Below are 255,811 nucleotides of genomic sequence, written 5' to 3'. Positions count from 1 at the left end.
CCAGGCTGGATGCTTAGGTAGGACTTAGGTGACCATCATCAACAGCTTCTGCATATACATTTAGCTTCTCCTTCCCTAACTTCCTGTGTGGGTGTGTGAGAAAAATCCCCTGCCTCATCCATTGCTGGAATTTCTGGGAATCAGGCAGACTGTGGCTGCAGTGTTGCAGTTTGGGCTTTGGGATGGTGATGATGCCAGAAATAGTATTTTGCAAGCAGCAGCACGCAGCGCTCTGGCGGGCAGTCAGATTCCACTGGGCTATCATTATCCCATGAAACATTCCTGTGTCTGCAGTGGGCCACGGGGGCTGAGGGCCAGCAGTGGCCTTGGGGCTGGCCACCACCCCGGCTCCACCCCAGCTCCACCCGAGGTCCATCCCAGCTCCATCCCAGCTCCATCCCAGCTCCATCCTGCTCCACCCCAGCTCCACCCCAGCTCCACCCCAGCTCCACCACAGCTCCACCACAGCTCCACCCCAGGTCCATCCCAGCTCCATCCCAGCTCCATCCCAGCTCCACCCAGCTCCATCCCGGCTCCATCCCAGGTCCATCCCAGCTCCATCCCAGCTCCATCCCAGCTCCACCCCAGCTCCATCCCAGGTCCATCCCATCTCCATCCCAGCTCCATCCCAGCTCCATCCCAGAACAACCCCAGCTCCACCCCAACTCCATACCAGGTCCATCCCAGCTCCACCCCATCTCCACCCCAGCTCCACCACAGCTCCATCCTGGCTCCATCCCAACTCCACCCCAGCTCCACCTCATCTCCACCCCAGCTCCATCCTGGCTCCATCCCAGCTCCACCCCAGCTCCATCCCAGCTCCATCCCGGCTCCACCCCAGCTCCATCCCATCTCCATCCCAGCTCCATCCCAGCTCCATCCCAGCTCCATCCTAGCTCCACCCCAGCTCCATCCCAGCTCCATCCTGCAGAGGGAGATGAGTCAGGCCCTCAGCTCTGCCGCTCTGGTAGCTGGAGAATGGTCCAGATCCTCCCATGATTCCCAAGGAGCAATCAGGGACTGTGCTCTGGGGAGCTCTGGTGCAGGTGATGAAGTCTAAGAGGTCTGGATGAGCTTCTGGCTCTGCTGGACAGCCCCCAATCCACAGGTGGCTCCTGAAGTCCTGCTCAATCCCACATCCTTAGGGATCATGGGGAACATTCTGTTGGAGAAGATGGGGAGGCTGGAGAGTGGCTTAGCTTTCCCTCCCAAAGCCTGCCAAGTCAGGCTTACTGTGGCTTTGCCCAGACGCCCTGAGCAAGTGCTCTCCAGGGCTCAGTCTTGTTTCATTTTTTTGTTCAAGACTGAAAGCAGATACACAAACAAAAATGCGAGGCAGATGCTATCAAGTTAGCGGGAAGTTGTTTGGACATCTCCTCCCTGTGCTTCTCAGGGCACTGGAAAGTGTCCTCAGCTGGCCAGGACCCCCTGTCATCCAGAATGACACCCTGGGGCTAAGAGCTGTGCTGGGATTATGCTCTGTGTGGGACATGCATTGCCTCCCTCCCCCAAACGGATGGAAATACTTCTGTTGTCCAAAATTAGTTTCCAAATGTGGTGGAATTTTCTTTCAGTAGGAATTCTTGAAAATCTGGTCCTTATTGTGAAGTGGAATGGCAACTTTTTCCAAACCCCCTTCCCTGGAATTTCTCACCCAAAGAGAAGAGCAGATTTCAAGCATTTTGTCCCAGGGCAGCTCTCAGGATATCCCTGAGAGGCTGAGGCAGGGGCTCGCTGGGTGCTCTGAGGCTGATTGGATTTTCACTCTAGCAGTGTTTTGAGTGTTATAGTTACAAAAAATATTACTGTGCTGCTGTGAAAGATGCTTCTCATTTCCTCCTGTGAGACTGGGCTGCTTGGAAGCCTGCACAAGTCCCTCACGACACCCCCTCTTTGCAAAGGGCTGCAGAGCTTTGGGTCATGCACCCCAAACCCACGGCAATACAATGAGAGCACAGCAATGCAGAGTGTCACTAATCTTGTTTAAGAATGACATATCTTATTTTCCATGTCTTTTTGTACCATCTGGACCTCTGGGGAAATATCTGGAGCAGCCTGGCAAATTCCCAATTGCACATCTGAAAAGAGTTATTTTCAAAAGGCCACAAAACCAACTGTTTGTGAGGGCTGATTTCGGAGTCTGACCTCACTCTGAGCAGTGGCTCCTCAGCGGTTTGGTTACCAGGGTCAGGCTTTTTTTTAAATTTATGACAAAACTCAAGCTCAAGACAGAAAACACAACTGCCTTTCAACATTAAGATGGACTCTTTGGCCCTGAACAACAAGGCAGATAATTTTATTTGAAGCTTTGATTACAGAATCTCTTTGTGTGAAATCCTTCCAGAGAAGCATTATCTCATTGCACTAAACAACCAGCCTCAGTGGACACCAAGGGAGCATCTATGACCAGGCCTATTTTGGGACTCTGATCCCAATGGCTCTCTTGCTCAAAAGTAGGTCAGATTTTAGTCCTTTTCCAGCAGGAAAATTAAGAGCAAGTTCAGATGCAAGATTTCCAGGAAACCAGAAGAAATTGCTGCTTCTATTTCTAGAAGCCCTGCCAGGGACAAGCTCCTTTGTACTCACGTTAACTCCTCTCCTAACTTTACCGTATGATTGATGACTCAAGTTATGAGGCTTCATTTCCCATTTCTACCTGAGATTTCCTGTTTGGGCCCTTCCCAGATGCAATGAGAAAGGTTACCACAAAGATATTTATGGACCTAGAACTAGAGCTGCTAAATTTGTAATTGGCCAGCCCCAGGGCGGAACATGCTTTTAGCTGAATCAGTAGCTGTAAGAACACAGCACATACCGTGAAAAACTGGCCTCACTTGCACCACCACTCACCTACCAAGGCTCCTTGGGGGTGATGATGTGCAAGAAAATTATATTAGACTTAGTGAGGGCTGACTCTGAGTCAGCAGCACTGGATGCTGTGGTCTCTTCATCTTCCCTGGTCCCTGACATGTCCACAGTGCTGTGCTGGCACTCTCCTGTCTTTCAAATGCTTCTCCTGGAAGAGTTACTTAAGTGTTTGGTTTTTGTTGTTTCTTGGGATTGCTGATTTTTCCTTGGAAATGTCCATTTGGAATCAGAAGCACAGCTCCTGTGCACAGCACAGTGTGTATATCAGCCAGTGGTTTATACAAGATCAGTGCTTAAGATGCTGCAGGTGAATCTCAGCTCATCACCAAGGCTGAAGAGCTTATGCTAGAGATGTGTCCCATGCAGGAGCTCTGTCCCAGTAGCCTGGGATCCCTCCCACATGTCCCAGCCATGCTCCTGTTGGAATGCCAAAGGAACTGATGCCATGAGCCCAAAGGATGTGTGCACATCTGGGATTTGGAGCATTACCCCTTGATCCACCGAGCAATATATCAAGTCACCTTTGCTAATCAATTCCACTTGCAGCTAGAGCCAAACTTAACCCAGGAAAGGAACAAAAACATTTGTTCACTCCATGGCAACACACAGAAAGGATGATGGTGGGGATAGGCCGATTTCCAGAAAGGAGGGATGCACGCTTTCCAAACAAATGAGGCAGGAGTGGCTCCTCTCTGCCAGGGCAGGAGGCCTGATCCAGGAGGTGTGAGTACCAACATGCCTTGGCTCTCTGCCTGCAGCACCCCTGTCCTCATCTCTGGTGTCTGAGCTGTCAAATCCTTCCACATTCCTGACCTAATCCACCCTCAGCAGTACTTGCTGCTCCTGCCAGGGGCATGTCTGCTCCTTTTCTCAGGAGCTCACCGTGGCAGAGTGGGATGCAGTGGGGTGCCTGGGTGCCTGTCCCGTGACTGAGGGGCCCCAGGCTCCTCTGCCCCTGTCACTGCTGCAGCAGGGCAGTGTTATGGTCTGCAGCCAGGCTCAGGTGTGAACACTGCTGGCATGTACAAATAGCCACTGCTGAAAGAGCTCAGTGAGCAGAAAGGGTCCCTTGCTGCCAGGAAAGCACATTGGAGCTCATTTACCACTGCCCTGCCACTAATGATCATCAGTGAGCAGCTTTGGTGGTCAGCTTATCAGCACAATGCTGATTAAATAACTCCAGCTGAGACAGCCTGAGTCTACCACAGAATCAGTTAGGTTGGAAAAGACCTCTGAGATCATTGAGTCCAACCTATGACCAAGCACCACTTTGTCACCCAGCCCTGAACACCAAGTGCCACATCCAGTCTCCTTAAACACCTCCAGGGATGGGGACTCCACCACCCACCTGAGCAGTCCATTGCAATCTAATCATATTTTCTGTGAAAAATTCCTTCTAATGTCCAACCTAAACCTACCATGGTGCCTCTTCAGGCTGTGTCCTCTCATCCTGTCGCTGGTTGCCTGGGAGCAGAGCCCAACCCTTACCTGGCTACCAGTGTGGTGGTGTGTGCTCCTGTGAAAGAGCACAGGGCCACTGGAGTGAAATCCTGCTGGGAAAGGGCACGAGGTCCCAGCTTGCTCAGTTACAGCACCTGAGTTGGAGAGATGGTGGCACTGTGGAAGAAATATCCACCAGCACAGCAATGCTTCCCCATGGGCTGTGGCCTGCTCTTGGGAAGGCTGTCCCTTGCCTGAGGCAAGCTGTGTTCCTGGAGGTGTCATGGACACGAAGAAGTTTGTGGTTCCTCCCTGGGAGCTCCCAGTGAGTGTGGCTGCAGGGATTGCAGACACTACAGGGGTGTTTTCCAGCAAAAGGCCATGTAGGAGGCTGAGGAGGGAAACCATACTGCTGGCAGTCACAGATGGTGAAAAACCACAGAACCAAAAGCCAGCCTTGAGAAAACATCCTGATCACCTCCTGCTGCAACCAGGAGTCACCACTGAGCCATTCACAGCAGACATTCTTTTTTCTGTGAGCTTGCACAGACCCAGGGGTTCCTTCTCCTTGGCAAACCCATGGTGTGCCCAGCAGGGACACCCCAAAGCACTCCTGAGAGCTCAGCTCCCAGATAAAAAGCATCTGGATGTTCCTTATCCTGGTCTTTCCTGCACTTCTCCAGAACATGATGGAGCTGAGAGGCTACGAGGAAGGATCTGTGCCTGCCAGTATGAAGGTGGCATTGTGGTGAGCAAGGTTTGTCCATTTTTCCTGATATCCCTGCTATAAATGAACCTATGAGCTGAAGCATAGCTTTGTCCCTGTTCCCTCAATGTCTTCCTGTAGGTTTTTAGACAAGACATTGAGTCTCTTGATCCTAGGGAGGATAATCACTTCCATGGCTGTTGGCAAGGGTAGGAGCTGGCTGCCCTCCGTGCTCAGTAGCTTGAGGCTGAGCATTTGCTCCATTCCCTTGGTGAGAGGAGGAATTATTTACTAGGGAAAAGATCCTCATTAGAGCTGGAACATATCCCAGGGACCAGTGACCTCAAGAAAAAGCAAATTTGCTGGTGAAACCAAGAGCAGAGGTGAAAAGGCCAGTCTGGTGCTGGGGTCTCTGCCCAAGCCAAGCCTGGTGAGCAGTGGCTGATGCTGTGCCATGCTCAGGGAGCACCAGGGGCACAGGGTGCCCACAGCAGAGTGCCTGGTGTTGGGGCTTGTGCCCCTGCTCCAGCCCCCCCTGCTCTGCAAACAGGAAGCTGGCAAGCAGCTGCTGAATAAGTCATTTTGGGGAGTTTGTACCAAACTGGCTTTCAACTCCTGAATGTGTAGGAAGGAAAAAGCCGTGAATGCGCCTTTGTGACCATGTCTGGCAGCAGTCATGCTCTGCAAAAGGGACAAGAATGTGGCCATTTAGAGGGGATTCAGCTGCCCTTTAAGAAATGAAATGATCCCTTCCCTTTCCTGCAAGGCTTTATTCGGGGGAGAATAGGACTGAGACAGTGAGCAGCTTCTTTCTCTTTCTGGCACTGAGGGCTGTGATCCAAACTGTTGATATTGGAGCACAGGAGAGACCCCACTCCAGGGAACTGCAGAGCCCAGGGATGACCCACAGCTCCCTCCTGCTGCAGCCTGGCTGGGAAGAAATTGGACTAGGGCAGTAAAACTCCAGATCTGCCCTTCTCTGTCCAATCACGCCCTGAGGTGATTCCAGTCGGACTTCAGCAAAATATCTGTCTGCCTCCTCCACAGGGCTCAGAGGGCTTTTGGAAACAAGCAGTTTGGAAGGTTTTGCCCTTTTCTGAAACAATTCCCCACCCAGTTTTTGAGAAGTTTCTGTATATTACATGAAAAAATGGACCGTGTCCAAGCATTTGCGGGATTTGGTTTGTTTTTATTTTTGGAAAGGCTTAGATATTTCATACAGATCTTTCCTTTGTGAACAACTTGAAATCCAGGGGCTCTGTCGTAATTTGGAATGAAGACACACTCTGTTTTATCAAACCCTTCAGGATGCTGGCTGCCTGCCTTCTGCCTAGCTGAAGCTTTGAGCACATTCACTGGTGCCATTGTCACATCCAGTGACAGAGGGAGTGGGTCTCTGGGACAGCCAGTCTGCTTTAGCCGAGGCTCCAAGGGAAAAGCTTGGTCACACATACACCCAAAAGTTTTCCAAAGGGTGACTTAGACTTCTGAATCACGGGATTTGGGACTTCATAAGTCCTGACGCAGTAGGAAGCTCCAGATGATTTCAAAATGCTTCACGTGCCAGGAAAAAGGAAAATCAAGCAAGACAGATATTAGTAGGTTGGCTAGTGCTGAACCATGTCGCTCCACTGGGATCATTTGATCCATGTGTGGACTTTTTGTAAGAAATGTTTGTAATAAAATGTAATACATGCAGTAGGCTTGGGTAGGAGTCAAGATTAACAGTTGCTTTCTTCTGGGCTTTCATTCCTTTCTTGCCTTCCCCTTGTTCGGCATCTTATGACAATCATAAACAGTGTATTTGTTAAAAACTCTGCTGGCAGCTTCCTCTTTCTGCCATGTCCTGCAGAAGGTCTGGAAAGGCAGAGACAGATCCACCAGCACTTCCTCAGCTAAGGTCAGCTCCAGCTTCCTCAGTTCCTGCTCTGAAAGTTCTGCTGGAAAACAGGGAGCCTTTACAGCTCAGCGTGTGTGACAGATGTTTGTAGGCTCACTGCTGATGGGGTTAAAGTACAAATAATCTTTCTGTTCCTGTTTGCATAGCACCAGTGTTTCAGTGCACACCACAGCATCCCACCTCAGATCCTCTGTACAGGGGAGAGGCACTGGAGAGCCCAGGAAGGGCCCCTGGGAGCACTGGGGAGGAGAGCTGAGGGGTGGCTTTGCTCTCCTGCAGGATGAGCTAGAGAGGGCTGAAAGCCAGGGGCCCTGCAAGGGCAGGAGGCCACAGGAGTGACAGGGGAACATTGGGATGGGACCTGTCCCTGTGAGAGTGGCCCAGCTCTGGGACAGGACCCAGGACCCAAAGAGATGGTCAGGAACTCTGTCCTTGGAGGCCTTTGAAATCCAACAGCAAGGCCACACTCCAGATGTGCCAGAGACAGAGCTCATAACATCTCTGGAAGCTGAGAACCCCCTCCTCTTCCATGGCTTCTGTTTCAACCTGAAAAATTGGGAATAGTGCAGAAGGGACCAACCAGCAAAGCAGTGACAGACTGGGAAAGAGGAGCCATTTCCTGGCAGCACAGGGGGATTGGCAAAGTCTAGATCAGAACCCATAAAATTAGATTGTTTGGAATTGTTTTTACACTAAATATTGTTGTTCCTTAAGTCTAACTAACTACAGGGTGACATGATTAAATTAATTTGGGCTGGAGATAGGATCTCTGTTACCAACTCTCAGAGAGAGTTGATTTTACTTTGAAATTTCAGCTTCTTACTTTGTTACTTGCCTATGCCAAAACTATTCTTACAGATTTGTGTAAAGATTTGCTGGATTTACACAAAGCCCTGTTATTTTAGCTGAGCAAGTTCTTTACAAGCTTGTTGTCAGTAACTGAATTATTTTTTCTCCAATTACTGAGTTCATATTTTTACATCAAGATAGCATATCTCTGCACTTTCTTCAAAAAGTAGCTTACTGCTGACAGACAAACCAAAATTCCTCAGCTCCTTTATGAACTCCTTCAGTTCATTTTTGAATAACTGAACTGGGATTTTTTTTTTTTTTCAATTCAATTCCCTTTTAATTAATACAGGAATTTAGGAGATGGTGAGCTTCACTGTGCCTGATTCCAAGCCTGAGTCCTTTCTGCAGTGTTCTGTCTGAACTGGATCACTCTTATTGCCAGTTTTGAATGTTCTCCTTGTCCACTGCAGCAGGTTAGAAGCCACCTTGGTCAACCTGGAGGATGCCCTTATGGCTGCAGGCTACCAAACCTTGCTGCTCCACCTCACAATGTGCTTTTGGGGATTCTTTGGCACCTGCAGGCTGATGTGTTCCTCTCATGCTCCTCTTCTTCATCACCAGGAGTGACTCTTAGTACCAGTATCAAATGTGACACCAGTAGCTGATACCCAGCCCCGGGGGTAGGACACAAAGAGCCCAAATGGCACCATCACATCCAGCTCACATTCCTTGGGGCTCAGTTTTTCCTTCTGGCACCCCTCCCCTGTTAGTAGAACCTGACATTTAAATGAAAGTCCCTGCTCAAAACCCAGGAGGCCCAGAATTACAGATCAGCAAGTAAAAGGTAATTTGTGCAATTTGGATTCAGGCTCTCCCAGGCCTGCATTCCAACAGTGAAGTTTGATCACACCCTTGGCCACTGCTCTCTGTATTTGACTGCTTTAGAAGAGTCCTTGTGTGCCTCTTGGAAATAAATCTGCTCAGTTTTGAAATTCTGAAGCAATATTATTTCATCTCTTGCCAAGAGTAGATTGGAAAATGATAAGAGTCTTTCAGGCTACATAAGAGATATTTTGGGAGTTTTATCTTACTTCTTCCATGACATTTTTATTCCTTCCATATGAAACACACACATATATGTATGTTAGAAGCACCTTTTTGTGTTGAAGTCAACTGGGGAGAAAGAAGCTATTTTGCTAAGTGATATTTCCTAAATATTTTGGAAATCATAGCTTGCTTACACATGCTCTTTTTTTATTTTTCTTTTCCTTTTTTTTTTTCTTTTTTGGCCAATTCACTCAATGAGTTCACCAAGATGAAAATTGCCATTTTGATCTGAGTGGATTTTCTGGGTAAAATACAATTGAAAATAAATCTTTCTTTATGGGCTAGCCATGAAATCCTAGTTGTATCTCATTTCCACTCCTCCACCTCCTCCTGGCACTGCAAGCACACACATTCCCTGTGGCTACAGCCAGGAATGATTAATTGCAATTCATCTGGGCAGAAAATGAAGGGCCTGAGTTTTGATATGATTTCTTGTGCTCTGCTGGGCAGCAGCTCCTGTGGCTGTGAGTGGTCTGGGGTACCACCATCTTCCCAGATCAACATTTTTGCTCCTCTCCCTGCTTGTCTCCTGCTCCCCAGCCCCAGGTGGGCTCGTTGATGATGTCTGTGAAGGGAATTATCTGTCCTGATTTGGGCTGAATAAACTACAGGCAAGGATGATGGGGCTTGGCTTTATTTTTGAACCTCTTCCATGGGCTAAAACCCCCAGTCCCTGCAGGCCTAGTGCCAGCTCAGCCCCTGGCACATCCTGAGCAGGTGCATGGAACTGCCAGGCCAAAGTCACCTCTGTGTCCCTCCTTGCCACGGGTGTGATCCCACACAATAATGTCTGCACTGTCTGCTGCTGCCTGAGGGTGATAGAGGCTTCAGAAGACCTTCCCCCCAGTTTGAGGTTTCTGAACTTCATGTAAATTGAGTGGGTTATAGGAAATGGAAGTTGCGACATAGCTGCTTGTTAATAGAAGTTGTTTGGTTCTTTGGGCTTTTTTTGTGGGGGGGAAGTGAAAGGTTTGCACTCCAAAAAATGTCAATATTTTTTTTTGCAGGTCAGCAGCACCATTCCCAGTTTGACATCTACTCTGGGGGCATCTGCACTCCAAGCCTTTTGCACCAACACTCCCACGGTGTGTGAGGAAGGGCTCTGCTGAGGCTGGGTGCTCAGAGCACCCTCACTGCTCTCCCTGGGGCAGAAAGCTGGGCCAGCTGCACAGCAGGAGCTGCAGGTTAGTGAGGAACAGGGGGAGATATGGAGATATTTCTGTAGCAGCTCTGGAGAACAGATCCTGCTGTACCATCCCCACTTTTCCTGTCCACAGGGTCCCACACACACATGTGCAGCTGGGAGTGAAAAGCTGATCAGCTGCTGGTGCCCAGGAGCCTGATTTGCTCCCCAGCAAGGGGCTGCAGGTCCGGCCATCCACCCTGGGAAGGCATTTCCCAAAGGGAATCCCCGTCCTTTCCCTCCTGGCAGTTCCCTCTCTGGCTCCTGGCCAGGCCACCTGCGTTTGAAACTCCGTGGGACTTCGCTTGGGTTTCTGTGTTATTAATCCTCCCCAGAAGAAATCCCAGGCCTTTCTGGACCTCTTCCCTGTTTGCTAGGACAGCTGCCAGGGCTGTGCTGCTGCTTCATGTCAGCACAGGAGGCACTGCAAAGCCCATGTATTTCCAGAGGGCAAGGGGAGCTCTGTTTTTACTGGTCAAGGCTGCAATCTGATGCTCTCTGCTCTGCTTGCCAGGTACTGGGATGCCTTCTTGGCCCAAACACTGAACAAAGCAGGTTGGAATCAAATCATCTGTCTAGGGAACCAGTGATCCTGATAGAAACAGACCTCTGTGCTCCAGGTGTGTCCTAGCTGTCCTCACAAAACTGTCAGGCAAGGCACACAGGCTGTTACACCATTTCCCTGCTTGGATTATGATCCATATTCAGTGGAGCCACAATTTAACACGTGCTGACACAGGATCAGTGCTCCAAGGAGCATTGCATACAAATGTGCATGCAGGAGGGGATGCAGCAGGAGATGAGGTGTTGAACAATTCTGTCCAGCACCTGAGGGCCATTGTGCAGCACTCCTGGCTGGTGCAGACCCAGCAGCGCCTGGCTGGAAGCAGGCAGGTGTGAGGCTCATCAGGCCTTGAAGCAGTTTTAGCAAGCTGCAGCAGTGAAAGTGCTGCATTCACATGCTGATGGATATCTATTTCATTGGGTCTTTAACCACCTCTTGTGGCAAGATCACAGTTTCTCATGGGTTTCAAGTAGGGAGGAAATTCCAGTTTCCAGCAGAGAAGAATGAAACAAATTCATGTAATCACATGTTCACCTTAAACATAACAAGCACCAGGAAAGAGCTCTCCTTCAGCTGGTCCACATTTCAAATAGAAGTATTCCCTGAAGAGGGAGAAAACAAACAAGGGTTTTGGGCTAGATGAGCTGCTCCAGGCCAGGAACGGTGGGTGCTCAACACTGAACTGCTGCCATTCACCATCTCATGCTTGAGCAGTCAGAACCTGGCCTTAAGTCACCTTATCCCATCTATTTTAGGCTAGTGCACTGAAGGAAAACCTCTCTGGCTGGTGATGGCAGCAAGGTAGGTGTATTTTATCCAGCTCTGCAGATTCCTGCAGCTTGGGTAAAAGAGATTGGGAGCTGGGTAGAGAAGCACTGGGGAACAGGAATTTGTGGGATGGGGTTAGCAGCACTGTCTGCAAGAGTTTTCTACAGGAGCAAGGAGTCACGTTTCAGTGACAGAGCTTTGCTTCTTTTGCAAAATGCACATACTATTGGCAGGAGGCAAAGAACGAGCAGGGGTGGGTCAGATTCCTACTCCAGCTCGAGAGTGTTCCTCCTGGGAGATGCTGAAGGGCCCCGTGAGTGCATTACTGGATGCTTCTTTTCCTTGTTTATGTGGTAGAAAACATCTGAAAATAATTTGTGCCTGTTAAGCTTTGCGGACAGTCAGGGTTCTGCGTGCTATTTGCTCTCCACCTCAGCCAGGACTAGCTGGGGCTGCTCTGTGTTTGCTCATTAGCTAATGAGACATGATATGGTTAGCAGGGCTCTCTGGGGGCTGCCTTCGCCGTGTGGCTGCCGTGGGCACGCGCAGGGCTGGGTGCGGCACCGATGAGCTCAGCTCGGCTGGAGCACGCAGGTCGTGGGCAAGATGCAATAAGATGGGAAAGGAATATCATCCCCCCAGTTATTACTAACATTGAAAGCATCTGGGGCTGTGGGTTGGGGACCTGCTCAAGAGGGATGTGCACCCTGCAGGCCTCGCTGGAGCTCCAGCAAAACTCTGTGTGAGCAATACATGGTGACTGATGCTCCTTGGAGGATGGATGGAGAAATCTTCTGCAGCAGTCCCAGGACAAAAGAGAGGATGGCTGAGCAATCAAGGTGGGAGGATGCCCTCCAGAAGGGGAAAATATTTAAACTGGGAGGAAAGAAACAGCTTAGAGGAGGGATGATACGCTAACCACATGGCTGGAAGAGGAGGTGTGAAGACTTGGTGGGAAACACGGCACTGAGCATAGGGAAATGGGCGAGAAGAAGGTAAAGTACAGTGAAACAGCCAGAAACAGTGAAGGGACCGGGAGCATCGCAGCGCAGTGCGCGGGAAGCTTAGCGGGGAAGGCTCCCGTGGGGGGCACAGGGGCCGGTGCTTGGCAGCTCAGCGGTGCCCAGCCAAAGGGACTCCCGGCACGGGAATCGCCGCAGCTCCCGCGGCCACGGCAGCGATCCCAGCACCCGCAGGGCCGACGCTAACGGGAGCCGGCGCTCAACCCCGCCACCCCAGCGCAGCGGCGGGGCTAAAGGGCGCTGCCCACCGCCGAGGCAGCGGGGAAGGCGGGGGCTGCGGGGGCCGCGGGCGGGCCGGTGGCTTCCGCCCGGCGCGGCGCATTCCTACCCCGTGAGTCAGGGCGGCGCGGCGGGATGCGGCGTCCCGCGGCCCCGGGCGCTGGCAGCTCCCCGCCGGGACTCTCAGCGCCCAGCGCCGCTCGGCTCCCGGCTCCTATTTGCATGCCGAGGCTGTGAATGGCGTGCCCGCCCGGCCGGCCCCTGGCACGTGGGAGGAGTCTCCGCGCCCTCCGCGGGCCGAGCTCGGCGGCGCCGGTCCCTTAAGCCGCACCGGGGGGCGGCTCGAGCCGAGCGGCCGCTGCGCTTCGCCCTCGCCTGCACGGTGAGTGCGGGGCCGGGGGGACGAGGGGGGGTTGGCCGGGAGGGGCGTCCCGGGAGGGGCATCCCGCGGGGGCCGTTCCTGCCCCGCCGAGGTACCGGGACCGCGCTGCTCCGTCGGGCGGGGAGCGGCCCGCGGCGGCCCGCGGGGTGAGAGCGTGGCCGGGGGCAGGTGCTGCCCCCGACCCTCGTGCGTGGACGTCGGGAGCTTGGCGATCTCAGTGCTTTCGGCCGGAGGTGGAGGTGCGCCTTCACGGCTTGTTTCGGCTGATCCGAGTCCACCCCATCCCCACGCTTTCCCAGCCGTCCCTCCCCTGATGCTGGCACCCAGTCGCGCTTTGGCAGCGACTTTGGGAGATGATCTGGTGGAAAATATATGGCTTTTTACATGTTAAGGTTAGTTTTCCTGCCGGATTTAGTCTCTGAACTGAGTTCTCACACTGTGCACTGCTGGCACGAAAGCAAGGGGATCACGGCAGCCTGACGCGAGCAAGACCAAAGCTTTTGCAGGGTGCAACTCAGTGCCAAGTCCTTTTGGAGCAGCCCCATCCTGCCACACGCATCCCTGCAGTGCAAAGTGCCCCATGGGTACATTTTGCCCTTTGTTTTTCTCCAGTGTAACTCAGGAGAGTTGAGTGGCAGCACAGATGAGTTCTGTCCGCTGCTCATCCTGGTGCCCGACTCGGTTCTGTGGCTGCTGCTTCTCTTGCAGGTTGGCTTCGTGGCGGGGTGCACGGTGCCGGTCAGAGATGTCTCCGAGCCGGGTCTTGGAGCAAGCAGGAAGTTGTTTCCTTTCTTCCTGTTTTTGTCCCCATGCCTGCTAATTTCCTCTGGGAAGAAAAGTGCATTCTGCAGTAAAGGGAAAAAATAGTCACACGTAACGGGAAGGGAGAAGGCAGCAAAGTTTCTGAATGAAGCCCGGCACAAGGAAGGAGCACAGGGTGTTAACTGCAGTAACGCTGATAGGGCAGCAAGGACAAATAGCTGCCTGTGGGCTGTGACCACGGGGAGAAAAATGGCCCACTTGGGACAAGCTGGGGAGCAGACCCTTGGAAGAATTGCATTTCCACTCCAGTGTATGAAGGATGTTGCTCTCCAGCTGTTCCATCTCAGTGGTGCAGGTTTGCAGGAGGAGCTGATGACTCGTGCTAGATTGGTTGATATAGTTGGAAGAAAGAGGTGAACTTTAGATACTTCCTTTAAGCTTTGATTGTTAAATGGACTTTATGAAAGGGCTTGTCTGCCTTTTTTTTTAACCCTCAGTTGCTCTAATAGCAGCTATCATCTCTCCCTCCTACTGCATCCCTCATGTCCTTAAATCCTCATGGCTGCTTCTGCTGCTTAGCCCAGGTCTCCCCTGTGTGTGCAGGCTCTTGGGAGCCTGTGCCATTTCTAAGCTGGGATACTGCCAGCTTTCCAGGAGGTGCTGTGCATTTGAAACAGGTCCCCAGCTTTTTTCCTGGCCTCTGTGCTCATTTGCCCTGAGCCCCCAGGAAGGCAGCGGCTCTGGCATGTGGACGTGTGTCCGTGCTGTTCCTGCTTCTGTGTGTTCCCATGAAAGGAGGTTGATGCTGTGCAGCGTAAAAGCAACTCCCACAAAACTAGTTCTGCTCTGGGACTTCCCATGACAGGCCCTTTTTTTTTTTTTTTTTTTAAGCAATCCACTTGCAAGAGATCTGCCTACAAACTGGCTTTTCAGGTTCTGGGGAAAGCCATGGGTTGGCCCTGGTCTCTGGAATGTCTTGCTCTGTGCTGGGTAGGCTTCAGCCAGGGGGATGAGCTTTGAATGTGGAGAGTGCTGCTGGCCTGCAGAGCACAGCTGAAACCTCCTTTCCAACAAGCTTGTCCTCTCTGTATCTTGGTACTGAGACCGTGTGGCCCCGATGTGTCACCTCAGGCAGGAATTATGTCCCTCAGAGAGGGCCAGCACCTCGTCACTGGACTTGGCAGACAGCTCGTTTCACTTTCGTGGCAGGGACTGCGGCGGCGGCGGCGAGGTCGCCAGGCAGGAATAGGAATTCCTTTTGGGGTCATCAGTCCTGTTCCTCTGGAATCCAGCCCCGGAAAGTAGCCAGCAAGTCCCAACATGTTCCCTTGAGAGAGGCAGGGTCTGCTGAGTGTGGCATGATAGGACAGTTTATTCTGGGCACAGAGCCCTCATGCTCAGATATAATTAGTAAAAGTTTGATTCTCTTCAGTGTGTTGGATCTCTCTGCAGTGCAAACACAGCCTGGTTAGTGCTGAAGGCCTGAGGTGGGCAACATGGCCAGGATTACCAGCTTGTTTTCCTCTTCCATTCTATGTGTCCAGCAAGAAGTTGAGCAGAGTGTGTGTTGTGTGAGCCCCGTGTTGCTGGGGATGTGCCTGCCAAGCAGGACTGGCTATGAGCTGAAGATCCTGCCATTTCTTTATCTGTCACTCTACAGCTTTTATCCAGCAGACTGGTCTTTTGATAAGATTCTTCCCTTGTGGTTGCTGCCTTTCTTCCATAGCTATCTCTGGAGGCCTTGGCATCCCGTGGAGACCGTACATCTTTCTCAGAGTTTCCAGCATTAACTGTGGCCTGACATGACACCTCTGTTAATTGCTGTTCCTGCAGCCACCCGCCTGTCGCCTGTATATGACACGTTTCAGTAGAAACACTTAAAACTCAAGGATGGATTCCTTCCTTAACATTTTCCCTGAGCTCAGATGTGGATTAGTTTCCTTTCTTTTCAGTTGAAGAGGCGCTGAACTCCAAGTTTAACATTTATCATCATCTAGTTGGAAGGAAAGGAAACATGAACTGTGCAGATCTCACACAGTTGCTGTGAGGTTGACTCCCAGCTGCTGGGTATGTACATGTTGGAGTTTTAAGGAACCCACAGAATGCATGTGTTGCCTGCCTGCTCAGGGAGCTGTGTTACATCCTTTTTGCTGTGTGAAAACATCTCAATGTGTGCTATGTGTGCTGCAGCCTGAATTTAATGGGATTTGTGTCTGGGTTGTGGGTAAAACATCCCAGTGCTGCTGGGAGGTAGGATGGAGATGGTTTCTTTCTACAGAGCAGGGGAAGCCCTGGTGTCCAGGGTTGTGCAGGTAGTTCTCTCCCCGGTGGTAGGCTTTATTTTTAGCCTTGTGGTTGGTTCTTTTGTTTTGTTTTATTTTTGTTTGTTTATTTTTTGTCTCGTTCAGAGCTAGCAGACCTGAATGGGCACCAGGTTGCTTACTCTGCTAGTGCTCAATAACTCCCCTCTGAGAGAATAACATGTAAAAGGGACGGTATTAACCCTGCAGCTCTTAGTCCCAAGAGATTAGGCAGGCAACAGGCAGATTTAACCTTGGAAGGAAATGGATCTGTTTGGCAGCATTTCCCATGGTCATGCTGGCAGCTCTGTTTCCATGTCCTCGAAGAACCCCAAGCTACTTTGGTGTGTGATGTGTGCTCAGACCATCCAGGCCTGCTTGCATGGAGTTGTGGAGACCCTCCCTGTGGTGCAGCCTGAGCTGGGCAGGGCTTGCCTGCCAACCTCTCTGTTTTCCCAGGCAGAATGTTTGTGCCACTGGGAGTGAGGTTTCCACAGGGAGAAGTGGAAATGCGTCTGTGCTGAGATTGCCCATTGTCATTTCCTTGGTAGTTCAACTTCAGGGATTTCCGACTGTTTGCTCCTTTTTTTGGTCCTACCCATCTTGCTGCTGTCCAGGACCAGTTGAAGCTTCAGCTCACACCTCTCATCCTTGTTTCAGTCCCATGCTGCTGTAGGAAGGAGGAGGTGTTTTTTTGTTGGGTTTTTTTTTTTTTTTTTAATGTGTGTTGGGATGATGCAACAAAGAGCAAATCAGCAGCTGAGTTTTTGACCAAATCATCCAAACTATGGTCAAATCCTTTTGAGTAACAGTGTCTGTTTCCCACTGGGGAAAGACAGAGAGCTTATTCTTCACATTTATCTTAGTGGTCCAGTCTTCTAAAGCTGTAAGAGTGCACGTTTCATTGCTTGTGTGCTCTACTTGCTGCACAGACAGCAAATGTCACATTGACATAGGGCTTGTTTTTGCTGTAATTTCCTTTGGATGCACTCTTCAACTATCTAGGTAAACAATTTATTTCAAATATAACTACAGCTCCTTTTTGCCTACCAAAGAAATGTTGGAAGTGCGGTGATGCAGACCTGAGCAGTGGATGTGTTCTTAAATTCTGGGGCCTTCAGCAACAAACAGACCTTGCCTTAGTAATCAGAGCATCTCTAAAGCACAGTGTTTATTAAAGGAAATGTAATTTCTTCTCAGTGAAGTCTGAGGTATCATTGCACAATACTTCCCTGGCACAGTAGAGCCTTCCCAGGGGGAGAAGAGATAGCAAGCCATGCCTGATCTTGCCTTTTCTGGAAAGCTTACCTTTGCCACCTCCTCCCCTTCCTGTTTCCACTCTGCTCAGAGCCAGCCCCTTGCTCTGCTGGTCAGCAGCAATCCCTGCTTTGAAGGTTTGCTTTCCTTTCAAAAGGAACAATCCCTATGAGGTCATCCTGAAACTGCACAGGATGCTGCACTTACAGTCCTTCAGGTCTGGCACTTACTTGGCTTTGGCTCAGTGAAAGTTAGAGCTGCTTGGATTTTAAAATCTGGAGGGCTCAGATAAATGCAGCTTCTGTATTTGGGGAGTTACTGCCCTGTAGCAGTCAGCACACCGGAGATTTGTTACTCTGTTGCTTAAATTCAAAGCCTTAAAGCGAACTGTAGAAAACTGTGAGTTGTTTTGCCAAAAAATGTGAGTGTACCTTCCTTTTCCCTGCTGTTCTGGACTATAATTTCAGGAGAACAGTGGGCAAGGATGTGCCATTCACTCAGACTGAAGAAGTATGGTTCACTTAGAATTGTAATACTTTTTTTCTGCTAAACCAAGCTAGAATTCTGATTACTTCTATTTGCATTATGAATGAGTTGTTGCACTGGGCACACGATGAATGTGCAGAGGTGTGCACACACCTGCAGAGCAAGACAAGCTCTTCCTGCAGCTATTTCCAGTTGCACACAGCAGGAGATGGTGTGTGCCTGGCCATCAAGCACGAGCCAGGGGAGAAATCAGAGCACCAGAGTGGCTCTCCTGTGTCCTTGGCTACACCAGCTAATGGTGAAGGACAGCAGCCAAACCAGCTCTGCTCTGAATTCCTGGCTGTTTAATTGGTCCTTTGAAGGATCTCCCCCAGGAGATCCTTGGCTGCTGTGGGCATTTTTTATTCTCTCACTTGTGCCCAGGTGAGCAGAACTGTGGTGGTGCTGGAGAAAGCAGGTGTGTAATGGGGAGTGAGGATGCTCTGAGTTTCAAAGGAACACTCCAAGAAAGCTGTTCTGAGTGGCTCTGTGGCTTCCATCCTTCCTGAATATAAAGCCTGTCTTCTGGTGGCTCCAGTGTTTGTTATTGTTATTTCCTCTAAGATTTTTTTAGGTTGCTATTCAGAGTGGTTTTATGTAACTTTCCATAGGAAATGTTGTCATTTGTGGCAGTTTTGATCTCTTTTGCCATTGAAACATTTTTATTTAGCACAACAAACAGTGATTCTTAGCTGCTTTTAGTATCCAGAGTCTTTGCTGTAGAGGATGAGTAGCTTTTGGTCTAATATAATTTTTGGTTTGGCTTATTGTGATCTTTTTAGGAGAGTTGCTTTTCCATCAATTGTTTATTGATATTGTATTTTCTAAATGAACAATGTTGTAATCACTAAGACACATTACCAAGAAAATGGCTTTTGGGCTGGGTGCACAGACAGCTGTTCCAAAATCAGCCAGAGCCAGTGTTTACTTCTGTCCTGAGTGTCTTCCCATCTTGCCTTGTGTCCTGAACCTTTACAGTACTTGTGATGAATATGAGAGCTGGTAGAAAAAACCCTTCAAAATGCAGAATTTCAATGAAAATAAAACCTTTGTTGGGTTTGTCTTTTGTTCCCTAATGTGGGGTCATGGCTGCACTGACAAAAGCCTTTTTGTGACTCTCACCTTGCTGTATAATTGAGGCAGTGACTGTGCCCATGGTACTTGTGGGTCAGCCAGAACTTAACTTAAGCAAGCATCTGCTTCACTAGTAATGGGAATAAATCTGGAACAGAGTCCTCTGAAGTCCCATAGAATCATTTAAATGAGTTAAATGTGCACTGCAATAGTGTCTGTGATCACTTTTTCCTGAAGAAGGTGCAGCCCCATGCAGAGCACTGAGACAAGTGTTCTTAGAGGCTGCTGGGGGCCCCACGGGCTCTGCTGGCTCAGCCCAGGCAGCACTGAGCCAGCAGGCAGCTGTGGTTCCCTTCAGCCAGGGTCCAGGAACAAGGCTGCCACAGATGATCCTTCCTCTGGTAGCTGGTAATGGATCTCTGGGTGGAAACAGCTCCTGTGGAGGGGCAGGCAGTGCTCTGCTGGCTTCCCTGAGGAATGGCAATGCTGCTCAGAGCTTGGTGTGCCATCACTGGAGCTGTTGGCAGGTGGCTCATCATGCTGTGCCCTGATGGAGCTTGTAAGTGCCAGGCTGTGACCAGACTTTTAGGATGTGGCTGCTGGAAATGTGGCTGTTGGATGTGGTGGCAAAGCCACAGGGTGTGTCACAGAGAAACATAAACAGGAGGAAGAGCCAAAGTGCTCCAGAAGGTTTTCCACTGCTCCCCCCTCGTTGTTGGTTGGTTTATGTGCAGGCTTTGCCCTTGCTGGTATCTCAGTGGTTGTGGATGGCTCTGGGCTGGGATTGCTCTGGAAGGTGGGGTTGGAGATCACTCATTGCCCGTGCCCTGCGTGGGCCCTGGCTGTGCTTGGCTGGTGCTGCAGACCTGCCCCTGTCACCTGGGCCACACGTGCTGAGGAGATGGAGAAGGCCCCTCTGCCAGCCTGCTCTGCTTGGCTCCCTCACCTGCTTCCTTGTGGGTGCTCCAGGCGTGGGTGAGCAGGGGAAGCTCCTCCCTTGGGAGACCCTCTCTGGAAGCTGCCCGGGTGTGAGGCTGGGCTGTCAGCCCTGGAGCAATCTGTGGATGGTTTGGGTGTTTTCCCACCTAATGACCCCACCAAAAGGTTCACTCTGCCTCTGGTGGTACAGTAGTGTTTTATTCCTGTTGCACTCAAACACCTGCACTGAGGGTGCTTCTCAGAAGATTAGAGATGCTGAACCCACCACCTCCCTGGGATAATTGTTGTTGGCTTCCCACAGTGCTACAAATCTGAGTTTTGGCCACGTTTTCAACAATCACTTCAAACTATTGTGCCTTGAGAAGCAGTGCAATCATCTGGCTCCAGCTGCTCTGTTTGTTTCTGTGTCTTCTCCTTTCCTTCTGCTGGCACAAGTGTTTGTGGAGCCCTGTGGGAAGGAGCTGGGGCTGGAATGAGCCATTTTCTCTGCTGAGCTCATGTGGGTCAGTTCCCAGTGTGGATCACCCAACAGCTGTGGGGATGCTGGTGCCAGCAGGAAGAGGAGGGCAGCACACAGGGCTGGGTCACTGCTCCTTCTGTTGGCTTGCATCTCTTTCAAGTGTTTAAGACATCTTTTTAACTGGAATTTTGAGCATTGGTTTCCAAATTCTTGTTTCTATTTTGCACTTTGTCTGCTGTAACAAAAGGACCTTGGAGATGAGCCTGTTGCTTGTGAGTGTTTGCATGTTGCAGTTGGGGGTCATCTTTTAACCTATATTTGAAGTTCAGCTACAGATCTGGGGACTAACAGAAATCAGAAGAGCTTTCTGAGCTGCCTGTTTTTCCTCTCTCTGCTATATGAGGGCAGCACATCTTCAGATCCCAGGTGAATCTGCTTTGAAAGCTTTTAATGCTGGTGTTCAAGTAGGAACTAAATTTTGTCTGATTTCTATCATAACTTTCATGTTTTTCTGAAAATCAAGAAAATCATTTGCTCAAAGGGATATCAGATCTCCTTTCTTGATCATGGGATTGGCTCACGTACATTCAGACTTCACTGGTGGATATTTTCATTACCTGTACTTAAAACCCTCTATCTCTGTATGCAGCTGAACCTTTTCCAAGTTCAGTGGGTCCCATCTGAAGCTTCTGAAGCTTTGCACTCCTGCTGTGCCTCTTTGTACACCATCCCTCTACAAGGCTTTGCCTGAAATACCAACCCAGTGTAGCTTCCCCTTTCCTGTCTAGGGGTCTGCCTGGCCTCTTCCAAACCAGGCAGTTTCAGCTGGTATTTCTCAGCTCATTCAATTCGGTGCTTCATGGTGAGATCCCCAGTGGGGATGATGGAGTAGGACAATTTCACACAGGCAGGGGGGGACAGCTCAGGGCAGTGTTTGATGGCTCACCTGGGCTGCTGTCATGCTGAGCCATCACTGAAGAGGTTGGTCCTACCCTTCCTCTCTGGCTTGCACAGGGCTTATCTGGAATTGTCTGAGACTCTTCAGGCTGCCAGATCAACAGGAAATAATTTACTAGGGTTAGTTTGTGCTGGTAAAACACCTTGTGGAGTAAGGCAAGCACCTAGCTGGCAGATGGGTTTGCTCATGAGCAGAAGCCAGAGAGAGCCCTGAGGAACTGCTGCCTGTGTGATTTGGTGCAGGCTCTTGGAAGAGGCATCAGCCTGCAGCAGCACTCAGGCACAGCTCGTGCATGGCAGAGAGCAGTGAGAGGGACAGTGGGGTGTGTGTGGGAATGGCAGTGCTGCCAGCTCCCTGCAGGGCAGGGCCCACAGGGCACTGTGTCTGCACAGCTCTGCCAGGCTTGTGCTCAGACCCAGCTGCTGCTGCTGTGGCAGCCTCACAGCATTGCCCAGCTCAGCAGCCAGTGCTGGGAAGCAGGAGAGGGCCCTGGGCAGTGCTGATGCCTTTGTTTCATTTCTCAGGTATTTTCTTAGGGTGGGCAGTGGTGGCTCAGCCAAAGCTTGGGTGTTGCTGTGCCCTTAGCAGCTGTCCCCAAGAGTGGCCTGTCTCACCTTCCCTGTCCCTGCCTGCCCTCAGCCCCTCCACCTGGCCTGTTTCAAAGGGCTGGCTCATGCCTGGTGTTTGGGATATTGTTTGGAGCTCCTTGGGTCTGATCCATGCTAGATGGTTTTATTGGCAGCCTGAAACCCCACTGCTCCTCTTCTCCTTGGACTTCCTGCCTTTTCCCTGCTGTGCCAGCAGCAATCCTCCTGGAGAGAGAGGCTCAGCCAGGAGCTGGCTCCCCTGGCTCCTCCTGTCTGGAGAACACTGGGAGGATCCTGGTTTCTTTGCTGGATTCCTGTGCCTCAGCCAGACCCCTTCAGGTACATGGGGCTTGCCTGGGACTTTGTGTAGCAGGCACTGTAAATAAGATTGTTGCAGTGATGAGGTTTGAAAAATGGAGAAAAACAGCTGGAGTCTGAGCATGGTGCTCAGATTGCAGTGGAATAACCGCTGGGTGTGTTACTCCTGGGGGTGTCTGGAGGAACATGCACACACTGTGCTGGAGAGGAGCAGTGCTGTTGGAAAAAGCAGATGCTGTTTGTTTGTGTGGTAGTGTTGAATTAAGTTGGGGTTTTGTTTTGGTTTGGTTTTTGTTTGGAGTGTTTCTTGGGGGGGAAAAAAGCCAGCTTTATTTTAAATGGGAATGCTGATAAAGATGGAGATTTTGGAAGAAAAGAAATCAACATGGGAATAGCTTCAGTTGTCTGTTTAAATGGAAGGATGGTCTTTCTTTGTAATGACTGTGCAAGCTTCTAATTGTATTTAGGGTGTCTGTCAGTTTTAGGAACAATGCTCAGGCTTCTGGAGAAAGCTTTTCCTTTGCTCTTTGGGTCAGTAGATTTCACTAAGCAGCTTTCCTTGATCATGTGCCAACTTTGGTATTTAATGTGCTCTCCCTTTCTTAGCCTGACCCACAGCACAGTGGATTTGCCTTTCATTCTGGTTCTGTGACCTTGCTTTGGCACAGACCGTTTGAAGATGAATTTCCCAGACTATCTGCCACTGATAGGTTTTTTCTTTTGTTTGTTTATTTTAATTGAAATGGACATTATTAATAATTTTTATGTTGCTACCAGCTGATCAGTTAGAAGAAGCTGGATTTGCAAATACCTCTCATTCAGCCTTATATTTGCATATTCCTGAGTTTTGTGATGCTGGTGGAACAAAGTCCAAACTAAGCAGGTGCAAGAGGTCTGAAACAGCCCCTGTATGAGGACTGAGCTTCTGCATGTGGGTGTGGGAAGAGGGGATGGGAAGAAGAGCATGGGAGAGATCTATTTAGTCAGGACTTCCATGGAGAAAGAGGATAGGGAAAAGCTGATCATTCTTCTAATCTAAGAACTACAGAGCAGCAAGTGAAGCCAGGAAATGGCAGGTTTGCAGATGAGCTGGAGCAGGCTTGTCACATAGCATGTGTTTCAGCTCTGGAGCTTTGTCATGTGCAGTTATGAGTACTAGAAGTTTGCTTGGATTAAAAAATGATCTGGATAAATTCTGGAATAATAACCATTGGATGGATGTAGAGATGGATACAGAACTGTTACATGCAAAGATATTTCTGGCACAAGAAGCCTGTGAGCTATTCACAGCACATGCCATGGCTCTGTCCTGGGAGAAAGGACTGTTGAGTGATCCTGTACTCCTACCCTGTGCCAGGCATCCTCAGCTGGAAATGATGAACTGGCTTTAGAGGGACCTGAGCTGACCCTGCATGGGTCTGTGTGTTCCCTGTGCTCTGTGTGTTCCCATCCTGCTGCTGTTGGTGGCCTCTTGACAGTTCTGAGAAATTGGGATTGATGGTATGGGACCATTCAAACAAAATATGCATCAATGCAGTCAACTTTGAAACAAAACCCACTGGCCTGATGAAATACATGGACACTGGACCCTGAAACATTGACCCTTAAAGTAACCAAGGGGTCAGTGTGAAACTCAGCAAGTGCTTTCAGTGCAGTGCTGAGGCAGAAATTAGCAGCACTTTGGGTGAGGGCCAGGTGTGATAATGGGTTTTATCTGCCATGCAAGGGCTGTTGGACCATGGCCCTGTACATGTGTGCTCACAGCTATGCACTGATGCTCATCTGGTCTATATATCCTCATATTCAGCTGGATCCACATTCAGGCTCCCTGTTAACCCCTGGAAACCTGTCTCTCATGACCATACCCCAGGCCTTTTTGTGCTTGGGGCAGAGGCAGCTGCCTGACCTGTGCTGTGGCTGATTATTCATACATAATTCACAGTGCTTGCCCTGGCAGGGCCTGATGCAGTCTTGGGTGTTTGTAAGGTTTATTTTTGGCCACTCCAAATGCACGCAGGGAGCTGGGAATGCTGAACAGCTCTGCTTTCACTGCACTCTTTTACTGGGAAATGAACCTGATAGTGAGTAAAGAAGGTTGAACTGGTGGGGGGATTTGATCCTACATACTCTGTTTGCAGCCACTCTGGAAACTCACCTGAGGTTTAAATACTGAATGCATTTAGACCATTATTATATATGCATTTTTATGCTTTGCTATTTAAAGAACTATTTAACTGCTGAAGCGGGGAGAAAGCAGAGCAATCCATTTCTCTTTCAGAATGAATTTCATCTTGAGATATTCACCTTGTCTAAAATACAAAGTTGAATCAACTTTGGGGGTAATTATAAGGCCACAGGCTTTACCCCTGTGTGTGTTTGTCCCCTTTGGCAGGTGTGTACACCCTGGAGATCCCATGTGCAAGTCTGCAAGGGTGGCAGGGAAGCCAGTGAAGATACATGAACATCACTGTCTGTGGTCTGTGTCAATTTAGGAGGGGAAACTCAAACCAGATTTAATCAGAAGTCTTTCACAGGGTTTCATGTTATTGCAGCAACTTTCAGGCCATACAGGCGTGATTCATCCTCTGCCTTCCTGGCTTGGCCCCACTGATTGATAGAGCTGCAAATCCTACACGTTTGTATTCTTTACACCCAGAGCTCCTGCTCACAAAGGCAGCTCTGTAGGTAGACAGGAAGGATGTTGAGTGATGTTGGCTCAGTGGTGAGATGCTGGAAAAAGCAGAGTTGCTGCTTTGGACGCTCTGAATTTGCCCTTGAAGGCTCAGGAAGGAGGCTCTTGAGTTGTGTGAAATAGATTGTGTTTGGTTGTGCCAGCGTGGTGGCTCTGTCTCTCTTGGCTGGTCTCTGATTAGGACACCTTGAGGACATGTGGTGTTTGTGATCCTTAGAGGTAAATGCTGAAGCTCTTTGCTGGAGTATTTCAGGTATGAGAAATCTGCTTTGCTTTCTGACCTCACCATGAAGACAAATTTGCAAGACCTGTCAGTGAATTGTGTCTCATAGCAGATCTACTCATACCAAGCACAGGCAGGAGTTCCCCTAATACTCTCACTGTTCTTATCTTACAGGAAGTTAGAACAGTTGTATTTAGCCACCCTGCAGCTCGGCAGGGAGGGAAGGAAGGATTTGTGTCCCTCTCATGCACAGCGCTGCATCTGTGCAACAGGACTGTGGTGCATGTATGAAGGGCATGTCTGTACAGGCTAGATCATGAATTCCCAGACTTTTGGGGGCCTGTGGTATTTGCTGAAACCCAACCTTCATCCACCTACAGCTGAGTCCTCCCTTTCTGTCGTTCTGGCTCAGCTGAGCACAGCACTCCTGGCAGCTGGCCCAGCCTGGCGACTGAACCAGCAGCTGGCCTTCAGCTCCTTTTAGATGAGATTCTCTTCTAACCCAATCCAAATCATCCCCCACTCCCATCTGTTGACCTGTTTCCCCCCTGCCTGCCCCCCTGCCTTGTATCTTTTGCAATGGTGTGTGCAGTTCCCTTTCCAGAGCAGCTGCAGCAGCAGTGGGAAGATGGTGGCAATGCCCTGCAAGGCAGTGCACGTTTCAGACAGCCAGTGCCTAATTTAGGTTGGGAGGGACCCGTGCAGGTTGACTGGCTCAGCCACTGCAAGGCTGGGATAATTCAGGCAGCTCAGGGCCTTGTTTTGTTGCATGCCAAATGTCTCTGAGGGTGGAGATCCCTCTGCTCCTGGCCCAGGACTTGGCCTCTCTCAAGGAAGAATCCTTATGTGTTAAACTCACTCTGCATTTAATATAAATGGGCTGTGTTAACACTGTAAGAGCACTAAGTTTTAATTCCAACAGAGTTTTTTTCCTGCTCCCTGTCAAAGCATGTGTGCCTGCTGATTTAACTGGTTGCTTATTCCATCTGTCCACTGTGGTGAAGAGGCTGGGGCACTTGATTATTTTTGTCCCCTGTGGCTAAGGGCCATAGGCCAGGCTAGGGCCATGCAAGGAGAGAGCCTGGAGGGAATGGAATCTGTTGTCCCATTCAGCACACATGCTTCACTTGAAGTTGTGTGTGTGATAGGAAAGGAAGAAATACAAACTTGTAGTGTAATTTAGGCTGGAAAGTACCTGTGGAGGCATCTGAGCTGATCTGCCTCCAGTGAAATCTGTTTTCTCTGAGCATGCACAGTGAAATGGGTGCTCTGCCAGCCTGAAGGACTCCTGTGGTCCCAAACAGGAGGGCAAAACTGCAGCAGAGTGGGCAAGATGACAGCGAGTCACTCTGCTCACTGCGGCGTTTGGATTACACAGCGGTTTTTATTTAAATACCATATCATTATTATTTATGTATGAAAACCACTCTTAGTTCAGGATTAGTGCCAGTTCTCTAATGTTCATGCTATACTGGTATTGCTCTGTGCACTGTATTATGTTTCTAGAAAATCACTACATTTAAAAGAGATTAGAAACAGCAATGAGAAATGGCCACTTGTTAATTGCTAAGTGGTGGGTGAGTTGGAAAGCGTGGTGCTTGGCTTTGGGTGGGCAAAAAAGGGTGTTGGTGAGTCACAAGCTGGTTTTAGAGGGAGGTCAGTGGCTTTTGATACTGCAGTTACTTAGCTGGTTGGTCTGGATCCAGATCTCATTAAGATTTAATTCATGGCTTGTTCTTAAGGAATCTGGATCTCACAGTAGTCTCAGCAACAATCTTAATGGGAGGCAACTCAAACTTGTGGCTGCAGTGTCTGTATCTGGCTTGAGGTTCTGTGTCCTTTAGTGTCAGGTGCTGAATGAGCAGTGTGGGCACAAGCTGTGAGCCCTGAGCCCTCACGAGGCACTTGGGGAATTCATCCCCTGTAATAAGGGGAGGGGTTAGATGCAAGTGCCAACCCCCCTAAAACAAAGCACAACCCTAAAAATAAAACAAATTCTAGAATAAATTCCTACTCGGCCTCTCTCTGAGATCTATGGCCTGAAAAAGCATTGTTACAAAATTTAACTATAGGAATGCCTAGCTCTACCCTTTGTCCCCCCCTCCATTCCCCCCCCCAGCATGTTTTCTTCATGCTTTCAGGGATGTTTAACTATGCATCACACTCTCTGCCCCATCAGACAGTCCATGAAATGTAGGATAGTTCACATCATACACTATGCCTCTCCATCAAAAACCCAAACATTATCTCCCAAACAGATGATATTTGGTCGGTACCCCCACCAGATTCATTCTTGTTTCAGGTACCATATAGCCCAAGTGTGCCTACCTATGGCCAAGCCACAAGCATTACCCACAGACCCAGAAACTTATCTGCTGTGCACAACACAGATTTAATTCATGGCTTGTTCTTAAGGAATCTGGATCTCACAGTAGTCTCAGCAACAATCTTAATGGGAGGCAACTCAAACTTGTGGCTGCAGTGTCTGTATCTGGCTCGAGGTTGTGTGTCCTTTAGTGTCAGGTGCTGAATGAGCAGTGTGGGCACAAGCTGTGAGCCCTGAGCCCTCACGAGGCACTTGGGGAATTCATCCCAGTGGGGCTTGGGGCCCATCAGTCACAGCTGGGAGGAGAACCCTCTGCTCACCCTGCCAGCATGGGCTGTGAGGGATGAGCCAGATTCTCTCCTGACTCCGGTGTCTCTCCTCTCCTAGGCCTGAGGACAAGCGTGGGACGATGTCGGAGGCGCGGCACGACAGCACGAGCAGTTTACAGCGCAAGAAGCCACCATGGCTGAAACTGGACATCCCGGTGCCAGTGCCCCTGCCCGTGCCAGAGGAGCCCCCCCAGCCCGTGCAGGTACTGGAGGGAGGGTTATGGAGCTGGGGAGGGATGTGCTGGGAGCATCTCTGTGCCTGGGATCCCCATCAGGGAAAGGCAGCGTGTGATGGCAGGTGCTGAGGCCACATGAGAAGGGGCAGAGCCTTTGAGTAAATTTATGAGCAGTAATTAACTCCCCTTGAAGGGGATGTGGGAGGGATGAGGGTGGGTGGCTGATGTACTCACATCAGGGGATGTGAGTGTTTGGATGTGGGCATTGTGAGAAGTGTCTTGGCTGGGATATGAAGAGTGAGGTATACAAACAAGCATTTCTTAAGGGAACTGGAGGAGTGAAGGTCTCCCAGACAAGCATGAGGGCCTGGAAGTGCTGGAGCTTGTGCTGAAATGAGCAGGGTATGAATCTGACTTATGAATAGCCAAGATAATGACAGACTTTCATCAGTAACAGCAAAGAACAGTTATTGGCAACACAAAGCTGTTAGCAGCAGGAGGAGCATAAGAGGACCATGTGGGATGGGAAATACATAACATTGAGAAGGGCTGAAGTCGAGATGAGGTGATAGGTTAATAGGAGCAGTGCAAAGCATGAGTAAAACACCCTCATTTGTGCTGGGGATAGGGAGAATATCACAAATACCTGCTACAAGGTATTAAAAACTGCTGTAGGTGTGACACCTGGGTCTGAATGCTGGCTGCTTGTGTGGCCTTGCTGCAGGAGCAGAGACTTTGTGCGCCAAAGGCAGAGCCAGAGGGTTCTTGCTGCCCAGCTTCATGGGTGTGTACAGGGCCTGGGTTCAGTCAGTTATATGAAAAAAAGTTTAGTCATTAGAGAAATGGAGGGTTATACAGCTTCCCTGGAGGGGGCTGAGGACAAGCTTGTCTTAAGAGAGAACTTCTCTTGCACTTGCAACAGCGAGAACTGTCCTCTTCATCATTCTGTGATCCAGGGACTCAAATGCACGTCACTTATGTGACAGCTCCTGGCAGATAAATCTTGGTTCTGGTCTTCCCTTGGAAGGAAAGAGTTTGGAGGTCAGTCTGTAGGCATTAGAAGAGGAGTTCAGGGTTTTACCAGTGCAGGTTGAAACTTCTGAATCAATTATTTAAGGCTCAGATGGATCTTGCCTTATCTGGAGTCTCTAAATCCAGCTGGGCACCTGGAGGGACACTCTGTGCTTACGATGGAAGCTGGTGGAGGTGATGTTCTCTGCACAGCCCAGACTGTCAGGATAAGAGTGCATTTTGTGCACCTCTGACTTACAACCTGAGTATCTGTGTACTGCTTTTACATAAAAGATATCAGAACTGTTAATGTAAGTGGAAATCATTAGCTTTCTGGGCTAGAGAGGCTGAAATACTCTTGAGGCAGAGACAGTGTCTGACCAGAGGATCGATCAGAGCTTCCCTTGCCAGAGGGGCAGTCTGCTCAGCCTGCCCTGTGCAGATGGGACATGGTGTCTCTGCTGAGCTGATAAAAATGAAATCCAGAGCAGCCCTGGGGAGGCAGATGTGTGAGCTGAGAACAGCGTGGAGAGTTGTGTCACATTTGGTAGGTGACATTTAGCCATGACACGTGAGTGTGCCCAGGCAGTTAGGCTATGAACAAAGCCTTTCCCAGCTTGCTTAGGCTGCACCAGGCAGCAACTGCAGAGCCACCCACAGCTCTCACAGGCTTTTAGTGCAGCTCCAGAGCCACTCAAGAAGCAAATCCCACTGACTGCTCTTCTCCTGACCTTGTGGAGTAGCCTATTCTCTTGACCTTGTGGAGCGGCCTAGGAGAGTGTGATTTGGGCAGACAGCAGCCAGGAGGATGTGCTGCAGGAGCTCAGGCAGTCCATGTTGAATTTTTGACATGCCCACCCCAAACCCTGACTGTGATTCCCTCCCTTGCCTCGCAGCCGACGCGGCGCCAGGCGTTCCTGCGGAGCGTGAGCATGCCGGCCGACAACAGCCGCGTGCCGTCCCTGCCGCATGACCCCGCCAGGAGAGCGGGGCTGCAGCGCCAGACCTCCATCACCCAGACCATCAAGAGGTGAGGCACGGAGCTCCTGGAGCCTGCTGCAGTCTGTTCTGCCATCCTGCAGCTGTGCATTTGTGATTCTCTGCTCATCCCGTTGCCTGTCACAGGGTTAGGTTGGGTCCCTCATTACCTCGGGAGGTGGTGGGAGGGTGGGTGCAGGTTGGTCCCCAGTGCAGAAGCCCAGTGATGCTGTACAGCCTGTCTGTAGTGCATGAGGAGGCAAGTCCTGGGAGGAAGATGCTGGTGACCAGGATAATGAATGGTGTTTGCCACTTACAGACAGATTTTGGCTGCCCCCATGCCCTGGACCTGTTTCTCCGTAACAGAATGTGTCAGGCCCTGATGTTTAGCTGTGTTTACTGAATGAGGAGGCAAGTCCTGAGAGGAAGATGCTGGTGACCAGGATAATGAATGGTGTTTGCCACTTACAGACAGATTTTGGCTGCCCCCATGCCCTGGGGGGGCTGTTTCTCAGTAACAGGATGTGTCAGGCCCTGATGTTTAGCTGTGACTGTAGGTGGGGTGTGCTGGGTGTGCTTTGGTGCAGTGTCTGAGAGCACATGGTTGCTGGGGGAGGCAGAACCCCTTGGAGCTGTGCAGGGCTCTCAGCAGCTTGGCTCCTAGCACTGGCTCATTGGCAGGTCCTTGAGATGGCTCTGAGGGTGGTGGAGAGCAGGGAGAGGCTGCTCTGGTCCCGTGTCCCAGTCCTGCAAAGGGTTGTCATTATTACTCTTGACACATGGCCACACAGAGCTGGATGCTCTTTCCCTCACCATGGCAAAGGCTTATCCCAGTTTGCCCAGAGGGAGTGGCTCTCCCAGCTTCTCTCCTGAGATGGCTCATTTCTGTCTCTGGCAGTGTGTCAGGCCTGCCTGGATCCCAGGAGCATCCCTGGAGCTCCAGGGGTCAGGGGTACTTTCAGCCAGCCAGGCTTCGCCCCCTCACAAAGGAGCAGCTTTCCAGCTCTGGGAGATCTCCCACACACTGTTTTCCTTTGCCTCAGACCTTCCCCAGCTGCCTTGGTGCTGAAGCTCTCCTGCATCAGCCCACTCTGATCCTGCTTCTTGTGAGGTTGGGAGGGCTGAGCCTGTGAAGTGGTGTCTGCTCTTTTCAGGGCTGTGGGCAGCCTCTGGGGCTGCTGAGGCTGTCCTTGCACACCTACACTGCCTCCTCCCTTGCCTCCCTGCTCCTGACGTGTTCCTTGCCAGGACAGCTAGGCAAGAGCACATCAAGGGTGAGGGGGTATCCTGGGAGGGTGCTGTGGAGGCCCTGACAAGAAGCATTGGGTGGAAGGGCCTGGGTAACCTGTCCCAGAAGTCCTCACAACATGCAGTTTGTATGTAGGGGAGTGAGGAAATGTGAACTGCTTTGGTGCTACTGTGACAAATTTACTTTGGGAAGGATTTAACAAGGAGCAGAACTGCAGGAGATGCACACATTACACAACACTAGCAATAAAAGCATGAAATGAGTGGATCAGAAACAAGGCCAGGGAAATGGAAAGTATCAAGGCCTAAATCCCTGTTTTCCATTTAGCAGAGCTAGGAATACAGTGCAGAAAGCAGACCATACATCCCTAAATTGTGTTTTGGGATTTGTTTTGTGAGTCCAGGAAGGCTGACTGCCAAGTTTTCTGTTTAACACAGCCCTCAGCATGCACAGAATGTGAAACTGCAGCAGGACTCCATACCATCTTCCCTGGAGGACACAGATCAACTGTGAACATAAAGTCAAGCCTGTGTAGTCCAGAACAAGGCATGGGAGTGATTCATATGAAAGCATCTAACACCATTTCCAGTCTTCCAGGGTGTCTGAGGTGTCCATGCAAAGCAGCAGATGTGCCACAGATAAACTTGTGCACTAGGCAAGATCCTGTCAGGGCACCAGTCACCTGTCTCTAAGCAGATCATATCACAGCCTGCTGACACCTCCATGGTTTGACACTGGTGTCCAAAGCCAGCTGTGGAATTTGTAGCTGTGTCTGGGCTGAAGAAGGCAGGTCTTACAGGAGGAGCTGAGGGGGTGGCAGTACCCCTGGTACCTTCCAGAGCAGTGTGAGACACGTCACAGGTGCACCAAGAGGATTCAGCAGCCTCCTGGGTTCAAAGATGCTGCTGCTGGGTTGGCTTGAGCTTGGTTGTTTCTCTTAGGTCGTGCTCTCAGCTCAGGCCACTGTCACATTCCGTGGGGCACCACTGCTGCCCATGGGGCTATGGAAGGAGATGCAGTGGCTGCTCCTCTCCAGAGCCCTGGAGGTTCCTTCCCCTCAGCTCTCTTTTCTTTGCAGCAGACAGGTTCGGTTTCAGAGGAGTCAGACCCTGCCCGCCCGTGGGCACCGGGGGGGCAGGAGCTCCCTGAGAAAGCGGCAGTCCCTGCCCCGATCGTTCTTCAGGTACTGAGTGTGAAACCCACCCTGCATGTGTGTGCCAGGGCTGTTGTGAACTGCACAGAGTCTGGCTGCTGCTGAGATCACATTGCCTTCCCAGGACTGTCCAAGAGGCCTACAGACAGGCAGAGTGAGAAAGTTCATGTGTGCCTCTAACAGAAAACAATTGTCACTCCTACTAAATGTGTAGGCAGCTGTCAATAAGTAGCATGGACTAACAAGCTGTCCACCCGCCAGCCTCACTCCCTCCTGCCTTTCCTAACAAGCTGTCAACCTCCTGGTGTTCACCATAGCTGGAATATCTCCCCAGGGCAGCCTTAGCCCAGCCTGCCTTTGCTGGCAGCAGTGCAGCATATGTTGGCCCCAAAGCCTTCTTGGGGCAGGAGGGGAAGGAGAGGAAGCAGCACCAAACAGATGCTGTTGTGTTGGTCCAGAGGAGCTCAGAGCTGATTAATGGAATACAGCATCCACTCTTTCCCTGTTGACATCATGGCTTTTTCTAATGCAAATGTGACTGTCTTCTTTTTGAGGTGGAGGTCTTTGTTTACTTAGCACCAAGGAGATGAGCCACTCCAGGAGTCCAGGGCACAACGGGCCCATTGACCATCACCCCAAATCTGGAGCTTAGGAAACTTTTAGACCAGACAGACAGTGTGACTTGGACCTACTGCCCTGTATTCCTGTCTTACCATCCTGCCCTTGGCCAGCTGCCACTCTGGCACTGTCACCACCTTTGGGGCTGCTTGTGTTTGGCCTTAGGCTTTCAAGGCTGCTTGGCTCATCGTGACAGAAGAGTGACAGCTGACTCTGATGTTGGCTGTTACAGTGCCCTGGGGACTCCATAGGATGTGATGGAGTTCCCCAGCTGAACAGAGGCATTCTGCATCTTCCCAGGGTGCTCCAGATGCCCTAAACTCTTTAGTGGACTCTTTTGGCTATGATCAGGGAGGAGTGGGACAGCTCTTCACCCTGGCCCTGGCGCAGCAGTGGTCTCTGGCAGTTCTGGAGTGTTCCTCACAGTGCCAACAGCTGTGGTGGTGCTTGTCCTTCCAGACCAGTGGGAGCACAGTTTTGGAGATCTCTGAGGCTTGTATGGGCCCAAATGACCCTCAGCTCCTCTCCCTTTGAGGCCCTGTGTACAGGCTTGTCACCCAAGGTCACCTTGCTGTTGAAATCCTGGTAACAGCAGTCTGTGGGGAGCCCTCTGAGTGCTCAGGCTGTTCTGTGAGGTGTGTGTTGTGCCAGAGCAACTGGCAGCTTGACCTCTGTGCTATGGGCTTGGTGGGTCTGTCACGGCAGGGGCTGGCCCTGGGCCTTTGCTCTGGATGGAGAGGAAGATTGCTCCAAGGAGATGTGGGTCTGTGGAGCAGAGAGGTGCCCCAAGATTATCTCATAGCCCCATCTCCAAAGGCTGGCACGTTGATTTGCTGGTGGCATTTGGGTTTTAGCCAGCAAGGCTGTGGATTTCAAACACACCTTTTGACATGGTGGCAGAGCACCTTCACCTGTTGGTTGATGGGGTTTTTGCTTGGAAGGGTTCAAAACCACTGGATTAATTTCCTGTCTCCATTGCACTGTCTCAGTTCCCATGTGTGGCCTAATTCTAGATTTATCCCAGTCTTTACTCCAGTGTGTATTTAAATGCTCACTTTGTGATCTGTGAGGTCTTGCTTCTCAGCAGCTGGAGATCCTGCCCCTGAGCAGGAGGGCTGAGGCCAAGGGTTTGGATTTGGCTTGGACTTTCAGGTTGCAACACCTAGGCCAGTCAGCTGTAGGCTGAGAGCTGCTTGTGATCCCCTGAGGATGGATCAGCCATGGTGGGAACTGCTTGGCAGGGCTGCCATGACCCCTGTATGTTTAGGGTACCAGCTGTCCTGCAGGATTTGAAATAGGCTTTTAGTCTGACTTATCCTGATCCCTCCCTGCCTTCCTGGGATTTTGCTTCTGATCCACTGCTCTTCTGTGGCAGCAGGCACTTGGCAGCCAACCTGCCTCGTGGCTGCAGCCTTGTGCTCCTGCTTCTGCAACCAGCAGCTTGGAAATGTGTGTGTCTGCCTTTGCAGAGACCAGAGCTGCAGCAAGTTTTGCTCTTAATGCTGCCCTTGAGGAGGTTAGAAACCCTGCAGCGTGAGATGGAGATGTTAGGGAGTTTCTGGGAGTGTGGAGGGGAGGCTGGGAGAGAAAAGAGATTTCTGGTGGCTTTTGGGACAAGTTACAGAGCTACGAAACAGGACAGTCTCACAATGGGGACCTAAAGCTGGCCTGAAGATGGTAAGTGTTTGCAATAGATGGTTTTTAAAGTAAAAAAAAAACCACCTTTCACCAAGTTATTTTCTGAATTTCTGTACCATTTCTTTTCCTTTATTTTTAGAAAAACTCGGAACAAACTGTCCTTTGCCCACAGTGAATGTCTCCTGTCATTTTTCTTCTGTCTTAAGAGACAGAATGCTGTGGATGGTCAAACATTTCTGGCCAGCATCTGTCAGGTTGCTAAAACCAGCTGAGGACAAGCTGCGAGATGCTCCTGGGCAAGAGTTCTGTCTTTGAATTGGGGTGGGCTGGAAGTGACCACCAGGGCTTTGTCTTTTCACCTGCATAGTCCCAAGCAAACATCCTTCTTCTTAGCACTTGTCTGCTGGCATCTTTCAGAGGCACAGCAGACTGGTTTGGGGTGAGCAAAGACAGTGATGCCACTCAGAAATGGCAGAGGAAGAGCCTCCGCCACTGCAGCCTGCGCTACGGGAAGCTCAAGCCTCAGGTCATCCGGGAGATGGACTTGCCCAGCCAGGACAACATTTCTCTGACAAGCACAGAGACCCCTCCTCCTCTCTACGTGGGACCCTGCCAGCTGGGCATGCAGAAGGTGAGTAACCTGGGACAGAGGGACAGAGGGACAGAGGCAGGGCCATGGCTGAGCTCCCTGCTCAGTGTGTTCAGCGCCTTGGCAGCTGTGACCTGTCTGCGGGCTGAGCCCTGCCTTGACACGTCTGGGCTCTGTGCTCAGACACTTCTCACAGCCCAGGTACAGTTTGGCAGCTCTCACCCCAGCAGCCTCTCTCTGGTCTCGTTGGCTGAGATCCCTCAGCTGTTGTGGTGGCTCAGAGCTGTGTTTGTCATGCCGTGACTGTGGTGAGCAGGGGTGTGCAGCATGAGCAGCAGCTCTCTGCTGCCATTTTGAAGGACAGAATTGTGTTGTACCCAGAGTAACCACTATGTTGGACCCAAATGTACAGTAGCAGGGCTGGAATCACTGGGGACATTTGCCCTGCCCCAAGCAGAATGCAGGCTGTAGCACAGCTACTGTCCCCATAAAAGCCTCGTTATATTTTAGGACCTTGAAAAGTGTCTCTTGCATCAGTGGTCCTAAAGCTCTGCTTATGGGTCCTCAGAAGGGGTTTTGGGTGTCTGCAAAGGGCACCTGGGTTTGGTGCTGCCTCCTGCTCATTACCTCTAAGTGTGACCCAAGGGGGCAGGGCCCAGATGGGCACATGCAGTGACCAGAACTAACCACAATATCCAGCTCTTCCCACTGCTCCCCTCAGCAACAGCAATTGGTGTGGTTGATGGCTGTGCTTTACAGAGTGAGTGGGAAAACAATTCCTTCCAAAGCAGGTCAGTCTGTGAGCTGCAGCCTGGTGGCAGCACTAAAACAGAGGAGAATGTAGTGCATTTTTCAATCACATTTTGCCTTGTTGTCTTCTTTTCTGTTAAATGTCTTGCACCTAATCTTTGGTCACAGGAGACTTAGAAATATTGTTGAGCTGTATGTGGGCTACATTAAATCAGAACGTGGTGTCAGTAGGTGTGAGCCCATTAAGCTTCCTGTTGAGTGTGCAACTGTGGATTAAAAAAGCTCGTAAAACCTTGGGATAAAGCACAGAGGTCTTATGGAAACCACAGCTGTGATGATGTAAGGACAGAGGCAAGGTTTGTAGCTGAAGGCAATATTTTCATTACGTTGATTTGTATGTTTGGAATAAGTGAGAGCACTGGCCTGAGGAGTCCCAAAGAAGAGCTTGCAGCTCCTGGAAGCTTGCCTGCTTTATCCAGCTGTTAAATTTAATTAATGGAAGCAGATGTAAATATACAGTATAGTTTCAACAGGGTAACAGGAAACTGCTTAAGTCCTGGGCTGTCCAGTATCAGGAAGGAAACTAACTAAAGAAAGAACATTTCTGTTTTCAGGGATTTCTCAGACTCCTAGTTAGGCAGCACATTCTCTGACTGCTGAGCTCATTGGCATGGGAGACAATGAAACCAAGAGCTTAGTGTGACTGTGTTCACAGGGGTCCGAGGATGAGGGAAGGGACAAGGATCTGACTCCATGTTTCAGAAGGCTTGATTTATTATTTTATGATATATATTACATTAAAACTATACTAAAAGAATAGAAGAAAGGATTTCATCAGAAGGCTGGCTAAGAATGGAAAAAGAAAGAATGATAACAAAGGCTTGTGGCTCGGACTCTCTGTCTGAGCCAGCTGACTGTGACTGGCCATTAATTAGAAACAACCAACATGGGCCAATCCCAGATGCACCTGTTGCATTCCACAGCAGCAGATAACCATTGTTTACGTTTTGTTCCTGAGGCCTCTCAGCTTCTCAGGAGGAAAAATCCTAAGGAAAGGATTTTTCATAAAAGATGTCTGTGACAGCTTAGGAAGGGCTGGAGGAGGTTTGGAGTCTTATGTGAGGTACTGGAACAGACTGGTTGACAATAGTCAATACTAACAAAAGAAAAAAATACCCCAATAGGTTATTCCTTATCTCCCTATTGTAGAATTGCTTGATGGTCCCTGCAGGCTGGTTCTTGGTCAGTCCCTGGAGCCGTGGTCTCAAGGGGAGAGAGGAGGCTTGGCAGGAGAGGCTTTGGGGGTGGCTGGGCTGACGGGCTGCTCCTCTTGGCAGATCATCGACCCCCTGGCGCGGGGCCGGGCGTTCCGGATGGCCGAGGACACGGACGGCTGCAGCATCCCCCACACCCCCATCACACCTGGGGCCACCTCCCTGTGCTCCTTCACCAGCTCCCGCTCGGGCTTCAACCGCCTCCCGCGGCGCCGCAAGCGCGAGTCCGTGGCCAAGATGAGCTTCCGGGCGGCCGCCGCGCTGGTGAAGGTACTGCCTGCTGCAGGGGTCTCTGCCCTGGATGTGGGGCAAGGAGCTGCTCAGCAGAGGGGTGGGGATAGCTCTGCTGGAGGCGGGGACATGGAGTCACCTCCTGGTGCGTTTCAGCCATGTGTACAGGAGGCAGGATTGGCAAGAAAGCGGGGATGGTGGTTCGGTTTTGGTATGGGTCTTGGTTTGTCTTATTGGCCTGGGGGCTTTGATTCCCACAGCCAGCAGCCTCAGAGCATTCTAACAGCTCCAGTTCAGCCTGTCTGGACCTTTGGGTGGTCCATGTGCACCTGGAAAGCAGCCAGGGAAGAGCAGAAATACCTGAGGCTCTTGCTGTACAAGTGTCCTGGTTTGAAAGGAAGTGAGTTTTATGGGATGCTGTGGTCAAACCAATAGGTGCTCAGATTTGAATATTGGCACCTGGTGTGGCCACTGAGGTCATGGATACACCTCTGAGAACACAGAGGGTTAAAAGCAAAGAACTCCCAGGGTGAAGCTCTCTTGGTTCCAGTGGGTGAAAGAGATCTCTGCATCCTGCCCTGTGCCTGCTGTCCTGGGCTCAGTGATGCTTTTTGCTGTGTCCAGTAGCAGCCATCACTGTGGTTTGGCCAGGCACATTGTCCAATATGCGCTAGAGAAGCACATGGCAAGCCTGGGGGTGGGTGCTGTGGGTTGAGAAGTGAGGTGACAGCTGTGTGTCTCACCAGAAAGGTGTCACACATCACATCTGCTGTGCTCCAACCAAGCTCAGCACGTGGGCTGCTTGTGCACTGGCTGGGGCGGGTTTGTGAGGTTCTGGCAGTGCCCCATGTCCCTGTGCCTGGCTGCAGGGCCGCTCTGTGAAGGACAGCACCCTGAGGAGGGCCCAGCGGCGCAGCTTCACCCCTGCCAGCTTCCTGGAGGAGGACACGGTGGATTTCCCAGATGAGCTGGACACGTCCTTCTTCGCTCGGGTGAGGGGCACGTGTGGCGTGGTGCTGCCCAGAGGCAGAGCAGGACTCTGGTTCTGGCAGGACTGTGTGTTGCAGAGAGCAGCAGTGCTCTCTCAAGTGGGATGTTGCCTTATTCTGATGGGACTGCTGTCTGTCTGCCCAGGAAGGAGTCCTTCACGAGGAGCTCTCCACTTACCCGGATGAAGTGTTCGAGTCGCCGTCAGAAGCTGCAATCAAAGATGCGGAGGTGAAACCTCCAGATCAGACAGATCTCACAGGAGGTGCTTTGGACAAAAATGAGCTTGAAAGAAGCCACTTACTACTGTGAGTATCTTCATGGTAGCTGCCAAAGCCTAGCATGGGGTAGCCAACCCCTTTGGAGTGGGGCCTCCTGCGTGGAGGAAGCCAAGATCTGAGTGCTGTGGGTGCTTGGTGCAGAGCTCAGAGCAGTGCAGTGATGGGTTTTCTTTAAATCCAGCTGAAGACCTCCTGCCCCAGCTACCCATGATGTGAAAGGTGACTCTGAGGCCACTTCTGCAGTCACTCCAGCAACTTCCAGCTTCATACTAATGTGTTTCAGAGATTGTATCATGCCTTGAGGAAGCAAAAGACACTTTAAATCAACTGTGAGGACGCTGAGGGCCCAGCCTTTGGCTATGGAGAGCATGGCAAAGTGAGAAAGCTGTTGCCATTGCCGCAGTCACCAGTAACTGTTCTCATGCTCCAAGGAGCGGTGAAGCATTGCAGAGTGTCAAGCTGGGCTGCATTCCTCACTTGAAATGAGAGAAAGGTGTGGCACTGATGCTGAGAGCCCTACAAATATGTGGGTGGTGCTGTACTGTGTGCCTGGATTTTTTCCACCTGAGTAACTGGTACTGAGTAATTGCTCTGTGTTGCTTCCGAGTCAGCTCACCCCAGCAGAGAGCTCTCCTGGGTGTGAACATGGAGCAGACAGGGAGGTCCTTGTTGTGGTTCTGCTGCTCTCAGCCTGTCTTGCTGTGTTGGCACTTTCCCTTCAAGTGTTTCCAAGAACTTCACTGTGTTTAACATAAGGGGAAGCACAAATGGTGGGAGTTTGTTGTCACTCCTCTGAGATGGTTTCAGTCTTCTAGGTTCCCTTTGAATCTCCTTAAATAGTTTTATTTCTTAAGGAAAATACATTTTTTTCACCCTTCAGAGAGCTGTTATGAGAGTCACAGTTGGGTGTCCTTTCACGTGGTGAGGTGTTTGTTTGGGCACAGGGAGATTTCCAGCACTGGAAACACTGGGAAGCAGCATGTTCACCACACAGAAACCACTTGACCTCTTGGGCAAGAGCAGGCTGCAGTGGAACCTGCACCTTCTGCTGGAGAAGGACTTCCCAAGGGGAAGTTGGGATATTCAAATGCATCTTCTGCAAGGTGCAATATGAAAAGAGTTGAAGTTTCCAGCAGTATTTTGGCTACAGAGGTTCAGATTCTCCCTTATTCTGTTGCTTGCCTGTACTTCAGAGCTGTCATGATCTCTCCAGATACTCCAGTCATGTTTCAGAAGAAAGGTTGTTGGCTGTTTTCTCTCAGCACTTCTGACAGGCACTGTCTTTGTGCAGAGTGGGACATTTGGGCAGCCAGAGGAGGTACACTGGAGTAGAGCAGGTGTCAGGAGCATGCCTCCTGCAGGGCCAGGCAATGAGGAGGCTGAAATGGGAGGGAGTTGAGTTTTTTTGGTCAGGTCTGACTGCTGCAGATGTGACCTTTACACTCCTGTCTAAGAGCAAGGAAATACAAATTTATCTGGATGTGATAGAGCCTTAAAAAGTAGGTATTATTCACCAGTAACCTGTGCAATGTTAATCAGATCTATTTTGAAAGAAAAGCCTTCTTTTAGTTCAGGATGCTCAGGATTTTTATTGTGTTGTTGAAGGCTGCTTTTTTTTTATTCTGAAAAATGCATACATTGGTACAAATAAGGGAGGAATGGAAGAGAGATTGGGAGAGGTAGCTGGTACAGCTTGCAGCCTGTGACAGTGCTGCTTTCTTGCTCTGGGAAGCTGCTTGGATTCACTTTTGTCCAATTTGCCAGTCCAGTGACATTGAAATGAGACATTGAAGTGACATTTAAAGGTGGGTATTTCCAGTGCTGGGCTAAACTCCACTTCTATTTCATAGCAGAGGGCAGAGTAAGAGGAGTGCAGTAGGGGAGGAAGTAGACATAACTGAGGCTGCAGAGGTGCCTGTTGGGCTGCAGCCTTAAAGCCTCAGGAGCTCCTTAGTGGTGGGGCTCAGTTTGGCACATCAGCCTCGTGCCACTCTGTGTGTTTGCTGTGCTTTCTGCCACTTCTGTGCTTTCCTGGCTCTGTGTAACTTTGAAACACAGCTCCCACTTCAGGGCACCTTGTCTGCCATCAGCTGCTGCCCAGCCCAGAGGGAATGGCACAGACAGAGGCTCTGCTGCCACCAAAGGCAACACAAAGGCTGGTCCCTACTGCTGTGCTTTCTGCCACTTCTGTGTCTCCTTTCCTGGCTCTGTGCAACCCTTTGAAACACAGCTCCCACTTCAGGGCACCTTGTCTGCTACCAGCTGCTGCCCAGCCTGGAGGGGATGGCACAGACAGAGGCTCTGCTGCCACCAAAGGCAACACAAAGGCTGGTCCCTACTGCTGTGCTTTCTGCCACTTCTGTGCTTTCCTAGCTCTGTGTAACCTTTTCAAACACAGCTTCAGGGCACCTTGCCTGCCATCAGCTGCTGCCCAGCCTGGAGGGGATGGCACAGACAGAGGCTCTGCTGCCACCAATGACCATGCAAAGGCTGGTCCTTACTGCTGTGCTTTCTGCCACTTTCTGTGCTCTCCTTTCCTAGCTCTGTGTAACCTTTTCAAACACAGCTTCAGGGCACCTTGTCTGCCATCAGCGGGTGGCACAGACAGAGGCTCTGCTGCCACCAGAGGCCACGCCAAGGCTGGTCCCTACTCGTGTCCTGCTTTTGATTTCAGCCCCCTGGAGCGCGGCTGGAGGAAGCAGAAGGACGGGGCCCTGGCGCAGCCCAAGGTGCGCCTGCGGCAGGAGGTGGTGAGCGTGAGCCCGCAGCGGCGCGGGCAGCGCATCGCCGTGCCCGTCAGGAAGCTCTTTGCCAAGGAGAAGAGGCCCTACGGGCTGGGCATGGTGGGCAAGCTGACCAACAGGACGTACCGCAAGCGCATCGACAGCTACGTCAAACGGCAGATCGAGGACATGGATGACCACAGGTGAGAGCTGCGCTCATGGGGGTTCCCCGTTTTGGGGGTACCTGTGGGAGTGTTCCTCCCTCAGGGTCACCAAATGTGGTGGTGTTGGCAGGGAAGAGATGAGAATCTTGACTCCATGTTTCAGAAGGCTGATTTACTATTTTATGATATATATTAGATATATATCTCTATCTAGATATATAAAAGAAAATGATATATGAAGATATAGAAAAGAATATTTATGTATTTAGATATATAAAAGAAAATGATATGTTAAAATTATACTAAAAGAATAGAAGAAAGGATTTCATCAGAAGGCTAGCAAGGAAAGAAATGGAATGATAATAAAATCTTGTGACTGGGCAGAGAGTCCGGGACAGCTGGATTGTGATTGGCCATTAATTAAAAACAATCACATGAAACCAATCAAAGATGCACCTGTTGCATTCCACAGCAGCAGATCATTATTGTTTACATTTTGTTTCTGAGGCCTCTCAGCTTCTCAGGAGAAAAGATCCTAGCAAAAGGATTTTCCATAAAATATGTCTGTGACAGGTACCAGTCGTGGGTTTTTCTAGGTCTGGATTGAAAGCACTTGAGGCAGTAATTCGTGTTCAGACTCAGGTGTTTGTTATTTCTTATCAGTGAAACAGTCTCACTACTGTGAGTTGGGCAGCTTTCCATTAGAAGGCACAAAATGGCCAACAATCTCTTGTTCCAAGGTCTTTTAAGACTAAACTATCCAATTAAGAACTGACACCTGGATTATTTTCCCTTTTAACCCAATAACTGATCCCACAGAGCTGCAATGGCGACTTTTCTGCCCAATTACAAAATGCCACCCAAACCCATAAAGAAGAAGAAAGAAAAAGCATGAAGAAAAAAACCCAGGATGACACCCTGTGCTCTCCATCTTGCTTCCATCCACAACATACTAAAAATCCCAAAATTTCTCACCAAGTGATACACCTACGCAACTCTCTATAATCTATTGCATACTTTTGTGGATTCTAGTCAATCTTGAAGTCTAAGAAACTTTCTCCATGAATAAAAGTCAAAGTCAGTGCTCCCCTGGGGGTCAAGACACCCCAGAGCAAACAAAGAAATATTCCCAGTGCCCTGAGTTTCCACACCCATGAACTGCTGAGCGAGGGATTGCTGCTGGCCCTTGGGGACTCGGGGTGCTGCTGAGCCCCCCATCTTTGTCCCTTGGAGTGCAGAGCCAGCTGCAGCTGACAGCAGCATGTTTGTGTCCTCAGCCAGCAGTTTGGGACCTCACCCAGCTCCCCACGGTGTGTCTGTATCTCTGCTGCCTGGAGGGACTGCAGGTCTCTGTGCCACCACCAGTGTCCTGTGGTGAACAGCAGGGCTCAGCTGTCCCTGCCTCTCGTCATTCCAGATTATTCCAGAAACACAGCACAGTTCAGCATTGGGCTTTGATGTTCCCATGGATGTTTTCTTAGGAAGGGGTTGGTATCCAGGGTAGTAGGGGAGTCAGAGTAAACAGCTTCTGTCTTCAGCAAGACCTTAGGTCATTGCCTCTTGTCCTGAGCACTCCTAGGTGATCCTGGCTGTGTACCCCAGATTTTGGTGAGGTTTCTGGGGGAAAACAGCAGCTTTTCCCCTCTTTTCTGTTAGCAGATGTAATATGCCTGTGTTTCTGCCTCTGATCCTTTCCCCTTCCCTCCATGCAGGCCTTTCTTCACTTACTGGGTCACCTTTGTGCACTCCCTCATCACCATCCTCGCTGTGTGCATCTACGGCATCGCCCCTGTGGGGTTCTCCCAACATGAAACTGTTGATTCAGTAAGTGAATCCCCCTGACATGCCTGGAGTGAGTGAGTTTTAGCCCTCAGCTGTTGTGTCCCAGCTTGCTCCTTGCCTTCCTGGCTGGGTGCCTGCTGTCCAGCCTGGGGGCTGCCTGGAGGGTCTCTGGGAGCCCCCACACCCCCTTCTGTCCCTCCTGCAGCCACAGTGCTCCTGATGTCAGATCTTATCTGGCACAAAGCACTTCCAAACAGCTTGTTCCCCTCCTGGTGGAGACCAGAAGGATGATCAAGGCAGGGAAATACTTCAAACCTAAGCTAAGTTTTTGCTACAGTTGCAAGATTTTGCTTCTGCCCAGAGCAAAACTGACTTGTCTGACTTTGGGAGCTGATCTTGAAGCTGTTTGTAGCCTTCCCACACATTGTTAAAGCTTTCTGGGGTACAGATATCCCTACAGCCATGTCCTTGCTCCATGCAGGAGATGCCTGGGGAACTTCTCAGCTGCATATCTGACAGCTTTCAGAGCACCTGGGCCTGCACTGCCTGTGGGTGCTGCTTGTGCTGCTCAGCTCTGTGGGGCTTTGTGCAGGCTCAGGCCACTCCAAGAGCTCCAGGCCCCGGGATTTCTTGAAAGTTGAAGTAGCCAGAGATGGACATTTGAAATGAAACCTTAATATGAAGGTGCCCACACCTTGATGGGGGTTTATATGTGATCCTGCAAAAAAACAGATGGAGGGAGTTGTGGGCTCTGTCTTTGGCTGTGGGGATTCCTGTTCATCCTGGGGGCTGGAGCTCACAGGGCTCTTGCTTTCTCTCCTTGTAGGTCTTGAGAAACAGAGGGGTTTATGAAAATGTCAAATATGTTCAGCAGGAAAACTTCTGGATCGGCCCCAGCTCAGTGAGTGCTGTTGGTGGGACTGTTAGTGGTGGGTGGGGACTGTGCTGCAGCTGTGCCACCCCATGGACCAGAGCCCTCTGCTGCATGGAGCTCAGGGATCTGCTGGCACTGTCAGGGAGCAGCAGTGCTCCCAGCCCCAACTACCCTGCAGAATGGGGTGCCTGGAGGTTGGGATGGACCTTGGCTTTCCTGCTTTGCACCCTGTTCCTACAAAGGCAAGCATGGATTTAGAAAAAATGCAGGAGTTGTGTGGTGTGTGACAGCTTTCCTGGGATGCCATTCCCCTGGGAAACACAAAAATGAAGAGGAAACATCACAAAGTTTTCTTTCCCAGCCATAGTGCTGGCCTTTCTGGGGCTATGGGCAGAGAAATCCCTGAGCTTTTGTTCTGGACCTGTCTCCAAAGCAAATATGGAGAATGTGCATGGTGTGTGTTGGGCTTCATCATGCAGGACTTGTCCCTGGCCCTTGGGTCTGGATAGGGCTACCCCTAGCAGCTCCCCCAGCCTGCTCTGCCCAGGCAGTGATTGCCTTGGCTGAGCTGAGTGTTTCCATCTCTGCCAGGAGGCCCTGATCCACCTGGGGGCCAAGTTCTCTCCGTGCATGAGGCAGGACCAGCAGGTGCACAGCTTCATCAGCGCCAAGCGCGAGAAGGAGAAGCACTCGGCGTGCTGCGTGCGCAACGACAAGTCAGGCTGCGTGCAGACCTCGGAGGAGGAGTGCTCAGTGAGTGCCATGGCCTGCTCCTGCCAGCCCTGCAGCCTCAGGGCCACTTCTGCTGATGCTTCTTCCCCTGGGCTTCATGGTGACACCTCTCCTCTCTCCTGCAGTCCACGCTGGCCGTGTGGGTGAAGTGGCCCCATCACCCCAGCACGCCGATGCTGGCAGGGAACAAGAGGCAGTTTGGCTCTGTTTGTCATCAGGACCCCAGGTAGGTCCTGCCTGGCCCTGCTGCCATCCTCAGGGGGACAGGGCTGCTCTACAGTCAGTCCCAGGCCAGTGGATTGCTGGATGAGGCAGCAGCAGCTCTGGAGGGGTTGGGGTAGTGATGTCCCTGCACTGCAGGGGAGGCTGATGCAGGGTGTGATCATATTTCTGCTCTCCCCTGCTCTCTGGTGTGGGCTGCTCACCTGAACAGAAACTTGTTGTGAGCTGTGGGTGCCTTCCTCAACCCCCTCTCTGTCTCACCTGCTTCCTGCACAGCTCCTTGCTTGGGGGGCAGCAGTCCTGAGCCTAGCACACCTCTGTCCAGGAGCCCAGCCAGCTGCTGGCTGCCCTGGCACAGTCACTGTTGGCTCATGTAGAGCTGAAACCAGCTCAATTCCTGCCCTTGGGGTGTGTCCACCTGGAAGGGATCCAGTTTGTTGCTGGGCAGCTGTGTGCTCTCTGCCTTTGTGATCTCTGCTGGAAGGAGGCTGAGGCTTTGACCAGCATGGCCTTGGCTGATCTGGTCTGGTGTGTCAGTGTCACCACCCAGGGACACGGGGAGCTGTGGAATGGGCACAGGCAGAGTGTGGAAATCCTAGCTGGTGCTGGGGAAAGGTATTTCTCAGGCTGATGTGTGCTTTGTTGCTGCAGGGTGTGTGAGCAGCCAGCCTCGATGGAGCCCCACGAGTGGCCAGATGACATCACCAAGTGGCCGGTGAGCATGGCCAGAGGGACAGTGTGCCATGGGCAGCTGCCATGTGGCATTTGCATCCCACTGTGCACAGCCTCAGCTGTGCTGCTGGGAGGGCAGGGCCTCTGGTGCAGCTTCTGCTGCTTGTCACAAACACCAGCTCAGGGCAGCCGTGCTCTGCCCAGCCACGGCTCAAAGCCCTCCAACAACAGAAGTTGTCCTGTGCCAGCTAAAGCCCTGGATCCTGTCAGGGTGACAGAGAGATGGAAACCAGCTCAGCCTCGGGCTGGAGAGGAGGTGTCAGCTGATGCTCAGGCAGATGGAGTATCAGGCACCATCCTGCTGTCAGAGGGAGCTGTGTCTGGGATCTGGCTTCTTCCCAAGGGGCTGGTTTGATTTTACCCAGCCAGCAAGCAAAGCTGTGGCTGTCTGACTGCAACCTGTTGTTGTTTTCCAGATCTGCACAAAAAACAGTGCTGGGAATTACACCAACCACCTCCACATGGACTGTGTGATTACAGGCCGGCCCTGCTGCATTGGGACCAAGGGAAGGTAGTGAGTTTTACCTGTATGGAGGGGCTGGGTGTTGGGGTGAGACACGGGGCCTTTTCAGCTTGTAGACACAGCCATTGTCCTCCTTGTCCTTTCCACACACAGCCCAGAGCCCTGCTGGGAAGGGGAGTTGGACAGAGCCATGACAGGACTCCCAGGTGGAGCAGGAGTCTGGGATGAGCAGGAGTTAACAGCCAGCCTGAGGCTGGCACAGCAGGGTATCTCACTCAGCTGCTCCTGCAGTATGGAGGGATTTGGATACCAGTTTGGAGGGATTTGGGTACCAGTTTGGAGGGATTGAACCATTCTGCTGGGGAGTCCTGCACTTTTCCTTAGGAATGGCCAGCTTGTTCCTGACAGGCTCCATTGTCCCCAGCCTGCAGTCCATGGGCTCTCAAAGGAGATGCCAGGAAATGGCCCACTCTGAGTTTGCAAAAGAGGAAGATGCTGTTTTTCTCATGTTATCCCTGAGCTTGATTACTAACCCAGTGCTTGGGCTTGGCTTTCCCTGCTAGGGAGAAAAATGTGTGTTGCCCCAAGGAGTTTCTCTGTCCCTGAAGGTCATGACCAGGACACTCTTGACATAGCCCCCCTTCCCCTCTGCCAGCTGCAGAGGCACAGCACTCCCCCAGTCTGAGACACAGCTTCCCCAGGCTCTGGTGGCTCTTCCTGGCTCTAAACAGCAGCTTTAGGATCTGCCTTGGAGCCATGGCATGCAGGTCTGTGGAGCTTTCCTGGAGGAGAGAAGCAGGAAGGATGTGTGGAGAGGCACTGGGATCAAATGGGAATGTGTTTGTGCCTTTGCTGTGGCACTGCAGCATGTCAGGGGCAGCTGAAGGCATCAGTTCTCATGGATGGGATGGGAAAAGGAGAGAGGGTGGCCTGGGAGGGCACTGGAATGATCCATTGTGCTTTCCATGTGTGACTTGTGCCTCCTGCAGGTGTGAAATTACCTCTAGGGAGTATTGTGAATTCATGAGGGGCTATTTCCATGAGGAGGCAACGCTCTGCTCTCAGGTAAGGGTGCACCTGGGGGCTTCTGTGGCTGCCCTCCTCCCTCCAGGTGCCCTCAGCAGCTTGGCAGGATCTGGGGTGGCAGTGCTGCAGATTAGGTGGGAGTCCTGTGCCCTGTCCCACCCTGAGCCTGGAGGAAGCTGCTGCTCCTGGCTGGAGTGGCAGAGGTGGCTGCATCTGTCCCCATTTGGGGGCCAGTTTGGGACTTGGGCTGGCAGCTGTGAAAGGCCAGCATGGGACCACTGTGACAGCAGTGGGAGAAGGACCCACAGTCTGCTGTGTGGGCAAGCAGATGCCTCAGCTCTGGGTGCTGGGGTGAAAAATGAGGGCTTAAAGCTGCCACAGGGAAGGGATGAGGTTGTGTAAATTCGTGTTGAGACAAGGCCTGGGACTTGGCTCAAAGAGAAGTGGGAGGGGAGCCCCTCTTGCAGAGCTATCTGCAGTGTGTCCTGGGCTTGGAGAAGGACCCCTCTCCACACCCATTTCTGCCCTAGGTGCACTGCATGGATGATGTCTGTGGGCTCCTTCCTTTCCTCAATCCAGAAGTCCCTGACCAGTTCTACCGCCTCTGGCTCTCGCTTTTCCTCCACGCTGGGTAAGCAGAGGTGTAAAACTTCCACCATGGGGGTGGGGGCACCCTCAGCCTGGGGATTGCTGTGAGGGTTGTGGCTGTCCCTCGTGGGGACACAGGGATCTGAGCTGTGCTCTCTGCCAAGGTTTGCCATCCTGTGTTTGTTGGGAGGGATTAGCAGCATGGCTAAGGCCAGAGCAGGAACTCTGAGCAAGGCTGGGGACAGAACACCAGCACAGCACAGGGGGGACTTCAGTGGCTGCTGCTTCAGCTCCTGTACTCTGCACTTGGCAGGATCCTGCACTGCCTGGTTTCAGTCTGTTTCCAAATGACGATCCTGCGGGACCTAGAGAAGCTGGCAGGGTGGCACCGCATCTCCATCATCTACCTGCTCAGTGGCATCACTGGGAACCTTGCCAGTGCAATATTTCTACCCTACAGAGCAGAGGTGGGTCTCCTGCAGCCCCCCCAGGGTCCTGGTAACTTGCCCTGAGCACAACCCTTCTCTACATGCCTGTGCCCCTGTGGCTGAGGCAGAGCCACCAGAGCTGGGCTCAGCACTGCAGCCTTGGCACTTGCAGCTCGAGGATGGCACCACACCATCATTTACTGCTGAGCAGCACCATCCCCTGAGGCACCAGGGGCTTTCCATGTCACTGCCTGGGCTGGCTGCAGGAAAAAGGCATAACATAACAGATGGGGGATTGTCCAGCCATGGGGTGAGAGAGGCCCCAGGCAGGCTCAGAATCAAGTGTGGTGTCACACACCCTCCACCTGAGAGTGGCAAAGAGCAGAGCTCCCCGTGCCCACAGGAGACTGCAGGGCTGGAGCTGCAGGAGCCTTCCAGCTCCTTCCATAAGGAAAACCTTCATGGTGGGTGGGGGGAGCCAGGAGACTGCCTTCAAAGGCTTCTCCCCTCTGGAAACTTGAACCAGATCTGCCCTCTGTAGTCTGTTCTGGCCTCACACCTTAATCCTAAATCTAACCAGGCCCCTTTACTCCTGGCATCTGGATGAAGTTGCAAGTCTCTTTGTCAAGAACCACTGAACAGGATTTGAGTAAGAAGTAACTAATTCCTGGAGCTGGCTGCAGAGGCCAGGCAGGTGGCATGAGCCTGACATTATCTGTAATGCTCTTCTTCTGCAGGTTGGCCCTGCAGGATCCCAGTTTGGAATTCTGGCCTGTCTCTTTGTGGAGCTCTTCCAGAGTTGGCAAATCCTGGCACGCCCATGGAGGGCTTTCTTCAAGCTGCTGGCTGTGGTGCTCTTTCTTTTTGCCTTTGGCCTCCTGCCTTGGATTGATAATTTCGCTCACATTTCAGGATTTATCAGTGGTTTCTTCCTCTCCTTTGCCTTCCTGCCCTACATTAGCTTTGGGAAGTTTGATTTATATAGGAAACGATGCCAAATTATAGTTTTCCAGCTCATCTTCATTGCACTCTTCTCAGGACTGGTGATTCTGTTCTATTTCTACCCCATCAAGTGCGAGTGGTGCGAGTTCCTCACTTGTATACCCTTCACAGACAAATTCTGCGAGAAATACGACCTGGATGCACAGCTCCACTGACAGCAAAGACTGGCTTCTCGAGCAGGCCCTGGAGATGGACTGTCTTTGCATTTGCTGTGCCAGTTCCATGGGGACAAAGCCTCTAATCCAATGACACTTCTAACCCTGCCCGTGGTTAATTTAAACTGTCTCCTTAGCACTTGGCAGGCATGGTTTGCCTTATCTCAGAAGACTCTGAAAAACAGAACGTTTGTGCCTTGTTCAATTGTATTGAACCTTTTCTGCTGCCATTATTTTTATTACACTAGTTTCAATACTACATTTTTAACCAGAGTTGTTTACTACTGCTAAGGTGGTGATTAAACGGTGAGGTAGCGTTTTAGCTACTGTGAATTGTTCTGAGTAGTCTGTGCCTACCTTTGTTACTCAATCTCACTGCTGCTGTTTCATGTACCCTGTGGAGCACCCAGACCAGCCACATACACATCTGCAGCTGGAAATAAGGGCCTGAAAAAGCCTTAGAAAACTAGAGGGTCTCTTTAATCCCTGGAATCCACATATAGCTCAGAGGCAAACACCACAAACAGCAACTGTAAAAAACGTGAGAATGTCCAGTCAATGGAGTTTGTTCCTCTTGGAAGTGTGACAGCCTTTTCCTCCAGGATGATGCTGAATCCACAGTCTGGTCTTGGTAGGGCTGGATTCTCTGCTCTCTCTGTTTAAGGAAGAAATATTTGTCAGTGACAATAATGACTGCATGCTGGGCTTTTCTCACCATGCTGCTATGATGGTCCAGGAGGGACCAGCCAGTGCCAGAGGTGACTGCTGGTCCCAGGCACCCAGGAGCAGGTGGCTGTTGTTAGGGCACACATTTTATTACACTGGATCTTGAAAATATGGCAGTGTTGAAAGAAGAATAAAATGTAACTGTGGTCCAAAAGAATGGTTTTTAACCCAGCTACCTGGAGCAGCAAAACAACACAAGGCTGTGGACAAGCTGCTCTTACCTCTGTTCTTCAGCCACTGTGACCGTTTCTAAAAGCACAATTTAAAACTTACTAAGCCAGAAAGTCTTGGCCACATCTTGTGTTTGTGTGCACAACTTTCTCAAAATAGCAGTGTTAATACCAGAATTATGTCTGCATGAATTAGAAACCCAGCCATGCTCCTGACAATGATTTCCAGACATTTAAAAAGCTTAAAAGAAAGCAAGGTCCTGGAAGCAATCACAGCAGCAAAGGAACACTGTGCTTAATGAGTCTCAAGACAATGTAGAAGCAGATTGAGAGTCTAAACATAGAGTCAGCTATTCCTGCTGCTGCTCCTAGTGTGTGTTACCTGAAGTAGCTGAATTATCATTCCCTGCCCCAGAGGAGCATAAACAACACTACCAGGATCTGGAAACAGGCACCAGCCCCGTGCAGACATTGAGAGATATTCTGCCAGCCAGCAGACAGCAGCAGCATCAGCTCTGAGCCTCAACACCATGGCCTGGGAAGATGAGGAGCAGGGAGCTCTCAGTGGACATTCAGGACTTACCCCACAGGTTACTTGCGAAGCTTCTTTATGAAGCTGACCTCGTCCCGGTTCCTGATGCCATACCTGAACACAGAGTTAGCCTGTTAAATGCCAGCTTCCCAGGAAAAACCACCTGGGAAACCCCACAGCTTCATCTTTCCCAGGGACAGAGGGACTCCTTCCATCCCATGCTCTGCTCTACTAGAGGACACATTAAAATTCTCACTTGTGTATCTGGGATGTGCTGCCAGCACTGAAGGAGCTGCTCATCTACCTTTAACAATCCCTTAAATGCAACATCTGTCACCCAGGCTCACTCTTCCAAGGACGGCTTTGATTTGGGCTGTCTTGCTGAATTTTTAGTACTTAGACCACTTTTTCTCGCTGGTCTGCAATAGGCTGGCAGACCCAGCACTGCAGGGAAGTGCTTCATCCCACCTCACCTCAAGAATGGGCAAGGAAACATGGGAGTCACCTCTCAGTGTTGTTACCAGACAGTCTGAGAGGTGGCTGAGCAGCCCCAAAGATCAACACACGTCCTTGGGTTTCCTCTTGGCTTGGCATTCTTCATAAAATCACACAATGTTATGGGGTTGGAATGGACCTTACAGATCATCCAGTCCCAACACCCCTGCCATGGACAGGACACCTCTCACTAGGCCAAGTTCCTCAAAGCCTTATCTAACCTGGCTTTGGCCACTGCCAGGGCTGGGGCATCCACAACCTCCCTGGGCAACTTGTCCAGTTCCTGTTCCCTGCTCTTTCCTATCCTACATCAGTATTGGTGTGGAACTGAGTAACTGTAACCATTCTGCAGGAGTTTGGCTGGGATGGACCAGGGTTCTGTGGGGTGCTCTGAACTGGCTGAACCCAGTACAGGATGGTGCTGGCTGAGGATGAGGAACCTCCCAAGGCCAGCCCGTCCTGCAGAGAGCCTCTGAGTCTGCCTGTCCCACTTCTGTGGGCAGTGCTGTCCCTCCTCCCAGCCGATGTCCAGCACAGGACCCCGATCCAGGGCACAACCTCGCAGCTCAGCCCTGCCCCTGGGGATGCTGCGTGGGCTCCTCTCAGCCCCCCAGCGCTGACTCGGTTACTCACTCCCTCAGCTTCTTCCTGTCATCCGCCAGCTTCTCTCCATTGAAGGTGAGGTGGTACGTCCTCCATATGTACTTCCTGCGGGAAAAACACTCAGGGGCAGCCGCGGGAGCGGGGCCGGGCTGGGATGCGCTCCCTTGCCGCCCGCCCGGCCCCGCTCACCAGCTGAGGTGCTGGACACCGCCCTGCCGGGCCTGTCTCAGCTGGATGTGCCGCCGCAGCGCCTTCTTCAGCTCCAGCACCGAGGCGTTCTGCACCACCACCACGGCTGCGGGCGGGGGAGAGCCGGGTCAGGCCCGCCGCGCCCCGGCCCCCGCCCGGCCCGGCCCGCCCGGCCCCGCACGCACGCACGGTCTCGCCGTCCGCCTTGCACACCCGCACCGTCATGGCCTGCCCGTACTCCAGGGCCACCTGCGAGCCGATCTCCTCCGCCGTCACCTGCGGGCGAGCGACACGGCCGTGAGCGCAGCCCCGCCAGCCCGGCCCGGCCCGGCCCCGCGCCCCGGGCCCACCTGCGGAGGGAGGTCGCAGAGCAGCGGGTCCTGCACCAGCCGCGCCAGCGCCGCCTGGAACAGCTCCAGCACCTCGGCGTGCGCCAGCTCCTCCGCCGGCTCCTCCGCCGGCTCCTCCGCCGCCATCGCCGGAAGGGGCGGGCGGCGCGGCGGAACCGGCGATGCTGCTCTTCTGTCCGGCCTGCGGGAACGTGCTGGTGGCCGAGGAGGGGCCGCGCTGCCACCGCTTCGCCTGCACCACCTGTCCCTACGTGCGCAACGTCACGCGGAAGGTACCGGGGCGCGGGGGCCGTGGGGCCGGCCCGGGGCGGGGGGCCCGGGGCCGTGTGCCCGGGGCCCGGGGCGGGGGGCCCGGGGCCGTGTGTCCGGGGCCCGGGGCCGTGTGCCCGGGGCCCGCTGAGCCGCCCCCGCTGCCGGGCCCGCAGGTGACGAGCAGGAAGTACCCGCGGCTGAAGGAGGTGGACGATGTGCTGGGCGGCGCCGCGGCCTGGGAGAACGTGGACTCCACGGCAGGTAGGGCCGGGCCGCGGGGCCGCGCGGGGCTCGCCGGGCCCTGCCGGCCCCTCACGGCGCTTTCCCGCAGAGCCGTGCCCCAAGTGCGAGCACCCCCGCGCCTACTTCATGCAGATCCAGACGCGCTCGGCCGACGAGCCCATGACCACCTTCTACAAGTGCTGCAACCCGCAGTGCGGGCACCGCTGGCGGGACTGAGGGGAGCGGGGATCGCAATTTTTGCTGCTCTTGCAATAAACGCGGCACTACGGGCAAGCAGGCGGCTCTGCGTGGTTGCTTTGGGCCTGGCAGGGAGGGGAAGCAGGCTCAGGCTCCAGCAGGGTGCTGTGCCCCCGGGGGCCCGTCATGCACACGGGGCAGGGGTGATAAGGTCGTGCCCTGCACACCGAAACACCCGTGCTGAAAATACAGACAGGCCTGAAGGTAACCGAGCTGAAGCACGGTGAGGAAACCCCAGCCCTGAGCACAGCACAGAAGGCAAAGCAGAGGTGAAGTGTTACCACTGTGGCCTTACACAGAACCAAAAATTAAAAAAGGGGCTTTGCTGTGACCTGTGAAAACCCCGTCAGTTAAAGCAGGAACTACAAACTACACACTGCAACTAGTTACTGATAAAAGGAGAATGTGCTTCCGGTAGGATCACAGGTAGTTTTCACATCAAGCTTTATTCTTAGTTTACATACATTCAGAAGTAAAAATAATAAATAATAAAAACATGATGGAGCGCAAATTGTAACATTTAATCTCCATGAACACTCCCTCCCACAGGCTAAGCCAATTTCCTATGACCCCTTCTATCCAGGGATAATCTGCACCCATTTATTCCAATTCATGTCGCAGGGGAACACTCGCCCCAGCCTGAGAGTACAGTCTATTGTAGGCTCGTAGTAGATGGTTGGGCTTTCACTCAGTTTTGGATTCTGGAGTTGTTCATCCACAACTGGCTGAGAAAAAAGTGACACTGGGGATGGCTTTTTCATGTAGAATCGTCTGATGCAACCAAGAGTTTCCAGACCCTGCAAAAAAAATTCACATACTTTAATATGCTATGAATGCTGCTCTAGCTACAGTCTTCTCAGAAATGTTGGACAATTTATACCAGAAGTGGCTTCACTTGAGCCCCTGAAGAGCCCATGGTTACAACACAGAGGTAAAAAGAATAAACACCTTAATAAAAGCATGCAAGCTGTGGCTATAGCTGGATCTATCTAGTTAGTTTCAAGCACAGTGATTGATACATGGTTACTGACACAGAAGGTGCTCAGCAACAGATGTCAACATTTAGGACCAGTTACAAAAAATCTAAGGCTGCTCTAGATGTCAGTCCCAGACTTCTGTGCCAGTCCTTGTTAATGGTTAATAGGTGTATGACAAGGTCTGTCTGTGGTTTCCAAATTCTTAGTGAATTTAACGGTGCAGAAGTTAGATTGAAGTTCCCCATTCTGTAAAATGTAGAGGTAATTAATTGCTTTATTTTGTGGGTTTGAATTCACATTGCCCAGGAATCCATTCTGGAACATCCAGAACAGGATATGCACGGCTGGCAACGCTCCCAGCTGGCACTGTCACCTCAGGGCACAAGCCCTGGAAAATGGATTTCCAATTAGCAGGGAAGTCATGCTTTTGGGAAGGCCTGCAGGATTACTGCTCTGCTTCAGATTCTGAATATTTATAGGAAAAAAATAGAAATCAAAGCTCCATTTTCAAAGTGGTGGCAACTGAACGTCAAGATGTGGAAACAAAATTATGAAAAACTCAAAATTTTCTTGCCATCTTTTGACAATTAAGGTTTTGTAGGCAGGTCAGAAGGTCTGATTTACACATTGTCTAGCACAGACACATGTCAGTTTGATTCTCATGGCAGATTACCTATCTAGAAGATATATAAGAAAAAAAATTAAGAATACTTGGATTATCTGTGGTATATGTATTATCTGTATCCCCCAGACTGGGGACTGGAACCAGAGGATCTTGAGGGGGCTGAGCAGCTCCAAAGATCAACACCTGTCCTTGGGTTTCCTCTTTGCTGGGGATTCTTCATAAAGTCATAGAGTGTTACAGGGTTGGAATGGACCTTACAGACCTTGGGTTCCTCTTTGCTGGGGATTCTTCATAGGGTCATGGAATGTTACGGGGTTGGAATGGACCTTACAGACCTTGGGTTCCTCTTTGCTGGGGATTCTTCATAGGATCATAGAATGTTACGGGGTTGGAATGGACCTTATAGACTTTCCAGTCCCAACACCCCTTTCAACCCAAACTCTTCCATGATCCTGTGATTACCACTGCATCCAACAGTCAGTTTCATGCACTCTTGAGCAACTCCCTGGACTCCACCTCGCTGTGGATCCATTTCAGAAGCAGGCTGGGAGTGTCACGGGTAGCCCAGGCTTCCGTCCCTCCCTGCGAGCAGCAGCTCGCTCTGGCTGTGGCTCCCTGACCCCCCGGGAGCACTGGGGTGCTCTCCCCATGCCCTGGGCCGGCAGTGCTGCTGCTGGCTGTACCTGCAGGATCTCCAGCACGGCCACGGGCTGCAGCACGCCGCTGTAGTGCTGCAGCAGCCCCGCCTGCGGCACGCCCGGCTTGCTCATCACGTGGTAGAGCACGGCCTCCATCATCCCCTTGCACACCGGCTGGTTCAGCTTCCCATCCACGATCCTCCAGGGCCTCCCGATGAAGGACACGCTCTCACAGGCCCTGCCACAGACAGGGAAAACAGCTCTCAGGAGTTCTTTGGGATGGGTTTCTCATCGTTGTAATTTCTGCCTAACAGAGGTTCTCACTGCATCAGTTTTAACACAAGTGTAAATCCTGTGGCTGCTCTGAGCAAGGGCTGGTGATGCTCTACCAAATCTGTGTTTTTCACCCCTTTTAGCACCATTACAAACCCAGCAGCTGCTGTGGGTCTCAATGAGCAGGAAAGCTTTGTTTGGTATAAGCTCCAATATCCTCCAAAAGTTATGAAAGACCCACACCATGCAGCAACAGTGCTCTGACGGGAAGCAAATCCCTAATTCTTAGCACTGGTGGTGTCCAAAAGACAGTCCCTGCATGGAAATTCACACATTCAATTTCCAGACAGTCCCTGCATGGAAATTCACATATACTGCTCATACTGCAGTACCTGGGCACCTGGAAGCTGGCACTGGGCTTATTTGTGCAGTAAAGTCAGTTTTGGTCCTCTGATATTTGGAGCTCATTGGATTTTGGGTAAAAATATCTATCAGAGACATTTTTTCAGTATGCACAGGAGCACAAGGAACATTAACAGGAACAATGGAGTGGGGTTTCTCCATCACTGCTCATCAGAGCATAAAACTGAGGTTTCCAAACCACTGCTCCCAGTACTCTTTTGGCAGTGTTTGGTATTCTGCAGACATCTCTGTTACTCACCGGTCCCTGGCTGCCTGGGAGACATCTGTCATGGAGCTTCCTGGAAAGAAAAGGACACATATTTTCTAATTAACTCAAATTCCTTATCTAATGGAAGGAGAGTTAAAGGTGGCCAAGCTGTGAGGTGCAAGAGCTTGCTAGGAAACCACAGCAGCAAACTACTCCACGTGCTGCTCTCAGTTTTGGGGAGCTCTGAGCTGCCCTTCTGCCCTGCCTGCAGCACACTCTTCCCACACCTCCTACAACCACATCTCTTTACTCAACCCCACCTTCTGTGGTTCCTTTCCCCACTCCCAGCAGGTTTTATTCCTGGAAGTCTGAGGCTATGGCTGAACCATGGTGATTGTATGGGCTGAGGGAACTGAGGTGCACAAAGAGCTGTGCAGGGTCTCAGCCTGGAGCTCTCCAGGGGTCTGGGTAACCTAAAGCTCCTGGAAATCAGGGGGATGTAGGGCAGAGCTCCAAGGAGCTGGAGATGTGAATGCAAACTCAGGATTCCAGCAGGGCTCACTTTCAAAGCAAAGCCTGTCTCTGCACCTCCCATTACATTATGTCATGGGTTTTAATTAGACAATTACTTAATGAGGTATTCTACCACACCCAGAAGGTAACAGCTTTGGCTTAAGCACATGTAAACATTCACTGGCCAGTGAGGACTCTGTGTTTGATAACTGAACTCCTGTTTTTTCCCTCCTCTGCTTCAAACAAGTCAAGGATGTTAAATCCAGGGAAGTTAAATTAAACTACTGAAGTAGTTTAATTTAAGAACTGCTGAGGTCTCTGCTGTTTAGACAGCCCTGAGTGCATTTCCTGCAGGAAGGCTCCAGTTAAACAATCCCAAGCTGTGGGATGTTAGGGATCACCCTCTGGACCTGGGTTCTGGCAGGGCTTGGCAAGGTACCACAGGAGCAGTGAGCTTGTGGTTCAGTCTGAGATTAGGGCTCATAAAAACCAAACCAAAATGAAATCCCTCACAAACTACTAAATGTAAAGCTTGGCAAGAACTACCAGCTATTAGAAAACTGGCAGTAAAAAGGACAGGAAAATGAAGTCCAATTGGGTTACAAATGAGGCTGTTCAATCTCACTGGCATGTGCTGCTTCCTGGTGAATGGTTTAATGAGTTTAGGACTTTCAGCCGTGGACATTCCAGCTAAATGCACACCAGCAGTGCTGTGTTTTCTAGGCTTACAGATGCCTGACCTTTGAACTGAAGCCAGAGATGAGAAACTTTGGATCCAAATTATTCTGGAAAAATTTAAGACATGGAAACAAGTTTCTAAGGAAAGCATACTTCTGGACTAGTCATTCCAGCAAAAGGCATAGGAAGGATTATGGGATGTATTTGAAAACTCTGAGACCTTCCAGATGAATTAGTGTTATGCCAATTTATCTGTGAGAGAAGACAAATGCTCTGGTACAGCTGCATAAAGAATCTAGGATTTGCTTCTAAAGTGGAGCTACTGGTTTGGGATCAAGTGCTGATGAGCTGGTTTGTATTTCAGGGATGCAGAGGGCTCTCCATACCTTTAGAGACTCCTGGGTTCTCCTGGATGCAGGAAAGATCATCATCCTGCTCACTGGCTGATTGTTCAGGGATAGGGATCTGCTTGCTGTGCTCAGTGCTGAGCTCATCGTTCTCTACTTCGGGTTCTTTGTCCTCAGAATGAGATTTGTCTTGTTCCTTGTAAGTGTCCACATCCCCAGCCTCTGGAGCAGGCTCTGGGAGTTCAGCTGGGGGCTCCAGGGAGCCTCCTCCTGGAGCTTCTTCACCCCCAGTAACATTTTCCTTCCTTGGGGCAGGCTCAGAAACAGCTGCATCCAAGTTCCCGCCATCTGCAGGTGCCAGAGCAGGCAGTGCACCCTGGCAGAGGTGACTGTCACCCTGAAGGACATCAGTCTTACATCTCTTCCTCGGGGGCTCATCATCACTGGCACACTGTGTGTCTTTCCCCAGCTGCTGCTCCTCTCCCAGGCACTGCTGTCCCTTCCCTGGCTCCGAGGGCAGCTGTGGCACATCTGGGAGAGCAGGCTCTGCCCCTGGCTGCTCAGCATCCTCTGCTTTGTTCTGCAGGCACACGGAGCGCAGCAGCCAGGGCTTGGCAAACACTACTGCCACCAGCCTGACAGTGTGGCCTCCTACCTCTAAAACCTGCTGCATTTCAATGAGGTCCTGTAAAAACCAAACAAAAAACCCCACAACAAATTATCTCAGGAGTTTTCACTGAAAAATGTCACTTTAACCCAGTGTCATGCAATTGCCATGATTTAACTGGCAGCAAGGGAGGAGCAAAGTTTAGTAGAATATTCAATTTTGCCTCCAGCTGCACTGAAGTTGAAAAGATGTTTTATCCCTAAAGCTTCCTGAAATTACAGCATGAGATGTTTTTCTTCAGCTTAAAGTTAAAAATATAACTGGGAACAAGTACTTTGCTTCCAAAGGTTGATGTTAGCACCTCTAGGTTTCTGAAAGAGTTATTCCTATCTTTGATTAAGAGCTGCTTTGATTTTTGGCCTTCCTAACTTTGAGGCAAGATTGCTGTCAGGTGTGGTGTGTTTCTCCTGCCTAACACAAATAACTCTGTTCAATTTATAGCTGCTTCCAACAGCCTGGAAGCTCATCCTGTTCAAGGGGAATACTAAGCATGCAAACATTAATGTATGGAAAGCAGCTGGCTGTAAACCCACCTGGATGTACTGCTCCAAGCTCCTGCTGCGTTCAGCTTCCACCTGTTCATAGCTGCAGAAACGTTTGCTCAGCTCAGCTTTGCAAATCCCAAAGTGGGAAGTGGCCTCTATGGCCTTCCTGATCTCCAGAGCAGCCTCCACATCCCCGGGGCTGTACCCGTAACGCTCCGTACACTCGTGGAGAAACTTATCCACATCGTAGTTCTCTTCCTGGATTTTTATCAGCCTGGTGAAAATTTCAGGGAGGCAGGAGATGCCCACAGCCATGTGATCCAGCAGGGAAGGAACTGCAAAGCAAATAAACCACGGGAGTTTAAGCTGTGAAGCAGCAGTTACTGTGCAGCATGCTACAGGAAGACAAACAGATTAGAGGTGCTCTAAACCAATTAAAAACAGAGCTCAGCTTTCCCTCTTCATTGCTGCAGTTCCCTTTTTCATTCTGCCTTGCATACCTGTCTGAAAAGACCTGTAAAGAGGAGCAAACTGGTTTACAAGGGCTCACCCAGCAAAAAGAATTATGTCTGGAAGGCAGTGAGCACCTAGTGGTGTTCTCTCTAACACTGGGTCAGCTCAGCTCTGAGTTAATGAGGGAATTCTCTCCTTTCTTCTTGAAGAAGGTCAAGTAAAAATTCTAGGGCAAGGAGATGCTGTAGAGGACACTTTTAATCAAAAATCCACAGCAGAAGGCTGTTGGCCAGATCTGGACTGAACTACCACTTGACAATGCTTCAGACAATTAGTTCAACAAAACATCTCTGTGTTCAGTGACAGGGCCAGCACTGCCCCAGAGTGACCCCCCTGTACAGGCTATCCACAGCTGAAGCCATGGAACCCCCATCCCAGTCCTGGCTGATGAGGGGGCAGCTCTGGCACTGCTCTTCCTGCTCCCTTCCCTTTTACCTCCAGGCTGCTCCACATTTGCCTCTGGAACTTTCGGAGCCAGGAAAAATGGGCTCAGCTGTAATGAGCAGTCAGCTCAGCACAGCTGGAGGGCACGAGAGGCAGCAGAGACAGGAGAAAGAATTTCTGTTTTACCTGTCACAACAGCCATGGAAATGGGCAGGGGCAGCACTAGATGACTTCAGCTGCAGAGCTCAAGGCTCTGGATACATTTGCATTACAGCTGAAAACAAAATGCTCTTCCAGAAGGGGCAGTGATGATAAACTGCAGACAGTCAAGCTCTAAATATTATAAAAATGTTTAAATAACTGGTGTAAGAGGCCAGACACTGGACACCACTACTTCAGGCACTTGCATGAGACAAGTTAAATGAGAATTTCCATTCAAGGAGCTCTGAAAGATTTTCTTTTTACAGAAGAGAAAGACTGGCTGTTACATCATATGGTATTAAAGTTGTTGAAGGGACTGAAAAACCTCCTGGAGAGGGTTAACAGAGCAGAGGAAAGATTGCACTAACACTTTAACACAACATCAAATAGAGGCAAGGCCTTGTTACCAACAAAAGCCTAAGTCAGCCATCTGTTTTAAGTCAGGAGAGAAAGCCTTACAGACTTGATGTGTAATGCAAACAGAATGTTCCTGCCAGGGGCTTTGTTTAAATCAATTCCTCAGCAGGTGAGCTCACCATCTCTCCTGCTCCAAGCCACTTGTGTGCACTTTAGGCCAAGCAGAACTAACCTGGAGAGCTGAGCCTTCCTGGGATGGGGGTGCATCTGAGCCTGACCTTCACCTGACAGGAGTTGACCACGATGCTGTCGCTGGGGCTCAGGTTGCGCGTGCTGACGATGCCAGGGCAGTAGTAGCCTCTCATCAGTAAATAATTGGTGTGCGAGGCCTGGCGAGGCTTCACCTCGATCCTGCGTTTGCCCCCAGAGCTCTCATCCAAGTCATCATCCTCATCATCCTCGTCCTCCAGGCCTTCTTTTCCCAAGCTGCAGCAAACACAGAGGTTGGATTTGTTTGTTGGGTTTTTCCCCAGAGAAGGAAGTGATTGGTGATGCTGAGCAGAGCGAGGACACGGCGCTCTGTGCCCACACCAGGCTGATGCAGAGCACTGAGAACAAGAACTACACAAAGGAAATACACTAAAGGTCCCTAGGAAAGGAAACTCTCTCTTTTTTTCATAATGTGTTGAAATGAACCCAAAATATCTCAGCTTTCAGTGCTGAAGCTCTTTGATTCAGCAGATGCTTCATCTTGAGGGAACATCTGTTAGACAGTGAGAGCACAAAGGGTGCTGCAGGATGGGGCAGACTGTTTATTTTTCAGGGTGAAAAGGAGGAGAGAGTTACAGATTTCAGTTACCTTAAAAAATAGTAATTAAAAAACCACCCCAAACCAAGCTGCAGACATCCTCCAAGTAAAGAAAAAATAGGAGTAGCAGCCAGGGTGGATTTCCCAGAGAAAAACTTAGTCAAACCAATACTTTTTATTCTAGGACATGACAAGAACCACTATGGATAAAAGTGAAGGCTCTGAACAACCTGATTTAACTCTGAAGTTGCCTCTGTTTCAAACAGATTATGCCAGGAACAATGAAAGGTTCCTTCCAACCTTTTCTAACATGAATTAGACTTTAAGTACCTTCTTTTAAAATATATTTAAAATTGAAAGGGAACACATCACTTAGAAAAAAACAGTGAGTGCACTACTCAAGATGCCCCTAACTCAGCAATGGGACCAGGCCAGGGCTCAGTGCATCTTTGTTAATGACCTGGCTGATAAAACAGCTCATTCAGCTTGCACAGGATCACCCAGCTAAGGACACTAGAAGTATATGAGAAGCTGGGATTTGCATTCAGAACATCTCCAGCACACTGGAGAGCCAGCCTGGAAAAGAGCAGGGAGCAATTCCCTATGACAAACACATGTTATTTGTATTACAGTGCTCTGCATGTGCATCTGTCCCTCCACTGAGAGGGAACAATTCAACAGATGAAGGAAAAGAAGCTTCTTAGGTGAGTCACAGTGCATGGATCACTGCACAGGGGGGGTTTGGCTGCTTTTTGTTGGCAAGGCCATGGCCCTCAGAATCTTGGGATGCATTAGCAGGTGTTTCACCTGTATGACAGGAGGGAATTGGCACAGAGCTGCCAGCAGGAGCATGGCTTTTGTTTCTTGACATCATAATTCAGTGCAGAAGAAAATAATGAGAAAGACAGAGAACTGGTCAACATGAATCAAGTGAAGGAACTGAAGCTGCTCATTTTAAAGAACAGCATGTTATGGGAGAGGGACCACAATAACAATCCTCAAGTAGGTATTAAGCTGCCCTAAAGAGAAGGAGAACAAAGTATTTTCCATGTGTACTCACAATAGGAAGCAGTAGGTCGAATTACTACGAGATTTGAGTTGCACTTTTAAGAAAGGAAATAATGGCTTTTAGGAAAAGGGCTCACAGGCTCCCACTGCCTGGGGACAGTTTCAGTTCATGCTATTACTGCAGGCCTGCAGGAAAATGAGATCCAAGAGGAGACAGTGCAGAGAAGCACTGCTGTGGTGAGAGGTTCCACTGATAAAGCTGAAACCTCGTTACCAGCCCTCTCATCTGTCACATGCCAAGGCACAATGCTGATGAAATGCTCCTGTAGCACCCAGTGCTCTCTTTTCCATGTCAGCTCTGATGGCACTGAAGTGTCAAGCAATTGAAATGTCACATGTGAAGGCAAATGCAGCCCAGGGCTATAATGACAGGCACTGACTTAAGTGCCATTAAGTCTTCAGAGCACCTCCTCAGAAATAAAAATCAAAACAATAGCACAGTAAAAATGCCATAGTGCAGTTCAGGAAATGCTAATTCCTGTCCAGTTTCATCCAAGTTATTCCCAAACTGTATTCTCTAATAGAAATAACATCACTTACCTTTTGATCACTTCATTTTCCACCATGGAGCTGTCCACCACAATGATCTGCTCTGGGATTCTCACATTCACAGCCACCAGTCCCAGGGAGAACAGGGAGAGCATGGCCACACACTGGCCACCAGGGCCATCCATGGGAAATGCCACCATGCCTTCTGATGATGCATTTTCTTCATCTTTAAATGAAAAATTGTGTGGCTGGTCTGATTTTTCAGCATCCTTGAGCTTCTCCAGGAACTGGAAGGACTCTGTACAAATGGTACTGGGGAAGCGCCACGTAAAAACTCTGCACAAAACCACAAAGAAGCACAAATCCCTCAAAATCTGCTCTGAGTTTTACAATTATGGTGGCACAAAGGAACCAAACAGTTGAAGTTTCATTCTAGAACTGGTGACCAAGCACACTCCACACCTGCTCTTACAGTCCTTTTATTATTTCCAGCACATTAGGTGTTTATGCACTGTGTAAAGGTCAGGTAGCATACAGCAAATAAAGAGCAAAGCTATCATCTTCTGCTTCACAGGAATGCTGAAGAAATCTTCCCACACGTCTACAACTGTGCTGCTGCATCCCCCCCCTCTCCATGTGTCTCTGAGGTCCTGCCCAGCACCCTTGGCTCTATTCCTTCACTGCCCTCCCCATGTAAGGACTGACTGATGTGATGTCAGCTTCATCTTCACCTTCCTCTGCACCCTCAGCTGAAGGTTCCTTGCTCTGGACACTTCTCCTGTGCTGTCACCTGTAAGATCTTAAATGAGAGATGTGGGAGTCCAGGCAGCTCTCCAAAATGCAGTTTATTGTATCCAAAATGCAGTTTATTGTATCCAAGATGTTACAGCAGTCCAGGGTCGTGGGTGACAGAGCTGTGCCCACAGCTGTCAGCCCCAGCTGCAGGCAGGCCTGGAGACCCTTTGGTTTAGGTTACAATGCATTATTTACTTTTCTTTTGGTTACACTGCATTATAGACTTTTCTTTGCTGAGCATCTTCATACAGTAGAACCAATCTATACCTTACTTTTATCTCTAGCCTATCATAACTACTGTAATTACCATACTCATGTTACTATTCTCCAATCACTAAAAGTTAGTACATTACAGTTTAAGCTAGAAGTTGTTTTTCAGTTTTCTTGCAGTGGAAAATTCTACTTGCAGCATTTGCTGCCTTGTTTGCCTGTGCTCTCTTTCTACTTGGTAAAAACATCTCTTGTTTGAGGTGGGTTTATCCTTTGCTCTAAGCCATAAAAACCCCTTCTAACTAACACACCCTTTACCTCCTTGGTTATCCAGTAAAACTGGCTCAGCAATTCTTTTCTTCCATATCAAAACTTGCTTTCATTTCTACTCCTGTCATGGACATATTTTATGAAAAATCCTTTTGACAGGATTTTTTCTCCTGAGAAGCTGAGAAGCCTCAGAGGAAAAGAAAAACAATAATTATCTGCTGCTGTGGAATGCAACAGGTGCATCTTTGATTGGTCCATGTGAGTTGTTTCTACCTGATGACCAATCTCAGGTCCAGCTGTGCTGGGACTCTGGCCAGTCACAAGATTTTTTTATCATTCCATTCTTTTCCTAGCCAGCCTTCTGATGAAATCCCTTCTTCTATTCTTTTAGTATAGTTTTAGTTTATCATTTTCTTATAATATATATCAGAAAATAATAAATCAGCCTTCTGAAACATGGAGTCAAGATTCTCATCTCTTCCCTTGTCCTGGGACCCTGTGAACACCACCACAATACTTCTTCAGATTCTACATTCAAAGATCTTTCTGCTGAGCATACATATCTGTGAAACTTATCAAACTTTCATTCTTCCCAACAGTCACCTCCATGCCATGCTTGGCTAGATCTTTTCCTTTGCTCCAAGCCCAGCAGTGTAGGGGGATAGAATATAAGAAAATAAAGATAGTGTAGAAAGTAATCTTAACCCTAAGGAGTTGCAGCTGGGTCAATTATCAAAGATTAGGGGCAGGCTTGACTTTAACAGGCCCCAGCTGTAAGCAATGAGACGAAGATGCTATAAAAGAGTGGGGTGGCTGGTGAGAAGGGAACTGGAGTCAGTGGCTGCTTTGTGAGAGGAAAGAGTCAGTGCTGTGAGGAGCTGCCCACGAGAAACACCAGGAAGGTCTGGAACTATTGTGATAAGGAGACAGCAGCATGGAGCCCCTGCAGGAGGATGACACCCACCTGTAGTAGCTCTGGGACAGCTGGTAGGACATGGGCACGAAGGGCAGCGCGCGGCTCTTCTTGGGCCCCAGCGTGTGGTTGACCCTGCGGCGGTTGACCAGGCTCCTCCTCTGGCACTCCAGGAAAGCCTTCACCAGGATGTCATCCCTGTACTCCTGGTACAGCCTGAATGTCTGCAACACACCAGGGACAGCTCTGTGCCCCCTGCTCCAGCCACGCACACCCAGGGGCTGGCAGGACATGAGCCAGGATGAAAATCATCCATCAAAATTCACTTTACTGCTCCGTTCCTGCTATGGCCTTCCAGGCCTGCCGTGGTACATGCCAGTTAAATTAACCAAATACTACAGAACATGTGATACTCAAAATGGGATTGGGCTCCCACTGGAATAATAGATGTGCAAAATGCTCCTCTGCCACACCTTTTGGTAAATTCTTCCCCTCATTTCAGCAGGACACTTGGTTCTGAGAGCTTGGCTCTTTCCACTCTTGCTTATGAGCTGTTAAACTCCCTTTGAATCTTAACCTTACTTAAACACTTGACTGATTGATAATCTCTTCCTGTAGTTCCCAATACTGAAGGAGAGGTCCCCAACACCAGTGCCAGCTGGGTATTAGGATTGCTTTTGTGATATTTCCTCCAGAACACTCCAGATGCTCACACTAAAGCATGGTACAGATTGACCCACTGGAAGTGATGTGGACCTTATTTCATGTGGTTTTAGGGGATTGCTTCAATCTCACATCTTGCAATCTCATCCTCAGAGAGAAAACAACAAACTGAAAATCTTCCTACAATATGTAATTTCCTAAAAGCAGAATACTCCCCACAGAATGGATACAAATTCAAGTTTCTGGGTTTCTTTTTTCCTATTTGAAAAAGGAATGTGCAAAGGGAGGGAGGAGAAGCTGTAGGGCTGTATGACCACATGTGGATGTGGCACTTGGGGCCATGGTTTAGTGGCCTTGGCAGTGCTGGGCTGATGGCTGGGCTTGATGATCTTACAGCTCTTTTCCAACCTAAACAATTCCATGATTCCATGAGCAGCTACCAGACACTGTACCTGAAATGACTGGCAAGATTCCATCTGGTGATCTGAGAGTGCCAGTGTACTCTGAATCAGATTCTGCAGCACCAGAAAATGAATATCATAAATACTGAAAGGAAAAAAAAAAGAGAAAAATATTTATTCCTGGTGATTTTTGAAGATGAGGTACCCATTAAACCAGCACAAAAATCTACAATCTCATCACCTGCTTCTGAAATAAAAGCACAGAGGCACAAGATCTACAGCTGAGGATCATTCATGTAAAGGAATCTGTTACATTTTCCCTCACCTTCCACCCCCAATTTTTTGATTAGTCCAGATAATGTGACACAAAGTTCTCCCTGATAACATCTCCTCCTGTTGAGATACAACACCCACATAGAAAATGTACAGTCCCAGTGATAAAATCATTTTGAGGTCATCTCTGTTATCATTTTATCTGCCAAATCTACGTCAGAGATCTCTACAGTCTTGCCAAAGCATTTTTTTTGTTAATGAATGTATACACTGTAACAAACAGATGGAAACACTGAATTAGGACACTCTTTATATGACTTCCACAGAAGGGAGGAGCTGATCCTAATGAGGAAAATGGTGCTACTGCTACTCACCTGCTCAGATTATCCTCTTTTGTGCCTTGATTTGTGTCTTCTCCAATTGCCAGCACTCGAAATCTAGTGAAGGGAAGGGAAAGAGAACACTGGAACCAGATTTTGCCATGAAGCCCAGAGGCTGATGAGCACAACTGCTACTGAGGCAAGTGCTGGGCCAGCCCAGGGGACTGTGTGCTCCAGCAGCCCTCAGCACAAGGTCAGACAGGGAAAGAACTGTCCAGATCCATCTCCACTCAAATATCTGTAGACAAGGAGATAAAAAAATGGACAGGACACAGTTCTAGCACTGAAAGGATTTGTCATTTTATTGAGGTTTTGGACTTCCAGTTATGGCCAGCAGCACTTTAGCTGTAATGCACAGCTCTTCCCCAAAATAAGAAAAATTCCTAAGTGCTAAATTTGTTATCATAAAATGGTCTGACACACAATTTTTCCACACTGCTTTTCAAGTGTTCATCATCATGAAAAAGCTTAATGACCTGGAGCTGGAGAATGCTGCACAAGGCTGAGTGCTCTTCCTTATCAATACTTTTAGCAGCACTGAAATGATTCAGCTGAGCAACCAGCTACAAATTGTGATAGAAAATGGGGCCAGTTAATCTGAAAAATGCTAGATTGCTACTGCAATGAAAGTTACACTTGAATAGCAACATCTCTAACACTAAGGTTGAGGACTTGACAATTGAGGAAAATCTGCTGTAGTGAATTTCTGGTTTAAAAGTCTTATTATTATAAGAATGGTTTGAAATCAGCAAAATTGTGCAAATGACTGAAAATTACTTATATGTATTTAGGAAGTGTGGATATGAAAGAAACACTGCTGATTGTATTTAGCAAAACTTCTTTTCTTGCTAAGGGTACAGGGTGTAAATCATGCCCAGAGAGGAGGAGACCTGCTCTGAATTGCTGTCCCCCTGCCTCACCCCATGTGCAGAGCCAAAAGCACCAGGATTTAAATACCTGGCAAAGAGTTCCTCCAGAGTGTCAGGAATCTCCAGTTTGGGGTTCCCCAGGGTTGAACTGAATTTCTCTTTCAGTCTCTCCACAAACTCTTTAAACTCATTTGCACAAACCTTTGGAAAGAGGAGAGAGAAATGTCATCAACATCAATTTCTTAGAGTGGAAAAACTCCTCTACTTTTAAAGTGTGCATGAAAATTCGTGTAGCAATAGCTGAATTCTGAAGTCAGAAGCAGTCCAACAGCCAAGGCAAGGCAGGGAAAAGCTGCTGCAGTTTGTGTTTGCTGATTCAGTGAACAGTTGCAGGTTCCATCTGTAATCAGCTCACAGCTACAGCCAAGCACCATGAACATATGTTCTAAGACAATTGCCTGAATTAACAGCAAGATCTCTTGCTAGAGCTACGTTTAAGCTTCTGCTCAAGCCCTGCAGGCTTTTCCATGTTCTCCATGAAGTGTTTGCACAATTATAGCTTGGAGAACACCTGTTACATGAGAGGAATCATCTCTGGAAACAAGTTTCTATTTGCTTCCAAAGACAGACTTTGGGGATGGGGACACATATTTATTTTAGTGATGTCTCATTAATGAACAACTGCTCTTCCTTTAAGCAACATGAGTCTAACAACAGAACTGATGGGCTTTTCTGACAATGGTATGAACTGTCATTCCTAAATAAAAATGATCTTGCTATGACACTGTCCCAGTTCTGAGAAAATTCTGAAAATCAAACTGGAATTGCTTGCACTGGAAGTGTAAACAACTTTTCAATTTGGAATTATGGTTAATTTAAATGGAAAAAAAGAAATAAAATCTTTTAGCTGCTCAAATCAAGTCTGATAAAATTTCCTTGAGTTCTTGCACTCATTCACAGAAACTAAGGTGACAGTTCAACACACAACCAGAATAAAAATTAGAAATTACAGAACAAAAATGTTTACTAGCTCAGGTAACAATGTGGCTGAAAGGATAAAAAAAGGAATCAGGAGATGGAGATGTTTAGTCATGGATGTTTATAAACAAGCACATTGAAAACCACAATGATTGTTGCACAAGGGGTGTTTATGTGCCTTTGGAAAGCTGCCCTGTCTCCACTTTATCCCAAACCAGCAATGATGCTGCATTTTTACAATGATGCTATTTTAAAAATAGCTAAAGGTTCAAGGGAGAGAAAAGACATGAAATCAGTGCAAGTATTCAGTAATCCAAACAGCATAAAGTACTCTATGAACTTTTGGAATACTTCTCTCCTACCTGTGGATCTTCATAATTATTTTCTCTATTCATGAAATCATCAATGAGGGCTTTATCTTGGTAAACCTCAGCAAGGCAAACTCTGCAAGAGATACAATAGAAGGTGTTGCTCAGAGCTGAAATTTTCCCAGTTCCAAACAGACCTGACAGCAGCAAGGTGCAAACAAGATGAAATTTTTAAGCGACATGAAACAAAAGAAATATGTGGGAGGATCATATCCCTCCAGGAGAATTTAGCCTTTATCTAGAACACAGAAAACTTCTTACTTGTAATTGAGGTAGGTCTGTGGGTTTCTGACAATGTAGCGGGCTCTGCGTCCCACGGAATGGGAGGTTTTGTCCAGGGACTCCTCGAAGCTGGAGTGCATCAGGTCCCTCACCACCTGCCAGGGCACAAAGGGCCCTTTCACCTGCAGGAGGAACAGGGTGTCAGCAGTCAAACCTTGCTGTGTGCACTCATGGTGAGAGCAGGATGAAGCCATGGCTGGTGAAATGTGTGTGCAACAGCCAGCAGTTCTGTGCTTGTCAGACAATGCCCTTTTCTGACCCAGAGATGGGGCAACTGAGAGGTGTTTTAAAGACTTTCATTCCATTTTCAGTCTCATGGGAAGGGTGAGACAATACAGATGTTATAACTCATGCCATCACAATCAGAAGCCAACCATTTCCTAATCACAGTACATTAATTACAATACATTATAAATTACAATACATTATAAATTACAATACATTATAAGTGTTTCTTGGCCTATCAGCTTTAGCTACACCACAGTGCAAATGCCTTAAAGCCAATAATCTAAACCAACCCCTTGTGGGTCCTACCACAATGCATCTTTCATAGTTCTATTTCTCCAAAGTATCTAGTCTTATTTGAAGGCCATCCTTTGAAACTTTTTTCTAGTTCCATTTCTCTCTCAACAGTATCTGTCCTATTCCATGGCATTTCTAAGTCAGCATTTCTTATCTCAAAGTTTGCATACAGATGCACACTGTGTGGGCCTTTTGTCAGGTCCTGACATCTCTCTACAAACCCATTTCCCACATTTCCCCCTCTCTCTTGGATAGAAAAAACTTCCTTGATGGCAGGAACTGTCACTAACACGGTGATGATAATAATAATCAATGAATATAAACCTATTTTGTAAAGATCTTTTAGTTAAGGTGCAAGATTCCATCCTTCAAACAAGTCACCTATCCATGATCCATCATTTGTTTTAATTTGATTTGTCAAATCTCTGCATTTTTGAAGCTGTTTGTGGATGGATACTGAATGGTTAGACAAGGTCACACAACACAGCCTTCCAGCAGTGCTCCCACCTTGGCATTGAGCACGTGGCTGGCAATCCTGCAGAGCATGAGCAGGCTGTCCTCCTGCACGGTCCAGGTCACGCGCAGCCGCGTCATCCTCAGCAGCGCGCTCTGGTCGGCCTTGTCGTGGTAGCGCAGCCGTTTGCTTTTGTCTGCAGAATCCTCTTCTGGCAAATCCAGGGAAACAAAAACAGACATTTATCTCAGCACCTCATATTCTGATTAACTCAAACTTCTAGCTCAGGCTCAGCACCAGTTCAAGTTTGTAAGAATGAGAGGCAAGCAGGGAAGGAAGTTGCAGTCTAGAAGTGAAATGCGGCAATAGCTCTTCCAGGCATGAGAGAACAAACACTTTAATTGGCAAACTGACAACCTAGAGCATCATTCCAAGAACAATCTTTAAGCCAGCTATCAAGAGCTGATAATGGATTGTAGGGAGCTGCTCTGGCACAGACTCTGTGAGGATTCCTCCAGCCTGGGCAGCCGTGGCTCACACACAGCTCATGGGCACAAAGTGCTGCTGCTTCTCCCCATTGACTAAGGCAGCCCACAGACATGGTCACAAAGCTGCCCTGTCCCACACCCTCCTTGCCAAAGCAGCTTCCTGCAGGCCTAGGCATAGTAAAGAATGCTGCTTTTTCCTGTTTCTTACCTTTCTTTTTCTTCTTTGTCTTCTTTCCAACATCTTTCCTAAGCCTCTTCCTCTTTTGGCTTTTTCCACCTCTTACTCGTTTTGTTCGATCCTGGGTTGGTTCTTTAGTTATTTCAATGCATTCCTCTTTCTGGAAAAGTGACTCTGCTCCTACCTTTGCTTCTCCCAAAATATTAATTTTGTTACCTAAAATGACACATATTTACAGCAGTGGAGCTTTATAGCAATGACATTCTACAATGTTAAGGTATAGAGACCAAATGACAAATTTCAGTAAATTAAAAGGCAGATGCTCTCTCAGAACTGCTCTTTGTTAGTCCTATCATTTCATGCCCCTTCTCAGCAGCTCACAGAATAAATTCCTACATTAATGAGGAATCATCAAGTAATTAAGCCTAGTTTACAGTGCACAAACACAAGGGAACCAAGCTGAGGTTTTACATTCAACCTGAAGCATTTTCTCCTCCTTAGCTCAAACATTAGGCAGGATAACAGTGCTACAAAACAATGGTCCCTCTGGACTTTCTGCAAACTGCACATCAGAAATTACAAAGGATAGAAATGATTGTTTTGTAAGAATTTATTTACACATCTATTTTACAGCCCCAGAAGTACTCTAGATCATTCTAAGGAGACAGGACCAGCCCATGATATCAATACTAGATAAAAAATTATTGTTCCATATAGCCAGTAATAGGGAATGAAATCATTTATCTGTTTTACTGCCCCAGGAGCATCCCAGATTACTGGAAGGAGACAAGAACAACCCACACCCTTCATGCTGGGTTTGACAAAGGCAGGAGGAGCTGTGGCACAGTCTCAGGCCTTACCTCCAGTACTGAGTGGCAGGGAGTGTTTGGTGAGGAAGGCTGGGAGTCTTGCTGTCAGCCCATTTTCAGGAACTGTATTTTCCTAAGACAACACAACTTTAAAAAAGGTGACATACAAAAGGGGTGCACTGGTTTTAACAACAATCTACTTTTATAATCTCAGTAGTGTCAGCAATAAATTTTCAGTTTAAAGCAAAAGATCCTTGGCTATAAGATAGAACTCATTTGTATTATTACTACCACACATTAAAATGGCTCCAGAACTTTTCTTAAATCACCCTGGAATGACCACTAGACTGTGAAGGTTAGAAACGTCCTCAGGTTAAAAGCAGTAATTACTGGAAAAGAAATACTTGATTATTTCATTGCTGCAGAGGCTGAGCAGAGTTTGCTGTAAAACAGTGCTAGCATTTGATATTCCAAAGGAACTTCTGAAAAGCACAAAACCAAAATGCAAACACAAACACTGAGTAAATGCCTCCTATAGCACATTCTGCCCATCCTAAATCTGAGCCTGAAGCAACTGCAATGTGTTGGGAGTTTTGCCATTCTCTGCTAAACCCATTTCTCTTGTTGGGGGCAGAAGGTGGTCACGAGATGTGGAGAGGAAAGCAGAGAGGAAAGAGCTGTTGGAGGTTGTGTTACTGCTCAGCAATGAGGTGACTGAACAGCAGACAGAATTAAGAGTGAAATGATCCTGCCTGAGGGAAATAAATTAGCACCTTAATTTTACATCCATTGATAGGCCTTGATTTGTGCACTGCTTAGGGGAGAGTAATTACAGGCAGCTCTGTGAAAGTCCCTGCTCAGTGCCTGGCAATGGTGAAAAAGCAAAGGAAATGTTTGGAATTCTAGGGAAGTAAAGCAACACTAAGCAGCTGCAAAAATCTGTGCTTGGCCACAACCTTAAAGCACTCTCAGATTGTATTTCCACCTTAAAAAGGACAAGTGGAACTATCACAGATTAAAATAAAGGTAGCAAGAATGATTAAAGACAGGACAGTTCCGTGCTGGGAATGGCAGATGTGAGTCTTAAAAAAAGGAGATGAATATGAGAGACATGAGAGATGTTTACAAAAATCCAGTGAAACAGTAAGAAAAATGAAGAATGTATTTTTCACAGCTTCCCTCAGCTCTTCAATTACTGGGGAGCTTAAGGCATCAAAAGGAAGTGGTGGCACATAGCAGGAATTTGAAACACTTTGCTACAGGAGGCTGGGGATAGTAAAGACTTACATATGCTCAAAAACCAGACATATTAATACTAAAAGAAAAAAGCTATTACTGCTTTGAAACATCAGTCCCAGATTTAGAATGGCCTTGAGCCAAAATTGCAGACAGCTGGGAGAGCATTCTGAGGAAATATCCCTTGCTCTTACAAACTTCCATCAGAGACAGGACATTAGCCAGAATTCTGATTTGCATGTGTTGGGCTCCCTATTTTTTAAAAATATTTTTCCTCGTGTATTTCCTTGTTTTGGATGTTCTGCTTTTTGTCTGACAACTCCTATGCTCCAGAAAGGCAAGAGGAACCACTGAGTAGTGTGAACTGCTCACTCATGGAAGTATTTCTCCTTTGGTTGAATGTATTAACAAATTCAAAATTCAGTTTTCAAATAAAATTTATGTCCAATTCTTTCATTCCCTTCAGCACCAAGATTTGACAACATTTGGCACTCATTTCGTTCCAGTGCTGTAAATCCTTACTGAGAGCATGCAAACAGAATTTGGTGTCACTACCTCAACCTTAAGAACATTAAAATTTGGAGAAGTGACTACAGTTTATAAATTTTAAAATACCCACCTTCCTGGTCTTGTTGATGATGTAGCTTGTCCAGATCCAGTTGCGTTTCAGATGCCCATAAAAGCTGGAATCCAGACCTGCAGCTCCCAGCCCATCTCCAGGGATGGATCCATCATCAACCACCTCTCTGCTGCCTCTACCAGCAAGAGGAACAAAACCCACAGGAATTATTTTGTGCAGATTCCTTCTCAGAGCTCTTACTGGTGTGTGTGCAATGTGCAGAACTCTCCCCTTGCCCTCCCAGTTTAGGGGGTAATATTACACCATTAATTACATCCCAAAACTGTTTCTTTCTCAAAGATGTCACAGTCACCCCCAGCCTAACTGCAAGTAAACACCAGAAATCCAATTTAAAAGATTTACTGCCACACTAAGAGACCATATGCAAGTTCAAGCAAGGATCAGTGGAATTGGGTCCCTCAACTCCATTATTTTTTTCAAGGTAACTTGATATATTTACCTGCAACATGGAACTAACTGAAAATACTTTTAAACAGACTGTTTCTTGAAACAGAATGGAATATTGACAGAGCTAAACCACAGTGCACAACACAATCAAAAAAAATTAGCTAGGTTTCTGCATGGCTGTCAGATGTTGTGAGCATGCAACCCTCCCAGGTATTCTGGGTGTGATTAGGCAGAAGATTAAATGCTCCAGAGATCACCTCCAGATCACAGGGCACATTAGAAATTAATCTGCAACCAATTACAGGCAAGTGTAGCACAAAGGGACAGAATTCAGGCTGTGGCACTGGGGGACTGCTGAAGCTACCTGAGATACCATGATAAAAAGCACAGGATCAGGGAAGCCTTCCCTCCCTCCCAACTCTGCTCTCCTCAGGACTCCTGCAACACACATCAGTACTGCTCTGGAAAGAAATCCCAATCTGCTCATCCCATCCCTCTACCACATAACCTGTTTGTCAGCCAAGTTATTGGGAACAAAAACCAGAACTCCATCTCCTTGGACTCATTTCAGCTCTGAACTCCAGAGAACACCCAGCTGAGATGCTCCAGTCTCAAGGGCTGTTGCTACTGAGGAACATCCTGAACCCCTGCACAGCCCCTCTGGCCTGCCCTGCTGCAGCACCTACGTGGTGTACTCCAGCATGGCACACTTCCTTTCCAGGTTGTGTTTGTTCACTGCTGACTCCTGCTCCTTCTCCACGTCCAGGGCACTCTCCTCCCCTGCAAGGTTGCTCCTCTTTGTCCGAGGGCAGCGGACAACTCCTGGACAGACAAAGGGGTTTCACTCTCAGCATGACAGCTCAGAATTCAACTTACCTTCAATCCACCTTGCTCTGGCAAACTACTGCTCCCACATAGTACTGCCATTCTTACCCCTTCTAAATACAACATGCCTGCTTCTCACAGAGAAGGGCTACTGTCAACTTTGATACTTCCAACAGGGCAGCAATGCTTTGAACACAAGTGGATCACAACTTTATACAATTATATGGACACAGCTCCCAACTTTTTTTTTTTTTATGATGCACAGGACAACGTTCCAAAACAGTAGAAGTGGAAAACTGTGGTATTCACATGCCCTCTGAACAGAGAGAGATTTAGCTTTCTCAGATTTCTCCTGAGAGAAGCTGTGAGAGAAGCAGAGAAAAGAATGATCAAAACAATGCCACTCCTGTGTTTGTGCCCATGTGGAATGTGTTCTGGAGATTGTTTACCCGAGGTGATTGCTTGATTGGATTCTGGTGATGGTGTTTGGGATTCATTGACCAACTGGATCCATATGTGTGTGTCAGGACTCTTGGGCAGAGAGTCATGGGTTTTCTAGTTAGTTAGTATAGTTCTTGTTAGTGTAAAATAATGTAATATAGTTTTAGTATAATATAGTATAATAAAGTAATTAATAAGCCTTCTGATACCATGGAGTTCTGCACATCATTCTTCCTGCCCGTCAGGCATCAGCATCTGACAGAAAACCAGAGCCTGGCTCAAGTTCTAGGAAGGGAAGAGGAATTGGGATGTGCCCAGAAGGGGCAGAGAGGGTGCTCAGGGGGTCCAAGTGTGCCATACCCAGGGGTGTGTTCAGGCAGACACACTGCAGATCAAACCAGAAGTTCTCCACGTCCTGCAGGGTGTTGAGGACGTAGGAGCGGCGCTCGAAGGGGCGGCTGCTCTGGGCCAGGTTGTAGTGCAGGTCACAGATGGTGGTGTCCACAATCACAGCATTTCTCTTCATGTACACAAATACCTGCCACACAGAGCACAGCTCAGGCTGTAAACATCACTGAAGCTGCCTCATTAGCAGGACACACCAGCTGGGTTAGGACTGGACAGTTTCTGTCTTTGTTGTTTTTAGCCACTGCTCGGACAGAGGCCACACCCATTCCCACACTATTGCACTGTATTCCCAAACTCCCTTGACAGCAATTCAGAAATTTCCTTTCTAGATTTAGAACAGTTTCTTTTCTCCCTTGTGCACAGGATATTCCAAGTTTCCAGAGAGTAGCTATTTCCTGCAAGTCCTCACTTGGGATTTGAGTGGATGTGTTTGGGGCCTCATTACCTTTCTTATCCTCATAAAGTCTGATTTGCTTTCTCCTTTGCAAGTGCTCTCTATCTAAAAAGATGCATATGAATCTCACTATTTTACTCTGATCAGTGCCTTTATTCTGTGTCAGACATCCAGGCTTAACAGCTTGATGGAAGAGAATGTGTCATACTCATTTTTCATTAAGTCTTGTCAGTCTGGGACCTCCTGGGTCGTTATTGTGTGCAGTGTTCAGCATTATGCATGTGAGTAGTTCCCTTCCAGAGAAAAGAGGTGAAAAATTATCTGCACAACTTACAGGATCACTTGGATCTGAGGTTTGCACATACCTCTGAAGCATCAGTACTTTATTTAAGGTAATGATGAACCCCACATCTTGAAAGATTCATGAAGAGTAACTGCCTTTAATTTTTTTTTTAATTACCTGATCTTTGTCTTGAAACTTCTCTGTTGGGCCAAACTGCAGCAGTCCCATGTAACATAATCTCTGAAGGTTTTCTACCACTGAGAAGATGTACCTCCTGTAGCAATGGTAGGAGTGTTACAATTAGCACTCATGAAAATAGAGAAGTGATACCAGAAAATCCAACATTTTCATGTAGCAACCTGAGCTTTCAGCAAACCACTGAGTTATAGAATTTCTGAAGTGGTATTTTTGCTTGAATTATCAGCCTATGGAAAACATGGAATACCCCAAGGGTCCAAACTTCCTCTCCTAAAATCACAAACTTAGTATTTTAGTCAAATACTAAGCAAAATTTTGCTAGCAAGAAAGAAAATTAGCCAGAAATAACATATGTAAAAATGAATGAAATATGGTCAACAGCAGATCTGCAGACAATTTCATGTTATGTAAAGAAGACAGGAGTAAGAAAACATGACTGCTAAGTACAGGCCTTCTCCATGTATGTATGGAGAACTGGGCAATGATTTGAGGAGTTCAGATTGTTTAGAATCACCTCTCCAAGAAACTGCTCTCAGCTGCTCAAAGCTTTGGCAGTGCAAAAAGTGCAGCATTTTCCATCCTGCATACCTACATCTATGGCAAAATCCTGGCAGCTGTAGGAACCTTCTGCAAGATTTAGGCTCTGAGACAGTTTGTAAAAAATTAGCTTTGCCCACATTTAACTTCACTAAGATCTAATTAAATGCAGTTAAACGGGAGTTGGATTTTGGCAAGAGTTTTCTCTGGGGGTCAGAAAGATCAAGCTTAGAAATTTGGCTCAGTTAGAAGTTTTAGTGAAAGGAGGCTGAAGAGACAGCTTGGTTATGTGTCATATTGTTTTGCATCACCCCATCAGATGGAACCTGCAGATTTCAGAAAACGCCATCAATCCAGTTTCTAATTGCTAAGATTTAACAATAGGTCTGGAATTGCAAACCTGGGCTGCCCATGAGCCTTGGCTGCTGATACTGCCCAGCCCTGCTCCCTCACCAAAGGCACATTTGCAGGTTTGGAAAATGTCATATAAACCTCCAACCATTCACAAATTGTCTGCAGTGCCTTTCTGGGGAAAACTAGCATGGTGCTCTTCATTCCACACATTCACATCACTTTCCTTTCTTCAGTCCAACCTCAAGTTTTACATCTCCTGGAAGAGAAATGGCAAACCATGGCAGATGTGCCATGGAGAGTATGAGGAGAAACTGAATGTGTGAGAGGCAGGAGCTGGGAAATGTGGCACCTCTGGAAAGATTTATGAAGGACAGCAACACTTAGACCCTATTAAATTCTGAATTTAGCAGCAGTCTGGAGTGTGTTTTATAAAGAAACAACATCCTGCTCATGAGTTATGAAGGACAGAACCTCCCAGCTCTCAAGCACTGCCTGACAGCATACATGAATATTGTTTATTAGTTTCTTATTACCTTCTATTTGGGAGAGAAAAATACAGTTTGGCACACTATCCTTTGAGGATTGATGGTCCTTGTCTTAAGAGCCACAGTTCTCTTTGACACAGACAGGAAATAACTGAGAAAACAACCACCCACTGTTGGTTCTTCTCTAGAGCCTCTTATTTTGACTCAGCTGCTTACCTTTTGTAGAGGAGCTGCTGTCGGACTGACCTTGGAAGAAATCTGATCAGAGTGTGCTTTTTTAGTGGATCATTTAAAAAATCTTCCAGACCTTCCACCTAGAATTATTTTAGAAGTTAATCAAAATGCAAAACGTAGCTATCCCCCCAAGTATAAAGCTTTGCTTCCAGAATTGCCTACTAAAATATTTTCTAAGTAAACCTTACTGCTTTTGTAAAATGCTTAAACATTAGTCTTGTTAATCAATAAGGCAGAGGATTCAGTGAGATTATAAAAAGCTCTTGGCAAAATAGTAGCTTTAAAATTTGCAGTATTACAGGGCTATGCATTTTTTTTTTCAGTGAGCCTGTGAAAAGCAACTAACTACTTTTTCTGTAAAAGACTGAAGTGTCTCCTCTCCTCTCCAGGGTCTAGTTTTGCTAAAACAGATTAAGGGAATATTTGTTCCAGCCTATAGGTACAGCTGCCATCATCAGACATTGAAGGGAAACAAAAGAGCACCTTACCTTGTAGCTGACTTGTACAATCTGAACAAAGACTGAGAGAGGCAAGCAGAGGAGGATGTCACTGACCAGAGCCCATCCAAAGCCAAACTCCCTGTGCACGGGCAGGGGAGGGATGTAACGCATCCAGGAGGAGTCATCCACGTACACTGCCAAAAGAGCACAGCCTCAGGCACACCAAAGCCAACACACCAAGAGTCTCTACACTGCCAAAAGAGCACAGCCTCAGGCACACCAAAGCCACACTCACAACAAGAGCCTCTACACTGCCAAAAGAACACAGCCTCAGGCACACCAAAGCCAACACTCACACCAAGAGTCTCTACACTGCCAAAAGAGCACAGCCTCAGGCACACCAAAGCCAACACTCACACACCAAGAGTCTCTACACTGCCAAAAGAGCACAGCCTCAGGCACACAGCCTCAGGCACACCAAAGCCAACACTCACACACCAAGAGTCTCTACACTGCCAAAAGAGCACAGCCTCAGGCACACCAAAGCCAACACACCAAGAGTCTCTACACTGCCAAAAGAACACAGCCTCAGGCACACCAAAGCCAACACTCACACACCAAGAGCCTCTACACTGCCAAAAGAACACAGCCTCAGGAACACCAAAGCCACACTCACACCAAGAGTCTCTACACTGCCAAAAGAGCACAGCCTCAGGCACACCAAAGCCACACTCACACCAAGAGTCTCTCTGGGACTGCTCAAGCACAACACAACTGGCAGGTCACAGCTGAAAATCCAAAATGGCCTGAAAATTCTCTAAACCCTTGATCTTCAAACCTTTCTGAAGTAGACTTTTATCTGTTTTGCAGTGTTGAACCACGGTAAGGACTGTAATTAAGTCAGGATGTGCCACTTCTTACCTGTTTGATTAGACAGATCTACTTCTGTCTCCTGTGCAGAGCTCTCAGGATTCACCACAGTTGTCACAATTTCTAAGGTCCCATCTGGTTGTGCTTCAATTACAGCTGCATTCTCATCCAGCCCTTTTGTTTTCTCACCATCATTTCCTCCTTTTTGCCGTGTTTCATTTAAAGGGTGTCCATAAATTAAGTACCAGAGGAACATGTGGACCATTCTTAAACGGGGCATTTTGGGAAGAAAGCCAAGAGAACGTCCAAGTCCTGGAACTGGGAGGGAAGATTAAAGACCAAATAGAAACAAGAAGAGGATTAGAGCAGGAGAAACAGCTCCCTGCACAAAAATAATATGAAGTAAAGTGGAAGAGAAGATGGGCAGTTGAAAGCAAAAGTACATTACAAATAGTAAAGAAGTAGTAGTAAATACAAATGCTCCAGTTCACAATTGTAGAAACCACAAGCAGCTAAGAAAACATTGGATAAGTTAGACTGGTTTAATATAAATCAAATTTTATTTCTATAGGAGGAGAAAAAAAAAATTGTATCTTAGGAGACATCTGGACATTATTATTAATAATAAATGGGAAGGTGAAGGATGACAGAAACCCCAAAGCTGGCTGTACCTGTAACAGGATGATAGCTCTTTAGCTGTGCTATGGCCATTTTATCATCAGTTTTTCCTGCCCGACTATTATCAGCTTTGCATGAGCTTTCTTGTGCATTTCCTGAGTCAGGAACTGCCTCTTGTCCCTGGTTTTCCTCCTCACCACGCTCCTGGGATGTTGGTGTCTGGGGGACTTTAATCCTGTAGTAAAACCACACAGCACTTAGGTAAAAAATAAGCAGAGCTCAATTCCTGTTCTTCCCTGACTTCAGGAGATTTCAGCACGTCGCCTCAGCTTCGTGCTTCCGTTTCTCTGTTGCTAAAGAACAGGTTGTTTGTTTGGCTTTTTTTTTTTTTTTTTGCTTACCTTGTGTTTATTTTTGCATACCCTGGATAAGCCAAGCTCCCCCAGGCCATGCCAGACTTGCCTGTTTGCAGTGCTGGAGTTGGAGATGCGGAACCGCACCTGCTCGATGGCGCTTTTCACCAGGGGATCACTGGGACTCACTGAGGGGTGCACAACAAACTCCACCTGTCCACAGCAGCACAACACAAACAAAAGGTGTCTATGGAGATACTGGCTCTTAATCAGATGCATAATCACCTGAGATTAACAGTTAATTGATTTCATTTTTGGATGAAAATTCCTGTTGCTACTTTGTATTAAACAAGAGGTCAAAGTACATGGTCTTCGTACCAATAAACTGCTAATGACATTTCTACAGACCTTGGGGTTTGGGTTTTTAAAAGCTGAAATATCTGAGAAACAAGTACTTTGACTTGTAAATATTAGGCTGAGGGGGAAAAATGAAAAGTCAGAGCTCATTAGGTGAAAGGCCAAGCTAACATGTATTGCTGCTGAAAGCACACACACAATTCAGATTGGTGAGATTTCGTATGTGCTCTACACTAATTATGCAGCAGGTCATTTTCAGTGCATTCAATTCTGTGCTTATGAGCACTTCACACTAGAGTAAGTGACAAGTCTCAGCTCTACAACCACTGACTTCCATAAACCTCAGTAACAGTAGGTTTTTGTTTTAAAATTAAAAATCACATTCTATAAATTTCAACTCAGAAGCTCACTGAGGATTTTTCACACACTCTTGGCTTTCAAAAGGGATTAAACAGATTTTTGGTGCAGCCTGGCAGTGCAGAGAAAGAACAATGAATCACAGAACAGATAAGCAGCAGAATCTCTGGGAAGAGAGATTCAGAGACTTTGATCTCTGGCCTATTCCTTGGTCTCAATTATCTGCAGCCCAATAACAGAAAGCAGCGATCTGGCTCTCACAGTAGCTTAGTTTGACATGAAGCCTCTGGGTAGCTCCCCTGTGGGCTCTGCTACAAGAAGTGAAGTCAGCCATGCATTCCAGCAAAAAGGCCCAGGGCACAGTGAGAAGTGAGCTGAAGGCTGTGTCTGTGCTGTCACCTTTTTGCTGATGCCATCCTGGATGACCGTGGTGCGGTAGAGCCTGAGGAGCCCGTCCCGCGCCAGCCTCTGCACCAGCCGCACGATGGACTTCTTGCAGCACTTGGTGGAGACACCCTCTTGCTTCTCTTGATCCATCACCATCTTCTGAAGTCTGAAAGATGCCAAAGATACCTTGCATTTTAAGGCCAGCAATGCTCCAAATTGCCTAAGTGGTTGGTTAGAGGATGTGGGGTTAATGGCCATTTCTTTCCCTGCTCCCTCTTCCCTTTTGCTTGAGGCAACTGGGAACTTTGCTTTGCATTTCAGCTCTATTTTCTTTGTACTCAATCTTTCCCTTGTTAGGGGAGAACTGCTGTTCTGATGACAGCAAATTCTCAATGTCTGATTCCCCTGTGCATGGCTACAGTGCAATTATGACTGCAGCCTCCCTAAGGTCAGGAGAACCTACAGCTTTTTTAGTTGAGATTTAACAAATGCAGTCAGTTCTTGCAGTTGTGAGCTCAGTTCAGCTTGAGGCAGAAAAGGTTTAATCAGTGGTTTCAGAGCACAGAAATGACTCCTGCATTCACAACATGGATACAGACACACATATCCCACCATTTGAAGCCAGCTCCCTTCTCCCTTCTTCCCTTGCCACAGTTGGCAGGGGTGTGCTCACACCTTACTCTCCCCCCGTGCCTGTTCCCATGCACTTTCCCACAAATGTCCCAGGCCCTAATTCCGGGCTCCTGGGGAATCAATTCTGAAAAATACCTGGCACATAACAAGGGAATGAAGCAATAACTTAAGGTACACACAGACATCAACTGTCCCAAAAGATTACCACATCCTGGTAATTAACAAATGGAAGGCAAACACCAGTAAATATCCTTGGCAGAGAACTTCCACTGATTCTGAGGAACCTGTGAGGAACCTGTTGGCAGCACTGAAGGGACAGCAGAGACCTGAAATAGCTTCTAAGCCTGTGCTTGGATGAGACTCAATCAATCACTGCTGAGGCTGGTGCCAGATGAGGCTCTAATTTTGTAACACTCTGCAATTAAACAAGGTGACAGAAGGTTTCAAAATTCTCAGACCAGAGGAGAGTGAGGCCATGATTTCTTACTTAATTCCTACAGCAAGCAGCCCTGGGTACACTGACATGCCAGGATCTCTGTGCTGACACAGAAGATGGATGGTGCAACACTATTTGTGACAACACAGCACTGCCAATTTAGGATCCAGCAGAGCACCAGAATTCCCATTTCTTTTTGGAGACGAAATCTTAAAGGGCTGAAAGACATTATAACATTTAGGGAAGTATCTCCAGCTTAGATAAGGTGTTAGGAGAAGAGATATAACACCACATAAAACTGCACTGACAAGCAAACTTTGAGGGCCTTGCTAGGATGCCAGTGAGCAGCGACATGAAAACCTGAGTCTCTCCAGTCCATACAGAACAACACACGAACAAAGATGAGATAAAACTGATGCAGATGCAAGAATCCTGCAGCAGGGAAGGGCTGTACCTTACAGTGACTGGGGTCACAGTGATCCCAAGTTTGGCACACTGTGAAGGGATAAATAAGTGAAGGGATAAATAAGTTCTTTGATGTGTATTTATGAGACATGGAACAAACGAAAGCACTCTTGTGTAATTATCTGCATGGACTATTGCTGCTTCCAAAGAGCTGATTAAGATTCAACCGCCCTCTCCATCCTTACAGCAACGGTGCCAGCAGGGACAAGCCAAGGCAGAAGGAACAAGCCCCCAGTGCTCCCAGCACCCCAGAGAGGAGGCTCAGCCCTGGCTCACGTGAAGAGGCTCTCGATGAGGCGCAGGTTCCTCACGGCCTCCACGATGAGGTTGCGGCGTTTCAGCAGCCTGTAGGTCTCATGGGGCCTCTCCAGCGCCGCCGCCTTGCAGCGCTTCTCCTTCCTGGGGCCACAGGGCTTCTGGGGACAGCACAGCACAGCACAAGGGGACATCAGCCAGCCTGTCTGCAGCTGAGCAATTCCCCATCCGTCACCCTGATTTTTGAAGTTTTTCTAAGCTTTCTGATGTTTACATTCTTGTAACGAACTTTCTCACACACTTGTTTCACATTCTTTTATGGAAGAGGAGTGTCACAGACATCTTTTCCTCCTGAGAAGCTGAGAGGCCTCAGGAACAAAATGTAAACACTGATTATCTGCTGTTGTGGAATGCAACAGGTTCATCTGGGATTGGCCCATGTTGGTTGTTTCTAATTAATGGCCAATCACAGTCAGCTGCTCGGACAGAGAGTCTGAGCCACAAGCCTTTGTTATCATTCTTTCTTTTTCTATTCTTAGCCAGCCTTCTGATGAAATCCTTTCTTCTATTCTTTTAGTATAGTTTTAACGTAATATATATCATAAAATATATTTTATATATCATATATAAATATGATAATAATATATATATATAATATAATATATTATATTATGATAATAATATATATCATAAAATAATAAATCAAGCCTTCTGAAACATGGAGTCAGATCCTCGTCTCTTCCCTCATCCTAAGACCCCTGTGAACGCTGTCACAGAGGAGAAATTTGATGGACTGTTGGTTTGTCCAGTGTCATTGGAGAGGTGGCACTGTCACCCTCCAATCCACTGGCACTTTTGGAAATCTATAAATGTTGGAGTCAGAAATTAAACGTGCTCTTTTTACCTTGGAAGAACATGTCATGTTATTTTGTGTCCTATAGCGACACCCGTTTGGATGGATTTATTTATAATGAACTCCTCAGATGAAGATTGTCTCTTATCTCCACTTCCCAGGAAGGCAGACAGGGGATGATAAGCAGCCCTTGTGTGCTACATTAAGCTATGACATGCATTCATTCAGCACACAATTTGGAGGGCACCAGGGAACTAACCCAGAACTGTATTTTGGACATCTACCCTCCTATCACCTGGAAAAATTTTCACTTATATTTACAATGCAGTGCAGCCAAAATATGAATGTACTTTGAAATTAATTTAAAAAATCCCAAAATAATTTGATAAATAAATACAAAAACTCTAGTTTGAGGATTTGCTATAAGAGTACAAAACATGCTCAGGCAGCTGTATCAACAAGAAGATATTAAGACATGTGATCTTACCTTAGGATCTTCAAGTCTGACTTCCTCCACCTCAGCCACATCTCCATCTTCATCCGTGGGATGAGCACAGGTAGAAACACTGGACTCCTGCTTTAGAGTTCCCAAAGTAGAACTATCCCCTGAAATGTTGTCTGGGAGCTCCTCAGGATCTTCAAGAATTTGAGGGGAAGGCTGCCTCTTTCCCTGAGACTTCACAGCTGCTGGCTTTGAGCCTGGTTTGAGAACAAAAAAGCTTGTAATTGTTCTGCTCTCCCTGCTCAGCTTTCTCTCTAAGAGGCATTCTCCCATCTACCCAGGAAGCTGCACTTAAAAGCATTCTGCTGCACTTTTCATACATTCTGCCCTGCTGGAAGCAGTGGTTTGACCATGAAAGACTGCATTCAGCCTCCAAAAGTTAAGCTAAAAAAAAAAGTGAACTCTCTGTCATCAAATAATTCTCTCCACCCAGAAACCTTTTCACAGCTTGGAAAGTCATGAAGGGTTTATCCAGAAACTGCTGTCTGAAGAAAGGAGAGTTTCTGTCTCAAAGATTCTCAAGCTCTGTCAGAAACATGACTCTTCTGACTCAAAGCAGAATAAGAATTTAATACTACTCCAAAGATAATCTATATAGAAAAAACAGAGATCTCCTCTCTTACATTGGAGTTTATCAGAGAAGTTGTAGGAATATCTAAATGGGTTTAAAAAATTAAGTAAAAAAAACCCCCCACTATGTCTTTTTAAATATGTCCCCCACAGGCTGGTAGCTTTCACATTAACATGTTCCAGATAACTGAAGAACAAGCTGAGGTGACTTCTGGGGTCAAGATATTTTTGTTACAAAATACTCAGGTGAGTAAGGCTATGGGTGAAGTCATCCCAGCCTTGAATATCCAAGGAGCACAGTGTGTGAGCTCAGGGAAAAGGGGAGACATGGCATGGGGTCAGGAGAGGCAGCACAAACACTACTGGGACACAGACAGCAGGCCACACTTCAGCCCTGACAGTCTCCAGAGGTTACCACACTTGGTGTTTCAAACCAGAACAATCTGGGGGCAAAGCAGGGAAATAACCAAACAGGCTTAAAAATAAATATGTGGCCAAAAGCCATAATGGAAGCTAATAACATGTTATTTGTTCTTTAATGAAATGACCCATAAGAAAAATGCAGGTTGCTCTCCAGATTTGCAAATCACAAATTACCTTTGGCTGGTGTTGTCTGCTGGACATCATCTTGGACATGTGATTTCACTGGAGAACCAGAGTTGGCTTTTTGAGCTTTTCCTCTCTTCTTCCTGTCCTTCCCTTCTTCCTCATGGTCAGACTCTGAGGCCACAGCCTCCTCTTCTGCAGGAGATGCCTCTTCCACAGGTGGGGAATCTTCTGGCACCAGAGCCAAAGTAACTGTAGCCAGCTGCTCACTCCTGGCCTTCTCCCTCTCAAACTGACGGTTCAAATCACTCTCCTCTGCAAAAATGTAGGAAATGTATTTTGTTGTCCTTTGCCGACCTTCATCCTCCATAAAACCCTGAGGAAACAGTTGGAATGTTATTTTACCACCTTGCTTCTCCATTCTATCAGTGTTCTCCAGCATCAACAGAGGGAAAATGTTCTCAGTGTTATTCCCACCCATCAAAAGATATAATATTATTTTTTTAAGTAACAAAAATGTCCCTAACCTTCATGTAGAGAAATCAAAAGGAATTCTGTGCCTGAAAAGTAAACAAATCTACATTACCAGTGCATTAGAATGAAACTCCTACGGTATGTGGGATGGAGAAAAGTCTGAGGAAGAACAAACTGTGTGTATTCAGAGTGGAAATCAATTTTTTTCAGAACAAAAATGTTTGTGAAATAAGGGCACTGCAGCTCCCTGAGTGACTCAGACTTCAGTGGAAGTCTGCCCTGTCTGCTCCAGCAGGGATCTACAAACTCACACACTCCACTAATCAATAAGGGAAGATTTCATTTTCACAGCTGACTGGGGGAAAATATGTTAGATATTCCAATGGTTTATACAGCTTGTTTTTAACTCTACAGAACATTCTATTAAATGACAGGATTTTTCAAAAAAAATTCCCCATTGAGGGAAGATGGCAATTATCCTGCCTTTGTGGAAAGGGACTATTGGGCATGCAAGACATGACATCTGGACTTGTCTAGTGAAATAAAAAACCACTGAAATATCTGGAAATAAGAAGTGTAACCATAACTCCTAGAGAAGTAACTGTTTTGCTCCAAATTTCCTGGTATTTTCAAAAGGGAAGTAGATTAATGATCTTACATGGACAGAGGGTCTTTGAGAAGATTCTTCAGTGCTCTGATTAGAGCAGGTTGCAATCCTAATACTGAAACCCTTGCCTTACACACTTTTTCCTCAACTGAATTAATTCTCTTTTCAATCTTACCAGGACTCTCCCACTGTCATTCTCAAATCTCTGCTGTTTCTAATGTTTAAGGTTAACAGTGTTATTCCCAAAATAACCAAAATTGTACCTTCAGTTTCAAAAAGTATCTGAATTATTTTATTTTAGCCTTACCTTGACAACTTTGTACCTCTCCAGAAGACGACAGAGCATCCTGGCTTCCAGCTTCCCCACATTCATAGCCAGGCGAAGTTCAGCCTGAGAAATACCTTTGGTTCCTCTACTTTCAACTGTTGCAGAAAGAAAAACAAAAAACAATATCTCAGGGAAAGAATCTGACTGAATTTTATATATATATCTATTTCTATGTACATTAATATTTCCCTGAACAACACTATATGCCAGAATATTAAATTTAAGATTCCCCACTAACTAAAGACAGTTTTACAGACACATAAAGTATTCAGCCAAATACTGTCATAAAGCACAATTTTACATGAAGCAGTGCCCAGCAGAATGAGGTATGGAGGTGACAGCTACAAATTAGAAGCATGGATGATTTTTCTTCCCTGGCAGCTTTCCACAGTTAGATATTAATTTCTCCATTTGGAAAGGAAAAGAGATAGGAGAATAATGAACACTGTTTGCTTCATCTTTTCTCATCCCATCAAAACATCCTGTTTCTGCTGGGTAGTTGCTAAGCTTCCAGGAAGGGCTAACAGGTGGCAGCATCTCCAGTCTAATCTGGATTTAAAGCTCATTTTGCTATGAAAAAATGACACTTTCTGATACAAAAGCAACCAGAATGTAAAACCACTTGCAATATACACATTTCTTTTATACTACAAGGAGTAAGGAGGTAATGGAAAAGTCTTCAGGTGTCTTAAATCACCTACTTAACTGATAAGCCTGGGTGAGCATATCCCTTTCACAAACAATATCCACAGGCTGAACCACTTTTGTGATGATCTCTTCATCATCATCATGATAATCTTCCATTTTCTTCCGAAATTCCTTCAGCAGCTTAAGGCAACGGACCATGACATCAGTCCCTGTGAAAAATGAGTGTTAGTAACAACTTCTAACAAAGTGCAGGGGGTGTGCACTGCTTCAAACAATTTGACTTTTTTCTCAACATGAAGAAGTAGCAGTGCAATGGGGAACAAATGATTAAAGAGAGCTGGGTATTTCTAGGAAAGGTTTGCAACAGCTTTGTATGAATCCCTTTGTATGAATCTTTGCATGAATCCCTTTGTATTAATCTTTGTATGAATCTGGCAATCAGGTGAATTTTTGAGGTGCTCCAAACCTTCACATCTGTGCCAATGCTAGGACTGTCCAGGGGGAGAAACTTTCACAGCATAAATAAATCAATGGAGGGATTAAGTGCTGATGCCCAGAATTACAGCTGGAGAACACTTATTTGACTGGGAGATCACTCACTGGATATTAACCCTTTCCTTTTTACAAGGACAGAACACACTGCTGCCCACCAGCCACAAGATTCTTGTTGACTTAATTCCACATCTTAGCTTGTTCCTGTCCATCAGCTGTGCTGTGCAAACTCTCCACTCACTGGGACCTCCCAGCAAAGGGCAGAGTGAGGACAGATGGCTGCAGAAGAGCTGAGTTCCTGCTCTCCTCAGTGTCACTGAGCTCCTGCTGGACCCTTCACAGCAGTTGGGGTTACTGGACTCTGCCACTCTGGCAAATTGCAGTGATTCAGGAGCTGCAGCAGCAGCCAGCTCATCCTGCAGCACTGGGGAGAACATCTCCAGCCATTCCTCTGCTACACACTGCTGTGAAAAGGCCAGGTGAAGGCTTTAGCTGGAATCACTAAGGTTTCAGCTGATGAATTTTATCTTGTGTTTATGTATCTGAGCAGTTGCTGATGCCCAGCTGACACAAAGTTAACCCACTGTCACTTCACCGTGCGACTGTGCTCCAGCCCACATGACTCCATTATTTTCCCTCAAGCTGAATCCTTTCCCTAGGATGCTGCTTAGGATTTAAGTGCTGACATTTTGGTAGGGTTGCAAGCACTGTTATTACATCCTTTGTATTTCTACAGCCCATTAATTTTCACTGGAAGCAGTATTTGAAAAAACAAACAAACAAAAAAACTCCTCATAGAAAAGAAATCCCCCAAAACAAATCAGTTCCTTTTCCTTTAGCTCCTGCTGCCCAATAATGTTCTTCCCATAGCAGATGCTCTGGCTTCATCCTCAGTGTGTCCCACATATTTCTATCTTCTTTCCTGTGTAACTCCAGAGATTAAACTATCTTGATCTCTGCTGAAAATCAGCTATTATTAATTCATCCTCCTTTAATACCTAGTGTTTTAAGGCATTTTTGTGGATTTTCAGCTTTTACATCTGTAAGATGGAATTATCATTCAAGTGAAAGATTCATCAAGTGGCATTTTTCCCAACAAATTTAAGCAGTAAATGCAGCTGCTGTTTTGCCCATCTCTGACAGAGCATAAAACACCAGGTTTGTAAGTGGACTTGTATTTTCTTGTCTTCTAAGTAAATACCTTAATTGCAAGTTAAATGCTTTTACTACTGCCTATAAACTGTTTTTAGAAGGGCTGTCTGGTCTTTTGGGTGCTATTTCCAAGTGTTTGCAGCTCATTAGAACACCCCTGAAAGACCTGGGTCATTTCTCTCTCAGCCATGATTGATGCTGTACCTGCTTTTGGCCGTCTGCTTCTCTTTGTTCAGAATACACTTTCCCTACAGAGAATTTCCTTTCCCCAGACTTAAAAGATTTGAAGGAATTTGTCTTATTGACAGCCTTAATCCAACTCCATGTAATCAGCACTCTTTTTTGTCTTCTGGAATTTTTCATGGTTTTATTTGCTCTTTCACTTGCTCCTTTAAGATCACTCCTATTCACAAAGACTATGTAATTTACAATGTTTAGTTCATATCAGATTTTTTTTTCTCACAAACAGTTCATTATATCTCTAAAACAGACACTTCATCTTTCAAAACTATTTTCTTTTTAACCCTGCAAATCTGCCTCTTAGGATTTTCTGTGATTAAGGATTTGGTTTAGATTTCCTTCAAGAATTGTATTAATTCCACTGGAGGTACTATCCTTCCTCATACTTTCCATTATTATTTCTTGTGCTTTTTTCCCCATGCAAGTTTTATCTGTATCTTTTCCTGAGAACAGTTGCTTTCTTTTGTTCCCTTCCCTCATGCAATCCTGCTCTTTGTCTCTCCACTACATGTTTGGAAATTATCAGCAGTTCCTGTGAACCAATTAAGTTGGCATTCAAAGCTGGTTATGCATTAAACTAGCCCTCAGCAGACTGTGGCTTTTTGGGATAGCAATTTTGGGTATCTCACTTACCTCAACCCTGTTATCAGCTCAGCTGGTGAGATAATAATGCCAAGGGTGTGGGTTTGACCCCTGTATTGCCCATTCACTTAAGAGTTGGGCTCAATGGTCCTTGGAGGTCACTTCAAACTCAGAATATTCTGTGTTCTGTGAATTCCAAGTACTGTAAGACCTTACTTGCATAATTTGATAGGAAACTTTTCAGACCAGCTTTGCATTCTCATGACTTTCAGGAAAAGTCATAAGCAAGAATGATCTGTTTTTTAACTTATTTCATATTGAGCCTTCTTTTCAACATTAAGTTTTTGTATTTTTTGGTCAAGTTTATTGATTTGTCATTTAACTTCAACCTGAAAGTTGAAGTTTTGTTCCTACTCTGTATTGGTACCTTGAGCAGCCTTACCAGGTCCCAAGACCACAGACCAACAAACTTGATGATATATTCACTCCTTAAAAAACTGTAACAACTGCTTAATTCAAGTGGGCTGCAGCATTTTAACTTCAGTAGCACACTTATCTACATGATTGCATGGACAGATTTTTTACTTACACCTCTTTTAATTTAAGATATGAAGCTCATAGATAGAATGACATCAATGTAATCACACAACAAAAGAGTAAAACCAAGACCTTTCTTTGTCTTGCAGGGTCCTCCATTGGGATTTATGTCTTGCAAGGGGACAGACACAACCTTGGCCAGGCCAGCATTCATCATGTACTGATAGAGACGTTTGAAGGTTCTCTCACAAAGGCCCTGATGCAAAGAGAAATGGCAAAAGTCACTGCAGCCCAAAAGCTTCACCTGCTGCTGACTGGTATCAAAGGCATTCACACTACCTGCTCTCACAACACCATATTTTGGGGTAGGATATCCACAAGAAACTTCAAAGCCTTCTAGTGCAGAACCTGAGATGTTCCTGAGTGTGTTGTACCCCTCCAGCTCTGCCACCCACACAAACAGCAGAAGTGGAAAAGTAAGAACTGCATGATGACATCCACTGACAAAACTTTTCTGAGATTGTGCTTAGAACAGAACTGCTTCCCTATGACAAACAACACCAGCAGCTTGATCTGGTAGGTTTTTAAGATCCTTCTTTTGCTATCCTAGTCCAGAATTTTGAGCAACTTTTGAAGCAGGTAGTATGAATGAGTGCCTTTGATACTCAGCATCTAGATTCTACTGAGTGAGAATGTGAAAGAGAAATTAATCTCACCAATTCTTCCCTCAAGTTTCCTAATGTTTCCATCTGGTTTGAACGAGCACTTAGCATACTTGAGAGCTTCTCCATCAGAATATCATATTTGCTCCTCCTAACCAAAAAAGAGAATTATTTTACATGTAAGTATGCATATAACTTCATAAACACAAGTTGTAGCTTTAGAAACTGTCAGTCACTAGAGAAAGTATGCTAAATGTTCTAAGATTGGTTTAGGAATTCTAGTTTTCTTTTCCTCCTGTGAATAGCACATGAGATAATTTGTCTCTAAGAAAAGACCTCAAAGAGGAAACAATGACTAAGCCCAAGCTGTTATTTCACTGGCAACCCACAGAAGCACAAGTTCTAATCATAAACAAGACAGGAAAACAAAACAAGAAATCTACTAGAAACGTGTTTAAGTGAAAGCAGTCAAAATGAACAGAATGATTAGTGCTACAAAAAGAAGAGTTGTATTTATGCAGGCAGGTGACAGACACTAGAAGAACCTGTTGTTTACAGCTCCAAGACAAGTTTTAAGGTGTCCGACATTTGGAAAAGGAGTTAATAAACGGGAAAGCATCAATTGCCAGAAACTTTGATGGTTCTGTGACAACAGAACAATCCCTCATCACAGTAAAAGGTCAAAGAGTGCCCAGGAGACCCTTAAAGCATACCTATCCACATGGAAGCGAGTCAGGAGGAGCAGAATTGAGTACTGCTGCGCTCCGCTCGGCAGCCGGATGACGTGGGACTGCATCGTTATCAGACCACTCCTGTCCAATACCCTCCTGTGGTAATGCAGCTTTCCAGCATCCACCCTAAAGAAAAGATGGCAAGATACCTATGGGAATAGGAACTTCTGCAAACAATTCTAATTATCCACTACCCACAATGCTTTACCTATATTACCTATGGCCTTAATGACATGTGCTAATTTTCAAAGTGACAACTTGAAGTTAGGAAGTTCACAATTAAGAAAACCTGTGAAATTTATTTTCATAGTTAATCCAATTAAACAGAGAAATACCTCTGAGCCTTTAGGCACAGAGTGTCATGACATGGTTTGATGGGGGGGTTGAATCAGCAGTGTATCCCCATGCCCTCCTTTCCCATCCTTTTTTTCTAATTCGTGGCTATGCTGCAGTGACAGCTCTGGATCTACTGCCCTTCTTGGAACAGCTCTGGGATTCATCTCCCTCCTTGGAGAGCTGGCTTGGGTCACCAAACTGACAGAACAGCACCCATAAAAGTTTTCCCCATCATCTTAGTTACCTACAAGAGCTCCCTAAGTGGCAAAAACCAGCACCAGGTGGTGTATAAGCTAAAACCCACCCATGTCCTAAAAGCAGTGAACCCTTAGAGAAATGCTGATACTCTCCAGAACTTCAGGACACATTCAGAAGTTTTCTAAGAAGGTGTGTAATGCTCCTCCATCAGCAAAATACAAGGTCTAGTTTGGGAGCTGGTAGCTCAGGCTCCCTCTCAATGGAGATGTCACACAGGGAAATGCTGTGGACAAAAGGTGGCTGTTCAAGAATTCCTTCAGAACGTGGGTAAGATACTTAGACAGCAGTTTAGAAAAGGAAATGCAAATAATTTTTCCATCCCAAATTTGAAGAAAAAGTTATTTAGAAAAAACAAGAACTTTCACAATAGAAACCCATTTGGTGTATTGACCCACCAGACAAATTTCTTGCTCTCTGTGAAAATATCAGGAAAGGCAATGAACTCAAGGATGAGACCAGCACAGTTCTACCAAACCAAGCACTCCTGGTAGTAAGCATAAAGCACTACAACATGGATGAGAGTTCAAATATTCACAGGAATACTTAAAAACAACCTTGGGTTTAATTCTCAGAGCAAGACACAAACTTACTTGAAAGCCCCACTGTGCAGGTCCCTCTGCAGCTCTCCCTGCCAGCGAGCTCGGCCCAGACGCTCCAGGATGCAGTAGGAAAAGTCAGGGAGTTTCAGGTCAGGGTCCCCCTCCCAGCCTATCAAAGCTCTGTAACGCTGCTCCTGGGAAGCAACAATGACTAATTTCTCTCCCCATCTAAGAAACAGATGGAAAAGTAATGTCTTATTATTGGCTCCATAAAAACAGAGAGGTTTTTCTCTCCACAACCACCATTCTTGATATAATCTGGACAAACTGAGCAAGGACTAAATTTTAGAACTTAGAAGTATCTTAATGCTATATATATCAGGATTACAGGATATAAGATATAAGGATTTCACTCACTTTTCAACAGCTTCTTTGTAAGTATAACAAGGCTGCAAATCCTTCTTCCTTATTTGATCAGTGATGTCTACTCTCTCCTTAAAATACTGGCAGGAACCTTGTATGCCATCTTTGTTATCCAAAATCATGTGGATAGGATAAATATCATCTGAAGAAACAGGATCTCTTTTGGTTTCCAATATTCCTGTCTCAAGGTCTATTTCTTCATATCTGAAATAAAACCAAAGAGCTAATATTTAACCAAGCAAGGAGAAATACAAGACTGTCAGAGACAATGCTGATACCTCTAGGAATTATCTTGGAAAAATGAAGCTCCTTTAAACCTCCAAACTGGAAAAATATGAAGAGCAGAGCTGTACTCCTCAAGCATGACCAAACCTTTTCAGCATGCAGAATGCAGTAGGAGGGAGATGCATTATTTAATCTTTGAAAAGTCAAAGATGTAGTGGGGATAAGATAAACATATAGTTCACAGATAAGGAAAATGACAGGTACATCCACCCTGCTCACCAGGACTTACAAATTTTGCCTGGACCTAGATAGCATGCAGTCATTTGAATGGAAATCAGGCCAGGACTCATATACAGGTCTCTTAAATCATAGAATCATCAAAATTGGAACAGACCTCTAAGATTATCACCAGCACTACCACTGAGACCCCTAAAACCCATCAACCAGCGCCAGATTTTAAACACCTCCAGGCGTGGTGCCTCCACCACCTCCCTGGGCAACCTATTCCAATGCTTGACCCCCCGAAGAGTGCAAATTCTTTGTATAACACCTAAACAGCGGCTCAGAGCCACCCTCGGCCCTGCCTGCTGTCACCGGCTACCGAGGGGCTGCTGCAGCAAAGCCTGGGCGAGAACAGCAACCGGGCCGGGTTTAGCCGGCAGTGAGTCCGGGTTTAGCCCCTCAACCAAGCCAGGTTTAGCCCGGTAATCGGGCCGGGTTTAGCCTCTCAACCACGCCGGGTTTAGCCCGGCGACCAGCCCCGGGTTCTCCGACAGGAAGGGGCTGGGGCCGCTCGGTCGCTGCCCTCACCGGTCGTGCAGGCGGAGCGGCGGCCGCGGCCGGGGCAGGAGGTAGAAGCGCACGTCGGGCTGGGCGCTGAGCGCGGCCCAGAGCAGCTGCTGCGTGTCGGGCTCCAGCGGCAGCGGGAAGGGCGGCGAGCGGGCGGCCAGGCGCTGCCAGAGCGCGGCCGCGGTGATGCCGTCCAGCCCCTCCAGGGCCACCTCGTCCAGCAGCGCCCACAGCGGCTCCATGGCCTCCATCCCCGCCGCCGCCGCTTCCGGGCCCGCGGCGCGCAGGAACTGACGGCGGCCAGGCGCGACCGTCGCCAGGGAGACCGAGCAACAGGCCCGGCCCGCGCTGCCGGGGGTTGTGTCTGCCCGGGGGCCGTGAAGGGTCCGTGTCTGACCGGGGGCCGTGAAGGGGTCCGTGTCTGACTGGGGGCCGTATCTGCCCCGGGGCCGTGTCTGTCCGGGGGCCGTGTTTGCTCGGGGTCAGTGTCTGCCCGGGGGCCGTGTCCAGGGTCAGTGTCTGTCCGGGCTCGTGTCTGCTCGGGGGCTGTGTCCGGGGTCCGTGTTTGTCCGGGTTCAGTGTCTGGGGTCCGTGTCTGTTCAGGGTCAGGGTATGCTCGGGGTCAGTGTCCGTGGTCCGTGTCCAGGGCCTCTGCCCCGGGATCTGCGTCCTGTCCGGGGTCTCTTTCCCCGGCCTGTATCCGTCCGGGAGCTCTGTCCGGGAGTCAGTGTCCGTCCCGGGACCGTGCCCACCTGGGGTCTCTCTCCGGTGTCAGTGTCCATCTGGGGCCTCTGTCCCGGGTCCGTGGCCGTCCTGGGGCTCTGTCCGAGGTCAGTGTCCTCCCAGGGCCTCTGTCTGGTGGCTCTATCCTGGGTCTGTGTCCGTTTCCATCCTGGGGCTGTGCCCAGGGCTCTGTCCCGGCTCCGTGTCCACCTCGGGCTGTGTCCGGGGGTCTGTCCCGGGTCCATCTGGGGCTGTGTCCGGGGCTCTGTCCCGGCTCCGTGTCCATTTGAGGTTTCTGTCCTGGGCGTGTGTCCATTCGGGGCTGTGTCCGGGCTCTGTTCTGGGTCTGTGTCCATCTGTCCCGGTTCCGTGTCCATCTGGGGCTGTGTCCAGGCTCTATCCCGGGTCCGTGTCCGTCCGGGGCTATGTCCGGGGTCTGTCCTGGGTCCGTGTCCATCCTGGGGCTGTTCCCGGGGCTCTCTCCCGGTTCCGTGTCCATCTCGGGCTGTGTCCGGGGTCTGTCCCGGGTCCCTGTCCATCTGCCCCGTCTCCGTCTCCATCTGTCCCAGCTCCGTGTCCATCCGGGGCTGTGCCCGGGGCTCCCCCGAGGCGGGCCCGGGCTCGGGCAGAGCTGCCCCGCGGTCGGTCCGAGACAAAACACGCGGTTCTCTCTTTGGTACAGAGCTCAGCGAAGCGTGCTGCTGGCACATCCAAACTTCGGGCACTGTAAGAGCAGACCTTGGCACAACTTGCGGCAGCGGTGTGGTGAGGATTGCTGCAAAAATTCAGGTTTCCTGAATGGCAAGCCAGGTAAAATCTTTAATTAAACACTTCAAATAGATACAACCTCAGCAATGAATAGTTTGTAGGATGAACTGACCTAACAAGTAGCAGCTCAAAGAATTCCTTCCAGAGCTGGGCTTTGGGCTCTGCTCTTCTTGCCTTGCTTGCCAGGTCTGGCATTATAAACTTGTCATGGCACATGCCTTCTACTTGTAGGTTTTTTTGGTTCTTCAGTAGATTGTGAAGGGTTTTGAAAAATAAGTAAAACAGCTACTGTTTCCTCTGTTCTTCAGGAGTTTTATTTACAGCCCTGACAGCTTTATGCGTGGTTGAAGGAAGAATGTTTTTCAGTTTATTGCCTTCTCATCTATTGAGGGTGCAAAACCAGTGGTACTCCAGAATAAATCATTCAGTGTGACCATTATATTCTCATTTCAGGTTTATGTTAAGACATGGTGACTGACTTTGATGAAAAACATGACGAATATTTAATATCCCTTCAGCAGAGAAACCGGTAATATTCACATTTGTTTCCACTTGGGGTATGAAATATTTGTTGTATTGTATCAAATATCAGAAGCTGTGATACAAAGTCTGACTTGCTGTGCCTTAAAACATTCAGGTGTTTCTCTCTTCTTCCCTTTGCTTGCTAAAAGTTCTTATTCCTAGGGGAAATTACAATGTTTCTTCAGCATTTAAAATAGAAATACATTTATTAATGAAGTAGTTACTTTTTCCACAGTGACGGGGAAGATTTTTGTTTATAGAGCAAGAGGTTGTAGATTCAGAAGTAACTGGCGGCTCACACTGTATGAGGATGTAGTTAAGAGGCACAGTTGTTATGTTGTCAGAAATACAGAAAAGTGGGAAATAAGAACAGCCAGGTTGCCTTTGCAAACTCCAGTGTTGTTCAGACAAGTTTCAAACATTTCTTTTCCTCTTTGTTCATGTGTTCCTGTCACTACACCCTGGACAGATGAACTTCATAGCTTATTTTAGAGGAGTCTACAGAACTTTCATGCTGGATTCCTTCCTCTAACACAAGAGATTTCTAATCAAATTATATAACAAACTGGTTTGGTGAAAAGACCTTGAAGGCCACAATTATGTTGAAAAACCAGCCAATTTTTGTGACCACAGGTTTCTTTCCTATACAGCATCCTAAAGCAGTTTTGGAAAAGGATAAAACCAGTTTATTTAATGGTTAAACCAGTGTGCATCCTTGGTATCAGAGCTCTAATTCTGACTGCTGGGGACATGCTCTTGGGAAAAGGTGGCTTGTGTCACAACACAAACACCTGGGGGACTTTGGCCTGTGGATTGACCCATCCTGGAGTCAGAGGGAAGCCAGGTGGTGCAGGGGAATTCACAAATTGTCACCCACATGATGCCAAGTTCCTGGCCTGCATGTCACCTCACCAAAGGAATTAGCATGGCCTGGGTATAACCCATGGTGAGAGGAGAGAAAATGAGAGTTGGAAGAGGGAGAGCAGCTGAAACTGAGGCCATGGAAGGGCATTATTTTGATATTATTTTAACCAGCATTTAATTTTCTGCTATCTCTAACTGCAGTATTGGCTGGGGGCTTTCTACCTCCAGTTTCAAAACACAAATAATGGTTTTTATTCTTGAAAAGAGGCCAACAATTTTTTAAGCTTTTTGAAATTCTAAGTGAATTCTTTGAAATTCTTAAGAAGAAAGGTTAAATATGCAAAATACCAAATGGAGAAGATAATGTGAAATAAGAAATAACATGGAAAAAAACCTCAGAAAGGAAAAGCTTGGTCAAACTTCCTCTGTCACAGTGTGTGGGTGCTCATGCACACGTTACAGAACAGGAACAGACCCTGGAAGATGGATTCTGAAAGGGTTCCTTGAACTGGGAACATATTTTTCAGCTTTGTGACATGCTGTGTTGTTGTATTTATTGAAGATCTGACCATCTGTGTATGCACTGTGCAAGGATGAATTATCGGCCTTTCTCCTTCAGGCTGCAGGAGCGCTTAAAAAGAAAGGATCCCGTGCAAATCAGACTGGAGCAGTTGGAAAAAGGATTTTCTCTGTATGTGAATGGAGCTAACTCTGAGCCGAGAAAGTACCCCAGGAAAATCACCCCACACAGCTGCCTGAGAAACAGGCTCAGACCCACCAGGACAAAGGGTGAGTGCCCTGGCAGCCTGGCAGAGCTGCACCAGGGCTGGCACTCACTCAGAGAGGTCACTGGGATCCAGGGACAGCACCTCTGGAGCCTGGTGGGATGAAATTCCATGGAAATCAGGGTGCTTCAGCTGCTTGTGTGTAAGGAATAGTCTCTGCAACACCCTATCCATTTTTCACTTGATTCCTCTTTAATTCCAACATTTAACTTCCCTGCCTCTCCATTTGTTAAACAGCTCTAACTAAAAATAGAAGATTAGAAATGTATATAAATTGTCAGGGGAAAATAATGGTATACCTTTGACACATAACACCATTAAGAGGATTTAAGATCTGATGGACTTCAGTGTTATCCAAGCCTGCTGTCCTGAGGACAAATGACATTTGATGACATAGACTGTAATCAAATTATATCCAGTAATAGCTTCATTAAGCTCATAAATTACATTTAAGCTATAATAGTTGTCTTAAAAAGATAGCTAATCTTTATTTAAATATTTGAAGTGAAGAAAATCAACCATTTTTTTCTCAGTGATTAGCTGGCTTTATGGAAAAATGGGTATTTTGTTTCTAATTTAAGTCTGTCTGTCATTGAGAGCAGTGCAGTGACAGGAATAATTTTGCATGCATGAAAGTATAAAGTATGAGCTTACTGGCCTTCTAATCTATTTAGCATAATGAAAAGAAAGTTGGTTTTACTAAATCCCTGTGTAAAGCAGTTTACCAGCCTTAGTCAGTTATGTTCACACTTGCTACAACCTATCTCAGAATGGTTTTTTTTAATGTGTGATAGCCTGCTTAAGCTTCATTTTCACCTAAAATGAAGACAAAGAGTTAAAAAAGTTACCTACTCTGAAAATTTATTGATTGAAAGTTTATTAATCTCAACAATACCAGAAACAAACGTTTCCTGCAATAACTGCTCCAACCATGGCTCTAACTTCATCTCCTTAATTTGTTTTCCTGCTACAATGGGCACATACTACTTGTTTGCAGACTTAGGTGTGTTCAGCTTGTATAATTTCCTGCAGGCTGTGTGGGATGGTGATGAGGAATCAGCTTGTCACCTGTGCAGAGTGAAACCTTGTGTGCAGTGATGTAAAAATGGTCATGTTCTGGGAAATGGTGGAAATTGGCTCCTCTGTCACACAGGGCTGATACATCTTCACGTAGCTAAAGAGGGTGTAAATCAACATCTTGGACTTTTTGCTCCAAAAATTGTCAAGGGATATTGTGACAGCAGCTCTAGTGGAACTCCTGTGAAGAGAAATTTCCTCTTTAAGTTCTGCTGTGCAGTTGTTATGTCTCAGCTTAACTAAAATTCTTTATTTCTATGGTCCCTTAAAGCCATTTGCTTCAGTCAAGGTAGAATACATGTCTTAGAGATCTCTGAAGACTCCAGTTGCAGCCTCTGTTCCTTTCCTCAGCTCCATCTATCAGAGACTGTAGCACCAGCTCTGCAGAAGATAACTCAGTGTTTTGCTGTTTAACTCTCCAGTGGTGTTGTTTTAAACCCATGAAGCTGCAGTGAAAGATACCAACTGAACCATTATCCTGTCATTCTTCCTCTCCCATTTGGTTTTGCCACTGGAGTCCAGAATGGGAGTCACTGCTGGTCTGTATGAGCTTCTTGCCTAGGAGTTCTACCTTAGTAATTTTGTGGTCTCTTTCCTTTCAAGGTATTTCTTCTCAATGATTGAATATGATTTTACTTACAGGAATGATTCCTAGCTGAGATACAGCACTTAGTTTTCTTCTCTATCCATCTCCCATGAGAGTTATTGCATCATTTATTACTTCTAAAGCATCCATCTATAGGATTAGTCTTCACTGAAAAATTAGGAATGGGTGGTACTTAATAATCCAGAACAGGCATAAATCCCTCTTTCTGGTTTCTGAAAGTGTCATCATAAATCTGTTTGTCAGGACTGTTTTCTTGTGTTCCCTAGGAGTAATTACTGATAATAGTGATTGATAAAGTTTTTATGCTAAGGATTGGTAATGAGTTAAAGGAAATGATGGGTTGGAGGGTAGTGAAGCTGGGCTTAGGTGTGCTGGCTGTTTCTTTGGGTCTATAACCCACACATGGTTTCACAACTCTGTTTGTTCTTCCAGTCAGTGTCTGTGTGGTCACAAATATGTGCTTGAGGGTGACTTGGGGTCTCCTTGGGTTAGGACTAATATTTTGAGGATTACTTCTCAGTCCTCTCCTAGTCCAGTAGGTACTGACAGTGCAAATCCCTGAGGGAATGACACCAGTGGAGCTGCTCTGTGTGCCCAAACAAGCACTGGTTGGTATTCACATCCCATCCATCCCATGGGAAGGATATTTTTGTTCCAAACTAATGTTTGTTGCACAGATGACTTGCTCAGCTGCATCAGCCTCTGCCTGGCATTTCAATGACTGTTCTTCCTGGCTTAGAGAGACCTGGTCAGGTGAATCCATGTCAAACTATCACCACTACAATCCATCACTAAGTAGAGTCATGGACTCACAGAACTGGGAGGGACCTCAAAGCTCATCTTGTTCCAGCCCCTGCCATGGGCAGGGACACCTTCCACTATCCCAGGTTCCTCCAAGCTCTGTCCAAGCTGGCCTGGAACAACTCCAGGGATAGGGCAGCCACAGCTTTTCTGGGCACTCTGTGCCAGCCCTCATCACCCTCACAGGGAACCATTTTTTCTAATATCCAATCAAAGCCTGCTCTCTGAGAGTGTAAAACCATTCCCTCTTGTCCTGTCACCCCATGACTGGTAAAGAGTCTCTTGAGGCACTCAAGCAGTTCTGAGGATGAAGTTCTCAGCAGTGGGAGCATGAGTCCTGCCATCTCCCCTTTTCCTGCTCACATTTGCAGCACACTTGAGGGGCTTCTGGGCAGTTGCTTTGAAGAGATGGATTCTCAGAGGGTGCAAGGGAAATGTGCTTCCAGTTCTCTCCCAAAGCAGTGACTGAATCCAACCACACTTCTCACAGTGTAAGCTCAAGGCCCTTCAGTGCCAGCAGAGCCAATGCAGCAGAGCAATCAGCACCAGTGGTGGCTCACAGGATTTCTGGTGTTTAGTGCTGTTTTGGGCAGGGAGGATACAGACAGAGAGATACTTTGTGCTGGAGCAATAGAAAAACATCCTGCAATGCTGTGATCACTCCAAATGGACATAAGCAAACACTGTACCCCCAGGATGGTCCTGCCCTGGGCCTGCTCCCTCCTGTCTGCTTGGACCAGCTTTTGTGCAGTCTCCCAGTGAACCAAGGGCCTATAACTAAAAGGAATCTTTTATGTTTTCCCACAGTCAAAACTTGCCATATCAATTCTCTGAACAGGTCACTGCACAGGTGCATGTAGGGTTGTCCAACCCCCAGAAAAGAAAATATGGTATTGAGAGTTGTAATGAGCATTTAATTCTGAAGTAAGCTCTGCTCTGAGTGGAAAGCTGGACTTGGTGAGCCCCAGAGGTTCCTTCCAAATGAAATCTTTCTGTGATTCTATGACCTTTGTAGGACAATAGCTTCTTTTATTGGCAGTGCCAGTTCCTGTAGCCTTAGGGTGACCATTAAATTATGGCTTAAAGAAAAAAGGTTTTGCATCAGCTGTTTTTCTCCACTGAGAAGAAATGGAAGCTGTAAATCTGTCTTGGCCATAGGAAATGAGATGCCTTTATTTAGGATGCTACTGAGAGTGTTGGTGATGCCTTTGTTCCATTGAGGACGCTGATGTGACCTGCAAGTTGTTTGTCTCTTTCTCTCAATCAAAGCATCTTCTCAAAAATCCATTGTTCCACTCTAAGTTGGGGCCATTTCCAGCACAGAGACTCTCAGTTCTCCTTGACCATACAGAGATTTTTTGCAGAAGTTCCTGGACCAACTGTTCCTCACCTTAGAAATGAAGAATAATGGTTGTGTCTCCTTCTTTTATGGCTTATACATGAAGAATCCTTCTCTGCAAAGTATGTTAAATACCCAGTACATTCTATTTAATCTGCCAATAGCTTATGTTTCCTTAATTTTGAGAGTAAATACACACAATTCCTTTGTAAACCCAGCATATCACCTGTGGTTCACCAGAACCCTGTCTGTCAGTCTGCCTTTGGTAGCTGGGTCTGGGCTCAGAACCTCAGACAGGTTACTTTCTACCCAGCTGGGGGTCAGAATGATGTGTACCCCTGTTCTAGAATGTATTTCTCTATTTTCATCTCAAAAAAGGTGGGGCTTCCCCTGCTGTTAAGCTACTGTATCTTATAATAATTTATTCTCCTAAAACCACTTGATGATAACTGTCCCTGAAGAGGTTCTAAACTCCTGCTGCTAGAACTGGCCAGGATCTGATGTGGGATATCTTTGCAGCTGTTGATTCCATTCACCTGTCAGATTTATTCTTCTGTCCTCAGCTGTGGGGAAAACAAAACCACACAAATCCACAAACAAATGTGTCTGTTTATTGTCTAATACTGAATTTCTGCTTTCTCTCTCCTGTCTCTTAATTCTTGTGTGTCCCTGCTGAAGAAGCAGCCCAGCTAGCAGAGAGTGGGCTGCCAGAACACAGCCCTCAGACTGTCCCAGGCAAGATACAACGCAGGAATTGGCTTCAGGTATGGGGCAGGTGGGAGAAATGGGGCTTTGATTCTTAGGTTGCAAATAACTTCAGGGGAAATTGGTTGTAAGTGGTACAGAGTGGGCAGCTGGGGCTCTCTGATGGCTTGGGCTAGATCCTGACAACATGAAAAGTTACCCTGCCCAGATTTGTGTCTGCTTGGAAGCCTAAAGAGGCAACTCTCATTGAAAGAGTTTGGTTTCAGTGAATTCTTCACAGAAACTTTTGTAGCCTGGACATGGGTGGCTCAGTGTGTCCTCCAGCAGAAGAGCTGCTGCTGGATAGCTCTGGTGGCACCCCAGGGAATTTATCTAGTGCAAAGGATGGGGAAACTCATTTTGGAGAGACATCCCTGCCTGTTAGTCCTGTTCTCCACCTGCAACAAGATTGAGGGATAAAGAAATGTAATTTGCATAATTTGAGTCGTAATTTGTGATAAATTCTTGTGATAACAGAGGGAAATGCATATAGATAAAAATATCCTATCTATAAGAAATTTAGAGCCATCAGCTCCACAGTTGTTTGTTCTCTTCTCAGAAGAAAAACCTATTTTCCTTTAGCCTAAAGAAGGATCTGAGTTAACCTGTCAAGGACTTAATTAAAACAATAAATGTGAATTCAGAACAGTGGAGACATGTCACCCAAGTAATTGCACCACTTGATTAGCCATTGGCCTGGCTGGATGTTCAGTCTGTGCTTGAGTGATGGGATCAGAGGTCTTTGGCACTGTGGATAAGTGTTTGTGCTGTGCAGGTTTTCTTTTCTTTCAGAAAATACTTCACATTCAAGCTTGAAGGCTGCATTACTTTATTTACCACTCTTACTGCTTAGTTGAATTCATTTTCTCAGCTTCCATTATGGCCTGTCAGGACTTCTTTGCTGAATTTGCCAGATGTGTGGCTCTGTACTAAAACCTGGTTGCTACTTGGGACTAGCTCAGGATGATTCCTTAAGTCTTTTATCCAGTTGGATGGGAGGATAGGAGTTATTATATCCTTATGAACAACTGGAGTGATTTAGCTAAGGAAAAGTGCAACCACAGACTGAACAGTTTCCTTTCCCAGTGATTTTCCATGGGGATTTTTTGGATATCTAGAGGACCCAGCAATTCTTGGCCAAACCTGTCAAACTTGGGCTGTGCTGAAGGGATGCTGTGAGGGGGAAAGATGGACTCATTGAAAGAATTAACCCAAGTTATCTTAGGATATTCCCTCTGGGACATCTCTGCCCCTGGCATTTAGAAAATGCTAGAGGGGTGTAGGAACAAGAGAGAGCAAGGTTTAATATCCCAGCCCACTCTGGGCTCAGCAGCAGCAGGTGGGGAGTTAGACCAGGGCTGATAAACCATAATTCAGGGGCCCAAAGATGAGCTCAGGGAGGACAGAAATCTTCTGTGGAACAGAGGGGAAAAGCAGTGCTTGATCATGCTATTGTTATATAAAGTGTGATGGTTACTCTTTTTGTACTGCTGATACACAGAAGAAATCTGATTTCTTTGAATGCTTCTTTTGACAGAAAACTGTGGCAATTAAAACAGAAGAAGGGGGCAAACTCTACATTAAACCATCTCTGGAGTACTCTGAAGATTTTGAACCTTATGAAAGCGTGAATGTGGAGAGCAGCAGTGATGATGATGATGATGATGGTCCTCTCTCCCAGGTACAGTCGGCAGCTGCCTTCTGTTGCTCATGGCAGTGTCATTTGAAATGTGATCATGCCCCAGCTGGAGCACCCAAACCCCTCTATAGTGGTGTCTTACATTAGAGAATTGTGCTTTGATGAGATGTGACAAAAAGAAGGGAAAAAATGAAAAGTAAACCTTCTTGAAAAATCAGTCTCAATCAGCAACACTACAAAATGTTAAACCTTATTTTTAGGAGGGGGAATATTGTCTCTGTTGGGTTGAATTGAGCTATTTCCTGCAAGGAGCCTCTTTCAGTTCAGTTAATGGTTGTACAAGTGAACATCACTCCTGGGTATCAGGTTAGAGAAAGCTGAAACAAGAAGCTTTTGGTGCCTTTAGGGTAGTCTTTAAATAATGATGCTAAAATTGGTGCATGTCATTATTTTACCCAACAAAAATCAGATTATTTGAAAATGTTCTAATCAATGCAGTTGCTTTGCATCAAGGATTGTTGTTGTATTGACTGTGCAGCCTTCTATTTGATCACTAATTGCAGTTTGTTCTAGCACACTTCACAAATGTGAAAGAAAACTAATCAATGAACAAAAATTTATGAATGTTTTCCTGCCTAAGCAATTAATGACATAAATAAAGCTTTTCTGGGTAGTGGAGTAGCATCTATATATGAAACTGTTAACTGATTTTACCACTGACATCAGACAAAATTCCCAAGCATATTTTCCTAGCTTGCATCTTTCTCTCATTTCTATATTGCTCTTGCAGTGATGATTATTTTTTGCTCTACGAGCTGGTAACTTGTTTACACTGATGAATATTTATATCTTTTATGTTCTTAATAGGAAGCTAATAATTTCAAAACAACACCCCTTTTCTTTTTAGTTAAGATGGAAATAATTTTGATTTTGCTGGGGCTATAATGTGTTTTTTTGAATGCCTTGTTACAATGCAGATGCAGAGGTTTCAAAAGAAAAGAAACTTGTACAATTTCCTGTCAAAGAGCTGGAAATATTAGTTTTGACTGTCTTAAAGACATGCTCAATATCGAGGTTCAGGTTGCTTATAAACCCTCTTTTGAGCCTGACTTTGTCTGCTCTTTGTAATATATTTCTGTCAACATGGATTTCCTAACAGGTATAATCTGTAGGAGCTTGAAGCTTTCATTGCAAACTGAATATAGACTGTCACAGTTCATTTGTACCTAAGGTACCTTCAGGTTTTCATTTTATACAGTTTGCTTACCTATATTTATCTCCAAACTCTAATACCAACAAAGCAGGGGAAAATAAAAAAGCATTTAAGAGATGCAAAGTCTTTTCCTTTTGCATTCATGAAAGCCCACAGCTCTCCAGCATCATCTGTGCTGTTTGTGGTGTGTGATGAGAGAGGCAGGGCAGTTTTTTTCCACAGTAAATTTCAAAATAGGTTATTTTTTGCATAAAATCCTGTTACAGTGTGTCCACTTCAAAAAACTCAGTGCAAGCTGGGAGCTTAGCCCATCAGAGCCCAACTCTTTTTCTGCTGGTTTTTGAAGTACAGATGTGTACAAGGCAAGACTATTATCATCTATCATGTGCTTAAAAAGGAGTTGCTGCTACATGAGCTTTACAGTCTTGTGAAGGCATTTGGAAATTCTGGATTGCAGCTACTCCTCAAACAGCAAAGCACAACTGTGAGACTGCACAAATATATCCCTTTGCTCTCCCCCTGACTTCCTTTTTGTAACTTACTCCTAAAAATTGGTTTTGCACATAAAAGCTCCTTGGCCTAGAGAATGTTCCTGCTGGATACTGATGAGAAGGAGCACAGCAGTTGTAGGATGATTTTTCTTTACAAGCCCTCATCAAATGAGGCAAGACATGACATAGGAATGGGAATATTTTTAGCTGCATCATGGCTCTGAGTTCCTCAGAAGATTTTTCTTTCTCCTGGAGAGGAACTGGCAGCCACTCTGGTTTATTCTAAAATACAAGTCTGAGCTTTTCTGACAGATGTGTTTATATTGTAGCAGAAATTGAGAAGCAGCTTGCAGCACAGTGTGGAAGAGGAGAGGATGGAAGAAGACTCCCTTAGTGATGATTATGACTCTGTTGAAGAGGATGTGTTTTCAGACCCATCTCCCACTGAGGAAGCAATTACAGGCTTTGAAGGCCTTCAGTTGGATAGCAGTGGGGCACTGCAGAAGGAAGGTTCTGAACATCAGGATGCTGGGAGATGCTCTAGCCTTGATTCTGGTGCCCCAACTGTGCTGGAGTTCAGCCAGGATCAAAGCAGTAAGTCTGTGTCTTGCACAATTCTTCTTTACAATAATCATTCTTTGAGGGAATTGCTTTTAAGGTTGATCATGAGGAGTTACTCCATACCCTCCTAAGTTCTCATGCCCTTCAGCAAACCTGTTGTTTTGATCTCCTGACTTGGGACATTTGCATCCTCTTGTACTTCATTAGGAACTTTTTGGCAAATCCGAAGTTACAGACCTGGTTACTGCACCTGCATCACCACCTCTAGACTTGGGCTAAGATTGTCTCAGACTATCTGTCTGTGAGATTTCTCAAGGAATTACCATGGTTTTAGGTATATTTTTGAACTGTTTTTGCAGTAATTCAGGCAGCCAAATCTTCCCAGTCTCACCTTTATTTCACATACCTGTCCCAGGGTGTGCTGTTCATCCCTGTGATTGACATGAGCCACTTCTTTTTGTCTTTCTGTCTCCTTTGGAGCCTCAGTGTCCAAACCCACAACCACTCATTAGGTCTCAAAGATGATTTAACAAAGGGTGAAGAGTTCAGGCAGAAACCAGACCTAAGCCTACCTTCAGTATTTCTCAGAATTCCTTCCCTGCTCATTTCTGGTACAGTAATTGGTTTTGGTTTTTTGGATTTGTTTATTTTGCTGCTTCTTTTTTTTTTTTTCCCCCTCAAATCTGTAGTTAATTGTATAAATTCAGAGGAACAATCTTGGAATAAATTAAGTAGAGGAGTATTCCTTTCATTATCATGGATGTGAGTGGAGTGTGAATGGGGAGAGGGGCAGAAGAAGAGACAGGAGTGAGGGATGGAAGCACAGTGAGAACAAAATCTCTGGGAGAGTGCAGGATTTTTTGTCCAGAGCGAAATTTCAGAGCTGTGATGGAAACAATAGAAGCATTAATAATTCCCAAACCAAAAAGTGAAGACTTACTTCTATGAGCTATTTTAGACTGCCCTCTCCCCCTCTGAAACTTGTAAACAAGATAACATTTCTGTCTGTATTTTAAGAATTTACTTTGGTATAACTGTGTTAACAAATAACTCAGGACTTCTTTTTTATTTTTGCTTTTCATGACAGTAATGCAGGTAAATATCTGGCAGAGATGAGATATCTTGGTACATTATAATACTGTTTTTATTTTGTTTGAGTTAGTGCCAGCCATCCATATGTGCATCTGCATCAACAGAACAGTGCCAGTGAAAGGGATGGAAATTATCACTTTTAACTATGCCAACATAATTAAAGTGGCAAAACTTTAGCATTAAAAATCCAATAAATTTTCCTGGGCTGGCTGCTTCCTGATAACTTTAAAGTTTATTATTTCTTTTTCCTTTTTATCTTGCAGAAGTGAAGCCAGTGCAAGTTCTCTCAGCCAAAAGAAAGGACAGTGCTGAAGTGTACATTCCTGTCAAAACAGTCATGCTGAAAAATAAAGGCACTCGGCCACTCTCTGCTGAGTTCCTGCACCAGAACAGACATGAAGCAATGTATTCTAGTAAGAAATAAGAATATATGATGTCGATAAGGAGAGTTTTCATCCTTTTTCCCCCTCTGGCTCAGATGCAATTTTAGCACACATCTGTCATTATGTGAATTTTTTAGCTGTCACTCCCCTGCCTGTTTTTTTTTTTTTTAAGTGGGATTTTCTGTGCTTCTGTTGTTGTTTTTAACACCTCGAGTGTTCTGACTTCAGTGAAATTGTGATCAAGTGTAAAAGCCTGTATACTTCAATCTTCTGCCACATCATTACTAGATATTCCTTATCTTTTTGCTTCCACAGCACAAGATTTTCCCTCTCCCTTTCAGTCCTTGTTCAGTACTTGCTCCGTGTTTCCCACTTCCCTCGTGAAGCTTTGTTCCCTGTGGGTTTAATGGAAATGTGTGTTCTCCCAGGCAGCAGTTGATGTTTGGTGGAAGAGTTCAACAGATCACATTTGTAACAATACAAAATGCAGAGTTCTCTACCACAATAAAGACACAGTTTTTCACAGCATGACAAAAGACACCTGTGGTTGCTTGGGACTGTAGTTGAATTACACCTTGTACACTGAGATCAGCCTGCAGTGCTGGGTAGATGTGCCAGTATCCAGGACCATTCTGGAAAATATTTTTCTTGGACTGGAGGACATAATTTGAAGCCATTGCTGCTTATTCTAAAAATCTGCTGCTAAGGAGTGGTCTTTACCAGGGGAAAAACCCCAACAAAACAGAGCAAACCCCAAATGTAGGGGCTGAAGTTGTGACTGTAGTTGTAGTTCAGTGCAGTCCTTAACAAGTTTGATCAGCTCGAGTTTTGAAAGGTCTGAGGTGAAGTTTTCAGACCTGCCATACTCTGGTCAAGCTGCTCTTTTCAAAAAAACAGAATCCAGATGTGTCCCAAGAAAGCACTAAGGCCAGTGGTTTTGAAAAGCCAAAATAATTAGTTTCTTAATTAGCAGAAAACCAAATAGAGAAAAAGAAGTTAATTCTTTTTGGCTCCAGAATAAATCCCCTTTGTAGTTTCTGAGACCCTCACCCACCATCTGTTGAAGCAGATGTTGCTTTGAATTCCCAGAGATGTGTGCTGCATTTTCTCAGGTTATAATAGTGCTGGTTGGAGCTGTTTCTGTCCAACTACTGTGATAAATCCTAAATGAATTTCATTTCAGGGGGATGATACAGTACAGAAGAATAAGCAGGTCTTTATTCCATCCCTGTTTTTGCAGAGATGACTGATGCTTGTTGAAAGTTTTCATGGGTGTATGTACAAGGAGTGCATGCACACAGATCTCAGCTCAGTCTGAAAATCTTGTCTTTTCAAGGTGGACTTGATGTTACTTCCACTGTGCTCTCCTCCCTGCAGCACTGGGAGCACTCTGGCACTTCAGTATTTGCCCCTCACTCTAAATGTCTGTACAACTTCAGTCTCTTCTCTTCCTTTGACTTTTAAAGCCCTCAGATATAACCACTGTGCATCTCTTTTAGTCCAGTCTCACATCATCTGTTGTTAAATTTGATTTCCTTTCTTTCAAACCTGTTTCTAGGCTGTGATGTTTCTGTTTCTCCATGAAGTTTGGGAAGATTGGGATTCGTGTGGGCATTGTGATGACTGCTTAAGTGACAAGGTCATTTATTTTGCCTTGTAAATAGCAACTCCTGATTCCCCTTGTTTTGCTAGAAGTCTCTGGGGATTCCTACAAAATAGCTGAACACCCCAATTAAAAATTCCTGCTGTGCTTAAATTATATATACTTCTTTTCAGTGGACTATTACAAGGCATTTCCACTAAATACCAGAACAAAGCAATCTAAAAGCATAAAAATTATGGTTCTCATTTGTTGGTTTTCCTCTTCTTATGATGCTGTTTTAACTGTTGCCTAAAGAAGATGTGACTTGGAATCTTAGCATAAAACCAGATTGGGGGAATTCAGCTTCATTTGGGATGGTTATAGATGCTTGCAGAGCCCTTTGTCAGTCACTGAATGGGAAGTTTCAGATGTTGGAACGTTCTGTACTTGTATGCCCTCAAAAAATGAGTATTTCTTCCCTTTTTTTTGGTCCCAGAGCCCTTAAATCGACCAGAAACCTCCCTTTCAGTAACCAGGAAGAGTGTGTGTGAGAAGGATCCTGACTTCTCTGTTTCAGCTGTTGTTCAAGCAGTGCAGATTGAGAATGAATTCTTGCAGGAAGATCTGCAAAGGCAAGCAGTTGCCACCAACCCCCAAAAGGTATGGCAAAAAAAAAAGAGAGCTGTTTGTTCAACTAGCAAAACCCCCATGAATTACAATCCCTTACACATTAGGATTGTGTATGAATGAATGGTGATGCCCCCTAAGTGTAATTTAATTTGTATTATTCTTCCAAAGGGTTGTTTCCTTTAATCTGCTTCCTCAGGATGGCATCCCACAGCTCCCTCTTGATTACAGGGATCACTGAGCAGCTGATAGAGCAGCCATATGATGTGTCTGTACAATCAGATGCACAGCTGCAGGCCCACTTGAGCCATTTTCATCCTGCAAGCTTCTGAAAAAAAGCAAAGTGTGATTTCCATCCCAAAAAATCCTGTCTTCCTCCAGGACTCTGGAACATGGACACTGCCCCCTGTTAGTGCATGCTCTGCTTTTGGAGCACAGCTGTCCTGTACACTGCTGGATCTCACTGAGGATGAGCTGGGGAGGGTTTTCTGTCCCAACGTGTGTTCATCTCTTACCTCCAGAAACCATGTTTCAAAACAATTAAAAAATCATAAGCAAGGAAGTTGAGAAAAATCAACAAAAAAGTTGAGTAGAGTCAGAAAAAGAATGCAGCACTTTTCTCCTGTTTTCTCTTAGGTATCTTACTGATAGCTCTTTATTCGAAAAATAAATCATTATTTTATGCTAATAGAATTGAAGGGTTTGGGGATTTTAAAAGACTTTATGATTTTGGAGGAGAAAGTCCAGTAGACCTGTGCCAAAGCTTTGGCCAACCCTGAATCCTACCAAATGCATACAATGAGATTTTATATATATGTATGTGTGTGTGTGTATTTTCTAATAATTTCAAAACAACGCCCCTTTTCTTTTTAGTTAAGTCCTCAGAATTTGTTTCTCTGTTTTCTTCCACATAGAAGATCAAGCTCCAAGCTCAGCTCTTTCATTGTAAATCAAGACCAAGTCCATGAAATGTTCTTTAACTTTATAGAGTTACAGATGAGCTGGCCCCAAACTCATGCTTGTTCCAGACATGCAGATTGATGCTGTGTGGTGAGAACAATCTGAATGGAACATGTTCATCTTTTTCTTACTTAGGAGACATTTTCTGTTTCATCTATTCTTTCTGCAAAGGCTGAACCTCCAGAAAAACGCCAGACAAGGACTGCAGTGACCAGAGCTGTGGAGAGATTCTGCCCTTTTGGAAGCAGGTATATATTTATATATATTTGCTTTAGGATAACTTCCTTTTTTAAGAGAGATTTTTTAGAATGCCACCAGTCCAATTACTACACCTGATAATCTTTAAATACTTGAGACACCATGCAAGCAGCAAATCAGGCAGTGCAGCCTTGGGCCAGTTTCTGTGGAGCAGGATCTGCCAACATCTCACTTTATGGTCCTCAGATCACCTCTGCATTCTCTTCTCACACTGCCTCAGAACCAGCTGGAACTGGAGCCCAGATTTTTAACCAAACTCTGTGAATCTAAGGTGGAATGCTGTAAAAGTTGACATTTGGTGTTGGGTACTTTTTCCTGTGGGGTTCATCCTATCACCTCTTCATCTTTGCACCAACTGTTTCTTAAAAATGCAGGAATTATGAGGAAATAACCCAGAATATGTTGTTTCAGACAAAAGAAGAGACTCCTGAAAGGCTCTGTGGAGCGTGGGAGCTATTCTGCCTGTGACAGTGACAGATCCCTGGCTGGTGGCAAAGCTGGAGTAAATTCCATGTGGAGAGAGAAGGTTTGTGCATATGTGCACCATAATTGGTGCTTCCCAGTGTTACTGAAATAAAAGTACATTGAATGAGCTGTATCCCTCAGTTCTGCCCTACATCAAGTAATAAACCTATGGCAGGGTGCAAAAAGAGAATTTATCACTGTTCATCAGAATGACAGAGGAATCAGACAAAGGACAGAGTTAGTTGCCTTCTCTTCAGGCTTTTTAAGAGTGTTGATGTGTGGCAGAATTGGTGTAACCCAAAATGATTGATTGAATGTCATCCAAATAGCCATGTCTTTGCAGTCTTTTTTCTTCTGACCCATCAGTTTTGCAGTCTGAACAATCTTTTCTTTCACATTTTATTGGTTGGTCACTGCTGGTTTTTTTTCATTTTGGTCTAGATGACAGCCAATATGGATGTACATGATGCCATTTATGTGACCATGGAACTTCTTTCCAATTGGGGGAATCCAGCAAACGTGGGCCTGAGCCAGGTGGAATTCTTTGATTTCCACAACCAGAGGATCTTTGTGTCTCCTCACGACGTGGACATTCGAAATGCTGACAACGCAGGGGATTTGTGCTGCCTGGTCAATAACAACTTAAATGTAAGACAGCTTAGTGCTGGATGTTCAAATCTCCCATTAGAATATTCCTATAATACTCTATTTAAAGGTTTTTTGTTCAGAAACATTTGGAACCTGACTGCATGACAACTATCTGATAATTTAAAAAAAAACCCTACAAATATTGCTTCTTATTAACAACTCTCCTATTCAAGATGTTAGTATTCAGTTACAACTTTGTTTTAGAATTTGTAGTAATTGAATTTGGAGTACTGTAGAACTTGGAGTAATCCTTGTGGTCTCAAGGTAAAGGAGCTTCACTGCTAATTTTTTTCAGATGGATAATACAAATTTAAGTAAATCTCTAAAGAAAATGTGCCTGTTTTCTCTTGTTCCCTTGTTATCTTTTTACCTAGGGAAGAATCATGGAAATATAAGACTGTGTAGGTAGTTTTGAACAAGAGATTAAGAAAAATATATGGCAGGTAAAAGTCTTTCATGGCTCTTGTGTGAGATACTAAGATGAGGAGATATGAGGTGCTCCCACACTAATGACAATGGGCAAAAGACAGTGACTGGTGTGAAAGAATTAGCAAATGTCCACAGCCCTTCATAAAGCCATAGTTTCATTTGTGCTGCACATTCACTCTGTGCCATTTTTCATGGGCCTCTTGAGCAAGGATTCTAGTAAAAAATTAGTATGATTTTAGTGGATGAGGATACTGAAGGACTTAGTTCATTAAAAACATAAATTACAGCTCATTTAATGCTAATGGTGATTTTCTGCTCTCAAGGTAGATGAGATTTGAAAGAGAATAAATATGCAGTATTTTGAAATTTAGTTGAAACTCCTTATGGAATATTACTTCCAAATATTTTTACCAGAAGCATCTTCCTTACTGTCTCCTGAAAATTGTAGTTGGGATCTCATAAATACCCATTCTCCTTTTTAGGCTGTGCTGGCTGGCAGGTGACACTCAGTAGTATTTGTAGTAGTGACTCTCAGACTCTCTAGATATTTATAAATTATGTAGTAATACATTCATTAAGCCATTATGAACCTGTTACTCTCAGTATTACTCATACACTTATAGATCTCATTATTCTTAAGAAATGAGCTTTTGTATTGCATTGATTAATATATTCCCTTGATTTGTGGCTCTGTAATCTCCCCTCTTGAGGCTTCATCCCAGATGCAATCTGGGCAGGGAATTTGCTCTTAGGCTGTGGATATGGGTGCCTGAACTGCAGATTCCTTCAGAAGGCAGAGCAGCACTTCTAGTTTGTGTACATTTCAGATCATACAGGAAAGCTTCAGGGTGCATTAAAAACCCAATAAATTTATCAATCTCCGAGCAATGAACATTTTCAACAGAACAAAAACTTGAAATAAAAACTTATTGTGTGGAAAACTCATTTTACCATGGTTAAAACACTTCCATCTTTGATCAGTTAGGTCTACTTTTGTCTTTGAGAATACTCTTATTGAAGATGAGGGATTTTATTTTATTAGTTTATTTATTACCCTTGCAGACTTTTAAGAGGAGCACTTAAACTGCCTCCTTCCTTGTATTTTGTGATGTACTGTAAAAGAAAAAAATTCCTGGCAGAATATCTGGTGCTCTCAACTTTTTAGATTAGATAATAGGGAAGGAATTCTTTACTGTGAGGGTGGGCAGGCCCTGGCACAGGGTGCCCAGAGAAGCTGTGGCTCTCTCTGGATCCCTGGAAGTGTCCAAGGCCAACTTGGCCAGGGCTTGGAGCAGCCTGGGACAGTGGAAGGTGTCCCTGCCATGGCAGGGGGTTGGAACTGGATAGTTTTTAAGTTCCCTTCCAATCCAAACCATTCTGGGATTCTGTGATCATATTAGTAAGTCATGGATTAGGTATTTTATTGAAATTGTTTTCCACAAACCTTTTTGGTTCTTATATGCATATAGAGGTCTTTTAAACCTCAGAATAACAAGGGCAATAACAAATATCTACCAAATGTGTTTCTTCTCCATGGGGAACCCTTAGACCTGTGTAATTCCTCTTCACAGTGCTTGATGCTTCTTTACTCTCCATCATTTACACCTTCAGTCCCACAAGAAGTGCCAATCTCCCACAAAATCTTAACATTAAAGGTTTCCACTCTCCCCTTTTTCCTTGGTCCAGAAAAAATGTAATTCCAACTCCTTAACATACCAGGTTCACCCTGATGGTTCAAAGAATTTTTGGGTTAGATTTTTCAGCTCCAAGACAACAACCCCAGGCTCAAGTACCTCTTGTGAAGGCAAAGACATGAGATCACTCTTTGGGATAAAACATGACAGTCCTCCAGAGTCTCTTGAGTTTTGGCATGGATCCTTCAAGGTACCTTGAATTTCTGGTGTCAGATCTTTAACACCCTCATGGGGACTGTAACACCTGTGAGGTTGTGTAAGCTCACCAATATCAGTTATTTCCACTGATGAACAAAATGATCTCCATGGCTGCTTCTCACTCAGGACACAACCCTCAGCCTGGCTCCGATAAATCTCTGTTTTTGGAACACTGTGTGCAGTTTTACAGAGAAGCCAGTGAGAAGCAGGAGCAGGTGATTTTGGTGCTGAATCAGGTACCCTCCTGTGAAGGCACCTCTGGCTCTCAGTACACACCAAAATCCATTGATTTCTGGGGAGTCAGCTCCTGCCTTGAGAGCTCTGCACATGGATTGCTTATCAGCTGTTGTCTGCAGTTGGGAAATTGGTTTTTTAACTGTTCTTATTCAAACGATGGCTTCAAAAACATGATGCAGCTTTGAAGTTGACCCTGGGGTTGGGTTCACAGTGATTTGAGGGCTGTCCTTCATTTCTTTGATGTCAAGAGGCTTCTTTCTTTTTAAGTAGAAAGGATAGAACCTGTCTGGCACTCTTATGGCTGTTGGTGCTGCAAAGTGGTGTTAAAGCAGAAATAGACTCCCAAAGCTTTTTGAGAGGCTCTGGGGCAGAGACCCATCAGAGGCTGGAGAAGTGGAGAGAGGACCATGGTGAGGAGGGGATCTGACAGCTATCATATTCCTGCTGCCTCTGAGCAGGCTCCAGGGTGCTGTCCTTGCCATTGTTAGTCACACAGCTGGAGGACTCTGGGGGAAAGTGCTGTGGTTAACACCTTCAGGAAAAACTGAAACACTCACTTCAGAGAGAAAGGTGTGGAAAAAGACTGCTTGTTATCTTCTGTGTGTGTATCTGTGTACTGTGTGTCCCTGAGAACAGGAGGGGAACTAATAAATCAGCTGCTTTCAGATAACTGACATGTTATCCACACATGAGTAAGACTAGATATCAGTTATATTAATATTCAACATTTTGATTCTGAAACTTTCTTCTTTCTGAGCTGCCACATAACCTTTTCTTACATTCTGAACATGTAGAGGTAGCAGTTCTTAACAATGTCCAGAATTGGGCATTTCTTGATACTTCAAAATCTCTTGATTGCCAGTTGTATGTAAAATTCATGTTGGGAATTCTGTGATGTCTTAGAAAATTTCCAGTGTAGAGTCCAGTATAGCTCTGAGGAGTAGACCTGTAAGTGAAACTGATTATCTGCAAAGCCTGATTAAAATAGAGGCAGACAATAAAGTAAAATTCTTTAAGATTCCCCTCCTTAGAGGACGAACCAGAAGCAAAGAAATTGTAAAATGATTGTAGAATGTCCATTGTGCTCAGTGATCCCCCCTAGTGCCAGTAAAGCTGATTAATTTGATAAAAATAAACTGGGCTTGCTCTGCCTGTGCTCTGAGCGTGCAGATGTCTCCCTGGGACAGCAGGCAGCTGACCTTTAGCTCATTGCCAGCTTGTTGGGAGCTGTCTGGCAGGCAGGGAGTGGGATTTACTCTCGGGAAATGAGGCTGAGGTTTTGCTCTTTACGTAGCAGATTTTATGAAACCTTTACTTTTCTAATGGCCTCCTGTGCTGCTGGGGGGTGGGGAGTTAATTAAAACACCTGCTCCATGAGAAGGAGCTTTAGTGACAGTCTGCTTGTCTGTGTTTTTAGCTCCCCAAGGAAAGCTGCATTTGGATGTGCCCTTTCCACCCACCCGTCCAACTTTACTTTGTTATCCGCAATCCCACCCGCTCACGTGACTTTGGTATATCCAAGATCAAGATTTGGAATTACAACACAACAACTCCCAGTGTAAGTAGTCTTTTCTCAACTCCTCTTTATATTTGCTCTTGCCTTGCCTAGGGACATTCAGTGTGATCCTCTTTCTAAAAGCATGAAATAAAAGTAGATACAATTTCCTGTAATAAAACAGGAGCTGTGAGGTGTCCCTGTCTGCTGTGCAATTTGCTTTTGTCTTAATTGTAAGTGCTAACAATGTAGTGATAATGTTTTCTTGGGCACAATGAGCATTTGCTTTCAAAGCTATTAAAGATCACTAAAGACCTAATGAAAGGCTTGCACGTTCTGTCATTAATCCTTTACTGTGGTGAGAAGTATAGAAAGGTAAGTGCATCTCAGTATTCAGGGCTTTCAACTGTTTAATCACAATGTAAATAAATACGTGTTTAAATATCTGTTTTCTGGTGTCTATAAATATAAACAGGCTGACTGTTGCTCAGTTTGGGGTTTGTCACTTTAATGAGAATCATAAAATGGTTTGGGTTGGAAGGACCTTAAAGATCATCCAGTTCCAGCCCCCCTCCCTGGGCAGGGACAATTAAAAAGTCCACTACTGTGTGCTCATGATAAAACCAGTCATCTACTGTTACAAGAGAGACATATCATGGCAGATGGCAGATGGTCTCTTGTCTGTGTGTTTGAATGTCACCATGAATATTATTCTTGTTTGTACACTGCAGTGTTAAGAAAAAAAAAAAATCTCAGGTACTGGATCAAAGAGGATTTGCTGTCCTGGATTATAAATAAGAAGCTTTATCCCTCTGGTTTTGCTCTCATCCATGTTCTTATATAAGCACATATGGTAATTTATACATACAGAAATGGCCGTGGAAGGGACAGCTTAAAACAAATTTACTACAACATGATTTATATTTCTTTTCCTGGAATTTTAATAGCTTTTCTCACTAAAATGTGGTCTACAGGATGTTCCATCATCATTAGAGTGTGCTGTTCTTGGAGGTAATGGCATGATTTGTTACCAAACCTACTGAACAGAATGCAGGACGCACACAGAAATGTTTGTCTGTGTTTCAAGGCTCTGCTTCTTTAATAACCTGAAATAAGGCAATGTGTAAAATCCATTGGGAATATAATCCTATGGATTTTGGTGGAAATGCAGCAGTTTATCCTTGCTGAAGAAATGTCTCATTATCCTTAGCATGAAAGAATAATACAAAGCAGTTCTGCCTAAGTCTGTAATTTGTCATGAGGAAGTTTTGTCTAAGAAGTATAAAACCCCAAAATACAATGAACAAACAATTTTCTTCCTACTAATGTAAATCCAGAGCCAGATTTCTGTGTGGATTTTGGGAATCATTCTTAACTGCCTTCTTTCCCTCAAAAACCACATAAGTGAGAGATGTCCAAGTGCTGCTTCCAAAAATAGGCCAAAAATTGAGTCAGGCTGGTACTTTTGTATATTTGAATTTCAGAACTTGAGCCTGGAAGGAGAAAAAAATGTGTCTGAAGGAAGCTGTAAAAGTCAGATGACATCATTGTCATAGATTCCTTGATTCACTGAATTACAAGGAAGATCTCAGATGATGGTTCATCTTGCCTTTATTTACTTCAGATGAGACCTCCAAAAAAGGAGGTGATTTTTAGTCTGCAGGAAGGGAACAAGTGTAAGGGCAGCCAGCTTTTTTCAAATTTATCTGCAACAGTCAGACATTTTGTAAGTACTTGATACAGCCTTGAAATTGCATGGTTAATGGTGCTATTAAAACTTTTTTCAAAGATCCAGTCTAAAGTGTGTTGTATGTCTTCACAAAACTGGGAATGGAATCAATACCTAAATGCATTAAGGCCTTAGGTGCTCTCCAGTTGAATAATTCTCTTCTTCAGGTGGTTTCTGTGCCTATGTTCCTGTCCATTCTCTTGGGTTTTTTTTCAGTGCTGGATTACCCCTCGTGTGCCTATAAGGAGGCAGCAGCTTTCTTCCAGCACAATCAGTTTTGTAGAAGTATTTTCTTTGGTTCTTGACTTCTTTTCTACTGCTTCTTTTTCACACTTTTCTGAAAAGTCAGGCAGAAGCAATTTCAGGTCCTCTGTCCAGGGAGAATCCTCAGAAAAGTGTTTTGTGGTTTTAGGCTCTGTCCTTTGTGCACAAATATCACAGAAATGGCCAGAAATACCATCCCTATTTTCTCCTTGGGAGGCACTATCCCTGCAGACACCCTGGGAGAGCTGAGGATGCAAGCTGGGAAGGAACATCCAAAGGAACCAGAATTATTTTCACAAAATCATTTTTCTTTCTGACAACGCTCATACCTACTTGTTTGTTCTGAGATATTGTGCCCTTTTAATTACTCTTCCAGCAAGGAAAAGCCCAGCCTTGGCTGAAGTATTGAGTGGTTGTTTACAGGGTGGGATTACTCCTGAGGAAGGGATTTTTCCAGCCTCCTCATGCTTGAGGAGAGCTGAGCAGTGGTACTGGGGAAGCTGAACTGTCAATCTTTTCCACCAGAACAGATCACTAAGCAACTGGAAACTCAGAAGAGGGGTGGGAGGGAATGAAAAAGAGCAGTTCTTAGTCTTGTGCCTGCATGTGTTTGTTCTTGGAGTCTCTTGGGATCTGTTCAGATTTTTCCTCCCTGAGGCTCAGTCTGCTCAGGATTTTGGTGCAGATTTTCATTAGCTCTCCTGAGCTGTCAGCTCTTGGAGTGCCTGCCCCAGTCCAGTCTGTCTCTGCTATCCTAGAAATACCTGGCTGCTGCTTCTTGGTACACTTCAGACCTTTTCTGCTTCCTAAAATACCTATCCCAGACATTCCAAAGCATCAGAGAACAGTCTCCCACTGACTGGAAAAGCAATTTTGAAGTGAGTGACCCCTTTTTGGGCTTGACTGTCCCTTTTTCAGGGAGAATGAGCTCCACTATCTCATTTTGTAGAGTTTTCTCTTCCTGCCTGACCTCCTGTGCTGGTGAGTGCAGTGGGATTCATTTCAAAACATGCTGTTCTTAAGAAGTTGATTTTAATTTAAAAAGATGACATTGACAAATACTTTTCAAATGTACATCTGTATTTTTGTGGTCCCCTTCAGTTTATACCTATTTCCAGGTAAAAATGCAGAGCTAAGGCCTGGGTATTCCTAACAACAGTAGGGCTGGAATGTTATGGAGAAATGCTCCAGTTACCCCAAATTCAACTGTGAATATTCAATATCTCTAGCATTTAAGGAGGACATTGGCAGTTTAGACATATAAAAATTTTAAAAATAGCATTATTGGGACATCCTGATAGTCTTTCTCTTCCCCATCATAATTGCAGGCAAAGCCACGCAGGTAGTTTTCAACAGATGTAATTATTGAAATGTTCTGATCCCCAGTTAGATCAATCTAGCAGTGTCCTCATTCAAGGGGAAAAAATATCTTGTTTTATGGCTGACTGCATCAGCACAGAAATGCAGCACTTTATGATCCTACAGGAGTTCCACAGGCAGCCAGGCCATAATGGCCAATTAAACTGGTTTTACAGCTGCTCACAGGGAACTCAGGGAGGTTATCTTTTCCCTTTCAGGAATGTGTCCTGCATTCCTGCACCCACTCCCCTTCCTCACCTGTAGCTTTCTTGTCATGTTTGCATCTTCTGCTTTTCCTCTGGGAACATCCATATTGCATTCTTTTGGCCTCAGAGATGTTATTATTGGGAAAGCAACAGGATGGAAGCTATAAAAACTTGTAAGGCTTAAACAATGTGTGTTCAGGAGTGAAGAAGCAGAGACTTTCATGCTTGGAAGGGAAGGAGTGATTGGTTTAGTCTGGGAGCAGAGGAAAATGAAAATCAGTATTCAAGGAGAACTGACAGGCTGGAAATGAGCAAGAGGGATGAAACTGAAACTTCTTACTTTCACAAAAAGCTTCTTAGTTTTCACAAAAAGAAGGAAAGAACAGAGAGTCCCTGAAAGACTCCATGAGATGGACAAGTTAGAGAACAGAATGGAGATGGATTGTGTCTCATCTTCTGTATTTTCTTTGAAGATAATGGTATTTTTGTCAAGGGGGAGAAAAGGTTATATTGAAGTGGTGAAGAGAATAGAAAGAACATTAATTCTAACTTCAATGGAATAAAAAAATCAGGTATTGGTGAGTGCCACAGAGAAGGAGAACATAAAGTTGTGAGTGGCAGAATTGTGTCTGAGATGAAGGCCTGCTGTTTAAAAGGCTGGTTAAGTGTTGGAATAGGCTATCAAGGCAGATTAGGTGAAAATTGTTAAAACCAGATTTCCTCACAATGGTGTAGGTTGTTTTATATTCTTCAGTGGAAAGAGAGGGACTGGATGATTTTTTTTTTCCTAGCATTTCTGTAACTCTGTAACTATTTTTAACTCTGGTGGCTTTGATCTGGGTGGTTGTTCACTGTGGAACGTGTCGTGAAAGTGCTGAATCTTAGGGATGAAAAGCAAAATGTGCCTCAGGAATTTATATCCTGATCAAATATAATTGTACTTAATCTGGGCTTTTCCCCTCAAGCTTTTCTAAATAATCAAACCTTGTCAGACAAAGTGATAGCAGTGTCTAGCAGGGTTTCCTGTCCTTTAAAAAAATCTTATCTATTACACAGTGTTTCTTAGTCATTTCAGCTTTAGATTAAAAAGCAGTCAAAAGCACATACTGACACAGGGTTTAATTGTTTTCATCTGTCTATTGATTAAGTGCTCAAATGTCAGAGTCCCAGAGCTGTGATATCTAATGCTTGAAAGCTTGACTGAAATCTTCATACCTTTATTTTTGTAGGACCTTGATGTTGGAGCGAAGAAGGTGAAGTTGTATGTTGATGAGAACCTTGTGTTTGATGGTGAATTAGAAAAAGGCTCTGGAGATCTCCTTGCTGACCAGAACACCACAATTGACCTTACAGATCACAAGCAAGATAGCTCAGCCTCCCCCTCAGCTGAGAGGAAAGAGGGAAATGCACCTGCAGGTCCAGACAAGAAAACAGACCTACTTTTGAAATGCTCAGAATCAAACAGTGCTTCACTGAGCTGGACAGCTCTGCCAGAAGAAAATCTTCTTGAGCCTAAGATGAACTCAATCAGCTTTACAAAGAAAAATTTGTCTCAGTTAGAGGATGCTCTAAATGTGCCCCCATCTCAAGTTTGTATAAAAGATGCCAAAGAGGAGGAAGCAGCAGTTCCAGAGCATGTTCAGTCTGATGATGAGCTTTGTTTGAGTGAGCAAATGGAAAGGTTAACAGGAAGAAAACTGAATGATTCTGCAGGTGCAATTCCTTCTTGGTTACAGTCATCTTCCCAGGTAACACAGAATAATCAAGGCACTCCCAGTAGGCAGAAGCCTCCCTGGCTTGCTACAGAACAGAATTTCAACTCAAGATTTCAAACACAGCCTGATGAAATCATGAAAAACTTCTCAGATCTGATAAATGAGGATGTCAAATGTCAGAGGCATGAACTGGGAAGACCCAATAGCAGAAATGCAACTGGAGATGGGAGATCACAAACGCTGACCAGAAAGGATGCTGATGTGGACTTGGACATTTTTGACTCCCTTTCTAACAAAAACTGCAGTTTGCAGTACCCTGTGAGTGGAAGGAGAAGTGTCATGTGTGGTAAAAAGATGGGATTAAACACTACAAATCTTGGAGAAGATGATTCTGCTCGCAAAGGTAAGAGGTCACAATAGCAACCTTAGTCCAAGTGCTGATGTGCTCTCCATTTTGCAGAGGCACAAACTCATTGTGGAAGGGAAGTGGGAGCCTCTTGAAGGGAAGGGACCTCTTGAGATACCTGGAAGTTCAGACAGGTGATATTACTTTGGCTATTTGTGATATTTTCCTCATGAGAATACTCAGTCTGTCTCCTACACCTGATATGAAACACTCTTCAGAAAAATTTACATTCTGATTTAGGTGCTTTTAATTTATTTGGAGCAGCTGGAAGATGAAATTTCAGTAAATTACATTCTAAAAATTGACAGTCCTGTAGACAGCAAATGTTTGCTAATATCAATTAAAATGTGCAGAGAGATAAAGAAGATTACATCCCAAATTTGCAGAGTGTATTTGTGTCGTAGCTTTGTGTCTTTCTTGGTGAGAATAGATGCTCAATATATTTATTCAGAGTGAATGGAAAATTACCCTTATTTTTCTTCTCCACTCATAATTCTATAAACCTCTCCCTCAGACATCTGGCTTATTTATGAAGAGTTTTCTAATAAATTAGCTGTTGTCTGCTCTGTGCTGTTGATTATCCTTGTCCTCCTTCCCCAGACCTCCTGCTGGAGGTGTTTTCAGCTTTGTGCAGTTGTGTTCTGCCTCAGGCAGGACCAGCTGTATGTCCCCAGGGAACAGCAGGAGAACTGTGCAACTTCCCAAGTTCCCCCTTATCCCAACATCTGGCAATCCATGGCTAGGAAATTTTCAGGGCATGAGATATTTTTGTCTTTAACAAGTGTAAATAACAGAAAAGTAGAATTTCTTACCCACAAGTTCTACTTTGGCTCTCTTTCACCCCATTTGCCTTTGCTTGGGATATATGTTTATGTCTTCCTTTTTCAGTTTCAAGCCATGTCACTCTGACTCCTTTTTGGGACCCTTCATGCCCCTTCCTTGGCATTCTGTAATCCTTCAGCATTCAGTATCTTGTCTCAAATGAAGAGTTAATACAACAAGGACAACAGGAGCCAGAGAATTGGAATAAGATGTTACAAAGCTACAAATTGAAATTTTGAGAGTGATTGAACATCAGAACAATTCACCTGGAAATGTATCTTGCTGTATATTGAATTTGGGTGTTTACATGCAAGTAAGGGTGACAAGGGAGAGCAAATTCACCTAAATGAAGGAGTGTCAGTTCAAATTCTACAGCAGGTAGTGCAGGGCTTTTTCAGTCAAAGGGAAAAATGGTTCTTTCTAAACTTAGAATGTCTGAATTTTTCCTTGTCTGACCCTCTGTGGAGAAAACAGCAATTTCATCAGTGTACCTGAAGTTATACCTCTGTGACTGTGGTCACAAGGCTTTTCAGGATGAAGAAGAGATGAGAATGTTGACTCCATGATCAGAAGGCTTGATTTATTATTTTACGATATATGTTACATTAGACTATGCTAAAAAGCAATAGAAAGGAAAGGTTTCTTGAGAAGCTAGCTAAGCTAAGAATAGACAAGAATGAATAACAAGATCTGTGTCTCAGACAGAGCAAGAGCCAGCTCTGCCATGAGTGGTCAAGAAATCCAAACACCCACAGGAGACCAATCACCTGTTGCATTCCACAGCAGCAGATAACCATTGGTTACTTTGGTTACTGAAACTGCAGCTTCTCACAAGGAAAAATCCTAAGAAAGGATTTTTCATGAAAGATGTCTGCGACATGTCACCTTTTTTATTTAGTTAACTTAAAAGGAAAAAGTGTTTGTAATTTTCTCTGCTGTACTCATGCCGAAGAAAAAGACAAACACTTGACAGGTTATCTGTTGCCAATCAAGCTCCACTCAAGTGCTCCTGTGGAATGCACTGGGAATTTCTTCACCTGTAGAACATAAAATTCTATCATATTACTAAAACAATTCTATAATATAAGAAAATGCAAAAACAATGCAAAGAAAATTCAAGTCCAAGCAGCTGAGTTTCAGGAAAAGTCCATGGCTTGAAGATGTTCCTCTTTGCCATATCTGAAAGTTTCTTTTGGTCCTGAAACAGGTCTGCTACAGAAAAGTCCATCAATAGTTATCAAAAGTCCATTGACAGTCTTCAAACAATTTTGAGAAAATTTCTGAAATGTCTTGCCACAGCCCTTATTGAACAGCTTGGGCTGAAGCCAATCCCTGGCTCCTCAATGCCTCTGAGCTGCTGCCAGCTCTTTCACCCTTTTTTATTCAATTTAATTTTTTTTTTTTTTGGACTCCATGATCAGAAGGCTTGATTTATTATTTTACGATATATGTTACATTAGACTATGCTAAAAAGCAATAGAAAGGAAAGGTTTCTTGAGAAGCTAGCTAAGCTAAGAATAGACAAGAATGAATAACAAAGATCTGTGTCTCAGACAGAGCAAGAGCCAGCTCTGCCATGAGTGGTCAAGAAATCCCAACATCCACAGGAGACCAATCACGGCTCTACCTGTTGCATTCCACAGCAGCAGATAACCATTGGTTACTTTGGTTACTGAAACTGCAACTTCTCACAAGGAAAAATCCTAAGAAAGGATTTTTCATGAAAGATGTCTGTGACATACCTCAAAGAAGAGAACAGAGAAGTTTGGAACAGGTGCCACCTGCCCTTCACCCACCCCACTCTCTGCAGCCCCATTTACTGTTTCACACATTTCACAGTATCTGTTACATGGAAACCTTCATGTTGTGAAAACTGTAAATAAATCCCACCTTGAGAAGTTCTGTTCAGTTGTGAAAATGGAGATAAATTAGGAATTTCAATGCAAACGACAAGATGAGGGTTATAATTTTTCAATGTAAATTTTCTCTGATTTTGCTCAGAGCAGGTTGTCCCGTGGTGCTTTAAGCTCCTGATGTGTTTTAGTCCCTGCAGCCACCCAGCAGCTTTTGTTCTGTCTGCTGTGTGTGCAGGGTAAAGCCATCTTCAAATGGAGCTGAGAGAGCTTTAACGACAGGAAAACCTTTAAAATGTTTCCCTGAGAGGGCTGGATTTTAATTGGCCTGGGGCTAAGAGAAGGGCAGTGGAGGGTGGGACAAAGGGAAGGCTCAGAGGCTCCTGTGGATGTCACAGCATGGCTTTGGTCACTAAATGCTTCACAAGAACAACAGGAATTAGTAACAGCACGTACAGGCTTGGCTGGAGTTAATGTTGCTATAAAAACATCAATTTTTCTTTGATAACCAGTTTAATGTGCAAAGGAAATGGTGGGAGTACACTGATAAAATTTGCAAATAACATATAATTTGGTTTATTATGAGTTAAGGAGATTAAAGAACTTCACAGAACGGTGAACTTGAGGACTGGAGCAATGGAATGCAATTCAGTAGAATGCTTGCAGGCTCATCTGGGGACTAATAACCAAAAATTAAGTTGTAAGCTGAGTAATCATCAATTGCAAATGACCGAGGAAGAGAAGACTCATGGTTGAGTAGCTGATGGCAGATTGACTGAAATGCTGGGGTGAGCAGTGATTGGAGCAGTGCACTCCCAGGATGGATCAGCAGAGGCATTTTGGCTACTTGGGAAACCTCAATATCTCCACACAGGCACTTGTGAGACCTCACTTGGAAAACTGCAGCTCTGATCATCCATTTTCAGGAAAGCTGATTACCAAGTGGAACAGATACAGAGGAGAGCTTTTAGAATGATTTGGGAAATGAAGCATGTGATTGCAGCATGGAAATATGATTGCTGTTTATAACTGCAGGGAGTAAAAAAAGAGATTAACACAACAGAGGGAGAAGAAAGGTGTTTTTTTCTATGTAGTCTTGCCCCAAAATGTAGTTTTCTAAAGTTTAGAGAAGAACTGTGTGTGGCCATCAGAAGCTGAAGTGGTGGTTCAAGACACTCCTGAACCCACAGAGGAGTTGAATGTTTGAGGTGTCATTAATAAATAATGCATTTTAGATTCTTAAAAGAAAAAAGTCCCACCCTATAAACCTTCAGCCGTTGGTGTCTGCTTTTGGGCCACCTCTGCTTTCCTTTCAGAGCTCCACTTCTCCTGTTACCACTCCTTAAAGTAGCTCAAAAACCTTTTCAATTCCCCTTGCACTGCCCTAGAGGGGCTGCAGGATTGTAACCTCTGGGCTGTTGGAAGTATTTCATGTTTGAAAAGAAAAGGGAAAAACCCTCCCAAACTAGGAAAGTCAGTGGATGTTAAATACTCCTCTGTACTCTGCTCATCCCAAAATTTTACAAGCTTTGACATTTTCAAGGGGTAAATATTTGTATAGTGCCTTGTCCAGGTGAATTGTGAGCTCTGGGATGTATTGCTGGGGATCAGCCACCTCTTGGTAGTGGTGTGAGCAAGAAAGTGACTTAAGAATGTCTGATCTCTGAAATATGAACCTTTCCTTCATGTCTGCATTTTGCTTGAGGTGTAAGGAGGAGTGCCAGGTTGGTCTCCAGTCTTTCATTCTGCAAGACAACCCTTTTCTAGGTAGTTTCCCATCTGCTTTAAAATTCTTAATTTTATCTCATGTGTCCCCCCTGTAAGTGATTATTTGCCATGCATAGATTAGGAACATTGCCTCTTTCCAGTATTTCCAAAAACACAGTTAAAAGTTAGTCTTCAGCAGTCTTTTGGGAAAATTTTGTTTTGCATTTCACAGCAATTGGCATTTATTCTTGATAACCATTTGTTTTAGTATCCACCAAAGGACACTGTACAGAAGTAAAATCTGGCCCACGGGCCTGTAATTGTTCAGTACTCCACTTCCTTTTCTTCATTTATTTGAAGAAAATACATGAGTGACTGCTTTATTGAAAACCTTGGTTATTATCTGTTCTTAATTGTTTTGAGATGGAAATGAAGCAGTTCCCCAGTGCAGCCACAAGGAGAAGATGCTTTGCTCCCACTGGGCCCCTCTGATTTGCTGCCCTCCCACTGTTGCATTCCCATTGGATATCTTGTAATTATTCTCTTTCTACATCTCACACGTGCTGAAAAATAGGAAAAATACTTGGACATTACCTGCCTAGAATGCAATGCTCACCTCATCTTCCCTGTCTGCTGAACCTACTCCTTTTCCCACCACTTTTCTTTATATACCTGTGGCTCATTTTGAGAGGAAGAACCAATTTTTCTCCGTAATGCTTTACATTAACCAGTTCAGCCATTTCCAGCTGTATGAAAGACCTGCAGAAATGCAGAGGGATGGTTTAAACCCTTGTGACAGGCACACAACAAGTATCACTGAGCAAAAATCCCAATTTCTTTAAGGGCTGAGCCTCAAACTTAGTTGCAGTTCGTACCATGGCAGGAGCTCTGCTCCTCCATAGGTAAAAGTGATTTTGTTCATTTTGTTTGAGTGGGGAAGGGGAACTGGGACACGTGGCCTTTGTGACAGAAAGGAAAAAAAAAAGTGCTGCTGTCAGAGAATTTCCCAGTGAGGGACACAATATCATTCTGCAAAGTCAATGTTTGAATGGTTTGCTCCCTGTTTGTGCATTAAATGTCTTTGTAATGTTGTTTTCAGATGAAGACTTTCCCATCAAGGACGTAGCAACCTCTAGAATGAAGTGGTGCAGTGAGCAGGAACACACTCTGCAGGAGTCCTGGAACTCCTTGGTGAAATTTAATTATTCCCACCGTGGTCGGATCTCGAACATGGATTTTCAAGGGGATATTTTTGATGAGTTCCTCCATCAGCAGAAAATCAACCGGCCTGGAGAATGTCAGAGAAAAGAGGGACTACAAACACTACCAAAGAAGCAAGAGGAAGAAAATTCTGTGGAGATCCAGGATGGAAGTGATTTTAAAATCCCAGTTTTACCTTATGGGCAGCACTTGGTGATAGACATCCGAACAACGTGGGGAGACAGACATTATGTTGGTCTTAATGGAATTGAAATTTTCAGTTCTAAAGGAGAGCCTGTTCAGATTGCAAAAATAACAGCTGAACCCCCTGACATAAATATTTTACCAGCTTATGGAAATGATCCCAGGGTAGTAACCAACCTCATAGATGGGGTGAATCGGACTCAGGATGATATGCACCTCTGGCTGGCACCATTCACCCCTGGAAAAGCTCACTTTGTCTTCATTGACTTTGTGGATTCCTGTCAGGTAGCCATGATTAGGATCTGGAATTACAATAAATCCCGAATCCACTCCTTCAGAGGTGTGAAAGACATCATCATGGTGCTGGATGAGCAGTGCATCTTCAAAGGAGAGATTGCCAAAGCCTCAGGAACCTTGTCTGGAGGTAGGCTATCATTTCTGATTTTCCTTGTGGAAACAGCAGTACAATACAAACAAAATACATTTAGCTTGTTTGTTATCATTTTCCACTTCAAAGCAAGCTGGCACTTTGTCTGGTGTTTAATTTAAAAACATAATGCAAAGCCCATTAATGCATTCTTCACTGATACTGGGGATTTTAGCAGCATACAGAGCTAATCTCCATTTTTAACTATGTCTTAGCAACCAGTCTGTGTTTCAATCCCATCAGATAGGCACTAGAAATTAAGTTGCAGCTTTTTGCTTGTTTTCACATATGTGGTCTTTTGGAAAAGGTGATTGGGAAGCTTTTTTCCCCATTTTCTTTTCTATTTATCTGAAATCTGACTGAATTCTCTACTTTTCCATTGAACTTCCATTAAAGAAATAGAATTTCCATTGAAATGAATGAACATTAGAGAAATTGTCCAGAGAATTTCTGGATAGCCCAAAAGCTTCAGGAGCAGCTCCTGGTCCTTTGACAAGAGTTTCCAGCAGGGTGTTAGAGAATCCATTAGAGAATTGAAATTCTCTAATTTCCCATCTGAATTCTCTAATTTTCCATTGTGCAATATAAGTTTGAGAGTGAAACACTAATTATAGCCATAGTCAGTATCAATTTGCCATATATTATCTTTAAACACTGCTGCAAATTAAATGCAAAGAAGGGCCGAAAATAATTTTTCTCATTATTTTCTTTTTGCATTATTTCTCCATTTAATTCTGTGCGTTGCCTTCAGCTCCAGAGCACTTTGGGGATACTATATTGTTCACTACTGATGATGATATTCTTGAAGCCATTTACTACTATGATGAGACATATGATGGAGAAATAGGAGATTCCAACTCCCTGAGATATGAGGAAGAGCTGAAGAGGCCAACAACTGCAGACAGGGAGGGAGATGAGAGACCTTTTACACAAGCAGGGCTGAGAACAGAGGAGCAACAGGTGGGGGCCTCTATGTTTAAAACTCTCGATAAATGTCTGTGTGAAATATGGAAGTAATAGCCACATTTCCAGGCTGGAATAAAACTGCAGAAGAACTAACACAATTATTACTATTTTCAAGACATTTTTTTCACCAGATCAATAATTTATGCTATTTTATTAAAGTCCTAAAGGTCCTCCAAGTTGTGGTTTCCCTGATTAATTAATAAGCTTATTTCTTTACTTACTTGGACAGAGACTAGGGGGAGTTCTTTATGATTTGGGTACTCCTGAAGGTTTCTGGTCTGTCAGTGATTTTTCCCACACAGCTACTCCTGTCATGAGTAGCTGTCCTCCTTAGCACTCCAAACCAAAGGTTTTTCCATATTTTCCATATTGTTAGTTTCTTCCTTCACAAATGAAGGATGTTTAAACAAGAAGGGTCTCTTCCCCTCAACCCTCCCTTTATTTTTCCTCTTTTCTTTTTTTTTTTTTCACTAGCACAATCACAGGTTTGGGTGCATTTTGCATCATAAAAACTCCTCTTTTCTAGTCCATGCAGAAGGTACTTCCCTCCTTGGAGGAAGGCTGTATTTCCAAGCACTTGAGCTCTTTCTTGCCTTATGCCATCCCAGCCCAGCAGTCCAGTGTGTGAGCAAAGATCCCCCAGGATTTTCTCAAGATGGTGTGTGACAGTCTTTGACCTGTTTTCCTTAAATTTTTCTACTTTCTCAGAATCTTCCTGAGCACCCTCTGTTGCATCAGTGAGTTTGTCTTTTTCTAGGGTTCACACTCTTATTTGTGTGTGTGTCAGGAGATCCAAAGATGAATCAATCCAAATTCCAGCTGCTCCAGCCAAGATCTTCCCAGGGATTTGTGGTTCCTAATGAGCCTCCTGTGGTTGCCAAACCTTCCCCTTCTGTCTTGTCCTCTTGTGGCTCACAAGACAAAAGGACATCCAATGCTGTTGGAATTTGATCTCACTGTTAAGACCAGAGTCAGTGGCTTTAGCTCTTGGACTTCTGCAGGAATTTTGATCCCAGCTTTGCATGCAGTAGCTGAAACTGCTCAGAACCTTGCACAGTGCAGGGTTTCATGAAGACAAACTGAAGCTCACCTTTCTTTTCCTGATCACCTGTTTATTGAGAGCACTCACCAGGACCTTTTCCATAGCAGAAGCTTGGCCCTGGGCTGTTTGTTCCTTGCTCAGACACAGCCCTGCCTTTCATTTTGCTGCTCAGCTCTGATGCCCTCCACACCCTGTTGTACCTCTGAAATTGCTGTATCAGCAGAGGAATAACACAAGCTGTTGTGACTGAGCCATTGATCTCCCTGTCATGGGGTGTTTGCTGGTTCCATCAGGATTTCTGTAGGGGGATGTTTATGGTACCAGAATGACACAGATCCACTGCACAATTTGTCTTCCCCAACCTAACGGTGTCAGACCAGTACTGACCAGTTTGAGCAGCCCTGCTGTTCATTCCCCTTTATTCCCTGTTGCACATTCAGTAGATGAAATGGTGGGTTTTACTAAAAACTTTCCAAAAGCTCTTACAGAAGTGTCTTACTTTTCTGTCAGTGTGTTATCCATGGCCATCTGTCTGTCCGTGAATTCAGGAATCTTCAACATGTTGATTTTATAACAGATCAGACCTGTGGCCACTGCACTTGATTCAGCTCTGGGGCCAGCAGTGGCTGCTGAGAGAGAAAGAAAGAACAGCACAAACACAGAGTGCTGTTCCTCTGAAACACTCATTCAGCCCTTAGAAATGTGTCTCACAAGGACTTTTTAACTTAACCTCTGTGTTTAATATCCTGCCACTGATTTTTATTGCATTAATTCATCCACCAGCTTTTTGAACCCACGTGCACTTTTAAAATTTACAGTGCTCCATGGCAAATTTCCCAGCTGAACCTGCATGGCACAAAGAACCTCCTTCTGTTTGTTGCTGGCTTCATTTAATGTTCTCTGGGTTTTCTGTTGGAAGAAACTAAACAATTACTCCCTACTCCCTTCTTCAAGCCACTCAAGAGATTTATACCCCTCTGTTAGTCTTCTAAATCTTTTCCAGAGTGGTTGCTCCTAGGAAGGTGTTGAGCATTTGGTCAGATGTAAGATCATGGTAATACTTTCTACTTTTTATTGCTTTTCCAATAACTCCTGTATTATGGTGTTTTGTTTTAGCCTTAAGAATCTAAGAACACAAGTAGGACAATGCCCACTAGCAGAAGTAGTTAAAATAGTAAAAAATGAGACCATGCCTGAAAGAAAATATATTTGGCATCATTGGAATGGAATCATCAGGAAGGGATCTGAGTAGATTAGAAAGGGAGAAAAGAGTTGACAAGGTGCCTTGGCACAAATGGTTCATGCTCTGCTAGGGAGAGCATTATTTTGCAATCAGTTAAACCCAGTGTCCATGGGTTTTGATTTTCAGTAAAGATGCAAGTTTTCATTCCCAGGCTGGTGTTTTAGAATTGCTGTGAGGAACAGAACTGGCTTGTGAGAGAGGTACCCCCAGTGGGAGGGATTTTGCACTGTGTAGGTTCTGTGGGTTTATTTCAGAGCCCATTTCTTGTTCAGTCTCACCTGACTTACTTTGATTCCCCCAGGGACATTTGCTGCCACATGAAGGATATTGCAGTCTGGGGCCCGTGAGATCCTGGGGATCAGTGGTTAAATTGCAGGGATCTAATGGAACAAGGAGACAAGTGTTGACAAGTCTTTATTTATTCTACTTAGGCACAGTGTAGATCCATTTGATGTATTGTGGCTGACAGGAAGTTTATTTCTAATGATGAATTAAAGAGAAAGAGTCTGGACTTCTAATTTCCTGTTTGGCCTTTTGACTACTAATGAGGATTGAGCTGATGTTTATATAGAGCTACTTATAAAAATGCCAAGATTTCATTCTAATCTACTATTATTTATTTTGGAGCCAATACTGGTATCTGTGAAGTTAAGATTGTTTTCTCTGTTTTACATTTGTCCACAGAGAGCAGAATTTGCCATTTTATCCCACTTACTCAGTGAAGTGAATTCTATCTGCAATCCTTTGCCATTTTTGTCTTTACTACCCTGATTGCCCCAGTGTGATCAGCAAATTTTGTCATCTGTTTCTTCACTTTTCTGAACAGCACAGGCAATTTTTAATTAGCATTGCTAGAGCACAAGCACAAGCTTTTGGACAAGTTTGCTTGTTTGTTCTGCCTCTTAATTCCTGAGAAGAAATTGTGGTGGCACTCTCTGGTCTTGACTTCCTTCCAGACTCCTTGTGTCTGCAACAGATTTGCAACATATTGCAAATACAGCATATTATCACTTGCTGATGGCAGTCAGCAGGGAAATAAGTGTTATTTAAGGATTTCAGCCTCTTTGAGAAGAGGTAGCTCACACTATGGAGTGTCCCATTTCACATTTCTATATGCACTAAGCTAAACCCCTGCCCTAAGAGTCTTGGCTTTTTAAGAACCCACCTGATTGATATTTTACATTTTGGGTCATGTTTTCCATTTTTTGCAGGACAGCCTGGGTGGGGAGGCAGAGGGGAGATTGTTATACAAAAAGAAACAGGTACAAATATAACTTTTTTACAAATATAGACTTTAAAAGCAGTCAGTGTAAGTGTAATACTGAGCCTGTTCCTTGACTTTCTTTATAGGTTCAAGAGCCAGACCCTGCCTCTGAATGCATACCAAAGGAAACAGGAATATTTACTGGAAAATGTAAGTTCTTACATTCACACCTTGCTGTACCAGCCTTCCCCCAAACATGTTATCAAGGATGATCTGATTTGTCAGAGCTGTACAGCACTTTGTGACAGATGCCAGGTCTAGAATAAAGAAGAGAATTGAATATTTAAGGCAGAAGCTTTGTTTGCCATGCCATTTACAACATTATATTGCAACAGTTGGCTTTTAATCTCAGAAAAACAACATTAGCCATTTGCCTAGTCCCTGAATGGGATTTCTAATAGCTGTGTCCCTTACCCAGTAATTCTCTCCCAATCCTTTGTATTTGTGTAGACTGACTGAATTTTTTAGATTGGATTGACAATAGAAACCCTAGAGTAAAGCTAGATCAGAGTGTTATATCCCTGCTTAAGTACCTGATTTATTATCCTGTACCAAAGCAGTCTCTGTGGGCCTTTCAGCTGTTGCCCACAGAGTTTCTGGATAGTCCAAAAGCTTCAGGAGCAGTTCCTGGTCCTTTGACAAGAGTTTCCAGCAGGGTGTTAGGAATTTTTTTCCACCCTGAGAGCAATCCAGCACTGGACTGAGAGGGTTTGGGATCTGCCAGCCTTGGAGACAGGAAACATCCCCTGGATGAGGTCCTGAGAGCCTTGAGCTGGACTTGTTCTGAGCTTGGAGCTGGATTAGACCCCTCCAGAGGTTCCTTTTCCCTGTATCATCCTCAGATTGGAATCCTAAACTCTGGGGAATACTAAATCTGCGTGGATGGCTGCTTCAGTGCAGCTCTGCACTGGAGAACAGGCTGGTTCTGCTCCTGCCTGCTTGTACCCTGAGCACTTTCAGTCTCAGCACTGGCCTGGGGACTGGTGCCTGCTGTCAGTGTGGCCAGAGCTCCAGATTTGGCACTGACAGCTGTTTATTTCTTTGTGTCCCTGCAAATGCTGATGAAATCTTACTCCCAAATCAATCTTTGTGTGTATCAAGACTTGCTCTGGGTTTTTAGGGGTAACTGGGCTGGATGGTTTAAGAGGTTTAATGCTTGTTTGTTTTACAAACATAAATTATGACTACTGGTGCTTCTTTAGACATTACCCACCCTGATTATTTGTGGGCTTCTGTAGTGTGTGAAATGAAAGGTATTTCTAATGTACAGGGATGGATTTTTATGGAACCTGATCAGATTGGAATTTTACTTGTTATATCTGTACATGCTATTTCTGTCCTTTCAGTAAGGCATAAAACAGGTGGAACAGGAGATTCACATTCAGCCTTTTGTCCATCCAGCTTTTTTTTTTCCTGTTTATTTTCTGGAAATACAGCCTAATCAATATTTGTGTTTTTCACTGATGCTGTCCCATGAAAATGCTTCCATGTGTCCAGTTCTGAATGTGAAGAAAATAACTTAAAAACATTAGTAAATCAAATTTTTTTTTTGCTTTAACTGTGAGTAGGTGTTTTCTAAAAATGTATGGATTTCTGAGAGGCTGGATTTAAATGAATCTATACAGTCATTTAGCTGGTGAAAGATGATGGATAGACTTCAGACTAATGGGTCTTCTCTGCATCTGCATAATCACAAAATCTGTCATGTAACTGCTTAAATGTGTCACTGGCTAGCTGGCAGGGTGCAGTCCCACTAATGAGGCACTTGGGAACGTGCTTGATCAGCAGTTGTGTAATTTCAAGTGAACAAGGTGTTGGTGGCACATTAAAGGGCTCTGACACAGATTAAAAGAAGCTGCTGTTTACATGGAGGTGGACAAACAGAGCAGGAAAAATCCAATTCCAGCATATAAAGTGATTTAATCCATACAAAATATCCATGCTGCTAATCACTGGGATTTGCACTCGTGTTTACATTGGCTCATCACTACAAACCAGTAACTTTACAGAGGCATTCAATTTATATTTCTTTATGTAGGTCTGCAACTGAACTTCACCATGACCTGGGGAGACTCTCATTACCTGGGGCTGACAGGACTTGAAGTGATAGGAAAGGATGGTCAAGCATTAAAAATCAGTGCAGAACAGATTTCTGCTTCACCCCAAGACTTAAATGATCTTCCAGAGTACACAGGAGATTCCAGAACATTAGAAAAGTAAGTAACCAAAGACTTGGGATGCATTTTACATCAGATTTTCTGAAGTGACACGTTTCTATAAACTTATGTTAACACATGTTAATGTGAACATGATTTTTATGCCATCACTGCTCATTCTTGGAATTCACAGGCTGTCCAGGAACAGCTTGTTGTAGAAACATGAATGAGATGTTTCCAAAAGATGGTGTTTGAGCTGGGAGATGAGAACATGCCTGGTTGGTATTTCTGCCAAGGACTTTCCAGGAAGGAATGTGGGTGTTCTGTAGCATCTGTCTGTGCATATTGAGTGATATTTATGCAGGATTTCTGGATAATTTTAAGGAAAAATTGCACGTTACCAAAGAGTGAGGATGTGTTGGGGAATTGCACAAATAGGTGCCAATCTTTTGGCCAATTTGCAGCACTTTTTTTTTTTGCAAATCTAATGAAGTTTTATTCATTGAGAAGTATATTTCCTGAGATTAACTTGTGCATCTAAATGGCAGCAGTATAGAAATGATAGGCTGTAGATCTGGAGAGGACTTGGCATTTTGGATGTTATTGAAGCTGCATCCTGTTGTTTCTGAGTCATCTCCATTTTAAAGGGTATTTTTGGTTGTAATCCTGTCTTGCTGGCATGTTTATGGGCTGTGACCAGGTTTATGAATTAGGACTTGTCTTTTCAAAGGCTCTGGAGTCTTCCTCAGAATGTTGTCTTTATCTCCATGCACACTAATTCCATTTGTAATTTCTGCTAATCTGACTAATGCAGATATCAACCTTACTTGTGTGGAATTCCTTTTTCCTTCTGCCATCTTGTGTGGAAATCTCCTCTGTAGGCAGTTGCTGATCTAAAATCTTCCCTGTGCTGAGCAGATTCTGCTGGGGGAGTCTCTGCAGACCCCACCTGATGGACCCAGATGCAAAGAATTCATTGACCTTTTTTGTTGGTGCCTTCTCTCTGAGTGCTCCTTTTGCAGCCTAGTGATATGTTGATCCTACAGAATTTCTGCCAAGATTTCTGCCCCTGATGTATTTGAGGGATTTTATTTATTGTATCTTTTGCTTGCTAGCCTTCAGTCTCTTTTTTTGGCCCATGTGTACGCATTTAACCTTCCAGAGTTTATGAGTCTATCAATTTAGGGCTTTTTTCATCATGAATTTTGCTGAAAGATGGCCCATAATAACTTTGTTTATCCTGCTGCTGAGCCAGGCTGGCTTTGAGTTTTCAAGTCCTCCTTCTTTCTAACATCTTTCTTAGTAAGTGGGTTATATTTTTTAATTTTTATTTTATTTTTTTACATTCTTGATTGTTTTGCTGGAGAACTTTTTTTGGGCACAAGAAATAGAGGCTCTTTTGGCTCTGGGCATTCCTGCAAGCATGTTGAATTTGAGTACATTGCAGTGCTCTCAACTGTGGCATTTGGAATAAGTCCCATGTACTATTCAAGACCAAATCAAGAATTATCTCTTCTCTCATGGACTCCCTAATCAGTTCCTCTGTGAAAGAGTTATTATTCAAATCTTTTTCTTTAAGGAATTGCCAAGTCTGGCACTCATTCTTCCATTAAACTTTTAAATAAATAGTAAGTATAAACTTACTTTTTTGGCAGTGTACCAAAGTAATTACAGTGGAAAATTAATTCATATTCTCCTTTACTCCATCTTCATATGGCACAGTTTGTGGTAGAAGAATATAATGTCAGAAAAGAGCAGATTTAACTTTATTTAGTCAGCCTGAAGCCTGTGCTGCCATAAAAAGACATTGTCCTGCTGGTTGGAAGCTTTGTAAAATAGCAGGGATGTGGCTAATTGTGTCCATGAGGGATGTGAGCAGTCCCAGGTCCTGCTCAGGGTTACCCAGCTGCCATCCAGCTCCTCCTCAGATCCAGCAGCTTGGGTTGGCATAGAAACACCCTGCAGGGTGCCAGATCCACTGCTTTGGGTGTGGGAATTCAGGAATTCCATTGTGCCTGCCTTTGGGCTCTGCCTTCAGCCACTTTGCTGCAAAGGCAGTTGAGCTTCCCTTTGCCTGTCCTGTTCACACAGGGAAAACCTAAAGATTTTGCTGGTTTTCCTTAAACAGACCCAACTAAAGAAAATACTGGGGTTTTTTTTTTCTCCCTCCACTGCCTTTAGTTCAATACTTGCATGCTATTTTTGATGTTTTCTGTGCTTTTAATTGCATGCACAAGGGCAGGAGAAGCCCTGGAAGCTGGAAGTGGCATCCAGAATAAAATGAACCTTAGGAAAGTCCCTGCCTTTGATGAGAGAAGCCAGCTTTTCCCTTTGTGCAGCTAATGGACTTTTCTCTTTGTAGGCTAATAGATGGCACTAATATCACAGTGGAGGATGACCATATGTGGCTCATTCCCTTCTCTTTTGGAGAAGATCATCTGCTCACAATCCATTTTGATAAAACTGAAAGTATTGCAGGGCTTCGCTTTTGGAACTATAATAAATCTCCAGAGGATACCTACAGAGGGGTAAGTAAAAGAAAAGGAGCACTGCCAGCAAAAATATACAGCAGTGCATTGGAAAATTGGTACTGTGATGAATGAATATAGCTGCCTTAATGGAACCCCATAAATCTTTCTAGATTGTCTGAGGCTGAATTTTGTGGCAGGTGTAATGCATTCCTGTCTCCACAAACAGCAGATAGTAAAAAAAAAAAAAGCCAGAGATGCTTTAAAGAACTCTTCATAGCTGATTTTTCTAAGAGACACATACAATAGCACATATTATTTTCAGGATATATGATTCTGAACTGGTATCCTCTCAATATCTTGTATTTAGACCTACTGTATGATTCTGTATTTCCTGAAATGCTGGGAATGATATGAGGGAAACTTTTACAAAGAAATTCTGTTTAGTTCAGGTTCAGAAGGCCACTCACTCAGTACTGCCTTTTCCAAGAAGAGTCTTTTGAAATATTAATATTTAATAAATAGAAAGTTGCCACCTTCAAGCAGTTTAGCTAAATTAATTTAGCTAAATAATTTTTAATTTTTTAATTTTAGCTAATTTAGCTAAATAATAATTTAGCTAAAATTAACATAAATCCTCTCTTATTTGCAAATTGCCTGCTTTATTTTTTTTTTTCCATACTAAATTGTTGGGATTACCAATTGACACCTGATGGAGATAATTTTACAGCTTTTCACTGTGAGTTTGGCTGTCCCTGCTTCCCCTGCTGTACTTACACATGTCAGGATAACACTTGTATAATTATAACTAACCAGAGGTTGCTGCTCATTGCACAGAAAGTTTAGGAATCCACCTGTCCCCAGATTTTCCACCCAAAAGGCAACTGTTGCATTCTCAGTGTCCAAATTCAGGCAATAAATAAGAACAAAAATGTTGGCACAAATTAAACTGGAGACAGGACAAAAATGATCTTCATTAAATCCCAGCTGATGCAGAGATCTGAACAGAGGGCCCTGATTTTGTGCTCCATCACATTTGCCCAGCATGTTTGACACATGGGAGGGTTCTGGAGCATTTTGAGCATTTACCATGTAAACATGCAAATGAGGGCTTTTAGTGCCATTTATGTCCTGATTTCAGCTGGGACAGAGTTAATTTTCTTCCCAGGAGCTGTGTTTTGTTGGTAACTTAGTGATATTTTAGTTGTGGCTGAGCAGTGCTTATTAAATCTCTAAAATCTAACATGGAATTTGGTCTCTGGAGGCCAAACCAAGAAAAAAAAAAGAAGAAAGGTGTATTTTTAGCAGTTTACTTGGCTAGGTGATAAAAAGAATTGAGTCTCATACAGGTGTCTACCTGCATGAATACTGCAAGTCCCATGAGAGTCAGTGGATACCACTTAAAGGAGGAGCCCACACCTGCAGTCTTGGAGAAGGATAAAATAAATTATTTGGAAAACAAAAGATGCAAGGTCCACTGGGCCACAGAAAGGAGGTTTTAGGCTGTAAACCCAGGCCATCCTGACATCTGTCTCTTGAAGTATTGCTGCTCCTTGTAGGAGCCAGTCCCTGGGTGTGAGATGGGATGATTTGTTAGGCAGCTGCAGGCTGGGGGATTCTATTCACAGCTTTAGTGTGAGAGGGTAATGGCAGTGACTGTCAGAATGAAGGCTTGGGTGCTATTTGCAGCTCTGTGAAAAATCACCTTGTGAGAGCTTTGTTATGCCATTTGTAAAATGCAATATGTGACGGCTGAGTGCCTTCTCAGATGATGAGAATTACTTAGAAATGAGGGCTGTAAAGGGCACATAAATATAAGCAGCTGTGGTGTAATAGGTAAGATTCCATCTCTGACTCTCCAGACTTCCCATTCACTACGTGTTTCCGTTCAGGAAAGTGGATTTCAGTGGATTTCTCACTTCCTCTCCTTAGCCTGGCAGACTTATTCAGCTGGAAAACAGCATGCAGAAGAGTTTCTCATATGAAAAAGATGTTTCCTTTATTTGATCCCAAGTGTATTGAAGATAAAGCCAGAAATAGTTATTCTCCACACTTGGTAGTGATACAAACATTCCCTCCTAATTAATCTTCATGGAAATTAACTGAGCCCCTCCTCCAGTCTAGCACAAACTGGTACTTGGTGAGAGACCCAGGGCAGTAAATGCTGCTTGTGATGAACATTAAGTTATATTTAACAAATTAGAGAGCAAGGTGCAGTGATTAATTGTTGGAGCCTGGTTGAATTGTTCTGCACCTGGGATTGTGCATACAGCTCCACATGGTGCTGCTGGGGGAGGGTGAAGGGGCCAGGACCCCTGCATCACCTGAATAAATGTGCCTGAATTATTCACTTTAATCTCCATAGGTTGGATAAGGTGTGCTTGCATCTCTGAGGTGGCCACAGCTCAATTGTCTCTGGTACAGGCACCTTTTCTTTATTCATATGCCCTGAGGTTACACAAAGCACTGCTTGGCAGAGGAGTTTGTATGATCCTGGAGAAGTCCAAGTGCCACCTGCCACAAAGATAAATAGAACTGCTGAAACACAGGCTGCTGTAAATGCAACAGAAACACCAAAATCTGCTCTGGAGAGAGCAGCAGCTGTGGGATTTCTGGAAAGGTGCCCCCAGCCAGGCTGGGCAGTCCCAGCTGCCTTAGCAGAGAGTTCAGGTGCCTGATGTCTCCTCAGATCCCTGACTGAGAGCTTCCCATTCTCTTGATGTGTGTAAATATTGCTGCAGGCTCAGCAATCAGAGGATGGTTTAGGTTGGGAAAGAGCTGTAAGGTCAGCATGTCAAACTGCAAACCTGACACTGCCAAGGCCAGCACTGACCCATGTCCCCAGGGTCCCTGCCTCATCTACACCTCTGAAATCCCTCCTGGGATGGGATCTCCACCACTGCCCTGGGCAGCCTGTGTCATGCTTGAGCACTCTGGGAAGAAGGGAGCTTCAGTCTGCTGAGATCTAGTGCCATGCAGTAATTAAAGGATCTGTCAATACTTTTTTTAGTATTTTTCCTCCCAAATCCTCACCTCTGCCATCCCCATTCATGTCAGTGATGACACGGCCACTATGGATTGCAGCTTTCTTTTGCCAAAGGAAGTGTAGTCCTCACTCCAAAGGAATGAAATAAATACAGCTGAGTGAAATTATTTCAGTCTCTGCAGTGAATGGAATTGTTTGCGTTTATTTTAATGGGAGTCATGTCATGGAATATCAGGTAATCTGATGTTTTGCTCTTTTAAACCAGGCTAAGGTGGTCCATGTGGTGCTGGATGGGCACAGCATCTCCCCCCTGGAGGGCTTCCTCATCCGCAAGGGACCAGGCAACTGCCACTTTGACTTTGCTCAAGAAATTCTCTTTCTTGACTATCTACAGCCCCAGCCAGCTCCTAAAGTACACAGGAGGTAAAACAGCCTGTCTTTGTTGTCTGAACCACAGGATTTCTCTTCACTGTTGCAGTGTAATTTCACATTCCCTGTTGGAGCTGGCTGTGTGAGGCTCCTGGATGAAAACATGGAGCACTTAGAGCAGAGCTTCACTTGGTTTTTACCCTGACCAAATTGCTCTGAGCTCTGAGTCTGGTCCAGCATCACAGGGGGAGGTGTTGGGGTGGTGTCTGTGGAGGTTTAATTCTTTGGGTTTGTTCTGAATGAGCCAAGGGTACATTAAAAACCTGTTTTGCCTTGTTTTGTTTTGTTTTTTTTGTTTGTTTTTTTTTGGCAGGAATGCTTCAAGGACACTGGAACAAGCCAGTATGGACTATGAAGCACCATTAATGCCCTGTGGTTGTATCCTTCCCTGTCATATGGAATATTTTAGAGTTGCATACCGTGGTTAGGAGTCCTGAGCTTTATAAATCCAACAATTTCAGATGCTTTAAGATATTAATCAGATACCAAGAATATGAGAAAGGCTTCCATAAATATGGCTTAAGAATAAATTCAGTGAAACATCATATATGAATATGTGGCCTGTTCTCAGATAGATCTCTGGTAGCTTTTTCTCCTGAGCTGCAAATAAGAGTGTCTGACATTGTGGGCTGCACAACAATTTTTCAAACTGAAGAATAAACAGTCTGTTAGGACAAAGCTTCTGTACTGATATTTTCCTTAATAGCCTTTTGCTTTTTAGTTATTTTCCAGTTCCAGCTCCTGACGAGTTGGGGTGATCCCTACTACATTGGTTTGAATGGGCTGGAGCTGTTCAATGAGCACGGAGAGCAAATCTTACTGACTGAAAACAGTATCCTTTGCACACCAAGCACCCCTGGCCCTGCTGGTGCACTTTACTCCCTGGCAAATCCTCACAGAGCATCACTGCACATTGCCAGGTTGTCCTATGGGATGAACTTGGGCTTCTAGTTCTCTGTGTTTTGGTGATGAAGCTCTTTTCCATACATTTTGATGGATTCAGTGTATTTCCAGAATGTTTTGTCTCTCAATGGGATGCACCAACAAAGCAGGACAAAGTTAGAGAAGGGAAGGCTTGAGAAGGGTGTGGTATTTTCTGCTCTTGACATTTCTTCTGTGGTGGGGAAGGAGCAGAAAGTTTGCTGAGCTATAAATTCATATGAAAAGACTGGGCTCAGTGCTTTTTTATTTTTTTTAATGGAATCTTTCATTGTGCCTCAAGAAAGAAATTTTTCATAACTCTTGTTCTGGAGATTTAGGCTGTTCTAGACACCCAATGCAGTGATGAAGATCAGGGCTGAGAGTTTGAAATTGATTCAGTGTTCCCTGGATATCCAACAGAGGGAATGTGGGGTGTGTTGGGAAGATTGATGTTCATCAAGGTTGCACTTTTGCTCTGTACCAGCTAAAGTCTTCTAAGAGCTGAAAGCTTCATACCCAACATACAGCTGACATAGTTCAGGTACATGGAAAGAACATTTATTAGCCTCTTGGAAAGAATAAATAGCACAAATGCTGCAGGAATTGTTTGTCTCTAAGGATCCTCACTGCCTAATAAATAGGGAATTCCATGAAATAAAGGCTTTTCCCCTAGTGCTATTTTGATTTGTATCTTGTATGATACGCCCTGAACTTGAAACATTTATAATGGACAAGAAACATTTTGAAATTGAGAAGTGGTAACAAATTGTCTTTAAGAACCAGGGATCTTTAACTGACCTGGTTCAGCTCTACAGTGCAAAACAGTGGCAGGTAAAGAACCCTCAGCTCCTTTTGAATGAGCAGCTTTCCTGCCTGTGCAGTTGTGTATGGGATGTATTAGGATCCCAAGAGAGCATATTTGTCTTAGTGCAATATTTAATGTGATAATTCACAACTGAACCAAGCTTTTCTTAAACACTTGAGGCATTACTGTGTCATTCCTTCAATTCTTTATGAATACTTACAGACTTTAAGAAAGCAGGACAGGGGGAAATTAATGTCCCTCAAACTGGATTGCTTAGGATTCATAATTCTGAAGCCAGTGCCATCCATCTACGTTTCCTTCCATGTTTTTAATGTAAATGTTCTCTTACAGAGAAAATCTGGTTGCCTCTTCAGTGGGGGTTTAATCTTTCCCTTTCAAAGACATGAAAAAAGGTTTTATTACAGTTACTGATTTTTACCACAAACCTTGAGAAACTCAAGCAAAACCTAGTTTGACTGATGACTGCCTCCTGCAAAGACACTCTTCTTGAGATAGGTTTTATATGAGGAATTTGCACAAGTTTATGATAAAAATATGGGACTTTGTCACCAAAAAGCTGGGAAGTGCCTCTTCCTGCTAATGGAACTTTATTGATGAAGTCATAAGTACATATTTGAGAATAAATTAAATGCAGCTAGTTACTTGATTCCTATTAAAAAAAAAAAATTGAAATGCCAGAATATCTAAGGGTTGTCCTGCTTTTAAATATGTGCTCCAAGTTCCTCAGCTATGCATTCCTGGGAGTACTGCTGTAGTGCTGAAAACTCATTCAAGGAGTTGGGAACAGCATAGACTTTTAAATCTGGTGTTTCTAAAATATCCATTTTTAGGTTATTTCTGCTTAAAGGTTTTTTTTTCAGATATTGCTGCTTTTCCAGATAGTGTCAACATTTTAGATGATGTATCTGGAGACATCCGGACTCCAGACAAGCTGATTGACAGAGTGAACGACACCACGGATGGCAGGCACATGTGGCTGGCACCAGTTCTTCCTGGTTTGGTACATTTTCCCTTTCCATTCTGTTCTAGTCATGTGTGGGGATGGAATTGGAAGCATGGAGGAAAAAGGAAGCATATAGAATTCAGAGCTAAATTTGATTTTAGTAGCAGATGCTAAATCCTGCTTTTTAGAAGTTGTTTTTATTGCAGCCTCTCTGCACAGCACAGGCAGCAGCAATGGAGGTTCCCAGGTTTGCCATTTCCTCTCTCCATGGGGCAACAGCAGAAGATTTTCCAGAGATGGTTTTTGAGTCACTGTGACAAAAATACTGATGAAGGAGTTCTGTTCAATAAACACCTTTCTGGTGATTTTCAGTTCATTTTTACAAAATACAATGAATGTTGTTCTAGCAGTGAGAAATTATTTTTAAATCTCATTATCTATGTTGAATTCAAATTTGTGGATTAGGGATGGCAGATTTAGTGTTTCATGTCCTAAGGCCACAGATGATTCAGCCCTTTTAGAAGTCCCATGTTTAATAGCTGGGATATCAAAAATCTAAAAAGGAAAAGTAGATCAACCTAGATGATTTCTGACCTTGTTTTGGGAAAGGACATTTTTAGGGGCCTGTAATGGACATAATTAAGGTGCTTTTATTTCTTATAAGAGAATGGATTTAAAAAGAAAGCAAAATATAAACCTGACATGTGGAAAGGTATCACTTACTGTGTTGGTGAACTCCTCACTCCAGATGTTGCAGCTATTAATTAGAATATTAAAAGTAAGGAATTGTTAATTTATATCATGATGTGTTGTAATGAAGGGCTATAATTAAGGTAAAGCTTTTAAGTATACTTGGGAATAGTGAGTGCTTGCATTTCCTAGGGAAGTGGAAGGTCTGTGTGAGGCTTGAGGCTCCTGCTGTGCAGATCCCAGATCTTGAATCCTGGCAATTTGATGGGATGCTCAGATGTCTCTTATAACAGGATGACTGATTGATTTGACAACCATCTGAGTGTGCTCATGTCCTTACAAAAGACATGCTTGCAGAGACTCTTTCACTTGGGAAAAAGGAAAATAACAAGCTCTGGAATTCTCTCTCTTTGTGTTGTTCTGCCTGACACCAAAGTACTGCAGAAGAGCACAAAATACCAGTATTAAAGGGTAAATTGATAATGTGTGAAATGCAGGAGGCAGAAGCCATTTAATGGTGCTTTCTGTCCTTGAACTGTAGCAAATTACACCTCTGTAAGATCCACAGAGTACTTTTCCCTCCTCCCTCTCCCTGGGATGGTTGTTGAGCTGGAAGGTGCTGGATGGAGCAATCAGCTATTGATGCTCAGCCTCTGGAGCTGGGCTGCTGAACCAGAGCTTGTGAATGCTCCCATCCTCAGTGCAGGCTGCCTGGAAAGCTGCTTTAACTCTTTGATGTGTTGGAAGCTTCAAAAGCTTGAAGGGAATTGTTATTATAGCCTTTCTTTTCCTTCCTAAATGGCTTTTCCTTTTTAATTCTGAAAGTGGTTTCCTGTTTTTCACTTTCATTTCTTACATAAGCAGAATTTGAATTGTTTGTTCTCCTGTAACTGATTGTCATTTTATTCTTTTGTTTGAATGGATTTTTAATCAAATATATCATTTGCTGTGGGATTAACAGTTGTTGTTGGAGACAATGCTCCAGTTGTCTCATGGAAAATCACAGATGCAAACATTTCTATTGATCCAATCTACCTTCTTCTTCAGTAAAAAAAAAACCAACCCAGCATAATGATTTAATATAACCTACAGTATCTTCTCTAGTACATCAAAGGATTAAAACTTCAGAGGATGCTAAAGATGAAGCTTAAGATATGTTGATCTGAAGTTGATATAGTGGCTCATAAAAGGAAAAGCATGGAATTAACTGTAACAGGCAAGATTGGTTTCCTGCCTGCCTAATCTTTGGTCTTAACATCTTGACATTAACGTCACTGAAAGGCAGATGAATAATACCTCCAGCAGTAATTGTTTAGCAAGCATCTGGAGGATTGTCTCTAAATTCCTGGTAGTATAACTCACACCAAAAAAAAAAAAAGCAAAATTTCTGCAATAGCTTTCAGGGCATACAGGGGAGATTTTAGTCTTGCAAATAAAAAAGTGGATTTCATTCATATTTGGTAGAGAGAGATGAAATGGAATGGAATAGAATAAAATCATGGATTAATAGAGTGGTTTAGGTTGGAAAATAACTTAAAAATCATTGAGTTCCAACCCTGTGCCACAGGCAGGGACATCTTCCACCATCCCAAGTTGCTCCAAGCCCTGCCCAGCCTGGCCTTGGACACTGCCAGGGATCCAGGGGCAGCCACAGCTGCTCTGGGCACCCTGTGCCAGGGCCTGCCCACCCTCCCAGGGAAGAATTCCCTCCCAATATCCCATCCATCCCTGCCCTCTGGCAGTGGGAGCCATTCCCCCTTGTCCTGGCGCTCCATCTCTTGGAAATTGTCTCTCCGTGCAGAATAGAACAGAAAGAAGAGGCACCAGCTTCTCTTAGCCCTAAGGACATATCTGTATTTGGTTTATGAAATACTCATTAAAAGTGTCTCTCTTCCCCTCCTCCAAGTTCCAGGCAGTCCAGGATGACAAGAATGCTCCAGATCTCATCTTCTGTGCTTTTGAGAGCAGCTGTGGGGTAGAGCCAACATCTGGGAATTATCAGCAGGGATGATAGCTGAACTTCCATCCTCAGCATCAGTTATCTCTCCTCCAGCTATATTTCTTTAAATATGAACCTCTTTTGATGTAACATGCATGAGAATTCAATTTCTTTGGGGACTTTGTGCTGTTAAATATAAATTAATTCTCTTTTGCAGGTGAATAGGGTATATGTCATTTTTGATGTACCTACCACTGTGTCAATGATCAAGTTATGGAATTATGCCAAGACACCTCAGAGAGGTGTGAGGGAGTTTGGTGTAAGTAATTTTCCTGTGCATGTTGTATGTCCTGGTGACTCAGCTGCCTCCATTCTGAAGGTGTTCTCACAGTTTGTTGAAGTGTGATTCCATGTAATCTCAAAGGATGGGATTCATCTTATTTGACTTTGCATTTAATATTAAAATGACTAATCTATGCCAGTCATCTGTCCTTCCTTTTTTTGTCCAGGGAGAGAAAACTTGATCTGATTTTTGTCTTAGATAATTGTCTTAAGACAAGGATAACACTTGCCTTTTTCCACTGACTGTAGAGTAGGCCTGGAAGAGTAGTTTGAGCTACAAACCCAAGTTTTAGACAGCTGAAGTGAGGTGAGATTCATTAATTCCTAGATTTAAGAGTGATTCACTCCAATGAATAGAATGGCAATTATGTAAAACACGAAATACATTTTTAATTACCTACTTGAAAGCTGCATTAAAAAACATCAGTGACAAGTTAAAAAACTTAGGGAGGAAAAAAAAAATTCAAACTCCAGCAGCAAATAGAGAGAAATGGAAGTTTGAAGGGACAAAAGCTAAATTAATGACTGGATTTGTGACACAAATAGGGCAAAATGCTTTTTAGAGACAATGCTGAAAGCAAGGCCTGATTTCTTGATGGATTTTTGGTTTATTTCTTCAATGTTTGTAGCTTCTGGTCGATGATCTGCTGGTGTACAATGGGATTCTGGACATGGTGAGCCATGTGGTGTCAGGCATCCTCCCCACGTGTGACCCTGTGGTGCCCCACCACACCATCCTCTTCACGGATGATGAGAGGATTTGCCACCAGGAGAGGAGAACTGTTATCAGGTATGGGGCTGGCTCTGGCTTGGCACAAAGAATCTTGCCTTTAAAAACTGGTTTGATGTGACTGATGTCAGCAGTTTGCTGAGGAAAATTCCCTTCCAGAGCATCCCTGGCCTCACTTAAGGAGGAATTAGGAGATTTTTAGATGTGAGGATCAAATTACCAGCTTTGTTTGCAAGCATCTTTTAGCACTTCCTGGTGTTCATGATTTATGTTTACATCTGGTTCCATGAAAGGCTGTAAACACAAAATTAAAAAGTTGGACTTCATTAGAGAAGGATTAATAAATCCCAATGTTATTGCACAGAGGGGAAAAAATAGAAAGTTCATGAAAAAACCAAGCATCAAAATTAAAGAAAATAACCTCCTCTGATTTGACACAAATGCTAATTAAGAAGCCAGAATTCTACTATTTTATAAACAGTCTAAAATAATGAACTTCTAAAATGAGAAATGAATTGCATTTGGGGGAATGATGCTTTAAAACCACTAAGTTGGCAGTCTCATGGAGAATGTGATGAAATGCAGTGAAAAATGCACTTACATTTAGAAGGTCAGGATTGGTAGGATCTAAAAAACAGTCCCTGGCAAGGAAAGTAAGGATTTGAAAGAATAATTTATTTTAAATGAGATTGAAAAGTGAAAAAATGAAAGCTTATAGAAATGAACACTTTCTTACATGTTGGACAGCTGACAAATAGAGGGTTTTGCACATGCATCACTTGGAAAAAAAAGGGAAGTTTTGCATGGATAAATGGTGTGTGATCCCCCAGAAGGATATTCAAACATTTAGAAATAAGCAAAAGGGACATGAGATGCTCTGAATAAAGACAGAAGTTCACATTTGCTTGCAGGGTTTGTTCTCTTGTGTTTCCCTGAAGCATTGGCTGTTGGCCACTGCTCCTGCCAGAGGTTAAATAAATGATTATTGTTTGGATGTGTTGTGTTGGACTTGTGTTTTTGTGTGAGTGGCTGTGTTGTCATGGTAAAAGTTGGAGGTGAGCAATTTCTCAAAGTGAAAAAGTCACTGAAATGAAAATGCCTTGAGGAAATGAAAGTTTTGAGAAAATTTTCAGTGGGATAGAAAAAGCAGGAGGATGGGAAACGAACCTTTACTTTCCTCAGCTTCAGATCTTTCTATGAGTAAAATTATTTTATTGAAACCAAGGAATCACCAGGTGTAATCACAGACCTTTTTTACATAACTTCCTTGCACATATTTATAAGACATATGTCCTTTGATCTACTTTAAAGAGGAGTTTTTGGGGTCACAGACACTGCATGGTCTCTTTTCCAGTCGAGAACATGCTGAGCCTCTTCTCCTCCACACTCCTGGGCAGGAATTTTTATTCCTCTTTCTTCCCAGCCTGGTCTGCAATCATCTTTTCTCTTTTTTTTCACCTCCCACCCTGCTAAAATACAGGGTACTCCAGCAGCAATGGAAGACATGCTGGATAATATCCCTTCATTTTCAAAATGCTCTGGACCTTTTGGATACTGTTTGTGATGTTGGCCTGTTCTCTTTCACATGGCACTGTTGAGGATTTTATGAACCTGAACTTGAGTCTGTTCAGGTTATCATCATATTATCATCATCATCATCATCAATAGTTTAAGTTTTGGTTTGCTTCATTATTGGCTCTTTTGCTTCACTCTGACACTTTGAGGGACATTAAGTTTTTCTTCAGAAATAGAAAACCATTTTGTGCAAGCCATTTTTCTTTTATTGCAAAGGCACAAATGGGTTTTTTTTTGTCTATGTGAAAGGGAGATTTTAATAGTGATGTTTTCCTTACCTTTCAATTCAGCTCATGTTTTTTCATGTAATTTGTTTATTTTAATTTACCTTTGAAGTTATTACTTTTTTCCCCAAAAAGAAATGGTTAAAATTTTGCAAGCAAAAAAAAAGCCTGCAAGCTTTTTAAAAAGCCTGCAAGCAAAACTTGTCACAGTAAATGAATTTTGTTTAGTTCAGAAAAGTTTCAAATAGTGCTCTTTCAGAATTAGAAAGCAGTGTGGAAGTTCCATATGAGGATTTTTATACCCCCTTTGTGCTCTGATTTAAAATCTCTCTTTGCTTTGTGGTTCAAGCTGTGTAGGCAGGCTGGAAAATTGTAGAGTGAATATGATATTTATATTTGAATGTGTGCCTGAATGAATGCCACTAATTAAAACTGGCAGGAAATCCTTCAGGTGGATGAGGACAGGATAATTCCTGGGTGGGTAACCCTGTGTGGTGTGGCTGTGCCGTGGAGCTGTTGAGCTTGCAGGACTCCAAACATCCCTTCTTTGGTATCCTTGTCCATAATTTTCACTTATAATAACTCTCATAATTTTCCCCAGTGTTGATGATTTTGGCCCTTGTACTGATTTCAATCTTTTCAGCAATCATGTGGGGGATCAGGATGTACGAATGATGAATGAAAATGAGATTGTCACCAGCAGCAAAAAGAAACAAGTTGTGGCTGATCCGGGTGAGTTCTGCCTTCCACGTTTTTCTTCTGCTCAATTCCTGCAGACACAGTGTGGATAATGAGCATTGTTATAGCCCTAAACTGGGAAAAGTGGGAAGTCTTAATGTATATTTAGCTCTGCTTTTTCTGTCATAAAAAGACAAACTGCAAATTTCATCATCTGGTGGGTTTCTGCTCTGTATCTAAATCTGAAAAGGGATGATGTGGTTGTGGCTCGCAGCACCACAACTGCAGAAATCCTCAGCAAAGAAACTGGCTGAAGAGAAATTGGAAATGGCTGTTAATTGTGCAGGTTCATTGATAGCTTTTGGAATAAAAAGCTCTTTGCATCCCCACTGGCCTTTTAAGCAGCTTCAGAGATGGTTCAGATGTGTCTGAGAATCAGCTGCTGGTGGCTCTTGAGCAGACCCAGAACCACAGTGAGTGTAACAAGGGGGGAGCCCTGTTGACTCTGTTCCTCCCACTGTCTTTCTGGTTGGTCTTTTTGCTTACAAAGTGATAATTAAAAAGACAACCTCTCTTTTTTCCCAAGGAGAAAGACTAGATTGTATTTATAGTCTGAAGAGTACCAGTCATTCATTGTAAATTACTCAGAATAGCTCCCTAAATACATCTCAAATTCTCAGCCAAGCTGGTATATTCATGATTGGTTTTCTCTCCTGAGCATGACACTTTCTCCAATTAGTTCTCTAGAAAGTGTTATAGATATTATTTGATGGCTTTTAATAACAGTTCTGTAGGAGAAGGATTTGAAATACCATTGCCTATGAAAAAATAGCTTGAAAGTTATTATATTGAACAATACTTGTCAAAAGTATCCTGGCCATCTCTGTGCCCCCTGGAATGGCATCCTGGCTTCCAGAGCAGACCTGTCCAGTGAAGAACAGCTGTCATTGCCATGGCCATCACATCTTTTCCAGCACTGAGGACACAGAGCCTCTGAAGTCACCAGCTGAGGGTGCCTGTTGCCCTCTGCCCCATGTCCCCTCTGCAGTCCTGGCTGGTATCAGCCACAGAGGGTGTTGATAACACAATTATGGAATGATTTGGGTTGGAGGAGACCTCGGGGGGTTCCCTTCCTGAGGGAGGGTCCAGCCTCCTACTCAGGACAGTGCCAACCCTGAATTCAGAGCAGCTTGCACGGGACAGGAATTCCATGGGACTGTGGAAAAGCTGGCAGCACTCAGTGCCAGAAACACCACTGAGAAGGGTAGCTCTGCTTCATTCTGGGGTGGAAAGAGAAATGGGCATTTTTGTTCCTCATTTTACTCCATGGCTTCACTGTTAGTCCTAAAGCTGCCCCTCATTTTCCTCAACAGCTCTGCGCCCCAAAACCTGCATCAACGAGAAAGGGCTGCAGAGGAGGAAAAGATAACAAGGAAAGTCCTGGATGCATCCAGCCCTAAGGAACTGCACTCCAGATCTCCAAAACATGCATATCCAAATGGAAGATTTTCTATGTCTGCTGCTGCTGCTGCTGAACCACCTCCTCTTGTGAGAGGCAGTTTTATATGCTACAGGAATTTTTTTTTCAGAATGAAATCTGAAGCATGAATTCAGTTTCCTGGGTTTTTTTTTTTTTGTCATGATCTGTCTGAATTTTCCCCCTTATCTCTTAATTGAAAATCCAGGGAAGAAGGAACATAAAGGAGAGAGTGAGAACCTTTCTGCTGACAACTGTTCTGCCAAGTACTGAGAACTTGGGTTAAGCAGGATTGTCCACAGGTTTTTAGATTATTTCTAAAGCTTTTATTCTTAAATCCTAGCTGGATGATCACAAAGATCCTCACTGGAAGGAGGTGTTGCTTTATTTCTGATGCCTGTAAATAGTTCTCAGGGAAATGCACTTATTAGAGGAAATACTCTTTAGCTGTCTGTCTCTGGGCATGTTTTGGTGCCAGGGCTGTCTGCAGGAGCTGCCACTGTTTCTGACACCTCGACAGGTTCCACTGGGCTTGCAGAAATGTGATGGATGCTTTTAGGAAGTAGAGATCAGGAAGTGGCTTTATCAAGGTTTAATAAGTGCATTTCAGCTGTCACCTTTTCATGTTTTGCAGTGAAATAATTATTTCTTTCATCATTTCACTACCATGGAAAAATCAAGTGAGGTGTTTTGCCTGGAGTGCCATTGACAGGCGCTCTGCACATCCTTCAGAGTTCTTCTGCTACAGAGCAATGTTTTTTCCTCCTATTTTGCCTGAATTTTTATGAACAAGGAGGCCATGCCTCTGTGCTGCACTAACCAGATGTTGCCAGCAACAGATCATCACTTCTGAAAAATGGTAAATGCCTTTCAATTAGCTGAAGGTAAGAAGAGAAGTACATTTTTAAACAAAAATACCCTGCACATGTAGTCATTTAAATAAAAACTCTAACCAAGTAAATATGCTGCAGGATTTGCTATGCAAATGTACTGTTCCCTGAAAACTTGGTGTTTGTGACAACCTGTAAATCTCTTCCATGGATTCTCATTTAGAACTTGCTCATTGCTGTGATTCTGTGATTGTTTCCAGAGAGAACTGAATGCTGAAGTCAGGATGTGCTTTTTCATATAAACCAGAGATAGTGGCGCAGCTCAATTTGGAGTCAAACTGTGCTGCTTCCCTTTCTGCCCTGTCAGGAGTGTAATATCTTGTATATTTGCTTATTAAAACTTCACTGCTGTTGCCTGAGCTGAAAGAACAAAAGATACCAATGCTATTTCCCAGGTTTCTGTGTACTGATGGAGCAAAAGAATTTATTTTGTACTAAATACAAACTACCTTACTTTTAAATGTAAAACAGTGTGTGTGAGTACATTGTACTTTGTTTAAGGGCTCTTCCCAAGCTGCACTTACTATAGAACCCTCTTGTTCTGAGAACTCTCCCCTCATTTGTTTCTGGTGTGATTCTACCAAAAAACCAAGTGCTAATTTTTGCTCCAAATCATATAACAGGCAACTCCAAATGAAAAAGAGGAGGAGCTGAGAGGAGGGGGACTGGAAGGGCTCAGAGCAGATATAAATGTCTGTGTTTGGAAGGGGAGAGGTTGTAGCAAGGTTTTCAAGGCTTAAGGCACAATCTCAGATTTGTCATGTAGGCAGTCTCTGGATGGGATGGGGCCTGTCACATTGTTTGTTCTTCTGAGAAAATTGCATTGGATGTGCAGAGAAATGAAACCTGCTGTTTGCTGGCACTGAACAGCATCTCTCTTATTGATCTGAAAAGGTAAGAGGGGGAGAGGATTTCCTGTGCTCACCTGTCTGCTCTGGATCTGTCTGGAGCATCTCAAGTCCTCCATGGTGGGCTAATGATTTTTCAACCCTGATGCTCCAGTTTTGGAAATTATTGCAAACTATTTCATCAAGCTCTGATGGGTCACAGTTTTCTCTATGTTTCCCTGCCACCAAGTCTTCCTCACCTCCATTGGTGACTGCAGCCAATTTTCAACACCTTCTGCCCCTGGAAATCTGTATCCAGTGCAGCTGGGCTGGCATCTGCCACAGAGTGCAGTGGCTTCAACATTTCCATCCTCTCCCAGCTCCCTTGGACCCATTTAGATTCCCCACAGCTGCCACATTGTGTGGAAAGACCATGATAGTCTTGAAAATATTTTAAAAGATTGTCAAGCTGTGGAACATCCTCCCCTGCAGTGTCTGTGTGTGAAAGAAGGGTTTGCCAGCCTGCTGTCTGGGATGACAAAAACCACCAAGGCACAGCCTCATGGACTCCTTGGTTCCAGTCAGTCATTCTAGAGAGCAGCAGAATGTTTAGAAAATACTTCATTCATCTCTGTGGGGTAGGAGCTGTCAGTGTTTGCCCTCCTAACTGGAGCTGAGATGTAATGACCCTTTATATAACCAAAGATAATTAAGAGTCCTAGTCAGCCCTATACACTCAAACATAGACACTTGACTCATTTCTTCAGTGAATCAGGGTTAAAAAAACCCAGTTTATTCAATTTTTCACCTTTTTTTTTTAAACTAACTCCTCACAAGTACATTCATGTCAGACTGGCATTTACAGGAGGGACAAGAGGAAGAGTAAACATGCAATCAAGAAAATCCCCACAGAGCTCTTGAGTCAATGTCAGGCACAGTTTCATCAGGAGGAATTCAGCAAGGATGTGCCCAGTAACATCATTTGACATTGTCAAAAACAGCAAAGGAAAAGGAAGGATTTGTAGGAATTCTTGCTGAAGATATTGATGTAAATTAATAAAGTTTCACCCAATTTCAATATCTGGGCCCTGCAAAGACTTTTATGCTATAGTTTCTCACCTTTACCTGTTGTGGTTGGATTTAAAGGGCTTGGATCAAGATAACAGAAATCAATTTGTTTGTCCCACAGTGACACTGAGAAGGGCAGAGGATAAAGAAATAATCTGTGAGGAAGTACATGCCAGGCTGCCTACTTTTAGATCTGGAAAAAGATATTTTTGTCAGTGTTCACAGTGTAATCTGAGATGCCTGGGAAAGCCTGCAACTTTTCAATTTCTGCCTCTTTGTGCTTTAATCCAGGAACATTTAGACAGCAGGGAGAGGCACCTGTCCATGGAGAAGGGAGCAAGCAGTGGTGCAGGGTGTGAAAGGCAGCCCAGAAGACATGGAAACCTGTGCATTCCTGAGTCAGGACACATCCATGGGAGCTACATCCAGCAGCTGAATGAAACTGAGCCCTGCTCATTGCTTGGGCTGCCCTGGGCCATGAATTGCACTGCAGCATCCTGCTCAGGTGGTGCTGTTCTCTGTAAAATCTCCTGCTCCTGCTGCACTTGTGCCCTGTCCCTGCTGTGTCACTCCCTGGGCATGCCCAGCCCTGCCACACCAGGGATGTGGCACTGACAGTGCCCTTGAGGGACTGGGCTGGGGTCTTGGAACACCCTGCAATGGCCAGAAACAGGAGCTGCTGCCCAGCTCTGAGGGGGACAGCAGTGCATGAAGGAGGTTGGATGGAGCCTTGAAGCTTTCTGAAGTTTCCAGGAAATGCTCACTTCCCAGCAGAAGTCAGGCAGGAGCACACATGGAGGGCTGTATTGACAGCTGGGCTCTGCCCCATGCAGGGGATGAAGTCAGCTTTCCTTTGATTGACTGTGAGAGAAGCATTCCCCTTTCCCTCCTGCTCTCTGCTGTCCTCCCTGCTGGATGCAGCTCCACAGCATCCACGGGTGGGAGCCCAAACCTTGTCTAGGGTGCCTTGGGCTGCCCTCTGTGTTCTAGGGCTGCTCATCCAGGAGGCTGAGCTCCAACAGGAGCTGCTCTTCTGCTCAAAGTCACTGAAGCAGCCAAATCTCTTCCAACATTCTTCAAGAAATGTGAATTACAACAGACACCACGTGGTGATGGCTACACCATTGTCCTTCACCAGGTACTGAAACTGCACCCTGCACCATCCTGGGTTCCCTTTTAGCTTTTTTCCCATCATGACTATCCTTTAGCTGTTTCATCATTAGAAGGTCAATTTGTCTGCCAAAACCATTCTGAAAATGCTGCTCAGAGTCACTGTTTGCCTTGCTGGTGTGTCCAACCTGTTCCACTCTCCAGACACACATGCTCAGATGTGCTGCAGGATTAGTTTAATTTCTTACATTTCCCATAGGAAGGGCACTTGCTCTCAGATCTGGGTGTCCCCCACTCCTGTGTCACAGCACTGTGGCTCCTGTTTGTGTGGGGTGCTATTAGAAATTCACAGAAAGTGGCTACTAAGGTTAGCTATACAGCTAAAATGCTATTTCTGGGGATGGCAGGGCTGTGTCCTTGCTGGGCTGTTGTGTGCCCACAACTGCTGTAGCAGAACTGTTCATTTTGGGGGTGTCTCCTGTGAGGAGCAGAGAGGGAGCCTTGTGAGGGTGTTTGCTGTGTCTGCTTCCCTCTGTGGGCTGGCCCTGCTGGTCAGAGCACAGGCAGGGAGGGACTTCCTGGCTCAGGGGCCTCTTTGCCCATTCCTGTGACTATTTGCTTGTTTGCTGAGAAATGACTTAGAGCCCATGTGAGACACAAACATCCCTTTATCACACTGCTTGTATCACCCTAATGGAATTCTGTCAGCTGAGGATAAAATGTGGACTAAGAAAGCAATTATAGAGTGAATCTCCAAGCTGCAGGAAGAGCTGAGAGATGGGGACCCAGTGCCCAGCTGGAGTAATTTCTTGTCCAACTGCCCTCTAAATCTTGCTGGGAAGAGATCAATTTTCCACCCTTGTCTGACAGCATCAGTTCCCTTCACCCTGGCTCAGGACCCTGGGAAGTGCTGCAGTGTTAAAGATCTGGGCCCAAAAGGAAACACTTGCAATTGGTGACTTCCTTCTTACTGACCTAGAAATTCCTGGAGAAGGGGGAAATCAGGCTGACATCTCTCTGGTGTTCCCTTCCTGAGCTGCTGCCTGAAGGAGAGGACTGAGCATCCCAAGGAGCAGCAGGGTAGGAGTTTCCCAGCCTGGAATAATATTGCTTCCAACACCCCATGAGCCTCCACCCATGGCTCACTGCTCTGGCTGTAATTAGGAGAGGAAAAGCACATGACCTGTGAGCTGCTCTCCCCAGGTGTCCTGGTTATTTCTGGAAGGTCTCAATTATGCAGTGAGACCACAGAGAGATCCTGCCTTTAGCTTTCAGCTTGCTCAAGGTCTCTTTGGGTGTGACTAAAATCAACTTGACTCTCAAAGCCTTAGTGTTGGACTCTGTCCTACTGCTCATGGGACTTCCAAAAATGCCCAGACTTTGTGCAGTTTCTGGAAAGAGAATGGACATTTTGGGGACTATAAATCCAAGGAAATATATCAGACAGGTAGAATTAGCTCACCTGAACTCCTCCCTCTAACATATCACAGAAACATTAGGAATGGGAAAGACCTCCAAGATCATTGAGTCCAGCCTGTGACTGATCACCACCTTGTCAGCCAGACCAGAGCATTCATAACTCCACAGTTACAAAAGCAGGCAGGTCTCTCAGCCAACTGTAAAATGAAATATCCAAAAGAATGATGGAGTGAAACAGCACATGAAAGAATGACAGGATTTTGTTGGCAGCAATGTGGCAGCTGAGGTAAGGTCCTGCTTGTGCAGGAGGTACATGGAATGGAGCCTGGGGAGGATAAAAACCCAGAGGGAGGGGACAGGAGCAGATGTGTGCCTCAGGGAAAGTGCTGCCTGCATGGAGGAGGTGAAATGCAGCTGTGCTGGTGGGGATCATGGCATTTGTTGTTTCAGAGCTCCATTGCTTGTTTTCCTCAGCTTATCTGGATCTAACTGGGAAAGGAGCTTCACACTGGTTTTTGACAGAACATTGTTCTGGGCTAAGCATGTGGAGGTGAAAGTGCTAGAAATAGCCAAGTCTCCTTCTCAGCAAAAGAGCATTTATAACCTGAAAGTCTTGTGGCCCTGGAGGAGCCTGGGGTGGGAGCAGTGGAAGGGGGAGTTTTGGGTCTGGACACTGCACCTCAGAGCCATCATAAGGGCCAGGAAGAGACTGGAACTCAGCTGCTGCCTCCTGAGAGTGTGAGCCCAGCTGGGAACTATGGACTGGTCTCCAGACTCTATCCCTGAAATGGTCTCCAGATGTGTTTCACAGATATGAGGCAAATGCTGGGATGCAGAGCAAGTGTGGTCAGCAGCAGGGCCAGGGAGCACAGAGGGAGCTGCTGTGGCTGGGAAGGTCTCAGGGAAATGACTCCTCACCCAGGGGGACCATTGTGCTGGAGAAAGAGAAGGATCCTGTGGTAAATACAGTGAGCCAGGACAGCTGAGCCCTTTTATCTCTTTCACTGAGAAGTCTCTTCTGCCTGACAGCGTGAGGTGGCTGCCACAACAGAGGTTTCTGTGTGAAACAAGCTGGGGAGAGGACTTTCATCTCGAGCAAGAAAGAGCTTTTATGTCTCATCAGAAAGGGCCAGGGGCCAAGGGGGCCCCAGCAGAGCAGGAGGATGCTCTGGCCAGCCCAGGGGGCTGGGACATGGAGGGGCTCAGCCCTGGAATGCCCCAGTGGGGCTGTTCCTGCCTCTTATTATTCCTGGCTCTGTGCTCCCATTCATCAAAGGTTTCCCTGGCTGCTTTCTGCAATTACACACCTCTTTTTTTTAACCTTACAGAAGTCAGACTGGGTTACACAGAGCTTCAAGCAGTTTGGCCTGAAAACTTCTAGGGATGGAGGATGCAGAGCCTCTCTGGGCAATCTGTTTTAATACTTAACTGTCCTCATAGGGAGAAAGTTTTTCCTTTGGCACATAATAGCCTGTACCCTCCCCTCCCCCTGATTAAAGGCACAGATCAGCATGGATAAAACTTCTGGCATTGCAGAAAGGTCATCTCTGTTGTTGTCATTGAGCTGTGTAATAATAAATTCCATCTCCCAACTATAATTTCAGATTTGCAGATTAGCAGAAGTCCTATGATCCACCTCTTTCCTGGTATGCTGGAGACACTGCTAAAAATAGAGTGAGTAGCAAAGCTTCCTGCTATGGTCTGAGCCTAAACAGTGGTAAAAACTAATTTACAGAGAATGTCAGTTCTGGCTTGTTTCCAAAGGAATGTTTTGGGATGGCTTGCTGGATACTGGAAATTGTTTGGTAAGGATTCCTTGGTGAACAGATGAATCAAAGTGACATTTCCATTACCAACAGGAGATCTGTCTGTGGCCAGAATTCATGGGGAAGGATGTGGGATGATAGTATGACTTTTCATTATGTTTAATATTGTCAGAGAAATTGAATTGCCACTATTATTCATCTCTCTGGGGTAGTAACATATCTGAATATTAACACAAAATGGGAGATCTGATCCAAACCCACTGACCCAGCAAGGCATTGATGTGTATTTTAATCACTCTCTTTGGGCCACTCAGATAATTTACTCTTCATTATAAAATGGCAAGGAGCTATGGTCTGCATTTCTCAGGGCAGGGCTGGGGAGGATCAGTGTCCTGTCCTTGTGTGAGCCCTTTGGGGTGTCCCAGTGTCACCTGTGCTCCTGGGGGAGCAGCATCAAGGCCCTCAGGACATCTGCACTGTTGTCACCTGCCTGTGGGCTGGGGATGAGTGCCCAGAAATGATTTATTGGGCATTTGTTACCCTGTCAGACTCTGAGGAGGGGAGAGGTCTGTGGGGGAGAGCTCCAGCCCAGAGTGGAAAAGAAATGGAAACTTTTACAGAAATGAATGGAGAGGAAAAATGGAAAAGGGTCTCAGGAGGCACTTTCACCTTGGAAAACAAAGATTGTAGGTTTATTGTGAAAATTACTGAAGTCAGGTTGAAATGGAGTGTGCCAGGGGCAGTGGCTGTATAAATATATAGAGAACACATCATGTGGAGCAGACTTTTAGGGAGGACTAATGGAGAAGGCATTACTGGTAATTAATGGCACTGCCCAAACCCTTGTGACTCACAATTCAGGCCAGATGATGCCTGCAATTGATATAAAGATGCAGACAGTTGCCTAAAACTTGCTGTGCTGTATTTTAAGTCATGAAGCAGAAGAGCTGGTGGACTTGTTTTGCATAAAGCATTTGCATTATGCAGGGATATTATTATTAACAGTATGAAGGGGTAACCCTTGAGGTCATAAAATGCATGGTTCAATGAGTGACTTTGACTGCAATTATGCATTAGAGATATTAATGAGAAGGCTGACAAATGAATTGGTGATGCATGTAGAACTAACCACAGCAAAGAGCCCTCCAAACCAGTGCTACAAAAAGTTTGCCATTTATCTTCTTTATCCACTGATGCAGATGTAAAATAAGTTCTTTTATTATTTTTAAAATGTTGCTGTTGTTTTTTGTTGTTAGAAGTTTGTTTTAATTGCACTGGTTTCGTTTTTTGCAGCACAGAGTTTATTTTTCAGGTTTTTTTTACTGGAATTCTGTCTGATCAGAGGGGTTGGACAAGCTGACCTCCAGAGGCTCTTTCCAGCTGAAATTATTCTGTGATTCCATGAGCAGTGTGCATCAGGACCCTCTGTTTAACACAACTTATCTGCTGAAGAATCTGCTCTACCAACTGGAGCCACAGCAGGGGGCACATTAATAGGTTGCTTATTTAATGCAATCAATCAGTGCAAACTGCAGATTGCCTGAGGCTGGAAAAAAATATTGTTGTCCTCACACTTCTGACCAGACATCTGCTCTGGGAGGTGACAGGGGGGAGGCAGCCTGTGCCAGGCTCTGAGGCCCCCAGGACACAGGCAGGATGAATGCCCAGCAGCCAGCATGGCCCTTGAATGAGTGTGATACTAATGACTCTGGACCCAGGCATGGCTGGAAAATAGCAAATGGAATGCCTGTAGTTAAGAGAGAAAAGGAAAGAAAGTAATTTGGTCTGGTATTGGGTCTTAGAGCTCGAGAATATGTGTTCAAGAGAAAAAAAAAAAACAGTTTAATGAAGAGTAGACAGAATGCAACATGGATTTAAAGGCTAATTTTTCACTGTGTGTCTGATTGCCTGCCCTGCCTGTCTCCATACAAGTGGAGGTGATAACATTTTGCAGAGAAGGCTTATTTATGCTAAGGGGCCAGGCAGGAGGGGTTGGAATCAGTGTGAATTGTCCAAGAAGAACAATGGCTGAATCTCTTTAACTGTCACAGTAATGGGGCTGTGTAATTGCTTTTCTGTCTGAATAGCGGGCAGCAAGACCTAGAGCCTAAAGACAGAGCAAGCTTGTAACAGGGCACATTCTGGCAAGCACGGGATGTTAAAAATCAAGGCCAAAAAATTGCTTTCAGGCCTGTATATTTAAGACACTGCTGTCTTAGTTTGGTTGTGCTGACTCAGTTCTGTGCTCTGCAGGGAGAAGGGCTCTTCCTGCAGGTGTGGGCGGCCAGCCCTCACCCTCCTGTTGTGTTAGGAGTGGGTGAGAGCACAAAAAATAGTCTGGACACAGAAAAACTCTCAGGGATGGTGGGCAGACAGCTGTGCTTCGATCCCCAGCAAAACAGCAAGGGAAGCTGAGACTTGGGGAAGGATGAAAGGACTTGGTAATGCACATCAACAAGAGGAAAATGAGTTGAAAATCAATGGATTTTTCTACCTGTGTAGAAATCAGGGAAGGTGCCTCAAGCACAAGGAAATGGTCACAGAGATAATGCAGTAATTGAAGGCTGAGACATCTGCACAGAGAAGAGCTGCCTTCAAGGTATGAATGCAGCAGAGGGAAAGGAAGAATTGAGGAGTCTGTAAAGGACAGGTGGAGTGGGTTTGTCCTGCTGCTCTCTTCCCCTTCCCCTGAGCACTTGGGCTGCTGTGGCTGGCAAGGCTCTGAGACAGACTGTAGGGCTCAGAAGGTGCAGATACATAATAATAATAATAATAATAATAATAATAATAATAATAATAATAATAATAATAATAATAATAATAATAATAATAATATAATGATGATGTTGTATAGAAGCTCTGACAAGACTGGCCAGCTCCAGCTGGATGCAAATACCCTGGAAATTCCTCTGGAATAGCTGAAAGCCAAGACTATCAGGGTACAAGACCTGATGCACATCTCCAGAGTGGGTGGAGGTGATTCACAGTACAACTGACCCTGTGGAAGAAGACACTGAAACCTGAAAGGGACCCAGAACTGAGAGTATTTGACAGAACCAGCTCTGGTGATGTAAGGTTAATAAAAATAATTCATGGGCTTGTGCTGGATCTGAGGCATGAGGAGAATGAGACTAAAAGAGAAAATTGAGCATATTGTTTGATCTCATGAGCATGAGATACCACAGAGCCTGTTCTCACAGGAACAAATGAATTAAGATTTTACAGGCAGGGAGGGCAGGCAATGCAACATATAAAGATGGATATTGCTAAATGTGTTTTTGTCAGTGTCCACTGGAGGTTATGGAACGCTCCAAAGAGAGACCTCAGAGAGAGCTGGGGGTCTGGGCTGCCCCAGAAAAATGAGTGTGGAGCAGTGCCTGTGTGTGTTCTGTGGGAGCAGGATCAGCCTAGTCCCACCCAGGTCATCCAAAGGGACAGGTTTTCCTACAAGAAAGAGCCATGAAAGCAGAACAGGATGCAGAGGGTGTTTGTGTGAGACTCAGTGCCCAGAGCCTTCCATTGGCTTTGTGACGGTCCACCCTGGGGGATTTGCTCTGAGGGGACACTCAGAACATCTCCAGTGACTCCAGAATGTCTCCAGAGGCTCCCATCATCCTGCACAGCCCAGTGCCCACCTGTGAGGGAGCTGCCTTCTCCCAGTCCCTCTGGGGGCTGTCCCTGTCCCAAGGGCTCACACTGCACTGCCCTGATTTTCCTGGAGGTACCTGGGGGTGCCAGCTGTGGCTCTTGGCTGCAGTGTGGCACAGAGGCTGCAGTGTGGGCAGTGCCATGCCTGTGTCTGCACAGCAGTTTGGAAATGAAATAAATTGCTACCAATTTATTGGAGCAATCTATTTTACCTATATTAAAGGGAGCTTCAACAATGTCTTTGTGAGTGCAGCAGAGACCATCCTGCTGAAAGGGAGCTGGGAGCTCTGCACAAGGTCAGTGTCCCCACAGAGATGCGCCCAGCAGGTCCAGGGTGTGGCTGTGTTCCTCTCCCATCACCCAGGGTGTCTGGATCTGTGCTGGCACTGGGAATGATCTCCTTTCAGTGCTTTTGTAATAGTTTCTTTTTCTCCTCCCTGTTATTTTTGGAATAAGCTTTAGAAGTGGATTAGAGCCCAGCAGAGGGGAAGGGGGGCTGAACTCTCAGGTTGCCTCTTGCCCTCCTCAGGAGCAGCAGGATGGATGTGTTCTGGGGTGGGTTTGATGTGTTTGTCACACTGAGACCAGGGAAGTGACTCTTCCCAAGGAGTGTCCCTGACTCTGGGTGAACCAGTGGGGCAGGGCAGTGTGGCTGCCACTGCCACTGAGCAGCAAGGACATCCCTGCAGCCCTCCACCCTCACCTTTACAGAGCAGGCTGCAAGGCCAGGCCTGTGGAGGAACCTGGGGGACAAACTGTTCATGCATGGCACGGTGCTGGTTCCCAGATGGAGCTCCAGGGCCATGTTCCTGTGTGTCCTCCTTCCCTTGGGACAGGCTCCATGGCACTGCTCACCTTGAGGGGCCCTTTCAGCTGGGTTAACACATCTGAGCTGCTCTGTCAGCCCAGTCCCCACAGACTGGGAGAGCTGCAGGTCACAGACCTTCCCCTGTCTCACTGCTGGGTTGGTGATTTAGGAGCACATGGCAGAGCTTTGTACCCTGATCCCCATGACCTGGTTGGGCTCTCCACGGCTGCTCACCACTGTGCTCTGGTTTTGTGCCCCTGAAACCAAGGATTCAGTTGGGCAGGGGAAGGTTTGAAATTCCCAGGTCTCATTCCAGTGTGTGTTCAGGTGACAATGCTGATTGATTTGATGTGCAAAGCACTTTTAGACAAATAAATAAAAAAGAACAGGCACAATTTTCTAACAAGTAATGTCATTTAATGAATGATACACTCTAGAAAATAGAAACTACCCAGATGCTGGTTGGTTGGTTGGTCTGTTTGGGGCTGGGAGAAGGCCCTTGCTTGGACGTACAACGCCTTCATGGGATTCTTTTGTCAGCATTTGTAGTTGCTGGAAACAAGGAAACGTCCATAGATTGAAAGAGACACCAAAGGAGCAATTGTTTTCTAAAATGTGGGAAGAGTGCAGGATGCCATCCCACTCTGTGTCACTGGGAAGTGGCATGAGGGCTCAGAGCTCACCAACACCTTCACAGACAATCCTAAAGGGACCAACGGGACCTAGCACAGCCCAGTCCTCTGAAGTCACTGCAGACCTGGCTCTGCACAGCACCTCTGGGCTCTGCTGTTACTGCACTGCACTCTGGGTGCCTTTCTGCACGTGCTGTGTCTCTTCCCTCAATGTCTGGCTGCTAATTCCAGGGAATATGCTTTTCAGGATGTCACAGTAGACTGTGTACAGCTCTGGGTCTATGTTGGGCTTGGGCAGGGAGCAGGAGTTGCAGGCCTGCTCGGTGCCTGGGTGCTGTGGCCAGTAGACATCGCTGAAGAGGGCAGTGAGGATCTTGTGGGCAGCCTTGTAAGGGTCATCCTCAAACTGCACCATGGCCTTGAGCTCCATCAGGGTGTAGCCGTTGTACCTCTTGCTGTCCTCGGCCAGGGGCTGCACCGTCTCACCTATGTGTCTCACCTTCCACTTCAGGCATTTCAGGTCTTCCTTTACATCCTCTAGCTCTTTCTCCATGGCTTGGAATTCCTGTGTGGTTACAAATCTCCTGCCAAGGAAAGAAGTGGCAGAGACAGGGTGGAGTTCAGAGGCTCGGAGGAGTGGGGTGAGCTCAGCTTGCCTGGGGTCATAGCAGACAGTGGAGCTTTGGGGGGACATCCTGGCCATGTCACTGAGCACCATCCCCAGCTCTGCTCTGCTCTGCTCTGCTCTGCTCTGTCAGGCTCCAGGGGACAGCAGAGCTCCTCTCTGTGCTACAAGGGAAAGTTGTGCTGCCTCCTCTGGAAGGAAAGGAGGCACCTGAAAACTGTGCCCTGTGGAGGAGCTGAGGGTGACAGCCTGGCCCAGGTCTGTCATGAGGTCTGGAGAGCTCATGGGTATAAGGAAATAGGGCATTTTGCTTCCTGGCTAACAGGGTTTAGTGGAAGCACAGGGTGGCTACTGGAAAACAAACACTGGGAACATCTGAATCATAAAAGATGTTTAACTTTTTTTATGGGAGGGCTCTTACTGATTCTATACCAACATGGGCTGTTTGAGGACTTAGACACCTGTGTGCTCTGGATACGTACCTCTCATGATCAGGATCTTCCAGATCTGATTCAAACCCCTTTCCTGTATTCTTTAACTCAGTTTTAGAATAGCCAGGAGCCTGGGAACTCTCTTCAGGAGTCGCTGTTGCTGGAGGCCTTGTGCTTGTCCTGGTTGGGGTCAGTGTGTGATCTGAAGCTGAAGCTCGTACGTTTTGTGCTGAGTGAGGACAGAAGGTGGAGAAGGAAGCTGCATTGATCCCTGGGCTGACTGGAGAGCAGTCAGAGTATTGCTGTGGCTTGGCTGAGCTGGGTGTTAGACTGAGCCTGAGGCTGGCTGGGCGAGATGCTGGAATAGTCCTTGCTCCGAGTGGGCTGGAACACGATATTGCTAAATTTGTATCTCTTTGCTCAAGTGGTTGAGGGTTTGGTGATTCCCCTGGGGCCAATCTAGTGATGGAGGTGATGTCCAGCAGGGTTTGATCCTGAACCATGGAGATCTGGCTGGTTGGTTCTGATGAAAGTGAAGAGCTGCTTGATGTGTCGCTGGAAGAGCTTGACGTAGCGAATGGGGGGATTTTCTGAGCATTATGGTCACTCCTGTTCCTCTGCGGGCTAGTGACACTTAGAGCTGGGTGTTGTGAAGCCCTAAAGAAAGACAAACACACACTTTTTCCTCTGGACTGGGCTAATGTCTTACAAGAAAATTTTAGGCCTATTTTGGGAGAATTTTAAGCCTGTTTCCCACAACTGCATTTCCCCACAGGCTGATTTGCCTCTCGTGTCTGTATAAACCCTCTGCTTCTCATGACTAGGAGCAAAGCATCTGAGAAAAAGGCACAGGAATTCAGGACCAGCTCCTCCCTGCTGCTGACTGAGCACATGTCAGCTGTCCTCAGAGTGAGAACCACTGGGACATCCACGTTCTCCTTCCCAAAAATCACACAGCTCTGCAAGAACCAAGGGTTTGGTGCTGGGGAAGGACAGGAAGGGATGAAAGCTGCTCAGATCATGGCTCTGAGAACACAAAAGCCTGGCTGCAGGGGGCCACAGCACCTCTCCCTGCCCATCCTGCCCAGTGTGAAGACCTGCCTTCCTTCCATGGGCCCTCATGCTTCAGTCTCCTGGGAGCACTGCCTGGGAACCCAGGGAATTAGAGGATGGCTAAATTTTTCTTAGTTTGTCAGTACTGATGGCAAGAGAGGAAAATGTTGCACCCCTGTGGCCTGGAACTGTCCTGGCAGGTGGGGAATGCAGCTAAAAACGCTTTGACCTTGAAGGGGAACAAAGACAATCACTGTGCAGATCATGGTGCAGGATTTCTAACAGCCAAAGGACATGACAAGCTTTTGTAGTGATGCCAGGGACCAACTGAGTCTTTTTGTGCATCTGGTAAATCCTTGTGGTGGAAGGACAGCAGCAAATCCTGGTCTGGATGGGATGTGTGAGATCTGTGCATGAGGTCCTGTCCTGTGGCCTGAATTAGCTACACAGCCACTTCTCCTCCTCCTCCCTGCACTTTTCTCAGTGTTGGATGCAATTAAACACCAAACATTTAAGGTTCTAAAGAGCATGTCTCACACCTCTGGGCTTCAATAGGGTTAATTTGCTAAATCACAGCTTAATTATCAGGTCTAAATCAAATTTAAAGGTTTTATAATTGGAAATGCAGACAGTTACAGAGCTACTGCATAAAAGCAGAGCCTAAAAGGAATCATAAAATGGGTTATATAAAGGGCAGGAGAGAAAACAAGCTCAGACATGTCCCAGGGAGCACCTGGGAGTGCCTTGCCTTCTTAACCTGGCTAAACAGGACTGGAAGGCCAGAATTGCCAGCTGGGCATGAGGAAAAGCTTTTTCACCCTGAGGGTGCTCAAACAGTGGGGTAGAGGCCAGGAGAGGTACTGGGATCTCCATCCTTGGGCATGTTCAAATCTAACTGGGCAAGGAATGAAGCAGCCTGATCCAGCCTGGGAGCCCAGGACTGGAGCAGAGCCCTCCAGGATCCCTGTCCACACTCTGCTGTTCTGTGCTTCTGAATAACTGTGAAAATAATTTATTCTTCTCCCCATTCCCCTTTATCCTCTCACTTTTCTCCCCTCTGAGTTCCACCTCACCATTGTTCTCTTCCATTGGAACCTCTGGTCCCACTGACTTTATGGTGCCTGCTGCAGGAGAGTCCCTGATGAATAGAAAGGGTTTTTTACAGGAATACCAAGAGTTATTTGGCTCAGAGGGATTGCTGCCCCTTCCCTGCATGTCAGGGTCAGTAGCTCAGGCTTTGGACCATGTGAGACAAGAAAGCAACTCCACTTTAAGGCAATTAAAACAAAAATGCATTTTGGCTGTTAAAATGACATGTATTTATCCTAAAATATCTCACCATGTCAAACTATCTGAACTGAGAACAATCCCCACCTCCATTCTAGGGGGGATAGGATATGCACAGTAAGGGAAAGGCTATTTGGGTGCACATACAGTCTGAAAGACTTCACTTCACATGTTTAGCAGTGTGGGACAGGGTTGGCTTTTGAGGGGGGTGGTTTGGGGAGTTTTTTGCATAAATCCAGGATTAGCTGTAGGAGATGAAGCATTTATTGAAAGATGCAATTTAAAAGAGTGACAGAAAGCACGTTTCATAACTAATCCCACTGAAATTTATATAAGAAACCTTTCAATTCACCTGTGCACTGGAGGAAACAAAAAATGTATTATAAACTGTCAGCTTATTTTGCTTCCCTTTTCCACCCCATAGTTTTTAGGAGCTGCCATGCTCCATACAGGACTGCATTTACTTTTATCATCCTCCTTATCTCGGAAGCAGAAAAACTGGTGGCTCAAGAAGCAATGTTAAAGCAAAATGTCAGTCTGGATGTTAGCAGAGGTAAATGAGGACAGAACTGAGACCTTTAGCTGTGGAATTTCCTAGTGGACAAGGCTTTGCCTGAAGACAGGAATGAGATTCCCACTGCTGTCAGTGCAGCAAGGCTGGATCTTCGACCCGTAACCATGGTGCTTTATCAGAGGGGATTTTTCCCCACTCGCTTTTTTTTCTATGTGGTGAATCACTATGAACTGAATAAATTACAGGAAGAATTGCAAGACCTGGAGTTGGAATCAATGCTGACATGAAATAGGCAGCTGATTGCAGCTGTCAGGTACCTCCACAAGGAGAAACCTTGGCTCAACTTTGAGCGACACTTCAAATGCGTCAAGCCCTTGTTGTCTGCCGCCTCCCAGCCTGTGCTGCTCAGCATATAAAGCATGTTCCCCGTTGTCACAGTGACCTTGGCTGCCGTCTGTGCCTTGCCCTCTCCAGCTGAGCTGGTGCTACAGACTTTTTTGGAGACATTTGAAAGTTGCCTGCACATCCAGCAGCACTTTGCTTCCATGGCGCTCATGACCGAGGGAAAAAAAACCAACCAGTGGATATTCTTGGTTTGTTTTTTTTTTTTTTTTTTTTTTTTTTAATGAATTGTTTCCACTGTGTTTTAAACCTAGAGTTCTTCTGATGAACTTGTCTGAATAGGAAAAAATTACACTATGCTTCAGAGTGAAGCACTGAGGGATTGGTTGCATAAATCTCACTGTAGACAGCCGGGGTGGGAGGATGGTAAAAGAGCTGTAGGATGGACCCAGGGGAAATGCCTACAGGGTGATGACATGAGAATAAAACTATTTTTTTCAAGGCCTCCTCTTTGTCAGGTGACCCTTCTGAAATGCCCACGCTGCCAAAACAGTGACATATTATTTCTTTAACACTGAATTAATTTTGAATAATCTCTCATTTTTCTACAAGAGCAGCTGGTGTCCTGAACTCTGGGTTTATCTGCCTCAAATAACACCGAGGCTTTCAGCCACAGACAGTAAGAGTTTGCTGTTTCCTGCTCAGCTCTTCCTCTTCTGGGCTATTTATCTCTTCCTTGGCTCTGTCACCACACCTGTCCCTCCTTGTCCTTTGTGATATTTCTCCTGCCTCTCTCTTGCCCATTTGACATTCACCATCTGCACCTCTCCCACCTGCCCCGTGGGATCCAGGCTCCTCATGTTAATGCCTCATGGTGGGAAGGGTGGGAGTGGCATGGACATACAGATGTCTGAAATCAGGGACTATTGCTGGCTGTGGGCTAGTAACAGTGTGCTTTTCTTGCTAATAAATAACTGTGCAACAACAACAAAAATATCCTGAGGTGAAACTTCTATATTTTTGTGCAGGGGATATACACAGCTGGAGCACTGAGATCTCCCAGCCCTGCACTTCTGAAAGAAAAAGCTGAGACCTCCAAGGTCAAAAATGACAATTAAAAGTGTGTGGAAATGCTAAATTTGGTATGTCCGGGGGTATCAGATGTATAGGGGCCAGTGCCATATGTTTGCACAGGAAGGCAGCTTGGGGAGAGCAGAGGATGCCAAGTTATGGTTAGAGCTCCCTGGTGCTGTTCTCAGGTAAGTTTAAACCCTGCTAAAGGGGTTTAAAGGAAATAAAATAACTTTCTTTTTAACCCAGCTAAAAGAAAATTATAGTTCAGTGATGGACATTAAATGGTTTAACACAGAATTATCAAGACTGAATAACTGCACTGTCCTGACTGAGTCTACTCTGGATTCAAGCTTCTGATGGAATTTACAATTTAAGGTCACTTCTCAAAATGGAGAGCTCAGTCTTGCCAACAGAGGAACCTGGTATCCTGCCCTGGCATAAGGCCCTTTGTGCTACCTGTGCTCCCACAGTGCTGTTGGGCTGCTCAAAAACCTTTAACATTCTCTCTTCCAAAATCACCTGGCCAGGTAGTGTTTGTCTTCCACAACTGCTCAGCCTCGTTCTCCTCTTTATACAGCTTTTGCTCTTTCACTCCTCAGGGACACTCCCCCAAATCCTCTCAACAAGGACGGATGCCCTGATTTGTCTTGCTGGGAGGACAGAAAGATTCACGACACCTGAGGATGAGCCAGTTCTCCTCATCTGCAGTTTGCTTCAGGCTGGAACCCCTCAGAGCCCTCTGGGTGAGCTGGCAGGTCCTGCAGGGGATGAGGTGCTGCTGAGGAGAGCAGCAGGAGCAGCCCCAGGTGGTGCCTCCTGGTGTCCTGCTGGCATTTCCTCTGCTGCTGGCACGTGGCTCTGGGCTGGTCTGCTCCAGGTGATGTGTCCTCTTCTTCCTCACCACCCATGGGTCAGTGTCACCTTGGTGGCTCTGGGCTGGTCTGCTCCAGGTGATGTGTCCTCTTCTTCCTCACCACCCATGGGTCAGTGTCACCTTGGTGGCTCTGGGCCAGTCTGCTCCAGGTGATGTGTCCTCTTCTTCCTCACCACCCATGGGTCAGTGTCACCTTGGTGGCTCTGGGCTGGTCTGCTCCAGGTGATGTGTCCTCTTCTTCCTCACCACCCATGGGTCAGTGTCACCTTGGTGGCTGCTCTGCCTTTAGCCAAGCCCTTCTCTCGCTGTTTTCTCTCCATTCTCAATCCTCTGCTGGCCATGAGCCCCTGGAACGGGGAATGTGACAAGGACTGGGAGTGTAGGACCCTGGAACCTGCATCAAGGAGGATCCTGGGGTCAGGCCCAGGCCAGTTATGGCTTGGTGGACTTGCTTGAAGAAGGAGAGGTTCATCTGAGCATTGTGAGGCTTTGTGCCATCCCAAGCAGCAGTAACTAATGGTTTTTCCTCCCTAATAAGCATGGATAATGAGCATTTTGCAGCTTCTATTGGATTTGTAAGTAAACTGTGAACTGAGAGCACAACTTCCCTCCTGTCACTTCATTAATATTGATCTGATTTCATTACAGAAGGTAAGGATGTGAGGCTGAGCCTGATGGAATATTGAGGGATGGCCACTGTTCTTTAACCTGACTCTGGGCTTCTTGTTTGGGGTTTGCCTTCCCAGTGCTGTCAGCACTCTATGGGGTGAGCTCTGGGTCCTTTAAAATGGAAATACTTGGGACAGGGCTGGCCATATTCCTTGGAACACCTATTGCCAAGACTTGTTATTGGTTCTTTAAAACAAAGACCTCTGGACAGGCTTCAATAATAAAATAAACACATTTGAGAACCTGCCAGGAGCTTGGCAGGTGAGGAACATTCTCAGGAAACATGACCCAGATCAATTTTGTCCCAAGAGACATTTTCAGGCCTGTGAGAATGAAGGACATGGATCTGCCTGTGGAGAGGTCCATGACTGACATGACATTTTCAAGGAGCAGGAGTTACCAATGAGCTGATGACAAACCCAGCTGGAGAGCAGTGCCAGCACTATCATGCCTGTGGGGACACCACCTGCAGTGACATGGGACTGGAGAGCTGTTCCAGCAGGTCTGGGGAGGGAGCAGGACCCTCAGGGGTGGGGGTTACACACACCAAGCTTCCATGAGTATGTGGCTGAGATGTGCATCTCAGCAAGACAGAGGCAGCAAAATGCCATCAGGTTTCCAAATTTTAATAGCGCAGAGCCAGCAAGTCACTCTCCCAAGGCTCCCTCCTGCTGAATGAAGGATCACTTGCTTTCTTTCCAAGGAAATAGATGCATGAAACTGCACACATCTTTCCTGGAGAGTAAAGAAAAAGTATAGTATTCAGAGCAGGGCAGGAGCCATGCTCCAACATTGCTCTGTACATTGAACCACTGATTCCCATAGCTTAAAGCAAGAGCTTTTGCAAACACTGAATAAAAGCACAGCAATTTCCAGAGAAAGTGCAAGAAATGGCATTAATTATACTAACGTTATTGTCTACCAAAGCTGCTTTCAATCATTTTTATATTCAATAGCATGCATCATCATGAATTGGTGATAAAGATAGATGAAAAAAGGTAGTGATAATGAAAGTTATACAGGTGTAAATTAGAGCATATTTTTAAACTACTATGAAGTCACAGCTTCTTGAGATAACACAAAATTATAGGATATGTGCACATCCTAAGTTGAATGCTGGAGAATTCTGTACTGTTCTTATGCTGGTTGGTTATCTCTTGGGCAAGGCTGTCTGGGAAAGCAACAAACCTCTGTTCCCAAAGCTTCCTACTCCAAACCTGTTTCTGGGCCCCGGGAGCCAGCGTGGGGACAGTACAAGCCATTGTGTGCCAGACACATTCATGGTCACTTACTATTTGGGGAGCAGCTATGGAGGCACTGTAACCTCAGGTCCCCAGCCTCAGCCCTCTCCTCCTCAGTCCTGGAAAAGAGAATATAGAAGTAGCACCTTGAACAGAAAGAAAAGCTGCTCCCAAATGTTCACAAAAAGGGTCAAAACCAGTAAGAGTCCAACGTACCTGGGCTCCTCCATCTACAGCCAGGCCCACCATGCAGATGGTGATGGGCTCAGGAAGGACTTGGTTCCCCTGGCTTTGCCCCTCTTGGGGAAAGCTCATGTAAAGAGGCCTTGGGGAATAGAAATGAGGGGCTCAGGGCTGCATCTCTCCACTCTCCCCCTCTCCAGGGTGGATCTAAGCACTGGGGCCCAGCAGCATTGGGCAGTGTGTGTGGAAGTGGGGATGGTGCTGCTGCTGCATCATTTTAGTGCCAGTCCATGTGATTTCCAGAAGGAGCAGCTCTGTGGATAAAGCTTCCTGTGTTGCAGAATAAAGTACAGAACAAATCCGAGGCAGGAGGTTGCACTTATCCCTGTGCACGGATGAAAGGGGAATGGGAAGATTGGAAATATTGATGTCTCTGTGAAGAGCTACTGACTCTGCCAATGGGAGGTACATCAGGTCAGTAACTGAAACCCTGCTCAGGTACCTGGGTGACCAAGCAGGAAAACAGAGCAAAAGCTTGGCAAGTCTTTGGAAGGCATTGGTATGATCTGCACATCTGACACGAGCACAATGGACTTAGAGGAAGCAAGCTGTGAGTATGGTACATTACAGAAATGTGCAAAAAGGGAAAAAATGGCATGTGAATGATGATTCGAAAAGTTCTGGTTCTCACAGCGTTGGGAATAGCCCTGATTTATTAGCTCTGCAATAGCTTTGGTCTGCTGTCTGTTTCAAACTGCTCCTAGCACTTAAAACTACATTTTCTGTCCCTGCAGAGACATTTTGTCTGCACTGCTATCAATGGCAGTTTGAACTCAGTTCACTCCAGAATTTCACCAGTAGCATCTGCCTGCTTAGGTTGGTGTTGCAGATCTGAGTAAGGGCCCAGTCAGCAAGAAAAATGTTGTGAAATGTTGTGAGATCAGCTGCAGTGGCACAATGGGTGTTGATGGACAGCTGCAAACGCTGTGCTAGGGATGGGTGAGCTGGGGGAGGCTGAATCTTCCAGATTTTCTTGCTAAATGTGTTGGTTTAACAGCCCCTGGTAAGTGGGATTGGCTTCACAGGGAGCACAAGGCTGGATCCCAGACTGAACCAGGGCTCTGTGAACTCTGTCTGGCTCCCAGGCTGGGAAAGCCCCTGACCCCTCTCTGCAGTGGGGCTCTGCAGCCCTGACCAGCCTGGATGCACATCCAAAAGCTGCTCTTGTCCTCACTAAAGAGGCCATGGGCAATTCCAGTTCCCTCACACCAGAAATGTTTCATTCCTTGCCTGAGGCAGTGATGAGCTCTCCCGAGGATCTCACTTGGACTGGATTTCCACCCTTTCAGGCCCCATATCCCTCACCTCAGGCTCTGGTCCTCACATACCTCCACCCCTGCACATTCCCTTGTCCTCCCTGGAGCTGCTCCTGTCCCTGTCCCTGCAGCTGTGCCCCTTGCCCAGGGCTCCCTCTGCCCTTCCAGCAGCTCCTGCCCTGCCCCCAGAAGAGGCAAGGAGCACAGAGGAAAGTTTTCATTCTTTACCTGAGAGCAAGATCCACCAGAGTCCTGGGAGAAGGGAAAGGTGTGGTGGGGACGGTGCCTGAAAGGTTTTTTTAAATATATTTAAAAAAATGAAGGCAAGAAACAGAAGAAACTTGGGAAAGGATTGAGTCTGGGTGAGCTGGCTGTGCTGGCCCTGCCTGGGATGTGGGGATGGTGCTGGTGGAGCTGCTTGGTCTGAACAAGCAGAATTCTTGTGAATGCATCTTAATTATTACACAGCCATAGGGAAAAAGCTGCCAAAACAGCAGGGGAGAGCTAAAGCTGCTCAAACAGCAGCTCCTAAACAGCTGGGCAGGGGAAGAGGAGAAGGTCTGTCACCATCCCTGCAGCTGCTGCCACAGAGATTATCAGACTTTATGGGACAGAACAAAGAATCCCTGTCCCTTTGGCTTATCTTTGGCTTAATATTCCATAAAGCACAGGCTGTAAGAACAGAAATTAATTATTGATTAATTAATTGAAAAGGACTAATTGAAAAAAATGCACATATTTAAGATAAACCACAGTTTCTTGCTTCTGTATCAATCATTTCATGTTGGTTATGTGAAAGATACAGAGTTGGATTTTTCCCAATGGTTACCTGTAAAATGCCCTTTTTCTGCCAGGACAACACTGCCAACAGCAAAGGCCAGGTTGCATTTTAAAGTGACATCTAGTAAAATGCCTAGATACCTGCAAGAATGAAGCTCCATATCACTAATTTTTTCTTCGTGCAAATTAACCCAGCAAACAATATTTTATTACAGATAAACAGGTAACATCTAAGAGCTAATTCCTAAAGGGATCCTCAGAGCAGGAAGGGAGGAAGCAGGAGGGCAGTGAGGGCTCTGCTGGCTGGGGTAAACCTCAGATGAGGGACTGTGCTCATGACCACAGGGGGCAAGAGTCGTGAAACAGAGCAGGAAGAGAAACTGAGAGGGATGGAAGAGAGATTCTTGTTATGAACTAAAAAAATGAAAAAGATGAGCAAAAGTTAGAGACAGACATTGATTCAAAGGAAAACACGAAAAAAAGGAAGGAAAAACACTTGAAGGACAAAGACTGAAAGCTGACTTTGCAGTTAATTCTGATAATTTTCTAGAACACTTAGAGCATGAATAACACCTCCAATTCTGTATAATTGACCTGGTTTTCTCAGAGTTACCCTGAGGGCTATTGTACCTATTATATCTGAAGAGCTCTGGTGTCTTTCAATTTTATAGTGTGAACCACAGAGTCTGTTTTGTCTGGACTTCTCAAAGTATCACAAGCTGGGTGGGACATAAGTGGATGTAACACCATGAATCTTTGATTTTTCAGCAGCTGCTTCAGTGTTTTCCCAGTGTAGGAGCAGTGAGGTGCTCAGGGTACAGGGGATTTGGATGTGCTCCTGACTGAGGCTGGGCAGCTCCTGAGGTGGGCTCAGGGCAGGCTGTGGAGCAGAATTTGGGGTGCACACAGACATTCCTGGGGTGTTAAAGGCCTTCCCCACCTTCTCAGAGCAGAGGCTGCCCTGGGACGGGCAGGCTGAGGTTAAAGAGCAGCAGGGCCACAGAGGGTGAGGCAAAGGATGGAGCTGCTGGAGGGGATGAGGCTCATCCCCTGCACCTCCAGGGACAGCAGCACAGCTGGGAGCTCCCAAGGGGCCAGTTCAGCTCTTACATCTACATTTCCAGCAGATCTTCTGCTGTTCTATGCAGTTGCATGCAATTAAAATGAAGCACAATACAATGAGAGAGTTGAGAAAACACGTGCGAGATTAGCAGCATTTTACTGTCAGTATTTTTCATAAAGCAAATTTTTTCCCTGGGAGCAGAGGCCTGTAGGATAATATTCCCACAAAAAAAATTTTATCATGCAAAATGGGGCTGACACTTTCCTTCCCTGAGTCCCAGGTGCTAAATGGAGATGTTGGAATAATAATAAAGTTTAATGTTCAGAGGCATACAGGAAAGTGCCTGTTGCACAGGGTGTGCCCAGCCCAGAGGTTGCATATGTGCTCCAGGAGGTGCTGGCTCTGCACTGAGGCAAAGGAAAAGGCAAAAAGGGTGAAGAGACGTGCAAAGGAACTGGAAGGAAGAAAGGCTGGAGGGTTTTATTCATGAGGTATGAAAAGGAACATGGAGGTGGAGGAGTAGGAGGGAATGTGAAGTATCCCTGGGTATGTGCACAGGAAGGAAAGAGGATTTATTTTATTTTCTACTTGTGCAAAGGCAGATGGGAGCTCAGGGAAGTTGTGTGGGACTGAGGGCACACACAGCGTGCAGCAACAGGGTGTTGTTAATGGACAGCCCTGGACCCCTGCAGTCAGAGCATCCCCAGGGCACAGCAGTGAAGCTGAGCATGAATATGATCACTTTAAAAATTAAAAAAAATTTGTATATTGCTGCACAGCTTTGAATCTCTAGAATGATCCCATGGTAACACTGTCTCTGGGCTTCCTATTATGTATTCAGATACAACAATTAAAATAATGTGATATAAAAAAAGAAAGTGATAATCATGAAGTTAGGGAACACCACATGCTTGAGCTGACTGTGCCAAGTGTGTGTGGAAGGGCTGGGAGGAGGTGACCGAGGAGGGAATTGTTGGGGGTGGGATTGTGTCATCTTGTGAGGGCAGGAGGAGCCCAAACCAAACCCACAATGCCCATGTGAGAGAGAGAGAGAGAGAGAGGGGTCCCTGTCCTCTGGGCCATTAATATATTCTGCTATTTACTGCTCCAGTAGTGCTACTTCAACAAGTCTCCTTGGCATTTTCCAGTCTAACTCAAGATACTGCTCCTTATAGTTCTCCTGAGCTCCAATCTGCAATTCTCACTTCAAAAATTCATCTGGTTTCCCTCCCTGAGTGCTGATTTACCCTGAGGCACACACTGACCCCTTCCTCTTCAGTGTGTCTGGGCTTTCTTTGCTCCCACAGAGAATTTTTTAGAATTCACTGTCATGTCAAAATGCAAAATTAGGAAAATCATGGTGGTTTGCCTCATTTCTCTTTTCCTTCCAGACTGTCTAAAGGGCAGAGAGAAAACCTGGATGTTAGCACAGGGATAACTGCAACAACAGAATAATGAATGAGATAACCAAGGAAAAGCAATAATCATGGAAGCTCTCTAGTTCTGCCCTCTCAGGAGAGCTCCTCACTCTGCTGCTGAAATGCTGAAATTCCAAACCTTCTGTCCCCTCAGAGCTTCTCCAACATGGAGAAACTGCCCCACTAGTCTGACAAACAGCCATGCATCCTGCTTATATTTCCTGCCCACAAAATATCTTCATATCACTTCAGGCCATAGATTTTGGTGAGGATTTTCTGTACTTCTCAGCTCTTCATCCTGTCAGGATCCATCCCCTTGTGGAGCCCATCCCTGCTGTGTGAGCCCAGGATCTGTGTGTTCTTCACAATCCACAGCTTTAAACAAATCCTGAACTTTCTCTCCAAATAATGAGGGCAGGGGAGCAAAGTGACAGAGCATCTCTGGGCCTTGGGACCCACCAGGACTGCAGTCCCCCTCAGACCCTGGTGGCACCATGTGGGTGGCACTGGGTGGGTGGCACTGGGTGGGTGTTTTGCTGGGTTTGTGTGCATTTGCTCCAGAGGATGGGTCGTGCAAAGCAGCCAGGGATGGGTTGTGGGCATGGGATCACATGGGGAGATGGCAGCTCCAAAGTGGCCTGGTGGTGGCTGGAAAATGCCTCAGCAGCAGTTGGGATTATTGGGAGGTGCCTGTTGCACGTGCTGAGGGAGGATGGATGTCACATTTGGCACACCCCCACAGTTTTACCTTTCTAGAGAGGGAAAATCAGCTGACATTGGCAGCGCAGCTTTTTGTGAATTGGGTGCATACTGTAAAGATTTCAATGAGTATAGGAGAAAGGGTGGGCACTGGGGCAACACAAAATTGATCAAAAACCAAACCAAGGAGGACCTTTTGTGTTTGCCTTTCACACACACCTTTTCCAGGTGCCTCAGAGACTTCACCCATGAATGCTGAAGTGGGTGAGAGCCTGAAACCAGCAGAGTCCATGGAAACCTCCCCTGATGGAGTGACTGACTGCACTGACCTTTCTCTGAAGTACTTGATGGCTTCCTGGTCTAGGAAGTTCTGCTCTTCTCGAAAGCCCTGCTCAAAGATTTTGCGCTTGTGCCTGAACTCAATGACAGTCTTGGTGTAGGAGTTGAGGGTGGTGACAGAGGCTGCCATGCAGCAGGTGAAGGAGCCCCAGGCCAGACTGTGGAGAGAGAAACCAGCAGACAGAGCTGGGTTACACAGCAGCTCATGCCACATTTCTGACACACACACACAGGCTGGGAGCAGCAGGGAAGCTGGAGGTGACAAACCCATCTAAGCTCATCTTTCCTCCAGCAAACCCCTCTCATCTGAGCTCATCTTTCCTCCAGAGACCTGTGGCTCATGCTCAGGCAGGCAGGAGCATGGGCTGGGGGCTGGGCTCAGCCTTCATGCCATGGAGAACTGTGTGCTAAGGTGAACACTTGGTGACACCATGGCCAGACGCCTCCTGATCTCCTCTGAAATGCCTCAGAGCCTGGCAGACAAGTGTTAAAACCCCCACACACCTGGAAGGAGCAATGTCAGAGTCTTCTGGAGCAGTTTTCCCATCCCTGGGACACTGGCTGCACAATGACACTGCAGGGATGGGTTCTAATCTGCTTTTCATGCCTTCCTAAGATTACTGTGTTTCCTTCTTTCCTGGTTCATGGACACCTCTGGCCTTCCTGCATTGTGTCTGGTCTCTGAAAGCCTGACCAGAGCAGAAGACAACACTTCCATTTTGTGGACTCACCAGCCTGGCGGTTTCCTGGCTGAGTCCTCCAGAGTGAAGGCAGTGCCAACCTTGGCCAGCCAGGGCCAGCACACCTGCAAGTACCAACCAGGAGCACAGGGAGGCAGAGGGAGAAGGGAAGTGGAAGAAAATAAGAGACTGGCCCAGGTTCAAGCTGGAACAGCAGCAAGGGCTGTCCTGGGTGTGCTGGCAAGCAGGGTCAGCTGGGAGCTGCTCTGGTCCCTGCTTGTGGACAGGGCTTCCCCCCAGCTGCTCTTGTTCTCCCTGACCTCAAGTTCAGATGGGGGTGGCAAGGGACTCATGGCCCCAAGGAGTGGAGAGACTTTTTGAGCATGAAATGAGGCTGCAAAAACAGGCCCTGAATTGCCTCTTGTGTCTGCAGAGCTCCTCTGCCCTCCAGCTCCCCTTGGCTTCACACTCAGCCCATCAGCTCTGGCTACACAGAGCTCACAGTGGCTGCCTAAGTCAGCTGAATTAACTCCATCATCTGTGATGGTGACACACTTTACCTGCTCCTTTTTTGCACTTTTTCTGTAACAAATGGATGTGAATTATGCAGAGCAGAAAGTATCCAGCCCCAGTAGCATTATCTTATAAATACGCATTGTCAACACAGCTCTCAGCATGAGCTACTTTCCCATTCTGCAAAGGACCTGCAGACAAGGAAGCAGTTTCTCATTTCAAATTAGACAAAACTTGAAAAAGAGCACATATTCATGGACTGAAAAATCTGGGGAAAAAAATGGCTCAAGTAAACAGAAATGGCTCATTTCAATGATTTCAAAATTCAGCTTATAACAAGTCCTGCAGGGACTCCTGAGGCAAGGAGATATGTGGAGGCAGCTCTTTCCCTGTCCATTTTGAACCTGTTAGCCAGATGCAATCAAATGAGAAGGAAATGTGGTGACCCTGGGGTGACAAAGTTCCCTGAAGTTCCCCTTGGCTGGGGGAGAAGCAGGAATGGAGCTGGTGCTGGGTGTGAGGGGCACACTCAGCATCTTCCTGGCCTGCCTGGGTCTGCCTCCCACCCTGGAGTGTGGGGAAGAGCTCCAGCAGCTGCAAACATTTCCAGCTGGGCTCCCAAACAGTATCTAGGAAGAAGCCACCCAAAAGCTCACTGTGCCTGGGAGGTGCCTGGGGAATGGCATTTGAGGGAGAATTTCTCTTGGATCTTTCTGATGGTTTCTGATGAAATCAGAAGTGCTGAAAGGTTCAGAGAAGGAAATACAGACTAAAGACTCTCAGTGCCTGGCATTTGGGAAATTGTAGTAATTAGGCAATTAGGATAGATGTACTTTAGTTTTTATGGACCTTGGTTAAATGCTATTTATTTTGAATTGTAAAGAGTGGTTGTCCTACCCTAGGAGTTACACTTGCCTTAGGTGAAGGCCTCTTTAACAGCAATGTTGTTACTACTCCATGCCAGCTGTGCCCCAGATGTGCTGGGGCTGTACCCATAGACCCTCCTGCAGCTGAGCTCAGGGCTGGACTCTCAGGTTCCCCCATGGCTCAAACAGCTCAGGCTTGTTATATTTATTTGCTTTAGAGAGTCTGAACTCCAACATCTCCTGATCCTCAGGGGCACTGAAATCCCCAGCCTGGAGAATCCCCTGGCCCACTCCTGACTCGTGCCAGAGCCCAGAACAACCTCCAGACCTTGCCAATGGCTTGGGAATGGGCTTGGATAACAGACACCACCCTGAGACATCTGAGCAGACCATGAGTAGCCCTTCCTCATTCTGGGGAGGGGTGTTTTTATCCCTTTTGACAGAGGGGAAGTAGAGCCACAGAAAACTTAGTTTTCCCACTGGTCCTTGGGAAAGGGATGGCAGTGTGGATCCCCACGACCCTTTGGCTCTGGGCCATGGGGACAGTGTTCCCAGGGCTTGCCAGGGCTGTTTCAGTTCCCTGGCTGGGGGCTGCAGTGGCACATTCACAGCAGGCTGGAAATGAGGGTGGTGGTGACAGCTGATGGCTCAGGGCTTCTCAAAGCTCATGCTCCAGGACATTACCAGGAACCAGGTGGAGCAGAAAATGATTCCTGCATGTGTGGTTTTCCACCAGGCTGGGTGGGCATTTGTAATTAACTCTTCTTAAAGAAGGTGTTTGAGCCTGGGTGGTGCCAGGGGAGGTTCTCTGGTCTGTACAACAGTGCTGCCTCAGTGTTAGCTGGAAGGCAGAAGCCTTGGTTTGGCTTATTTTGACCTCCAGCCTGTCCTTTTCCAGGTCTGCTACCCATCACTAGCATGGCAGGGAGGGACCCCATGGCTGTCCTCAGGCTGGAAATGCTGCTGCTGCTCAGCCCTGTCCCAGCTGAGCTGGTGTTTGCACTTTGCCCCACATCCTGCATGGATCAATGGGCTGCCTTGGAAGCACCAGGGAAGGGAGGGATGCAGGGAGGGAGGGAGGGAGAGTGCTGAATGCAAGAAGGAGCTTGGTGGCTGCAGTGGCTGGAGAGAGCTCAGCTCCCAGGGTGGCTGTGTGGAGTGAGGCTGAGCTCTCACCCCAGGAATTCGGGCAGAGGGGACGTTGCTCCCTCAAATTTCCCTGCTTGTGAGTATCTCAGAGTCCTCCACAGTGAGACCCAATGCAGGGGCAGTCCTGGTCCTTGAACCAAAGCCCACTGTGCCTTCCCTGGCTGTGGCTGCCCAGGGAGAGCTGAGGGAGAGGCTGCTCTGGGATAGGGCTGGGGTCTGGACTCCATCCCCCATGGGACACAGCTCCCAGCTCCATCTGCCATGGGACACAGCTCCCAAACCCATCTCCCATGGAATACCAGCTCCTAAACCCATCTCCTGTGGAACACAGCTCCCAGCTCCATCTGCCATGGGACACATCTCTTAAACCCATATCTCATGGGACACAGCTCCATATCTATGGGACACCCACTCCCAGCTTCATCTCCCATGGAATACCAGCTCCCAAACCCATCTGCCATGGAACACCAGCTTCATCTGCCATGGGACACTATCTCCCAATCTCAATGGGATACCAGCTCCCAACACCATCTCCCATGGGACACAGCTCCATCTCTGTGGGACACAGCTCCCAGCTCCATCTCCCATGGGACATTGGTTCCCAGCCCCATCTGCCATGGAACACCAGCTCTGTGGGACACAGGTCCCAGCAGGGAGTGCGGGTGGGATGAGTGGGCCCAGGGAGAGCTCGGGATGCCCTGAGGGACCCTGGTGCCCACTCTGAGCCATGGGGGCTCTTGGCTTGCACAAGATGAAGGAGAATAATCTAATGAGTGTTTATCATGCAAGGCATTTAACAACATTTTGAAGTCTGAGTATTGCAGTAAATTGCAAAATAGATTACTGAAGACAAATATGCCTTATTATTTAAATCTATTGAAAATTATACAATTATTGTGACAGAGTTGTTATAAATATTAATATAAATATTATAAATATGTGAATGCAATGTATTTATAATTCCATTATCACATGCAATAAATATTCATTATTGAGACACCAAATAAGCTGGATTTTAAGTATAATGTGATTTGTATTTTGTAACATGTTGCTAAAATGGTAGAACTCCTCCTATGGAACACAGTGGAAAGAGGTGAGAATGAAAGACTAATAATTCCCTGCTGTGCTGTGCATAAGAAGTATTCACTTGTTGGTGTTAGTAAAGATTGTTGTCTTTGTTTTGAGATGGAAAGAAAATAATGTGCTATATTTAGAAACTACAAGAAGAAAGTATTTTCCCTATCCATCCAAAGAGGCTGATGCCTCTGGAGGATTGGGGATGTTGTTTGCAGGTATTTTTATTCTCCACAGCCTCCTGCTCTTGGTAAGCTTCTTATAAACATACAAGCAATATAACACAGTTGCTGTGTCTTTGCCAAATTAGTTTTGTGTGATTTTAGAAGATAAATGGGAAAGGTAAAAAAAAAAAAAAAAAGCCAAGTCCATTTTCCCAAGCCTTCTCCCCATGATCCACAGGGAAGTCTCATCGTGCCAGGAGCACTGCACCTTCCTCTGCAGTTGTGTTCAAAGCTGCACCCTAAGGTTCAACTGAGACATTAATTAAAAACAAGGGGTGGAAAAAAAATAAAAAAGCTCAAAGTCTCAGAAATGCCATGGCAATTATGTTCCTAAATTGAACTTTAATGAGAGTGCTCAATCTGTGTTGGTAATTGTGGGTGCTGTTTATTTACAAATGCTCTGTACCTGCTGATAGCACAGCTGCTGCTGCACAGAACTGTCCCCACACCTCCAAACCTGCCTGGCCCCGGGGGCTCCTGCAGGTTTGGCAGCTGGAAATCCACAGGGATGTTCCTGTTAGTTGGAGGTGATGTGTGCAGCACCCCAACAGGTGATGGAACAGCTCCAGGGGGGAAGAGATGAATGTGGGGTGACACTTACCAGAAGGACCATCCATAGTCCCAGGAGTGTGGTCGCCAGTCCTCTGGCCCAAGGCTGACTGTCACTTGGAAAACTTGAGTGTACATCATGTGGGCCACCATCCCCAAGAGACCTGGGAAGCAGGGATCAGAACAGGAATTTTTGTGCCAATGTGTTTTTTTAATAATTCTTGAGGGAGTTACTGCTGGAAGTGCTTTGAGAGCTCCAAAAAAGTCTTTGTTGTACGTTTATGCCTCCTGTTCTACTGTGGAGGAGGGAGCTGCATGGGCAGAGGAAAGATGTGACTGAGAGCTCATTATTTTACATCATTCTGAATTCTCAATTAAGAGAGGAGTTGAAGAATCGTTGAAGAAAATGTTGCACAAGGAGCATCCCCACCAACCCAGCTGCTGCAAACCAGGGGTGTGCCACCCACAGAGATCTCCCAGCCCGTCACAGACAGGCCCCAGGTGAGAGGAGGAGGAGGGAGGCTCCTGCAGGCAGTGCAGGCTCAGAGTGCTCATGCCACACAACTCTGTCCCAGCAGTTGCTAAGATTGATGCATTTCAACACTCATAAAACACTTGGAAGCTGCGCCAGGAAGTGAAGTGAGCTTGGTTCTCCTGATGATGCGTGGGGACAGGACCCCACTGGGATACTTTTGGTGGGGCAGGGCTGGTGATGCTTTTGTGACACTGTTAGAGCTCACTGAGGGAACTGCAGCTGGGTGAGGATCAGATTTGCAGTCCCTGTGAAGTTAAAGAACAAGGCTGCAGTAAATGACAGGGTGGCCTGAGTGGCTCTGCCTTTAGCTGGCCACTGTGGTCCTGCAGTTTAAACAGAAAAAAAACACCTGAACTTTTATTTAAACATTCTTTCAGGAAAACCAAACCCCACTTTTCAAGCAGTGGTGGTCAGGAGCAGCTCTGAGGCTTGGAGGATTTTCTAGCTACAGTAATTTGGGATGTTCCTGCCATGGCACCTGGGCAGTGCAGGGTGATGATCCCCAATGGGCTTGGGAAAGTGTGGGCTCAGGCTAAGGAGGTGGGGCTGGACCACTGTATCCCAAATAGCTCTTGGACCTACAGATGTGCAAAAGCCTCTTGTGCTGCAGTGGCAGCTCAAGGCACTCAGAAATACCAATATTCTGCCATGGTGGGTGCAGTGAGTCTGTGTCTGACACTTTGACCATTCATTCACTGTTCCCTCTGACCACTAATTTTTTCCATGGTTGCCCTTCCCATACATGGAAGATCCTGATTTCCCTCCCCCATCCACACCCAATTTTGGGCTCTTCTTTCCTTCTTAACCACTCCATTACTCTCCCCAGACCTGTGGATGATTCAGGGCAGTTCTGGGGGAGGAAAGCAGGGGAATGTTTGTGTTGTGGGCACGTTGAGCAGGACCTTCAGAAGACAAATGTCAGCTTTGATACAAACAAGTGCAGAGGCTGGGGGAAGAGTTGTGTTCCAGGGAGCTTACAGGGGTGATTTGCTCAGCTGCCTCGTGTTGGAGTGACACACTGCAAAGATAGGAGGTGGAAAGAGCAACTCACTCCAGGAGAAATGAGATTTGGGCAGGGTGGGTGGCCTAATGGGAGCACAGCAAAGTGCTGCACACCTTGCTTTTTTCCTGCTTGTATCTAATTTCCAGAATGCACCTGCAGCTTGCTGAACTTTTTAAATCAGTGGATTTTTTTTTTCAGCTGACAGTTGTGCCTTGATCTTAAGTCTGGAGTTTGCTGTTTCTACACGTCCTGTCAGTAATTTTTCAACCCTAATAAAATATTACAGCCTGCCCTGGGAGCTGTCACAGTCACTGAGAGGCAGCAGGAGGTTTGACACAGGCAGGACGAGCCTCAGCAGGGCTGAGCTGCTGGGCTCTGTCACGCAAACCTTGCTCAGGGTTTGAGCCACCCTCAGCCCTGGTGAGGAGGAGGTCACCAGCAAACACTGGAAACGTTCTTTGTTTTATCTCGCTAATGCCAGGGCGGGATGGGGCTGGATCTGCACCTGGCAGGGCTGTTGGTGCTGCTATGCCACATCCAAACTAAAGCAGAATAATGCAAATATTTTGTTGTGCTGCTTCATTCACTTTTGGTTTGGTCTATTTTAGCTGTGCCTTGCCAAGTTCTCCGTGGGGAAACCCTCTGGTCCTTTTTGCTGTACATTTAATGAGCTGAAATGAGCTGCCTGTACCACAAACCAAGAAAAGCTCCATGCCCAGGATCATCTTTTCCCCCAGCTGGTTGCTTGAGGCTGGGCAGGGAGGGCACAATGCCCATGCCCATCCAGGCTCCAGGGCAAGAGGGGTTTGCAGGTGGAGAATCCTGGTGATGTGGAGTGGTGGGCAGTGCAGAAACACGGATCATTCCTAGCTGGCTGGAGATCCTGGACCAGAGCTGCTTGGAGGTGTCAGTAAAGGGAGAAATTAAGGAGCTTTGGAAAACTGGAGATGAAGGAAATTTGGAAAAGACAATGTATTTTAAAGCATTTTCCCATATTTTTTACTAGAAATGCTATTTGTGGAATATATCACATTAATGAAAATGTTTTATTATAAATACTATGTGAGAAACATATGTAAGTTTTTTGGTTTGTGTAAGGTTAAGAGGGATGCCAAAATTGTGATGTTGTGGGGTATTTTTAGTGGCTCATAGAAACAACAATAAGTGACCACACTGTTGGGATATTTTTTCCTAAACTTTAGATGTTGAGCTATGAGAATGTGGAGATCTCATTGCACTTTTATGAGGGAACTCAAGCATGAATTTAATGAGGAGTGTTATGCTCCAATGGAAAGTCCTCTTCATTACCTAATTTCTATTAAGCTATGTCATTATAAATATGCTAAGCTTAAATAAATATAGTTTTCTTCTTTCCTCTAATATCCCTGCCATTGAAAATAACAACTAGCAGTGTACTGGGGTTTGGGGTTTTATCCTTGTTTCAATTCCTCTATCATTTTTCCCTGTAAAATTTTGAAGTTTATATTTGGACTATCTTGGCAATGTACTTAGAAAGAGGGAAGGCCAAAATAAAAATAGAAAGTTGTGTAGGAACGAAAACTTCATCATTCCTACAAAACTTTAAAACTGCAGTTAATGCTGAAGGGAGAGAGGAACAGCATGGAAGTAATTGATTGAATGCTGAAGAAATCCACATAGTTTGATTTTGAAAATGGAACTGATTTTTTTTTTTTTAAGTTCCAAATTATATCCAAAGCTGAAAAATATGCTTTGGCAGTTCTTATCAGATGTTTTTGTCACTCAGCTCTACTTCTGACCTTTCCTTTTTGTTATTATTTCATCATTTGCAGCTGTCCCTGAAGATACAGAGCCCTTCCCAGAATGTACTCTGCCTGTTGTAATGTCTTCCAGCCTGAAATGCAGCAGGATAAAATGCACTTCTATTGCAGAAATTCTTTCTGCTAGAGAGGTCCATGCAGGAGTGCTCACATGGGCACTCTTGCTGCTTGCATAAATCCTGGAAAGTGGGGGTTTTAGCCAGAAAAAAGCTTCACAGAAGTCAAGGGGCGCTTAACCACATGGCTGGAGTTATTTTAGAGAAGTCAGTTCCTCAAGTTCACATGGTGAGGGGCCCCAAGTACAGACTGAGCACAAAACCAGCCCAAAAGAGCTGTTCTGAGAGATGCACATGTCCCAGCCCACTCCTGGGGCTGCTCCTCAGTGCCATTATTAGAACCCTTTTCATTCTCAATTTTGTTAATTAACAAGATGAGCTCCTTCCTTTGGTTTTCCAGCCTTCACCTACTTTCAGGATTAACAGAGAAAAAAGACTTTTCAGCTTTACATGTTTTTAATTTTCCTCTGGAAAATGAGTGTGATGATGCTGCAAATGGAGCTGAGGCTGGAGCTGTGGTAATGGCTGTGCAGGCTGGGGAAGGATAATTACTGCATTGCTGCTGTGAAATCAGGAATGAGGATATTCACTTCTCCCTGGCAAGAGGAGAATTTATCATGCAGTCTTTGTGCCAAAGAAACAAAAAATTACAGTGAAAAATTGCGATAGCTAAACGGGGTAAGAGAGTCGTGGAGCCTCTGGTTTTTTATTCTCCCAAAGCTGTGAAATTTTGCTTTGTGGTGGTAAAAAGGGGAAGGGGAGGTTCATACCTGAAAGCACAGTGAAGACAGCAGCAAAGGCATTTAACTTGAGCCCATCTATGACACTGCTTGAATGAAAGAGCTCGAGGCACATGAGGCTGAACCCGACGACCAACAGCATGATGTACAACACCTCGGACACCACTGAGAGCCACAGCACACCTGGGGGCAAAGAGCAGCAACCTGTCAGCACTTGGGGAGTACTTGCAAGAGGTTAAAGTTGGCAAAAATTAATTAGGAAATCAGGAGTGTCTAGGAGTAACTGGAATTAGGAATTTTTTTTTTAAAGTTGGTTGGTTTTTGAGGTCACCAATTGTAATTGTTGTTTTTTTTTTTTTGTTTTTTTTTTAATGTTTATCACATCCACTGTATATTGGGAAAAAATTATTTACTGAAAAAGTCATTAAGCACAGTCTGGCCAGGGGAGTGGCAGAGCCACCATCCCTGGAAGTGTTCAGAAAACATCTAAAGGTGGCATTTCCCAATGTGCTTTGGGAGCATGAGGGCATTTGGTAAAAGGTTGACCTTGGTAATCTTGGTGGTCTTTTCCAGCCTTAATGATTCTGTGATTCACAGAATTTAAACTCAGCAAACCATGGCCCAAACTGAGAAAAACCAGAAAAAGCAGTGAATGAAGATGTGAAGAGTGGCAGGGTGGTAAAGACACTGCAGAAAGAACAAGCTGTTGCTTGTTCTTGTTCAGCTTGGCTACAGAACCTCTGTGGGGACGTGTGAGAACCTCTTGGCTCCTCTGAGCCCAGGCACAGCTCACAGAATTAATTTCCCCACCTGTTCCACAGTTTAGATGAGCACAATCCACATGCAGGGAGGTGATGGCACAGGGTACCTGATTGCCTGTGTGCTGCTGGGAGCTGGACAGCCTTGGATGCCTCTTTTCCACAAAGAAAATAAATTCAGTCCATGTTTTAAAATTCTTGCCACGGCCTAGTGCTGGGGGCTGTTGTTAGAAACAGCCCTGCAGGATGGCTGGTCTCACATGGGGGGTTCTCACAGGGTTTGTGCCACAGGACTGGCCCAGAAACTGCCACAATTACAGCAGGGTGGGCACAGATGTTTAAAACATGCTCAGCTGAGGAGCTGCAGATGCAAAAATGCCTGGCTGGAATTTCCTCAGCCCCTGGGTGCAGCCCTGAGGGTCAGGGCCCTGCTGGAGCTCGGCAGTGCTCAGGGCAGGGGCTCTGGGAGTGCCCAGCAGGGACTGCTGCACCACCAGGAGATGCCACCTTTGGGAATTCCAGCAGCACAAAACCTCCAGCAGGATCTGCTGAGTCTTTGAAAGTCACCAAGCCATGGGGTAAATTGGAGACGATGGGAACAGATGATAAGATTGAGTCCCTGCCCAATTTGCAATTGCTGTTTCAGCATGAGAATCTGCTCGAATTCTCCAGTACATTTGCTAACCTGATTGCTAGAGAATTCACCTGGAAACAATGAGCAGTGATGGAAAATTTCAGCCTAAGCAGTTGAAACATGGAAAGTTAAGCATCTGCAGACAATGGCTTATATTAGAAAATGTTAGCTGTAACCATAGAGACTGCTACAGGCTTCACTTATATTAATACTTTCTCTCCTCACTGCCAGAGCACATGTGTGATAAAGCCCACAGTCCAGCTTATCAAACCAGATATGCAGTCTCACTTTTATCAAATATTTGAGTGGCCTCTTGGTGGCCAGGCTGATCCCAGCTCATATTTTGTCTGGGAATTCATCTTTCTAATTACATCTAATTAATATGTGCTATTCGTTGTTGCCACTGTAGCTGACCTTCTGAGTTCTTAAACCACACTACAGAGATAGCAATAAATAAAGCTTTTAATTGCTCACAGTGGCTGTGTGTGCAATATTGCATCTATCAACAGCAAACAGCTGCTTATCTCACTCCTCTTAGTCAATTTGGTATCAGGCAACTCTTCCAAAAAGGAATGCAAGTGAGAGAGAGCAGAAACAGCAGGGTTTAGGAAGCATTTTGACTCATTTTCTCAAACCAGCAATGTCCATGATGAGAGAATGATGGAATGATTTGGGTTTGGAAGAATTAGCTGATGCAAACTTGACCCACAGACTGAGGCAGCAGAGAGCCCTAACTAATGAGCTGTAATTCATTCAGCCTACACATGAAATATTAATGTACAACACACCTGCCCAGGTGATTATTGCCCCGAGTCAAGCCTTGTGAACCCCCCTGGTGCTCTGTGCACACCAGGGCAGTGCTAAAACACTGCAGCTCACCACTGAGGTGTGGCTCCAGCTCTGCTTCCCTGAGCTCAAAGAGCTGCAGTCCATGGGTGACATCAGGCTGGTGTGCTCAGGTGTGGGGCAAATTCTCTTGGATGTTTTTATCAATGACCTGGACACTCTTAAGGAATTTTGCTTCTGGTGATCCTAAATCAGGAGGAGACCCTGAGTCCCTTGAGAATGGAAAGTCCTTAGGGAGAGATCTTGGTAGATTTGAGTGTGTCACCAACCAGATGACATCTAACAAGGACAAATGCTGGGTACTGCTCCTGGGCCAGGGTAATCCTGGATGTACCTACAGAGAGGGGAATAAGGAGCTGGAGTGCAGCCCTGCAGGAAGGGTCTGGGGGTTTGGCTGATGGTTTTGGGGTTTGGCTGATGGTTTTGAGGGTTTGGCTGATGGCTCTGGGGGTTCAGGTGATGTACTCAGCTCCATATATGCACACCCTACCTGCTGCCCGCCTCTGGCCCAGGGCCTGAAGCTGGTGCTGCAGGCACCAGTGCAGTGATTTTGGAAGGAGCAGGGGTTTGGGGATGTGCACATGTCCCTGTGGGAGCACCTGGATTTGTGTGTCCATTGCAAGGGGACACTCTCAGAGGGACAGGAGGGCTCTGGGAGCTGAGCCTGGAGGGCCTGGGGCCAGCTGGTGTCCTTTATTCTCCTAAGGAAGGAGAAAGGAGCAGCAGGGAGGAACACCTGGCTGTGTGGCTGGTGTCTCAGGGAGTGCTTTGCCTTCCCTTCCAAAGGGCTGGGATAAGAGTGGCTTTGCCAGCAGGATAACCTTTCAAGGAAATGATGAAAAGCTCAATCAGACGTGAGTTTTGCTCTCCTGTAAATCCTTTTTCTGATGAGACACAAAGGCTGGGTGAGTTTGCTGTGGGAGGCATATTCAATTACTGCTTTTTTGGGGCCCTGTTCATATCTACCAAGGAACTCTCTTGTCATATTCCATGGTGCTACTGAATACTTGCTCTGAGCCTTTTGTTTAGTGCATCTAATGTGGGGAAAGGCAAGTCCCACATGCAGTGTTTGCATAGTTCTATGTCCTGTCCTGCTTCTCTGATTTTGAATTTCATCTGAAATAATAACACCCAGAAAATGCATCCTGTGTATGAATTTTGGATTTTCCTGTGGCTACCTGAAGCAGAACAGTTGCTTCAGGTTATTAATTCAGGAGACAGAGTCTGTTCTGTGCTGATGGTGAAGTGATCTCCCACTGCTCCTCTCTCAACATGAGATTCATGAGGCAGTCACTTGGCACCACTTCCACTCACAACCTCTTACAGCCTCCTTCCTGCAAAGCAGAGAGCTCCTTCTCTTGAGGGGACCTCAGTCATTCCAGGTGACAGGGAAGAAGATCTCCAGGGTATTTTTCTCTTTTCCAATCTTCTCTGCTGTCATCTTTTCTGTCTGCTTACTCCCCTCCAGCCTGTGTCCTCTGCCCCAGGGATCTGTCTGGCCTAACTCAGCTTCAATGAAAAATCTCTCCTTCAGAAGAGTCAGGACTTGGTTCACTTAGAGAGTTCCACCTGGATGGCCTCTACCTGAGGATCTGCACTCTCATCAGTCACCAGACTCCTCTGATGTTTTGGTCTCCATCCTGTTTATGCATGTTTGTTTGTCCAACAAACCCACTCTGCCTGTGCAGAGAGGGGGCTGGGGAGGAGCTCAGCTGGGATGTGCCTCTGTACCAAGGACATTCCAATGTGAGACCTCCCAGGAAAGGAGATTCTTGGACTTTAAAGCAAAAGCAAACCCAGAGAGGTTTCAGTGGCACTCCCACACACACGAGGGTGGGGATGTGTGAGCAGCCCACCCAGCTTGCAAGCACCAGGACACCATGTGTTCAGCCCATCTTTCCAGGATTCCCTGGAATAATGCAGAGGATGACAGCTGTCAAGTCCTCCTCATGCCTGCTGGGCTTTTTTTAGGTGAGAAAATCGTGCTGGGTTTGCATGTTCCCTTCTGTGCTGGCCAGGAGCTGGCAGGGACCTGTCTCGCTGTCCTGTCACTCTCTGGGGAACATCAACTTCTTGTCCTGTGTCCGTGCCCATCCTGGTGTCCTGTGTCCTGTGTCCTGTGTCTGGGCCCATCCTGGTGTCTGAGAAGCTGCAGGAGGGTGGGCACTGTGATCTGGATGACCACTGACATCAGTACCATCAACACCTCCTGTCCTAACACACCTTCTCCTGTCATTTTTGTCCCTGGTGCTTCTCCCCCAGCCAGTGTGTCACCCCTCAGCAGTGCTGCTGACAATGACAGAGCCACTTCTGGGCACTGGGGGACACTTTGGACCTTTGCTCCCACCCACAGATAGGCTGTATGTCCCAGGTGGGATTGCTCTGATTGCTCACAGATTGTGAGGCTTTTCTTGGAGGAAAATGGGGTCACCAGCTTCAGGACAACCTCCCTGTCAAGCAAAATCCTTGAAAGTGCAGGAGCTGGGCTTGGCTTCTCACCCAGAATTTGAGGTTGAAAATCTGGGACTCGCCAAAAGATTTCACATAAATCAACCTATATCATAGGGCTCCTGCATCAGAAGGAATCATATCACATTCATATCATCTGATCTCATGGCAGGAAGAAGATCAGTGCAGTAGCTGGGACATGAAAGAACTTTGTGTCTCTGAGCTTTGTTATTTCCTAAGCAGTGTGTGAGACTGTCTGGTCCACGGAGCTTGTGGTGGGAAGCACCAGTGTCACCTCCTCAAGGGCTCAGGCCCTGCAGCAGCATTGTTACAAGGAGACTAATTTCCCAGCACTCTCCAGTGAAGTGAACAAACTCTTCATTATGGCTGGGAGGGGAACTGTTACCCACAAGATCCCTGGGGTTTTAGGCACTCAGGCGCTCCATGAGCCATCTGGCAGGATCAGTCCCTTGCCTTTCTGTCCGGCAGCACAGAGCAGCAGCGTTTTGAAAGAAGATCCACAGGTCTGGGTGCATCTCTGCAAGGTGCTGATCAACTTGAGTGCATCTGCCTGCACTGAGATGTTAGAAAAGGGATATTGCAGACAGTCCTGAAGGGATGAAACAAATGCAACATTTCTTCTGATAGTGAGAGAAAGAATCTCTACCTCAGCCTGCAGTGAGTCTCACAAAGTTCTTCCCAGAACCTGAAACCATTTCAGGTCAGCTCTGGCCATTGAGGAAGGAGTGGACACCTCTCACCATGGAGTGAGGGAGCTCCAGGGCTGAGCTTCCTGTAGAACAGGGATTCTGATAAAAGCCATGGGAATTCTGCTCAGAAGAACTTGAGGCATTCGGTGAGTTCCTGATGAAGGAACCCAAAGAACAGCACTGTTAATGACTTCCAGGAGGTTTGAGCTGAGTTTGACTGCTTGATGTCCAAAGTTCATTCCTTGCTCAAATCCATTGCCATTTCCAGACAAAAACAGGAACAGTTCACTCCATCTTCTCCATGAGAGAGCTCTGGTTAAGCTGAGCCATGTCAAGCCTGACACGTTCTGTGCTCCTTCCCCACAAAATCCCAAGATGATTCTCGTGTTGCATTATTAAAACCATGCTCAGGCTTGTTAGCAGTTTCGATTGAAGCACCAAGAACTTGGATGACATCTGAATGGGATTAGGTGCAGGATGATAAAGAAACATTTCCTGCTGTTTCTGGAATGCCAGAGTTCCATAATTTCAATTCCTGTTGAGTTTTTGAGATTAATGAGGCCAACAAACCAGTTCTGGAGAGTTTAAATCAAATCTATACCTCCTACCACCTACAGTTACATGCAGCCATGGAGTTTGATGCATACTTGTCAAATCAGAAAAGTTGGGTTTTGGTGCCAGCTCACTATGCCAACAGGATCTGATGGCAGATTTTGAGGTCCTATCTCCAGATGAAATAATGAAATCTTCTTCTGGATGCTCCTTCAGGCTGGCCAGGCCATGGAAATGACTGTCAAAGATCCAGTGTTGGTGCATGTTCTCAGGGAAACACTGAGGAGGTGGCCAACACAGGAATTGCTGGGAGAGTTCAAAGCATTTTGAATCCATAAACATGAGCTGTTTGCTCTTAAAGGATTTCTTCAGGGAAAGTCATATTGCTATTCCTGAAGGATGTTGCTGAGTCATGTTAACCTGTGTTTTACCCAGAAAGGCAGGGATTGTGTGCCTGGAAATGTCTGTCATGCATTTTGGAGAGTGGCTTGGAAATTATCCAGCATAAAGAAGCCCATAAATGAATGTACTGCCTGTGTGACACTGCCTGCTGAAAGGCCAGCCTTCCTGAGCAGTGCCCAAGAAGAAATGGTCTGGAATCTGTATTGATTTCTGAGGGCCCTTTCAGACAGAAAATTGGCTTCCTAATTGGGGCAGGCTCACATTCAGAATGCCTCAGTGGGAATTCATCTCCTTAGGAACTCCCACTGCCTCAGCCTGTGCTCCCAGTGGATCTGTGGCTGCTGCATCCCAGCCCTTCCCAGAGCAGAGCTGCCCTCCTGGGGTCAGGGGCTGCCCAAAGCAGCCTCAGCTGAGCTGTCACACTCTGCGATGCTGTCCCTGAGCCAGTGACCAGGCTGGACAATGCTGCAGGCAGCCAGAGAGCTCTGGGTGAGCTTTGGAGCTCCTCATAACTCAGTGTCACACGTCTGCCCTGAGAGCCAGGCTCTGTCTGAGCTGTGGTGAGACCACACCAGCTCCAGCCCCTCCTCTGCCAGTTCAGCCCTGAGCTGTCTGAGAGAGTCAGATGGGCAAGTAGGAGCTCTGGGGGGTTTTCTGCATCACAGTTCATCATATGACAAAACCCCTTCTGTCTGCTCAAAGCAGTGGAACTGAGCCATGTGTGCTCCCAAATAACCACTGAGATCCTTCTGCCTGACTGAGGAGACACCAGGAGTGTGGCACTTGAAGGACAAGCCAGTGCTGCATTGTTGAGCAGCTGAGGAGACACCAGTGTCAAGGCAATGCTATCCTGGAGAGTGTGGAACCTTCTCACCTCCCCACTGGCAGCTGCTGCCTGGGGGAGAACGTGCTCCTCTCACCCTGTGCTTCACAGCCATTGTCCCCAACATCCCTGAAGTGCCACAAAACACTGGGAAACCACAAGAGGCTGGGAGAAGTCACCTAGACAGGTGTCACCCCATGTGGGAGGAGAAGAGCCAAGTCTGAGGGCCAGCCCTGGTTCTGGGGGGTGTGAACTTGCACCCTGCGAGTGTCATCTCTTCTTTGTGCAAAAGCATTTCATTCTTGTTCTTGGTCAGCCAGGGACATGGGGAATTGTTACCCTTCTCATGTTAGCAGCAACAAAAAGTTCTGCTCATGTGTCTCCTAGTCTGTCTTTGCTGTCCTTGTGTTTCTTGACTCATTGCTCTGCTTTTTCAGACCTAGTGACTTTGTTGGAACTGACACCTGGATCTCACTTAAATCTCTCTTCTTCAAGAGGGAACAGAGGAAAAATTAAGGCAAATGGGCACACACTCAGAAATGCTATGCACATTGTTTGGAAGAGCAGTAAGGCCAGCTCCATGTAAATCTCACTCTCTCTTCCAATGCCATTTGGGTGGGTTTAGTCATCTGCTCTCCCCTGCTACTCCAATACTGGGAATTCCAAGCCAGAAATGCTGGAGTGATCAATAGAAAATGGTGAGAAGAATGAACCCTGAGCATGTTGTTGTGGCTGGCAGCGGGCTGAGCGCTGCTGGTTAATGCGTCACGGCAGAGCCGACCATCTGCCCGTGCTCTCGTGCTGCAGAGGCTCACACAGAGCCACCAGAGACACTGCAGCCTCCTGACCCTAAATGCCACCTGAGCTACCTAAACCTGCCTGCTCCAATCAACTGAATGGGGCAGCAAGGGCAGATAAAGGGCTGGCACCCAGACAAGGGACTGCGCCTTGCAGAACGTGGGAAACCAGAGGAGGAATACCTGACACTGCTGAGGGGAGGGAGGAAAAGCTCTGTTAAGCTGTGTTTTGGTTTTGTTTAGCTTTACCTCTTGGTTAGTTTCTTTACTTTGGAAGGTGAGGTGGAGCTGTGACTCATAAAATTATTCTCTTCTATGTGATGATGGCTTTGGATGGCTCTGGCATGGAGCAGATTGAATCTGTGTGTGATACTGAGCAGACTGTGGGATATCTTTGTATCCATAATCTCTTTTTCCTGGTGTGGTAGTAATATAATGAGTAGAGCAAGAGAGTGGAAAAGATGATGAAAAATACTCTAAAAGGGAATTATCCCATGTGCCTCACTAAATATATTTGGGCTCAGTGTTTCCCTTTGAAGAGCGCCAGTGCAGAGCCTGTGATGTACTTCTACCCTCAGCACTGGGCTGAGAAATGAATGATGTTCAGACCAGTGTTCTCCACATCTTTGGCATCCCCAGAGTGAAAAACAAGACTGTTTCCTCTTTCAGTAATTAGGAATTTAGCTTGAATTCTGCTGGTAAGAATGGTTTCATCTTTGTATGTCTAATTGCCCTTTAAAACTAACTTCAGTGATTCATAACAGTTGTGTAAGAAAACACAGATAAAATAAAAGTAGCACATTTTTTCCTGCACACTTAATCATAGCTCTCCTGTGACAAGTGCACAGGTATTTGTGTGTGTGGGTAAGGATTTACCCCATTGCAGATATATGAACAATAATGCAATAGGAAGTATTCAAGAAGAATATAGAGCCTGTTTTGGAAAGTGTACAGTTCTTTTGGGAGACTCAGTTACATTTCTTTTTACTGATGCAGGTCTCTAAGTGCTCCTCTTAGAAAATTGATCCTCTTTTTTTCTTCTTAGGAACATCTACCCAGTACATAAAAAAGGAGGTTTGTTTTTTAACTTGGCTGTTACAAGTCTCGTTTGTCTCTTTTCTAGCCTCAAATCTGCTCTGCGTTGTCCTTCTCATCCAAACAAGTATTTCCCTATTTTTGACCATAAATGTCACTCTTCTCTCTATGTCTTTAAATTTTATTGTCAGTGCTTTGAGCTGGGGCTGGCAGGGGAGGGATGAGAGGTGCTCACAGGGTGGGTGGGTACATCATGAGTACTTGTGGTGGCATGGTGACTTCTTGTTTTGTTCTTTGGTTCCTACGATGATCCTAATATTTCTTTTTCATCTTAATCTCTGCAGAGCAGTGAATTAATGTTTTCATAGAAGTGTCTGTCATCGCCCAAGAGCTCTATCCTGAGGGGAAAAGCTAATTCAGAACCCATCACTATATATGTAAAGGTAGGATGACTCCTCATCTTCCCCACTTGGCATTTATCAACACTGATCATCATCTGCCATTTGCTCTCAGTCACTCACTTTGTACATGCTTCAGAGGCCAGAATCCAGTGGTTTTCAGGCTTTCAAGCTTCAGTTGTCCTTTTAGCTGAACATTTTAATCTATTTTAAGTAGCTCTTGCTTTTCTTGGGTTTCTTTCTTCACAAATTCTAAAACCACTTTTATTGCTTCTGAAGGATGCTGAATCTGCCATACAAACCATACAAGGGATCTCCTACTAACATTTTCAGTCAAGTGTAGGGTTAAGTCAAGAGTAACAAGCTTCCCACTAATTTCTCCATGCTCACATCCAAATTTTGTCTTTACATCATGGATAACATTTCTTGGTGTGTGCATGGTGTTTTAGTCAGCTCCTGCTGTTTTGTTTTCTGTCCTTACACCTTCTCAGCTATCAGTTTTAACCCTGCTGTCTCTGAAGCTGTCCCAAGGGGTGATCACTAACATAATTCTGCATTTTTTATCTGAACATGGAATCCATCCACAGAGATTGTGTTGCTCATTAATGACATTACCTTGTTATTCTGATTCAGCTTTAGTACATGACATCTGCTTTGTCTTTCAGTGTAATCAGCAACAAGACGTTATTGTCCCTCTAATTATCTTTCTCCCATCAAATTTCTGCTACACCTATTATGTCAGGAACCATTAAAATCAGGCATCTAGTTTTTCTGTTCTCATTAATTGCTGCTGGAGTGCTGGTTTAGGAGCATGTGTAGAACTGGCTTAGCTTTCTCTTTTTTCTGTGCTGTGTTTAGGTGAGACTTGATTTGTTTACTTGCTGTTTGCCATGTGCTACTTCAGCTCTGCCAGCCACTTTTTAGGCAATGCAGAATTGTTATTGCTTCATCTCTCCAGGATGCACCACCACAGGCTGTGTAGAGGACGTGCAGGAGGCACCTCCTACCTCTGCCTGAGGACAGTCTCTCATTTAAAAAGCCTCCCTGTAAGATTTTGGACTGTTCAATGTTCACTAGCCATGAGCATTTTCCTTCTGCAGGGTTTTGCCTTGCCTCAGCCTCTGTGGTCTCTGAAAAGCCTGGTTTATTTTGTGAGTTTGAGTTTATCAGCAGGTAGGATGCAGTGCAATGCAGGCAGCTGCTGGTGGCCTGCTGCCTTGCCATTCCTTGTGGAATTGTTCCACAAAACCAGGTACCACAGAGCCCTGGAGTAACCTGGCCAGGCTGCAGCACACCTGTGAGGAGCCTGCCCTGGGAATCCTGCCCTGTGTTTGTGTGGCCATCTCAAAGCTCTGAGCCAGGACTGACATTTGAGCCTTTTGCTGCAGCACTTCCCCACAAGGGAAGGGCCCCCCATCTCCAGCTCTGGGCACTCCAGGTGCTTGCTAAGTCCCAGCCTCCACCAGCACCATCCCAGAAACTGCTGGGGGCACCACATTTCCTGCAAAGCCCTGCTCTTCTCCAGCAAAATGGCTCCAGCACAAGTGCTGCTTCCAGCTGGTTTCTCTTGCCCAAGCAGTTGGGCTGGGCTCACCCTCTGGCTGAGAGCTGGCAGTGATGCATGCAGAGAAGGATGCAGGAGCTGCAATCCCACACAGCAGGGGGAGGAACACCTCTGGGTCTGGCCAGCTGTGGTGTTATGGTCACTGAAACCTTTAATCTGATCATTTATGGGACTTTTTGCTCTCCATTGTGGTGTCATGGTTCTCCTTCTTCACAACTTTTAAAACCACAACTTTTAAAACCACTTTCCCCAGAATTTCTGGTCTTGGTTTCCTCCTTTTGAATGTATCCTCTGTGGCCTCTTGGGATTTTTCTTGGACACAGATTTGAGGGCATGGGAATGGGATGACAGAAGATGTCATGGAAGGAGGAGTGTGCCAGCCTCAGTGTCCTGGTGGGGCACCACAACAGGGACAGAAGTGTCTGTCACTTGTTGAAAATATCACCCTCTTCTTCCTCAGGCAGCTAAATATTCAGGGGCAACAGAACTTTGATTAAGTTCTGCAGAGAATATCCCAGAAGAAGCTGAGAACTGAAATATCAGGTCCAGCCTACTTTGACAGCTCTCTTCCAACTCCTTTTGGAAATATTTGCTGTCTTACTGCTCATGTCTGGAGTGAAAATTAGAGCACTCTGTGGGCCCCAACATCTGCTCAGTGAGAGCCCATTAAAAGCCTGGCCACTGTAACCAGCTATTGCTCTATCATTTTTATCAATAGCAAATGTAAACTCTCATAGGAAAATGTGGGGTTTTTTTTCCAGTTAATATCTACCATCATGAAGCTGATTTTGCTAAGCAGCTTTGGCACTAAGAACCAGCAACAGCTAATAAATTCAATGTTAGGCTTATGAGGTTCTGACAGATTGCTGGCAGCTGCCTTAAATGCAGGAAAAAGCTCTCCTAGTGTGGGTTGGAAATGTTTATTTATACCATACTGTGGGTCTGTTTGCCCCAAATTTTGCTGCCTCCTTTTAGTAGATGTCATTGGTGAGATATATGACAAGGGTACAATAACTGATCAGAGATGCATTTCCCAGCTACACTGGAGATCAGCACTAATGCATAAAGGTGGGAAGCTCAGCCATAAAATATGAGATTTTTACTGTAAGAATTTTCATTTATGAATGCAAGGTTTGTGGTAAGGTTGTGACTAGACCTCGTCATGGATGATTTTATTTACTGTGAGTTTTTGTGGTAGTTCTTTTTCTGTATCAGAGGGTTTTAAATAATCTGCAGGAGTTTACCACCACCTTGCTGTTAATTGGTGGTGGACCCAAGCAAAGATGGGCTGTGCAACTACACTGAGTGTGTTCTTAGCAAGTCTTAAAAGTTGTGTCTTAAAAGTGAAAGATGATGTGCTCAGAAAAAGGCATGGGCTTCAGGAGCCTCTGTTTAGCTTAGAAGTTGGTTAGACAGGAATCCTCTTTGGACCAGGGAAAACCAACTAAAAGGAAAACTTTGGGAAACCTGAGTGCTCAGCTGCAGTAATGGAGCTTCTATTGCAGAGACATTTCAGATAAACAAAATTGCAGAGACATTTCAGATAAACGACCACTTTTTGGTGGTAAGTGATGCTAAGAATATATACAGAAAATGAATAAGTTGCAGTCTTATTGTGAAGCTAAGTTTAGTCCCAAATTTCCCAGTTACATGATTGCCCGTGAAAACCACAATGTTTGAACTGAACTCAAATTTGCTTTTCACTGTATTTCATCCTTTCTCATTGACTTGGACTGGCTGGAGCTGAGTAGTTGATAAGCCTCTGGCCATTAAAGTCAATGCTGAATGAGGGGATGAAGAAATTAAAGGAATGGGAATTTTCTTCTAACTGGAAAAGAGCAGATTAAGCCAAGACATTAAAGAATTGTTCAGTGAAAGTAAATCAGGCATCAATTTTCTCTTCACATGTGGTGAAAGTAGCTCTGGAGAGTACAGACTGATGGTGAAAATTCCAGATTAACCATGTTGCAGTGTCCAACTTGATGTACAGTTGTGGAATTTATCCTGGTTTTGTTTATGAGTCTGATGGTCAGCACTTTCCATCTCTAACAAAGCATCCCCCTCTCTTTCTGTCAATATGCCTTACAACTCCATGGAAAGTCTTCTGAAATAGATAGAATTTTCTTTATAACACTACACAGAAAGAACCTTCCTTCCTCAAAAAAGAAAAACAGAATCATCTAGAAATATGCACTGACATCATGCAACAACTCTAAAATTCTCCTGGAAAAAAAAATGCTGACAGCATTTCACACAACCAAAAGAAATCCTGAAAGTAAAGCAGTAAATGCTGTTTTGGAAAGTGTGTGGGTGATGCCACCAAGCATTCTGCACCATAATGAAGTTCCAGAGAAAGGGGATAAAGCAGAAACCCACCCCAGTGCCTTTAGAGCAGGCAGCTTGTGCCAGCTCTGGTCTGCCTGCTGGAGGGGCTCGCTGTGCCCACAGCCCTGGCAGGGCAAGGCAGGAATAGTCCCCTGCCCAGCTGAGATTCCCTTGCCCAGCTGCCCCTCCAGCTCCTCTCCCAGCCCTGTCCATTCCATCTCCTCTCCTGTGTCTCTCCTTCAGCACCAGTCCTACTCCCATCCTTGGACAGAACTTTCCGGAACTTTGAGATCCTCACTGCTGTTCTGGGAGCTGCACTAAAAAGCACAAAATTCCCCAGTGTATTACAGCAAAGTGCAGCTTTCAGCTCTGTGCCTCTCTGCCCTGCTCCTGTGGTTGCCTTAGGATTTTTGCTTTTATATTTTTCTTATATTTGTAATCCTGCAGTTTTTAGTGTGTAACTCCAAGCTCCACCCTCAGTGTGAGCTGCTGCTTCCCCATTTGGGGCAGACACAACAATTCCTCTCCAGGCCTGGCAGTCAAGGACACCTCACTGCCTCAGGCCTGAGAGATTAAACAAAAGGGAGCTGGGGGGAGCAAACCTGGGGTAAATGACTTCATTACCCGAGGCTGTAATTGGCAGATTAACCACCAATGTGCAAATGGACCAAACTTATAAAAGTGTGAAATCTGTGACCCTTCATTCATTTTGGGTGTAGCCCCATGGGAGCTTCATCTGCCCTAAATGTACCTGAAGGCCCCTCAATAAATAGAACTGCTTTTTATTCCCTTAATTTTGTCTGGCCTCTGTTTTTAGATAGCCTGAAAAGGCATCACTGAGTCCTTTTGTCATGTTTTCTATCACAGAGTTTGTTTTCTGGTGGCTGCTGAGTGTTGAGCTGCTGGTTTTGTAAGAGCCTTCGTGCCCCAAGGTCCCATTTGTGTGTGTGAGATTTAACTGGGAGCCCATTAGCGACACTAATCCCAGGCTTGTTCTTCCCTTATGTGCATAATTTATTTGGGTTTGCTTACAATGAATTTCACAGAGGCTCTGTGGCTGTTTCTCTCCCTGCAATATCCCCCTGCTTTATTAGCAGTAATTGCCTTTCTTCCCATTTTCCAGTGGATCAGCAATTCAGGCAAATTAAGGGAAATTGTTCCTTACACCACTTACTGCTGCTCCACCAAGCCTGAGAAAGGCACCCTGTGCCCAAAAGGTTTTGGGATTGTCTCAAGTGATCTGACAAAATATATGGGGCATCTCCTCAGCTGGGACCAGGGTGGGCTCAGTTCACTTTAATTGAGCTCTACTGAGCATTTTTTTCCCCTTATAGATTTTCAAAAGTGGGGTAAATTGCTTCTGAAAATGAAAGAAATCTCAATGATCAATTGAACTTCAATACCAGGGTGAGGAAAATGGTTGCAAGCTGCTTCTGTGCACTTGAGTATATACATTTTCACAAGGGTAAACCAACCAAAGAAGCACCTGGATGATTCCTTCTCACAAAGAGATATCTTTGGAACTGTGACTGTATTTTTCTGACCATTAATATCTTCATGGCATGAGGAGACCACACAGCATTTCCTTCCTCACTAGAGGAAGAAGTGAAATGTCTGTCTGTGATATTTGCAGGGTCCCCAGGATGAGGTGAAGAGATGAGTCTGGCTCCATGTTCTTAGAAGCCTAATTTATTATTATATTATATTATATTATATTATATTATATTATATTATATTATATTATATTATATTATATTATATTATATTATATTATATTATATTATATTATATTATATTATATTATATTATATTATATTATATTGTAAAACTATACTAAAGAAAAATATACAGACAGAAGACTTAGCAAGAATGATCATGAAAAAGTCGTGACTGACTCCTCAGAGTCTGGCACAGCTGGCTGTGATTGGTCATTAAGTAAAAACAATTCACATGAAACCAATAAAACATGCACCTTGGTTGGTAACCAATCTCCAGACCACATTCCAAAGCAGCAAAACAGGGAGAAGCAAATGAGATAATATTGGGTTTTTTTCTCTAAGGCTTTTCATCTTCCCAGGAGAGGAAATCCTGGCGAAGGGTTTTTTCAGAAAATATGACAGTGACATCTGTCTTACAACATAAATAAATATTTTCCTTGAAGAAAGTCATCTGAGTTAAGATCAAATAAATGACAGACCTGCACAAAGTAAGCAAACAGCTGTCACAGAGCCTTGGAGCTTGTTCCAGCTGGCTGTGTGTAACATGGATGGCATGTGGGTCCCTGTGTGCTGGGGGATCCTGCTTACCCTGGCACTCAGGTCCCACAAGACACAACACTGATGCAATCTGTAAGATGGCAGGAAAAAGCCTTGGCTGTGTGCTCTTACCTTTTTCAGAAGCCGGGGCAAGGTCAATAAAACTTCGACATTTTTCACCTTTAAAAGAAAAGGATTGTTTTAGGAGACAGAAGTGGGTTGGTGTCACTCTGCCTCCTCTCTGTGCACGGGGTTCCTGCCCTCACTCCCACCCCAGTCTCTCCAGGACCCTGGGGACAGACATTCCCCTGTGCCCAAGGGCTGGACTTCCCTTGGGGTTGCAGCCCCTGGATCAGGAGTGCAGGAAATCCTTCCTCGCTGGCTGAGCCCCTGCTGGGCCAGTGATGCTGTTCCCAAAGGCAGCAGCAGTGCTGGGCTCTGGCTGGGGTGACAGAGGGACAAACAGCTCAGCAGGTGGCACTGGCAGGCCATGGGCCCCTCTCACCCACACTTTTACCTTCTCATCACCTCACAATGCCTGTGCCCCACCCAGTGTGACCAAACCTCCCAGTGCTGGGGCACTGCCATGGGCACAGAGCTCTCCACACACAGATGTGACACACATGACTGAGAAAAAGCCTGAAGCACTAAGAAGCTAAGGAAATGTATAAATGGTTTAAAAAAATGTTTCAAAAGCAGGCAAATACCTTGCTCTGAGCATCTCAGCCTGTGCCCCTCCCTGTGCTTCACTGTAAATGAAATTCTCTCCTGTTTAGGACACCACCTTTGGCCTTGAGGGAATTCTTGAGGAGTTTCTGAACAGGAAATGAATCTTAGGGTGGACACTTTGACCTTTCTTTTTACTTCTTCAGGTAACCAAAGATGATCAAATAATTCCTCTGCCCTGGGTGCATCCCTCCACCAAGTGTATGTGTTCCTTTTGATATGATGTGCTCCAAGGTGTGCTTGCACATCTGCCAGAGGTCATGGAATAAAGTCCATTTTGCCCTTTAAGACTGTAATTGATGCAAAGGCAGTTATAGGACTAGGCTGTTTTTTTTTTTTTTAATTAGCTTTGCTCATTTTTAATTACAAAGTTCAAAAGACTAATTTAGGAAAGGTGAGCCATTAAAAAAGAATAAACAGTGAAATGCCACAGTGATGGTGAAGTCAGTGTATTTTTTTCCTATTTGTAATTCAGTATGCATAAAAAGCATTATAAAGTGCTCACCTTTCTGGTGTCTTTACTGGCAAGATTGAGATAAAGGTAATCATTCAAATGATAGCTGTGCTGACATAAGAATCTATTATTTTAATGCTATTATTTCTCCTTTTTATTTCCTTTTTGCAGTTTTAAATCCATGCTAAATACACTGAGAGGTGATGTGTACCTAGTCCATTGTCTAAGTAGCTATAAAAGAAAAGGTTCACTTGACATTGACATGCACATTTTGATATGTCCAGGGGAAGGATTTCTACTCTGTGAGTCCAGAGGACAGCCAAGAAAAGGAAGTGACACTTGGCTTGCCAAAGCACCATCTCTCTTTCCAGATCCAGGGCAGGCTCTATCTGGGCAGAAGAACTGTCAGTGTTTTGGGGGAAACAGATGGAAAGGTAATTCTGCATCACAGAAATTACCAGCCCTGCACATTTCCTGTTCAGAGCATGACATGACTTTCCCACCCAAATTCTGAAATGCTCTGAGGATGGTAATACCCATCCCTTAGTGACTCAGAGATGGACTTTGTTCCCACTCTGGTCCACCTCTGAAGAAATGTTTCCTGATAGCCAACCCAAACTTCTGTAGCTGCTCTGGCATCAGTGCAGTCATCCTTTGTCTGCTTGTAGGGACATGAACAAGCCCAGCTCCCCCAGGTTCTTTACTTTAGGTTCCTGACCAAGAAATCCAGATAAGTAAATGGACTATGAAAGATACTAAGGTGTAAGCAGAAAACATTCTCATCCAGAGCCTCTGAGTTTAGGGTATGAGGTTTTTTAGGAATTTTATTGACATAAAATCAAGGGAATATAGGGAGAGTGACCTCTAGATTTGGACTGGATATAAGCAGATTAAACAGGATTTTTCATTCTAGCCATATGGATCTGTGGTTTGGCTCTGGTTTTTGTGGTTGTTTTTTATCAGATGTAAGTTATTACTTTTATCACAGTTTTATTTGAACCTGACTTCAAGCTGTCTCAGTGATCATGCCTCACTTGTGTTACAGTGAATCCAAAGCCATATTACTGGAAACCTTTAACAAATACCTGGCTCTCCAAAATATTATCTCCCAAGAAAGGCAAAGGGGAATGGCCTTTGCTACTAGAAAAGGTGCACAGGCTGCTCGGAGAGCTGGTGGTGCCTTTCAGCCACCTGGCAGGGGACAGAGTTACCAGTGTTTGGCTGCAGGACAGAGGAGAGGGTGGTCACAGGCTGCTGGGAGGAATGAGCATCCTCTTCCTCCCTCAAACTCAGCTTGCCCAGAACACCATCTCTCCCTGTGGTGAGGCCTCCAGTTTAAATAACATGGACAGAAGGTGTTGGAGTGTCCAGAAAATGTCCTTTGGAGCCATAGCAAAAAGAATGGCTGGAGACAGAGAAGAGCCTGATGCCACCTCACTTTCAATGGCTGATTGTGCCTGGCTTGCTGCTGAAGGTCACAGTAGGAGCTGCACAAGCTGTTCCTGACTCTTCCCTTTGTTGTTCCTGCTGCTGGAGCACTGGAAAACCCTCTTCCATTTTCAATGGTAGCCACTGGTGGTATTTATAAAGCACAGTCACACTTGCACATGCAGACATGCATCTCGCTGAGAACTGAAGATGTCAGCAGTGCTTTCACTGTTCCTCTTAGGATTTATTCTAAGTTATTTCTGGGTATCTTGTATAACTGATCTCTTAAGCCCTCTTAAGTTTAATTTTAGACTTGGCAGAGTTTATCCTGCTGTGCTGTCCTTTTCCAGATGCATCTTCTCCCCCTATCCAGGCTCCTGGAGAGTCTTTAGAGAATATACAAAAGACAGTTCAGAGAAGCAACAAGAAGAGTCTCTGGGATTCATCCCCTGAGAGCCCTGCCTTCCACTGTTTGTGGCTGTGATCCTGACAGGGAAGAAAGGCAAGGAGTGACCTCTCCTCTCTTCACTCAAGCAGGAAGAAGAGGTGGGACATGGCTGGGATTCTCTGCACTGCCACACAGGAGCAGTGGCCATGAGCAGTGCACATGGGGCTCTGTGGGGCTCAGCAGTGACAGGGAGCTGCTGGAGGCTGAGCAGAGAGGGCTGACCAACACCTAAGCAGCCATGGGCAAAGCACTTGGCACCAGCTTCTCCTGAGGCTTCCTGAGGGTGAGGCAAAAACATCACCTGTGCAAGTCCTTGCAAACACACTCCTCCTAATCACACTGACCCTGCAGGGGCTCTGCTGTGCCTCTGCTGGCCTTCCCAAGGAGGGGACATCCCAAGGAGGGGACATGTCACAGGGATCTGCAGGACTGGGAGCTACCAAGAGTCCAAAGTTTATCTGTGGCTAATTAATCCTAATTAATTAATCTAATTCTGTATATGTGCATGTCTATGAGTGTTTGTAACTTGCTGGGGAATTTCAAGCTGGAGCAGCCAGAGAGTGGGAGGAGACACATCTGGAAAGACTGAGCTGGTGGGTGGGGAAGAGTCTTGAGGCTGTGTGGGTAACAGATGCAGAGCCCATGAAAATATCTGAGGACCACCAGTGGGATGTCCCCATGAATCTGCAGTGGGAACAGGTGGAGGTGTTCCAGCAGGATCTGCAGAGCTGGGCAGGCAGAAGAGGAAGAGGAGCAAGTTTGGTGCTGGGGGGATGTTTGTGTGGGTGCTGATGAAGGCACAGCCCTCTCTGAGGGTCTGTGGGGCCAGAGACATCAGTGTCAGGCTTGCACATGTGTGTGTGTGTGTGTGTGTGCCCCCAGCCTGGATGGGAAGGGCCCAGCAGCAAACAGGTGAAGGAAAAAGGAATTCCCTGGCACTTCTTTAAGCTTCCTGGGATCACACAGCATCCTCTCACACAAACTCTCAGGGACTTCCCCATCCCATGCAGCTGGGGAAGCTCCCTCAGCTCTGCAGGGCTGGAATGCCTTCCAGCTCCAGGCCAGTGTGTGCTGAAGAAAGCTCAGCTTTGGGATGCTGTGTGGTGTCAGGAAACAGAGGAAGGTGTGGATTTGATCCATCAGTGCCAGGGACACAGAGGAAGTTGTGGCAGTATTAGGAGACCATCTCTATATCTTGCTTGCATAGAGTAGATGGAGACCAAGTCCCAGTGGTAAATGTCAGAGGTTTGTTGGGGAAGACAGTTTGGATCAATTCTGCCTCGAGTACAGAAAAACCCATTTGTGGGATTGTTTTTGCTCAGGGACCAGGTTGCACATGGTGGATAATGCAAAAAGATGGAAGAACACGATGTGTACCTCAGGGAGATCAGATTGTTGGGTGAGAACTACGTGTAAATATCACTGTTTGCTGAATGTTACTGCCATTGTCTGTGTATAGCTGTATATTGGAGGTATAATGTATGTGTTTGTAGAGTTAGAATATATATTAGTTTTAGTAGTAAGCTGATGATGTGGGGATAAGGGGTAGAATGTCCTGGGTTGACTATATGATGCCTTTATCCCCAATTGTCTTGTTCTGTTTATGCTGAATAATAAGTTTTGCACCTTTAAGACTTGTTCCAGAGAGTGAAGGGGGGAGAGAAGAAGCAGCAGTTTGTTTTCAGACACTACACTCACTCCTCCACATTCCTGCTCCTTGACTGTGTTGTCTGTGGATGGACAGACAGTGGGACAGAGCTCTCCTTTGCTTTTAGTTAGTTTAGCTAGCTGAGGCAAAGAAGTTCCCTGGACTGTGGGGTTTTTTTTCCCTTTTCTTTGGACCTGTTTAAATGTACTCTGGACTGAACACCCAGAAGAGCACCAGCAGCTGCACCTGTGGCCCACCAGGCCGGGCCTGGGCCTGGGCTGCAGCATTTCCAGCACTGGGGGGACTGATAAGGGACTGATAAGGGACTGAGTATGAGGAGGCCCATACTCCTCCTCCTCCTCCTTGTTCACAACATGCAGGGGAGTCCTGGGCTCCCAACCTTTCCAAGCCTGTGCACATTCTCATCATGGACAGTGCCTCGTGTGTGCAATGTCAGACTGTGTGAGGGGGAAGCAGCAGGCTGTGCAGGGCAGGCCCTTGAGAAGGAAGCAGCAGGCTGTGCAGGGCAGACCCTTGAGGAGGAAGCAGCAGGCTGTGCAGGGCAGGCCCTTGAAGGGGAAGCAGCAGGCTGTGCAGGGCAGACTGTATGAGGGGGAAGCAGCAGGCTGTGCAGGGCAGACCCTTGAGGTGGAAGCAGCAGGCTGTGCAGGGCAGACTGTATGAGGGGGAAGCAGCAGGCTGTGCAGGGCAGGCCCGCAGGGCAGAGCTGTGCCTCGGGCAGGGTGAGCTGCAGAGAGCAGGGAGGGGAGGGGGCACTGCTGGTAAGGGCTGCACAGGGTGGAGGGGTCAGCCATGGCAGGTGGGTGAGTCCCCAGACACCTCCCTTTCCCTGCAAAGTGGAGGAGCTCCATCACCTGCCCCACTGAGGGGTCAGTGTCACACACACAGAGACAGCTGGGTCTCTGCTGGAGGCAAAGCCTCACACCTTCCCAAGGAAGAGCGCAGAGTTCAGCTCCTCTCTAGCCTAAAGAAAGCCCAAGTTCCTCCAAGTTCAATCCTGCCAGAAAATTAAGACAAACAGGTCCTAAAGAACCATCAGGTCCCACAGTTTGCTGGCTCCAGGGTCCTGCCGTGCCCTGCCCTGCCCTGCCCACCTTGTGGGTACATAAAACATGCCTGGCTGGGGCTTCCACCATGGAATTCCTCCTGGTCCTGTGGAATTAGAGAGTTGCATAGGGCAGCTGAAAGCAGGTCTGGATGCACAGATATTGGGTCTGAACTCCAGCACACAGATGTTCATCCAAGCCCTGTGTGCCCTCTGCCTTTAAGCCTTTGGGAGAGCCACACTCTACTCCTTCTTCCACCTGAAAGGTGGGGTTTGTTTGCTCCTGTCCTCAGAACCTCACACAGCCCAGCAGCCTGCTGGTTTAGACTGGAAACGAGGAAGAGGGCAGAAAAACCACCAAAAAAGCACTTCAAGACAATGTTCTGTTTCGAACATGGCTGTTGTCATAGCAAAGAGCAGAATTTGATGTTCTGGGTCCTGCTTATTGGTCCTGCATTGCCGAGTTCTTTCTTCTCTGAGCCAGGGGAAAATTCCTGATTAGTAATGACGGCAACAAAATAAAAACAACCCTGAAAAATCCTACTTTGTATGTCTTGCAATGACATGGTTTGAAAATATTCAAGTTAAATAAATTGACTTAAAAGAAATCTGGTAGTTCTGGCTGAACTCTGTTATAACTCTGCTTTTCATCTTGCAAAAAAAAAATAAAGAAGAAAAGCTGTCTGTATCCACTTACTCTGCATAAAATTTTACGAGTTCAAGAGTGCAGTTATGATGGAAATTTAAATGATTAAATTTCTTTTAAACAACATTCCCTTTTAGTAACACCCTGGCTCCCAGCCTACGACAGACAAGGTCCCCTTTTTTCCCACTAGGCCCTAACACATCTTTATCTCTCCAATTATATCTGGAGTCATGTGATTCTGATGAGATCCTACATCATCTACTGAGAGTAAAATCATTGTATTTGTATAAAAAAAGATATAACCCTTCAGGGATCCCAGCCTAGATGAGGCTGAGGACTCCAACACAACTTCAGTGAAAAAAAGCACTACATGAGGGAAAATACAGGTTAATAGGCTCACTCAAAGTGAATTGGATCAGGTTAATTACCAACTGAAATATGCAAACTTTGTTTAAAGTCATCTCAGGGCACTTAATTGACTTTTTTTTCCCCTAACGAAAAATTGAGTGTTAATCAGTAAAACCAACATTTTCCCGTTGACCCTGTTGATTTTGCTGGAGCGATATTTTCTTCTGGAAAATAAACAAGCTCACACAGAATTGCACAAAAATATGTCTTGAACTATGCAGCTAATTATTTTCTCTTCCTCTGACAGCTGCCACTCATTGCTGCTGCCTATCGACATTTCTTCTACCTCTAAATATCTTGAGAATTCGCCCAATTTCTCAGGGATTACTCACAGCCTGTATTGCCTTTGGGATTGCTTTTAAACCTGAATGTTGTGCTGCTGTTCTCCTTCAGCAAACCCAACCCCTTCCAACTTCCTACGTCTCCAAGTGGGAAAATGCAAAGCTTCCCACTTTTCCATTTCAGGCGTGGTGCACTTCTCCTCAGTTTGCACATTCCCAAAGGAATGTTGCTAATTTTACCCCAGAGGTCCCATTCCCACGGTGGGGTTCCCTCCTGGGGGGTTGGAGCAGGGAAGGGCTGTGCAGGGCAGGGAGTGTAGGCAGAGCTGGGAATGCTGGTGCTGCTGCCTGGGACTATGCCATGGCAACTGCTTGTTCCAGGCTGCAACTCTTCCCTGATGTGAAAAATCTTCCCCAGCATCTCAAAGCAAACATCTCCACGGGCTGCTCTCAAATCATGTCTAATTGAAAGCCAGCCAAGTCACAAGATTCAGCTGATTATCTTGGTAAGACCTGGAGGATGTGTACACACATCCATCATTTAGAGAGCTGGGAAGGAGGTTGGGTTTCCAAGTGATTGTGAAAATCGGGGCAACAGCAGTGCTGAGAGAGGTTTTCAATGATTTTGGTGTCAAATTAGAGCTGACTTCATTAAATCAAGGAGCTCTGAGTTGATTTAAGCTTTTGAAGCTGTACAATGGGAAGGGGAGGGTTTCACCTGCTCATCCCAAGGGTGACACACTCTGCTGACCCTGAGCCAATGTAAATATGCCAAAATAAACTAGATATTGGCAATCCAGGATCCCTGAGACACCCAGAAACCTGGGAAAGGCAAACCCCAATGCTCTTCACAGAGATGTAGCTGCTGTATGTCCCTCACTCTATGAAGTCTTTCCTTCTCCCATCCTCCTGTGCCTGCCCTGGCTGCTCTTTGGGTTGAGATTTCCTGTTTTTCCAGGCAGGAACCCCAGGCTTGGGGTATGGAAACAGGTAACTTTAACCTTTTCTCCATGACTTTTAAAGGAAGTGAACTGCAGCACACTGGAAATGAATATCCAGTTTTGGAAATCAAGTGGAAAAAAGTTGTGTGTGCATTTCCTCTTGTGAACCTTATTCCCAAGCATATACCCAATAAATTTGAAACATATTTCTCATTAGTGTTTTTTGTCTGCCTGGGTGATGCACAGTGAAATCATGCTGAATGATGAAGATTTTTGGTCTCTCCAAACCTAGTGAGTCCAAGCATGGTGAAATGTCTCTACCTCTCAACTGATTTTCCACATTGTGAGCGTGGTTTGAGTCCTTTTTGTAGCCAAATGGAAGGTGGAATACAGGCAAGTGGATTTTGTTTGCCTGTGACTAGAAACATGCAGAAACAAGCCATGTCATTCCACAGTAATTACACCTGCTTCTTATTGCTCACTGGCTTTTGTATTCCTTCCTAAGCTAGAGCAGCAAAGGCTGATATTGCCTTTTGGTTTAGCAAAAAGAACACTGATGTCACACCAATTTGTGACTAACAGAGGGTCCTGGTTTCAGTAGCCCTATTCCCTGCCATCCTGGTTTCAGCAGGGACAGAGTCAGTTTGGTTCCTGCAGCAGGCACAGGGCTGAGTGTTGGGTTTAGGATGAGAACAGTGCTGATAACACAGAGGTGCTTTGGGTGTTGCTGAGCAGGGCTTGCCCAAACCAAGGGCTTTGCAGTGCCTCATGCTCTGCCACTCAGGAGGTGCACAAAAAGCAGGAGGGGACATGGCCAGGACAGCTGACCTGAGCTGGCCAGGGGGATATTACAGATCTTAGAATGTGATGCCCAGTGTGTAAAATGGGGAGAGTTTTGCTGGGAGCTGCCAGTCACTGCTTTGGGCTGGGCTGGGCAGCAGTGAGCAGCTGCACTGTGCAACACTTTTTGGGGTGCTGTGTTATCAGCACCGTTCTCATCCTAAACTTTTTGGGGGGTTTAGTCCTTTCTCTCCCCTTTTCTCTATTTTTATACTCACTGTTGTTGTGTTTTATTTATTAAGCTGTTCTTATCGCAACCCATGGGTGTTGCCTTTCTCTGGCTCTCCTCCCCAGCCCTCTGGGGCAGGAGTGAGTGAGGGGATGAGCAGCACTTAATTATCAGCTGTTAAATCACAACAAACTGTACATCCCAGTTGTGAGATCTGCCAGTCAGCCAGTTCTCCTAAACCCCCATAAGGAAAGTTTTAACATCAGGATTGAATTTGGTGTAATTTAAAACCCACGGGGGTACCACAGTCATTGATCTTCCATCCCTTATGCATTTCCTCAGCCCTGAAAGCATCTGTTCATATTTTGCACTGACACTGGGGTAAGGCATCTCAGTTCCCTTTGAAATCTGGGACCTGTGTGTTAATCTTCCAACACTTTGAAGTTTATCCCATTTACAAGGAGCCACCAGAACTCCTCAGATGTGTCCTTTAAGGCTACTGGGTTAAATGGCTGAGAACAGACACATCCAAACACTCATGAGGAACAGTAACATATCTAATAAGGAGTACTTAGCTGCCTGGTCCCTTACTTTGCTCTGTTATGAGGCTCAGCCCACAGGGACTTTATGTCCATGTTTTATGGATGATAGATGTTCACACAGCTAGTCTGCCCAGCAGGATCAGGAGGACCTAAAATCCAAAACTCCCAGAGCACTGCAGACACAAAATATCCCCAACATGCTATAAAAACCTGAATGTCTGCAATAAAGCAATCACCAGCACAGAAATCACAGCTATCATGTACCACAGGAAGGGAGCAAGAGTTCTCGTGAGGAACACGAATAAATCTGTAAATTCCTATGGCCAGACCTATCTCATCCTGAAAGCAAAATACCAGGGATTTGTTAGGAGGAGCTCACAAGTGCTTCTCTGCAATGGATCCTTCCCATGCTGTTAAGGCAGGCAAAAATTTGTTACTCTCCCTGATATCTAGCCTGAGGGAGATTTCCCTTCTGATCCCAAATTAGATCATCAGTTTAATGTTCAGTGCATGAGCAGCCATACCAATTAGATCCTGAGCAGCTGGAATAATGTCAGCAGTGGCAGAGCAGCCTCCTCACACACTGCCTCCACCTGGAGCCAGTTTCTGCTGCTTTAGATTCGATTAAAACCTCCAGAAAACGTGATGGGCACCCAGTCAGCAGCTATTTTTTCCCTGGCTCCCACTGGTGCCCAGCAGCGCCCCCGGGGCAGGGATGTCACAGAACAGGAGCAAGAAAGCTCCTTCCAGACCTCCTAAAACACCAACACATCAGCTATGCAGGACTCACTCCAAGCTTTGTCATGCCAGAAACACTCCTCTTCTCTCCTGCAGCTCTTCCTGGCACTTTGGAAGGCTCCATTTCAGCCCCTGGGTTTCCTTTGCTCACACTGCCCTCTGTGGAGGTGAGGTCCAGACACACTCTGCAGGAACCTGTCCTTGGATTGTCACTTTTTTCCCCTCAATGATGAATTATTTAAGTAATTTTATTTTCTTTATCCATACATGTGTAAGGTATCACTACATCCTCTCTAGCTCTTCAGTACACTACAGAACCCCAGCTTTCTTTTCTTGAAGGAGATTCTCTTTTCCTTAACTACCTTGGAAATCCCACTGCACCTATTTCACCTTCCCCTTTTCTTACCATACCCATGCACCATGGCATTTACAAAACACACTGGTGTTGCCTGTGGTGCTGATTTTTCCCTAGAATAATCTCTTTTTTATGCCACAGCTCTTGGCAGCTCCCAGCCCCACCCCAGACAAACAGTGCCCCCCAACTCGGTTCTTATCTTCCCCCTGCAATTGGCACCTACCTGTGACCTCACAGAGCTTTAGGCCTTGGCATCTGGTGCTTTTAACCTTCTTTAAAATGTAATGCTGCTCTTACAACTCTATCAGGCCAGCTCACATTTTCAGTTATGCAGAAAAATCTCTCCTCTGTAATGCCAATATTCCCAGATTTTGTGTGGCATGTACGTAAGAGGCACAGTCAAAGCAGGATTATTCTCTTCAAATTAAAACTTCTGTGTTGGGAATTGCAAGGTCTTAGACAGATTCTCTTTTGGCCAATGAGGCAAAAGCATAATCCCAGGGCTCAGTTGATGCCACAGGAGGAGCAGTGTAACCTCCCAAGGAGTGCTTCTGTGTAATGAGGATGTTGATCAGTCTGGGCACAGATACCTACATTTGCTGATGGCCATGGGCTGGCTGCAGGATTCATCTCACCTTTATTTTTTTTAGGTGACACAAATTGTATCCCCAGCTCTTTTTTTCCTTGATTGCTAATCTCAGCAATAACAGAATCAGTTCCAAAAGCAAATTTGAGGACAGCTAGAAACATCTGGTCTCCATTGGGATAATGCTCCCTTTTGTATTACTTGCCACAGTCTCCTTGTAAGACTGTTCTTTAGTCAGTTTACAATCTATTTATCCCAATGATAATCAATAAAGTGAATCTGCAACACAGGTTGATGCAAAAGGTCTCTCTGCTCCACTGTCTTTGTGTTGTCTGCAGTGGCAGATATTTAGGGAAGCCAGTGACAGATATTTAGGGAAGAACAAAGGGGTGGGCACAGGGTGATTCTGCTCCTGTACTCCCCTTGTCACACCAGAACTGCAGCAGCACTTTGGGGATTGCTCTAAAAGCATCCTGTCAGTAACAGGAATGGAGGTTTCCTCTCTGGATCCATGCAATTCCCAATTTTGGCCTTCTCAACATTCCCTAGCAGGGAGCTCTGCAGAAAAGAGTACTTATTTTTGTCTGTTATGCCTTTTTGTTCTGGAATCATGGAAGCAGTCAGTGGTGTGTGTTGTCTGAGCTGTGTCATTGCCACTTGATCCCCACCAATGGGACATCTCTGTGCCCTGAGCCCTCTGTCCAGCCTGGAGCTCAGGCTGTTCACTGTGGAGCCTGCCTGCCTCTCCCTCTGTTCTTACCATCCTCCCCACTCTCTGCAGCTCTTCTGGAAAGAATTTTCACTGGGACATTCCACCAAATCTTTTTTTTTGCAAATCCACAGAGACTGGGTCTAATCCATTACCCTTGTCTGAGAAGTGATTCATCTTGGTAAATGATTTACCTTTAATAAACCCATACCTTTGATAAAACCTATTTGTGGCCATGAAATGAGTGCTTTCTCAGAAAACTGTCCTAAAATCCCTGGGTCAAGTGGCCTGTACAATTTTTTTCCACTTTTCTTTAAAAGTGATGTAGTGATGTACAGATTCTTCTAACCCTGCATTTTCATGTACCAATTATTTCAACATCCTCAGAAGGAGATTATCCTAGCCTCCTGGGTTCAGTTCCTCTAGCACTGGAAATTTTATCTTTAATACAGAGATCTACCTCCTCCATTCCTTTTACCACTCTTTCCTTCCTAACAATTCAGAACCAGCAATTTTTACATTCCAGTCATGCGAATAAACCTGCCAGGTTTCACTCATGCCAATTATATTGTATTTCTCATAATCCAGCAAGAATTCCCAAGTCCTCTTGCTTTTAATTATATACTCACAAGGTACTTCTGCCCAGCCCCTGTCTGGGCAGCCACCTGTGGTGAATCACTGTGATGTGTGATTATCACAGGGGCGGGGGACAGAGGTGCTGCAGAGTGGTTCTGCAGCGCCTCTGGGAAAGGCTGGGGCAGCTTCTGGTGTTTATGGCACAGATTTGCTTATTTCTGTAGGAGAAACCCCACTCTGCAGCTGGGGAAGGCTGGGGCAACTTTTGGTTTTTACTCATTTCTGCAGGAGAAACCCCACTGTGCAGCTGGGAAAGGCTGGGGCAACTTGCAATTTCTGGTGTTTATGGCACAGATTTACTCATTTCTGCAGGAGAAACCCCTCTCCCTCTCTGGCTCCTCCTCAAGGCACATTCAGTGCCCACACCTCTGACCCATTTTGATATTTACATCCGATCTAAATTCCACTCTCCCATTTCCTCCTTCAGGAGTATTAGGTGGCATAGAGCACACAAAAGGCTATAGGCCCCTTGCCCTCCAAAAAATTCAATCCAAACCCACAAAACAAGCCATGCATACCCATTCCTGCTCTCCTGATTTCTGGGGAGCATGGTGAGCATCCTTGTTTATTTAATGGGGCAGTGCTGCTAAAAGGCAGCTGGGCAGCTGCTCTTCCCCCTCTGGCTGTGGATGTTAATACTGAGCTTGTCTTCACTGGCAACTAAAGCAAGGGCTGAGTTCATGGGTTTTTCTATTAACATCAAAGCAAACACACAATTGAGCAAAACTGGCTGACTTCTCATTGCTTCCCAGCAACTCAAGCTACTTCCTACTCTCACACTCTCCTTTAGAATTTGATATGCCACCTTGCCTACTTAATGTGCTAATTTTTTCATGGCATGTGTGTTCTTGAGTCATGGAATCCACAGCAGGTTCACCACTGCTGCTGTCAGTGCAGCACTGTTGTGGTGCCTTGTGAGGTGCCCAAGCACAGACTGTGTGTGTGCAACAAGATACGTGCCCAAAGTCACATTTTAAAAGAAATTAAATGCTGGTGAGCTTGGCTCTGAGGCACCTGGCCCCAGCCAAGGAGTTCACAGCCCAGGAGGAGGCCCCAGGTGCAGCCTGGGAGGGCAGACCCTGAGCAGCTCAGACTGCAGAGCTTTATCCTCAGCCCCTTCTGAGGTTGGGTGTGTTGCTCCTACAGAAGGCACCTCCACCTGTGTGGCACCCAAAGCACTGAACCCACTCTGAAAGGGAGAACCTCTTTCTGCTAGACTGGGATTCAGCACACTTTTGAGTCAGAAATTGTGCTAAATAATTACAGGACTCCCCCAGCAATGAAATAGAAATGCTCCAGTCCCTCTTTTCCCAGAGGGGATTCACAATTACATTTCTCAGGTACTAAATGCTTTTTGAATTCTTGAGCTGTCCTAGACATACTGGATAAAAATAAACTCTAGATTCACAAATTATTTCAGAAATAATCACAGCATTCAATCTCTGTTAGAGCTGTCAGTGGAAAGCAGAAACTGGCACCAAGAGGCAGGCACGCTCCACTGGGCTCTGCACAAAGTGGATGGCATGCTGCTTGCACCTCAGCCTCTGGAATCTAAATGCACATTGCAGATAAACAGGGGCAAGGAGAAGACACTCAAAAATGTGTTTGCTTGTTGCCTAAATCTCATTTTAAGGTGTGACTGAGTCCCAGCCTTTCCAGCCAACTGGGAGCCCTGGAATGCTGCTCCCATCAGCCTGCTGGGAGCTGCTCCTGTTGGCACTACAAGAGCTGCTGTGTTGCAGCTGCACCAGTGCATGGAGCAGAAAGTTTTGACAGTGTGGCTGGAGGAGAGAGAAATCAAAAGCCTGGTGGCTGGAGGAAGAATGTGGCTCGGAGGTGTGGAAGTTTGGAGGCTCTGGAGAGTTTTGGCAGTGCCACGATCACACAGAGCACACAGAGAGTTCCTGGCATTCACCTGTGCCTGGTGGGATCCAACACAGAATCACAGAGGGAGGGGACCCACAGGGATCATCAAATCAGCCCCAGGCACCCCAACAATCCCACCCTGTGCCTGAGGGTGCTGTGCAGACCCTCCTGGAGCTCTGGCAGGCTCAGGGCTGGGACCAGAACCCTGGGCAGCCTGTTCAGTGCCCAAACAGCCCCTGGGGGAAGCATCTTTTCCCAATATCCAACCTAAACCTGCCCTGACACAACTTGAGGCCATTCCCTTGGATCCTGTCACAGAAGAGACCAGTGCCTGACCCTCCTTTTCCCCTCATGAGGCAGTTGCAGACTGCAATGAGGTCTCCTCTCACATTGCTTAAATTCAGACATCAGTGAGTCAGGGAGGAATTGGGATGGCATGGGAGCTGTGGGAATGGTGCTGACCATGGGCTCTGGCCATATGTTCTGCTGACAGAGTGTGAGGCTGGGAGTGACTGGGGAAGGGACTTTGCCTGGATCAAGGCTGCTGCTGCAGTCACTTCAGAGTGCTGCTGGTAGAGCTTTAAGAAAGATGCTATTGACAGTGTACATCTGAGCTGGGGACTTGGACTAATTGAATACACCACTATTTAACAGTATTAATGCAATTAATTACAATTTAAACACACACCCATGACTGTGTGACTTGTGATGCCTGCAGGACTGGGCTCAGCAGGTGTGCTGAGGGTGGGGCATGAGCCTCTGGGGTGGATTCCTCACAGGGAGCTGGAGTGGGGCTGCCTGTGTAAGCATAGCCCCGTGCCTCAGGGCCCTGCAGCTCAGATAAAATGATCATCAGTCAGGCTGCAAGAGGCCATGACAACACTCTGACAGTCTGGCATTCCAAACCCATCAGTCTGAGTGAAAAGCTGTCGGGTGTTTTATGTTGGCACTATTAGGGACAAATTTAGACCCGTGTCCATTACATTGTTCCTGTCCTTCCCAGGAGAAGATATGGTAAATCTGAAAGAGGCAGCTGTCTGTCCAAGCCAGTATATCCCTGTACCTGCCTGGGTTATTTCCAAAGGTTGGTCACACCTGGTCTGATAACTGAAGAGTTTCAGATAAGAGGAAACACTCACTGAGCTGCTGTGGTGGTGTGGGGAAGGAGAAGCAGCCCCTTCTCTCCTGCTTTCACCATAACTTTTTTAAGCTGGCTTCCATCTCTCTCCTGAAATCACCCACTACAGCACAGCTTTGTTTACCCAGTACAGAATAGATCTCTGTGTTTCTCTTCTCCCACAGATAACTCACTTTTCTGAGTGGGCTAGAGTCACACAGTTACAACTTATCTCACACATAAATCTGGACTTGGAAGGATTTCAGTATGTGCCAGAAATATGGGCATCCTTGATCATGCCAACCCCAGCTAAGATGCTCAAAAAGCCAGAGAGTCTTAGGCTGCTCACTCAGGCTGCTGTGGCCTAAGCTGATTCCCAAATCAGTAAGACAAATCAGCTTTTTTTCCTGTGTTTTTCTTTCTAACATCAAGAGTGTTGCTCTGGTGCTCTCATTTCAGCCTGGAGCCGTTGCAGTCCCAAGGCTGGAGTTCATGAACTTTCCTTTTTTAACATTAAATTGAGTTTTAATAAGCAACTAATTCTGCAAGTACTCTCCTCAAAAACACCAGGGAGAATACACAACCCCTTGGGATGAAACAAGCTGTGAGCACTTCCCCTGGTTTGCCCCATTTAATAGTCCATCCTCACAGAGAATTCTATCAATTTTACCAGAATTCTACCCTAAATTTCCCATTACCCGAGGGGCTGTGTTCTCAGAGGCATAACACACCCATGGTTAACTGTTCCTGTCTCCCAGCAAAGAAGGACCAACTCCCTGATCTACTCCTAGGGCAGTGGCAGGGATGGGATGGGAACAGCCCAGTGAGGAACAAGTATCCACAATCCATCATCTCCTACTGAGTCACATCTGTAAACTTTATTTTTCAGTCACATAATCTAGAAAAGAGCTCTTTCAAAAGCAGAGTGTGGATGTTAGCTCTAGCAGACAGCTCTGGGAGTAGGGGCTGTCAGTTTGCATCTGCTGAGACTCAGACTGGTCCCAGGGCAGCTGCCTGCCATCCACCCTCCAGTGTTGTATTCCTTGGGAAGTGCCAGGCTACAGCAGAGGAAATGAATGCACTGATAAGCTGGAGAGATGTCTTTTTGAGCGCTTCCCAGCAAGTCAATGGCTGAGCAGGGAACAGAAATGAGCTTTCTTGTGCCCAGTTGAGCCCTTTAACTGCATTTCTCTGCTCAATAACCACACACCCCAGGGAGGGCTGGCGGGCGGTCATTCACTTCAGGGAGAGCAGAAACGGGGCAAAAGCTGGTAAAACCCGTGACCTCTGTGCTCTCCCTGCCGCTCATCCCGCTGTCCTGGGGGCGATTGCTGCGGGATGCCTGTGGGAGCTGCCGGAGCAGCGCCGTGCGCTCCGGGAGCGCTGCCCGCCCGGGGCTGCAGTGCCCGCCCGGCGGCACCGCTGCTGCTCCGGGGCTCGGCTGGAGAGCTCAGAGCCTGCAGCAGCCAGCAGGTAAACAAGCGACCCCCTGCTCCCGCAGGAAACAGGTTGCTTTTCTACAAAGAACTGTTAAACCCCTGCCTCTCTCTGCTCTAAGGTACGGCTTGCCCCTCGCTTATCGCGCCGAGGCGAACACAAAGCAGCACAGGCTGGGAGGAAGTTGTTTTATACTTACCAGCAGCATTGATATTTTCCTCACAGGAGTACCAGATCCCAGTGTGGAAATACCTGAAAAGGAAGCGGTCATCTCCCGTCTCCCAGCTGTAATGAACCACATTCTGGTTCGTCTCATTTGCAGTCTCATTCCCGCCGTAGTTGAGGCAGTTTGTCTTCTTCTCTTTCCCACAGCTCGGCTTGGGGACCCTCTGTGTGCCCTCACACCAGTGGGTCGTGATAAAAGCTGTTGTAGAGAAGAGGAGAGCCATCAGATTCAGACTCACTGCTAGCAGGGCTCTGCATCTTCGATTTGTCTTCATGGTAAATCCGCCCTCCCTCCCCCTCCTGCTGAGAGAAGAAGTCAAAGGGGTTTGTTTTATTTGGGAGGGGGGGGTGGGTTTCAAAGCCTCTCACGATTCAGAATCCAGTTGTCCAGGCATCAAAACTCTCAGCTTCTTCCAATCTGCTGCTGAAGCGGTGAAGGAAGCTCTGCAGCCAGACTCCCATTCTTCCCCCTTGACTTGAAACCCTGCCTTTGTTGGTTAGAGGAGCAGCTGCCGGCGCGGCAGCGGGGCCGATCCCTCGCAGCCGCGGAGCTTCAGCGCGCTGAGGGCAGCGGAGCGGCTCTGCCTGCCGAGGAGCCCCAGAGGCGAGTGAACATCTGCTCGGCCACCGCACATCATCCTCCCGAGGGGCTCCGCAGCCTCCTCCGCCGGGAGACACCTGCAGGCTGCCAGGCTCGCTGTGCCCTGCTCCCGTAGGATGGGCAGGAGCAGGCAGGGACAGCTGCCACCCGCTGCCACCCGCTGCCACCACCGTGCCCGGCACCGCTCCGAGCCCACTGCGGCGCAGCCGGCCTGCGGGAGGCGTCACGGCTCAGTCCCGACAAGAATTAGTGTTATTATTATTAATGTTGTTATTATGTGGAGCTGTGAAAGGCATTTTTCGTGTATCCCGAGGTAGAGATTCGTCCAGGAGGAGGAGGAGGGGTGGAGTGGTACTTTAGCATTTCTGCTCTGGGCTAGAGAGGAGTAAATCCTGGGCTTGATTCTGCTTTTGCAATATTGGTGCAAATCTCTTTCTTCAGAGGCTTGCTCTGGCAGCCCCAGAGGAATTTAGATTTGAAAGTGTGTGATGTGTGAAACCCACATCTTTCACAGCATCGAGCAAAGCCCCTTGTCCAGGCTTTTATTCCCAGACCCAGCTCTTGCAGATGTTTTGGTTGAAGTGGATCTGGAGGAAATTTTGTAGGTCCTGCTTTGTGCAGACGGACAGAGCTAATTAGAGCAAACCCTGGGCTTTATTCACCAGATGGCAATGCTGAGAGCAGGGAGCAGTTAATGCTCAATATCCCATTTCCAAATAGAAGTGCATGGTCCTCTCACAAAGTCCAGCTGGCTCGTAGAGTTTCTGACCCCCCTGCACATTGCTCTGAGCTCTCTGCTGAGTGCCCTGAGGGTGGTGGAGGCACAACCCTTGAGACCCAGTGTCCAGCACTGAGGTGGCCACACTTGCCACACAGTAAGTTCTGTCCCTTGGTGGATGAACACAGTTTTCTGTGGTGAAGAAGCTGTTTGTGCCTTCTGAGTGGGGTTTCCTGCCAGCCTAGTTTGGACTCCCTGCAGGGGCCATGGGGGTGCTGGTGGCCTCTCAGAGCAGCCCAGCATTGGCTTTCCCTGGAAATATCCACTCCTGGAAATATCCAATATCCTGGAAATATCCACATAGCCAAGCAGGCTCACACTGACAGGACAGTGCCCATGAACCTCACAAGGAGAGTTCATGCTCTGCTTTGCTGACAGGAATTGGGGGGCAGCTCCTCCAGCTCCTTGAGAAAGCCAGGGAGGATGAGGTGAAATTTGTCCTCAAGGCTTCCAGGACCTGTTTCTGCCTTCCTGATGCCCCACAGGACTCATGGTTCTTTTTGGTGCCTGTCCCAAGTGTCTGAGCCCAACTGTTGATGAGATTTCCCACTATTTCTACACTCACTTGGCTTTGGTAATTTTTTGTTATAAATAAACTGGAAAGATAATAGAAAACTTCTGTGAGAAAACTCACAGGGCTCTGTGAGAGCAATTGTGATGGCAGCCCTGCAAGTTTGGTGAAATAACTTTGTACCCAAGAGGCTTTGCCTTGCCCACTCCTGCCTGTGCCTGGTGAGTGCCACCTCCTCAGTGCCAGGTTTTTCCCTGTGCTCTGCACTAGCAGAGTGCCTCTCCTTGTCCTGTTGGACTTGCAGGGCACCTCCTCCTGTGCCAGCCCTTGCAGCATTACATCTTGCAGCCAAATAATCAGCATTCTTTCCTTGGTTTTAATTGCATGCAAGAAATTGGGGTGATAGCTATTCAGAGGACCACGGGATTATTATTTCAATTATTTTTTTGTTTAGGACATTTATTCTGTAATGCATTTGTGGTGCTCCTGTATTTCTCAGGGTTATCCACTTGCTAAGAGGAATAAACAAAGCACTTGAAACTTTGACAGAAAGCCTTCACAAGAAAGCTGGTGCTGTTCTTCAGGACTGTCTTTCAAGTGGCTGCCAGCATCTGAATCATCACACTTCCCCAAGTGTGAATATAGGTCTTTACAGCTCTTTTCTCACAAATTCTCTCTATCTATTGCCCTGTGAATTGTGTTTGCTGGCCTGCAGCACGAACACCTGCACACTCTGCTTCTCCCTGTGCCCATCTCCCTGAGGGGTGGGCATCCAAGACTTTTGTTTTCAGGGATAATTTTGTGCTAAATACTTCTTACATTTTGTTTTTACTCCTAATCCTAACAGATATTTCTATTTCTGTTCCTCCTTATCTTCTTCATTCTTGTTTTTCAGATTGGCAGAGCTGTTGAGAACTGACATGGTGGCAGTAAATAAAAAAAAAACCCCTCACAAAATAAAGCAGAAATTTGGTTTGTTTTGTGATACAGAGCTTTTAGAATCTTAAGCATTTAAAAAAACTGAATAGAAAGTAAAGTAGGGTCAGTCAGAGAATCTTTTAATATTAATAATTTTCTTTTTCCTAAAGGAAACCAGGTTTTTTTTCATTGTTGGGATTACTTGAGAAGAAGGAAACTATTCTGTGCTATGCTCATGCTGTAATACTCCAATGACTTCTCTTTATATAATCTCTGTTTATCAGATTTGTTGTGTATAAAAATGGAAAGATCATGCATATGTTGCAGAAGGCAGTTCAGATGCCTGGATTAAGTAGTATTTATGTGGCATTATCTTTGATGATAACTTAGAAGGGTTTGAATGGTAAAGAGATGTAGTTTTCAGGTTGTGGTTGCAAGAATCTTTAAAAACCTTTTTACAGTAATAACTTTTCTCTGATGTTGTGAGAAAAATTACCTTCCCAGGTTATAGTAACCCCTTTTCCTTCAGTATTTCTTACAGGATCAGTGTAAATTGTTATTACTTGGTGTTTACTGTGTACAAAAACAATTTGCCCGGGAGGATTTAAAATAATGATAGCTTTTGCAAAAGGAATCTTTCAATCAGGCTCTGTTTTTCACTAGTGGAAAACAGAGGCACCATTCACTGAAGTGAGAGGAAGCCCTACTTTTGGGTCCTCTGGTGCTGATGGGGACATGGTGAGCTCAGTCTGCTGGTGTTTATTTGAACCAGCAATGTCAAATGCATGGGATTACATGCTGGATTTAAATCAACATTTTAAACCTTCTATAGTTTTATTTAAATTTTAATTTCTTACGGCTCTCTCCTCCTGGGCTTCCTCATGTGTTTATTTTGTCCTTTTCAGCTCTCACTGGACTGGATTTCCCAGCTCCTCCTGCCACTTTGGACTGGACCCCTCCTGGCAGCTCCTCTTTGCTTTTCCTCAGCACCACAGAGCCACAGCATTCACTTGTTCAATTCATTTGTCTTGCAAATGGCTCAAAATCTCCTTTTCTCATTGGAATTTTCCTCCCTTGACATAGAGTTCTGCATAGCTCATCTTTCTCTTGCTCTCTTTCCAGGGTAAATATGAATTATTGTTGTGCCCCCAATACACCTTCCCTGTCTCTGCTCTGTCCAGCAAAATGGGAAGTTTCTCTTTACCTCAGTCACGTAACAGGTTTTATTTTTATATTTGGAGAAGAGGGCTGGGATGGAAATACTGTCTATGTTTCTCCAGACTGTGTTACCCAGGTGTGAAGTCTTTGTTCTCTCCACTCCAGACTTAGGCTCCTTTCTGCTGTTTTCACCCCAGTTTTTATCTTTTCCTCAGAGCTGGCCCAAAGCAGTCTGTGTTCAGCAGTGATGCTTGGCACTCTGAGCACACAGGCTGGGCTCCACAGTCCAGCTCATCTCAGAGATGCTGCTCAGAGACAATCCTGATTTTCTGACAGAAATTAAGCCCTCAGCAAATGGCCAGCCCCCAGGGGTCCACATGAAGGTGGGCTGAATATGATACCACAGGAAACCTTAGTCTTCACTTTAACTTGTGACTTGCAGTGTGTCTTTCACGTACTTTGCTTGTGGGCATTTAGGCAAGGACAAGAAGATTGCTCAGGAAATTCTCCCTGTTCCTAAAGCAACCAGGCAAAAAATGATTTTTGACAGTACTGTAGCAGAGACCCTTAGTAATCTTGACAGAAATGAAAGTGGTAAAATAAACTGTTGCCTCTCCCATAAAAATTTCCTTGGTCCAGCATCACTGGGCAGTAGAGAAGCCATCCCTGAGTGGCCTCTCTGGGTGCTGTGAGCAGCGTTGCCCATCCTGGCTGTGCCACTCAGGGACTGCAGGCACCCTCCTGCAGCACACAGGCTCCCTGAGTGTCCCAGAGAGCATCAGATCCCTCAGATCCATCCATCAGGCTCCCTGAGTGTCCCAGAGAGCATCAGATCCCTCATATCCATCCATCAGGCTCCCTGAGTGTCCCAAAGAGCATCAGATCCCTCAGATCCATCCATCAGGCTCCCTGAGTATCCCAAAAGCATCAGATCCACCAGCCAGCACTGCTCTTTGTGTCACAGCTGGGTGGGACTGGGATGCCAGCAGATTTATACTCATCTGCTATCTGCATTTAATTCTTCCAGCAGCTGCTGGAGAGCAAGGGAGATGAAAAGAAGTGGCAGGTCTGAGTCATGCCTTGATTCGTGTCTGGGGGAGCTGGCTGGCTGATGGCCTGAAGAGGCAGTCCAAAAGGTCAGGGCTGAGCAAGCACAACATTCCTGAGGCAATTCCCAACCAGATATTTACATGTGCCCACCTATGGTGGGAGTGAATTAAGCGTGATGCTATCTACTTTTGATCCTGGATTAGAAATTTTTCTGTCTTAAAGTTACAAGAATTATTTCCTCACAACTGACAGTTGGATTGGATTAAATTAATATTTAGTACTCTTTGTTAAGGCTAACTTTGATATGAAGCAGTCCAAAAGGTCAGGGCTGAGCAAGCACAACATTCCTGAGGCAATTCCCAACCAACTATTTACATGTGCCCACCTATGGTGGGAGTGAATTAAGTATCACACTATCCTCCTTTTGATCCTGAATAATAAATTTTTCTGTCTTAGAGTTACAAGAATTATTTCCTCAGAATTGACAGTTGGATTGGATTGAGATGAAAGTTTAATTAATATTTAGTATTCTTTGTTAAGGCTAACTTTGATATGTCTTAAGTTGTTACAAGGAGCTGCAGGCCCACTTAAGAAGAACTCTAAAAGCAGAACCCACTTCATTCTTTATTGCTGTAATTAAAGAAGCATTCTTGCACATCAAAGCCTTAATGGCAGCTCGTGAGTCTTTCAATATTCCTGGGCACCCAGGCCTGGCATGAGAGCAGCCCCAGAGCAAAGTGGCCACAACAAACAGAGCAGTGCTCAGAAATGTCAAAGGGTTCATTACTCAAACATGCCCTTTTATAAGCCAGGCATCTGATTTCCATATTCATATAAAGTTATATATTGTCATATCCCACTGTGCTTTTGGAAGTGCCTAATCCGCTAACTACAGATGAATTCATTTATATTACTTCCTTGTTGTGTTTTTAAAGACATTTCTTCCCTTATCAATGTATTTTTAGGGACAGAAGCTAGAACATCTAAATGTTTATACTTTTTAGTTTCTGCCTGGCAAAGGAGCAAACTGTCTGCATTTGGTGTCATTTATATGAAGAATAATGTTGCTTATTTGTATGTCCATGTATTTTCCCCCCCATAATTAAGATTCATCCATATGTCCAGGCATTTTAAGTAGTAGATCATGATTTGCAGTGGGATTTTAGTTCAGAAAGGAGTGATCAGGGAGATTTGTTTGAGCAAGCTCTGTACCTGGAGCAAAATACACTTTGGGAAATAGACTTTACCAGAGCAGAGTAGAAGAGGCTGCTTAGGTGCAGGGATGGCTTTTTGATGGGGCCATGCAGAAAATGGGTGCACATGGGGGTTTAATCCAAGCCAGGGCACCAAGAGCCCCTGGGATGTGCCCATGATCCCATCAGGGCAGTGATGCTGAAGGTGAGGGCAGGGAGGCAGGAGGGTCAGGCTGGCTCTGGGACCTGAATGTAACAGGACACTGCATTTGGTCTCCATTGAGAGAGAAGTTCTAGAGCACACCAAATTTATACACACAGCCAGCAGGTTCTAAACCTTTCAGTAGCAAACCTCAATTTGAGCAGAAATCTCTCCCCCAGGAGCAGAGCAGAAGACAAAGCAACCAAACTCAAAATCAAGAGATCAATACTGAAAGCAAAATGTAGTGGCAAAGATGTGTCTCCAGAGCGAAGGCAGGTAATTGCATAACTGTTCCAAGGGGAAGAGAAAAGGTCAGCAGGCAGAAGACAGGCTGGTGCTTGGAAAGCTCCTGCCTGGCTGGGGACAGCTTTTCACAGTGCATGGAAGGAAAAGTGAGGAAAATGAGGATGCAGAAGTGGCTAAGAAAATGCCAAACTGCCTGAGAAGGCCTGGCTAAGACTGCCCCAAAATAGCACAAAGTGTCATGGGGAAAGACATCCCCCAAACTGAGGGACTTCTGAGGCAGCACCAAACCCAGCAGAGTGTGGCTCTGAACAATGCGAAATTTCACAATGAAGTTGTAGCAGATGGCAGAAGAGGGAGTCAAGGCCAGGACTTGGCAGAAAGAGGGAGAATGCCAGCCATCAGCCTGTCTGGAGAGCAGCAGGAGGGAGGAGATAGATGAGCAACCTGGAGGACGAGCAGGACACTGAGCAGAGAGAAAGCAGAGAGCAGGGAGGGCTGGTGCAGGGGAAGGCTGCTTTGGAGACCACAATAAGATAAAAGGACAGAGCTGCAGCTGGCTGCTATCAAAGACCACTCTCACAGATCTACATGAACTCTCTGACCTCAGCAAAGGGGCAAAATGAGAGAGCAATTCTTCAAAGGGAAAGCGTTATGAATCTTCTGTGAGCTTAAATGGGAATGGAGCTACAGGAAGGAAAGGTTCAGCAGCACCACACTGAGTGCTCAGCTTGGGAGCTGTATTTCCAGCTTCACAGCTGGTCATGAATATTTCCTCTTTCCAACCCCTTTCTTGATTGGGTTTTGGATGGGGAAAAGTCCTTTCTATTCTCAGTATCCTGCAAGGTGTCGGGTAGGGAACACTCTACCTCTCCCCTTGACCTCTGAGGTTGTGTGCATCTTTGAAGAGACCTTCCTTTCCTCCACCATGGGCTCTGCTGATGGTGCCCAAATCACCCAGGTTTCACAGATCCCAGGTATTTGTATGTGTTAATACAACACCCTGTGGTTTCTACATTTTCTGAAAAATATTTTGCTTAAGATTTTTTTTCTTAAGAAGCTAAGAGGCTTCAGAGAAAAGGAAAACAAATCTTATTTTATTTGCTTTTTTTTTTTTGTGTTGTGTTTGTCTGGAATGTATTTGGAGATTGTTTACCCCCAGGAGATTGTTCCATTGGATTCTGCTGGGAGTTGTTTTCACTCTTTGGCCAATTATGGCCAAGCTATGTCGAGACTCTGGAAGGAGTCAGGAGTTTTCCTTATTATCTCTTTAGCATTCAATAAGTATCCTTTCTGTATTCTTTAGTATAGTTAGTATGGTATTCTTTAATATAATATAGTATAATAAAATAATAAATTAACCTTGTAAAAAAATAAAGTCAAATGCATAATTCCTGCCTTCATTGGGGCATCCCCTGCAAATACAATAACACCCTTAACAGAAACTGCAGGATTGAATAGTGATAGAGACAGTTAAAATAGCTCTGCCAAATGGGAATTGTTTGACTTAAGGTAGAATGTATTGACTTAAACCTGTGCTCAGTCTCTAAATAGGCCTCACACTCTTGATTCAGGCATCTGATCAAAGAAAGAATAATAGAAAATATTTTTAAAATTAAAAATATAAATTAAAATATTTTTAAAATTAAAAATACAAATTTAAAATATAAATTTATAATATAAAAATATTTAAAAACTCCTCAAGTCATCCCAACACCATTAAATGCAGCCATGCCAGCAGAGCTCAGGCTGGCAGTGCCCCCATATCTCTCTGGATTCCAGCACTGAGGATGTGTGAATCCAGGGGAAGCAGCTGCCAGCCCTGCCTGGGGCTGTGGGGTGGGCAGGGTGTGTGTGGTAGGACCATTGCCTGCATGGGCACAGCTTGTCCTTGGCTCCTAACAAAGCTCTGAGCTATCCCAAGCAAATCATGGACATTAAAATCCTCAGAAGGGGCCATTTCTGTAGTAACAGTTAAATTATAGCCCATGCACGGCAGGAAACCAAATTAGGGCTCCATGTGCAGTATTTACCTGGGCAATTTCACTTAACCTTGCCATCTTTTAATTGCTTTTATGTCTTGATTTAGTAATTTCTGATTTTTTTTTAATAGTTCCATTTATTGAGAAGCACCACAAGAGACGTGAACTGAGTAATTTTCTGTTTCTGCTGTTTCACACTGTAATAGCAACAGAATCATCTGTAGGCAAATTCTTCAAGCAATAAATATCTGTCTGTGGTTTGGATGTTTATTATTTTTGTAGCAGTTTATTTGCAGGACAGAGTACCACCTTCACAAGAAATGGAACTGATTTGCAGTCAAAGTAGTGCTTTTGGTTACCTCTAGATTTTGTAAGAAAAGAGACAAAACATAAAATAATAATGCAGGAAACATGTAAAATGGTAATTTATCAAGTTAAAGATCTCGGTTTGATTGGAGAGAGAAATGAATAAAAATTGCAAAAAGCAATATACTTCTAATGAAATATAGTTCAGAGGAAAAATTACCCTATATTCCAGGCTGTTAGTGTCATGGAACAGATAATTGAATTCCATGCTTTCTTGTCAATGCAGCAATATGTAACTCTGCTGAAATTCTCAGGTAATCCACAGTTTTTATGCTGATCTTCATAATTTTTTCTTTGAAAACTGTTCTAATTACCACTTCTTCTGTTCTTACAAAGTCTTCATTAAAAGGTTGGGTTTTTGGACTCACATCCCACAGGTAACAGAGCACAAAACCAAAACTCACTCAGAAGATGATGCAGCTTTGTGCTTTATTTCCATGCAACACTTTTTGTGGAAAGTAGAAAAGTTTATTTTGAAAGAAATGGAGGCACTTTGTACCTCATGAAGGGAAAGGAACAGAGCAAAGCTCACACATACACATTCTTCACTGAGGTGAATGGTCTGGGCCTTTTTGCAAGGTGGTGTCCTGGTGGTGGGAGCAAAATCAGTTATCAAAGGCAGTGTTTGCCATGCCAAAATCGACCTTTGGATAGCAGGAAAATGAATTAAGGAGTCAGTGATGGCAGCTGCCCATGCCAATGCCACCCTGCCCTGTGTACATGGCAGGCAGGGGAGTCGTTCTTGTTCTCTACCATTATTTTCAGGCTTAACAAAATGCAGCACATTCTTCAAAAGGAGGAGGTTGAATAGGATTTTCAATCACCATCTCAAATTTGGCTTCAAGCTGCCATAAACTGGAATATCCTAATGTAAATCGAGAGTAGTCGGCTAAGGAGGCAGTGGCACTTACACAGTTCTCTCCCATGTCCCCATTTTAAGAATTTTTTCTCGGGTGTTTCTTTTGTTTAATGTTGTCTGTGCAGTTTTCTACAACAGTTTAACTGCTTTATTGGCAATGAGGAAGGACATAAAATCTGTTATTGCAAGTGGGGAAGAAACATATGCTCTATGCTTAATGTGCAGCTGGAAAATACACAGGAAAATAATTTTTTAAACGCCCTTCACATTCAATGGCCTTTTATTTCCCTTCTTTTCTACATACCCCTGAACAATGCTGCTGCTGCCACAGCTGGTTAGAGGATGGTGCTGATAATGCCAAGATTGTGGGTTTGATCCCCATATAGGCCATTCACTTAAGAGCTGGATTTGTTGGTCCTCGTGGGTCCCTTCCAGCTCAGAAGATTCTGATTCTGTGGTTCTGAAAATGCAGCAGTGTGGGGGCAAGAGACAGGAGGATCTGTTGAGGCTTCTTGGATCTATGGCATGGACAAGCCAGAGGATCATTTCCTGCATGGGGACACCCCTGTGGGGTGTCTAGAAATCAAGGCACTGAGAAATCAAGGCACTGAACTCATCTGAATCAATGGGGTATAAAATAAAGATAAATGTGAGGCACAGGAGCTCCCTAAACCAGCCCCAGCACCAAGGCCTCTGGCATGTGGAGCTGCCCTTGAAAATTCAAGCACTGGGCAAAGCTGTGCAAAGGGGTGTTTGCCCAAGAGCCCTTGACCCTGCAAGGAACTGAAGTTCTGTGCTGTGTGTGCTCCCCAAACACTGCAGCTCATTGCCAGAATCACTCCCTGCCTGCCTCCCATTGCTGCTCCAGCTTGGTTTAGGGAGGGTGAGACCTGCTGGGTCATTCCTGCCCATGGAAATGCTCTTTTCCTCTTCACTCCCAAATCATCCGTGGGCCCAGCATCTCATGGGTGCTCATAGCCAGGCATTTCCCAGCTAATTATCAACAAACTAATAATGAACGTTGAGTCTTCAATGCCCAGACCTGCACGGATTTTCTCACCCTGTAATTTGGTCAATATTCCGCAATACCAATCTTAAAATTCAACACCAAAGCTTTGCACTCCAACATTGTCCAGAAAGAAGCAAATGAGACAGGAATCCACCAAACAAGTGGGCTGCAACTGGAAAATGAGGGGCTGGCCAGGAGCCAGGGATCACAGTGCCGAGGCAGAGCACAGGTACAGACTCCTGAGCCACTTCTGCCTTTCCACAGTGCTTTGTTGCCACCCGATGGCCTCACACAAGGTTGCAAGAATGGAACTGGAAAAGGTGCACTCTTTGAGATGTCTTGCATTTCAGTAAAACCACTGAGAACTTTTGAGAAAAGCTTCTCAGATCAATGTCTTTTCATGCCCTGCTGGCACATGTCTCTGCTTTACAGGTGAGAAAATGATTTTTTTCCAGTGTGACAGCCATAATTGCAATATACACAACACCTGCATTTTATCTGTATTTAGAAGGAATTTCTCTTATCATTTGCAATTTCCTTCCTCAAGAGGACAAGATGCCTGGAGGATAATGGTGTTGTCAGGCCTGGGATGGTCACTAAATGGCAATGCTGTGATGCTTGATCCATCCAGCCTGATATTCCTCTTTGCCAAGGTAAGAACTGCATTTGCCCCTCACTCTGGCCCTCCTGACCACAGCAACACATCTGCCTTGCGTGAAATAATCCCTGTCCTGTTTCAGGTATGGTGTTGAACCACAGAGATGCCCAGCAAGCACCCAGGGAGATCCTGACCACTATTTACACATAATTTTTTGTCTTTTCGCATTTCTTTAACTATTGCTGGAGCCTACCTTTCTCTGTCTTTTCCCAATCTTTCTCTACTCCAATCCTCTCTCATTTAAATAATTCACCCCTAATTTGCTTCTCCCTAAAGGTCTTGGTTTTTCCTTCATGAATACACTATTGTATTTGCAGGGAATGTCCTGATGAAGGCAGGAATTATAGTGGAGGAAATGTATTGTACCTGAATATCTGTATAGAGGCTTTACCCCAGGAGGTCCTGGTTGTCCTTGATGGGCTGCAGCTGTGATGTCCTTAATTGGGCTGTGACCAATGAAGATGACTGGGATAAAAGGGGGCGGGTTGGCCAGTCAGAGAGAACCTTGGAGGAGCCCTGAACTGAGAGAGAACAAGATGCAGAAGAAGAAGTCTGTGCTGTGAAGATCTGCAGCCATAAGAATGCACTGAGGAGGTATGGACTTTAGAAATCTGATAACAACAATAGGTGACCCTGATGTGATAGTTAGTAGAAGATGAGCCAGCCAAGAGCTGTGGCAGCCAAGAGCTGCAGTGATATTTAGTAGAAGATGAGACAGCCAAGAGCTGCAAAAGAACATAGCCTTTGGGTCAAAGAGCTGTGAAAGAGTATGGCCTCTGAGTCATGTGGAAATATGTGTGTTGTACTTGAATATCTGTACAACTGTTAACAAGTAAAAGAAAAGGGGGAAATATAGTAGAAGTGGCCTTTGAGTCCTAGCACAATGCATGTATTGTACCTGAATATCTGTATAGAGGCTTTGCCCTGGGAGGTCCCAGTTGTCCTTGATGGGCTGCAGCTGTGACCAATGAAGATAACTGGGATAAAAGGGGGTGGGTTAGCCAGTCAGGGAGAGCCTTAGACAAGCCCTGACTTGAGAGAGAACATGCAGAAGAAGGAGTCAGTGAAGATCTGCAGCCATAAGAATGCACTGAGGAGGTATGGGACTTTAGAAATCTGATAACAACAGTATGGGACTCTAGAAATAGCAGAACAACAGGAATGATGAGTCTGACTCCATGTTCTCAGAAAGCTGATTTATTACTTTATTATACTATAGTATATTAAAGAATCTATACTAAAGAATACAGAAAGGATACTTACAGAATGCTAAAAAGATAACAATGAAAACTGGTGACTGTCTCCAGAGCCCTGACACAGCTTGGCCCTGATTGGCCAAAGAGTGAAAACAACTCCCAGCAGAATCCAATGGAACAATCACCTGTGGGTAAACAATCTCCAAACACATTCCACATGAGCACAACACAGGAGAAGCAAATGAGATCAGAATTGTTTTCCTTTTCTCTGAGGTGTCTCAGCTTCCCAGGAGAAAAATCCTAGGTGAAGGGATTTATTCAGAGAAGGTGAATGCCACAATACACAGCTTTTGCATTTTTGACATCCTGACTGGGTGCTACTGGAGCTGTACCCTGTCAGTGATGCTCTGCTGGTCTTGCAGAGCTCCCTCCAAGTGCTTCAGAGATCTGGCTGTTTCCCACACCACTCCTGAAAGCCAGGCATCCCTCACGGTGCTGTTTACTTATTTTCTGCAAGTTTTGGTGGCACCAGCACTGTGCCTGTCACATGCACAGATTAGGATGCCACATCCCCTCATGCCCTTTTCAAAGAATGTCACCTCACTTCAGGGTCTGCATTTTCCCCCTGGTCATTCCAGCTGGCTTAGCCACATAGGAAGCTCTTACTGAGGTAAAAACAATGAGGCTGAAATGATTTGGAGTAAGGGACTGGGCTCTCCAGGTGTTGCTCTGGTGAAAAAGGGGGCCTGGGTCACCCCATGTCTTCTCCTGGCTAAGGGTATGAAGGACAAGGACAGGAACTGGCAGCTGCCACCTTTACTTGCTTTTGATGAGGATGGATGAAGCTGCTACAAAGGGGCTGTTTGTTTTCTGGGCTGCTCTAAAGAGCTTTTTGAATCCACAGCTGCAGAACTTCTTCTGAGGGCATCACAACCACCATCAGGTCACATTGCTCAGCTTCTTCACTGCCCCGCAGGATCACCTGGGTGGGGGGCTCTGATTCCTCCTGGAAAACAAATGCACTCCCTCAAACACCCTCAGGCTGCTTGTCCTTTTCCTCACAAAGTGTTCCTCTCATCCTTTCTGCCACAGCTGCCCAGAGAGCCCACAGCCACACAAGCTGCTAAGCTGCATTCTCACTTGAACTGGACATTTTCACATTTTCCCCAGGAGCTGTTGGTTGATTTCTCCTTGGCAAGCTGCTGAGAAGCTCAGAGGGGTAGCAGGGGACGTGGAGCAGTGCTGACAGTGGCACAGCTGGTGGGTTCAGGGAGCAGCTGCTCAGGCAGGGGCAGTCCCTGCCTCCCAAGCCCTTTCCCCAAAAGCACCAGGAGCATCTTCCCTGCCCAGGGCTTGGGGCCAAATGCAGTTCAGGGCTGCTGGATCCCTGCAGCTCAGCTCCTCAAACTGCAAAGGGCAAAGCTTCCTGGCAATTGGCTTTTCTCACTGCCCCATGCTCCTGTGAATACCCACCATGCTAAAAACCAATAAAACAAACACAGTAAAAAAAAAAAAAAAAGTTACCAGTGTGTCTGGCAGGACAGCAGCAGGGCAGCAGGAATATTGGAAGATTTTACTTATTTTCCAGGTAAGGAGAGGCAGGGTAAAAACTGCCACAGCAAAGCCAGAGGAGGAGATGAGGGCAGTAACCAGCCACATGGATGTGTCACCTGCAAATGAGAGAGCAGCAAAGCTTCTCAGAGACCCTGCAGGAAGCAGGCACTCACTGCAGCCAGCCTGAGCCCTGTGTGCCTGCTCTGCCACCCACCCTGGGCACATCCCTCCCCAGGCAACGCCAGTGCCAGGCTGGGGGGCTGCACCCCGACCCTTCCTGCTGTACCTCTGCCAAGGAACAAACACAGCACGTTTGCAAACCAGGCAGAAGATTGGGGTGGAAAAAAAAAAGGAAGAGCATTTATTGGATTAAGGTTTTTTTGACTTAGAGATGGGGTAACTGAGAGGTATTTTAAAAACTTGTATTCTATTTTTATTATTATTATTTATTTTCTAAATTATATTATAATTTTTAATTTTTTATTTCCTATTTATTTTTATTCATTTAAATTATTCTATTATAATATCATTATAATAATCATACTTTATTATAATATTATTATAATATAAAATATAATATTATTTACAATAACATATTAAATAATAATAAATGATTACAATAAAATAATATAATATTATTATAATACTATATATCATAATATATAGTATTATAATATATATCATAATATTATAATATATATCATATTATATATTATAATATATGATAATGATATATATTATAATATATATCATAATATATAGTATTATAACTATATATTATAATATATAGTTAATATAATATTATAATACTATATATAATAATATATAATATTATAATGTCATAGTATACTATGATATTATATAATAATCTAATATCTATAATAACTATTATAATATAATAATATACTATTATTACAATAATATATTATAACAATATAATATTATAAGTATAGAAATATTACATTATTATCATAATATAATTTATTTATAATTTTAAATTTAAAAATATTGTTTAATTTGAATATTTTAATTATTTAAAAATTTTAAATATTTTAATCATTGCTATTTATTTTATTATATTTTTTCTATTTTTTTAGTTTTCTGTGAAGGGTGAGACAACACAGATTTTATAATTAATGCCATCACAATCAGAAGCCAACTATTTCAGAAGCTAACTTGAAAAATTCTCTACAAATTCATTTCCCACAAGCTTTGGGCAGAGCAGGGGGCAGGAGGGAGGGCTGGCTCTTACCCTGAGCCCTCACACACTGCGTGGGGCTGAAGCTGCTGCTCCTGTTGATGGCCTGGACGTGAGTCTGAGCCTTCACACAGTACTCAGCTCCTGCCTCCATGGTGTCCAGGTGAACCACGGAGCTCACCTCCTTCAGCACCTTCTGCTGCACCTGCCACAGCCCCACAACACAAACATCAGGGCAGGGATCTCACCTCAGAGAGCAGCCCTGCCATTGGAGACTCAAAGAACGTGGAAATGAAACAACACACCCTTCTGAGATAATATTAGTGCAGCAGGTAACACAAAGGTTGATCTTTATTGGAGGCCTCCAATGTCCACAAAGCCCACCCCCCCGCTGAATACTGATTTGTAAGTTTAGTAATTTAGCATCATTGACAAAAGCACCAAAACTGAGCAAAAGTGGTGATGAAACCCCTCCCCCCCCCCCCCCCTCCAAGTTCAGGCCCCTTCTAAATCCTCCCTCCTCAGGTGGAACTGAAGTTTATTGGTGAAAATGAGTCTCCAAGAGCTGCTTTTCAGCCTTGCTTCCCAGGGAGAAACAAGGTAGGATAGGGGCTTTGGAATATGGTGGGAAAAGCAGCTAGGAATGCAATAATTGTCTACAGAGCTCCAAAAATCTGTGTAAAGGATACTGAGATATAGAAAAGGGAAAATGTAAAAAGTGATCAGGCATCACCATGATGCTTGTCCAGCAAGGAAAGGAGGGAGCAGCAGGGGATGTCTGAGCCTGTGTGAGCAGGACAAAAGGAGGATGAAAGCAGCCAGCAAAGCACAGTGGGGTGCAGGATGAGCCCACACACCTCAAAACGGCAGGAGGGGCTGAAGGAAGGAGCTGTAAGCCAGAGATTAATGATGATGCTGGGCCACAACCCTAGAGCAGAGCCTGGCACCCTGCTAGGAGCGGGATGTCTGAGGTCTCCACTGATCTGAGCTTTTTCTGGGTGTGATGGTGATGGATGCCAAAACCATCACTGTGCTGGGACAGGGGTGTGAGAGCTGTGCCAGGGAGCTCAGAGAGGGGATGGACCAGTTAGTGAGGGGCCAGTGAGTTTGGTGTGTGCAACTGAGACACACTGCAGCAAATCGAAACTGTGTGTGACCAGCAGGACATTATTTTACTGCCATAAATAGGTCTGCATTCCTTGCTAGCAAAATGAATTTGCTGTTTCCAGTGTCCCCAGCCATGAGGGGATGGCTAACAGCTCCCCAGCTGCTCCTCTTGCTGTGCTGTAGATGCAAACCTGTTCTCACAGAAGGCCTGATCAGCCTCCAGCTCCACACATATGGAAAACTCCTATGAGCCAGGAGGGCTCTTCTGGCAGGGCAAGTCCTTCCTACCATTAAAATAGCCTTCTCCCCAGAAACATGATCTGGAGGGCCATTAGTTTGAAAAGATTTTAAGGAAAAAATCAGGTCTATGACTACCTGGGGTGATCTCTTGCAAAAACATCAAATGAGACATGTTAAATGTAAAAATAATTGAAAAAATAAAAGTCCCAGCACAAGACTTGTATTGACCAGCAAAACTAATGTTTCCAACAGTCCAGTTGGTAGAAAGTATTCTGAAATTTTTGGAATTAATGTCGAGGACATTAAGAGCATATAATGAAGAAGATTTAATAACTAATTAAATTAAATTAATTAGTTTTATTCATAAAACAAAAACAGATGCAAACCTACTGCTTGTTTTTAAGGTGCCAGAAAGCCCATGGACAAGGTTGATCTCATTTAGCTGCATCTCCCAGTGGGCAGTCCTGCTCCTGATGCCTCTTTATAAGCTAAAGACTTTTGTATGAGTAAATTGCTAATTGAGAGTGGCAGGAAGCCATGGTGGGGACTCAGTATTAGCAGAGGTGATCAGGAAGAATAATGAAAACTGATACCTGCTGGTGGTACTAAAAACCCACTTCACAATAGCAAAGATGACAGACAACTGTGAAGAACAGCAGGAGGATCTGGTAATAAAGCAACAAATGCAATTCAACCCCGAGAAATGTGGAATTATGCTCATGAGAATTTTTCTCCTACATTTTCACAGCATACTCCCTCAGAAACAGGAACCTGGGTTTCAGGTTCCATGGGATTGTCAGTTCTGTGGGGGTCACATTAACAATTGCTGGAGAGACAGGGGAGTGAGAAGACTTGTTTTCTTTCATGGTGCTAACACAGAGTGTTCCTGCACCTTGGGCTCTCCGGGTTTCTCCCTGCCCACCCTGGTAAAGACAAAAATAGCTGTGAGGGCTTCCAGAGGGAACAACTGAGGAGTATGGCAGTCCTTGGCCTGGAAAAAGATACAGAATATGAAACTAATGGAGTGGTAGGGAGAGTGAATGGGGAATAATTGTTCTCTCTCTCATCCCCAAATCAATGTTGAGACTGCACAAGAGTCAAGGTGCAGAATTGCTCATTGCAGGAAGCTGTACAAGCTAGAAGTTTACAGAGATTGAAAGCCAGAACAGATAAATTAATGGAACAAAAATCCATCAAGGACTACCAATGCTGCAATTTCTGCCTCAGAAAACTGAGAAAAGTTTGTCAGCACCTCATTGTGACACCTTAATCCCAGTCTGAGTAAACCAGATGAAGTTCAGAGGGAGAAGTCAGCACAAACACCTTTGGTTCCTGACTTGGGGTTTCCAGCTATAGCTTGTCACCATCATATGTTCTGGAAAAATCCCTTTGCCAGGATTTCTCTCCTGGGAAGCTGAGAAGCCTCAGAGAAAAAGGAAAACAATAATTATCTCATTTGCTTCTCCTGTGTTTCGCTGCTTTGGAATGTGGCTGGAGATTGTTTATCCAACAGGTGAATTATTTTTACTTAATGACCCATCACAGTCAGGCTGTGTTGGGACTCTGGAGAGAGTCATGGGTTTTTCATTGTTGTCTTTTAGCCCTCTGTCTGTGTCCTTTCTCTATTCTTTAGAATAGTAGTAGTATGGCATTCTTTAATATAATTATATATAATATAATTAATATATAATTATGTGATATAATTAATAGTAATATAATTGATATATAATTATATAAGAGTATTTAATATAATATAGATCATAAAGTAATAAATTAGCCTTCTAAGAACATGGAGACAAATTCATCATTTCCTCCCTTCGATGGGGGCCACAGAAAATACCTCAGTAGTTGAGGTGTGTGAGGGGACTCCTTTTCCTAGAGCAGGAGATGTGGAAAGAACAGACAAGCTTCTCCATGAGGAGCCCACAGCAACCCCTGGTGTGTGCAGGGTGAGGTGGCACCAACCCACTCCAGGCAGGTCCTGCAGCCCCACAGCAGGAGCTGGGCTGGCAAACAGGCTCTGTGTGCATCCCTCAGGGCACTCCCAGTTATTTCCTAGCCCTGAGGGTAAAACTCACCCTGCTCTCCAGGCCCTTCCTCCAGTAGAGCACCCGGAACTGGAAGGAGGGTCCCATGTCTGCCAGCTCCACCAGCAAATGGTGCCCGTCTGCCACGGCCCTCAGCTGGGGAGGGGTCAGGGAAGCTGCCAACACAGAGAGCACCATTAACACCCAGAGACAGCCCTGAGATCCCCCTTCTGCCCACACTGGAGGGAGAGAGGCTGCCATCACCACTGGAACAACATCAACCTGCAGGAACAGCTTCAGCAGGGCAGGAACCTCTCTGCTCTTCCTCCCTGTGGGTCCAAGTACAGGAGCAGACTTCCAGCAGGAGGAGGAGAATACCATGGCTGACATTGCAAATGGGAATTTGGCAACAGCTGAGCTGCACAGAACTTGAAAGGCTTTGAATTTTCTCCTCCAGCAGTGGAGGAGCTGCCTGGCCTGAGGGTGCCACGAGAACTGCAGCAGAAGCAGCCACAGAGGCTGGGACAGCAGATCAGGGCAGCTCTTGTGCTCCTGGGCAAGATCAGCTCTGCCACACAGCTGAACAGGAGCTGAAAAACCACTGCTGTTCATGGGAACTTTGGCAGTTATTCCAAGGTGAAGGAAAACACACGATGAGCCTCGGGGTAATTCACATGAATCCTGATTTTCTTTTAGTGTCTGCATGGTTTTAGACAGACTTGGGCTGATGATCTGCTGTGACTTCAGGTTTTGGAAATGTATGCAAGTAAATCTTGAGGCGATTTGCTTCCTGCTTACTTTGATATTCAAAGCTTGGTTTTGTCTGGGATTCTGCTGTGAGGAATATGAGTGAAATAATGAGAATCAATCGAGCAGAGATGAAACTGCACTGTACATTTATGAACTGGGAAGTTCAAGGCAGTACAGAGATCATGTTTGCACTATTTATCTGTGCCATTATTCACACTTATCTATGCCATTTTTTACCCCTCTGCTGTAGCTGAAACTTTGGGTTTCAACTTTGCTTTCAAGAAAGGAGGGAGAGTGATGCATAGTGCCATACAGAAGAGATGTTCTTAATAGAATTTGCTCTTACATCCAGTGAATTGCCACTAATACTGAGCAATATGAAAACATAAAATCCAAGCATGTACATGATGAGTGTGCCACAAATGGGAGATCTGGAAATCTACTTTGTACTTCTAAATGAAAAGCTGAAAAAAAAAAAAGGTGAAAATCTCCTTAGCACCACATCTCGAAATTAAAAAAAACAAAATCAACCTGTTATCATTTGGTGGTTAAAAGCAAATATTGTGTAATGTATTAACAAAAGGACATTGCAAGATGCAGCTGTCAAACAAACAGGAGCATTTCTATCTAGCTCTGTGCTGGCACACTGGATACCAACTCTTTGAATGATGAGAAATGAAGAAGGAAGACTGACTAAATCGTTTGCTTTAGGAAGATCTTTTCAAAGTGTTTTCCATGACCTGCTGTGCTTCTGCCCCTGTGGCTTTGTCCCTGGGGCTGTGCAGTCTGGAGGAGCCCTGGCTGCCTGTGAGCCCCTGACAGGACCTGTGGGCTGGGTCTGAGTCCCTTTGCTCCTCTCAGACTCACTGCCAGGCTTCCCAAGAGGCGTCACAGCAGAGCAGGAAAAATGCATAAGGACAAGAACTTGCAGGGACTTTTCTTTCTCTTTTAAACATCTGTCACATTCACACAGAATCCCAGTGCAAGCTTTAGCCTCTGAACTGTCACAGCTCAGTCTGAAGGCTGTTTTGGGGTACCTAAGACACAGGACCAAGCTGCCAAATACTTCACTGAACCATGAGATGCTGCAGCTTTTGTTCCTGTCAGTCTCAGGGGTGTCCTTGCCCTGTCTCTGCCTGACAGTGTGGTCTGTGCCTCTGTCTGTACCTCCACAGCGGCTGGAAAAGGAAAGGATTTTTTATCTAAAGCACTCTCTAGACTATGCTTCCACACAAAGAGACACAGTCACCAGCTTAGGTGGCACTTCTGATGGTGCTGCTTTGACCAAGACCTCTGTGTGAGTGAGGATTGCTCTCTCATGAAGTAGTGAATAACTTCCAAAGTTGGAGGAATTTTTAATATTGGGTCAGTTCTGGTTTAGGAGAGAGAATTTCTTGCCTGGCTGAAGCTGATGAGTGCTGCCCATCCCAGGCTGAGAGCTGCAGTCCAACAGTGACCTCAGCAGAGCTTTCCCACCACAGTTTTTGTTGACTACATGGTAGAGGACAGAGGAAATTATTCCAGAGAAATCCTGGAAACAGTGTGCTCATTGTAATCCTTGGGTTGAGCTGGACCTCAGGCTTTGCAGGATGTGGAAGGACATGGAGAAAACATACTGCATTGCTAGGAGGAAATTAATGCTGTGGGTTCTAGTTTTCTCTCCTCTTCTGAGGTTACCTCACAGATCTGGCACCATGGGAAGAGGGAACCATGGATGGGGTTTTCAGGACAGTACAAGGCACATGGAGCATGACAGGGCTGTTTTCTGAGTAAAAGCTCCCTTAGGATCAGGTTCTGGACCTCTTAGAGGTGACTACCTGACTTGGATTAAATGACAGCAAGCCTGGTTGAACAGAAATCTTTAAATTTAAGGGTAAGAATGACCGGCCTGTGAAAGGAAATCCCTGCAGCCATCTTGCTTATCTTTGAAACCCTTGAAATTCAATCCCAGATGAATTTGGCTCTGCCTTGGGATGAGCTCATGCCCAAGAACATTGTCTGAGAAGGGAACCCCCTCAGCCCAGGATGAGAGCAGCTGAGAAACAGGGTGTGCTCTGTGCATGTCTGTGCTCTGCCTGCCATGCACTGGGCACAAGCAGGCACCTGAGCACACCCCAACACCCAGCTCTGAGCACACCCAGCTGTGAGCACACCCCAACACCCAGCTGTGAGCACACCCAGCTGTGAGCACACCCCAACACTCAGCTCTGAGCACACCCAGCTGTGAGCACACCCAGCTGTGAGCACACCTCAACACCCAGCTGTGAGCACACCCAGCTGTGAGCACACCCAGCTGTGAACACACCCCAACACCCAGCTGTGAGCACGCAGCCCAGGAGGTGCCATTGAAGAGCAGGACGCACTCATGGCGCGGTTGAAGAAGCCTTTGGTGGTGCCCCACTGTGACTTGGTGGCACCGAGCTCTGCCCTGACACGCAGCTTGTAGGCCACAGAGGCTGAGATGTCCTCGGTGAGGTTGCAGATGGTGGCTGTGGTGAGGGAGCACTCCGAGATGGGGATCCAGCTCCCGTTGGCGTATTCCCGCTCGTATTCCCTGAGGACGAGAGGAAGCACACAGGCAGCAGTCTGACACGAGCTCTGTCTGTGCAGCCAAAGCTGCTGCTGGGTTCTTTCCAGGTAAAACCTGCACTGGGATGCACTGGGGATGGAGCACCACAGGTGTTTGGAAGCAGTGTGGGTGTGTTTTGGATCTTATCTGGAGAAAATCATCCCAAGTTCGTGAGCCAAATGCAGCGCGGTGCTGTGGGAGGTGGGGACTGCCCACACAGTGTTGATGCATCAAGCCCTGCCCACTCATTTGACTTGATCATCCCCTGTGGGGGTACCAGTCCTTGGTTTTTCTAGGTCTGTATTGAAGGCACTAATTGAGACAGTAATTTATGTTCAGACTCAAGTGTTTATTACTTCTTATCAGTGAAACAGTCTCACTACTGTGAGTTGGGCAGCTTTTCAGTAGAAGGCACAAAATGGCCAACAATCTCTTGTTCCAAGGTCTTTTTAAGACTAAACTATCCAATTAAGAACTGACACCTGGATTATGTTCCCTTTTAACCCAATAACTGATCCCACAGAGCTGCAACGCAGACTTTTCTGCCCAATTACAAAATGCCACCCAAACCCATGGAGAAGAAGGAAGAAGAAGCATGGAGAAGAAACCCAGGACAACACCCTGTGCCCTCCATCTTGCTTCCATCCACAACATACTAAAAATCCCAAAACCTAAATTTCTCACCCAGTGATACACCTATACTACTCTCTATAATCTATTGCACACTTTTGTGGATTCTAGTCAATCTTGAAGTCTAGGAAACTTTCTCCATGAATAAAAGTCAAAGTCAGTGCTCCCCTGGGGGTCAGGGCACACCAGAGCAAACAAAGAAATATTCCCAGTGCCCTGAGTTTCCACAATCCCCAGTCCCAAAGCCATATTATAATAAAAGTCAGAGCTCAAGATGTACCAGAAACCTCCTGTGGTGTCAAATGTTTAAAATGGTTACAAGAAATAAAGCTCAATGTTTTACCCTTCCTCCTCTAAATAAAATGTTGCAAAGCTTCTTAACTTTTGAATTCTTGGATAGAGGCAGATTTCTTATATGGAATTGATGCACACCTTGGATTACTCCAGCATCTATTAACTTGCAAACTGGTCTAGAATTGGAGCAAAAGGAATTTTTCCTTTCTCATTAACAGTGCTAAACTTCTCTTAGGATTGTGAACCGAATATGAACTAGACACCCAAAAAATTTAGAGCCTAAAGTTGAGATAAACAATGTTCAAAAGGCAAAAAGAATAAAAAAAAAAACTCGAGTAGTTACCCTTGAAACTCAACTGAGTATTTCACAGTTGCTCCCTGGACGATCACAGGACTCCAAGTTAAGAAGTGTTTCATGTTGGTTGAAAGAATGGAGATACTCTGAGGTGCTGGCAACAAAGCATCTCCTCCTAAAATTCCCAGCAAAAGAAAGGGAAAAAAAAGGAATTTACTGGTGGGGGAAAAAAAAAAAGCTTAGAAGAATAGTGCAAAACTGTGTTTTTCATCAGAGATGGACACGCTTCATTTCACTACAGTCACTTCAGTGTTTGAAGTATTTTACAGAGAAGAAGAAAGGATGGAGCAGCTCAGCTAAAAGTGCTCCTTTTCCTTATTTCTGTTTTTCATTGTATCACTAAAACAGTTTGACCAAGACCTCTGTGTGAGTGAGGATTTCTCCTTCATGAAGTAATGAATAACTTCCAAAGATGGATGAATTTTAGTTCTAGTTTAGGAGAGAGAATTTCTTGCCTGGCTGAAGCTGATGAATTCTGCCCATCCCAGGCTGAGATCTGCAGTCCAACAGTGACCTCAGCAGAGCTTTCCCACCACAGTTTTTGTGGTGGGAGGAAAAGGCCAAGCCCTCCAGTTGGGTTTAATGGAGCCAAATAACAGACTTGGCTCTGGGGCACTCCATAAACTGTTCCAAGGAGGCTGTGGTTCCAAATGCGCTGCTCCTTTCCTCCTGGATTTGCTGCTGAGGGAGATCCCAGCTCTGGGACAGCTCCTTTATTGTATTAGCAGGGAATGCCCTGATGAAAGCAGGAATGATGAGTCTGACTCCATGTTCTCAGAAGGCTGATTTATTACTTTATGATACTGTATTATATTAAAGAATGCTATACTAAACTATACTAAAACTACAGCAAGGATACATACAGAATGCTAAAAAGATAATAATGAAAACTGGTGACTGTCTCCAGAGTCCTGACACAGCTTGGCCCTGATTGGCCAAAGAGTGAAAACAACTCCCAGCAGAATGCAATGGAACAATCACCTGTGGGTAAACAATCTCCAAACACATTCCACATGAGCACAACACAGGAGAAGCAAATGAGATCAGAATTGTTTTCCTTTTCTCTGAGGCTTCTCAGCTTCCCAGGAGAAAAATCCTAGGTGAAGGGATTTATTCAGAGAATGTGAATGCTACACTCCTTCAACATTGCAGGATTCTGACAATGGAGGGGCCTGTATGCTGTGATCAAAGTTTATTAATAGGATAAGCTTATTCCATGCTCTATAACTGGAATTATTACTTCCCTCTGAGGTTTCCACAGCATGACTATGGGATGGTAGTTGATTTTACCCTGGGGTATCTTCATATAAGATCCTTTGAAGCACAGGAGGCAAGATTCCCCATGGACACATCCTGCATTACACTGTGTAAACTTATCAGACTTCTGCTACTTTCCAGTCCCAGGAAAATCCCATTCTCTCTGCTCAGCAGGGAATGGTTCCCAAAGAACCACTGGGAGGGAAGAATGGATGGACTGATTTCTATCAACCCACTGGTGAACACTCTCCCCAAAACAAGGTAACTGTGCTATCACTATGTGTTACTGTAAGATTATTTTTTGATTAAATTTATTTCACTTAACCAGGTTTGTCTTTAACTGCCACTAAAAAGTGTTTTCTTCTGAGCCATGTTTAGAAAATCAAGCAGTAAATTGTCAGTTGTTCTACCCAGGATCAAACCAGGCTGACAAGTCCATGAGCAATGTTTTTTTAAAACATTGGAACAATAGCTGTCTAATTTCCTCTATCATATCTTTATAAAATCACTAATGATGTGGGGAACTGTTATGCCAACTCTCTTATGATTCTTTGGCACAGGTTGACACAATGCTCAACTGCTCTTTGAAATAAAATTCAGATTTCTCTGGGATGAGAAATTTTCTTCCTTGTCCTTTAGAAAACGGAAGGGTGACTCTCTGCCACATCAGCAGTTCTGGTAGGTTGAGACTCCATACACTCAGAGCACTGTAGTCAAGGCACTTTTAGTCTTTAAAAATTGAAAAAAGCAAAGTTTTTAATGACCTTCACACTGCAGCAGAACCACAGGATGAGCAAGGTTGGCAAAGCAAAGCATAACCACCCATTTGGTCTCTTGTGTTCTCCGTGATTCTCAACGTTCAGATTTCTTGTTACTTTTCCTTGTGTTTGGTTCCCATGTTAATTTTGGGATTTGGCATACCTGAGGGTGTGAATTCCATACCAGATTTCATTCCATGAACAAACATTGGCTCTCCCCAGGACTCAAGAGACACAATGGAGCTCCAGGTCTGAGCAGAGTGAACTGCACTGAAGGTTTTCCTATCTTTTCAAGTCATGGCTTTAGGACATTTTTGATATAAATTTTTTTGCATTCAATAGTACTAAACCCTATATTATTAAACTATCTAGAAACCTATTTTAAAAGCAGAGAGTTCTGAATTGGACTATCAGTCTTGTAATGGCCCAAGGGTTATTTCCTGTCTGCTGAGACCAATCTTCATTTCCTGGCTATGCTTGGCTTAGTGCACTTTTTTCTTGTCAAAACCAGTGAGTCTTCTACTGGCACAGTGACTGCCACCTCGCTTCAGCTGAACCACAAAAGCTCATACAGAATTTAGGAAAATTCAGAATTATGAAAAGTTCATACAGAAATTCTTTCCTTCTTTCACTAAGAAAAACTCTGTATCCAATGGCAATATATGTGCCTCTATAAAAGCAGTTCAGTGGTTTAAGTTTCTGTTTGGCATTATATGCTGAAAATTACAGTTTGGAGGAGAGTTCATGCTTTTCCAGAGTACTTTTGATCTAGACATAATTCTGTGTCGTAGCCAAGCAAATTATATTTATGGTTTCTCCCACCCATCTGTTGCAACAGCCCACAAAGCAATTGTAACAAACACAAATTTAACAGTGGGAGGAAAGACAATTCTAGATTATATAAACAGCACTGAGTACAAACAGTGAAGTGTTTGAATGCTGAAATAATCCATCAGCTCTGGTTTGTCCATTTTGAGGGAGAAGGAAACAATAATCATCCAAAGCAGGAGAGAGCTGGAAAGAGAGCACAGGCAGGACCCAGAGGGCTGAGAGCCCAGGGCTGTCACATTTCCATCCGGTTTTGGATCCACCAGCAGCCTCACAGGAAAAGCCAAACTACAATAATTCAAGCCAGCGTATTGACTCTCACCCTAATGTCTCCAGTCATGCCAAATAAATGATATTTTCTCTGTAAATGGCATTTTTGTCTCCTACCCTATCAGCAGTATATTCTATTTAATTTGTTACTCAAAGAATACATTTCCATTTAGAATGGGATGACCCTTTTAATTTAGTATTTTTATTCTCTTTGCATTAGAGAATGAAAATTAAAAAAGCAAACCATGGTCAAGTCTAGTACATGTGTCTGTCTTACATTTCAGTCTAAAATACCTTAAATAAACCTTGATAAAGTTTCATTCCTCAGGGATAGATTTTAATATCCTCATTGCTCTGTGAATATAGAACAATATAATGTTTCCTCATTACTTGCTGTTACTTCATCACTACTATCACCACTACTTACTGCTAAGTGTATGTGAACAGTGTAAAAATTTAATACATTTGTAATATTATCTCCTTTCAAGGGTTCAACAAACACAAGAAGAAACAGCAAGCTCAGACTTGGTGCAGTACAGTGTTCAGGAATGCTTTACCTGGCATATCCCTTAAATCTTTATATATAAAAGGCCTTATATATATATAAGGCTGAAAATCCTTCCTGTTATGGTAATAAGCATTGGCTTTTTAACTTCCAGTCATTGTATTGTTTAATCTTCTTTTGCTAATCTGGAGACCAACAATGCCACCAGCTTTTTGTGTCTTGGAGCATGGTCTGACTCTCCATTTGGGGAAATTTCAGTCCAGGGGAATCTGACAAGGGAATTCCCAATTCTCAACACTGATAACAAGAAAATAACGTCTATAACATCCTGAGAAGAGAAAGGCATTTCTTTGTTAGCTAAATGTTAAAAATGAAACCCACACATCTCTAAGTCCTAGAAATAGCAATTTCCAGGAGGACAATACATTATGCTAAAAATCTCTTTGGCTAGAACTCCAACCTGCAGGCTCTGGGGCCATCCCCCCCTCATCTGCTGATTAACCAAACTCACAGCAAGAAGCAAGACCCTGGTACATCCCCTTTGGCTTTTTGTGTCCTCCGAACCCAGAATCAAACCCCAACTCCTGGGCTAGACAGGAACACACTGCCTGCTGCCCTGGAGTCTGCTCTGCACAGCCACAGGAGCAGCTTGGAGCATCCATATTCCACCAAATAAATGTTCTCTGCTCAGGAAGGAGCCTGGGATATGAATTTTTGTATTTCAGGCCGAGGCCAAGAGGATGGCAGACAGGGTATAAGTTATCCCAGCTTCCCTCCTACTCTCTGTCACAGTGTGAGGCTGGCAGTCACCACCCACACGGGCAGCAGTGCTCCTGCCTGGAACAGCACTCAGGTAGCCAAGCCTTAAGCAAAAATACAGTAAAAACAACTCCACATTTCTTTAAAAAACCATTGTCTAGCTCTGACATCCTATAAAATATAGTTGTCATAATCTTCCCTATTGCACAGAATAAACTTTGCCAGCAGAAACCACTTGATGCTGTCACTGGATTCTCTCTGAGCATCTAAGAGCTACAAATAGTGAGGCAGCTGTAAAATGATTTTTTCTGAGGCAGAAGAAAAAAAATGAAGCACAAGACAACCGGAACGTTGTTGACACAACCAAAAATGGCACATTGAGGAAACCTGGACCAGGGAAAACCCAGGCACACTGGCCATGTTTGCTTTGTGGAGGACTGAGATTGCAGACACTGGAATGCAGTCAGGAGATGGAGACCAAGCTCCTCTGAGATGGGTCTGGTGTGGGGCATTTCCTTGGAGAAGCAGATTACCAATTGCACAGCGTCCTTCCAGGGTGCAGGAGACCCTCAGAGATGTCTTCTCAGACAAGTGATTCTTCTCCTCAGAGAAGAGTGATTCACTTCTCCTCAGAGAAGTGATTTGAGCTATTAATTAGCACTTTGTATCCTTCCTCTCTGACCCTGCATCCCCTCCACAGGCAGAGCATCCCTATGCTCAGAGTGATCAGCATTGAAAGAAGAATTGAGAGCAGCAAAAGAGCAGAGACAAATACAGAATTACTTAAATTCCTTCAAACTGAAATTTCCCTCTAGAGTTCAGAAATGACCTGCAGAACAGAATTTACAGATTGCCTTTTTAATTTGCTTATTCTGATATTCATTTTAGAAAAAGAATTAAAATTCAAGATTGCCTGACCTTGTACTCATTTAATTTAAGTGCTGCTGAGGCATCTTGAACAAAAGGACAGGAGAATTTATTACTCACTCACAGCCTCTCTGTCTCCTGCCTGGGTCAGTGAAGATCTTTCAGTCATTTACCTGAGAGACTTGGAGCGCTCAGAGTGCACAGGAAGAGGCAGATGAGCTCTGGTGGCATTTTGCTCAGGTTTCCCCCAGGTTCACTCCCTGTTCCACATCTGAGGAGTTTCCCCTGGCAGCCAGGGAGCCTTTTCTGAGCCAGCCATGGTGGGCAGTGAGTGGAGGCTGCTGTGACACTCCTCCTGCAGAGTGCCAAAGAGGCACAGAGATTGTTTGGGAGGTGCAGCTGCAGGGAGTGCCAGGTAATTGCTGCCAGCAGCTCTGTGCAGGTCTGTACAGCTCTCTGCTGGATGGGGTAACTCTGCTTCACTCCCTGACAGATTTCATGGCTTCAACAGAGGCTGGTAAGGAGGAAAGAGGAGATGTTGGGTTTTTCCATGCAGCTGTAAGTGCTCACTGCTCTGCTCAGCTGTTGGATCAAGCCCTTTTGTGACCCAGAGATGGAGCAACTCAGAGGTGTTTTAAAAACTTTCATTCCATTTTCAGTCTCATGGGAAGGCTGAAACAATACAGATGTTATAATTCATGCCATCACAATCAGAAGCCAACCATTTCCTAATTACAATACATTATAAATTACAATACAGTATAAGTGTTTCTTGGCCTATCAGCTTTAGCCACACCATGCTGCAAATGCCTTTATGCCAATAATTTAAAATTACCCCTCATGGGCCCCACTACAATGCATCTTTCATAGTTCTATTTCTCCGAAGAGATATCAAGTCTTATTTACAAAACCATCCTTAGAAACTTGTTTCTAGTTCCATTTCTCTCTCAACAGAATCTGTCCTATTCCATGGCATTTCTCAGTCAGCATTTCTTATCTCAAAGTTTGCATGTGGATGCACACTGTGTGAGCCCTCTGTCAGGCTTTGAGATTTCTCTACAAATCCATTTCCCACATTTAGCCCCAAACTAGATAAATCCTGATGCTTCCAAGCACCAGGAAGGTTTCCTCATATTCCTATGGCATGTTTTGTGTCCTTGCACAAGGAACTGATGGAAGGGACCTGAGTCCTCCAATTTATCTCCAATAGCACTCTTCTGGTGGCTGTGTTGGCTGTGTGCTGAGCAGGAAATTGTGTTTCCAGGTCTGATTTGGTGCAGGCACAGGTATCCTGTGGTTTTCCATCTTCCAGACTGTGCTGCTTTCCTCACCTGGAGTGAAGGCAGGATTTTCATCTGGATGCAGCTCTGAGACCTGAGAGCCCAAACCAGCCCAGGCTCCAGGGCAGCAGCAGCAGCAGCAGCTCCCTTTCTGCTCCAGGCTGGCTTCTTCAGGGTGGAGTATTTTCTGTGTGGTATTTTCTGGGTCCCCCATGGCAGGAAGGAAATGATGAATCTGACTCCATGTTCTTAGAAGGCTAATTTATTATTTTATGGTATTATATTATATTATATTATATTAATTATGCTATACTAAAGAATAGAGAAAGGATACAGACAGAAAGCTTAACAAGATACTTATGAATCTCATGACTCTCTCCAGAGTCTGACACAGCCTGACCATGATTGGTCATTAAGTAAAAACAATTCACATGAAACCAATCAAACAACTACATGTTGGATAAACAATCTCCAAACCACATTCCAAAGCAGCGAAACACAGGAGAAGCAAATGAGATAATATTGTTTTCCTTTTTCTCTGAGGCTTCTCAGCTTCCCAGGAGAAGAATCCTGGGCAAAGAGGATTTTTCCAGAAAACAGGACAGTGACAGCCAAGGGAAAGGCAAAGTTTAGGGGGAAGTTCCTCATGGTCTGCAAAAGGTCATTTAAATGAAATGAAAGTCTGGCTGTACAGGTAATGTAAGCAAAGGCCAATCCCACCAAATGCCACCAAATGCTTTTAGCTCTGATGAAAGCAAATATTAGAAACCTCCCTTCTAAACTACTTCCTCCTCATCCTCACCACTTGCCACCTAAGAAGGGGCTTTTAGTTCTTACAAGTTTTGTCTCCTGTCTAAGACCTTTTAATTCAGATACATGACTTCTGTTTTAAGTGGTGAACAAAAGGGATCTGTCAAGACTTGTATAGTACATATTTTCCAGGGAAAGAAAGTGTGGGTTTTTAGATTTATGAAAAAACAAAAATAATATTCAATTAAGCAAATGTCTCCAGATTCTCAGACATGCAGGAGCAGCACAATCAAAAATCCCCACATTTGCTCCTCCCTTCCCTCATCTCCCTTCTTCCTTTCATTTCTTCTTTCCTTTCCTTTCTACCCCCTCTCTTCCCTTTCCTCTTTCCTATCCTTCCTCTCACTTCCCTTCTCCCTCCATCCCTACCTCTGTCCCTTCCTGCATCCCTCCCAACCTCCCTTTTCCTTCTCCTCTCCATCTTTGGGACAGACTGAGAGGCCTCTGAACACTTCCCAAACCTGGGAATGTTTTCCTTCCATGGTAGAAGGATGTTCTCTGAAACACCTTTCAAGTCCTCTTTTATCTTCTTGCTCTTCATTATCCCAATCTCCTGTTCCTTTTACCCAAGATCTGTACAGATAACCCAGAGGTGGCTGTTGTGCTGAGTGACTTTGTTATTGTTGGGAAAATCATGAGGTCCAAGAGGAAAACATGAATGTGTTTAACAGTATTAACAATAGGACAATGTGTTTTCTGTGGGAAGCAAAAGAAAGATTTGCAGAAAAAAGGCAAAATTTACTTGTCAGTAAAGTAAAAACCATTAATTTGTTCAGGGAAACAACACTAATTTGTTCTCTTGTTGTACCAAGAAATGATAAATAAGGCAGGTCTGAAGTTTGAACTATTCTGTTAGAGCTGTGTGGCATATCTGCATCTTAACTAGGTTGTTCTTGTGGTGCCATAAACATGAGGAGGAATTTTGATTAAATATCTTGATAAATATTCAGACATAAGCTGAGAAGAATCTCAAAGCCTGTATGATGTGTCAGAATTGTGCCTCTCACCATTCACTTTATTACTCAAACAGATGCACAGAAGAGAGTTTTCACACAGTTTGCATGAAATTTACTGGGATTGAGTCCACAGCTGGAAGTTTTGCTTCCCAAAGATTTCTCCCTGTCTGTGAGCAAGTCAGAGCTTTCATTTTCAAGGGTGGGGAAGATGAATGCAGGCCCATTTCATAATTAATCAGTCATTAGCAATGAGAGGGAGAGTGGGTCGGCCATAACAGTGAGGATTGCAGCTGTCCTGGGTTATCAGCAAGGTTCCAAAATGAAAACTGTGATAATAATGTATTATATTTCCTGCCTTAATGTGGTGTGGGTAAAGAAAACTCAAGGTGGAGGTCTAAGGTAGTGCACATCCAGGGCTGAGGGGTGCAGAACAGCAGGCTTGGAATAGAGGTGATTATTTAGATTACAGCAGCAATAAAAGTGGCAAAACACCTTCTGATATTTCCCCCTGTTCTGAAGTGCTGTATGAAAATACATGGTTTTATAGAGATAAAAGGGACTCTTTCAGCTGTCCGATTTTACCTTCAGAACTGTACCAGTTTTACACCAGTTTTGAAATTACTGAAACAAACATTTTATAACTTTTCCTTATCGATTATGGTCCCAATTATGTCCCTGTGCAATATTTTAATGTTATTCAGCATGAGTTTCTAAAGATAAAAGATACTAAACATGTATTTCTAAAGATAAACATCTGTCTGATTAACTTTGTTTAGCAATTCTTGCCTTGCATTTCAAGTTATTCAGGCCAGTAGTTGCACCAGCAAGCCAGGATGTGGAATTGCTGTGGAATCCATACCTAATTCAGCGTGGGTTGATCACATGAGGTTATTTCCAAGGAAAATGGACTGAAGGAACAGAAAAGAGAAGACACAGGTGACAAATGAAAAGGGAAAGTTTCAGTTATTTGAATAGCAACTGGGCAGGGATTTATATAACTCCCTATGACATCCTCAGTTATACACAGATATCCTGGTGGATGTTCAAACATTTCAATGATTGATTTATTTATATGTGTATTGTGATATGCTTAAGATTCCAGTCTGTGGAAGAACCTACATAAATGTGAAAAATATAGGAAAATATTTTATCTGATGAAATCACTGAGGGAGAAATCATCTCTGGTTAGGAGAAGACCTGAAGCCTTGCAGACCTGACCAGTGTGTGTAGTAGTTCTGTCTGCTGGAGGCTTCCCCATGACCTTGCTGTTAGTGCAGAGCCCTTGCTTCAGGATTTACCTCCATTGCAAAACCCCTGTGTGGGAGTGGAGAGAAGGGAAAACCATATTTTGGGAGGCAGCATGTGGCTGCCGTTCCCAGGACTGGAAACAGGTCTGGGAACTGCTCTCATTTCCTAACAATAACAAAGTCACTGACTACAACATCCACATTTTGGTTATCTGTACAAATATTGGCTAAAAGTAGGTAAAACAGGAGATTGGGATAATGAAGAGCAAGAAGATAAAAGAGGACTTGAAAGGTGTTTCAGAGAACATCCTTCTACCATGGGAGGAAAACATTCCCAGGTTTGGGAAGTGTTCAGAGGCCTCTCAGTCTGTCCCAAAGATGGAGAGGAGAAGGAAAAGGGAGGTTGGGAGGGATGCAGGAAGGGACAGAGGTAGGGATGGAGGGAGAAGGGAAGTGAGAGGAAGGATAGGAAGGAGGAAAGGGAAGAGAGGGGGTAGAAAGGAAAGGAAAGAAGAAATGAAAGGAAGAAGGGAGATGAGGGAAGGGAGGAGCAAATGTGGGGATTTTTGATTGTGCTGCTCCTGCATGTCTGAGAATCTGGAGACATTTGCTTAATTGAATATTATTTTTGATTTTTTCATAAATCTAAAACCCCACACTTTCTTTCCTTGGAAAATATGTACTATACAAGTTCCAAATCAGTCTCTTTTTGGAGACATTGGTGCCTGCAGTGCTGCTGGGAGGCAGCTGAAGGGTTAATCTGGCTGAGCTGGGAGTGGAGTGATTCAGATCTGCAGCTGGGTGTTTGGGCAATGCAGAGTTCAGGGAATTGAGGGATCAGCAGAAATGAGCTGTGAGATTCCTGCTGCTGGGAGATGGCCTGGCCACACCAGGGTCCCTGTCCTGGACATCAGTGCCACCACGAGCTGGGGACAAGCTGGCACAAGAACATAAATTACCAGAGGGAGAAGTACTGCAATAAAACACAGTGCTGGGTTCTTCCAAGAGAAATTACAGTGCTACCTGACAGTAGCTCATGGCTGTATATCTACAAAGCATTTTTAAAACTCTCTAAAGGGAAGAAGTTTGGTTGGGACAGGCAATGGACCCCTAAACCAGCTCTTTAAATTCAGGAGTTTTGAATGTTAAATACATGGCTGGAAAAGCTGCAGTGCTGTGTTTTCACAGTTTATAGGTTTGGGCAGAAAGGTCTCCTGGAGCTTTCTTCAAACTGAGACACCAACTGCAAATATTGGCTTTTTGGGTACCAAGGAATTATGTGCTCAGTTAAATAAGTGGACTCAGGAGGAGACAGTCATGTCCCTTTTCCCATGGTTAGACAAATAGCAATTTGACTTGTTTTACCCAGCCAACTCTCCCTCAATTCTCTCATCTCCACTCTTTCAATGCTTCCAACTCTGCAGATATTAATTTGCTGCTTCCACTGAATGGCAGCCTGTAATATGGACAAGATGAGTACAAGGGCTGCTGCTGCTGGGCTGGAAATGACATTATCTCAATGCCTGATTTTCTCCTGTGCTCCTCCAACAACCATTTTCTCTATGAGGATTAGAGATCCAGCACAGGACACTGGGTGGGCTCTGGAGTTTACACATCAGTAGATATGTAGACCTTGTCAATGGGCTAAGCTAAATAATTCTGTTTGAAAACAGTGCCAAAAGCCCTTTTAGGCTCATCTGATCATTGCCAAATCTGATCTGCTTTCTTATTATAGATGGAGTCCCTGAAATCAGAGTGAAAAAACACAGAAAAAGCACTCATTTATCTAATTTTTAAAATCCCAAAGGAGCTCAAATGTCACTGTAGTGCTCGATAAGGAAGGATGCAGGATGGTGTAAAAAGAAAAAGATCAATCCCAGTTTATTTCACATGTCTCTTTTTATAGGGTTTTTAAAGAACATCCCCTGTCTATCCTCAATTGGTCAGTAACGAGTTAGCCTGTATTGATTGGTCACTCAATCCCCCTGTGTGCAGGAAAAGTTGTTTGTGAGAGATAGTTTTCATTTTTCCATCTAATGGTGTAAAAACAGTTTAGACAGGTGGCTAGTGTTTATCACAGTCCTGGAGCCCTTTCTCAGGAAAAGCAGGCTGTTTTCCACAGCCCTAGAGGGAAAGCAGGTTGTTTTCTGCAGTCCTAGAGTTCTTTCTCAGGGAAAGCAGGCTATATTTCACAATCCTAGAGCCCTTTCTTAGGGAAAACAGGCTGTTTTCTGCAGTCCTAGAGCTTTTTTTTTTTTCCCCCACAGTCCTGGAGCCCTTTCTCAGGGAAAGCAGGTTGTTTTCCACAGTCAGAACTCTTTCTCAGGGAAAGCAGGTTTTTCTCCACAGTCCTGGAGCCCTTTCTCAGGAAAAGCAGGCTGTTTTCCACAGCTCTAGAGGGAAAGCAGGCGTTTTCCACAGTCTTAGAACTCTTTCTCAGGGAATTCAGGTTGTTTTCTACAGTTTTAGAGTTCTTTCTCAGGGAAAACAGGTTGTTTTCTGCAATCCTAGAGCTCTCAGGGAAAGCAGGCTGTTTTCTACAGCCAGAGCCTTTTCTCAGGGAAAGTAGGTTTATTTTCCATAGTCAGAGCTCTTTCTCAGGAAAAGCAGGTTGTTTTCCACAGTCAGAGTTCCTTCTTGGGGAAAGCAGGTTGTTTTCCACAGTCAGAGACCTTTCTCAGGGAAAACAAATTGTTTTTCACTACTGCAGAGCTCTGTTCTCACAAAGAACTGCCAGCTGTCTCATGGCTCTGAGGGCTCGAGTCAAGGCCTCGGCCCTGCTGTTTCACCCTCACACTCAAGGCCTCATTTCACATGCAAGGCTCAAATAAACTTCCCAGAAGCTGCTTTTGTAGGAT

At 45.7% G+C, this 255,811-nt stretch overlaps 7 protein-coding genes across 22 annotated transcripts; 3 read left to right on the top strand and 4 right to left on the bottom strand.

The window, feature by feature from the left end:
- Window positions 1–12,786: 12,786 nt before the first annotated feature.
- RHBDF1 (rhomboid 5 homolog 1) lies at window positions 12,787–49,866 on the top strand. Of its 3 annotated transcripts, none has more exons than XM_036392122.2 (18): window positions 12,787–12,952; window positions 27,761–27,905; window positions 29,786–29,919; window positions 34,943–35,156; window positions 37,202–37,408; window positions 38,239–38,361; window positions 38,504–38,664; window positions 41,312–41,563; window positions 43,237–43,348; window positions 44,133–44,207; window positions 44,772–44,933; window positions 45,038–45,138; window positions 45,786–45,849; window positions 46,283–46,377; window positions 47,319–47,394; window positions 47,886–47,986; window positions 48,257–48,410; window positions 49,109–49,866. In XM_036392122.2, exons 2-18 carry the CDS (start codon window positions 27,783–27,785, stop codon window positions 49,526–49,528), a joined length of 2,574 nt encoding a protein of 857 aa, XP_036248015.1. In that variant the 5' UTR covers window positions 12,787–12,952; window positions 27,761–27,782; the 3' UTR covers window positions 49,529–49,866. The 3 variants fall into 3 exon arrangements, with proteins under 3 accessions (XP_036248015.1, XP_036248016.1, XP_036248017.1); XM_036392123.2 differs by lacking the exon at window positions 12,787–12,952 and adding an exon at window positions 15,681–15,781; XM_036392124.2 differs by lacking the exons at window positions 12,787–12,952; window positions 27,761–27,905; window positions 29,786–29,919 and adding an exon at window positions 31,810–32,299.
- A 120-nt stretch (window positions 49,867–49,986) lies between these two features.
- SNRNP25 (small nuclear ribonucleoprotein U11/U12 subunit 25) lies at window positions 49,987–52,782 on the bottom strand. Its single transcript, XM_036392129.2, has 6 exons — window positions 52,594–52,782; window positions 52,429–52,519; window positions 52,244–52,349; window positions 52,085–52,159; window positions 51,008–51,070; window positions 49,987–50,183 (listed from the first exon to the last, which is right to left on the bottom strand). Exons 1-5 carry the CDS (start codon window positions 52,717–52,719, stop codon window positions 51,016–51,018), a joined length of 453 nt encoding a protein of 150 aa, XP_036248022.1. The 5' UTR covers window positions 52,720–52,782; the 3' UTR covers window positions 49,987–50,183; window positions 51,008–51,015.
- POLR3K (RNA polymerase III subunit K) lies at window positions 52,672–53,361 on the top strand. The gene is made up of 3 exons (XM_036392128.2): window positions 52,672–52,865; window positions 53,019–53,106; window positions 53,177–53,361. Exons 1-3 carry the CDS (start codon window positions 52,755–52,757, stop codon window positions 53,302–53,304), a joined length of 327 nt encoding a protein of 108 aa, XP_036248021.1. The 5' UTR covers window positions 52,672–52,754; the 3' UTR covers window positions 53,305–53,361.
- Window positions 53,362–53,752: 391 nt separating this feature from the next.
- Window positions 53,753–95,149, bottom strand: GTF3C1 (general transcription factor IIIC subunit 1). The gene is made up of 37 exons (XM_036392112.2): window positions 94,920–95,149; window positions 93,879–94,088; window positions 93,513–93,689; window positions 92,311–92,454; window positions 91,652–91,748; window positions 91,068–91,191; window positions 87,986–88,141; window positions 87,264–87,379; window positions 85,927–86,251; window positions 84,745–84,956; window positions 83,426–83,565; window positions 81,628–81,781; window positions 80,624–80,727; window positions 80,215–80,396; window positions 79,595–79,861; window positions 78,722–78,867; window positions 78,216–78,313; window positions 76,603–76,699; window positions 75,701–75,878; window positions 74,761–74,896; window positions 73,667–73,802; window positions 71,863–71,944; window positions 71,033–71,218; window positions 70,390–70,547; window positions 69,340–69,482; window positions 69,073–69,154; window positions 67,821–67,933; window positions 66,858–66,920; window positions 66,262–66,355; window positions 65,198–65,370; window positions 63,010–63,294; window positions 60,826–61,079; window positions 59,187–59,473; window positions 58,026–58,671; window positions 56,500–56,539; window positions 55,611–55,803; window positions 53,753–54,122 (listed from the first exon to the last, which is right to left on the bottom strand). The coding sequence occupies exons 1-37, from the start codon at window positions 95,147–95,149 to the stop codon at window positions 53,901–53,903; spliced, it is 6,450 nt and encodes a 2,149-aa protein (XP_036248005.1). The 3' UTR covers window positions 53,753–53,900.
- A 98-nt stretch (window positions 95,150–95,247) lies between these two features.
- Window positions 95,248–153,249, top strand: KATNIP (katanin interacting protein). Of its 11 annotated transcripts, none has more exons than XM_036392114.1 (28): window positions 95,248–95,282; window positions 96,304–96,431; window positions 96,843–96,918; window positions 98,395–98,564; window positions 103,063–103,148; window positions 104,666–104,809; window positions 106,801–107,065; window positions 108,388–108,537; window positions 110,586–110,749; window positions 111,812–111,924; window positions 112,346–112,460; window positions 112,841–113,047; window positions 117,023–117,163; window positions 121,888–122,776; window positions 128,261–128,989; window positions 129,744–129,952; window positions 133,455–133,505; window positions 133,594–133,657; window positions 135,546–135,723; window positions 138,026–138,191; window positions 141,383–141,540; window positions 141,860–141,924; window positions 142,268–142,378; window positions 144,154–144,293; window positions 147,083–147,184; window positions 147,837–147,997; window positions 150,380–150,468; window positions 151,788–153,249. In XM_036392114.1, the coding sequence occupies exons 3-28, from the start codon at window positions 96,857–96,859 to the stop codon at window positions 151,841–151,843; spliced, it is 4,785 nt and encodes a 1,594-aa protein (XP_036248007.1). In that variant the 5' UTR covers window positions 95,248–95,282; window positions 96,304–96,431; window positions 96,843–96,856; the 3' UTR covers window positions 151,844–153,249. The 11 variants fall into 11 exon arrangements, with proteins under 11 accessions (XP_036248007.1, XP_054372519.1, XP_036248009.1 ...); XM_054516544.1 differs by lacking the exon at window positions 95,248–95,282 and adding an exon at window positions 95,318–95,379 and having other exon boundaries at window positions 103,066–103,148; window positions 106,804–107,065; XM_036392116.2 differs by lacking the exon at window positions 95,248–95,282 and adding an exon at window positions 95,318–95,379 and having other exon boundaries at window positions 103,066–103,148.
- Window positions 153,250–163,822: 10,573 nt separating this feature from the next.
- Window positions 163,823–220,730, bottom strand: GSG1L (GSG1 like). 4 transcript variants are annotated; one of them, XR_004981140.2, is made up of 8 exons: window positions 219,943–220,730; window positions 202,835–202,882; window positions 187,186–187,338; window positions 183,075–183,186; window positions 177,958–178,125; window positions 172,221–172,288; window positions 169,905–171,663; window positions 165,667–165,772 (listed from the first exon to the last, which is right to left on the bottom strand). XR_004981140.2 is itself a non-coding variant. In XM_036392125.2 (7 exons), the coding sequence occupies exons 1-7, from the start codon at window positions 220,241–220,243 to the stop codon at window positions 164,217–164,219; spliced, it is 1,815 nt and encodes a 604-aa protein (XP_036248018.1). In that variant the 5' UTR covers window positions 220,244–220,711; the 3' UTR covers window positions 163,823–164,216. The 4 variants fall into 4 exon arrangements, 3 of the variants coding, with proteins under 3 accessions (XP_036248018.1, XP_054372522.1, XP_036248020.1); XM_036392125.2 differs by lacking the exons at window positions 169,905–171,663; window positions 172,221–172,288 and adding an exon at window positions 163,823–164,643 and having other exon boundaries at window positions 165,167–165,772; window positions 219,943–220,711; XM_054516547.1 differs by lacking the exons at window positions 169,905–171,663; window positions 172,221–172,288 and adding an exon at window positions 164,432–164,643 and having other exon boundaries at window positions 165,163–165,772; window positions 219,943–220,715.
- A 12,842-nt stretch (window positions 220,731–233,572) lies between these two features.
- IL20RB (interleukin 20 receptor subunit beta) lies at window positions 233,573–251,291 on the bottom strand. The gene is made up of 8 exons (XM_054516599.1): window positions 251,212–251,291; window positions 248,834–249,015; window positions 243,405–243,531; window positions 241,932–242,122; window positions 238,870–238,994; window positions 235,499–235,649; window positions 234,217–234,362; window positions 233,573–233,698 (listed from the first exon to the last, which is right to left on the bottom strand). The coding sequence occupies exons 1-8, from the start codon at window positions 251,289–251,291 to the stop codon at window positions 233,573–233,575; spliced, it is 1,128 nt and encodes a 375-aa protein (XP_054372574.1).
- Window positions 251,292–255,811: the final 4,520 nt, after the last annotated feature.

This window comes from Molothrus ater, chromosome 16 (genome assembly GCF_012460135.2).
Source record: "Molothrus ater isolate BHLD 08-10-18 breed brown headed cowbird chromosome 16, BPBGC_Mater_1.1, whole genome shotgun sequence".
Classification (NCBI taxonomy): domain Eukaryota; kingdom Metazoa; phylum Chordata; class Aves; order Passeriformes; family Icteridae; genus Molothrus; species Molothrus ater.
The sequence above is the reverse complement of the archived record's forward strand: the minus strand, read 5'-3'. Positions and strand labels throughout refer to the sequence as shown.

Excerpts from the sequence above, each read along its gene's own strand:
- SNRNP25 (XM_036392129.2), bottom strand. The coding sequence starts at position 52,719 with ATGGCGGCGGAGGAGCCGGCGGAGGAGCCGGCGGAGGAGCTGGCGCAC. Across the intron at positions 52,350-52,428 it reads GGCGGACGGCGAGACCGTGC|CCGTGGTGGTGGTGCAGAAC; the intron begins GTGCGTGCGGGG and ends CCCCGCCCGCAG. Across the intron at positions 51,071-52,084 it reads GACAGGAAGAAGCTGAGGGA|GTATGGCATCAGGAACCGGG; the intron begins GTGAGTAACCGA and ends CTCTGTGTTCAG.
- RHBDF1 (XM_036392122.2), top strand. The coding sequence starts at position 27,783 with ATGTCGGAGGCGCGGCACGACAGCACGAGCAGTTTACAGCGCAAGAAG. Across the intron at positions 35,157-37,201 it reads GCCAGCTGGGCATGCAGAAG|ATCATCGACCCCCTGGCGCG; the intron begins GTGAGTAACCTG and ends TCCTCTTGGCAG. Across the intron at positions 45,850-46,282 it reads ATGACATCACCAAGTGGCCG|ATCTGCACAAAAAACAGTGC; the intron begins GTGAGCATGGCC and ends GTTGTTTTCCAG.
- IL20RB (XM_054516599.1), bottom strand. The coding sequence starts at position 251,291 with ATGAAGAGCAAGAAGATAAAAGAGGACTTGAAAGGTGTTTCAGAGAAC. Across the intron at positions 249,016-251,211 it reads TGGAAGGAAAACATTCCCAG|GAGGAGTGTCACAGCAGCCT; the intron begins GTTTGGGAAGTG and ends GGCACTCTGCAG. Across the intron at positions 243,532-248,833 it reads GAGCGCTCCAAGTCTCTCAG|GAGGAGATGCTTTGTTGCCA; the intron begins GTAAATGACTGA and ends TGGGAATTTTAG.
- KATNIP (XM_036392114.1), top strand. The coding sequence starts at position 96,857 with ATGGTGACTGACTTTGATGAAAAACATGACGAATATTTAATATCCCTT. Across the intron at positions 112,461-112,840 it reads ATTCCATGTGGAGAGAGAAG|ATGACAGCCAATATGGATGT; the intron begins GTTTGTGCATAT and ends ATTTTGGTCTAG. Across the intron at positions 133,506-133,593 it reads TGTTATACAAAAAGAAACAG|GTTCAAGAGCCAGACCCTGC; the intron begins GTACAAATATAA and ends CTTTCTTTATAG.
- GTF3C1 (XM_036392112.2), bottom strand. The coding sequence starts at position 95,149 with ATGGAGGCCATGGAGCCGCTGTGGGCGCTGCTGGACGAGGTGGCCCTG. Across the intron at positions 80,728-81,627 it reads AGGATGGCATCAGCAAAAAG|GTGGAGTTTGTTGTGCACCC; the intron begins GTGACAGCACAG and ends TGCTGTGGACAG. Across the intron at positions 73,803-74,760 it reads GCCATGCTGGAGTACACCAC|AGGCAGCAGAGAGGTGGTTG; the intron begins GTAGGTGCTGCA and ends TCTTGCTGGTAG.
- GSG1L (XM_036392125.2), bottom strand. The coding sequence starts at position 220,243 with ATGAAGACAAATCGAAGATGCAGAGCCCTGCTAGCAGTGAGTCTGAAT. Across the intron at positions 202,883-219,942 it reads GGAAAATATCAATGCTGCTG|GTGAAAAATGTCGAAGTTTT; the intron begins GTAAGTATAAAA and ends TTTCTTTTAAAG. Across the intron at positions 178,126-183,074 it reads GACTATGGATGGTCCTTCTG|TCTGGCCTGGGGCTCCTTCA; the intron begins GTAAGTGTCACC and ends CTCTCTCCACAG.
- POLR3K (XM_036392128.2), top strand. The coding sequence starts at position 52,755 with ATGCTGCTCTTCTGTCCGGCCTGCGGGAACGTGCTGGTGGCCGAGGAG. Across the intron at positions 52,866-53,018 it reads TGCGCAACGTCACGCGGAAG|GTGACGAGCAGGAAGTACCC; the intron begins GTACCGGGGCGC and ends CCGGGCCCGCAG. Across the intron at positions 53,107-53,176 it reads GAACGTGGACTCCACGGCAG|AGCCGTGCCCCAAGTGCGAG; the intron begins GTAGGGCCGGGC and ends GCTTTCCCGCAG.